Source organism: Equus quagga, chromosome 18, assembly GCF_021613505.1.
Source record: "Equus quagga isolate Etosha38 chromosome 18, UCLA_HA_Equagga_1.0, whole genome shotgun sequence".
NCBI lineage: Eukaryota > Metazoa > Chordata > Mammalia > Perissodactyla > Equidae > Equus > Equus quagga.
Window position 1 is genome coordinate 35,789,754 of NC_060284.1, and position 288,358 is coordinate 36,078,111.

The window sequence follows — 288,358 nt, forward strand, 5'->3', positions numbered from 1 at the left end:
ATTCAGAGACTGAAGTGACTTCTTAAAATTGTCAGTGATTCACTTTATCACATATTTCTTGTTCATTTATGTTTCCTATTATATGATTTTTTTCCACATATCTTGTCCATTTTTCTATTGGAAATTCCATTGCTTTATTTAGAAGTAATTTATAGAACTTCTTTATGTGGTTTAGATACCAATCCTTTGTTGGTTTTATGTGTTGCAAATATCTTCTTACAGGCTGTGACTTGTCATCTATTTAACAGCAGTGCTTGATGAATAGTTTTGTTGTTGTTTTTTTTTTTTTTTTGGTAAGGAAGATTTTCCCTGAGTTAACATCTGTTGCCAATCTTTCCCTTTTTGCTTGAGGGAGATTGTCCCTGAGCTAACATCTGTGCCAGTCTCCCTCTATTTTGTATGTGGGACACCTCCACAGCACAGCTTGATGAGTGGTGTGTAGGTCCACATCCAGGATCTGAACCTGTGAACCCTGGGCTGCCAAAGCAGAGCGCAAACCCAACCACTATGCCACTGGGCCGGCCCCTGAATAGATATTTTTAATTTTTAATATTGTAAATTTTATCAGTCTTTTTCTTTGTGGGTTGTGCTTTTTAATTTTTTTCCAAATGAGAGGCCTTACTTCTACTCCTGTATATCTTCTTTTAAATGTTTCAAAGTTTGTTTTTACTCATTACAGTTTTTTATACACTGAGAATTGATATTATGTGTGATGTAAGGTGTTGTTATAGTTTTTCTTTGCATAGAAATAAAAAATTGTCCCATCAGCATTTGGTCACTACTTCTCTGAACATTGTGTTTTGCTTTTTTTTGTCCTCCTCTCCTAAATTTCCTGTTAGACATATATGAGACCTTCTCATTCATTTTCTCTGTATCTATTATTATTTTATTTTTTTTGTCATCATTTTACCTCTCTATTCTTTATTCACTGTGTGAAAGTCAAGAGGAGTGGAGTCATATTAAAATAGAGCTGGAGTAGCCATTTCAGAGGAATTGACTTGCATGTCTTGTTTTCTTTATCTTCCAAACTTGACCAAACCGCCAACATTCCAAGAAGTCAGGAAAGTCAGTAAAGGCAAGAATATATTGTTTGTAAACACTGATAACACTGGACTTTGCTGATGGCTGAGTCACTAACCAATCAATGAAGCACAAGTCTAGCCTTTGCCCGATGACTGAAGCTCAAGCCAATCTTTGAAGCACAAACCCAGCCTTACCTCATCTAGCAGCAGTGAATGCTTCTTTAACACAACTCACTTCATCCTTCCTTTTTCCCACAAAAGCCCTCGGCTCTTCTCTTGTAATCGGAACACATTTTGGGTTTCTACCTGAATCTGTGTCTCCCGAACTGCAATACTAATTGCCTGAATAAATATCTGGCATTTAAATTGTAGAGATTTTTCCTAATTTGACAAGTGTAACATTATCACACCTACTTTCTGGTTCATCAATTCTTTTTTCAGCTCTACCTATCTGATTATCTATCTATCTCTATGTTAATATATTCAAAGATATAATATATATCTTATTATATTATTATATGATATATATCAAATTATCATATTATTATATAATATATATTAAATTATAGATTTAGTTCCAGTGGCAAGTGTTTCTAGAAGTTTTACTATGCTCTTTTTCAAACTGTTTTTATTCTATCTTGTTCTTTCTTCTTTTTTTTAAAGACTTTATTTTACTTTATATAACAGTCCTGTCATCTTTAGTTCTGTGGTACTAATTCCGCTGTTTATTTTCACTTCTGTCTCTCACTCATCTTGATTTATGATGAGGATTTTAGGCTGGTTACTTTTAAAACTACAGATGAGATTCAGGCTCCAAGGAGTGGAATTTGTTTGCCCCTTTGTTGGGAAACATTTAGATTTCTAAGGGAAACCTCTATCTGTAAAAGGTGCCTCCCTCTCTGTACCAGGAAGAAGAGGAGAGATGACCTTATCCCTAGAAACTCTTAATGGGGAAGGCAAGAACTTAAGTTGGTTGCTGTCTGGCAATCTCATGTAACTGGTTTAGGGTGGTGGCTTCTGACCTTCACTTAATCTGATTCGATTCTCGTCTAAAAGTCATGGGATCACCCAATGACCAGATCCCACCTGCACTGATACCATTTTAACTTTTTTTCATGTTCTTTCCTTTGTCTTGTAAAGAGATGAATCATATACCTATGCCTTAAATTTAGCCCTAACCCTCAACTCGGGGCAGCAGCAGGAGCTCTGACTGCCCGTGGGTCCTGTCCCCATGCACCAGCTCTGCCTGCCCATGGGTCCTGTCCCCATGCCAGCGGGGGCAGCAGCAGAAGCTCTGCCTGCCCATGGGCTCTGTCCCCATGCCAGCGGGGGCAGCAGAAGCGGGGGCAGCAGAAGCTCTGACTGCCCATGGGTCCTGTCCCCATGCTATTCTATACTATTCTCTAAATAAAAGAGCACTACTGCCGGATCTTGAGAGTCTAAGAAATCTTTCTTTCGACTCCTCGGCTCACCGACCCCACATCAAGGAGCACATTTTGTTTTGTATTTCCTTCAGAGTCTCCTTAGGTCTTAGACTTCTCACTTAAAGGGCATTTCCAGTCCTGTCTACAGCTGGAACCTAGGATACACTAGCAGGCTAACATTTCCCTTTATCTTTGTTCATGTACTTTAGAAACTGGGAAGAGAGGCAGAAGGAAGAAGTTCTCCTCTACAATAGTCAGGAATGTGTGTAGTGTTACTCTTCCCAACATTAAAGCAAATATCAAGTTATAAAGTATTACAAATTTCATAATAACACTAATTTTCCATGCATATGCTTAAATCTTTAGCTTATGGTTTTGTCACAGACTAGTTGCCTGGAGAACTCAAGGGTGGATTTGGAAGCATTTAACTGTTTTTCCAAATTGTTTTTTTTCCTTTTGTTATGTTAAGGAGATGCAATCACCAACCACCCTGAACCAGACCAAGTGTCACCACAAGAGCCACGCCTATGACCTTTGCCTCATTTTAATGCTAAGATCTCTCCAGGAGGAGCTTAGGCCTTATTGCCATCACCTGCAGTGTATGTGGAAGCATGTTTTCCAACTGAGCCTGCGCAAGCGAATACCCACCTCTCCCTTCTGAATATTCATTCCCCAACTGAAATAAATGTCCCCGCTTCCCTTTGTTCCAGGATGCCACGACTCTGGAAATGATTCCTCATGGTCTCCTATTTGCTGCAAATATACTTTACTGTGTGAGACAACTGCTCCTGGTGGAGAGTCTGATTTAACTCACCAGGAGGCGAACCCACTTTGGTTTCGGTAACAGTTTCAGGGAAGAGTCTAATGCCTCTATGACTCTTTCTGTAGCTAATTTTAACATACTAATTAGAGTTAATAGATAACTATACCAGATTTCAGCTTCTTCTACAGGGTATACTTGTGTACACTGTAATTACAAATTATATACTGAACATACCAAATGAACACATGAAAAACATACTATGTACCTAATTATGCAAATGCCATTTAATCAATTTTTTTCTAAAACTAGTCAATATCTGTTTCTAAAAAGAATCAAAGGGGGCCAGCCCAGTGGCACAGCAGTTAAGTTTGCACACTCTGCTTTGGCGGCCTGGGGTTCACTGGTTTGGATCCCGGGTGTGGACCTATGCACTGCTTATCAAGCCATGCTGTGGCAGATGTCCCACATATAAAGAAGAGGAAGGTGGGCATGGATGTTAGCTCAGGCCAGTCTTCCTCAGCAAAAAAAGAGGAGGATTGGTGGCAGATGTTAGCTCAGGGCTAATCTTCCTCAAATAAAAAAAAAAATCAAAGAAATAAAACACTTGCAACAAGTGGAATTTCCAATTGTGACTGCTTAATAATTAGAAAAGTGGTGTAAGGTAGCCTTTCACAGTAATTGTTTTCTGTTTCCTCTCTCATTGTGGGTGTCACCAAAAGACTTTAACTGTATTTACACTATTGTCATTGCATTGCAAACATTCGTTAACTAATTATCATGTCAATAAACTATGTTGCACTCCTTTAAGGTAAAGGCCATATTTTACTCATAATTGGGACCCCCACCATTTGTCTTATTAAGTGCTGACAGATATTAAGTACTAAAAAGAGTATCATATGAATGAGAGATTCAGAAAACAGAAGGAGATGGTGAATCATGTCTTGAAAGCCCAGAAACTCTTCCTGGCAGAGAAATGGATGAAGCGCATTTGAGACAGAGAAAAGTGTTTGCAAAGGCAAGTAGATTTTATTCATTTATTTAACAAATATTTATTGAATCTATTACACATGCTAGAATGTTGGGATGCAATCTGATGCAAAAACATATATGGTCCCAGCTCCAGTGGAGCTTACAATTTATGAAGAAAAGTATTCAGCTAATAAATCACTCAAAAAATGTATTCCTATAAACTGAAATCTGAAATAGTGTATAAAGCAAAATAAGTGTATATAACAGATAATTAATGCCTTCTTTTGAGTTAATTGAGCAAGTTTTATAATCCTAATTTGTTTCTACAATTGTATTATTTATAACTTAAAAAAGATTAGTGATTGCTCCAAGGGTTTAAATCTTTACATATAATGTTACATTATATATTACATTACATTTAATGTTGTCTACTTACATACAATGTTATATCACTTAATGTGTAACATAAGATGCTTGCAATGGAACATACTAATTATTCCCTCCAATCCTTTCTGCTATTTGAGATATATTTTAATTTGACATATGCTTTAAACATACAATGGTCATTATTTTTACTCTAGACAGATCTACCTATTACAGCTATTAAAAGTAAGGAAAGAGCTGTATTTTGTGCTTTCCTTCCTTTATTCCATTTCCAGGTTCATCCTCCTTTTTAGTACGTCCAGTTCTCTGTCTGGTTTTATATTTTTTCTGCCTGAAGAACTTTCTACTAGAAATAAACTATCTTTGTGTGTGTCTGTGTGAGAAAGTAGTTATTCCTCCTTCACTTTGAAAGATATTTTGGTGAGTATAGAATTCTATGTGGGCAGTTTCTTATTTTTTATTTTCAGCACTTTAAATATGGTAATTCACTGTGTTCTGGGTTGTATGATTTCAGATGAGAAGTGTGCTGTAATTCTTATCTTTGGTCCTCTTTATGTAATATATCTTTTTTTTCTGACTGCCATCAGGTTTTTCTCATTTTCAGTTGTTTGAATATGATAGGCCTAGGGATGGTGTGTGTGTGTGTTTGGTATCTGTCACAAATTTTAGAAAATTTGTGGCCATTATTTCTTCAAATATTTCTTCTCCCCTTTTTCTCTCTCTTCTTTTTCTGGGATTCCAAGAATATGCTTATTAGACCAGCAAGTATTATCCAATAGCCCTTGGACCCTCTGTTCTATTTTCTCATACTTTTTCATTTTGATACATCTTTAAGGTCCCTAATTTTTTTTTTTTTCTATTTTGGTCATCTTGAGCATGTTTAATTGGCTGTATTTGGCATAAGCATATTGAAGGCATTCCCTATCTTTTTACTGTTTGTCATTTGTTTCTAGCATTTTCATTTGTTTCTTTCTTATTATTCCATTCCTCTGCTAAAACTACCATCTAATCTTACATGAGGTCTATCTTTTCCATTAGAGGCTTTACAATATTGATTCCGTTAATTTTAACATCCTACTCAGAGCTTTTTGACATCTGTGTCACATGTGAGCCTGGTTCTACTGATTGTTGTTGTCTCTTGGAAGTGCATTGTCCATTTATTGCTTTTTCATGCACCTTGCACTGTTTTGTTGAAAGAAATTAGACATCCTACATAAGACAGTAGATGATGAGATAAACGATTTTTTCTTTTTGGCCTGGGAATCGGCCTGCCTTTCCTTCTGCTGGAGCTTTCCTATGTGGGTTTGAGGCCATCAAACTGGAGTGGCCTTGATTTGGGTTGTTTTGTTGCTATTCTACTCTCAGTGCACCCTGGTCACCTAAATCCTCTAGTGATAATTTGTGTTTAGGCTGGGGGCTAGTTTCCTGGATGGTTTTATCATTTCTGCTCCGTCCTCAGCTCTAGATCTTCTTGAAGTGTGCCTAGCAGAGAGTTCCTCCCAGGTTTCGTTCTATCTTCATCCTCTTCCAGGCGAACTGTTCACGTTACTCATTAATTTTTAGTCTGGTGGTAGAATATACTCACCCCTACTCCAGCTATGGTTCTGGACAAGCGTGTATTCTGATCTTAGCCCCCACAGTTCCTTGACCAGTCTTTCCTAATGCCCTAAAGGTTACAATGTTTATTGTCCTTTTACCACAGTAAGTTCTGTTGGGCAGGTGGGGAAGAAATATCTAAAAGGGGCTTGTGTCCCTCCTGCAGCCATTGCCATTCTCCTCCTCCAACCATGTATCATGAGGGACCCTTCCTCAGAACTTTTTTTTGTTTTTTTTTTTTTGAGGAAGATTAGCCCTGAGCTAACATCTGCCGCCAATCCTCCTCTTTTTGCTGAGGAAGACTGGCCCTGAGCTAACATCTGTGCCCATATTCCTCTACTTTATATGTGGGATGCCCACCACAACACGGCTTGACAAGCAGTGCATAGGTCTGCACCAGGGACCCTAACCAGAGAACCACGGGCCGCCAAAGAAGAATGTGCGAACTTAACTGCTTCTCCATCAGGCTGGCCCAGAACTTTTACTGATCTTTTTGTGAATATCTTATGAGGTAGAAAAACCTACAAGTGGGTGTGAACACCCCATATACATGCAGCGTGTAAGGTCTCCAAACTTTCACGCTAACAGACAACTGCCAACATGTTAGCAACTCTAGCTGCATCCTTCTTCTCAGTGCCTGGCTCCATCATTGCAGAGAAGTAGTGCTCATATCCTATCTTTTCTTGCAGGCTCTTGTCTCTTCTTAGATTTTGGGTTAGTTGGTTGGGCCTGGACTTCAGTTCTTTGGTTCAAGAAAAGTCATAAACTTGCAATTTGTCTGGTTTATTTTAGGTTTTTTTATATATATATATATATAAGAGCGAGAGTGGCACTCTTTCCATCACTCTGCATTCCAAGAAGAAACTGCAAGCCCCAAGGTGTATTTTTAAGTTGATATTCGAAGTATGAATAGGAGGTCACTAAATGGAAAGGATTATGCCAGAAAAGAATTCCAGGTAAAGGAAACATCATGGTAGTGTTACGAGGGAGTGTGATATTTTCAAGCAAATCAAAAAGGAGCAATGGAAGCAGTGTGGCTGAGCACAAATAATGAATATAAAGGTGGAACTGGAAGAGACTAGAGAAGGAGGGCAGATCACATTATGCCTAGACCTTGTTTATTCCTTATCCTATGAGCGATAGGAATTCCTTGATGTATTGTAAGCAATTTCCAGAATTTTACTTTGAAATATTTACCCTGGATACACTGTGTAAAACTAATTTAAAATTATGCGGGTAGACCAATTTGCAACTACTGCAGTAGTCCAGGGGGAACAAGATGGATCCTTGAACTAGGGAAACATTAGTGGATGTGAAAGGAAACAGGAAATAGGCAATTCATTTTCTGAAGAGTCTGATGCGTGTAGAGAATGGGGAGAAGTTAGGGTGGCAATTACACAAGTTAATAATAGGAGTTTTAGGAGATTAGGCTGGAAATGGTTACGATGAGATTATGAAAGACGATGCAGGCCATGCTCAGAAGCCTGTATTGATTTTTTCTGTATGTAATAATGAGATCACAGTAGGTTTTAAGCTGAGCTGTGGCACGATCATATTAGATTTGTAGAAAGATGAGTTAAACCACTAAATTATAGTCTATGTGGATGGGATATTATTACATTCTGAACAGTAAATGCAACATTGTTGAGCCTGTGTTCGTAGTAAGGCATATGACTGGATGTTGCCTCCTCTGGCACTGCTGAAGCTTTGCTCTTCAGATTTGCAAATGCCCCTTGCTGTAGACATATTTTGCCCCAAAGTGGTTACTCCTGCTATTTTCAGATCCTTCCCCTCACTAGCCTGCTGCCCGTCCTTTTCTGCTACTCCTTCTGACATGAACTCAACCTATTCTTTTCCCAACACAAGTGGAAGCAGTTTACTTCTCTAATTATGCAGTCTCATACGGACAAAGAAAATTTTCCGTTTTTTTTAAGCCATGAGTTAATGTTGGTAAATCTGAGTAACCACCTTGGTTATTAGGTACTGCTTTATTCTGTTTTCATATGAACGTTTACAAACCGCAATTTGGTCAGTAATTTTAACATCCCCAGGTGGCTATATATTGTCAAAATAAAGAGTATTTTTGAATTTTGTTCTTCAAGATTTTGAAATCTGCAATTCCTTTTTCCTCTTTTGAAACCTATCCCCTCCATCCTTCAGTTGACTCCAGAGCTTGTAGAACAAGAAGCTGCCCTAGCCACTTGAAAATGAAAGAAAAAGAAATTCTACCTTTCCTACCATCAAAATTGTTTTCCCCTATTAACCAGAGAATCTGATGTCACAGAGTCCCAAATACTTAAACTCTCAAATTTTGTTTAAAATTCTCCTCTGCCTTCCTCTATTTGAACTGCACTCATATTTTATGTGTGTGAGGAAGATTGGCCCTGAGATAACATCTGTTACCAATTTTCCTCCTTTTGCTTGAGGAAGATTGTCACTGAGTTAACATCTGTACCAATCTTCCTCTACTTTATGTGGGATGCTGTCACAGCATGGCTAGAGTGGTACTATGTCCATGTCCAGGATCTGAACCTATGAACCCTGGGCCACTGAAGCAGAGTGCACAACCTTAACAATTATGCCACGAGGCTGGCCCCTGAACTGGACTCCTTTAATTCATTTCTATTTTCCACTTTACCTTCTTTTTTCCTTAACTAGGACCATTGTTTCTTGCTTTGTCACTTGAAGTTTTATCGTTAACAATATTCTGTAATATTCTGAAAGAATTTAGGTATCTCCCTATAATTTTAGCATTTCCTAGAGATTATTTTCTAAATTGGGTTCCTGGACCCAATTCCAATGTGTTGCGTCCTCACACCTCCAATAAGCAATGCTCCAACAACAGCTGAGTGACCTACAATTCAACTCAATTCTGATGCTGTCTACCTGGACATAGCATCAGATGCACAGCTTGAGGGCTTCATCCCACAAGACTGTTCCCCTTCCGCTTCAGTTGCCAGTCGAAAACCCAGTGTGTTACCTGTGCTTCTGACCAACTGGCTACAAACTGAAGGTTCCAATGGCCCCCTCCAACCCATAATGTTAATAACAAGTCCAAATTGCTACCTATACCTCTAATCGACTGATTGTAAATCAGAGGTTTCCAGGACCTCTTCTCGGGTTTGATTAACTTGCTAGAATGGCTCACAGAACTCAGGAAAACCTGTGTACTCACTAGATTACTGATTTATTACAAAAGGATATAACTCAGGAACAGCCAGACAGAAAAGAAGCATAGGACAAGGCACGGGGAATGGGCATGGAGCTTCCATGCCCTCTCCAGGGTTCCACTCTCCCAGCACCTCCACAAGTTCACCAACCCGAAATTTCTCAAAGCCTTGTCCTTTTGGGTTTTTATGGAGGCTTTATAACAGACTTGATTGATTAAATCATTGGCCATTGACAATTGATTCAACCTCCATCCCCTCTCCCCTCCCGCAAGATGAAGGGGGTGGGACTGAAAGTTCCATCCCTCTAATTACCTGATTGGTTTCACTGGCAACCAGCCCTCACCCTAGGGTGCTTTCCAAAAGTCAGCTCATTAACATAACAAAAGACATCTTTGCCACTCTCTACACTTAGGAAATTCCAAGGGTTTGGGGAATCGTGAACCAGGAAACTTGGAAAAAGACCAAATATATATAAGAAATATATTTTGGTCACCTGAATAACCAAATGTATATTTTTCTTATAAATCACAATATCACATTTTCATATAAAACAAACACAGGAAATTCATAAAATTATAGCTAAAGCAAGGTTTGGTATAAATATTCAAATATTTGAATAAAGTGAAATATGGCTGGCTGCTACCTTTAATTTTGCATTTGTTGTAACTAAATGATCACCATATAGATAAAATTCTACATTCACTCATAAAAGATTAAAATTATCAGAAAATAACCTACTTAACCAAAATTATTTTTCTCTACTCGTTTTGAAGCATTTTCATATTCTATAATATTCTCAGTTACGTAACATATTTCCATCATCTCCTATTAAAACATTTAAATATATGTAGTTTCTCAAACATAAAATACAGCTAATTTCAATTATAAATCTGTAAAAATACCTTTCTGTTAGAAAAAGTGGAAGGCAGTCTGTCAGGACCTATTAGCATTCAGAAGTCTTACAAGCTGCCATCTCATGATAAAAATTCTAAGAAAAAAATTTTTTCACAACTTTTAGCAGTGGAGTACTACTTGATAATCATTTTTCAGATTATGTTGATAGGTGAGTATACAGTGCTTCTCCAGCCTAGCCAATCTCTACCCAGTCTAGAAAAAATATCAATTTTATGCCAAAAAAGAAAACAATGATTAAAACAACCTATTTTATAGTAATACTTCAAATCAATTTTATCTAGATGATACCACTCTGAATTCTCAGAAATTATGGCTCATCCTAGAGATATTGCTGCCTAGTGATCAAACATAAACTTAGTGGCTTAAAAACACACATTTACTATCTCACAATTTCAGTGGTTCATAAGTCTGGGCATAGCTTAGCTGGGTCTTCCACTCAGAGTCTCACATGCTGCAATCAAGGTGGCAGGTAGACTGCATTTCCATCTAGAAGGCTGAGTGGGGAAGAATCCACTTTTAAATTCATTTAGTTGTTGGAAGGATCCATTTCCTTGTGGCTATATGACTGAGGGCCCTGGCTTCATACTGGCTGTCACTGGAGTCCACCCTCAGATCCCAGAGGCCTCTGCAGTTCCCATTTGGCCCTCTACATAATGTCAACGCACATAATCCATAACCAACCTATGAATCAAAATTAGAGTGAGTTTATTATGAGCCAAAGTGAGGATTATAACCCGGGAAGGCCTTAGAAGTCTTCCGGAGAAGCATGAGTTTCAGTGCAATCTTATATCTTTTTAGAACTACGAAGATACATTAAACACACTCAGGATACATTTTCAAAGAGGTTCAGTTGCAAATTAACAGGTCAACATGACCATGATGCCAGGAAAGGGACTAATCTGAGTGTTACTAGTAGGGTGTAGTTACCAATAGGGCATAGGAGGGGAAGTATGCGTTCTCTATCTCAAGAGAGATTCCTTACGTTAATGGGCAAGCAGATGTACAATATACGTTTGATAGGCCATAAACCGAGCTTTCTAGTTCAAGCCAAATCAGTTTTGAACTCGAATAGTTACCCCGTATACCTCAATGTGTGAAAATCTCTTGTCCATAGGCAGTTTACGACATGGCTATTTGCTTTTTCAAGCCCAGCAGAAGACTTTCTTGTTCACCAATCTGCTAAAATGGAATTTCCATGTAGCATAACATAATCATGGGGGACACCACCGCTGCCTTATTACTTAATCTAATCAAGGATCAGGTTGTTTTCACTCAGCATAACTCTCTGAAGATTCATCCACATTGTTGCATGTATCAATAGTTTGGCTTTTTGTGTGGCTGAACAGTATTTCATGGTGTGGATGCATGACAGTTTGTTAAAACCTTCACTCATTGGAAACCTGGGTTGTTTCCAGTTTTGCCTATTACATGAAAAGCTGCTATAAACATTCATTTACAGGTTTTTGTGTGAACGTACATCTTGACTTCTCTCATATAAATGCCTAAGAGTACAAGTGCTAGGTTTTATGGTAGTTGAATGCTTAATTTTTGTTTTATTAAGAAACTGTCAAACTGTTTTCCGGAATCACTTCACATCAGCAACATATGAGTCATCAGTTAATCTGAATCCTTGACAGCATTGGGTGTTGTCACTTTTTTTATTTTAGCCCTTTTGATAGATGTGTAGTGATATCTCATTGTTGTTCTAATTTGCATTTCACCAATGGCTAATGACGTTTGAACATATTTTCAAGTGTATATTTTCAGTTGTATAATCTCTTTAGTGAGTTGTCTCTCCTTTCTTTTGCCCATTTTCTGATTGGATTGTTCACTTTATCAACTGGATTATTTATTTTTGTTGAGTTTTGGGAGTACTTTATACATTCCAAACACTAGTCCTTTGTTGGACATATGATTTTCAATTTTATTCTCCCACTCTGTGATTTTTCTTTTCATCCTAACAGTTATCTTTCACAGAACAAAGGTATGTAATTTTCATGACGTCCAATTTTTCACTTTTATAGATCATTCTGCTTTTGGTGTGATGTCTAAGAACTCATTACCTCTGGATCTCAAAGATTTCCTCCTATGTTTTCCTAAAATTTTTATATTTTAGTCTGTGATCCATGTTAATTTATTTTTGTATAAGATGTGAGACTTATTTTTTGCCTGTGAATGTCCAATTGCTTCATCACCATATGTTGAAAAGACTATTTTTCCTCCATTGAATTACTTTTGCACCTTTGTCAAAAATCACGTGGACACATTTGTGTCTATTTCGGATTCTCTTTTCTTCCCCAAAGATCTGTTTATCTGTTCTTCCACCAATACCATAGAGTGTTGATTACTGTAGCGATATAACAAATCTTCCACTTTATACTTCTCTTTCAAAATTGTTTTAGCTATTCTAGTCACCTTGAGTATCAATGTAAATTTTTTAATAATCTTGTGCATATCAGAAAAATGTCTTGCTTGCGTTATGATAGAAATTGGAGTAAAGCTATGTATTGATCTGAGGAAGTTTGACAACTTTGCTATGTTGATGCTTCAATCTATGAACACAATGTCTCTCCATTTGTTTACATTTTCTTTCATTTCTTTCATCAGTGTGGTGTAGTTTTCAACTTACAAATCCTGTACATTTTGTTAGATTTACACACTGAAGTATTTCATTTTTTAAAGAATTGTTACATAGTATTGTATTTTTAATTTCAGTGTCCATGTGTTCATTGCTAGGATATAGGAATATAGTTGATTTCTGTATGTTAATCTTCTATCCTTCAGCTTTACTGAACTAATTTGTTAGTTATAGGATTTTTATTTTTATAGATTCTGTTGGAATCTCTGATCCTCAGACCAGGAAAGCCTGAGTAATGAATATAAACCTTTACACTTATGAGGCTGTATCAAGGCTCCCCCATAGCCGTACTGGAGTAGCCTCAGAGAAAGCCAAATAGGGTCCTGGGAATTTTAACTCTACTGGCTGATGATGAGCCCTTCTCTGCACACCTCCCCCCCCCCCCACCCACCTTCCTTGTGTTGTCAACGGAAACCCATGGAGAGCCTGAATTTCCACTCCCAATTGGCAGTAAAGAGGCACTCACCTCTTTCCACTGGGATGGTGTCAGAGGAGGCCTGTTGGAAAGTGAAGACCTTCACCATTGCCTAGAGTAATGAGTCCACCGCTTTGTGGTATCATTGCAGAACGAGTGGGAGGGGATCCTAAATTCTTACCCCTATGCTTGTAATGAAGTATCCCCCCAGATGCTATGCTTTCTTCTTTAGACTTTTCAGAATATGCTTATGTTTGTTTTATATAAAATATACACAGTTTTTCAGTTGTTCTTAGTGGGAGAAATTGGAGAAAGTAGACCTATTCCATCTTGCCGGCAGCAGGAGTCACTCCAAATTTTAAGATGAGTTTTAGAAAATTTTGCTGTTTAACCTCCTTTTCAATTTCTTCATGAAATTTTTATGGAAGACATAGTAAAAAAGTAAAATAAAATAAAAATATAGGGAAATGAATGCAGCACCCCTTTCAGACCTTAAGCACAGGTAGTCACATAGAGCCTAGTTCCAATCCAGGTGCATAATCCTCAGTGCCAGTCAGTATAGCTTGATTTCTCAGATTATAGGAAAGGTCAATTTATATACCATGCTGTTGTCTGTGCTCTTTCCTTTTTGGACAGTCCAGCCCTCCAGCATGATGGTAAGAACAGAGAGCAGTCCAAGCAATTGTATCTAGATTGCTCTAAATTCTAACACAGGACCCAGAGAGAGTATCTCTCCAGTTTCTTCCAGTCCAGAGTTCCAGATTTCTGTGGTTCATTTTACGTGTCAACTCGACCAGATCACAGGTGCCCAGATATCTGTTTAAGCATGAATTTTGTGTGTGTCTGCGAGGACATTTCTGGAAGAGATTAATACTTGAATTGGCAGTAGACTGAGTAAAGCAGAGTGCCCTCCCCACTACGGGTCGACATAATTTAATCTGTTGAGGGCTTACATAGAACAAAAAACAGAGGAGGGAGAATTCTTTCTGTTTGCCTGACTACATGAGCTGAAACACCGACCTTCTCCTGGCCTTGCACTAGGACTTACACCATTTGAACTCCTGCTTCTCAGAACTTTGGACCTGGACTAGAACTTACAGCAGGTTCTCCTGATTCTCCTCCTTCTGGTTCTATTTCTACAGAGAACCCTGACTAACACAGTTTTCACTATGATGCTATAATCACGTGGGGTCAAGTGGGAGAGGGTAGCTTTGTACAGGACAACATTGATGGAGACTGTTATCAACTGAATGTTTGTTTCCCTCCTCTAAATTCATTTATTGAAGTCAGTGCCCAATACCTATTTGGAGATGGGGCCTTTGGGATGTAACTAAGGAGAGTTGAGGTCATGAAAGTGGGATTCTCATGATGAGATTAGTGCCCTTATAAGAAGAGACACCAGAGAGCTTGCTCTTCCTCTCTCTACCATATAAGGGCAGAGTGAGAAGACGGCAAGCCAGAAAGAGGACCCTCACCAGAAACTAACCATGGTGGCATCCTGATCTTGGACTTCCTGCCTCCAGAACTGTAACCACATGCCCTCCAGGACCAGTTCAACTGATCCCATCTCTTATCAACAGAGTGGTTAAAAATTGCATTTCAGAAAATCTGCAAAGTCACATAGCCAGGGCATACACAAAAGAAGAAACCATGAGGGGCCCGCCCATGGCCGAGTGGTTAAGTTCGCATGCTCCGCTATGGCTGCCCAGGGTTTCACTGGTTTGGATCCTGGACAGGGACATGGCATTGCTCATCAAGACTTGCTGAGGTGGTGCCCCACATGGCACAACCAGAGGCACTCACAACTAGGATATACAACTATGTACTGGGGGAGATTTGGGGAGAAGAAGAAGAAAAGAAAAAAAGAAGAAATCATGACCTGAAACAACCTCGGAATCAAGATGGTCCTTCCTCTAGAGCCCAAGGACCAGGACACAACCAGAACTTGAAAGTAGGACTCTTATCAGAAGCGAGGGGTCCCTCATTCAGGAAGATCCAGTGTTAAAATTCCTTCCCCATCTTATCCAAAGTGTTTAGAACCCCATCATAAATGTTTAGAACCCCATCAAAATATTTAGAACCTTACCATAGATGCTTGAAGTGCACCAATCAAAACCTGTCCCACCAGCATTGCTGTGTGCCAGCCTGTTCTCCATAACCTCTTAAATTTTGACCCAAATCCTGAATCAGGGAGACAGATCTGAGGGCACACGCCCCCTGTCTCCCTGCAGATTGATCTCTCAGAATAAAAGCTGACTTCTCCCCCAAGGCTGATGCCATAATTAACTGGCTTGTTTATGCACATCAGGCACAGAGCCCCAATTTTGTGTGGTGACAGAACTGTAAGAAAATAAACTTCAGTTGTTTATGCCACAAAGTCTATGTTATTCTTTTATGGCAGCTGGAACCAACTAATACAGAGACTTTCATTTTTACTTTTTCTTTTTGCTTGAGGAAGATTATCCCTGAGCAAACATCTGTGGCAATCTTCCTCTGTTTTGTATGTGGGATGCCTCCACAGCATGGGTTGATGAGCCATGCTAGGTACCTGCCTGGGATCCAAATCCGCGTACCCCTGGGCCGCAGAAGCAGAGCACGTGAATTTAACCACTACGCCACCAGGATTATCCCAAGACTTTTACTTTGATAGGATCTTTTTGGGTTCTTGGCTGCCTTGACTATTCTGGTTGAAAGACTATAAACCATCCCATAATATGGCCTGTTTTATCTCCTTGCTTTGTGTCTTACCTCTCATGAGATCTGACTCCCTTTCCTTGATATCTGGCTAACCTGCCCAATTCCTTCTGAATTTATTAATGTGACTCTTTTAGACCTTTTCTTTTTTCCAGACAGCGAATTCCCTCTCCGATCAGTATTTCCTAATTTCCATCCTCCTTTGCCTTTTCTTGTTCGAGGTATCAGTCCTGGGTTGAGGACTCAAATGCCTAGAAGGACCAACTCCCAAGAAGCAAATGGCCATAAGCAAATCATTGGGGAGTGCTGGAGGGCGCAACAAATTAGAGAATTAATATCCCCAGGAAAAGGCACAGTGGCCACTTATTTACACTTTGTCAGATCCTCTAAATTGTCAAGAGGAGTCAGAAATTCGAGTTTTTAAAGGTTAGCAACTAATCAAAAAGATTAAAAAAGGATGTATGTGAGCCACCATTATTCAGACCAAACAACATAGGTCTGAGGACCGGATTTGGCTCTTTGGTCCCTGATTTAGGACTTATACTATAGTCTACGTAATGATTGCTCCCATGGCTGCTAGGGGTTATATGCAAATAGTTCTCTTGGTGGTTCATATTAATATCCCTTAGATGGCTTTGGAGATTAGGCCAATTTAAGGCTTGCCTGTGGTGGAATCGTCTCATGTCTTTTTTCAGCTGCATCTGGCAAACAGCTCCCCCTGGCTCGAAGAATCACTGCCCAGCTGACCGCTGTCAGTAGAGGAGGGCTCCCCCAGAGAACAGAGCACAGGATAACTGCACAAATCACTGTGTCCTGGGGATGAGCCTGTCTATATTGAATCGTTTATGATGCCCCAAGCTGGTCTATGGCTCTGCGGCCACCTCTGCAGCGGCGGCCATGTGCATCTGTCACGCAGCATCTGCAGACGTCAATACCATTGTTATCTTAGGCGCTAGGATTTTATTTTCCTCGATACTTTATCTACTTCATTGAGCAGTATTGAATTTTCTTCTGCCTGAGTTGGGCAGTGAGACTAAATCATCAGCAGGTGCTTTAAATCGTCCTCTTGATGATTGCTTGTTTCTATTTCTGGGATCGTTTTATCTCTGAAGTGCTGCTCTGGATTTTCAATTTTGCTCGTCAGCCCTGTGTTTCTATTCATCGAAATTTAAGCAGGTCTCTGAGGCGGGTCTCACTATTTAATTCCTTGTTTCTAATGTGTCGGCAAGATTGGCCAGTGGCCTGCGAGAGCAGCAGCCTGTGTCACAGAAAGTTTCAGAAGACACCAGAGAACTCGTTGGTGCGGTAAGAGAAGAAAAATTTAAATACCGAAGATTGGCACCTGGGCTAACATCCGTTGTAGGTCTTTTTTCTTTCTTCTTCTTCTCCCCAAAGCGCCCCCCAGTATATAGTTGTATATTTTTTAGTTGCGGCTCCTTCTAGTTGTGGCATGTGGGATGCTGCCTCAGCATGGCCTGACGAGCGGTGCTAGGTGCGCGCCCAGGATCCCATCTGGTGAAACCCTGGGCCTCCAAAGCGGAGCATGTGAACCTAACCATTCAGCCACAGGGCTGGCACCCAAAAAACCTTTTTAACTATACTCCAAAAGAGAAAGAATAATGCTCAGTTGTTTGTCTTCCAAGATTTTTTCTTTTGCCCAGATTCATGATATAATCATTACCTTTCCTTTACTTAACCTACTTTCTCTCTCTCGCTCTTACTGAGATGGAAAATTTCTATATATTCTTTGGGTCTCATGCTAAGTCATTTACTCACAGATACTTCTTGGGTTTTTAATTAAGGTTAGAACCCCTGCCTTATATTACTTTAACTCCTTATATTTTGCCTATCACAAAATTAACTGCTTATTATTGTTATTATCAATTTTTATTTTGCTAATATATGGCATACCTTTAAAATCTCAAAGGTGAGGGGGTTATGTCTGTCTCATTCACCCCTGTAGCCCTAGGAGAAGAAATAAGCAATGAATGTCTCACCTGAATCTATTACACCTTTATACACCCTTGTTCATATTCAATTTTTAATTTCATACAGTTCATTAACATTTAGCCCCTGTTGGCCAACTACTGTTTTATAGTTGCACAGAGCAAAACAACCTGCTTTACCCTCCAAATACAGTACTTGTTGGTCATCTTTTCTCTTTCCATCTGCAGGTGTTTCTTCTTGTCATATCTAAGATATAAGTTAGAAAATTTAATTAGTTTACTGGTCAACAGTTTAATATTAGATGATAAACACTGGAAACAAAATTTGCTGTTATTTTGGTTTCTTTTCTGAGAAAGATTCGCCCTGAGCTAACATCCATGCCAATCTTCCTATATTTTTTAGTATGTGGGCCACCAGCACAGCATGGCCTCTAACAGAGCAGTGTATATCCATGCCTGGGAACTGAACATGGGCCGCTGAAGGAGAGCGCCTTGAACTTAACCACTAGGCCACTGGGGCTGTCCCCAAATTCCTTGTTTTATATATTATGAATGTGTGACCAACAAATTTTAAGTTCCTAGCAATTCAGTCAAAATTTCTCTCATCTAAAAACATAGAATTAGTTAACACTCATGAGTTTTTCATCTATTCAATAAATCAAACAAAAATAAATATTTATTTAATATCTAATATTAGTTTGCTAAGGCTGTTCTAACAAGGTGCCACAAAGTGAATGGTTTAAATAACAGAAATTTGTTGTCTCAGAGTTCTGGATGATAGAAGTCCAAAATTGAGTCAAGAGCAATGAGAATGCCATCTGTTCCGGGCCTCTCTTCTTGGCTTGTAGATAGATGGCTATCTTCTCCCAGCATCTCTTCATATTGTCTCCCCTCTATATTTGTCTGTCTCTGTGTCCAAATTTCTCCTTTTGATAAGAACATCATTAACATTAGATGAGGGCCCATCCTAATAGCTTTATTTTAAACTGACTAACTCCGTAAAAACCCTGTCTCCAAATATGATCAGATTCTGATGTTTTGAGGTTTAGGAATCTAACATATGAATTTTTGGAGGAAACACTTTAACCCATGACATACTTATTATATGATTAGAACAAATTTTTAGACTCTAGGGAATACACACTTTATACTCTTGTTCGGTAAATCAAACTAACACTTATTAAAGAGAAGTCTATGATACAAAGAACTATGCATCCAAGGGCTGGAATTGTGTAGAATGTATGTTTATACTGTAGGAGTTCAAAAGCAAAAATAGCACTGTGCACTGGAGTAATCAGGAAACATCTGATTACTCTATATCTGAGACTCTAATAAAAATAACAGTAAAAGTAAAGCTGGACTTTAACAAAAATAGAATTTATATAAATATAAAAGACAGGAAAAGGTATATAAGGTAGGAGATATGGGTGAGAGCAGAGAAGTATGAATGATTAAAAATGCAAACCATACTTATGTCAGAGTGAGTTGATGATCTGGCTCACGTAGAGGAAGCATGTTGAGGTAAAATGGAAAAGAAGGTTAAATTAGATGAAAAGTAAAGGTTAGGCTGGATGGAAGCAGTTTTTGGATTTGAAATCTTGGGAGCAAAGTTTGCACTTGTACAGAATATGAAACAGGTATTCATTAAAGCTTTTGAACAGGAGATTGACAGTGATTGTGGTAGAATGCAGAAATCTTCACAATCTCTGCTCCCTCCCATCCAGGCACTTTGTAATGTGACTTTGCAGCTCCTCCCATTAGGAGGTGGAGATTATTTTCCCTTTCCAATGAATCTACTAGTCTGTGACTTACTTTGGCCAACAGGATGTGGCCTGATTAACACCATAGCAGTTTTGACCCTGGCCTCAAATTAATGGTCATGTACACTTTCTCTCCTATCTTTGTCTCTTTCTCTCCCTTGTGATCATCCTTTGAAGAAGCCTTGTATAGTTTGATAGAGGATAAGAAACCTCATGTGAAATCCCTATGTGAAGGAAATTCACCACAGGTGAGGTCATTCTTCATCACTAGCCCCCAGCAGACCATTCAATTGCCTGCAGACACATGAGTGAGCCAAGCAAGATCAGCCTAGCCAGATGCAGGCCGGAACAGTCTCCACCTAACCCACAGACTCAGGAGCGATAATAAATACTTAATATTTAAACCATTAAGTTTTGCAGTTGTTTGTTAGGCAGTAATACTGTAGTAGAAAATTCAAACTGTGAGATTGGAGTAATTAAAGAAAGATGAACCTGGTAGCAATAGTAGTATGGATTGAAGTGTTTGTGTGCATACATAGGAAGCAGAGGTGGACGATTACAATAAGGCATAACAGTTAGGACACTGATCTAAGAAAGAGCTCAGACTACGAAACTAGTAATTGAGTTATATAGTAAGCAAGTCATGAAAAGCATTTTGAGGAGAAGACTGGCAAACCTTATCATAAAAAAAATGAGAGTGAAGAATTAAGGAGTTTTATTGGACTTTTTACCAAGTATTATAGACTAACTTTTGCCATTTCCTTTAAAAATATATCTAAAGTGATTTTTTTATGGCTCAAATGAGAACTTGTCTTAAGCCATTTCTTTCGCCAGTTTGTCCAAATATACCTAGTCATTTTGAGATTCTATGAATGGGACATTAAAACACTCTGTAAAATATGTGGCCACTGTCAAATATTTTACAAAAATAAAAAGTCTCTGCTCGGGAAGATTGGTTTGAAATACAAACACCAAAGATAACCCGGTGCCAGGAAGATCTGCTTGATTTTTCCTTATGTTAAGAGCTGAGAGGTTGCATGAGAAAACTTCAATCTTTCAGTTAGTAAGATTTCCACATGCTCCAGTTCCATAGCACGTAAGAATAAAGCCAGATTAAATGTTTTGCCCTCCAGCTCCTTGGCTTTCTGCCAAACCCATAATGCTTCCTTATACCTGTTTTCTAATCTAACCTAAATCTTTCCTATAATTGTTTTAAAGGATATGCCAACCTAAGAGGGAAGGATCTTATAAAACAAGCATAAGAAGCATGCTCACATATGTAACAACAACAAAAACATGGAGTACTGTTTCTCTAATGGTCAAAGGTAACAAGAAGTGAAGATGAAATTTTGAATATTTGAATAGTTTAATGGTCATGAATATACGTTTGTCAAGGATAGGAGAATGGAAATCTTAGGTTATTTGAAAACGTCTCTCATTAGGTAATTAGCTAATTTAATTTAATTTTATTTATGTAGCACTTATTATGTTGTTGTGTATAATGTAACTTTCTTTGACCAAATTTCCTTAGAAAATTATATTTTGCTCATAAAGAGCTCCTCTCAGACGCAGCATCCATTAAAACAGAAGACATTAAATTTAGGTAAAAATTAGTGAGTGAAGAGGAACAGATAAAGTAGAAACGATGTCTTCTTGTCTCCCTTTGGTTTTGTAGTTCTTGTGATTCTCCAAAGATCTGCATCTGTATATCAGCCTTCCTTGTGTTCAATAGGTGTGTTGCTTAAAGACCACAATGTGGAGACATCAGAAATTCTAATGCTTCAGAGGACAATGCATGTGACTCTGATACAGATTTGCATCACTGTGAAGAATTCTTGCTGAGAAGCCTTACATTGTTACTGACTTATTATATAATGCTAACCGATCACTGAGCCTGCCTCCACATGCTTTATTTAACTGAAATGACTAGAATTAGCTTGAAGATCTTCCGGTTTAACTCTTTGGTGTTTGTTTTATGATTCATCTTCCTTTTGTTACAGATGAGAATTTTATATGGAAATAACTAATTGCTATGCTTTTTTCTGATGACAGGACTACTATCTTTTTACAGCTTGTTCCCAACGATATGTGATGATTAAAAAAAAAAAGAAACATGAAAACAGCTGAAAGCTATGTTTATCTCCAATATATGAAAAGTCATCTATACAAGTTGGTGTTTTCTAGACTTTTCAATTTTTTTTCATTTAGAAATACATTAGGAACAGCATCCCATGTTATTATTCTAACACTTATTTTAACAACTTTATCATTCAATCTACAAATGTAGTATGCCTTTTTTTTTACAACCAATTCCCTGATAGTACTCATTTAGATTTGTTCGGTTTTTTTAAACTGATATTGGCTATAATATTGTGATGAACATAATTTTAGGTAGAATCTTGGTACATATAACAGGGTCATAAAATTTAACTCACCACATTGTTAAGTCTCAGTTTGACACATGCGAACAGAGGGAACAGCATGGACAGAGCTCAGTTATCTTGTCCTCCCTGTGCTCAGGTCTTGCAGAACACTGCTCTTTAATGTGAACTTATCCAAGGATGAGTGTAGAAAAATAGTCAGGAAAGCAGATCAAAAGTTCTTGCTCAACAATTTAAGGTGTTTGACCTCTATTCTGTGGGCCAGTGTTTTCAAGAGTAAGTAATTTATTAGTTTAATGGCCACAACTAATATTTTCTAAAATGAATGCGATACTGTAAAACATATAACATATCATGGTAGTTCAAAATGAATATGAGTTTGTAAAGTATTATTTCAGTTTTGTGTAAGGTATCTGGGTATAAAAGAAAGAGAGAAGGAAAGTTTGTGAATGTATTTTTTATGTGTAGCAAAACAACAACAAAAAAGACAATGTTGTAGGCGATAGGAAGCCATTGAGCAATTTTATATATGGGAGTAATCTGTCTGCATTTGTATTTCTAATAGAGAAGTCTTTTTCTCAGTAAGAAGGTTAGATTTGGCATTAAAATTATCTGGAAGTGGGAAATCATATTGGAAGCTATTAAAATTTTGTCACGAAAAATCATCATTACCCAAACTTAGGCAGTGGTAACGAGGATAAAGAGGAAACAGAGGTGTGAAAGATATTTAGGCAAAGAATTGACAGAAATGGATGACTGATTTGAAGGAACAGCAAGCAATTGATAATGACTCCACATGTCTTTGGCCCAGGCAACTGTGTGGATAGAGGGGTACTTAACTGAGATTAAGAGTACAGGAAGGCAAACAGGTTTTGACACAATGAGTCGTCATCTCTGAGAAGATGCACACTGGATTTGATGACTATTCCATTATTTGTGATGTTCGAAAGTTTCAATATAGTACAGGGAATTAATTCAATTTTACTGGATAGAAGAGTAAGCGGTGGGTAAGAAAGTAGAAACTGTTTAAAATCTACCTATAAAAAGTATGACTTTGAAGAGCAGGCAATTGAGGACATATAGATATGCTTTCTTCATTTGTCATTTATATATTTAAATATATATTGAATGCCCACAATGCCCTGATCTTTTTCTAGCCAGATAATATTTTTCATATTAATTATATATAGTTACTTTCAAAACAACTCATCCATTTAATTATTTATGTCCCAATTTTTGCTTGTGAAAATCCCAACATTTCATTACTTTTTCAGGCACAACTATGTAATAACTAAGTTTTAGCAATTAATTTCTCTGTATATGTATCTCATCTGTGGTTGATAACATACATGAATTTTTAATTATAAAGGGGACAACCACTTGCTTATAATGTTGTAGGCATGTATTATTTAAGCAATCACAAGTTATTTTCACATGTAATCCCTACAATAGCATATGAGCTACAATAGAGGATTAAAGTCAACTGTTGGGTTGTGCGACATTTCATTTATTTCCCTGAGACCTGTTGGCTCTTCAGACTTTAGTACAGTTAAGGTTACTTTTCTATTTTGTTATGATATGTGCTCTTAAAGGCTAGGCAACTATAACTTATTTTAAGATTTACCCAGTGAATGACCCTAGAATATTTTAAAATGGTAAAAGACAGTCATTTCTGCTTTCGAATTGTTTTATACTTATCCTTTCCTCTTTAAGTCATGCAGGTACTATTACTGTAATCCAAGTCTGTATTATTGTCCACTTAATTTCAGGAACAGCCTCTTGGCACTTGGTCTCCATTATCTGACTCATTTTATAGATCCATCCAGCATAGAATGCCCACCATATAAACGCTGAAAAATACTGCCAAAATAGTCATTCTAGGTATTACTTTGTGACTTTGCCTTATTCAAGAACCAACATTCATTCTTTGTTAACTACTGCATAATATTCAGACTCTCTTGAAAGATTTTCCGGCCATTATAGCCCAATTCTAAATATAGGCCTTGGGGATACATCATGTCATGCCCTCCCCTGACTGGTGCTTTATCAGACTCCTAGTCCTCTTCACATGCCATGTACGCCTCTGGAATTCCTGATGGGTTTCCTACTTAAAGTGGTCTTCCTTCTCTCCTCCATACACACTTGTCCAAACTCTACGGAGACTTGGAGCCCTACTATCTTCCTCGTGAAGCACATTTACAAACCAGCATTTATTGCTCTTTCAGTTCTAACATCTATGTAGTCAGAATCTTGATAATGAACTATTCTTTTAGATGTGATGGTTTTCTCTCTTCTATGAGACTGTAAATGAAGAAATAGTACAGACACTTTATGACATAATTTTTTTGTACAGTTGATGTTTTCTTGATAGAAATCTGTCCTCATTATGGTGCTAAATCATATAAGTGCTCATTGATTAATTGAGAGTTAAATGACCATTATGTTTTCTGGCATCGATGTTTCATGATTCAATGATTCAAAACCACTTGACTTTATCTTTAGAAAATATTTACTCAAAATTCTGATGAGACTTTCAACTATTTCACCAAATACCTAAAATAAAAAATTCATTTGCCTAGTCATATTGCTTTTCTACTTTTATTTAAAACAGTTAATACCTTTAGGGCTTTGTTTTTGTTGTTGTTATGGTTTCTCTTTTTCCACTCTTGTATCTCTCAGTAATGACCTAAAAATCTCTACAGCTGTGTAGAAATAACTAGGTAATAATGTTATCTAACATATGAACTTAGTTTTTTTCTATATAGTTAAGAAAACTTAGTTACATAAAAATATAATTCAGGGCTTTTAAAATACATTTTACCTAATGGAATGGTAGCCCTGATAGCAATTTTTACTCAGTAATTTTACTTTTCTGAAATAAATAAGATGCCAAAATCTGTCTTCTTAAGAAATTGGTTACACAGACTTTTTCACCACGGTGGCCTGAGCAATCTGTAAATCAATTTCTTTCTTTGTGAACTTGTCTGTTCTATTTAATTCAGTCTGGTCATCCCACATAGGGTTGAACACAGAAGTCCATGTCATTTCAAGTCAATTTTTCTTTGTGCCTTAGAAATACTCATTTCCTGCGGTGAGCCAAAAAAATAGCAGCCAAATATTTTATTTCCACCAGAGATCCTAATGTGATGGTGAATTAAGCTAGTAGACTCGTTAACTTACTTGTGCCTTACATTGTCACTGGAATAAGATCTGATACTGGAACATGGGGTTTGCTTTTCAGTTTTGACAAAAGGCAAATCTTTTCATTATAGAAATAGGACCTACTTCTTTATTTCTTTATAGACATATAGCAGTAATTTAAAAATAAGAGTGTATTTGTGTAACCACGTAAATAGTATTATAGGCAGAAATGCCGTTACAAGATTACTTAAAATAAGTCCTAGTTATTGTAACATGAAACATTTCTGAAATTATTTCAATTTATATTTTTGGAAAGAGAGTTAACAGTGGGTTGCTTCTCCCTCTGTTTTGACTCTGATCAATTTCCTTATAAATATAGACTGATGGATTTACCAGATAGAAAATAAATGAGGATCCTGTAGGGTTAGCTATGAACTGATTACTGAACTTGGAATGCTTTTAGCTGGATATTTTGCTGAAAGATTTCACATTGTAAATAATCCTGCAGTCTCTGCATCTCAGAGCTTCAGCTGCCCTGAGGGATCATTAGTTATATAACCAGCACACAGAGATGTGGGACTAGCAAAGTCTAACATTTGAGAGACACTTATCCCTACTAAACTCATCCTTGTGGAGAGCAAAACACTCTTGGTAAAAGGAGACTTAAGAAGCTGTGTCTGACGAACTTGGGAGGTTCCTGGATATTTATGTGGATTATGCTACTACTCCTTTTTTTGTATCCTTTGCAAATCATTTATGGAGCTTGTGTTTTATGTGAGTCTGATGGGTTAGACCTCTGTGATCATGCAATTTATATAATGTTTTACTTTTTAAAGATTAAATCTTTATAAAAGTTCTGTGAGGCTGGTAGCACATGTGTTATTAGCTACATTTTAGAGAAGAATTCATGCTATGGTGGAAATCGAGAGCAGTAGCAGCTATTTATTTAGCTCTTAGTACGTATCAATCTGATAGGCCCTTAATTAACTCATTTATTTTGCAATTATCCAGCATGCAGAGGACTATTTACTGTGAAACAAATAAAGCTTAATCTTCAGGACCCTTCTCTTCAATGGGTTTCTAAGACATTGGGAGAATTCCTAGAAATTTGTTCACATGGTCACGTGATTGGTAAAATTTGCCAAAGTAAGATTCTTTAACCATGATCAGTTAAGAATATTGTCTTTCCACTCCATCTTCTCTTTGGCATTCTTTCTTGTGTTGAGTGGTGTGGAAGGAGCCAGCAAGGAGTAAATTCAATTAGGGATTCATTTATTCGCGGTTTGTGGACTATCTTTACATGACGAGGTATACTTATATGGCTTGCAGTTAATATTTATGAATAATTAATACCTGTAATCTTAGTATAAGAATGGCTTTCTGGAATAATTTTATCACTCACTATGTTATGATAACGAAAAAGGTCTAAGGACAGAGTTTGTACCACGGCATGCATCTGTCTTGCCCAGAACCTGAACTCTATTGGTAGTAGGAGAGAAACAAGTTATAAGACATATGGAATCAGAAGCTAGTCTGTGGAAAATTTTTCACAAATTTATAGTGTATATATGAAAGGAATGTAACAGAGCTTCTCCTAAATTTAAAACCTAAAATTTTTATAATACTTACCAATAACAAGATGTGAAACTGAGAGGGACATCTCTAAGCTATTAATAACGAGAAACATTTTTTAATCTAACGTTAGAGAAACTTATTCTTTCTGTTGGAAATTAAACTGTAAAATTCTCATATGAAGAGGACCTCAGAGATTGCAAGCAAAAAAAGAAACACATGCTACACATATTGCAGAAGTATTTCAGAGAATTAACTAATAAAAACATTGATATTTTCCTGAATTTTCTGATACTTTCAGGGTGGGATTTTCACTTAATTTTTTAAATTAATAATTTGTTGTAATCTCTTTACTCACTCTAAAAAGTATCTTTTGTATCTATTTTGTATTGCAGTTATGTATCAGTTTTCCTAAAAAGAGTTATGCTAAATTTTATGTTCATCAGGCCCACGATCTACCCATGCCTGCAAGATCAATATTATTCTCCATAGTTTACACATGAATAAGTTATTTATGCTTTGGCCAGGACTAAAATGTCATGTAATATGCTTTTTCCTATTCTATTGAGCTTCCTTTTGTCTAGATTAAATCAATTATAAGGGAGAGAAAAAAATCTGATGCTATGCAGAAGGCCATATACACACAATGAAAGGAATAGATAAGGATAGGCAATTCAGTTATTTATTCATTAATTTTATTGAGTGCCAAATATGAGGCTATTTTATTTAAATGGAAAAATAATGCAGATTTCCCAATGCTGGCCAATGTACAAAATATTATCCCTTATAGCTATCCATACATTCATTAAAGTAAATTGTCTGATGCATAGAATCTCTCTTGATTAATGATATTAATTTATGTATGATTTAGAGACTATACTTCAAATGAAAAAATCTGGAAATATTTCTGACATTGAGATTCTGAACCTATGTCTGGGACTTTGTAAAATATTTAATTATAAAAAGATATCTCTTTGAAATTTTAAATATAACCTATCTTTATTTTGTAGATAGACTATTGCCATGTGGTGTTTTTATTTTAGACACATGCAGAATTTAAACAACTTATCTCTGAAGGATAACACTCTTATTCAAAATGGTGAAACTATTCTAATCTGGATGGTCAAGAAACAGAATTGAAAGCCTTTTCTGCAACAGAGAGTAATTTGGAATCTACTTAAGAAAGAGAGTGACCAATCCAGGTAGACAAGACTTGAGTTTATTTATACGATTCATATTTCCCTTCTTGAAAGGACATTTACAAACTTGATTTCAAAAATAAAGGAACTTCTGAATGACAAATGTTCACGTTTTAATTTCAATATTACAGGTATACTCTTTTGTGATAAATTATCAGTTGAAAATGTTCCAGTGGAATCTGGTATCAATTAATTTAACACTTCATATAAGGAATAATAAAACATTTATTTTCAAGTCTTACATATATTACTTAAAATAGATACAAAGTTCAGTTTGTAATTTTTAAATTTTACTGCTATTTCAAGCTACCTGAAAGAAAATACCTTAATGGAAAAAAATGTTTTGATTGTTTTCAATAAGCATGAGTTTTAAAACAAGCACTGTTAGTAACAGTCCACCCACATATTCTTTAGCAATTACGTAGGTCAAATAATGTATGATATTATCCTGAAGAAAAGAAATAATATTTGTTGGGCAGGCGCAGGTTAAATAATATTTGAGACTATTATAATATGCAACTTAGAATCAAATTCAAGAAGTTGATTGATTAAAAAATCTAACAATGCACAAATTCATAAATAATTGTTTAGTTTCATCTGTTAATATTAACCTGCATGATTGAAGCACACTGAAAACGATGAGATGCGATAAGGTAGTTAGAAAAATTGTACATGATTGTTTGCTTGATGGAGGCATCACTGTGTTAAAATTCTCATACACATTTTCCTGTCCAAAAATATAAACTTGCTTATTTTCCATATATACAGGTATCCTGTGAAATCCTGGACTCTGAAAAGAAAAAGGTTGAGGTATAGCATTGAATAAAGCATCAAATGCATGATATTTCCGGCTGAAATTCAGCAAAGTTACTGTCAGCAGAGAAGAGCTGATCGGAGTGTGCTTCCGAACGTCTTCCGGGTTTTTGCCCTCTGAGAAATTTCTTGGCGACATCAAATAATTGAACTCTTCAACATCAATATATACAAAGGCATTTTATTATTAATCAAAGAAAGGGAATTAGAGTCATCAGAAATTACAACTTTATTTTTTCATCATACATATATTTATTGCCATCATAGTTCTGCAATTGTCATAAAGTTAGAGTCAGATGGAATTCAGAGGCACGTGCAAGTTTTGGAAATGGACAGTATAGAGCTGTACACAAAATAATTACAATTTATTAAACACACTGTTTTAGCACATCCTTAATGGATGGGAATGAGCACCATATCTTTTATGAATATATATTTTTCTCTCTTTTCTTTTTCTATAGCACCAAAGAAATCCAAATAGGGAAAGAAGAGATGAAAATGGGGAATAAAAAATAAGGCCTGTTTCCATCTCAGCCACACTATCTTATATTTTTATGATTTTCAAACCTTTTGTCATGTGATTCTGCCCCCGCAAGGGCATCAGTATTTCCTAATTGGTACACATATACTTAGCAAGTTGTTTTCTATATTATCCTTATTCAAAACTTGCATGTGGCATAAAATGGATTGGTGGCACCAAGGTATAATTTCTGTTGATTTCTTATGTTCTTTGTCCTAATCTTAGCCAAGAAAACAAACAGGACCAACTTCAAATCCAAACTTCTGATTCTGATCACCAAAGTCGTTGATCATTACATCAACAATAGGTACTTGATCAATTTTCGGTGTGTTGATTTCAATCACAGTCTTTTCATAGCCTTTTCTGGACTGTAAAGTTAAGCAGAAATAAAAAGTTATACAATCATTTCATATTTTTAACATACACGCTATTTTTTTCTTAAGCCTCTGAATGGAGGTAAGAAGCTAAGAAAGAAGAGAGCAAAAAAGAAAAATTTGCTGTTATCTATGTAATAATGTTTTTTTTAAAGATTGGCACCTCAGCTAACAACTGTTGCCAATCTCCTTTTTTTTTTTCTGCTTTTTCTCCCCAAATCCCCCAAGTACACAGTTGTATATTTCAGTTGTGGGTCCTTCTCCTTGTGGCATGTGGGATGCCGCCTCAGCGTGGCCTGAGTGGTGCCATGTGCACACCCAGGATCCGAAGTGGCGAAACCCCTGGCTGCCGAAGCGGAACATGCAAACTTAACCACTCAGCCACGGGGTGGCCCCTCTATGTAATAATTAACTCTGCTTGCTATCACTGATGACATGTTAGTTTTAAATTTTGAACAATTTTTAAAAAATTGAACAATGTTAACAATTACATTTAATATTTAGCTGTAATTACTCAACTATAATACTCTGATATATTGCAGACTTGCAGAGAATCTTATTGAGTTGATAAAAACAGTTTACTATGAAAATTGATGTTGAGAGCCAGCCCTGATGGCCTAGCAGTTAAAATTGGGCACGTTCCACTTTGGCAGCCCGGGTTCAATTCCCGGGTGCGAACTCGCACCACGCATCTGTTAGTAGCCATGCTGTGGTGGCAGATCGCATAGAAGAACTAGAAGAATTTAAAACTATACACAGCTATGTACTGGGGTTTTGAGGGAGAACAAGGAAGAAAAAGGAGGAAGATTGGCAACAGATGTTAGCTTAGGGCTAATCTTCCCCTGAAAAAACCCAAAAAACTCTCTATGTTCAGGCAGGTTACAAGCTACCTCGGGGGAAAAAAAAAGAAGGAAAGGAAATTGATGTTGATATTGGGTCATACCCTACGTAAAAACCATACTTACCATTATAATTATAATTAAGATATATGTAGTCAAATTTTCTTAAGAAAACTTTGAATATAGTATAGGAATTATAATGTAGGAGGAGTCAAAACATTTTTGCTGCTTATATTAGTTTTGTAAATAATCATCAATATATTACTATTGGGAAATCCTTCCAAAACACTTGTTCCTTTAATTTGTTCCATTTTCTCTTCTTTCATCTACTTGTCCTCTATCACTTTGTTGAAGGCATGGGCCTATTTATTTGTAATTGTGACTTCTCTTCAGTCATCAACACTTGGCTAAAACAATCAGCTTTTTAGGGTGCTCTATGGGCTCATTTTCTTATGTGGAATTCCCATATGTGTGAAAAAGATCGTTCCAGAAGAGAAAAATAACAAAAACAAGCATAATGTCCTAAACTGGTGTTACATAGTACCAATGAACAAGCCCCTCATAACCCAAACACAGGAATCAGAATAATCCATGGCATAAACAGTATAATAATGATTCCTTTAGCTCTCACTTTAGAATCTCAGATTAAGGAGGCAAATGAAACAAAGTTTCTGATTTTTTCTTCACTTCAAGAATAATTAGCTGTAATACTAATCAAATGTCAGGAGTAAGTCCATAAAAATAACACATGATCCAGATTACCTTCTGTTATAGCTTTAAAAATGTCTACATGTATGTTTCAGAGTTTCTGTTTGTGTGTGTGAACATTAGCAGTTTCTAATATATATTTTAATATGTCAATGTTAAGCATCAAATCTTAATAACCCCTGACACGCATTTCATGAGAGAAATCTGAGTCAGGCCAAGCTGAGATGCTTCCGTGCTGCCTCTCCCCTCTGTGAGAGAAGGCAAGCGGAGATCTTACTCACCGCACAGCCATCGTACAGCGCTTTGATGTAAGGGTTATTGTCATAGGACATCTCCTCATCATTTGATCCCAGGAATCGAAGTGCTTTGTCGTAGCTTCCCGATGACACATCATACCAGGCTACTGACTGGTGACAGTTGTAGGTGAAATTTTGCCGAGCAGAGGCAGTCAGCAGTTTCAGGAATGTCATTTGCACCATGTTAATGGAATTGCCTTCAACATCTAAATATGAAAGCTGGGAATGAAAGATTAAAAAGATATGTAAAGACTCTTTTCCTCTTTTATGTTATATAAAAATAAAATTATTATGCAGAGGGAACTGTAATCCAGAAGCATGCAGATTACTCAACAGACCCATTTTAACTTAATGAAAGAAAGTATGCATGGAGAGTCAGAAGACCTAGGGACAGGATTTTATGAAATCAAGATTGTACTTCCACCTGGGTTACTGTAAGCAGTACTTATCTTTGAAAAACATCACTTTATTTCCATGTTTCAGTTCCCTAATCAGTAAAGGTTGCAAAAAGAAAATGCTTTTGTTTCCAATCTTTCATGATATTTTCTATCTTTTTAAATATTAGAGTGGTAGAATAGTGAAACAATGAAAACTCAAGAATCTCAGTGCAATGCAAAGGTTAACTATTTTTATGTTGTTGAATTTTGCCTATTCCTTTAAAAAATTTCATAGTATGTCTACCTAACCCAAATCTTTAAACATTATTCCTGCATTTTTCATTTTGAGGTCATAGTCTTCTACGGTCTTTTTGGTCTGATTTTCAGTACAAACCTGCCCGTTTGTCCATTCTTAAGTAATGTGCTTATTCACCACTGTTTCACCAGCACCCAGCATAATGCCTGAGACAATGCAAGTGATTATTTGTTGAGTCAGTAAATATTTACTCTGTATTTCAAGCAAAAAAATAGTCTTAATTGCAAATTACTAAAAACTGTCTCTTTTATCAAATTCGTAAACTGTTTTATTGGATATAATTGAAATATCTGGGGTCAGCTGAAAGAAATAAACCTAGATTTAAAAAAAATAATTAAGGAATTCACCAGATTATAGATTAAGTCAGTGTAAAGGCAGTTATCTATGACTTTCTTCCTTATTGTTGATTTTACTTAATCCTTACTGATTAACAGTTCAGATGATGAGGATCCTCGTAAGGTTGGAGAACAAAACTATTAGGAAAATGTATTCTAAGAAAAACAAAACAAATAAAACCCTACACACAGTTCTGTGTATGTAATTTTTGACACATACATAGATAAAAATGTAACATGGATGTTTAATATACAACTTAAAGACTGAACTAGAGAATTACATCCAGTGAAAAACTTTACGAAAAGTTGTTGTGGGTTTGCATAGGATAATGACTGCAAAAATGGTCAGCAATGAAAAATAATGACTTTTTAAAAGAACATTAAATTGAAAAATTATCTGGATAAGTGAGAAACTTTAATTTGAATACATTCTAATTAATATTTTAAACATATATACTTTAAAACAGTTTTTAAATACAAATTTAGTTTTGGCACCCAATCTTAAAATATCTCTAGAAAATTATGAACAGTGAACTGGTAATTGTATGGAAATATCTAAGTAAACTTGTGCTATAATAAAAATAAAGGGTCAGGCCAGTCAGTTCATTTTATCACCAAATGTAACAATCAGAAAAAATATTTCATATTCCAAATGTTTTTGTTGAAATGGAAAACAAAGAATAAATTAGGTTTCAAGCAAAAAGAAAATGAAATATTTGGAGTCAGAGACACTAAATAGATAATATATGCTCTGTACCTGATATTTCTAACATAATCCATTTTTATGATGTCTATCTCAAGTATTTAATACAATGCATATTTTATTTGATCATATTATTTTAGTAAATTGGGCATATTTCCATTTATTTCGATACAAAAATTTTAGACTTCTCTAAAATACCGTAGTGGACTAAGAGACATAGATGAGCAAACCAGAGAACACACGGAATCCTGCTTAGTATAATTTAGACTTTCACAGTCAAGGTCTACAGATATATAATTTGAGCTTCATTTGTAAAGTTCAGGATAAAGCATTTCATGTTTAGGTAATAACATACCAGTTTTCCTCTCTTAAATTCACTAAACCAGCTTCCTGGTTTCTCCTTTGGCCATGATGAAATTCTCACCTGTTGCAAAGGAACAGGAAAATTAGAATGTAGGGAAAAATTATGAGCAATATTGTTTATGTATATATCAGTAATCTTCAATAAGACTAAGATGCTAAAGAGCTTTTAAAATGGTCTACCACGGATTACACAGAATGAGATAAAGAACAAAATTTGACATAGATCCTGTGAGTTCTCATTTAGTGAAGATCGAGTCATTTTCTTCCTGTTTTCTTTAACTGCTCAAAAAGAAGAAGGTGGGAAAATAACCCAGCAAGGGCATACTAAGGGCTGTAGTGGACACTGGTGGAACACTTAGGTAACCCTTTGCAAAGGAAACCCTTGAAATGCCTTGGCATCAGCCATCCAGGCAGGTTCCATCAGTATTCCACAGTCAAGGGAGGCATCCTGACAGTATCCAGCCAGCCACTAAGGGCGAGATGCTATAGAAAAGTCACTGGCAAAAAGCAAGCCTAATCATTTCTTGCTAGGAAGAATGTTTAGAATCTGTTATAGATCTGCATTTATTGTTTTGCTTTGAAAAATCAGCAAAATATAAGGGTATGTAAAGCCTCACTATAGGGAATTTGAGTAATCAGTGTAAGAAGAGGCATTTTCCATTTTCCCACATTTCTTTGGGGGCTAGAGGAGCTTTATTTTGCTTCGCCACATGTCGAGGGGCTGGGAAACAGAAGTTGCTTTGTCTTCTGCCCTCACTGCCCATCCTTTGCTTACAAACTTAACTTCTCTCCTCAAGAGAGTAGCCACACATGAAGCTGCCTTAAAGAGTTTCTGTGCCTCTGTATGCCCAGACCATTTACTAAGAGGATGTAATTTATTAAAAGAACACAAATAAAAGTGAAATTTCCCACATAGAAAACGTTTGGAGAATATAATTATGCTAGTAAAACATTTTTCCTTTTATTAATAATTTGCCTTTAGCTTTAAAGATAGAACTCAAATATATTGATACTGCTAGGTGAAACATCAAGAAATGTGTTTGAAGAGATTAAACATTTAAAAAATACACAAGTCCAGAGAATACTGTTATCTTATGTAAAAGATGAATTCTTCATAAAATTGTATATTTTGAGCATAATATACAGCTGTGAATTTTACCACGTGGCAATGGGAATGAAGAATATTATACATGCACTAAAAACTGAGAATCAGCTGCGCTGTGTCATGGAAAGAGATAGAATTTTAGAGAGCAAGCAGGTGCATAAAGAATACATCTGGGTAAAAAATAAAGAAGAGAAGTATTTGTTAACTCTCTGCATCACTTTGGTGCCTTATTCATGTTTATGCAAATGAAACGCTCTAATTACCCTGTAAGAAAAGCAGATAAATGAAAATATGACAGTATAATTTTCCTGTTTAGTTCAATGTTGCAAAAACATGGCAGAAACTGTCAACAGTCACCACAAAACAGATTGGCACTTACTCCCTCAGATTTTCTGTCTGGATAAATGCAAGTCTCGCCACCAGACGTGAAATTACAGTAAACTTTGAAGGAATCTCCTGAGCAACCTTGGTTAGGATCAATCCAATATTCACCTAGAAGGAGGAAAAGAAATATATCATATAAAAATATATTTATATCAAAAATCAGGGGCCGGCTCAGGGCTGAGTCGTTAAGTTCATGCGCTCCACTTCAGGCGGCCCAGGGTTTTACTGGTTTGGATCCTGGGCACGGACATGGCACGGCTTGTCAGGCCACGCTGAGGCAGCATCCCACATGCCACACATAGAACGACCCACAACTAAAATATACAACTATGTACTGGGGGGATTTGGGGAGAAAAAGCAGGAAAAAAAATCAAATGTATTATATATCAAATTTTATTAGAGAAATAAGGAAAAGTGAATATTCACGGACCTTTTCCTAGATGAATTCCTTTTATGCTTTTGGTCATACGGGGGTATATGTTTGAATAGTTAAACAGTGATCCCTTGTCTTGTCTGCCTCAAAGCTCTGCAAATGCCCCCATGCACTCTGCTTGGAACACCCTCTTTAATTCTTATCATGCCTATTACTTTTAGGTTTCAGCTTAAATAGCACCTCCTCAAATATTAACATTTTATTTATCTGTGTAATAAATTGCATGTACATTGGAATCACACATACTCAACCCTAAATCCCATATGTATTATTTACTACTTAAGTAATCTGAGTATAGTGATTAATATATTTTTCTTGGTTTATACATCTGTAATAATGGAGGTGATAGTTATCTACCTAGCCTCAAGGATCATACTTTTGTACTACTTTATAGGAAAAACTTCTTTTGTAGTAAATGCACTCTCCCTTTGAATGGGATCCTAAGAAGGTCTATTTTATATATTTAAATGCAGTTTGCTATTAGTGCCATTATCTAAATGGTGCAAAACAAATCTTATCATGTGAATGACCATGATCATTAATTTCCTGTTCGGTGAGTAAAGATGGTTAGTACTGGGAGTAACATAAGATATTCTTTAGATAAATAACAACATGGTTTTGTTAATGAGCATTATTGGGAGTCAGAATTGATATACATGTATGATTACTTTGCTTCCCTCCCACCATTTTTCATGCTGTCACTTCCTTTCAAATATGATTTTGAACTATGTCAATCCGCTGGTTATGAACTTTTAACATTTTAAAATTTTGAGAATCCAATGCCAATCTGCTTTAACTTTTGCTACCAGTGTGTATAAACAGGGAAAGTACTCTAATAGACACTAAGCTTCTACTATATGTCAGTAACTCGAAATGTGTTATTTAACAAAAACATTTACACTTTTTTGGATTACACCATTAACAAATTCACATCTGGAACAAATTCAAATTCTCAGAAAAAAATATACAAGAAAACAAAAATCATCCAAGGTTTTACCAACCAGAATAATCACTCTTAATTTTTGCTATTTCTTATGGTTTTTAGGAATGTATAAATTTTGAATTACATGGTAAGCATTATTTTTATTTTGTTTGATTCAGTTAACACTGTCATTATATATTCTTTTAAATAACATATTAATAGCTTAATTACTAAGATACCTTTGTTCAATAAATTCAGTATACTGTGGATACCATATTCAATTTGTCTCTGATTTATTCATCTCCTATTTCTACATCACATCCCTAAATCAGGCCACCATAATCTCTTGCTTAGATTAGTCTGACATCTTCTTAACCAAGCCTCCTTTGATTCTATCTTGCTTCCTTCCAAATCACTTCAAGTCTTTTTCCACTTTGCTCACTATTTTTCAGCCATAAAGGCTTACTTTCAGTCCTTTGAAGACAATAAGCTCTTATTGTATTAAAGTTTTGCAAATATCCCATCTCCTCTGCCTGGAATACTGTTTTGATTCTTCATATGACTGGCTAACTCTTTAAGCTTCAGCTTTATCTTTATCTCTTCGGCTTAAATGTCACCTCCTCAAATGTTAACATCCTATTTACCCAAAATGGAATTATCGTAATTATCTAAATAACCAGTTTTCTTCATAATATCTGTCATAATATGCTATTATTAATACTTATGATTTTCCTGTCTCCATTATTAGATAATAGTAGCTTGAGGCCATCATCTCTTCTGTTTATCTGTGAATCTCTGCATGAAGAATAGTGCGTGGCACTGCTAAATAAATAAATGAGTAAACGTAATTAATTAACACATTAAAGAATTAATAAAGCTAGTTATTATATGGAAGCCACAGGGAATTATAGTCCACAATGAGCTTTCCATTCCCAAAATTTACAAAATTTTTCTTGACTGCTCAGGTTCTAATGAATCATATGTTGTTTTATAACTCAGTACATGCTGTCATCTCTTACGTTTGATTTTCAATTATGCATGATTACCTTAGTCACCTAGATCAGAAGTCTGCGTCATTCTCCTTATAAATCACTGAATTGATATCGAACTAAACATATCTTTTTTGAATAAACACATTATAAATTTGAAGACCTTGGATATCAGTTTGTATAGGATCCTTAATAACTACCTGTGTTTCAGTTTTAACAGGCTGTGCTGGATTAAGATAGGATTTTACGACATTCTTTCCTTATGGTGGTGGTTGTTTTGGAATTGCATTAAACTTTTCTATCTGTACCGAGTTATTTAGATCTCCATCATAACATTCACTATATGATTGATAATGCAAAATAATATTGTCCTGAGAGTAAAAAGAGTGGCAAAGCATTTCCACATAAAGTGGGAGATTCAAAATCAGATAAAGATCTGTCCCCTGTTAGTTTAGTAATTGTATGAGTTTGGTCAACTAACTTAGGATACTTGAAACTATTTCCTTCTCAGAAGGGTATGTAAAGGTTTTGTTAAATAGTAGGTATAATAAATTATCCAGATTATTAGTACAAATAAATTTTCACAGGTGTTCTGGTTATTTGTGGATCAATGAAATACATTTTTGCCTCAAGCCATCCTAATTCTTAAATATTCTGTTTACCGAATCATTGCCGAACTGATACATCAAATATGATTCAGTTATGCTACTTAATCATGTTAATTTTACTCAAATTAATGTAAAGTAAGTTAAGATATAGGATATAAATAATTATCTAGTAATATGCACATTTGTGTGCACACATAAAACTCATTCTATGATAGTTGTTACAAGGCAAAATGCATTTGTGTTATCTACAATCATCCAAAAGTGATCTTGTCATAATTTAATGAAATCTTGTTTAAAAGACAAGGATTTTCCAAAGCAGTCCTTGAATTACACAGGGTCAATGACTTTTTCCGTCTACAAGACTGGAATTAATAATCATTTGCTTTAGTTTTATTTAGAGACAATATTAAACATTTAACTAGAATTAATGAGCTGACAATGCACCTCAGTAACTTAGAGGCTCAGTACATTTGCTCTGTCATGTATTATTAACATACCATCTGGGAAATCAGGATGGCTTAGTTGCAGGTCTTTGCAAGTTCGGGCTGGGTTGGTCTGAGTACCCATTGGAAACTTCATATGCTCGATGTCTTGTTTCAGGGAATTGAGGGAACCAAATATTTCCTCCATTCCATCAGAGTAATCAAGAATATTATCACCTGTGTCTGCTTGCATGCTTTCAGTATGTCTTCTTGTTTTTTTGGGTGACAAGATTGGTAAAGGCTGAATGACTTCACCAGGGGGACCCTGTAAAAGAGATCATGTGTATGTAATCGTTTACTAAGGTAAAACATACTGCAGATATTAGTTATTATTGGTTATGTCATTGTTATAAAAACAACTATAGTTGATTTAGCTTTTCAATGTCTTCCCTACTTTCAATGTTTTCTCTAATTGCTACTATATATACGTGTATATATATATTTCCTTGTATATACACTTTGTAAGTTCTTTTAAAAAGAATCTATTGGAGATATTGAGGTAGGCAGACAATTAGATGATTTCTGAACCTTTTTCTATACAAGTAATATAGCACAGATTTGTGTAGACATATGTTTTATACGTTTTTATTATTTATTAATTAGTTCTAATTTACATGGTCTATCTCTACTATTAGATTTTAGTCTCTGAAGATTAAAACACCATTTTAAAGTTCTTGTGCTATCTAATGAGTTGTCTATTGTGTTGATTATAATTTATATAATGAAATATTAAACTTTTAAAAATATGCATTAGTTTGTTTCAAATATTTATAACTTAAATCTTTATAAATTAACAAACTTAAAAGAAATACAACCAGACTTGAATTTACACATGTATAAGAGTAGCTCTACATCAAATAGTTAATCCATATTCTTATGGGTTGAATTGTGTCCCACAAAAATTCATTTATAGGAATCCTAAGCACCAGTACCTCAGAATAAGATTGAAAGTTGGGTCACTGTAGACATAACTAGTTAAGTAAAAATGAGGGCATTAGGGTAGGTCCTATTCCAGTATGACTGGTAACCTTACAAAAAGGGAAAGTTTGAGCGCAGAGACATGCATAGACAGAAGAGGATGTGAAGAGACACAAGGAGGAAACCGCCGTCTACAAGCCCAGGAGAGAGGTCTGAGCAGATCTCTCCCACACAGCCCTCAGAAGGACCAACAACACTTTGCTCTAGGACTTGTGGTCTCTAGAACTGTTAGACAATGCATTCCTGTCGTTTAAGCCACCTGGTTTGTGGTACTTTATTATGGCAGACTTGGCAAACTAATACACACATAGTTTAGAAACAAGCTCAACAAAGGAGACCAAATTTTCTTTTACATGGATCTATCATTTAGTGGTTGTGTGAAGCCTGGAAAATGTCAGTATTACTAAATGGTAACTATTATTGCTTTTATTATTATAATTATATGCAGTAGGAAAAAAATGCCAAGCATCTGAACTTTTGTCTTTATTCCTAGTGTCAGGTATAAATGTATCTTTGTGGCATGCAACCAGTTGCTTTCATGAAAATGTGACATAAAAATATATGATTTTCTTGAAAAACTAATAAAAACAAGATTATTAGAATATGTAGTTAAGGTATCTCTATATTCAAAGAGTGAAACCAACTAAAAGACAAGTCTTGGCATGTAGACCTGATTACTTAATTAATGTAATTGCTATTTCGTAGAAAATCAGCACTTTGACAGAATGTGCTTTTTCATCTTTCTTATAAATTCAGGAAATTATTTGCAGTCTCAGAATGTTAATGGCCAGAACATCATTCTTGTTACTTACTGGAGGCCCAGGAGGCCCTGGAAGACCACTGTCACCTTTCTGGCCAGCAGGTCCCTGTTAGAAAGAAAAAAGAAGAAGATAAATAGAGAACAAGGTATTTGAGTAGGCTTCACTGAAAAATTAAAATGCCAATGAGAAAAGTACTTACTGTAGACCCTTTGGTACCCTTTGGACCTTGAGGACCCTAGAAAATGCAAAGGCAAAGGTACAAATAAAAATCTGGAGAATTTGTGTCTCTTTGGTGTATTTATAAGTTTACTTTGTAAAATTCTTTTTTCTTGTACTTACCGGTAAGCCTGGAGGACCAGGTGGTCCTATGGGACCAGCAGGACCTGGAATTCCCTATAGAGAGAATCATGCAAATTAAAAAGTTTTTCCCAGTTATGCCATTTTCACATTTTGCATAACAACACACATTGCAAAATTTAGAAATGCAAAAATACACAAGCATAGCCCCAAATTTTTCATTGTGAATCTAAGAAATAACTTTTGCAAGATAATCTCTATTGGGTTTTTTTAAAAAAATTTTGCTGTAATGTCTATACATATTTTTATATTCCTGCAGACTTCAGAATAATGAGTTGTATGTGTGGGGGACTCAATAAATGTTTGTGTAATTAACTACTGAGCTGTAATTTTTATGATTTGTAACATAAGTCATATTCTTAATTTATTTACTCTAAGGTTAAATAAATTTCTTTTTGAAAACATCATTGGCTGAAGGAAATTAGAATAAAGATACTCTAAATCACTTCCTTGGTCTTGTTTAAAGGAATGTGTGCAAGTATGTGTGTGTTTACGATTGGAAAGAAGCAGGAAAATAATTTATATCTTTACTCACTCCATCTCCCTTTGCTCCCGGAGATCCCTGAGTTCCAGGGAGTCCTCTGTCACCCTTTTCACCTTGTTCTCCTGGAGGACCAATCAGGCCAATTAAACCAGGATGTCCCTTTGTAAGGCAGAGAACAGAAATTTTAACAATATATAAATTTCAACCATATATTAAATTATAGTCATGAAATAGTTGCACATTGAATTTATGAGACATAAAAAATGTAGATAAACGTTAACCCTTTCTAAATGGAATACAGGATTAAGAACCTCTTTCCCCTCACCCAATAGGATCATTTACTGCTTACATTAAGAGAGACCTGTACTAAGGGTTGGGAGTATTATAGAACAAAATGCTTTCTAAAAATATCATCTTCAGTGTTTCATTTACTTCAAGGGAATTCCGTCAACTAAAAGACCAATCATGACCACTTGTAATAGTGGTGAAATAAACAACTGAAAATTCATTATTTTAACAAGCATCTTATTTTATACAAAATTATTTCTATTCTTCAGAGAGATTCTGCAGTCTGTAAGAGACATTTGGAGACAAAAATAATCCAAAATATATGAATGCCACTCTAAAAAGGCTTGTTTTTTAAAAATTGTTGGTGTAACTCAGCATACCTTCTGGGAGATCAAGTTAGTATTTGAAAGATATTCTAGTTTAAATTTTTTATTTTCATGTTTAAAAACATAAAAATGGGCATTTTGCTACCCCATCTGTTTATTTTCTGATTAGTTATTTTAGTATAACCATATGCTTTCTCCATATGGTTCCTACAAGGGGACATTGAGAAAATATAACACTGAATTCTGGTACATTTTCCACTATTACTTTGTATATTTTATTTTCTCTGAATTCATCTAGCAAGCTAAGGATTGACAGCTTTTTCCCTGGTTAGAATGACACAGATATTTGAAATTTCCTTTTGAGTCATTTTAATCTGCAAAATTAATGCCTCTGTTATTAAGATATCAAAATTGTAATAACACATTCTTTTATTCTCACCTTCTCACCCTTAGAGCCGGGGTCACCTTTGAGACCAGGTAAGCCAGGAGGTCCCTAAATAATGAGAAATAATAAATATACATAGAATAGGTTTGAATTAGAGAATCATGCTACTAGCCATAGGGCAAGTTTGGTTTTGATAATATGATAGAGTTCAAAAATAATTAATAATGAATGGTATTTATTTTTCAGGATTCTAAATAATTTTGTATGTTTAAAACTCCATAGCTTAATATTTACCCATAATGCTAAAACATAATATTGATAATTTGATTAAATAAATATGAAGTTAGAAATAGGACATGATTTAATTCAATTGAGAAGAAAGGATAAATTTTTAATTAAACTAATTTTAGAAGGTGTTCCCAAATTATACATCCATTCAGTGAAATATTTCAGTGCCAGATTTAAAGGTTACAATATTTCCAGTAAAATTTTTTTAAAAACTTTAATAAACTTTTGGCAATTAATCTACCTTTGATAACCACGTTTCCTAAGTAAACTCCCGAGATAGCGTTTTTAGCTGTAATTTCTGAATTGAATCTCTCATCTAAATGATTTATAAACTCAATAATAAGGGAATTTACTTTTTTCATATAATTTTATCTCTATTTTAATAACAACCCTTTTTATGGACCAAGGATAAGGCATTTATCTGTCTATGCTAAATTATATTCTTATGAAAATCACAGTGTGACTTTAGCAACTGTTAGTCCTGACCCCCACCCATGGAAATATTCGTATTGATGACTTTTTAACAAACTTCTTTTACATAAGAGTCAGCGTACTTCAAATCGAAGGCAACACAAAATATAAGATCCTTGTTCTGCAATTACAACAAGTGAAACTATGCAGGCAACAGATTCTGTCATAAGAAGTTGTAACTGACACTAAAAGATGGTTTGTAAGTATGTGATTGATGGAATCAGAGAGCAGATAATGCTGCAAAATGTAGCTCCCTACTGCCTGCAACAAGTAAGGCAGCAAACAAAGGCAAAATATTCATACGGTTTCTCTACGAGTTTGAATTACTTAGATGGTTTGAATTATCATTTCAATAATGATTTTAACGCGGTATTTAGAAAGCAAACTGCTTTAACTTTTACCAGGCTATAGCATGAGTCTTCACTATTGTATCTTCTAAAGGTTACCATGAGTAATTTTTTTCCTCTCTAGCTAGACTCTCTGAGTCTTCAGTGTGATAGAGCACATTAAGTCTCAATCCATCATCTTTGTGAATTTAAAGTATGAAGAACCATGGATTTGATCCAAGCAGCATGATGTAATGTGAAAAGTACGGGGTTCAAAATAGCATAGACTTGGGATAGAAGCCAGCTTCTCTTATTAGCAATTTAAATTAGCTAACCAAAGAGAACTTCAGCTTTCGCATCTGTAAACCACAGATTATAATTCCTACTTCACGGGGCTACTGTGAAATTGAGGAGATGGGGTTCTTTCCATTCCTGAGTTTCTCAAGTCTACTCTTCAAACTGAAATCCTAAAGATCAGGGGAAAGTAAGAATAGTGTTAGCACAAATTTGTACTAATAGTATTTGGGGTTATTATTAAATATATTTATATTTGTTTTAATTCATGAATGAATTTGAAATTCTGTAAGTATTCATATCAAAGTGGACAATTTCCATACATCATTCTATTAAGAATAGATCAGACAGATAGATTTTCATAGAAAGTATTGCAATTTTAAATGTGAATGCACCTAATAATATTCTTTTAATGAGGAGAAAATTATTAATCTTCAGAGGTAAATTTGTGTTAATTCCGTTTAGATTCTCTTTTGTATAAAAATAAACAATCATGCCATCTTGTTAAATCTTTGCAAACAAAAAGGAGACTACAAAGAAATTACCAAATTCACTTTCAAGCATATTCTAAGGCTGGGTTAGAACACTGGACTTTCATTTAGTTTAATACTCTCTCATAGGGGATCTCAAAGTGTGGTCCTCAGACCAGCAGCATAAGCATCATCTGTGAACTTATTAGAAAAGCAAAATCTTAGGTCTTTTCCAGATCAACTGAATCTGAAAGAAATTCTGGAGTTGGAGACCAGCAATCTGTTTCATAGGTTTGATATTCTTTAAGGTTTGAGAAACACAGCTTTGTGGCATTAGGTCCTAAATCCAGTTAAATCAATATGTAAATCAGAACAGCGTAAAGGATCTCACTGATGTTAAAATAAAAACATTACCTATCCAGTACTACTAATTTAGTAAATTTTAAAATTAAGGGCGGGGCCAGCCCGGTGGTGCAGAGGTTAAGTGCGCACGTTCTGCTTCGGTGGCCTGGGGTTCGTCAGCCTGGATCTCAGCTGCGGACATGGAACCACTTGGCAAGCCATGCTGTGGCAGGCGTCCCACATATAAAGTAGAGGAAGATGGGCACGGATGTTAGCTCAGGGCTAGTCTTCCTCAGCAAAAAGAGGAGGATTGGCAGCAGTTGTTAGCTCAGGGCTAATCTTCCTCAAAAAATAAATAAATAAATAAAAAATAAAAGTAAGGGAATATATTTTACATCTACTTTTTTCTGATCTTATCAGAAATGCCTGGCAAATTATCATCTAGGAAAATAATATTGCCCAATAGCATATTTTTAAAGGAATAATATAAATGAATAATAGAAACAATCAAATATTTTCTCAAGGTCATGTCACCATCAGGACAGATGCTAAGGACTATATGTTAGAACAAGGTGACGTAAAAAAGCTTGAAAAAATAGTCTAATACAAATGTAATTGTATGAAGGAACCAAATATTTCTATCAGTAGCAGAAACCATTTAAGAATATTGGTTAAAATTGATGTGTGTCAGGTAAAAGTAAATATATTCTTTAGATTGAAAATATGAAACTTTAAAGATTAGGCCAGATTGTTTTCTTTCTTCACTTCTCATTTCACATTCAAACTCTTTCAGGCATGTGATACACTTTACAGAAATGCTGCTGTGAGTGAGTGAGAGACCTGATAGGATGCTGCTTGCCGGGCATCAACATTCCAATCATACTTCATTCAGAGTCTCAAGTCTACCACTCATTAGTTGGACGATCTTGGCTCTACTACTTATTATCTGTGAGCTTTATTTATAAAAGTATTCTAATAATAACTGTGGCATTGTATTGTGAGAATGAAAGAAAAACCAGGCCAACAATAGTGCTGTGCATCAGTGAAGTATAATATAAATGTTAATCATTATCATTCTTTTTTGATATGCCACAGATGGTTATCGATCAGCTTTCTTGTCATACTATAATAGCACTGGCTAAAATGACAAAAAAAGAAGAAATACTAGGAATTTCAATTGCTCAGGCTTAATGAGAAATGTTCTAGACATTATTTATGTTTATAATGCATTGTAAATTGTTTCTATAAATATTATTCATGAAGGAGTTAGAGGAAATGAGTATTAATTCCTCTAAGCTAATAATCTCTTATGAAATTATAACTATATCTAAGGAGGAATTTGCCAAGCAAAATCAGCTTCTTATCATTTTCATCAGTTGGAAACAGCAATTGGTAAAGTTATGATATTGATAGCAGTTACAAATAACCCTCTGAACCTGGAACATATCAAAAATATCAACTCTGCATATAAAAGTTATTCCAAGTATACATATTTTCTATTTCCTCTTTAGAATATTGTAAATTGAAAAACCCTAGGGAAATACATAATTCATAAGTAATAAAGTGAACAGGAAAACAGGAATGGTACACTCTCAAGTGTCTAGAATACACAAACATTCTCCCCTGCAGCAGCATGCTTTACAGAAGATTTGCTTTGTTATGCATTTCAAAACTCTAGTGCATTGATGTTTAAAGAAACTGCGGATCCTCCACTTTATTTACAATGTAATATTGTGAAATAACATTGAATTTGGTGAAAAGAAAATGCGTTGTTTAAATCTGCTTAGTCATTATGGAATGCTACACATCTCAACCTTGTTTACAGATAGTTTAAATGTCGCATTAAAAAAAAATCAAACTAACTCATCCTACCATTTATTCAGGCATTTATGATATTCAAAATAATGGTATCAGATATTTTATTTATAGATACGTGAAAAGAAGGAATTTATGATAATGCTAAGGTAAACTTGACCAAAGATAGATATTGAACGATTTTTCAGCTACACTGGAACAAGTAGGTTATTAAAATGAACGAATATGAAACAAAATAAAAGCCTAAAAGTAAAACAGATGGTCGTCCTGCCTTTAAAAAATAAAATAAAAATTAGCTTAAAATTATTACATCATGCTAAGTTTGACTATGCAGCACAGGAGAGAATGTAACTGCCATTAATGTTCTCTTTAAAATACTCAATTTTATTCTCATTTAAATTTTGTTAACTAGTTACTCAAAAAATCAGCATCTCAACTTAAGAAAAATTCAAATAAAATTCTTTATATAATCTCATCATTGTCCTTAGCTTTCTTTTAGCTCTCAAATGTATTATTTAGCTATCCTTAGTTCCATATGGAGATTCTGAATCTATCTATCTATATATATATAAAATTCATGCATATATAGAAGTTTAAACTAATTTTTACTATGAGAATTATCTAATTTTTAAAATATAAAGTATAAAATTATACCATATCTAACATTTTATGAGTTGATTACATAGAGTGAGCAGAGACCAACAAATACCACTTTAAGAGTATTAAAAGATCTGTTTGTTTCACTCTATCACAAAGAATTTCCACTCCAAAGGTTAATATAAAACTATTAAACTGTTACCTATATAGGTAATTGACGCTCTGTTAGCTAGAGTTCAACTGTCTAACTAGGTTGCTGCCAATCTGGAATGATGAAAGCAGAGTAAATTGTATTATTGAAAAGCTAAATCGTATTTAAAAGTTGAGGAAAAAGGGGATGTCATAGCAGTTTTGTCTGACCAGTGGAATGCTACAGCAGGAAGTTACAGACAGCTTCTGGAAAGGGAAAAGAGGCCCGATAGATAGTTGCAGAACTCTGGTGATAAACATGCTTCTGAAGTCTATGTAGACTTCGACATGGGTGTGAATATATTTATAATTATTACCAGGAAAAACACATTATGGAGAAATACTCAGATGAATTTCACATAGATTGATTTCAGAGACCAAGGCAAACTTGCATGAGTTTTGAAACTTCTATTTTCATCTCTCACATTTTATCTATACTTAAGCCTCTCTTTTTCTTCTTTGATAATCATACTTATGAGGCAAGGGTCCCCAGGGGAGATGAGAAAATGACATTTTAACAGCCCTGCTCTGAGTATATCTAGCATCTCTACTTGATTCTGCTACAGTACATATCACCTTATAGTCTGCTGTAAAAAGCTTAATTGTATTTGTTGGTCTCTTGCATTTGATTTAACAGTCAATGACTTACAAACAAGTTTATTGATAATACATATGCATGAATGAGGTCAAATTTAGTTACTTTTCGCTAAGAATATGAAATTGTTTATTTTTCAAAACATTTATCATTATTTCATTCATTTAATAATTTTTTATTTGGTATTACTAGTGCCAAATAATGGTCTAAGTGTTTTTACAAATAACTCATTTAATTAACATAAGAATTTCATCAAGTAGAAGATATTAATATCCCTATTTAATTCATTTAAACATCATTACATCTTGTGAGATAGATGCTATTAATGTTCTCATTTTAAAGATGAGAAACCTAAAGCTTAAAAAAAAATTGAACAACTTTCTTAAAGTCATACAGCAAGTATGTGGTACTGCTTGTTTTTGAAACCAGGGAGCTTGGCTCAAGAGTTGATGATCTTAACCAATAACCATGATATGCTACTTCTCACTCTGGTCAAAAATTGCCTACTAAAATAAATCTTTCTCAGTTGAGTTGAAAAGCTCATTAAATTGCCATAAAAGGCATCCTGAAGATGATTTCTCTACCGTCCTCACCTCGTGAGGACCAAGGAGCAGTTTCGTTAAAAGTAGATATCACAGTCAGACGATTTGATCCTAGGAAAAAACTACAATATTTTCACATTCTAAGTACTCTCTGATAAAACAAGCAGCCGGAGAAAAAAATGGCACCCGTGCTGCTCAAGTCTGATGCTTTTCATCTCACTCTGCGTCTAAAAGGGTTTGAGTTATTCAGCCCCTCGCTTTGTAAACTCACATTTACCTAAGAGTCAGAAAGGTAAACTTTTGCAAGCTGGAATCAGGTGGTACGTCTGATGGTTTTATTTTTAATATTAGCTGAAGGAAATCTCCAGCATGATATTTTTTATTTCATCTGGAGAAAGGTCAGAACACTTATTGGAAAATCTGAAATAACAAGAAAAAAATCTCTGGCAAATTTTAGGGTGACATTAAGTCGAAGTATTTTTTTTTTCCAGGCTCTGACTCTGTGTGGTTAGGAGTTTACTATATCTAAAGAGAATATTTCCTAAATAGTGGTGCAGACGTGGAGCTGATCCTGCTTCAGCCAGGCCCCCGTTCCTATACAGATGGGGTCATGAGCAGATTTGATAATCTCCTGCTTGAAGTCCCTCAAAATTTGGTAATTTTCATCCAGTTACTAAAACAAGTGATCTTTTCAGCGAAAGTTAGAACAATAATCTCCGTAACACTTAGGAAATATTTGGTACATTAGAGAAAATGTTTGTGGTATTCTTACTAAAATGAATGGCCCAAATTCCTCCTGAATATTCAAGATGGTGAACCCCAGTTTTGCAGTCTTTCTGAGTATGTCTATATCTCTGAGGTAGTAAATATATTCATGATAAGAGGCATTTTTGTCAAATTTAAATTGCTATATGGAGGAAAGTGACTCTTTAAACCAATATGCAACCCACTTGCACAGTGCTGTGTGTACTGTTTGCTATTTTGTTTAATCTCTTTATACATAACTATTTTTGGACAATGAAGTTCAAATATTTCTACCATAAAATAGAATTTGTCACCTATTAAGCAAAGATTTTAAAGGTAAGACTTGGATTCTCATTTTCTGCCCAAATTTTGTAGTGAGGCTAGCATTGGCTCCTATAATAAACATCTATGAACAGTATGCTGGTCGACTAAATGCTTTGTTTATTTCTCACGAATGTTGTTTGCACATAGAGTTTACGATAGTAACCAAGCTTGAGTGTTTTAATAATTATACCTTCCCTCGCTACTAACGGGGGTTAATATTTTATCTTTCAGCCTGTATGACTCAGGAAGAGAACAATTTATTTGGTGGAGGAATCACTGTGTGCCTGTGCCAACGTGATTCTTTTAAATGAAGTGCCAGGAAACTAAGCGTAATTGCGTGCATTTGGGGGAACTGTCCACACATTTGGAAAAGAACTGGCTGGGCCATTAGAGGCATTTTATTCAGAGTGGAAATATTTTTTTCATCCAGAGCACATAAGAAAGGAAAGATCTTCTGATCAAGAAGCATACTTTCCAAATAATCAATTAGGATTATTTTCCTCTTTGTAGGTCTGAGTAATAAACTTCCTTGAATATTGTACAAAATGGAAATCAATTTATAAGACAAAATCTGAGAAATTCTAGCTTATAAACAATTTCGTTTCAGGAATTCTCTCTTTCTAAGCAACAGAAAAGATGCTACTCACCATGGGACCAGGCGGCCCGTCTTGGCCCGCGGCTCCAGGGAGACCTTGCTCTCCCTATGGAAAATAGACAGGATTGATTTTTTTTTTAAATTGAGAAAAACATACATATTTCTTTTTTTATTTTAATTTTCAAAATACAAAAGGAAAGCAAGCAAGCATCACCTATGAATTCCATCTACAAATACTGTAAGCAATTTTGAGGCTTTTTACTTTGTGTTTATATGTCTACATGCACACACATACACACCCATGGATTTATGGATGGATGAATGTAGCAAAATTTTACATCTTTGCGATCTTAGGGTTTGGTTTTCTATTCTGCCTGTATAAGTTAGATTTTCACCAAGAACTTATTAAACAAATGACATTCTTAAATATTTTAAGATTATCTAACTTTAATTATTACATAATATTTACTGAATTCCCATAAAACACTCAAACCATAATTTCTGGAATAGTGCTGACAGAAACATTTCCACTCATCATTTTTTTAGAAATGAAACATCATTTTAAGACGGCATCTTTTAGCACAGATGCTCACCACAGGGCCAGGGATGCCTCGAAGACCCTCTGGACCAGGCTTTCCAGCAGGTCCCTGAGGGCCAACTGGGCCCGTTTTTCCGGCGGGACCTTCTGCACCTGCTTCTCCCTGTTAGAAAATAAAATATGTGAGCACGTTAATAACGAGGAAAGGCATCTTATGATTTTATTAAAAGGACTGAAAAAGATGTTGTTTAATGTATGAGCTTTTCAATCATAAGACCTCTAAGATATATTTTACCTTAGCACCTTTTTCTCCTTGTCTTCCCTCTGCCCCTGCAGCTCCAGGAGGACCCTAGAAATAGAAAACTGCATTTAGAATATGTATCACACATAAAAGTAATGCAACTGAGGACTTATTTACAAACATTCCAGTTTAATTTGTAATAGAGTCTACAAATTGTGGCTTTCTATAGCTATTTAGTTCAAAATACAATGAGAAAAATCAAAACCCTTTTTATGTACAAACTTTCAGTTAGGATATTCAAAAGAAATAAAGCACAGATTGAGTAAAATAAAGATAATCAAATCATATCAATGTAAGGAAACAGTAAAGATAAAGTTTTTAAAAGAATGCTGATGGTTTAGTCAGAGTATTAATAGTCAGATATTATTTTTTATGTTGTATAATAAGGAATTAACCCAATGTATCAGATTTCACTTCCATCGTTCTGTGTTTTAAGACCGACTCTTTCCTTAATCTTAGAACATCCACATGTTATACATTCTTACAGGACCATTTTCAAACTAGAATAGCACAACATTTAAAATCTTGATAGTCAACAGATATCGTATTTTCATTTTCTGGAACTACGTAATTCACATAAATAAATGGCATGGAAAATAGTATAACTTTTAAAACCTAGTATTAGAACAAAGTAGAAAAAAATCTTCACACTCCATATGTCATCCAAAAGCTTAAAAGAATATTCTGATGTTTCCATGACTATTGTACAGCTGCATGGATTGCCATGGAGAAATGCTAATTATTATATATACGTAAAGCTATTCATAATATTGCTCTTTGTATGTGCGTGTGTGTATATATATATATATAGTCTTTTATCTTTGCAAGGCATCTGTTTACCTAATTCTCTCTATTTTTTAATTAGCTGTGTGACTTTTAACAAATTATTAGTATTTCTGAACTTCACTTCTTTCATCCATAAATTATCAATAAGAATTCTCTTGCTATAGAACTGTTGTTAAATGACATAACATATGTTAAAGTATTTTGTGAACTTTCCAGTGTAGCAGTATCAAATACAGGCACGGAATCTGGTGCTTACGACCATAAAGCCTGGACTCAGATTGCCTGGCTTCAAATCCTTGTTTTGCCACTAACTAGCTTTGCGATATTTGACAAGTTTCACACTCTGTCAGTGCTTCAGTTGACTTCTCTGCAAAATGTGGATAATAACAGTAGCTATCTCCCAGAGTGGTCAGAGAATTCAATGAGTTGATACATGTAAATGGTGTATAACAGTACCGAGGACATAAAAAACACTGTGCAAATATTAGCTATTGTTATTATCGCTAACTAAAATTATTGGATATTACTATTACACATTAAGGTATTTTACCTATACTTTCACCATGTTGGCAATGTAAGAGTCAGGTTAAACAAAATAGACTCTCAAAATACATCCGTAGATACCATGTGAACAAATTACTTTTCCCATACATGCTATTTACAATACCTGAAAAATATAAATGCCATGTTTGAAACTACTTGTTTTAACTGGAAAATTTAAAGTTGGCTAAAAGTATATTTTATGATATGATCCTGTAATATATAATCAGATGTTAATATTCAGATTTCCTTCTTACATTTACATAGTCATCTGTGAAGTATAAAATTTGACATTTGTTAACCTTGTAACAAAATGATGTAGAAAAGAATCAATTTTGTTATATAACATATAATTTCAAGGTATCAAAAAAAGCATCAATTTTTCAAGCTACAAATACGATATAATAATCCTCATTATATCTAAATTTTGTTCCTTTTAATTATACTGGGTCCTTGATATTTTCATTTAAGGCATTTCATAGAAGACTTTCAAATCAGCACAAACAGGCCCTTGGCTTGATAGCCCACTACAATAAGTGCTTTTTGCCTACAGAGCTACACAATATATATTCATAATCAATTCCTTCTAAGACATATAAATTTTATAATTTTATTATAAACTATTTTATTTTCACTCATGAATGAATTTTTATTATTACTTAAAAAGCATTAAGATTCAATCTAATGCTGAAATTTTCTGCACAAGTTCGGACCTAAGTACAAAAAGTTTAAAAAAGAAACCTAATGGTCTCTAAGAAATCGCATTTCATTTTTCCCTATACTTTTGTTTTCCATTTGTTTACTTTAATTTTTGCAATGAATTGTATCCAAAATCATCAACTGAGATTGAGGCTGGAGGTTGGGGAGAGTCGTTGAGGTGGTGTTAATCGGTGAGAAGAAAGTGAGGCAGGAGGATGACTTTCTTCCTTTCAGATGCCATATTAATATTCTAATGGTGGATACAGGTTAGTCTTTCACACGGTCTTTTAAATTCACATTTAAAATGTGTATCAAACACTTCATCAAACTCAGAGTTCAGTCAACTCATTTTCTCTCTGAGAGACTCAGTGAATACATCATTGGTAATTATTTCCTCAATATCATCACTGTAACTTCATATATTATTATGGATTCTTTGAGCCTCAACCCAAAAATAAGTGTATAAATTCTATTTGCAGTCTCTTGAGGTGGCAGCAATGTGTTAACAATAATATATGCATTTAAACTTAAGTACATCTTTTTAATTTCATACTATTTATTCAAGAGAATTTCTGTATTGAAGCATAGAGCTTCCAATATTTCCTAGTGATAAAATGTTGAGTCATAAATTATTTCAGTGCTATGTTTAAAATATCAATCTATGCAACCTAAAACAACCATAATGACTAGGATTTCGGGAATAGAAATTATAAAATTCAACTGAATAATGGGCTTTTCCTTATTCTACGAAAGTTTTTCCTTAAACCAGTGACACAAAAGTATGGAGTCTTATCTCAAAAGACTGCATCTACACAGCTGAAATTTATAGTACAGAAGATTTAAAAATATCTGGTTTAAAAAAAAAGCATGCCATCAAATGTATAACAACATAAGAACAATATTGCTTTTACTGCATGGGAGAAAAGAAAATCCAAGTTTGAAAAGCCTAGAGAATTTAAACACAAGTAAATGACAACACAGCCACAAAATGGTAATTCAAACACAGGGTTTCTCCATCCCAAAAGGATTCATCTGTTTCTTTTTTTTTTTTTTTTTTTAAGATTTTATTTTTTTCCATTTTCTCCCCAAAGCCCCCCGGTACACAGTTGTGTATTCTTCGTTGTGGGTTCTTCTAGTTGTGGCATGTGGGACGCTGCCTCAGCGTGGTCTGATGAGCAGTGCCATGTCTGCGCCCAGGATTCGAACCAACGAAACACTGGGCCGCCTGCAGCGGAGCGCGCGAACTTAACCACTCGGCCACGGGGCCAGCCCCAGGATTCATCTGTTTTTGAATGCCTGATGTCTGTCATGGTGGAAATCCATATTAAATGGCTTTGCTCTGTTCTTTATCTCATTTTTCCCATTTTCATGTATTCTTTTAACTTTTTTCCAGATAGAACAGATTTTTGTTTTTTAAGAAAAACTAGGATGTAAAACTAGGATTCTAGAAGAATAGGAACCTTCCTTTAAATAAAAGTAATAATGCCTATGAACAAATTCTTATCTCAGTCATTTATTTCTCATATGGCTGCATAAAGAGAGGGGCAAGGACTTAATCTAGTGAACTATTTGCTGTACTTTCATGAAGAAATAAGTGCTGTGATTGAAAAATGCTTTATAAAACTTGGCACAATAAAACAGGCCCCAGTTAATCCTCCACCAATAGTCACTGTCACATGGGATTTTTCCTTGCCATGAGAAATATACTTCATATAAAATATTCAATATAATCCTCTCTCCACTATTCATATTTTACAATATTATTCTATAAGTTATCCATTCTTTCATTCATGTTGCAAATAATTAGGCCTTTCTTATGTGCCAGAAATGTGCTGTGCATGGAGAATACAAAAAATTAAATAAATAAAAGCGAAACCCTAGGGAGTTCACAAAGTTCAGTTAGGAGGACAGACATCAAAATTAACAAATACAGTATGTAAAAATATACAAAGATGAAGTGCACAAAATACATACATCAATCACGTTTGGTAGTAGAGAAGGCTTGCCTAAGAACCTAATCTCTGACCTGAATCTTACAGAGTGGGTAGACGTGGGAGGGATGTTTCCTGCCAACACTTTACCTTCTGACCATTTACATGCATGCATGAAGGCATAGGGATGGAAAGTATGTATGTATACATATACGGTATATACGGATGTATATATATGTATATACGATAAGTTAAAGCTTCCTCCATATTTGTATCAATTAATAATAGCAGTTATCGCCTTAATTTTTTACAATGAACTTTCCTTTGGCAACATGAACTGGATTCCTTAAAATTCCATTTAATATGTGCATTTTTCAGGTGATAATGTTTAAATTATTTTAGTTAGCTCTAGAAATTTTTTCAATAAAAGGGCATGGAACTAGCTGTTGGTTTCAAACAGCTATAATGATAACTTGAGAATTAAAATTCCATGGCTTATTAACACAAACTGTACGACATTCCAGTGCCTTGGGGAAATATACATTTTTATTCTCAAATATTACAAATGCTTGATAGAATGTACATGTACTAGAAATGACAACTTAATTTTCCTACTTGTTCAATATCTGCTAGAATGTTGTTTCTCACTATCACTGCCACTTGCAACATTCTGATCAATATTCTATTAGGAAGGTATATTATCATTTATTTCTAAGATTCACTCATGGAAAAAAGTAATAATACTTTTGAACACATGTCCAGTCATTGCAATTTCTGTTACGAGATGTTATAGCAAAATTGTTATTGGTCTGCTTTTCTGTTGCCTCCAATGTGGAGAAACTAAGAATAGGACAAATGTTAATTTCCAAAAAATGCATAGAAATCTTACTTAAGATTACACGTTCTAGATGAACTGAGAAAGAGATGCTAAGGCAATTCTATATTCAATCAAATCATAAGTGTGTTGAGCGAATATTATAATTATTGCATAGGAACATGTTCTTTTGGTTTCCTCAAAGGTGATATTAAATTGAGTACTGCATCAGAGACATGGCTGCCTGCTGGCTGGATGCAAAGGCTGGTGGAGACAGAATTCTCCCCATCAATTTTAATTCACAAAATTCACTCTGAACCATACGCCTCCAGGCTCAGGTGCCTTGTGTTCACCCGGTATATACACAGTGACCTCATACGTGTTCAGTACATTCAAGTTCCCAAGGACTTCCTTCTCAATTAACTCAGTTTAATCCCTGTTGTTTGGCAAATCCATTTTCTCAAAAAATATATGCAGTCATCAAGAATTCAGATGCTCCTTTTTGGGCAATAGTTCTCGCAGGAAATTCCTTTACAATATATGTTACATGATTTTACATGAATTTGCACCAAGGAATAAATAGTACAAATATGTATCAATTTCAACAGAATCACAGTATACCGTACTTTGAAAATGTCATTCATTAATATTTTATAGACTGTTGTATGTTTCAGCCAGTTAGTTCAGTAGTGATCACTGTATAACTCTATTGGCAAAGCAAAATTTAGCAACAAACAAATCTAAGTTTACTTAGAACTTACTATAAATCTATTGCTAATAAACTTTACTTTCAATTTATACAACTTGGAAATTAGAAGAAAATATCTTAATCTTTCTTTTGTCTGATATTTTATTTATGATGTTTATTTCATTTATAAATCATGCCATTATTTGAAACCTGTATTTAACGCCTTAGTAATAGTATCTACTGTTTGCACAACTGATACGTCCAGAAATTAGACTTGGTGCTTTGAATATACACTTTATTAATCTAATTTAGCCCTCATTCCAGCATTGAAAATTAGTTATTATGTCCACTTTACATGTTAGTAAACTGAGACTCAAAGAAATTAACTTACCTCAAGTTATATTTCTAGGTGGCAAAGCAAGCATTTGAAACTACGTCAGTTTGCATAGGCTAAGAAAGACCTATGTAAATAATTTGTATTTCTATTTTTTCAGCTAAGCCACCTATTTTCTTAGGTTAGGGTAGAGCTCTTGACTAAATGAACTAGTTTGTTTGATTGTAATTTAAAAGGGCGCAAGCAATAATTGCTAATGTTAAATCAGAACAAATTACAGTTTTAATAAGACTGTTGAAACTAGAATAATCTTTCATTACCATTAAAAATAGTTTTTATTCTGGTGAATAAAATAGATTATTGTGTAAAATAGATAAAGCCAATTAAGCCTGCCAGTTTATCCAAACCTAATATAGGATACAATTTAACACATTGTGTTAATGGCTTTCAGGTTAGATTTAATGATGGCACTTTTTAAAAGAGGAAGACCTGCATAATATTCTTTAGTCGGCCTGACCCTAAGGTTGATTTTTCTGCTATATCAAAATGGATGTAAATAGCTTTGAAAGGAATGCATAGTCATCACTGTTCTCCTGTCATTAATAATTCATGGATACAAGGTCTGCTAATTTGTTTACCAAGTGACTGGAGTGGATTAAAAATAGCTCATCATATTTATATAAATTGTTCCTTAAAATGAGAGGACAGAACATCCCTCAAATTTTTGATGAGATTTATTTTTAAATAATCCATCAAAAATCAAAAAGGAGAACTCCACTAAAGAACTTTCTAATAATATCAAAGAAAACTGTGACAAAAAGGAAGACTCAGTTAAGTATTTTAATATTCTAGTCTCCCAACTTATAAACGTATTACTTTCTATATGTCACTTGCAACTATTGCATCCCTGTTTCTCCCAGAGAAATAACTACCATCCTAAATTTTGGTGAATGGTTGCCTTAATTTTCTTCATCATTCTTATGACTTATGCTTGAATGCTAAATAACATGTTCATAGGGTTTTTTTGCACATTATATAAATGAAATCATATAATACATCTTCTCCAGCTCAACATTATATATATTTTCTTCTTAACATCAGGTGTTTGAGATTTATTTATGTTGATTCATGCATCTGCAACACATTCATTTTCATTGCCACATAGTATTTTAGTTTATGAGTATATCTTAATGCATTTGTCATTTCTATATTGTTATTAGGAGCAAGAGTGGTCTGAACATTCTCACATGTCTCTTGGTAAAGATGTGTAAGACATCATTTAGGGTATGTACCTAGGAATGAAATTATAAGATGGTAGCAAAGTTCATGTTAAATTCTACAGGTAACCTAGAATAATCCTCCTAAAGTAATTGTACCAAGTAACTCACAATAGCTGTGTATGATAATCCCCATGATTTTTTTTTTAAAAAACATCCTTTCTAACATTTGGTTTGTCAGACTTCAATTTTTGCTAATTGATGAATGTAAGGTGGTATCTTAATGCCATTTTTAACACACATTTCTCTGACTTCTAGACACATCTTTTCATGCGTTTGTGGAGCATTTCTGTCAAATGTCTTTTCATGCCCTTTGCTGCTTGTTTCTGTTGGTTGGTTGAGTTTTTCTTCTTAATTTGTAGGATGTACTTAGACACTCTGGAAAACTTTTCTCTGCAAAGTTGCTATATGTTGGAAATATTTTCTCCTAATTGGATCTTTTCTTTTCAATGCCTTTCTGTATTTTTAGATAAACTTTTAATTGTAATATATTTGATACATCAATCTTTTCCATTCTAGTCACATTTATTAGACCGGAATTTATGACTAGAATTCATAAATTTATTCTCCATTAATTTTTGCGAAAATATTCCAAAGTTTTCTTTTCACACTTAAGGTTGTCACTCAACTGCCATTTTGTGTGTGTGTGAATGGAGAGAAGTAAGGTTCAATTTTATTTTTTTCCAGGTAAATATTCAATTGCCCTCAGTACGATTTACTCAATAGTTTGTCCTTTATCCATTGATCTGCAGAGTCTAATTTGTCACAAATGATGTTTCTATATATTCTTGGGTCTCTCTCTTCACTGAGACCATTGACCTATATATCTACATGTAAGTTCAATTATAACTTTGCTAGCACATTATCATAATTCCTTATTTTTATTCATCTCGTTGATGCATTTAAACATATTTTTATTTTTTCAATATAGTTTACTCCTTTTAATCAAGAGTGTATCAGGTTTTCTAATGAGAAATATTGACAGGAAAGAGAGTAATATGATTTTTCTATTCTCTAATTTTATCTGGTAAATCTAAAGAAGAAATTTGCCAGTTACTTGCAATTTACCAACATCATGTAATATTAAATTTTGGATTGAAAGAAATTGGTTATTCTTCATGTTCTTAAAGCAACAAGTAATTAAAATTTATTGAGCATATGCTATGTTCCTGTCAATATACCATTAATATATTTTTACATATTTTATATTATTATTATAATTATTTCTAATCTATGAAAAATACAACCTTATTCTCATCATAAAGAGAAAGTAATTAAGAACCAGGGATTAACTACAGTTCTTATGTTATATCTCATTTAAGCAGTAAATGGAGAGGTCCAACTCAGGTGTGAACCAGTAAGAATGTTAACACATGGGCTTTCCACTACACAACACTGTCTCAGTGTTGTGGAATAGAGTATAATCTAGGTCTCTGTATATGTGCTGACTTTTCTGTGACATTTTGTCAATTCTAGAATTGAATGGAGGTCTTTCCAGAGGTTTGTATTGAGTTACATATTATTCAAACTTTGGGGTCACAATAATTCCAAAAGGGGCATGTGATATACCGGTTCACACCTAAGTGTCCTTTTTTTTCCACATTTCCATTAATATTCTGTAGTAAATTGTTTCTGTTTATTTACTTTTTTTAAATTTAAAAATCATTCAGTTGTTTTCAAAATCAGTAATTCACATGATTCCTCACTGTATAGCTGAAAAACCTAATTTGTTCCATAACTCTGTCATCATATTAAGAGAATTCACCCCAAATATCAAATGGTACTTAGTTGAATTTATCAAAGATTGTAAATAAACAATTTGTTTGACATATTTTAAAATGAAACTAAATTGGATAGCACTTGCTGAGAGTTTGCCTTGAATAATAGAATGAGCCGAGAAGCTGCCAATATATATAATAAAATATTCAAAATTAATTTTGATATAGTCTTTCTCTTTCTAGTAGCTACTATACTTTGAAGGAAGGTTTAATTCTCTCTGTACCAAAGCATTATAATTTACACCTATAAGATGATAGTTATTAAATGTTTATGAGAACAAAATTTATTTCATAACTAAAAGCTAACACCCTATTATGTGAACATATATTATTATTTTTGTATTATATGGGTTAACTTATGTTCTGCCAAAGCCTAGGTAGTAGTAGGCCTCTCAGAGAAATATGGAGGATAAGTAACTTGCCCGAGGTTGTACAAGTAACAAACGGTAGAGCTGCGTTAAAGACCAGGTAGTATGACTTCATTGCCTTGTTAACCACTACTTTAAATAACATCATTAGAGGCTAGGAGAAAGAAAAAAAAAGATTTCATGTCTTCTCAGGAAAGATTTCAACCCACTCTCAAAGACATCTGTATAATTATTCTTCTGCGAGTTCTGAAATAATAGAATAGATACTCATTCATCAGGAAAGTTTAAAGGCATTCAGACTATAAGTAAAAATAGGCAACAAATCTCAAAGATCATGTTACACTTTGGATTACTAAAGGGGAAATGAGCCTAAGAAATATATTTGCAAGTTTACCACATATTTTGTTCATGGATAGGTTGGAAAACAGATTACAGGAGGAGCAGGACAACGTTGTATATTGCCGTAAGTGCCGCAAGAGGCAGGTCAACAGAGATTGTTTTTATCATGAAAATAGTACAGGAGTAAGGAAAAGACAGTAAATTGCCTAGGCTCCACAGCAGCCAATATTTTGAACAAAATCTATTTATTTATATTTTTCTGTAGCCCTTTGTTAAAATCCTGCTATTGATTCCAAATCAGGCAAGTTTAACAATGTAAACCAAGCTAACATTATATACTGATTCCTGAGATCATTCTGTTCATACTGTATTCAGGCTTTTACAACATTTTAAACTGGCACTGGATTTTCGGCATCACATCACCCTGTAGTGCCCCATGAGTTGATGTTCAGGGTACCATGAGAGTCTTTTATAACAGCCTACAGCATTCATATAGAGGGGAGACCTCGGCACAGAGAAGTGAGAAAGTCCATAAGTAGGAGTTGTTTTTTTCTCATTTTCATTGCGACAGAGAAATGGTGAAAGTATGCCTTATTCTAATATGTATTTCGACAAATTTAAGAAATTATTCTCTATGACTTACATTTTCCAGCATCCTTATAATGTTCTGCCAGCAGCTTACATATATTAAATAAATGTATACACACGGTGGGTAATGAATGGATGTTTCAAATAAAGAATTTACAAAACTTACTCTTTTTCCAGGAGGACCTGGTGGGCCAGCCTCACCAGATGGACCAGGAGGACCCTATAAAATGTGAAAAATACCTTTTAAGAAATTGGGTAATATTTTATGGTCCACAGTGCTTTTCAAAGTCTGAACTGAAATCAACTATCTTTCTTCACTTCCCCACATCTATCTTTCCTGGAAAAGCTCAGCCCTATTTCAGATACCTAAACTTCCTTTAGATATCTATAGTTAGAGCTCGTACATTCATACGGAAAATTTCTTCACAGCTGAAAGAAAGTGAATCAAATTCCTTCTATGTAAAACTGCGTACTTTCAAAAGGTACTCATTTATATCTGGCAAGCATCCAATAGACACTCTAATTAATAGAATCATATGGTTAATAATTCTACTCATATCACACACACTTGTGAAACAATAAAACTATTACTTCTAAATTTCTTCCTGTACAACACTAGCATTTTTATGCCAAGGAGTATGCAACATGCTGGGATATGACCAGCGTGTCTTATTCACACAGAAGAAGCCTATATCTCTGACTGCAGACACCCAGTGGGGATGGCACTAGAGAGAAAGTGTGTTTGGGATGCATTTGTCTTTGGCTCCTACTTTAGTTAGTGCCCTCCTTCACCTCCTCCCTAAATAACCACACGTGGAAAGCCCCCTCCTGTGCCTTTTCAAAATTTTAAAAAAATAGTCCAATACAATGCTGAGTTCACTTAGGTTATTAATTGAAGTAATTCACGTCAATGATCGGCTGATAACTTGGCATTCTTCATTTCAGTCTTATTTGTGTTTTGAAAATAACTTTTTATTTAACCTAAATGGATAGATAAGTGAATTTGATATAATATGACAAAATCATTAGTATGATATGACTACATTTTTCATTATAAAGGCTTTGCTTATATTTCTTAAATGACATCAAGTAAGAAATACTCTATGTAAGTTTGACCGTGAACTAGAATTCAAACGTAATTGATATGTGTCTCGAAATAAATGTGTACACACATAGCAATGCTTTTGAAAAGCCGACTGTTGTTTCCTTAAAATGTCTTGAGACTATGTGAAGATGAAATGAAAACAGTAAGCTTGCTCACCGGTTGACCGGGATCTCCATCTTCACCCTTGTCACCACCAACACCATCTTGACCCTATGGTGGGCAGTAGAAAATGAACCCGGATATTCTTCACTACTTATTCACTTTTATCAAAATAAAAAAGTATAGTATACTATTTCAGTCCTTGAGATAAATTATTACCACATGGACAAACAGAAGTATGAATATGTTTTTTCAATTTTTTTTTAAGGATTGTGGTGTTTCTCTCTCTTTCCATAAAGATTTGTGAAACTGCCACCATATCAAATTTAAAATATAGGATGCTCTTAATATAAGGAAAGGAAGAGGATGTAATTAGTATGCAAGGCCACCGCATCCTTTCACCATGAACAGACGTGGCAAAAATTGGGATAGAATTTACATTATAGAAGAGATTGAGATAACAACAATGATCCTGTAATTCTGAAATAATAGCAATGTTGCTACTCACATAATTAGTTTGTACAATCCAACAAAGTCTGGAAAACTGATGCAGATGAAGCAAATAATCATGGAACTTACGTCTAACAGTTTCCAACTATATGAATTTCATTGTTGTTGTGATTGCATTTTCTTTTTCTTTCTATTTTTGGGAGTCCACTTAGGTAATTAAGAATTTTCTTTAATTATCACACTAGAGACACTGGGAACCTACCCACCAAAATAATTCCTTTATTTTTCCATAATACTTACTGCAGGACCAGGTTCCCCAGGGGGACCAGGATCTCCAGGAAAACCAACAGGACCCTAGAATGATGTGTTTTTAAAGGAAAGGAAACAAATGAAAAATATTTTTTATAAAGTCATGATATTCTGAAGTTTAAGAGGTAACAGTCATGGTAAAACTAGGTGAGAATATTTCTTTTCTCCTCCAAAAAATTTTTAAAAAGTGAAATTAATTGAGAATGCATATGAATGTATGAAATGATGAAAAATCAGCTTCACCAGCTATGGGCCAGAGTCTCATGATTTCTCATCTTTCTGTGAAAAGCTCCAAAGTGGCTTTGACTTAGATGCCACTTTACAGAACACCAAGCTTACTTACCGGGTTACCCTTAGGGCCATCATCACCTGGTGGTCCCTTAGCACCAGGAGGTCCAGCAGCACCGGGTGGACCAGCTTCTCCTTTCTCTCCTCTTTCTCCTTTGGGACCCTACACAACATAAAAAAAGAATGATTATCTTACAAGCTTTAAGTCAGAGTTTCTTAACCTGGGCAAACTGGGGTCAGCCAATTCTTTGCTGTGGGAGGCTGTCGCCGCCTATGCATTGCGAGATGTTTAAAACTATCCCTGGTCTCTATTAATTAGATGCCAGCAGCTACCATTCCTCCAAGTGTGACAACTTAAAACATTCCAGACATTGTTAAATATTTCCTGGGGGTCAAATTTACTCCAGGTTTAAATCAATCTAAGTTAGAATAATACAATCCTAATACAATTAAAATTCACGAATATTTATTTGATGTAGCAGAGCTTGTTTCTTTAGTGGTCAGTCCACCAAAAAAATGTACATGATAAACAGCTTATAGTTTTAATGCTCTAATGTATGTAAATGTATTTTTTTCCAATTTCTATGTGAATCAAAATATGCAGATGATATGCAAAATTATTAAACAAAAAGGCTCTGTATTTTCCATTATTCCTAATGAGCTGGAAAGGGAAAGCAAGTAACTGAACCACAGCTAGGAGTTAAGTGCATGTTTAAAATGCTCTGAAATTAAATAAATAAATAAATAAATAAAAATTGTCACACACACACAAAAAATTAAAAAAAATAAAATGCTCTGAAAGAAATTCCTGGACCATAATACCATCTATGGACAATAAGACAGCACTTACGCCTGTGCCTGCTTCCCCAGGAGGCCCTGGGTTCCCTGCTTCTCCAGGCTCACCCTGTTAAGAAGAGATCAAATGAGCATCAGAACACAGAAGTAATGCTGACATTTGTAAAACTGCCTTCAGTGATGACCATGACATTTTAGATCAGCGCTGAAATCACCATACTGTTTAAAAGGCGGGGGAAAACTTTAATGGGGGGGGGGACTTCCTTTTATTGACCTCAACACTTTTATTCTCAGGTGAGGAAACAGAACTGGATAGTTTGGATGCTACAACTGTCATCAGTTAATCAATAGCCAGAGCATTAACTCAGTTCCCATCAAACCACCAAGGAAAACAGACGTCTGCATGTTTCCTAACAAATTGTGTATCATCAATATTCATATTATAATTAAGTTTATTGATTAAATAATTCAAAACAATTAATTTGATTTGAATCAAACTAATCAAATCTCATTCAAATCAGACTAATCAAAACTAATTCAAATCAGATTAGTTTTTTTACTAAAACATGAATTCACTTTACCTTTACTATAACAAATAAGCAAACAATTTCGTAGTATTAATGATAATCCTATAAAATATATTTAGTAGACGTCTAAAGAACATAGAAAACGATACATAAAGGTACTTAGATGTTAATTAAAACTTCTCCTTTTGAGGATGTACATATTATACATTTGGTAGCCTTTATGGTCTTCTTGTATAGATATGGATGGCTATTTTTTATCTCAGCAGACTAATCAATAAACCTCCTAGACTAGTAGGTTTTAGTTATGAAAGTCTGTTACCAGCTCTTCACACTCAGAAATGCATACAAACATAATATTTTATCCAGGTAATCATGCAAGGGAAGTACTATAGGACATTCGAGTACCATGTTTCTAAAGAAAATCAGTGGTACTAGAAATTCTGAAGTGGAAAATGTTCGAAATTTTTTAAAAAATGTGACGCCTGAATTTCTTTTAATTTTTAACTCTGTTATTTCCAATATTCCTGGCACAAACTCATCGCTCATCAATTGGTTTATAATGTGTTACACTAAATACGAACATAATTCCAGGGGAGAGACTATTTTGTTTACATAATTTCTTACTCTTTGAGAACATGCACATATTTTAACTTCTTGAATTATCTGTATAATGATGGAAGATATCAAGTACTTTCTAGGAACTTATTAGTAGTATTATTCTGTATAAATTAGTTTCTCTCTAGCAAATATTTCCATTTATCTTAGATAAACTTTACAACTAAAATAGTGCATTTACATTATTTACAATGCAATGAATCATTCAGCTATCTCTGTATTATGGAATGACAAATGTGACATTTTTATGAACCATTATTCATATCTTTCAAATAAACTATAAGCAGTTTGCCATTCAAATCAACTGTAAAATGTCCATATTAAATGCTTTATATATGGAATATATACAGTATACTCTCTGATGGCATTTATGTGTGGAATTCAAAACAGCCAAACTCATACAAGCAGAGTAGAATGGTAGTCGCCAGGGGCTGGAGAATGTGGGACATGGGGGAATGTTGGTCAAAGGGTACAAAATTTCAGACACACAAGACAAATAAGTTCTGGAGATCTAATGTGCAGTAATGTGACTATAGTTAAAAATACTGTCTTGTATGCTTGAAATTCGCTAAGAGGGTAGATCTGAAGTGTTTTTACCACACACATAAAATAAAGTATGTGAGATAATGAATGTGTTAAATAGCTTGAGTGTGGGAATTATTTCACAAGGTATACATATATCAAAACATAAAGTTGCACACCTTAAATATATACAATTTTCATTTGTCAATTATACCTCAATAAAGGTATAATTGGGGAAGAAATCAAATACAGGAAACCTATTCACCACGTACAAAATGGTTTCTAATGCACCACATTAACCCATGGTGAGATCACAGAAGTTAGAACTAGAGGAGAAATAATTACTTTTTTTTAGTCACTCTTTGCATATTTTGTTGCTCCCCTTTAACCTTTTTCCACTACAAAGTTAAACTTAAGTTGATTCTGAAAAGACTATTTCCATTTTTTTTAATGAGGGAAATGATAACAGATGGGTTTAAATAACTGTCAACATTTAAAGATGAGGTTTTACTACAAAGTCTCTTCTACTTGAGAACAATGTATTAATATTCATTTGTTCAAAATACATATGAAAATTATCGTTTTGTATATTAGGGCCCAGTGGGCGGAAGATAAATAGTAATTAATTAAGATGAAATTAATATTATCTAAAAATATCTCATTTCAAGTCTTTTGAAAGGGGATGGGACAAAATTACAAGTAAAAAAATAAAATATTGCAACAAAACTACATTATATGGATTAAATCCATATTTTTAGTCTCAACAAGGCTACAGCACATTAATTCTAAAGAATAATAAATGATATACAATAATATAAATTCTATGAAGAACGCTGGCATGTGAAGGAAGTGCTAGATTAAAAATTTATTACTTATCATGTAACCATTTTACTGCATTCTATAACACACTTGTTCAGGTTCAAGCTCCCTTCAGAAGGAACAGCAAATCAGTCTATATGACTGAAGTAATAAAATATGCATTAAATCTTAAGGTAATGTCCTGATATATTTCTTTGTTTTGAGGAAATCAGTGAAGTGCAAAAAGTTCATCTCTGGAAAACAGGTTAAACATTTTTAAGCATGACTAAAGGATATCAGCCTTTCTTTTCTTTTTGTTTTTCATTGAATTAATGACTGGGAATAAATTTTCCAAAGTAGAAATGAGGAAGCATTCAGCCAGAATCAAAGCTGATGTTAGAAATCTGTAATCTACAGCAAATTATATTGCCCCAGATTCTGAAGGAAAAAAAAATTAGAATTTTCTTTTTATCCTGTTATCCATCACACACAAAATATTTTGATAGAGAAAAGTGAAAACTCTATTTTTTAGTGCAACAAATTTAGAATCAGGTACATTTTAATTCTAAGAAGCTGAATCATCATCCTGATTGACTGACTCATTCTCTTAAGACTCAAGGTTGGCAAGGTATTACCAGATAGGCTTTAAACAAACGGAAACAGTATGGCAAGGGAGTTCCCCAAAACTCCAAACAGTTGGCATCCATGTTTATCTTCAAGAGTACCACAGAAGAGAAAAGCATAAAAGAAGCAATTGAAATACTTAAATCTGTTCCCATTGCACCCAAACGCTTTAGGAAACAAGTAAGATCAGCTGAAAAGGCAATTAAACGGTCTTAGAATTTGCTATGTCGGCAAAACTAAAACTAGAGACTAGTCTATATAGTTTATCTGGACTTTAGACTAGATAGTTCTCACGACTATCTAGTCAGCGTTAGAACCAAAAGGAGATGATGCAAAGAAGACAGGAAATGTATAAGGCTATTTTCATCTGTCTAATACAGTGATACCATCCGGAGACCAGTTGTCTCTTCTGCTATTCTTCCTATGACAACTGGACTCAAGGAAAAATGTTCTTTCAATTCCATCCCCAACTCACCTGCACCTTTTCAACACAAAACTTTAAATTTAAGACTATACACAAAAAGACACTTAATCAGAAACCTAGACTGTTTATGCAATAAAAATTAGATAACTTTAAAATGTTTCTAATTTAGTAATTAAAAAAATATTTAGTCATATAGGATTCATTATAACCAAAACACTAGAATGCGGGTGTTGAGTAGAAATAAACATCAAAATACTATATTCTAATCCTATTATGTTTATTTTTCTGAAGGTAGATCCTTTAATTAAAATAAATGAATTTAAGTACAAGACAGGATGTTCAAAAATTTCTGAGATCAAAGAACAGAATCATTGTTACAATTAGGATAAGTCTACACTCCTGAAGTCATTTAATTAATAACTAGCAAATTCAGGAAATTTCCACATTTTTATCACTGTATAATATTTTATGGTACAAAATTTAATTTTCATCCCTCAAAACTGATAAATAATTTATCTTTTAAATAAAGCATATATCAATGTCAATTTTCTTGAAAATTGTATTAACAAATGAGCAAGAATGCATAAAGAAGAAATGAGAGAGCCATTCTGACATTTTCAAAAAATGGAAAAGCAGATAGTTTAAATGAAATCACGATCATGAGAAAAGGAAGTTACTCAGAGCCCAGATGTTATGGCACTTGCCAACTGTTTTGAAAAGTGACAAATACAGGTCATAGTAGTAGTAATTAAAATGTAACTCCCAGTATGACAAAATGAATGATTAATTCTCTTGTAATTTGAAGGATTCCTTTTTCCCTTTTAAGCCAGTTACATCAACCAATTTCTTTTGTTTTCAGTAACCAGTTACCAGAAACACTTAGTCTAATGAGGCATACAAGGGTAGGGTGGATCCTGACTTCATCTCTTTCTAATAACAAAACCTTGGTAAAATTACTGAAATTCTCCAAGCTTCAGCTTTCTCAGCTTAAAAATGTGGGCAATAATAATAATACCATCATGACAGAGTGGCTGTTTTGATTAAAGGAACAATTCATTTTTGTACACTGCTTGGTACAATACCTGGCAATCAAAAACATGATATCTCAAAATTGTTTTACCTTTGATTATTTAACTTCTAGAACAAATGAGCTGTGATTCATATAACTATGTGCAAAATATTTAGAAAGATAGTAATATTATATGCACTTAAAATATTAGCCAGTATCATCAGAGTTCTCAATTCCTTCTGTTTGAAACTGTATTTCACTACATTCCTTACCTTTTCTCCAACACCACCAACTGAACCAATGGATCCTGGGGGTCCTTGTGGTCCCTACAGTGTAGAAAAAAATACAGTTGTCCTTATTCTTGTAATGAAATAATAAATTCATAAATATATATCTAGCTGTTCTCAAAGAAAGATAAATATATGCAAGAATATTTCAAATCATTTGAAGGACGGGACAAAATGATGCCCTTTATCAAGTTGACAAATTTACTGGACAGTAAATAATTTAATTATATTTCACTGATGTTCAAATTCACCAGAATTTTTAATATAAAGCAGGAGACTTTCCAGCTCTAGTCAAGCCAGTTGATACTCAGAATATAATTTCAATCTCTCTGACCATTGAATATGTTGGTTTTCGAGGACAATTTTTAGGTATTTATGGCGGATCAAAATACGACTCTGGTTAGGAACTGCATAATCCATGCAAAAAACATTATAAACCACCGTTTAGCCTTTAAATTACTTAAGGGGAATGAAAACCTAAAAGCTCTTTTAGTTGATCTGCTCCTAGTCTCTTTTACCCTGTCTGGCCTGCCAGAATTAAAAGGGGAGTAGCAGAAGAGCAAGGAAGACAAGAATAAATGACTTTTTCATTGTGAAGAGGTGAAGTCAGAGGGAGAGACAACATCAAAGCCTATAAATTTGCTAATGGTAACAGTAAGAAAAATATGGCACTATATTTCAAAATTCTATAATATTGGAACGTAGTCAATTTTTAAGCTTCAAGGAGATAGTCTTTATGTAATTAAGAAGAAACATTTTACAAGGTAAGAAGTACACATATCATCATGCACATATTACTCTTACATATTTTATAGAGTGAAATAGAAAAAGGAAGCTTTTAGATAAAAGCCACTGATGACAAATGCATGCTTAAAGGATATTTGAAGTACAGACATAGGCTAGTACAATCAAAGCCAATTACAAACCATCTCCTCACTCCATTGTCAGAGACAAAGGTTAAATTTAAAACAATTCAGGAATATTGAACAGTTATTATATGCAAGGCGTAGTGTTAGAATGTTGAACAGAATGATGTGGTTCATTATAATACAAATACTATTCCTCATTCACTAATAAAATACACTGAATGCGAACTTAGTAACTATTTCATATTTGTGGTGACTAGTTCTCTATAAAGCCTGTTTCTTTTCCTGCAAAATAAAATGGAGTAAATAATCCTTGAGCTCTTGTCCACTCCTAACATTAAACAATAATGTAATTATCTCCATTGTATCTTAGACCTCATCTGCCATTAAATACTACCAACACCTATAGACCTTCAGATAATTAATTCATATTTCACAATTCTTACATCAGCTCCATTGGGGCCTTGAGGGCCTCTTGGGCCTGGAGGACCAGGTGGACCCTGTAAGAGATGAATATTAAGGTTTATGAAAGCCAAATTCAAATGCATTTCTAATATTTTCATTTTGTGATTAAGTAAAAGAAGTTTCAGCCTGTAAAGTCATAGTCACTGAAGCATATCAGGGTTAAGTCATTCTTGATGGATACGACATCACGTTAGCAAATGATTCCTTACATATAGCTTTGGGGAAATTAGGACTATAGGAAAAAAAATTTGATCAAAAATTAGAAAAGACTATTGCTACTATCTGGTACAATTAATTCATAATACAACTAGAAATATTTTATGCTAGAATATGCTAGAATGCTAGAGTACAAAGGCAATATAAAGTTGGAACAAGACATGATGCTTGAGTGCATTTAGAATTCATTAATTCTATGAAAGTACTTTTGGTTTTTAGTTGTATATTTTTGATTTTTTGCGTCTGCTCTCATGCTCTACATGCTAGAATTGAAGTAAGATTAACCAGTTGAATTCCTAACAGAAAGGTTCTCTCTCCCAGTTGTGCATTAAAATTACCCTCGGCACTTTTTACAAATACTGATGGCCAGAACCCCTTACTTCAAGGTTGTGATTAAATCAGTCTGTAGTGAATACCAGGATATTCATATTTTTTTAAAGGTCACAGTTTATTCTAATGTCATGGTTGAACAGGTTCTCTACTATTAGCTATTACCATAGGTCAGGGAGAATGTATTAACGATTCAAGAAACCACAGCAATCACATCTAGAAAGGAGTCTATATATCTGACGCTACTTGGAGTATTAATCAGCTATTTGAATCAGCAATGTTTATCATGCATTCCCTGTTTTTAAGTTTATTTTAATAATAAGAATTATTTCTTATCTGAAGAAAGTAAAATGCAAGTGTAAAAATATCAAAATATGTATTCTGAAGGAAGCGAAAATTGAAGGCAATGTTTTGAGAGGAAGGAGCAATTAGGCAATGTACTTGTTACATTTCATTATAGGTTTCAATTACTTTGATTAATTGCTTCCTTATTCAGGGTAGGGCTTAATAAACAAATATACGTATTTCAAATTTTCAGTTGAGCTAACAGACTTAGAGCAGAAAGCCAGAATCAATAAGTGAAAATAATTATGTCTTAGCATTCTAATCAAGACAGAATTCCTTATTAAATTAAGAATTTGTTTCAAAGTACAGTTAATTTTTAATACTGTGTTAACATTTGCTAATTATCCAACTCTTGGATGACTATTATCTATTCTTTATCTACTTCCCATCAAAGTTTAAGAAAAAACTAAAGTGTAGCACTTGATTCTATCCACCTCAATAATATATACACATATAAATGAAAAATATATAATAATATATAAACCAATGAATGCCATGTATGTATAACATTACTTCCAAGTGACAATGAGAAAAGATATATTCAAGATGAGGAGAGAGACGGTGATGGTCGCAGATGAAGGTTGGGTGGGAAAAAGGGGTGGAATCAATCTGAACAGACATAACCTTTAGGCCTACTTTGTTCATATTAATAAACCTTAAGAAGGATATTTGTAATGTGGAAATCCATAATATCCATCAAATACTAAAAAATAAAAACTTACCATGGGACCAACATCTCCATTTTCACCTTTTTCACCAGGTGGGCCTGGCAGACCCTACAAAAATATAATAGAAAGACAATAAAAGTCACTTGCACATTTAAAAAGAAACTCTTGGCCAATTTCTAATATAAAACCAAAAATTAAATATAAAGTTAAATAAGAAATGGAAATTAAGATTCAGAAACTGTAATTTGTCAAAATACTTATGATGTAAGTATTGACTACATATGATTAAACCTTGTATCTACATTTACAAATGAAATGTATACTTTGCATAATATTCTAACTGTTTGATTTTAGCTACAAGAACTAAATACAAAATTTTGTCTAGGAATTTAAGAAAACTTAATAATTTTCTCCATCTTTTATGAGTAGTATATAGGACTGCCACTGTAAAGATTTTCTGAGAAACTTTGGCCCAAATTATTTTAGAATACCCTATCCAGGTGAGGTTTTTATACTTAGCTACCAGTTTGACAAAACTCTTTCGAAAATAAATATTCCAATACATTTCCAGGGTTATAAATATCTTCTGAATTTTTGACCTATAGTAATTTGACTTATGAATTCTAATAATAATTCCTATTAATCTTCTGAATCTTAAAAATTCTCAAGGCCATGAAACTTGATATGTTATACTTCCTTTATTCTCTCAAATCCATTTCCTTTATATCCAATTGCTTTGGGAGAGGTTCTGTGTTACAGAATAAGCTCACAGGGTAGGCTGCATTCGCATTTCACCTGGCTACATCTTTATGGGAAAATTGCTTTACTTTCTCTTGCTCTTCTTAACTAGCTCTCCCATGCAGAACTGTTTATATTTCCTCTTCTATATCACAATAGTACTTTGTACGTACTTGAATTGTATACTTAAAAACACAATTACGCCACTTGTTGACGTGCTTAATATATCATGACCTACTTTGGAGCAGTGGTCTTTTGGGTGCCAATTTTTTCTCTCTAGCAACTAGCAGAGGGTCAGACAAAAACTAGCATTTCGATAAAATGTTGAATTAATGATGAATGAATGAATTCTAAGAAAATAGATCAACAGGAAAAGCTACATGCAAAAATATGTTTTTTGTAACACTTGCTATGATAGTTAAAATTCTCAATTATTCCAAACGTTTAATCATAGAAAAAGCATAGCTAAACAAATTTGGTTATATAAACTAACGGAATATTATAGGACTACTAATATGATACTAATTCTCTAAATATGAATAGCATATATGATAAAATACAAATATAAATGAATACGTATAACATAAATTTAACCATAAAATATGTATTTAAAATAGGTATGATTATTGGACAGAAATAGTAAAAGTGGTAATAGTTTTTAATATGGTAGGATTATAGATTCTTTTAATTTGTAATGTTTTTGGTGTTATCATTATTTATATACTACATCTTACATACTCTATACATATTTTATTTTTAATGTTTGTACAATATTACTTCAGATGTAATTTACTTAAGAAATAAAAGATACACAATACAAAAGCTCCAAATTTCCGCTGATATTTTAGCAAAATTATTGACTTGGCATTACACTGCAGTGGCTGCAAATTATTTGACCATGACCCACAGTAATAAATATATTTTACTTATTACCCCTTAAACGTGCACATGCAAAATAGCTAAAACATGAGTTTCAAAAAGTAATACTTATACTTAATGTGTAGATGATGATCTTTGATATTTTTATTCTATTTTAACTTATCATGTTTTATTTCACTTTTTTAATGCTGGTAATAACCCACTAAATTGTTTTTATGACCTACTAATTTCACATTACTCTCAGTTTGGAGAGAGGTTGCTTTACTGAGGACGTTTGTAAACTTTTTTTTAATGTGGCATAAACTCACTTTTATGAGGAAATCTTAATTACTGATTTATGATGATCAACGTATACCAGAATTTCATTTTTTTCCCTCAAACGTCAGTTAGATATCTAGGAAAACAGCCTGCTATACGGTCTTCCCAAACAGGTACCGCCATCTGATAATAGCTTCTAGAATTACTAGAGAAGTTCCTGGGAGGAAGTAGCCAGGTAGTGTTTCAGATTTTAGTCTGCTTAAAAATTGCCTGGGTGAGATTGCTGAAATTTTAGATTCCAAGATCCACAGCCTCAGAGATTCTAATTCATTGACAGAGCACACGAACTTAAATTCTTAAACATGCAAGTAGATTTTAACATAGATGAAATAAATATTTCATTTTAAGTCCATTTTCTTGCAAGTTAAACATAATTAATTTCTTATAAACACCATATACATTAACAACCACATTCCTTATCTTTCATCCAGGTTTCCATCTCCTTTTAGCATAGAGTGCATCTGACTTGGGATCCCCAAACTGAACGACATATAAATATTAGTTCATAGTTCTCTTTTATTTCTATCACACGCCTAGCTTTGCCTTGCCATCTTTTCTTTATGCATGCAATTATTCCTCATACTAGTTCTATAGGAACCTCCCAATAGAAAAATGACATATTCATTTCTTTTTGATGAAGTTTGATTATAGTTTGAGTTGATTAAGACAGAATGTTCTTAATATTAAAATTAATAGAGACATAATGAGTCAACTTCTCTTGTTGCAGGGAACCAAACGAGCTAAATGGCACTCCAGAGTTAATCAGTTTTCATATGTCCTAACTTTCTCCTAGGGAGTAATTTATGCCTGGGGAGATTCTGTTTTAAGGTCTGTCAATTTAAAATCATTTGCCACTTAAGTGATGGAATGAAAAAATAATTTAGGCCAAGGACTCTCATTTCATACCTCTCCTTCATACGCAGACAAATAGTAAACGTCAAATTGCAAAATGAAGTCACTTAACCAGAATATTAGATTATTATTATTTATGTCTATTATAATTGCTAATATCTATTCTGCTATGAAGATTCAATTAAAGGATGTAGATGCAATTGTGAACATGTTAATTACATTAGCATCTTTTTAGCATCCCAGTGTAACGAGGTAGCTGTGGGGAAGTATAATCAAGTTTTAGTGAGCTGATTTCTTGAGTCTCCCTCATCAAAGAGCACATTTCCTATGCTGTGGAAATGAAGATAATTTTTTATTTAATATTTTATAAATATAAGCTACAAGGCATCATCTTCAATCATGAGAACTAAATTCCTAAATTACCACTGTATAGAATTCAGAGTAATCAGTTAAATGAAAAAGCAGAAAATGAATGATATTGTATCCATTGGCAATCTAATTTTTAATGCCTTGTTGCTGTTTTCAATATGTGTGCTTCTCATACATATTGATATGGAGTACTCATGACTGTTTATTTATTATTGTCTAATGAGTATAAAAGAGTTAAACACAAATATGAAGTGAAGTTTATGCATTTTCCAAGTTTAAAAAGAATTATTTTGGCATTAAAATAACAGCAAAAAATTATAATATGTTCACTGGTAGACATCCATTGAGTGTTATAACAATAATAGTTACGATAATATAACTAATTATATTGTTTGCAGTGTAATTTGTATAATTATGTACATAATAAGCTATTTAATATTAAAAAAACAATATTCTGTGAGTTACTTATGATATAAAGATAAAAGTTAAATTTATGTAAATTCAATTTCTATTTATGTTTTACAACTTCACAAATTTTTAAGTAGTGAACGAGATGATTTAATTTAACCATTTCTAAACTTGTTAATGTGGCATGACTACTATCCATATGGTACCAATATGTAAAACAAAATTTTATAATCTTTTAGAGGATCAGTAGGTAGTTATAGAATAAGCATGTGAAGCAGAAACCCAGATGTTTCCAGAGTTTGTAGGAAGTGGTGAACATCACATAGAAAGGTGGAAAAACAACTCAGAATAGGAGATGTGTACTATGCAACATTTGGCCCAAGAGACCAGTTCATAAGACATATTGGAGTGAAAATCTCTTAGCCTACAATATTTTACAATTTAATATTTCTTCTCTTGAATATGCTTCATAAAAATACAAATTATAATTTTAAATAACAAGCTATTTTAAATGATCAGTTCACCATCAATTTGTTATTTTACCTATGATTATTCAACATTTGTTGTTGGTAGTTGCAAATTGCTGTTTGCTATTTCTCAAAATGCCTTTAATTTGTGTTAGCTCTCTGAAGTAATAATTTTCCTGCTGTGAGACTCGTGAAAGAAACCTTCTAACATTTTACTTTTAACTATCAGACTTAAATAAGGTTGTAGTTCATTTTCTAAACAAAATGAGAATGAAGAAAGGAGATGCAATATCTAAGGTGTGGCTAAATAAACTTCAGAAAAAGGAACCTGGGCTGAAAGAGCTTCAGAAAATTAATAATAATTGATAAAAAGAAGTTGAAATTCAGAAATACATTCAAGTAAAACAATCATTATAGTTAAATATTGTACCCAAGTTCCTACATAGAAAAAGAGAAAGTTGCCCTTTTTTACATCCACCAGAAAACTTGATGTGAGAAGTCAGCGGAAATGACAGAGTACGCAATGCAGAGAGCATCTTACCTGAAGACCTATGGGACCGGGCGGTCCTGGGAAACCTCTTGCACCCTCATCACCTTTCTGTCCAAACATCCCCTGTTGACCTCGGGGACCTGGCTCACCATCACCTCCCTAGAGAAGAGCAATGAAAATGACCACAAAATGGAAAAATCATGATTCTGATACTAGTCATCATAAAAATACAGCCATTTCTAACTTAATCAAAGCTGGTCTATTTGAAAGTAACCAAGTAAAGTGTAGATTAAATTTCCATTATCTGCTGCAAATATTCCATTGTTTGCCTTGCTTACATTCTTTGTTTCTGGAGTATGACTGATTTTGATTTTCTCATGTATACTAAATAAAGTCAAAGCTGCCTAATAAGCAGAAAAATGATGTTCAGAATTTACTATAAATTAAGTACTTCTCAACTGGTTATTATCTATTTTCAAATAAAGTCATGTTTTTTGTTTATAAAGATCAGCTTGGTTAGCTATATTAGATAATTCAAATTGGACTCAATGTTAAGCATGCAAACAACCATCACCACATGAAATCCACAGGTTACGGGGCAGTTCATAAATTTAATCAGGGCACTGTCAGGATTTACATTTGCTGAACAAAGAGGAATACTTACAGCAATTCCAGGGGCACCAACTGGACCTTGAAGACCTGGGGGACCAGGAGGACCCTGCAGTGAGATAAAAATCAGCAATTTTGAAACTGAAGCCAGAAGAGCCTCAGTTATGTAGTGCAGAACATTTGGTTGATCAAAGTCTATTAAGCATCTCTACACTTCTACGGAAAAAAAAGAAGCCTTTTGCATTTAGTGCAGCCAACCATTATTTAGTTTACTCCTTGAGACTCAAGACTTGCATATTTGCGGTCAATTTCAAATTGGCAGTTATCAAAAGCACTCTCATCTGTAATGTTGCGGATATTTAAAAATGGATTTTTATGCTAATATAAATCATCTTGAAGTTTCACATTGAAAAATTTTCAATTTTTTTTTCTTTCAGATTCTTTTAATGAGATATGTATGAGACGGAAATAGCACATGAAAAATTCACCTATATGCCATCTTCTAAATGATTACTAGAATGCAGGGGATCCTATACAGACAGAATGTGGTGCTATAAGAAAATTTAGAGTTTTTTTCATATGTAAACACATGCAAACTCAGTGTTATATATTAAGTATAACAGAACTCTTTATTTTGAGCAATAGATTTCAACAGGTTTATGAGCCTTACATGCATAAATATTTTTTCTTAGCTGTCTACTGATCAGACACTATAAAAGATCCAAGCACTAAAGAAAAAAGAGTCATTGGATTGTATTGTTCTTTATCATAACTGCCAACTGTTGGGAAGAGAGCTTAAAGCAGAGGTTCTGAAAGTGAGATCTTTTCAGGTTTCCACTAGATCAAAATTCTTTTAAAAACACCATTGAGACATAACTTGTCTTTAAACCATGTGGAAATTTGAACTAATGATGCAAAATCGACGGAGAGTGAAATTGCCAGTGCCTTAGTCTCATTCTGAGGCTTCTAGGGTTGGAATTATTGTGTATCTTAACACATAACTTTGAAAAAGGTTTTATTAGAATTGACTGAATCCCAAACTGAATAGTTACCACAGAAGCAATACAATACTGATATTATAATCTTTGGATAGGTAAGTAGTACTATGGAAAAATATCCACGGCTAACAGCAAAAGGAATTCAATTTATAATGCCCCCTCAACAAAAAGGAGGAAACTCACATTTTCTCCTTTGTCACCTTTGCTGCCTTTTTGTCCCGGTTCACCAATTTCACCCTGTATTTGAAAGATATGAGTTAAAGTTTATCTCTGATGTGTCATACTCGCCATTGCATTGTCATCACTGTCATCTCACTAAAGTTTACTTTAATGTAATTAGGTGCTAGCGTTTAACGTCACTGTTCAAACTGTAAAAGCCTGGGTTCCCTCTGCTTCTCACTTTCTAGTATTGACTAAAACATAGACAAACAAAAGTCAACTGGACTTTGAGAAATATTACAATCGGATTTTTCATTCAAAAATCAGTTTTGTCTGAAATATTACCTGATAACAGAAGTACATTGATTTATACAAAAATATGATTACATATTAATCAAAAAGTAGTTTATTTTTTTCTCTAGTTTTCCAAATGCTAGAATGTTGCACATTGTCAGAGTATCAGTTCACAAATTTTGTTATAGTATTTCAGAATAATATGAGAGAATATATTAAATTCAAACACTTAACACAGCTGTACATTCAGAATCAAGAGCTTAGAATCCTTACTCACATGTTAGTAAAGGATAGCGAAGGATTATCAAATATGCATGAGCTATTCTTAACTCTTACTCTGTAATATCCAAGACATGAGGGCTAAATCTATACAAGTAATTAATTAAATTAACTTCACATTTATTTCAGAAACATGAATATTTAAAAATAAGCAATTTTGGCATCTGCTATTTTTTCTCACTACCATTGTTCTTATATTCCCTTTTCTTGTTTACATCCCACATACTGTTTCATGGACTAGATACTAATTCTCAACCTCTAGAACAAGGTTTTTGAGTACAGGGAAGATGTATGAAACTTTGAAAAAGATATCTTTAGACTGGACATCTAATCTTAAATATGACTAAATCTAGTATTCTTGAGGAAAAATCAATTCTTCACAGGATGTACAAACATGAATAAAGAACACCAACCTTGTCTCCATCTTCTCCAGGGGAGCCGGCAGGCCCTGCAGGCCCTGGGAGACCCACAGGGCCTTGTACTCCATCTCTCCCTGCGGGGCCTTGGGGACCTTTTTCTCCCTGTATTGAAAATCCAGCAGATCGTCACTTTACTTTAAGAAACTCATAAATGAGCTATTTGTTACAATTTTTTGTTTTCCTGAGGAAGATTTGCCCTGAGCTAACATCTGTGCCAATCGTCCTCTGTTTTTTATGTGGGTCACCACCACAGCATGGCTGACGAGTGAGTGGTCTAGGTCCACACCCGGGGAAAATGACCCCAGGCTGCCAAAGCAGAGCATGCTGAACTTAACCATTAGGCAACCAAGCGGCCTGCATTTGTAACAATTTTTAAGTGCAGTTACAGTCGTACTCTGGCTTCCACATTTGACAAGGAAATTTCTTAATGCTCTCAAGAAAAAAATATTTTAAAGTACTAAGTGATGACACAAAAGATCTCTACTTTCTTTTGTGACTAAGAATACTGTCCTCCTTAACAATTTAATCTCAGGCTATGGCCTACAAAAACAATTAAGACTCAACTTAGAATTTTTCTTTCAAACACAGATTTTCTAATCAAATATTATATATATTGGTAAATCAGATGCTTTATGGTTGCGAAAACTCCCTGGGCCCTTACTCTTCCTCAGTGGTGCTACTAAAACAGCTGGGCAGCGGTGATCAGGCCTAAAAAAATCATAAAATGCATTTCCTCATAGGCCTAACTTTACAATATGCTTTATGTGTAATCTTTTTCTGTTTTTAACAAATGTTTCATGGATTTTCCTAGGTTTTGATATTTTAATTCATTGCTGCTTTTACCAATTCAAAATGACAAGGCCATTAGCTTTTTCTGTTTATGTTCTGACGATGGCATTATTTTCCTGTTTTAAAATTTACCTATATTGTGTAATTAAAAAAAATAGTGCCTTGATAATGAAGACTCTATTTTCCACTAAAAAAAAATCCTTTCAGAGTTTAAAGTAAATTATTTCCTAAAAGTCAAGATTTCATCAGTTTTGCACAAGATCTATTCCTGATTGCACTCAGTGGTTCGATCTTTTCTCCTGTTATACAAGCTGGAATCCACAAGTCATTAGCTCCTACCTCTGCATTATTCTGCTCCCCACCCTCGCTTCCCTCACCACTTCCTACCCCTATACAATGCGCAAGTTTTATCTCTTGAATATATTTACTTCACTTTATCTCCACCACTAACACCTTACCCCAAAATACTAATAGCCTTCCTCTGAACTATTGAAATAACATCTTCCTTTCTTACATTTACTCTTACTTCCTCAGTATTCCCCATGCTGTAACCAGAGGGGCAATCAGATCATCTTACCAGCCTTCTTCAGTCAATTCACTTGTTCGCCATTCCTAAGACAAGAACTGAGTTGATAACGTGCTCTACCATTATCTGGCTCCTACTACCTACCCAGCAGCATCGAGCCTCCCCTGGTCTTTCCTCCCGCATTCCAACCCCCCGAGACCTTCTTTCAGTAAAGACTGACTCCATTCCCCTTCTGTCACTTGGCCTGAGCACATGTTGTTCCTTTGGCCTGGAGTGCTCCAGGGAGGACCCTTCAACTAGGTAATTCCTCCAGATCTTTTATATTCCACCGTCGGTGTCCTATCCAAGGAAAGGCCCTACTTTCAGCTCAGGTCCTTCTGTCATAAGCTGATGTACAGCAGTGCAGTTCCTTCATCTCACTAACCAGAGTTTGTAATTATACATGTACTCAGTGATTCTTCACTTATTAATTAATTGTCCCATCAGACAATAAACTGTGTGAGGGCAGAAACATACTTCTGATGTCACCTTGGAGACTTTTTATTTCCTTCATCAAATATTACAATATCTCAAGTCTATCTTTAATCATAAAATGCGCTGTGCTATTCACAGTGTACTTCACTATTTTAAACGCATCAGCTAATTTAGATATTTCTCCTTAATTTGGATTTCCTTGCAAGCCTGAACTCCAAAAATCAATTCTTTTATACAAGAGTATCCATAAGTAAGACAGAATAATTCTTATCTGCTTTCATTATAGTGCATATCATCTCCAGCCGGGAATCACCTGCTATTTATTTCTCCTGATCCTGGTCTGGGTGGAGTCAGAAAAAAATCTTTCAACTGATCTACATCACTCTACATTTAGATTCTTCAATTACAACTCTGCAAGAGGACAAATTCTTCCTCTGTTATGTATCTCTTGCCTACAACCTACAAGACCAGCAGAAACATCATCCATCTCTCTCTCTGTCAGCAGTCTATTTCATCACTTCTACTCCTTCATTAATATGAACAGCTGAATCATACCTTAAAAAACTGATAGAATTAGCTGCTCATCCCCATGTCCTACGTTTGCCTTGGTGTGATCTTCTATTTAGCCTATACCCATATCCTCAACTTTTATTACAATTCACAGAATCCACCCCTCTTTATTAAAAGCCAATTTATGCATTTATTTTCTGGTTATTAATTCATTCTTTTTAATGACAGCTCTGGGTCACACACTGATGATGACAATGATGATAAATTATACACTGAACAATTATTATCGTGATTCTCGAAAGTGATTCCCAGCGACAATTTCATCTAATCTTCACAAAATGTTGTGGTTATCTTCTTTTCAGAGATGAGGAAGCAGAGATTTTGAGATGTTGAGTAACTTAGCCAAAATCATGAACTAAACAAAAGGTAGAAATGAGCTCCCAATTCAGTTTTGATTAGCTCAAAGCTGGCAGCCTTGGTCTCCTCTGACACCCTTAACTTCCTCACTTTTCACTTGATTCTTTTCTTATTATTTGTTAAGTAGATAAATATCTGTGCATTATAGTAACAATAATAAGAGGCAATGCATTCAATCCTACTAGTACTTCCACCCACTGCCCCCCTCTTCTTTTAGTCCCATGGCTTACTCTTAGTGTTCTCCATGCACCCCTTCCAGTCCTTTATCCTCCACCTTCTTTTTGAACCCCCTGTTGTAATTACTCTAAAGTCAAGAATGCCCAGCTGGCCAAATCTAGCTCTCTGTTTGTTTTTTCTCAGCTTTAAGTATTCCTGATCTTTTACAACATTCAACAAGTAGACTCTTTTCCCTCTTGGCCTATATGATGGTGCACCCCTAGAGATATTTTCTATCACTCATGGACTCTTTCACTCTCTCTCTCCTTAGTGGATCCTTTAAAAACTCCTACCATCATGATTCTCCCTAAAGGCAAGTCCAAATCTCAATTCTCCTCCCTGAATATTGCTTCACGTGGGAATTCAATAATATGGTCCCTAACATCCCTCTTATTCTAAATAAGTCCCAGATTTACAATCCTGACACTAATCATTCTCTCTGCAATTATATACACACATACTTGAAACTGTAAATAAGTTTTTTCTTGTATCTCCAGCTACTATTGCCTAATCCATTTATGCTTAATATACTGCCTGCATTGTGTTTTGGAACTAGCACTTTTTCTTCTATTTCTACAGTTGTCTCCCAAATAGATACATTATCAACATAGCTTCCTATCTGTAATCTTTGACTCCAGTACCTCCCTAATACAGTTAATGGTTTTCTTCAAGAATCATTCTCCCATCAAAATATTTCTATCAATGCAGTTAGAAGAGGTTTTAGCTTTCTTCTCTTTGCATGACTTCCAGAACCTCCCCAATAGAGTTTTTAATCTGATTGATTAATTTGGAGTTACAGATTAGGCCAGAGTGATTGCCATAAGTAAGTCATGTGGATATTCATAGCTCTTGGTTCCCATTTTCTCCCTTCCAAGGAAGTGGGTTAGTGGTAAGCGGACCAAGTACTTGCCGTCCACAGAGCCCCATCTTGTCTTTCTCTTTCTTTATGCAAGACTTAACCTACTGATAATTATGCAACATTTTTATAACACAAGTTGCTCAAAGGAGTTAAGGTCCACAATTTATATTTGGTTTAGAAGAAGTAAAAGGCTGCACTTAACATCTTAGCCAATGTTTCCATCAGTTTTCACTAAACCTCTGCATGGAAGTCTATGGGTACTTTCACCCAAACTTTTATAACCATTTTATGACACTATCCCTAAAGAGACACTTTCTTCAAAAATACTACCTAATACAGTGTCCAGCACCAGCTGCTCCAATAACATTGTCGAACAAAAGACCAGTAGAATGAACATCTTGGAATTTTTATTAGTGGTGGGAATAACTGAGAGAGAACAGATGGGCAGAGCATTCCCTTTTCCCTTCATAGACATAACATCATCAATCGCTAATAAAACTCAGGCCCAAATCTTAGCTCTTACAAGGGCTTCTGTCAATAATTTCTCCTCTGTCTCACCAAATTAATTTCTTATTATAACTTTCGGTACTTTTACATATGCTTGTCTTTGTTTCAATATTTTACTTTTTCTTCATAAAGTAATGGCATTTAACCACTTTAAAACCTAGCATTCAATAGTGTATCTTTACAGAATTCTTGACTTCTCTAAATAGTATACTCTCCATTTGTACAAAAAACAATGTCTACCCTTTTTCTCTGTATGTCTTCTTCATTGTGCTGTGCCAAGATATGGGTGTCCTGGATTTTTGAATGAATTTGTATTAAAGGGCCTGAATCTACATCTTTTCTAACCCCTCCCAGTACACAGTATTCTACAAAAGTTTTATGAACAAATATTTAGTTTTTGAGGTTGGCTGGAAATTAATAGGACTTGTAAGAGGGAGGCAAAGAATAATTTTTTCATAGTTGACTATAAATATCTCAGAAAATAATGTCTAAATTTTCAACAAATTTACTAATCTGGAGATATATTGCTTTAAAAAAATTCTCATCAATTAAAAGTGCTTTTTCTGTCACCCAAAAATTGTATCCACAAGGTGGCATAGCCTTATTCTAATATTCTTAATGCTTTTGAAAGATAATAGATTACAGAAAACAATCATTTTAATTTTGAAACACTTGAATATTATCACAAACAGTAATGAAAGAAAATGCATACAATGAGAGCAATTTACTAAATCTGAATCAACTTGCTAAAACTGAAGTCCTAGTGATAAAAAACTATTTTGAAAATTACTTAAAGGCTTAAACTAGATTACATATGTTAAGACATATGCATACAAAAGTATTAAATTCATATTTTTGTGTATTATGGTCAGCAATTTTTATCTACATTTATTGAATGAGTTTGTGTTTTAATCTTGGAGGATGAGAGAATGCTTTTTTTTCTTAGAAAGTTAATATGATTAAATCAAAAGCAGGAACAAAAATAGGGAAAAAATCTTGACAAAGGAACATAAACCAAATGAATGGAATAGTCCATAATCATTTTAATATAAAATTTTAAAATCCAATAAATGTAAGACAAAATAATTGGTCAGATCTTTCTCATCTCATTCACTGTAGATCAACACTCAGATTACATGAGAAAGGCAGCCACTTTCTATGGGTCTCATTTACAGACTATGGGAATAGTGGAAATGAAGTTGTATTACAAGAGGAGTGAAAAGTGCACACTTTTTGACTATAAAGCAGCAAGGTATAGTTTTAATCAAAACTCCAATTTTATTTTTTTAAAGGAGCAAAATCAGAAGCCTTTTACATTAATAATATCCAACTCCCTCAAAGGTATTAGGGTTTCATAAAGTATGGAAAAATGTCATCTTATTTAATTGAATTTGAAATTTTCTCTATTATAAATATAAAAAGAGGAGTGTTTTTATGCCAGGCACATATGCAAAGAGAATGCAGTAGAGTACGAAGAGCTAATATCCTTGAATAAAAAGTAATAGCTTGTGCAGGGTGGCAGTATAATATATTTTCTCTATTAAATTACTTACAGGAGCACCTTTCTCTCCAGCTGGACCGGGAGGACCCTGGGGTCCTGGACGCCCCGGCAAACCAATTGGGCCAGCTGTACCTGCTGATCCACGTTCTCCCGGTGAGCCCTAATACATGGGAAAGAAAGTATTTGTTATTAATGATGAAAAAAGTGATACTGGCTTCAGAATCACTATCTTAATAGTGGAATCTTATAGCATAGTAAATAATGTAAAAGTTACTTTTAGACAATTTTAAGATTTCAAACAGGAACAATTAGTACTATTTCAAAGATTAATTTCTAGCCCCCAATGTTAAATATAGACATTTAAGTTAGGACATATTGATAAGGTGAAAAAATATTTCAAAACTATTTCTATTTCATATTTTATAGAGGCTATCTTTTTTTCACTTGTGCTCACAATGCTTTGTAAAACATAAACACAATAAATCACTTCCTAATCAATTTTCTGCCTGTATTATTATGGACTGGCAGAATACACTTTCTAGACGAGTATTTCTCAAAGTGATTTTTGGGCTTCACCTCAAACTTGCTGAATGGCATTTTCAGAGTCCTAAAAATGAGTTCAGGAATTGTCATTGCATTAGGTTACAAACATAATTTTTTACATAATAAATTTTGATAATCACTATCTCAGAGTTTGGACTTTTTCCCAGAAAATAAGTCCTTAAATTTATCTTACAGTCCTGTAGGGACCATTGGGTTTTATTACGCACACTGACAAGATAATTCACATTTGATTAGGTACATCCAATTGAGTTTCAAAGAAGATGCCATATATTTTCAAGTAATTTTCTTTAAAATATACATAATATGTGAAATTAAAAAAAAACCAGTATGGATACTGCCTTCATAATAATTACCTCTAGCAATAATTTTAGAAAACACTATCTAAAGCAAGAATAAAAGAAAAGCAAACATATATTTACTAAGTCACGTAGAGTTCTTACGTGACTTAGTAACTTATTTACTACCTCCATTTTTATTTAAGAAAAGAAAACAAGAATGCTGTCTTTGGATTAGATTCCTAGATGGTTGGTGAAGTTATAATTTATCACTTTCTTCATGATTGAACTAAATGTGGAATATTAGGAAATATGATTATTAGTAGTTTTCTTTAATAATTAAGATGTTTAGATAATAAGATCATTTCAAAACTTATAAAAGAAATGACTTTTAAAAGGTGGAAGATACAATACTTTAACACATTTTCTAATATTATATTGCCATATAATTGAAAATCATTTTATTACACAAATATGAATTACTGACTTTGTTCTAATTTATATTTTTGTTAGCTAGAGAACTAATTATGTATCAACACAGGAACAATAATAACAATGAAACAATTTGTATTTACATAGTGCTTTACAATTTATGAGTCAGTTTCACATTGTTTGTCATTTTATTCTCACAAAATTCCATGGAATGGATAGTACAGTTGTAACATATCAGTTTTAAAAATGAGGAACCTGTGGCTCAAATAGGTTAGCCATCCTTCCTATAATCACATAACTAGTCAAGGGAAACCCTGACCTTGGACTCTTCCCTGTGCTTTCTTCACAAAGCTGTCCATTGCTTCTCCCTGATGAAAACATCAGTGACTCCCAGAGGCTATTTAATTGAAGTTTCTTTAAACTTATTACTTACTCAATTTTACTGAAACAGTCATTAATTAGAAAGGCTTATAAGAATATTTACTACCTAATTTCCTGACGTTATTTTTCTGGCTAAATTCATAAGGTACATGGAATAATTTTTGTTTAGCCAGTTATTGGAATATTAAAGCAATTAAAATAAATAGAGAGGATACAGACATGAGGTTACGGGAATAATTGAAGAGTAACACCAGAAAAAGTGATTTGTCTCTCATTTTTTCACTTTAGGATTAGTTGAACCACTGTTACAGTTTTTTTATTCATAGGGTATCAAACTTAGGAGATAGAAATAATTTACAGAAACTTTACCAAAAATATGGTTAAATAAATCATAAAATTTGAACTTGACATAAACAAAAAGTGGCAATTTTGACTATATATGTAAAAACAAACCCAGGAATTGTTCCTCATATTGCATAACAATAACGAAGAATTATGTGAAAATTAAATTTTTACCAATTACTTATTTCAAATACTAAAGAAGAAGAAATGATTACAAAGGAAAATTGCAGTTAGTATTTTTTAGATAATAAACGTCTACTCTGCCAAAATGTTCTTTTTAATTTGACAATATTAAAATATATTCTGTAAAAGGGTCACCCACAAGTGGTATAGCTGTTAACCAGGTGGCCGACTTCAAATGAATGAGTCCAGAGGCCAGTGCGGAAGAGAAAAATAAAAGGAGAGCCCTCTAAGTGTTGTACATTCAAGAAGTCCAACCCTAACAAGAAAGGAAAGCTCTGTCTCTATTTCTTAGAGAGGGAGGTCAGAAGCAAAGGCTGGAGGAGGAGGAGGAGGGAGAGGGAGGGCGAGAGAGAGCTGGGGAGAAGGAGAGAGAGACAGAGAGCAAGAGAGAGAGAGAAAGAAAGAGAGAGAAAGAAGGAGGAGGAAGAGAAGAACAAGGGCCTGAAATTGAGAGGAATGCAAAGGTGTTCCCCGGATTACACAAAAGAGAGAAAGAAAAAGTTCAGTAATGAAAGCAATATTTTTTTGGTAATAGAAAAATATCAATAGAAGACAATGTATAATATGCTCAGGGTGATTCTGTTTTATTCAGGTTAATACTAACATTCCTAAAAATAAATTTCTACTTTTCTGTAAAACTGATTTATTGAGAATCAATGTGCCCACAAGTGTGACTGTATTACATTTTTGTTTTAAATTTTTACCCATAAAACCTCAGAATAGGATTACTACCCATTGGTGTTATCAAATCTAAACTAAGCATTCAATTTAAGTGCTGAGATATTTTATTTGTAATTGGCTATACAAAAGGAGATGCAATTTTGATTTGTCAGGCCATGAAATCCTTCCCTCTAACCCTGCTTTAAATTTAAACCCCAACTGTTTGAAGATATCACATTAGACTGTGTTGAAGTTGACAGCTACGAGACCGGAATGATAAAAGGAGAGATTTTCTAGAAAGCAGAAGTGTATCTTAAGAGAATTTTATTGTTTCAATTAATGAGGCTACTAAACAATTATTATGTTAAATACTTTGTGTATGTAATATAATTTAATTTCTGTACAATTTTCTTCTTTTTCAGGTAAAAGTCATAAAGCTCAGGGTCTAGCTGATGTGCCTTGATTCACACAAAGTTTTTTCCTACAATGCTGAGTACTTCATGAATAGTGAACAAAAATTCCCTGATTGCTTGTAACACTATAATTCAAACATTGTGCTAAATTTTAATAAGTAGAAGAAATTTAGCCGTATAAGGCCACTTCTGCCAGAATAAGCTCATATTGGTTAAACACTCTCTCAAATGATAAAACTTTAAAGAACTGATGGTAATGCTCATCTCCTTTGTCCAGATAGTCAGTCTCTGTTATTCATATAGTTCATTTGAACTTTCATATACAATTCATTAGAATCTTTGCCCTTTGTCACTCTTGCTTAAAAGTTTATTTTTAATTTTCAACAACAACAAAGAATTGTTTTCAGTTTTGAGAATTATTCAACACACATGACACTCACTATGGGACTTTTTCATTAGGTTCTACCTCTGATTTTAAAAGTTAAGTATTTCTTTCTTATATGCAGAACTCTAAACAGTTTGAGTTAATGCATCTTTTTGAGAATATATTTATCCTTTATCTTCCCAGAAAAAGTCATATATACATACTCAGAAGTTTGTTTTTTTACTTTATATTTTAGTATTGTGATGTTAAAATTATTTTCTCCTAAAATATATCTCTCATTGTCCCTCTAACACAATATACCCACTTCTACCTCTGAATGTTTGGTTACACTTATATTCTATCTTGGAAAGTCTTTGGTCTTTTCCAGTACTGTTAAAATTCCAGCCATTCTTTAGGCCTGGGATAACAACCACCTTTTCCAAAAGTTGTATTATTCTGAGAATTTAAAGCATGAGACAGCCTTCTTAACATTCCTTACACAGTCTACCATAGTACTGTAGGTTTTCTACCATTATTTTCTGAAAGAATTAATTTAGCATTTGGAGTACTGAATTTTCTCCTGTAAATACCTCCATGATTTCTTCACTAACATTTCAAAAGCATAAAATACTTACTGTCTGCATTAAAGAGTTATAAATAGTAGTAATCAGTATAAAAAGATAAAATTAGAGATATGTATTGGTCTTTTTGTGAACATGATAGAAATGTTAAAAAATTTAGGATCTAAATGTAATCAGGTGTAATCAATAGAAATTTTCCAAATTTTCAGGACAAAGAACAGTAATCAAATGTACACTTTCCCTAGAAGACATAGTATAAAAATTAAGAGAAATATATATTTCCTTAACTAGGTATATTATGACTGACAAGTTACATGAAAATAACTCATGGTGTGTACTTAAGAAAAGAATGCTTGTTAATACTGAAGTCTGTTTAATACTGAAAACTAATCGAATACTTTCATGCATATCAAGTAGAGAAAGAATGCTGATTTGAAACAATAATGATGTGTATAGTCTGTAGATATTAAATATTATTTTTTATTACAAAGCTTAACTATTTTAATTATTCCCTTGGAGCATTCATAAGATTAAATTTCAGATTGCCACCTTGCTTGTGGAAAGTGCCTTAAAATTAACAATAAAAACATACTACTTTCGTTTAGTTAAAATATTGCTCATGATCATGTCATAGCTCGTTAACTTAGAAACAGTGGGTGAAAACAAGAAGAGACTATATTGATGTATATTTGTGCCCTAAAGTACAACTGCAATTTCCTTTTCCATTAATTACTTCAGACATTCTATGTCTAGATATTTTTAATAACAGCATGCACTGTAATGATTTTATTTGATACACCTATAAATGAAAAGTGAAAATCTCTGAAGATACATACTGATTAAACAAATGATATTACAAACTTCCAAATCTTATTTAAATATTCTCAGGTCAACTTTTAAAAGAATAAGCCTTATAAATCCTGTAGCCCCAACTGAATCACTGGAGAAGTCCCATTTCTTTCAAAAATGAAAATTTAAACCCAATATATTAAATAGAGAACATATTTACATATTCAACAAAAAAATAGTGAGAATCCACTCTCTTGACACTGACTGGGAATACAAAATGTACTATGGTAGGTTTCAGCCCCTGAGAAACTTACATTGCAAATAAATTTTTTTCCATAAAAGGTGGACATCGATAGTGATAGAAATCATTGCATTGCTTTATAACTGGCTGTAGTAAAGAACAGAGGGATTTACAACTGTCAGAAAAATAAAAACTTACATCTGAAACAAATATGTTTGGGTTTAAACATAGGTTAAATGGATAATTATCAGCTCCACAAATGCAGGATTTTTGCTTGTTTTTTTACTGGTCTCCAGCACCTCGAGCAGTTACCGGCACACAACAGACCCTAAGTAAATGTGCCAATTTCATGTGTGACATTTTCCTTTCCAGCACTGGAATCAATACCTTTCCCATCTTAAGCAAACTGATTACCCTCACTTGGTTAATATGGCTCACTTTTTTTGCCAATAAAATGGAGACAGAAATAGTTTGTCATTGGTTTTTCCATGTTTAATGTGGTGATAATATCTAAAGCTCTTTGAACAGTGCCTTAAAGTAGGAATGCAACAGATGTTAGAGAACTGTCCATAAAGAGCTAAATGTTTCAAAAGTAGATATGCGATTCAAATCATCATAGAAGAAAATTTTACAGAAAAGAATACTGAGGTCCAGAAGGTTATATGGAATAACAAGGTAATACTGTTAAAAGAAAGGTGCAGTTTTTCTACATAACAGTATCTTTAATCCTAATTTCAACTCTCTACAGCAATGATGGATATTTTACACATCAAAAGTTCTTAACTGGAACAAACTCACAGAAAAAGGGGCTAAAACCTATAGAAATATCATTTTCCCAATTTGTGATTTAAATAGCAATGAAAATGTAGTAAATTAAAAGTTTTCCAAAGGCAATGATACGTGTTGAATTACATGAATTATAATGACCATAATATCATAAAGTATTCTGTTATTTTAACACTAAACATTAACCACTACAGGTCGCTTGTTTTCAACTGCAAGGTGGACATTTACTAAGGGAAGAATTTACGTTTCTCTATTTAGTTACCTTTCTTTAACTTTACGTTAGCTTTACCCTCTTCTGCAGCTCCTTCACCTAAACCTCACAATGGTAATGAAACAAGAAGCAATAGCATCCCTTTATGTTCTTGGAGCACTGAAAACAGTGGTTATTTCTCCGACTCTTCACACAAAGGAGAACACCCAGATAAATATTTTCTTAGTTATTTTCACTGAGTGTTTCATATTCTGAAGAGCAGTTGTAAAGTAAATGAAAGTGGTAAACGGAAATTATCTCATCAGCATTCAGTTAAAAGGCAGCTCCCTAGAGAGAATAGAAGCTTAAACACAAAAAGTTCTTATGAACAAGATCTATATAAGTAGAAGGCGAAAAAGTCTACCCCTTTCTTTTTAAGGCCAAGTTGAAGTTCACGGCAAAACTAGTATGAGGTAATTTCTACTCTCCAGATTACATATATTTTAGGTCAGATAAGTTAAAAATTCAGATAAAATATCAAGCATTACCAGAATTTAAAGCATAAATTCGGAATGATTAAGTTGAAGTCCTGCAATATCTCAATCTTTGGTGAATGAGCCCCACCACCATCTCCATACTTTGCTCAGCCCTGGTTGGATGTCATAACAGTCCACTGAGATCTACTGGGGTTCCAATAGAGAAAACGTGCTTTATCTTAAAAAGTATAGTATAGGACCCAATTAGTCACTTGGTGTATAAGGAAAAGTCAGTGCAAAGAAGGTTCTCTGGAATAGGATGTAGGAAAAAAATTAGAAGAAATAAGAATTATGATAGGAAGGGTATGTAAACTCCTAAGGAAAAGATGACAACAGAAAGAAATAATAGCATAGAAAGACGAAAAGAGGGTCAGAAGCATCACGAGACAGTTACAAAACAGAAGTCAGAAGAAAGGTGTAAAGACTGATGGACAGCACAGTGGTGAAATCGTGGACATTTACTTTGTAGCAGCTTTGTATCTGGCTCCCTCTCATATACTTTCTTTATATATTAACCATAATGTGGTTGTAAAGATAGAGGGCTTTTACTAAACACGCTATTATATTTTTTTTAATCTCCTCATTTCCAGAGAAATAACTGTTGGCAATGAGGGGATTCCATCTCAGAAAAAATACATGGAAAGATTATGTAGGGAATACATTTTCCTTGATTTTGTTTCATGAAAATATAGACGGTAGGTGCAATCTGAGAATGTGCTGGCATGACATATTTGTATATACTCTGTTTACAGAAATATACAACATTTACTTGGTTTATATTCAACATGTGAGAGAAGTGGTGCACTGCCTTTCTCTTGCTGTTCCGTCCCTTGTTGTTTTCTGCCTTGTGTGTGGGCGTGAAGGCAGCCACTTAGTGAGTAAACCCCTTGATCAGAAAACATGCCTGTGATTTGACTGGCATCTATTACCAGCTCTTGGATACAACATCGTGCATACAGCGAACACTTGGTTTCTGCCAGACTTTAAAAACCCAAAGTCATAGCACCCTGCTGGGATAATTTTGTCTGTCTTAAGTGGGAGCAATAAAAAAATGTTTCTCAACATACGTTTACTCCTAGTAGCAAAACCTTTAAAGCACTATAAAATTGAAATACCAGTTCTTTGCTAAGAGGATTAAAATAGTGCTGAGTGCTTTAAGACTAAACTTAGCATACAGAAAACTTGCTTTTCATAGATAAAACAGATTTTTATTTATAGCTTCAACTTCAACATAATGCCTTTAGGCAAAAATCATTGTCCTCACCTCGTCTTCTTTGTTCTATCTTTTAACATAACACATTATTTACTATGTTATTTTATCTATCTCATATCTGTCTTCCTCAGTAAACCATAAGCTTTTTGCAGGAAATGTCCATTTAATGACTCTATATAACTTCAGTTTAATAGATTGTCTGGTATATTCAGATATTTATTTACTTACAATTTTTTTACAAAAGAAGGCTTATAGCAGCTTACAGAGAAGGTATAAAATATAAGAGAATATAAATAAGAAACAGTTAAGCAAGAAAAATGATAAGGAGGTAACTTTTTATTGGCATAAAATAGAACCAAGAATATTAGTAATCAAAAAATGCACACTATAAACTAAGGTTTTTCCCAACTGCAGGTCATGTTCCATTGGTGGGTTATGAAATCAATTTAATGGGTTTTGTCCAGCATTTTAAAATTTTAACTAGAATAAAATATAGATAATATTAAGGTACACCATATGTACTTTTTTTATAGTGAGTTGTAGTCAAAAAGTTACAAAAACAGTCATAAAGCAAAGAGTTATCTCCTCCACTGTCTCAATTTTGACTCCATGATTTCTGTAAGCCAAAGCAAAATGAGAAATCTAATTTTCATAATTTGTAACAGTTAAAAGAAAAAAATAAACCAGCTAACTTCTCAAGAAATTATAAGTATTTCCCAAGCTATGATTAGCAAGCGACGACTTCTGAGAATATTCATAATGAGGGCCCTGTCTAAAGTGATCTCCCATATCCTCAAATAGATCCCTTTGGTTGATGCAATTCTACACATCATTCCCTCTAAACACAGGCCATTGGCATCACAGCCACACCTAGCACAGGTCAATAAATCTGCTGCTATAGGATGTCATAGCAACATGATACAAATAGCCTGGTCTATGTTTCTGATTGCATGGATTATGGACAAAGAGAATGGATGCCAAATACATTTATAAATGAGTAAATGGATACAAGGACAGATGGATGACTACTAAATATTATATTTTGCTTTGTATGGGTCAGAAAAAACAAGAATATAGTGTAAAAGGTGCATAATTGTGTCATGTACAAACTTGACAAATCTCACTGTGAGCAAGAGTTGTTAACTGATAAAGCCTTGCTTAGAGTTTTCAGTTTCAGTTCATTGATAACTTGTGCAATGAGGGGATTTATTATTTCTCTCGTAATCCAGAAATATAGAGTACAACTCTGCTTAAGAATTGTATTCTAGGATAAAGAAGCTAAGGATTCAACAGCATATTGAAAAACATCTTAAGGATTCCACCTGTTGACTTGTTTAAGTAATTTAATCTTTGATTTATTCAAATTAAGCAACAGTTATAAAGAGTACATATAGGAATATTACAGCCCAGTGAGCTGTAATATTAGCTCCTCTAACTCTCCTCCTTCTAACAAAATTGTTCACAGTTGAGAAAGGTCAAGAGGACTTGGCAAAATGGAAACAAAATAGAGAGAGAGAGAAAGAAAGGGACAGGGAACTTAAGCAGATGTTTACAGAGTAAGAGATATACTCATCTGGAAATGAGTCTATATAATGTGCTATCATGGATTTTTGTCTTCAAAAGACTATGAACTTGGGCAAGTTGTTTACCTTCTCTAAGCCTCAGATCTCTTGCCTTTAAAAATGGAACGATAGTATCTACCAGGCCAGGCTGCAAGAATCAAATAGAATAATGATTATAAAGTTCCTAGAATTAAGAGTTGAAAGAGTAAACTGTTTAAACATTTCATTTCCTTTTTCTGTTTTTCTATTTTCTATTTTCTTTACCCTTCACATTCTTTAGTCACATTCTTTTTCTCCAAGAACTCATTACTTTATTTTCTCCTTAATACAAATAACTGCAAAATCTCCATCTCTCTCTGTTTCTGTGAATTTCAGTCCTGCAACTTACTATTATTTGGTCAATATCCCAAAAGTAAAGTTAATAATATGATGTAAACTCAGACCAATCTATTATAGAATCAAGGAGTTCTACAGCATATTCTTACGCCTTTATCTGTATGACTTAAAATTTCATAATCTCTCACCAACTGACGAGTTATTTCCCTCCATTTTGATGTCATCTTTTTTGATAAACATGACATAACAGAACCTGTTATCTTTTTTGCCAAAGAATACACCACTCCTGATTTTGTGCTTTTAATATCAATTGCAAGGTAACCCCACAGCAAGTCTTGAACCTCAAAAAATAAGAATTAATAGTAACAAACTTTCTGGATAAGTAATGGTTTACATTCAGAAAGTTAACAGTTTTTTGTTTTAATCTTAGTCATCTGGAATAAAAGTTTTTCAAAATCAGATTTCACATGCACATAATTGCTTTAAATGGAGTAAATGACAGCTTGTTTAGCACTTGTTGGAGGAGTCATCATCATGAACCTCTTTATTTTATAGCAATTACAGCAATAGTGTAAGGAACTAATAAATATGGATATCTTTCCTGTTAGTGGTTTGTCTTCTGTCGACTTTAAGGAAGAATTTTAATTGGTTGATGCCTACAGTATTGGATACGTGAATTTCTTATAAGAATAGGTGTTACCTCCAAATGAATAAACTCACAGGGAGCATCTGTGGAGCATTTCTGTTGGCAAAGTATAAAAGCCTTTTAAAACCTTTTGTGACTGCTAAGAGATTTTGGGTTTTCGTGTGAGAATGTTTTGTGTTTGTTGTTGTTCTTGACCAGGTGAAATTGCTCCAGGCATGGAAGGCATCACTAAACTGTCATTCCCACAGGGACACAAGCTTGAGGTCATCATTCAGGTTTCATCTTTCCTCACTGTCCATTTCCAATCTAAATCTAAATCCTACAATCCTGCCTTCCTAGTGTTACCTCTGCGCTGTCCTTTCACTTCCCACTGCCCTAGTCATTGGCTCACTCATATTATGACATTGATCACTGGATTTGTATGCTCATAGAGTCTCTCCACCTGTTATATATTACACATGAGTGATGATTTTTTTCCCTAAAACTTTAATTTTTTTACTCCACTTGCTCCCCAAGTTTCAAATCTTCAAATTATTTCAACTTGGCATTTTAGAGCTTCAATGATCATATCCTGTATTATATTTCTGCTTTAGCTTCACAATATGTAAACACATAGCAAAGTGCCGGGATCCTAGCAAGAATTCATCAAATTTTAGTCCTTTTCCGAAGGTGCTCCACTTCGGTAAGACCAGACATTCCCTAAACACCTTATCATTTTCCTAATACCATTTTCTTAATCTTAAATGATTTTGTAATCCTCTGCACTCTGTGAAGCCAAGTTCAAGCGCCACCTCCCATGTGACCCTTCCGCTGATTTCTCTCCTCTCCCTCCCATCCTTGCATAGTTACCATTTATTGTTTGTATGTCATCAGGCATTTAATCATTGACTGTCTTATAGTGCTGTTTAGTCTTTGGTGTGTTTATTTTCAAAACTATTTACCTTATTTTAAGTCTGTTAAAGGGATATCTTCCATGGAGCTTAACTATATACAGGGAAGTAAATAGTAATAACCAAATAAATGGTTGTTGAAGCCGGTTAAATAAATATTAGATTTTTATATCATATTTAATATGTTATTCTACATGTAACTGGATTATTGTTTACTAACATCCTGTTAAAGTGTATCTCTTGGGTATATTATTTCCCCTATAAATACATTGATTTCAACTGTTCTAAACATTTGGAATAGAATTGTTTCCTTGATCTCAAAAAATAACTTTAAACAATTTAATCTTTCCGATCATAATTCAGGTTTTACAGACATACTAATCATTGATCTTAAGTAAATATATATATATACACATACATATATTCCTAAAATAAAAGCACTTTAGAACCTGAATATCTAGTTAAATGGATTGCATTGTACTAAAAATTTTCAAGGTTCTATGCTTAAATAGGAAATTTTTGTCTTATTCAGCTGTTGTTCCTACTATTGCTATCACACTAACTTATGAGGATATTTAAAAATGTTCCACATAAATTTATGAATTTTACGAATATGGAAAGTCAAATATAGTTACCAAAATATTTTATTTTTCTTTTAAAAAAAATCTTTACCAGATGCCTATACATACCTTAATCATTGTAATATGACATTTGCACGATCTACAGATTAAATAGAATGCTAATCAGTCTGCCAAAGGTTATATTGCTGTGTTCTCAGTGTTAACTATGATATATACACTTTACTCCAATATCAGGCTTTATGATGATTCATATAAGTAGATACAGAATGATTACTGTGTATCAGGCACTGTGCTGTGAAGGCAACCAAAATAATACAGGGAACTCACAGTCTAATGAGACAATCAATTATATTCCAATGTAATTTCTAAAATACAAATTATAACACAGAGTGCTGAGGGTGAAGAAATTTCAATAATAAATGAAATGGAGGCAAACTCTCCAAAGACAACTTTATACAGATTTAACACTAAGCTTGATCTCTATGGATGAGTAGGATCTTTGTCAAGTAGTGAAAGACAAATTGGGGTTTCTTGGAAGAAGGGGAAAATGAAAAAGTATTTTCTCTGCAAAGTATAAAAGATCACAGTAGTTTGAGAAGCAAGAAGTTCGATGCACTAGATTGTGTAGAATTAGAGGGCAGACAATAAGGAAAATAAAGTAGGCTATGGCGATTGGGATCAAATTGTGAAGGTGACTTGTTGGTCATGATGAGGAGTTTTTGGTTCTGAAAGTAGCATGGGACCATGAGATATATATAAGCAGAGGAACGGCAGTTAAGGATATGTAACTATAATTCTAGAATCAGAGGGCAAAACTGACTAAAGAGGGTAAGAAAATGGAGCCAAGGAGATGAGTTAAGACACTTAAGCAAGGAGAGACAAGAAAGATTCTGAACAAAGGTAGTGGTAGTGGAAATGAAGAAAAAGGGTCAAATTAAAGAAACATTTTGAAGATAGAACTAATATGACTTCAACACGTTGTATGAGGAAGTTGAGAGGGAATTAAGGCAACTTTCAGCTTTTCAGATTGCCTAAATAAACTGAGAATGAGAAGAGGCCACTAAAATTGTTAGTTTGGCTGTTACTGGTAACCTTTCAGAGTACAGAGATGAACAATGGTGACTTTATGAAAAAATGAAGGCTGTATTTGATTGCTTTCTTAGGGATTGAAATATATCTCAAAAAAAGGAAAGGTAAAGTAAAAGTATGATATTTACTCATTTACCAATTATTTCATAAGGTTACATTGACTAAATAAAGCAATCTGGATAATACTTAAAATGAATATATGCCTTTCATACTCATGAGATTTTTTAAAAAGCATTGACAAAATTCAATTCTCACCAAGTACTCAGAATCAGAAAAATTATGATTTATTTCCTAGGGTATTGTAAGAGGCAAGGCAGATCCTTTTACCTCCCAACAGCAGCAGTGGAATAAATATTTCCAGTCATCTAAACTCTTCTGTTTCTGCACTCATTAGTGCATGCAATTAGTAGAAACCAGGCACTGACTGATTTGATTGACATGTGTTTATTTTCTTGCCCACACACTGTGGGATCACAGCATGAGCGTAATGAAAGAAGAGCTGTAATTTGCAACCATGTATAGCGTGGATATTTATTATAATCATACTTACAACTGGACCTGGTGGGCCCTGGGGACCTTCCCCTCCTTTCAGTCCAGGTGCACCCTAGGAAAAGTGAAAAAACAAAGAAAATGAATCAATCTGAATTAATATAAATAGGAGGAGATGTATGATTGATAAAATGAGGATGCTAGGAAGTATTTTTAGACACAAATACATATTGTTATATATCTTATGATAATCAATGCATATTCTTACATATTTTCCCTTAGTTACTCATGAATCTTTATTTAGTTAGGACCTGAAAAAAATACTTCTAATAAGCAATTTCGTTCAAATGCTTTCTCTATATGTTGATTATACCTGAGCTCCAGGAAGACCTCTTTCACCTGGGAAACCACGTAGTCCTGCCGGTCCATCTTTCCCTGAGATACCTTGAGGACCTGGGTCACCCTAAAGAGTATAATACACATCCATTATGCCGAGTAATTTCTATACATGCTTCCTCAAACAAAATTGTGATTAACTCTAACCTACTATAAGTAAAGTCTGAATGTCATTTAATGATGAGAATATTGTGCAGAATGCCTTATGTGTTACAATGAACTAACCATTACCTATATTTATGAGTGATATAAATGGATTGTTTTATGGTCAAGGAGGAGAAGTGGTCTTAGGTTATTGTTCAGTCGTGCCTTGAAGTACAGTAAACTGAATATTTTACTGACATATCTTTCTGACATTCATTTAAATACCATGCCATCATTTAGAGAATCTACGGACAAGCGATGGAAGCTACAGTGAAAAGTAAACGGATGTTTTCAGTCAAGAAAATTCCTTGAGCATGTTGTACCTTTGCACCTTCTTTTCCTGCAGCACCAGGAAGACCTTGCTCACCAGGAGGTCCAGGAGGGCCAGGATGTCCACGCTCACCTATTGGGCCAGTCTCACCAGTTGGTCCCTAAATTGGATAAGGAAACCTTTATTAGATTGCTTTTTTATGTTTGGCAAAGATAATCCAAATAAATAAACCCAAACTCAAAATAAATATTACTCTCTTTCACAAAAGTTTATCATTCTCATATATTTTCATGATGTCCTACAAAACACTTCATATAAAGCACTGAAAGCAGCACATCTGAGAAGAGTCTAAAAAGATTATGTGTAATCTTGGTTAGAATCTGAGTGTACGAGACAAATATATAGATAGATTCAAAGAGATGTTTTCTTTGTTTAATACCAGAATTGCTTCAGGATGAGGCCACTCCATGTATTGTTAAAGACTGTGGTTTTTCACTACAGTTTTGTCCCATTCCCTCTTTTTAAATAAGGTGTCGAATGAGTTTAGGAGTAAAAGAGGCTTTGGTACCACATTGGTAGCTGCTCAACGAATCGCCGCTTGATGATAAGCCCAGGTCCCCGAGAACTCAACAACCAAAGTGGTTCTCCTTGGAATTTCCATGGTTGGAGACCTCCCTATTGTTAATCTGCATTCATTTGACAGAGTCTAGAGAATGCAGCAGGCAGATCCTAAAGGCCATGAGTTTGAGCTGGCAGTTCCTCTCAGCCGAAGGCGGTAACAAATAGCTCACTGCCTTAAATTGCTGCAAATGCCAAAGTGAAAAATGTTAGGTCATTTATGCGTCCCCTGCGTGCTGCCGTTTTCTGGTGCTAGAGTTTAATGAGCTTTCAAGTGTAAATAGAGAATGGTGACCAGTTGCTCTCTATCTCCACTTAGAATAAAGCAAAATGAAGGATTTAAGTTAAAGATATATAAAGGAAAAGTTTCCAGATGGTAGGGTTGTTAAGCAGGGGAATGCGTTACTGAAGTTGTTTCTGAAATATCATTCTTTGTTATTTTTCTAAAAATGCAACAGATTCTAACCTTTTGGTCTTGAGTAAAGAACACATCTGCCCCAAATTTGAGTGTACATTCCTAGGTTTAAATTCCTTTAATTATGTATTGCTGAAAGTCCCCAACTTACCATTAATGTGCAAACATGTCCTCTCAAAGGAATTTTTCCTTAAATATCTGACCAGAATTTCAATAGTAAGGAATGCAAAATTGATCCTAATTTAACGGCTATCACCATTGAGACAAAAATGAGCAGTGATTCACACAGTTGTACAAAAAAAGGAGTGAATATCAAGTATTGCAATCAATATTGCTCCTATTAAATCACCTTCTTTGTCCTAACATGAAAATATGGTTACATTTGAAATAGGCAATTGGATTTTCTTTCTTAAAAGGACCAATATAAGAAAAATAATTCAATGACGATGCATGCTCAATAAAACACCTGCTGCTTTTATGCATTAGAGTAGGGAGAAAAAAAGAACACAGGTCCTGAAATATTCAGTTAAGTCCCCAATATTGGAATCTAATTCCATTTCTGTTCATGGATATGTAACATAAAAGGAATCATTCTTGCAGTTAAATTTTTTCACAGAATATTGTTGTCAAGTTGTTTGAAATAGAAAAATAACAATATTTTTGGAGGAAGCTAATTACAGAGGGGCTATTTTTTTCTTAATTAAAATTGATAGTTAAAAGGAGGGCTTCAGCATAAAAAAGGTATGCAAAAAGCATCATGCACACTGTGTTTTCTTTATAACGGAATGAACAGTTAGCATTTTCTGTGGCTCAGGATTAATCTTCTAAATAAAATGATCAACTAATCCAAGAATTCTTCATTTCTGCTTCAATCACACATATTCCTAGAAAGAAGATGCAGTTTCTTGATTCTTTGTGTGTGTGTATTTGGACGTTGGTGTTTGTTTGTGTGTTTGAATTACAAAGTGTTAAGAACTAATAGGCTGAGAGAAGTCTATTTAAACCAATTAATTAAAACACTTATTCAACTGCTCTTGCTCTTTTGCTATAATTTGTTATTAGCAGGGGTAGAATTCCAGCTGTGTAAACTAAATGCGTCCTGTCCATTCAACATGCTTTGCCAGAATCCAAATATTATTTTCTATTCCCATGAATTATTCTCTACAGCTATTTAATATCATAATCAGGATACTGCTTCAATTTTTGAGACTCTTTCTGCTACCTATCTTGAAAAAGCTACTTGTTTTTGCCATTATTTCAGGATACTCAAAGATTAAAAATCGACTATTTTATCACTGATGGAAATCGTTGTTATGAAGACAAAAATCTTAAGAAATATATAATATACTACAAGTACTAAAATTTTAGAAGAAAATTGTTCTCAAAGCTTTACATTATATTTCTAACATATTATACTTCTAAATCTAATTTAAACTAAGAAAACAAGTCATTTTTAATTTGAAATTCTTGGAAAAGATGATGGCCAATCTATTTAACAAAGCATTTTGGTGTTGTAAGCAGATGGTGCTATGGTCAGGCTATTGCGTTAACTGCATTGTGAATTTTCTTACTTATTTTCATCATTTATTTTATTCTTCCCTTTTATTCATTCAGGCAATTGAAAAAGCACTTTAGTTAAGTAATACTTTGCTGAAGTTTACTCGATGTAGGCAAGTTGTGTATATTTAAATACTATCTGAAATATAAAAATATATCATTTTCAATCATAATAAAATGGGAAGGTTTTGCACAACTTAGGAAAGGTGAAAATATAAACAGAAAATTTAATCTTGTTAGAGAAATAAAGTAATGAAATTTACCTGTGGTCCAACAACACCTCCTGGTCCAGGAGGGCCAGTCTTGCCTTGGAATCCCTAAGGGAAGAAAGCATAATCCATAAAAGCTGGGCAGGACACAAAACACAAATTAAAATTCTCTGAGACAATTGAATAACTCACATTTAAAGAAATTCATCTTTTGGCTAAAAATACTTATTTTTAAGTGCTTTTAAATTATTATATTCCAGTTATCCTTAATATTCAAAATTTATTGTCTTCACTATTTCACTCTGTAGTCCAATGATTACTTCCAATAAGTAAAAGAGAAAAGAAAATAAAAGGATGAAGCTGGAACAAAAATGTGTTCTTAACTCTGTTACACCAGGTCAAACAACATAAAGAATTTAAACCTAGCAATGTTTATGGATGAAATAAATGATGATTTAGACACTCTTTGAAACAGGACATTGTTTCTATATAAGGAGATAAATCTACAGTCTGTGATCATAATGCATTTCTATTTCCTGCATTCCAACAATCTCATAAAATAAAATGATATACAAGAATAAATTTATTTAAAAATACTTTGCATGATTAGTAATCATTTCAGCATTTTATCAGTGTTCTTTCTTAAAACCAAAAAGAATATACTTACAAACGTACCTTGCACATAATGCAGTCATTAAAATAAAATCCGCTAGACGTGAGCAGCGTGTGCTCACTAAGCAAAGCCTGTGGGCATATTCTGGTATCTCTATTTCTCTAGATTCGTGGGTTATTCATTCTGCATGACTGTATTATGATTGGCAAATTACTTTCTCATGTAAATTAACTTACTTTTAACAGTTGGAGAAATAGATTCAAAATACCGGGAGGAAAACCTTCCAAAGAACTGAATTAAAGCATATAGTATCTTTAAAAGTTTTATTCGCTATAACATCAGACTGAAAATAATGTTAGAAAGCAAACAGCAGAAACTGGTAGCACCATGTTTGTATTACAACTGTCCAGATAATTATGATTAAATTATTTATAATAAAATTTCATAAGTAAGAAAAGGAAAAGAATCTGTATTTATAGTTATTTAATTGATGTTACAGGGAAAGAAAACAGATTTCTCTTATTTTTTAAGTCCTTTAATTCTTAAGACCATCAGGATTCCACTTGAGCTATCACCCCTAAGAGCAAACGTATCAATGAAATAGAATTTATTTAGCATTTTATAAACAAAATAGTAGCTTGATTGCTTAATTTTAACTTTTCGGCAGCTTACTGGTTTGGAAATTTACACACACACTCATATATACATACATATATAAGCACATATATACATTTGTGTGTATAATATATGTGTGTATGTGTGTGTGTGTATACATATATTTTTTTCTTTTCCACTGAGACCTAACAGCTTGCTGTTTCTCTTACCCATTTGTTCAAAAGATTTAGTTTCATACTGTACCTACTCCTTATATTATCTCAATAATCTCCATGGCCACAATTGTTATCTATATGCTGGTGAATTCCTCTACAGCAAACTATTTCTCAAACTCTAATCTGTGCTGAGTCCTAAAATTCTCTCAGCAGGTGACCACCGGACATTTCCAATCATATCTTATGCTCTCTCCCAACTTAACCATCCTGATGTGGAGCTCACTAAATGAATCCTTTCCTTTGCTTTTCCTCCTGTGTTCTCTCCCTTTATTAGCAGAGTGCCTTCAGATCCCAGGCTTTCCTTCAGCTCACACTCTGTCATTTAATCCTACTGTGTCATCTTAGAGACTCTCTCAAATACAGCTTCTTCTCTCTTGTCTTGTAGACCCGTTTTATTCCAACAGTAATCACCACTTTCCCTGACCAGTTTCTCAAGTCAGGCTCACTCACCTGTCCACTTCAGCCAGAGTCACCATCTCACAAAAACAAATCTAATCAACTCATTGCTGAGCATACATAATGAGCATCCATTACTGAGTCTGTCACTCCAGTTACCTCTTTGCTTTGAAAAGAAGTCCTAAATTCTAGTCATGTTGATTTTCTCACCTTTCCCTGAATAGCCATACACCATATACTTGCACAGCTTATTCACTCTGTCTGGATTACCCTTCTCCCAATTTCTAATCACTAAGTTTGATGTGAAGATGTAAATCCAATTCTGAACTTAAAAAAAATTAAAGTCTTATAAACTTTTTTCTTAGTGACTGTGAGAGCAAGAAGAGCACACAAAAAATGACTGCAAATTAACTAATGATGAAAATTAAATGATTAAAAATCAATGCTTAATTGAGGAAATTCTGTGAAAAATTCGCAACCCAGTCTTGCACTCATACTTTCCAAGAGGAAAGAGAAAAGCTTGAGTGCTACCACATCTGAGTGGGGGATAGATTTGGGAGGAGCTGGAAGACAGCATTGTCCGTATGTCTGTTCATTCAAAACACTCGTAGTGTTTGCAAGTATCTAATAAATCTCACCCTAGGAATCTTACAAATAAACCACGTACAAGAAAACTTTTATAGTTCAGAATGGAGGATGCTGGTTTAACATTGTCATATAATATGACTACGCCTGACATTTAAATTTAGCATAACAAGTTAAATCATGTTTTTCAAAGTTCTTGCAAACAGAAATAAATCTGACACATGGGTAATTAGAAAAACCTCCTGTAAAACCCAATAAAAATGTAACTTCTATTCTGATCATCTCTAACGGAGTGAGTTAATTTTAGGAGCAATGCAGGATTTGGCACTTGCTGAGACAAATTTGGCTTATTTCAGTATAATAAAAACTATTTCTAATTATTTTTTGTAAAGGCCTAGTGGCCTTACAAAGCTTTGAATTGTAAGACATCAGAATGAACCTGCAATTCAAGGATTTCTGACTGGGGACAAATCTCAAATATAACAGAAGGATTTCTTGTTTAGTATAAGCTAACACATATATAGCAAAATATAGCTGCTCTAGATTCTGACTCTTGTCTAAGCCAATCTTTTGAATCCCAGTCAGCACAGAACAAGGTGAAAAGGAAGGTTCCTGGCTATGGGGTAATTCACCATTGCTCATAAAAGTGGATTTGAAATCAGGAATACAATTTTCCAGGAATAATTCTAGCCTTTGTCGATGAAAAAGTACGAGATGAGAACATCCATCCTAGACTCATTAGTTGGTATGCTGTTTTTCTTCTTTGTTTAAATTCTAATGTTATATATAATACTGGTTACTTTGGATAGACACAGTAGCTCTTGATTAAATAGAAGAAAAAAGGGATTTTTATATTGGTAGTTCATTAGGTATCTCTCCTCAAAAAACAGTTTGGAAATATTCTAGAGTTATCCCCAGGAACTTACAAGACGACTTAGTTAAAAATGATTGACTGCAAGGTTTGAACAAGAATGCATTTGCAAATGCAGATTCTTCTTTAGAGAGTTTATTTTATGCTCCTCATGCAGATGTCATTCCCAGGTGGAAATCCAAACAATTTTACTCTTTGGTCTCAATGAATCATTCTTGATTGTGTTTTTTAAATCCAAGACTTTGAAGTTTACAATCCGACTAAAACTAAGAAATTGTTACACTAAGAATTGTCACTTGATGAGCAAAACAGGAATTGGGTGGCTGCTGATGGATCGTTTCCCCTACACAGAAAATCATCATGTTTTCAGATTTGTTAGCATCTACTTTGATGCAACTCCAAACATGTCTTTGTGCTGGCAGAATGCCCTAAAATGATTTTGAGCTCATAGTCAAAAGTAGTCGGTGTTGTAGTTTCCTTAAGAAATCTGGATGAAATTAATCAATGGTGAGAACCAAGAACTGATTCTGAGGTAACATGCTAATCCATGATGATTTTTGATTAGACTAACAATCCACTGAAATAGCCTGACATATGGTTTTGTAACATGGCAGAATAAATAAAGAAACCCACCAGGATCCCTAAACCGGAGTTGAGCTGCCAGATTCCCCTCTACCCAAATCATTGTTATACACATAAGTTTGCTCAATTTATTTAATGTTATATTCCTCATAATCTTAAAATAAAATTGTTACATTTTTCCATTTACATTTCCTTACTTGAGGTGAGAGGATGCGTTTGACCTAGTTCCAGATCAATTACGCCTTATGTTTCCAACATCACAAAATATTTTCTCTCTTAGTTCTGAATAGATAGTGTATTATCTCCATGGTTTACTGTCATGTGCTTCCTTTAGAGAGTGGAAAAGTGATAGGGTTGGGTGGAATATATCTGTAAACAAAGACTTCAATGAAAGGGTTAAGGTTGATAACCTTGTGGGGGCTTCCAAAAGATAACGGGATCTTCTCCACCAGCTCATGTCTCAAGTGCTGCCTTGACAATAAAGACAATCGAATGAAGTAATGTCCCATGTCCTCAAGTATATTCATGTAGGTGTTTAGATACAAACAAGGATCTATTTATGCATCTTTTTGAGATATTTTAATAAAAGTTTCAATGAAATTAATTCCTCCATTGTCCCTAACTTGGTAATTGAGCTGTCAATAATAAAGCAGCTTTCTGTGAAATAATGAGGTGCTAAAGATGGAACATTTCAATCAGAATGATGGGGTCACTTACAGTCTCTCCACGTTGCCCAGGGTGTCCAGGCAGGCCATCCTTGCCAGGTGGTCCCTAAAATGACAAATATTAAACACCATACATTATAAATATTTCTTAAATTGTTTCATAGCCTAAATGTAATACATTAGACAATTTTCTTATATTTTTATTAGATATCATATCTTGATGTTCTGTTGATTTTATACCTGATATTATGCGTATCTATCTCTTTAGTACAATTCTTCCATAACTGAGACGAAGAGAAAATTATGTAACTCTATTCTGAACGTTTTACTTTTAAAGTAGCTCATTAGTATCTATCTTTTTAAAAAGCATATTCAAAATGTTAGCTCTTCAGTATTTGAGAAATGAATATTTTCTTCTCTTTTTGGTGATCTTTTCCTAATTCAATTTCCTGTGCATCAAGACTTGGATAACAGAGAAAGATAGTGTCCTCTAGTGGTGGTCTGAGCTTCTAACGGACAAGAATGAAAAGAAACAAACTCATAGACAATGGCACTTTACCTCAATTGCTTCAGGTAAAGGAAACAAAGAGCTATGCTCAATTGTAAAAGTCACCAGGATCAAGCCAGTAGATTTTCTTAAACATCCTCTTGGAAGCATAACATTTATTAAGCACTGGAGAGCAAATTTCCTATGCTATCACTGTCTGTAAAGGATGCTGTCTTTATCATGACTGAAGAAATAAATGAAGCAATTAACTAAGTACTTAACTCTGTGAGGTTCCTAAGTTTTAGATAGTTCGTAGAAATAGATTGCTTCTTTAGGCTGCATTATGGATTATTCATCCTACTCAGAAACCACTAAGTATCAAGTTCAAGTTTCAAAACATGTTTAATAGGTATAGGCAGAAATATTCTCACTCTTCTGGATAAATGAAGAGAAATGATCATTCTAACAACATTTTTAATGACAACAGATATACTTCTCACAATATGTTATTTATTTAAACAAATATATTTATTTATTTAAACAAATACATTATTTACATAAACCTATTTTCAAATATCAATTCTTTTTATACTGAGTGAGAAGAAGGCTTTATTTCAAAATAAGACCATTTTCACACATAACTTTCCTCCACTGGAGTAAGACTTTTTCTAGCTTGGCTACAACACTTCAGGAGAAAGGCTTTGTGACAGTGCCCAGGACCAGCTCTGCTCCCTGATCTCATCTTTGCTGACACACTGGTTGCCATGAGAATTAGCAGCTCTAGTGGAAGATTGCTATTATGATATTTCATAAGGTCATTGCTTGCTCAATGATTTGCTCATGTTTTCCAGGACCACCTCAGTGATTCTAGTACCATCCTCCCCAAAAGACCAAACCTACAATGCTTTTAACCAAGCCCCCAGAACGTTATTGGACATCATTTAGCCATTTTTTCTTTCAAATCATGTACTACATATCTATGTAGTGGGCACTAAGTGTATAGTGATATAAGATATAGCTCTGCCCTCAGTCTAGAGGTGAAACATAAAAATAAGCAGTTAATTGCTGGTAGACTTCATCTAGGTTCAGTATTTCAAAACAGTAAATAAAAGTGAATTCTGTGCTTTACCACTATTTTGATACATATGGGAAAAAACGTGCTGTCAATTAGGGGCAGTAGTAAGTTTTAACTAAAACATAGAGGGTGACAGCTAAAGGATAATAATGGATAATAATTATGAGTTTTCTTTTTCTCACCATACTAAAATGCTTCTCAAAAGATCTGTTCTGCCACCAGCATAAGCTATTTACATCTTTTCTAACAAATCTGTAAATATGAAAGTTAAATATCTCGGAGCCGGCCCCGTGGCCGAGTGGTTAAGTCTGTGAGCTCTGCTTCGGTGGCCCAAGGTTTCGCTAGTTTGGATCCTGGGGGCAAACATGGCACCACTCGTCAGGCCATGCTGAGGCGGTGTCCCACATAGCACAACCAGAGGCACTCACAACTAGAATATACAACTATGTACCGGGGGGCTTTGGGGAGAAGAAGAAAAAAAAAAGATTGGCAACAGATGTTAGCACAGGTGCCAATCTTTTAAAAAAAAAAGTTAAATATCTCAATATATTTGTTGGTGTGAGAAGAATGGATTACACTTGTATTGCAAAATATTATATAACCCTTTAAAAACAGTAATCTCAGATCTAAATGACATCACCCTGGGATGAACGCAACGTAGTTTTCAATGGTTTTCCTAGATATCCTGAGGGAAGAGTGTTAATAGACTACACAAAGAATTCATGTCATCATCATTTTGCTTGACTTAAGTATGTATTCCTAATATTAGTAATTAATACTAATTAATTAAATAATTGTAATGGTTTCTCACTACTATCCAATAAAATAAGGTGGATTAATTAACAAATAATTTCATGGCATTAATTTAAAAATAATAATTATTTTTAATCAAAATAGGCTGCCTCTTTGATGTTGTTGGTGAAGGGCAGTGGCAACATATTCATCTAAGTGAGGATATGTATATACAGCAAGGCAATCTGTGAAAAGACACTTATAAAGAAATGTTAAGGATGTTTTCCCACTTCCCATTGGCACTGAGTTTTAACTTTTCTCTTCTATAAATAGAATGTAACAGTCATTTTCTCAATCTTAATCACCTCAAACTAAAATTTTTCTTAAATGGGGTAACAATATGCTGACATTGGCATGAGATTAACAGACTCTAAACATGAACATTCCAGGAACTCAACCCCAAAATCCATATGCGCATGTGTGTCTGTGTGAAAAAAAATATATCTATATATATATTTCCTGATTACAATGAAGATGAGCCAATTAATTTGCAGGAAGAGGACCTTGGTTTTACCCCTCCATCTGAATGTCTTTCTTCTATATCAAAGAGATGAGGGCATTTCTTTCCTAAACGTTATAAAACTGCATACCGGGGAAATGAAAGGAACTTTTATTTCATGCTCTAATGTTTCACTTGTCGAGAAACAGAGTCTAAAAATCATTTTGTTTAGCAGTGAAGGCAATGTTCCTTAACAATGTCGTGTCTCTCCAACTAGACTGCATGCTTCTCAGGTGTAGGTATTTATAATCTCTCTAATACTTATTAGAGACAAAATGCATGCATGATCAATGGTTCAAAACTTACTGGAAGATATGTGAGACAACAAACTAAAAAAGTCTCAGGAAAAAATGGGGCAAATAGCTTTCTTTGACAATAAAATTATATTAGATGAGGGAGACAATTCTTAATAATGTGTACAGCTGTAAATGGTATGATAATGTTGAGGTTATATATATCATTGGTTTTTATGTTGCTGAACAATGATCTATGGGCATGGCTTCAAAATATTTATGAAAAACGTTACATCTGGAATCATTTTTGGAACTGTGTTTTCACTTCTCTGTATGTGAAACTTTGCATTACTTAATATTACATTTGGAACAAAACTGAAATAGAGGGTAAATAATATTATATGCGGGTAGTATCAATATTATCTTATATTTAATACTAGCTTTTTGTATTAATCCTTTTATAATACTATAATACAGATAACAATCTTTTCTTGACATATTTTCAGTAATAGAGCAAAACTGTTAATGTCTAAAAATTATTGCAAAAAGAGATTGCTTCAATATTTAAAATTTAAATCAATATTTCAAAATAAATAATTCATTTTTTAAAGATGTGAGCTAAAGTCATATTTGAAAGTAATCAGTGAAATAAAGTTATTCAAACTCAATTAAAAATTGGAGAATACATTTACTTATAAATTTAAAAATATAATGTAATCAGATGTAAAATTTATTTGAAATTTTAACTTCTTAACTTAGAATTTTCTGAACTGTTCCTTTATGCAAGCCTATTGTTGGACTATAGTTGTTTAACTATAATTATTTGAAAATAGAAATTTTGGATATGTAATTTTTTAAATATTGGCATATATAAAAAGCCTCACATAACTTCCTTAAACAAGGTGCATTTTGTTGTGGTTTTGTCAAAAGATTCAATTCAAAATCAGTTTAAAATATTCAACCTAAAAATGTATATGAATGTGCCTCTAAATGAAACTATCCAGGATTTGAGTAAAACTGCTAGTAATGACTTACTGGGAATTAGTTACTTATATTAATACAATGAACAAACATTTGTTTCTCAAATCATTGACTGAAAATTTTAATTATTCTTAGTTTCCTGAAGAGTAGATCATACTCAAACTATGTGGCTTTACTTTTGGCTAAAATGTTTTTGAACTTTGCTACTCAAAGTATAGCCCAGGGACCAGCAGTATTGGCATCACCTGGACATTTGTCAGTAATGTCAAGTCTCAATACCAACCCAGGCCTACTGAATCAAAATCTACATTATTAACAAGACATCAACATGATTTGTATGCACATTAAAGTGTGGATAGCATTATCTAGACTGGACTAGAACAGTGGATCACAAACTTTAGCGTGCATCAGAACTACCTGGAGAGTTTGTTAAAACACAGACTGGGCCCCTCTCGTAGAGTTCTGATTAGGTGAGTGCAGTGGGGACAACACTTTGCATCTCTAACAAATCCCAAGCGCTGCTGATGCTCTGGTCCAGGGCGCACTTTGACAACAACTTCCTTAGATAATTGGGTGCTGAAAGTTTGTGTACCCCCCGACCCCTGGCAAAATTTGTATATTGAAGTCCTAACTCTTCTTTTTTGTTTTTTTTAATAATTTGTCCTCAGTGCATCACATCATGGGATTCATGATGTTGAAGTGTCTTTTTTTTCTTTTTTTTTTTAAGATTGGCACCTGGGCTAACAACTGTTGCCAGTCTTCTTTTTTTTTTTTTCCCTAAGGATTGGCACCTGGGCTAACAACTGCTGCCATTCCTTTTTTTTTTTTTTTTTCTAACTGCTTTATCTCCTCAAACCCCCCCGTACACAGTTGTATATCTTAGTTGCAGGTCCTTCTAGTTGTGGGATGTGGGACGCCACCTCAACGTGGCCTGACAAGCGGTGCCGGGTCCGCGACCAGGATCCAAACCCTGGGCCGCCGCAGCGGAGCGCGCGAACTTAACCACTTGGCCACGGAGCCGGCCCCTGAAATCCTAACTCTTAAAGGTGATAAATATTATTAGCAGGTGGGGGTCTTTGGGAGGTGCTTAACTCATGAAGGTGGAACCCTCCACGGAATGGGATTAGTGACTTACAAAAAAGGCTCCAGAGAGCCTCGTAGCCCATTCTGCCACGTGAGGATAGATTGAAAAGTCTGTGACCTGAAAGCGGGCCCTCACCTGACTCTGCTGGCATCCTTATCTAGGACTTCTAGCTTCCAGAACTGTGAGTAATAAATTACTGTTGTTTATAAGCTACCCAGTCTGTGGTTTTTGTTATAGCAGCCAGAATTGACAAGACAGTGGGTAAGTAGATTCTAGTTCTCATAAATAAACTGAAAAGGTTGCCAAAAAAAGAAAAGAAAAGAACTGAGCATTGAGCATGCCCTATATTCCCATGAATATGTAAGTATAAACATAAAGATTTGCAATTAACTTGGTGAACGTATTTGATGAAGATATTCAAAAGAGTGTTGTTCTAAATAAATTTTATAAAAGGGATATGATTCAGGAAGAATTATCATTACATTTTTTAACAAGAATGCCTTATAGAGAAAAAAATGGTAAATACAAATAAATTTTAACGTGATATAAGTAATACCAGAATGTTGGAGGGTGCTTAGGAAGTGATATTTTGATGTAGGATACACTGGATGATGACAGATAAGCAGGAAATTCTGATACACCAAATATTGACGATTCAGTAACAATTTTTAGTGCGATCAATAATATTCATTGTAGTAGAGGAGTAATTGACAGAATATTTACATTGTTCTAGTCTGATATACTTTGAAACAATATTTAACAAGACATATTTAAATTATATTCAGAAACACTCAATAAACTTCATCCATTACAAATATCTATATTCTTCATTATTAGTTGCAATCTTGCTTCTATAGGAATTTTTATCAATATTTATATCTAAAAATTATTTAAAATATAAGCTATGACTGTCAAAAATTGGACAACATTGTAAAATGAAGAAAGATAAACTAGGACACTTACAGGAGGGCCTTTTGGTCCAGGGAATCCAACTGGACCCTGAGGTCCTTGAGGGCCCTAAAAATAGAAAGCAGTGGGGAAATTTAAGAATATACCTTAAAAGACAGATCTTTATACTTTGCAGTTTATTTCTAGAGATAAACACTATACAGTATATAGCTTCTTCACCATAATGACAGAACTATGCCAATACAATAAGATAAACTGTGCTGATCTAAAAGCAAAACGGATGATTTTTCACACTATTCCTCACTCAAAACCACACATCACATCAATGATCTTAACTCAAGAACACTGTCAATACTTAGAATTTGTATTAAAAGTGAATACAACATAAAGGTATCAAGAAGTTCCACAGGTTCTTTACTCTTAATATTGCCTGGAAACATCCATAGAAGGAGGATATTTCAATGTCATAGTCCCCAAAAAGACAAATTATTTTAAAAATTGATTCCATGTATGTTCTGGCTCTAGTCCTACAAAACTAAAAGGAAAAACAAGTGACTATCTCAAAAAGACCACAGAGGATGCCTTTAACTAATCTCTATATTTAAAATATATTTATTTTTGAAGACGTCAATATCTCATTTTACTCATGTATAAACTTCTTTTGTAGATAAGATGAAAAGAACTTTACTGTATAATGATTCTCATTAACATTCAATTGAAATATACATTTATAATATCATTCTTGACTTGATGCTTAATTAACTATATTATTCAACATTCATATTTACATAGCTTTAAAATGCATAAAATAGACCCTATTACAGTGACTATATTGATGGCAGCAAAAGGCTTGGTAAAAAAATCCTTTATATGCCTGGAACATAACAATTATATTTCTAAAAGGAACATATATAAAATGGAAGATAATATAAATAAAAATTTTTTAAGTAATACAGCTGGGGGGAATCTATTTATATTTAAACAAAAAATAAAGTTTACTAATGTTAGTCTTTAATAGAATTTATACTTTTCAACTTATCAATTTAGTCTTCCCAAGGGAAATTTCATTGCCATTCTTAAGCCAATGCTAGTTCAGAAATCAGCAAAAATTATTGCTATTACTAACATCTCATTGTAAAATCAAAAAGAAACTTCAAAGTTAGATATGTCATTAAGAAAACAGGTATCGCATGCAATTATGAAAACAATGAGCAAAACTTTTGGAACTTATATACATTTTGGTTCTCAAAGTATGAAACTGTCATTCTTAAATATCTATCATAGTAACAAGAAAGTTACAAACAAAAATTTGTTTTAAATATAAAATTTTAAAAATAGCATTTCTTTAGGTTATGTAGCAAGCTCTATTTTCCTAATTTCTTAAAATGTAATTTCTTTGCTTCTACTTTTTTTGCTGCTTTTCAAATAAAATTTGATTTCTTTAAGAAGGAAAAATTTTCAAAAATTATTTGTCCAGAGAAAATAAAGAAAAAGTGGGTCTGTCTTTATAAAATTCCACAAAAAAGTGTTGACATGTTCTCTTTGTACTAATCAAAATAGTTTCCAAGTGACCTAGAAAACAAATAAAGACTCAGTATAAAGATAGTGTTGGGACCAAATTAGGGTTGCCAGATAAAATACTGTCTAGTGAAATTTGAATTTTAGGTAAATAAGGAATAATTTTAAAATGTCCCAAATACTGCAGGGACATATTTATGCCACAAATTATTCACTGTTGCTGTAAAATTCAAATTTAATTGGGTGTTTTAGTTCTTCTGTTTGTTTTTATTTTGTACTGTTTTTGCTAAATCAGGTAATCTGAGACCCAACAAAAAGCTGTATTAACAAAGTCTTTAATAATAGGCATCCATGATCTGCAAATCATGAGTATGAGGAATCATATTTAACTTGTAGAAGATCCTAATGGGTATTTGTTTGAAATGTGCAAAATTGGTACTTTCGTTTCTTATCCAATGGTACTACAAAATTCTCTCCCTGAACTTCCCAAGTCTTATACTTTGAAGAAAATATTTTTGTGATGCCACCTCTACCATTCTTCAACCGTCTGCCCAAGACATAACTAAATAGTTTGAGATACTTAAAATTCTTTGCAGGAAATGAGGATCGACTAGGGAGAAAATGTTTCATCAACTACACGGAACACATTTACTGTGTTCTGTATATTTAAAACGCGTGTAAGTGTTTATTGCAAATGGTTTCCACTTACTTAAATTTATTTTTCAAATTAACTTTTACTTTGAATCTTAAAATATACTTTTTTTAGTCTCTAAGTGTTTTTACAGTTACAAGTAATGATGCTGTTGGGTCCCACTGTTTGTTTCAGAATAAAATTGCAAAGATATATGGTTGATCAGGAAATTTTGGAATGCATAAGGAAAATATATAAGGAGAGAATAGTTTGCACTTTAAAGACAAAACTGCCTGTTGTGTTATAGTTTTGTTAAATGGTTCTACTGTATTTAATGATTCTGTCAATTTAATTAATTTAACTGTATATTCTTCTTAAGATGACTTTGACCATAAAATATTTCAAATGTATTATTTATGAACTCAAAATGTACGGGATGGACTTAATTTGAGAAAAGTTCATTAAGAGTGAGAAATATTTAGTAGAAAGTTTAATTCAATTAAATCTGAAACAAAGCTTTGAAATAACTTTGTTTATTCTTATCTACTGACATTTCTGTCACAAATAGAAACTATTCCAAAAAAAATTACTTTTTCTCAATTTTAAGTTGTAGGTCATAGGGCGCTTCTGTCTTTCTCTTTGTGAAACATCTATTCTAAATTTCAAATAATAATATACAAAAATATATTAATACGACTGCATAATACTGAAAATTATTATAGAAGATAAAATTTGAATCTAATTTCTTTGACAGTAATACAGATTTAATGTTTAAAATCCTTGCGAGAGGATAGCTTTCCAAAAACCTGGCAACAGCAATGCTATATTTTGCCAAAAGAAAAAAAAACAGCAAATAAAGGGCATGCTTACTCATGTGTATTTAGCTTTATTTTATATCAATTGAAAATCAATTTACTAAATAGTTTTTTATTTACTGGAACAGATGTTTTATCTTGATTTGAACGTATATTGATTGTGATTTAACGGTTCCTGGTCGCTTGCATTTACCAGCATAACGCTGCCGCCAGCTCCACGAACAAAATGAGGGTCAGTATGAAAAACAAGAGTGGAGGAGAGGGCATAGGTGTTATATGGATATTTAAAAGAAAAAAGTCATTTTGGCTTGATTTTAAGAGTGACTTCATAGGCCAATTACACACATTATTGCTCTCACTTCTATAACAAAATTAGCAGCACGTAAATGATTAAGCTTTTTTTTTAGAGGAATAAAAGAAAGAATAGGAATTTTAAACTCTGAAGAGATTTTGTGGATGACTATGTACATGTATTTGCAGATACATGTACCTTTTCCCAGAAATTTAAACATTTGCAAAATATAATATTTATTTCATATTATATGACTGTATCATACTTACTCTTTCACCAGGAGGGCCAGGAGGGCCATCACCGCCTGAAGTGCCCTAGCAACAACATAAAAAAAACAAAAAAGAAAAATCAGTTCTGATTCCTTCTCATAGCATCCATCCACTGGAAGAGGAACTTACAGCGAAGCCTGAATGAAACAGGTGGCACTAATACCTTTGGACCAGGTTTCCCAGTGGGACCTCTTGCACCTCTTGAACCTCGAGGACCCTGCATATGAAAGCAAAAGACAAAACTGATCTAGGGCCAAGCAAACCCAAAGACACAGCACTGATTTTTATTGCTGAGAAAAATTATCCTGAAAAATTAAATCCAAAATGAAAATCATTATTTTAAACCAAGGCACCCACCGTTGGACCACGCTGACCCCGAGGGCCTGGTTTGCCAGCTACGCCCTGCCAAAGACAGTTCAAACAGTTTCACTATGCAGCATTTCACAGTAAATTGTGAGTCTAGTGCTGAGAAACAGGTACTTATGCAGAACATTTATATCACACAATATACTTATATATCATACCCGTGCACCTTTCTCTCCATTGGCACCTGGAAACCCAGGAAATCCAGTGGAACCCTACAAAAATTAAAATAATAAACAATGAGCATGGTAATTAACATTTTTAGCCACAAGCTGTAAGTGATTATAACACAGTGACTCAAAAGTATCATTTTAAAATACCATACAACCTCCATTCATACATTTGAAAATGAACTTACAGTGACATGTGAAATCCTGGAAGCATTGAAAGCATGAATTGATAAAACATATTTTAGTTTCTAACTTTAAGTAAAATAATTAATCAAATATCATTTCTCAGAAAATAGCAATTAAAGAGCATTGTATATAAAAGAATTTTTTTGACTTATAATTCTACATACTTGATTCAACTCTGAAGAAAAATCATAATTTTCACAGGCATGAAAAATCAAATATTAAAATAGGAATTGTATAAAATGTTTTTCCTGAGTGAACATTACTGTATTTGTATACCTATCACTTTTCAGATGAATATTTTTATATCTTTAGAGCTCAATAAATCACAAAGACTAAAAATCTTCCTCTGTCTTTTCTGTTTGACTTTTGAATGTGGTTAGATCCAGCTGAGAGTCTAATTCAGACAGTCTGGCATTAAAATCCTGTTTTTGAAATTCCAAAGACAAATTCAAGGCTTCTGCTTGTCATTCATTCAGGAAAGTAATTTGGGGACGTTACTTGTCCTCTTTGAGCGTATTTTTTTCTTCTGCAAAATGAAGCAATCACATCGTATAGGTACTTGGAGATTTGTGGGAGGTTGGAATAAAGGAAGGCAAGGCATAAAAGTGATAATGATAGATAACAACAAATAATGAGTGTTTAAATACGTAATAAGCAGAGTAAAAGCATTATGTAATTTTGTCCACAAATGGCCACATTTTACAGATGGAATACAATATAGTCTTCAATAACCAAATCCCCCTATTTCACCTTGGGCATATCTCCAGATTTTCATCTGCTCAGAGATGCCTTTGAACATGACTTTGATTGGTTTGCTTCATCACTATATATCATGAAATCCTTGCTTTTCGATCTGCTAACTGTGAGACCCTGGGAGGGGAAGGAGGACTTCCAAATACTCACTTTTCCCATTTAGACCATTGTATGGATTAAATGCAGTGAAGTGTAAAGTGTCTAGCAATGAGTAGTAGACATTCAAATTTTACACACTTCTCCATGATTTAAGGGAGATATAACAAAGCCTTCATTGACTCACCTACATCCTTGGTTTTTTATCCAGTCATTTGAAATGAAATACACCTAAAGTAATCTATCTCGAAGTGATAAATGGCTCCTCTGTAACAGAATGTTCGGGAGTGATTGCCAAAAATATGGACTGACAAGTTGCACTGCAGACCTACGAAACAGACTTTCTGGCATAAGGGTCCAGTAATCTGCATTTTTAAAAATTTCTTCAGGTGATACATACAGGATGGATGCTATGAATTTATATTTCCTGTACAGGAAAATTGTATGTGAAAATTTACGGCAGATGATGGGCAAAATAATAACCAAGAATATGAACTGCTGAGCTTCTTTTTAAGACCCGTTTCCAAATATATTCTAATTCATGCCTATAGGGATAACTATGTGATCAACATACAGAGGATTGTTAGGACAATAACGGGAAAAAGAAAACTCTGCAAATTACATTTTTTGAAGGGCTTTCAAAGCCTTTTCTCTTTCTCTACAGAGAATCAGAGAGTTATATCTGGTAGAATACTCTGTGACTACTCTAAGAATTTGACAACTGAGTATAATCCAATGTGGAAATAATTTATTTCCATCAAATTTTATTTGGAAACAAATGTTCATTTCTGTCCTGGGTAAAATAGCTAACTAACCACATTTATAGAGATTCCATTCAAACAAACAGCTCTTATGCATCAATTTTATTTTTAATAAGTTAATTTTCTTACATTGTTTCTGCTCTAAGAAATTTATGGAAAGAGACAAAAATGTCCAATCTACCAACTAAACAGTTTGTAATATATGGACACATTCTTCTTTTCTCGTATAAAGAATTATCACCAAAATATACAATTTCCATGAAAAGGCATTATCTGCTTTTTCAATGGAAAAAAGAAAACAACAAACAAAAAGTCAAAACTCAAATGGTATTGGTGCAATTGGTTCAGTCAATAAGTGTAAAACTTTCCAAATTATTTTAAATGCTGTTTAAATATGAAAGAATCCTACCTTAACATAGATTTTACTTTTTGAAATAGCTATCATTTTTATAGTACATATGGCAGTGCATCTTTTAAATACTCATTATAGTTTATATTGCTGGTAAGACATTGGATAAATTATAATGTCTAATTATACTTCTTAAACTGCTTGAAAGCGATAATCAGCTGAATTTCATTTTTAGTACAATGAAGACAAATTTATTCAAAATTCATTGGCTTCCACATAGGAAAAAATGTGAAGCTATCTTTGATCTTTGATACGCCCATCCGTTTTTGTTTTAGAAATGAGAAACCTAAAAGGTTTTTGATCACAGAAAAAAGTTGTTATCAAGAAAAGTAACATAAAAAAGTAAGACCGAAATTTCAGGCATCTAGGTTAAAGAGTAAAGAAAAATGTTTGATTCTTCTAGGAAGAAACATTTCTCTCTAGTCATTTTGCTGCATTTTGTTAATAAAAAGAACTCAAAGAATATTGAACATAAAATTGACTTAGGAAAGACAGAAAAAGATGAAAATGTCAAATAAACTCATAAAAGAAACTGTGCTCATTCAAGTAATATGACAGCTTTCTGTTTTTAATTCAAAACACCACCACAATTGCAATTCAACTTAGTAATTAGATGAAGAATTCGTGAGTTAATCTAAGGATAGCTTAAGGTTGTGAATTATGCAGCGAATGTCTTTTTTTACTCATAATACACGTGAACATGCTTGACATTTGAAATGAAGGTAACTAGGAGACATGGCAGTGTACTACAGACAATATTTGAAAGATAAAAATTACTAATCAGTGTTCTAAATGTAGTCAGAAACATTTAAATAATGCTTGTATTATTTTTAAATCATAGATGACATGAATCTTATTTTAGAAGCACTCAAAGAATTATGTTTACTTCCTACTGCACAAGGAAATAAGGATTTTTTAGAAACTCAATGATAAATTATAAGACAAAACCTCATGCCAAGCCTAAAATCGCATCATCACATAAGGATGAGTGAACACAAGCATATGTGGTTCACATTTGTCAGAGGAAACAACATTTTTCTTTCCCGTTGATCATCTGTGAAATTTAATATATGTTTGGGATTAGTATATAACCAGGATTTATCCCCATCTACTGTACCTCTCAAGCTTGAATGGGTTAAACAGGGATAGATCGATGATAGATAGATAGATAGATAGATAGATAGATAGATAGATAGATAGATATTTTCATGAGTACATAATTAAAAGAATGGTATAACCACTTTAATATTAATAGTCAAGCTGCTTGTTTTTATCATCATTAATTCATTTAACCACTTTAATGTAACTAGTCAATGCATCAAGTGCAGCCTTAACAAAGATTTATGATTAACTTGAGGAAAATTAGTACAACAGGTGAACATGTATTTTCATACTTAAAACATGTATATTTCAAATGGTCATAAATAGAAATTGAGTGGTGTAATGGGTTGAATGGTGGCCCCCCAAAAGACATATAAAACATCCAAATCTCTGGAACCCACGAAAGTTACCTGATTTGGAAAAAGAGGTCTTCGTAGATGTAATTAAGTTAAGGATCTTGAAATGAGATCATCCTGGATTATCCAGGTTATCCCTAAATCCAGTGACAAGAGACAGAAGAAAAGACACAGACACACAGAAAAAAAGGCCATGTGAAGAAGCAGGCAGAGACTGCAGTTACGCAAACACAGGCCAAGGAACGCCTGGGTCTACCAGAAGTTGGAAGAGGCCAGGACGGATTCTCCTCTAGAGCTTTGGGAGTGAGTGTGACACTGCTGACACCTTGATTTTAGATTTCTAGCCTCTAGAACTGTAAGAGAGTAAATTTCTATTGTTTTAAGCCACCAAGTTCATGGAGATTGGTAACAGTAGCCCTAGAAAACAAATACTGTGGAAATGAGGGAAAATAAAGAGGGTGAAAGATGTATTCTAAATTATTATTATTTTTAAAACATCAAGTTGTAATTCAAACCCTTGAGGTACTGGAAATGAAATCAAAGGCTATTATCCATCACCTGTCATCCACTTTCAACTTGTAGATAAACTGGTATGCTGCCCTGGAATGGTCCTTGTTCCAACTACAAGGAAGCAGCTGACTACACCTTAGTTTCATGATCCCGTCTCCTAAATACCCTGATCCATAATTACCTAGGCTGTCTGAGCTCCCTGCACTCCAGGAGTCTATACACCCCAAGACTTTCTCTTGTGAAATTATATTTTAAGGATTCATCATCTCTATGTTACAAACTGAAAGGTAAAGTGTTTCTGCAAAATGTTGACAAACTATAAAAATCAAGCTGCTTGTTTTACCTTTGGACCTTGTCTTCCTGGATATCCTGGTAATCCTGGAACACCAAGTTTCCCCTAAAGTTAAAAAGAATAGTAACAAAAAATTCTAAGTTGAATTAAGTTTAAATGATGATTTTAGTCACTGTTCCAGAAGTTAGAATCACATATCTGCACACTCAAAAGGAAGATTAGCAAGTTTTTATCATACTGTACTTTCATAATACTACTTCATTGAAATAGAGGGAAAAATGTTGCTTTGGACATAGCTCTAATGCTGTAAAATTCATTAACTTAAGCTTTATTGTCTAAATGACAGTACCTTCTCTGGGGACATAGAACCCTGAGCTAAAGAGATTTCTTAAGCATAACCAAAGAAAGTACCTAAGCCTTTTTTTTTTTAACGTTAAATACTATTTAAAGTTAGTTGATATAGCTGAATCTTTTTTGATAAAATTACTTCATTTCTCACTGTAAACATAAAGCAAGCAATCCTGAGTTATTTAACTTTTTCTCACTAAGTAAAATTTAAATAACTATATTAAGATTGACCTAATTTTTGAGCAAAGTTTCTTCTTTTACTCAAATATCTGGATAAATCTGGCTAATAAGCACACCAAATGTTGAGAGCTATAGCCAAATAATGATGATTTTTCTGGAGTGTTACCTCCTAAAGGTGGGTACTTGAATGTGTACCTATTTTGTTCCAGTGTGATGAGATTACTTCTCAGTCTGAAAGTACTGAAACAAATGGTAAATTATAGGGAAGTCCAAAGATGCGTAACAAATGTTAAGAGTTTTAAAACACAAAATCAGCCTCTGTGAACAAAGCATTAATTAAAAAATCTAGGTAGATAGAAAATTAAATTTAATTAATTAATAAATAACGTGGAATTTTACTGTGACACCTTTTCCTTAAGATCTTATGTAAACACACTTCATATATAAAATATTAGTTATCAAAGTCTTAAACATTAGCAAGTACATATTATCATTATTTCCCATGTACATTTAAACAAAAGAAGAATAAAACAAAAACAAGTTCAAATGACTATATACAATGTTAAAAGAGGAGTAGTCTTTCATGAATAAAAACAAATATTTTACTGGATGAAGCAAGAAAGAAATTAGGAATATAGTTGATGACCTTGTTATTATAGATTGAATTAAAGAGATGTCTGATTCAAGATCAAGACTGCATAGGTAAGGAGTCTTCAGATGGAAAATATGCAAACAAGCCCTAAGAAGTAGACTTACGATGATGTCCCCTTGGATACACTATCATAGCTTGTTTTATGCCTCTGATTTCAAGGTTAATGAAATTCTCTGATTATGATCACAGAGCTTTTGTGTTCTATGTTAGTTACTACATTAGAGTATATACTCTTATTTATTTTAGAGTCATTTTAAAATAAATCCACACAGAAAATTTGTTTGTATTTTCAGTATGGCGATAGATAACTTCAATAAAAGGGAAAATACTAACGAATTGTTAAAGTTGAAGAATTGTGGGGTAGTTTTAAGTCCTGATGCCTCAGAATAGTTCGTGGGACCATTTACATAGTATAGAGTGGAGGTGAGAAGAGAGGAAATTTCCAAAATAGCCTTAACCTTTGCCAAATGAGCACTTTAAGTGGAAGGGTTGTAGGGCCGGGTAAGTCCTTGTTTTCTCCCCTCTTTTCATTGTGTTGCCTAAACGTGATGACATTTTTCATCAGTTCACAAATGGCAACTGGGAGTGCGAAACAGTAGAACCGCTCCATCACATGATTCATAATGACATGAGGAAATGTTTTTTTATTTGTCCGGTCATAATCCCTGTGTAATCCGTGTATAATATATTTCCCCTCCGGGACAGCATGGTAAGGGGGGCTTACAATTTTCTTAAATAGTATGGAATTTCCATATTTTATAGAATAACGGCATGCTCAATATAGAAAATTTGGAGAATAGATATACATATAAAAAGAAAGGAAATCATCTGAATTATATCAACAAGAGATAATTATTATTTATATTTTCCTTGAGTGTTCATATGGGATAATACTTGTCATACACATTTCTAGTTTCTTCTTAATTTAACCTCATAGCACATTATAAGATATTTACCATATCACTAAATACTCTATGAAGGCATAATTTTAATATTACCTAATATTACACCTAAATGTAAATGTAATGGTTGCAAATATTTTTACATACTACATATAGCCCAGTGGCTCTTAAACCAATGAATATTAGAGCTATTTGGGGATGTTTTAAAACATAGTGATGCCTAGGTTGACTCCAGATTAAAATTAAAATCTCTTGAAGTTGGGCCTGAACATCAATATTTATAAAAACACTCGCCCTGTGAAAATACACGTTTATGTGGAAAAAACAGAAATGCACATTTTGGTTTAAGGGGCAAAGATGATTCTACTTGTTCCAAAATAGTAAGTAGACATCTTTCATTGATTCTTTCACCCTTCATTAATCACATCCAAATTCTCAATGTGGAAGAGCTTTAAGAGCTCTTTAGGAGTGTGAGCTCTTGAGGAGTGTCTGATCCTACATGGTGAAAAAGAGCAGAGGGGACTAGAAAATAAGAAAGAGTGAAAAAGGATAAACGTATCCATCTCAGGATACTTCTAAGTAGTATATGGTTATGCTTGAAATTTAATAGAATCCTCCAGATTTCCGATATGGATGATTAAAAATATTTTAAAGTGACCATGAAGCAACATCTGCAAGAAGTTGTGTGAATTTAAAGTTGTTCACTGACCTTCTCTCCTGCTTGACCAGAAGGACCAGGGTCTCCAGTTGGACCTGCTCGACCTTTGGGGCCTTCGGGGCCGTCTTCTCCTCTGGGACCTACTTGACCAACTTCTCCCTGAAGCACAGAGTAACAACATTCTTGTGACTTTAAATCTATTGGAGATTGAACGGCAGAGATTATAGTCTATCAAAAAGTCATATTCTTCAACTCTTGGTTTGTTTACTCATGTTTTATTTGTGACAAAGGGGCTTGAAAGTGTTTGACTTCTTCAATCTTTCCATTAATAAATAAACAACTGAATATAGTCTGACATTTGAAAACCCACAGAAACCAAATGCTATCATGTATCATATTAAATTAATTTTAATGCATCTGTGTTGCAGAGAGAAAGAGGAAAAAAAATAAAAATCAAGATTTGATAGTGTAGGATGGCAGAATACGCCACTCTGAAATATGCCACTGAATATGCTGAATATGCTGAAGGCCATTGAGAAGAAGCAGATGCAAGAAAAGTTCTCTGAGCTTCCCTACTTGCCTAAAAGTAAGGAGATAAACTTGCAAAGGTGTCCTTCTTCCTCTTTCTACCAGAAACAACAAAAGTTAATCACTAGAGACAACTAGATCCTTATCAGTCCAGAGTCAGAACCAGGCAGCAGAGGAATCTAGACAACAAACTTTACTAACTAGCCTTTATCTACCATTGGGTTCCCATATATTTGCCTTCCCACAATTTGCAGCCCTAGAAACTCAAAGTCCTTGTCCTTTTTCTCGTTACTTCTGCAAAAATGTATTGTTCCTTCCCTAAAACACTATTTAAGACCAAGTTCTAACCATCCCTTTGAGTTACTCATCACTGAGTGCTCCCATGCATAAACGTGATGCACAAGCTAGCAAACTTCTGTTTGCTTTTCTCTTGTTAGTCTGTCTTTTGCCAGTCTAACTTTATGGGGCCCCAGCCTGAAGACCTAGCAGAGTCGTAGGAAAAAGAATTTTTCCTCTCTGACAATAGCAAGTTTGGAACACCAGAACAACCTCTCGATTTTAGACTTGGTTTGCATCTGTATTAGGTACTGGAATATGTAAGTTATTGTCCCCATCCGGGACACAGACTATATGCATTTTAGGGAAACAAAATGTTCTCTAGTATGCTCCTTTGTTAGATTTATTAGGTACTATTATGTTAGTTATAAAATAAATCTTCCCAATAAAATATTTAATTTAGTTCAAGTGATTCACATTTTTGTTTTTTCTAGATACTCATTACCAGAAAAAAAAGTGTATTATTTTTACAGTCAAAATTCAAGACTATTATATAATAAAAATTCATGAAAGCAGCAGAGAAATAGTTTCCAGGCAGCACAGATCACTATATATGGACAAAATTTAGAACAAACCTGTCAAATTACTTCTTTTAAGCAATTTGGTCATTATTTTTGAAAATTTCTGTATACAACAGCACCCAATTTATTTACCTATTTATTCACACACACACACACACAGAGTTCAGGTACATGTCACACATACACACACACATACACAGAGTTCAGGTACATGTCACACACACACACACAGAGTTCAGGTACATGTTAGGGGACATTTGGGAATTTAAAATAACATCAAAAAGACAATTGATACTATATTATCTCCACAAGAATGAAAATGTCTAATCTTCATATAAAAACCAAAATGAGCAAAGTCTCAAGTAGTACAAACATTTGTATTTATCTTGTGCTTGCTATATTTAAATATAAGCATGCACACACATACACACATACACATAACTGTATATACTAGTGCAAACTTTCTTTTCACTTACTCTATCACCTTTAAGACCCATGTCACCTTTGAATCCTGGAAAACCGTCTTCACCCTAAAAAAATATAAGTAATAAAACAGATGTTTAATCAGTTTTGGGTGAATCTAAAATATCGCTATATAAAATATGAATACTGATAATTAGGGAAAATTGTTCTGAGAAATGTGAATCCTAGTTGTGAAATCTCCTCTGCCTATTCTAACCTCTTATCCCTAGTATCCTCCTCTTTTTCTATAATTATTGCCTATAAGTTACTCTAGGAAAGTTTTTACAAATGTGTCCATTAAATTTTCTCTATCTTTTGGGAGAAATAACCATTCTCTTATAACAACACATATTCTATGCTGTTTGAACAAAAAAAAGTTAATGTTTAAATAATTATCATTTTAACTTTGGATTACAAGAATTTTGGACTACCAAATAAAATGTCTTTACCCTTAACTTACTAACTTATACCAAATAATTTTCTATTATGCATTTTGTAGTATGTGCTTTAGATGAACACTTTCTAGTTCAACTTGTTCTCTATATTACAATCTCTTTTCAAGTGAAAAACAAGGAAATTAATATTAACTTTTATATGTAAATAGATATTGCTCATTGTTGTACCATATGCACAGACCAGTGTTGCTGAAAACTGGGCATCTTTTAGCAAAGAGAGGAGAAATTTTGACCATGGAAGTATTTCCTATCATTATTACTGAAATCTAAACTTCTAAGAAGTAAGTTTCATAAACTACCTTGCTACCTCTTAATTTCACACAAAAAATTAAATACCTAAGGAATAATCATTCATATATTCAATAGCATTAATTAAACAATTATTCTGTTCAGAGTATTGTGGAGTATTTTGACGTTTTTGCTTTATCAATAAAAACTCAAGGTAGAACATTTGTGTTAGTTTTGGTACAGACAGAGTAGAATAGGTGTTCAGAGAACAAAGATGATGTGATGATGATGATGATGGTGACGGTGATGGTGATGGTGGTGGTGGTGGTGGTCGCGGTGGTGGTAGTAGTGATGGTAGTGTTGCTGGTGCTGGTGGCGATGGTGGTGAGGCAAGAAGTGAAGTGAAGAAGGTTTGATGGGGGGAGTCAGTATCTTAATTAGTAGTTAGAGATGGATATGACTTACAGAGTTTGAGGAAAAGACAATTCAGGTCGAATATGAGGACAGAACTAGAAAGACTGGCACACACACTTCCACATCCTGTTGCCAAAAAGACCTCTATAACACACAAAAGTGATCACATCTATTTTTACTTTAAAATGCCTGAATGGTTCCAAACAGCTACTGATGAATATAATTATTCACCCTCCCTCCTTCTTTCCATGAGCTAGCCGTTGTTCACCTCTGTAGTCATATCTTTGGTCTTGAATCTCTCCTCTACCCTCATCCAATTCCCTGGGACTGAGTTCTAGAAAAACTGTTATCTTTCTTTCCATTGTCATTCTTGCGTTGGTTACAACACTCACAGACACACCTGCAAATCTTTTACCTTCTCTATTCACCTGGTGATACTTTACTCTTCTTTCAAGACTCAGTTCATGAGTCTGCTATGAAGTTTTCCATGACCTCAGTCTTTTCCCCCCTAAAATTAATCTCTCCATCCTGCATGCCCCTAGTAAACACTTATTATTGCAATAACATGCCATCCTGCACTTAGTAGATCATAGGTCTCTTTCTTTCTACTAAATGGCATAAAACAAGAATCAGGCTTAATTAACCTCTCGGTTTCTAGTGCCTAGTATATTTTTGACTCTCAATAACCATGATATTCAATAAACATTTACTAAATGAGCATTTGGAAATTATCCACACCTTAGTGTGAGTTTCGCAAGGTATGTTAAGGTCCTGAAAATATCATGTAATTATGAATATATACGACCTAAACCTGAAAGAGATCCAATCTGGTATCTTGCCTAAACCAAAGAATTCTGACGGGTCTAGAAGTTTCCTTTAAGACAAAAGCTTGATGTTTTCAACATTTTGGCCATAACGTAGCCTTGTGGAAGTAGGATTCTCTCTGTACGGAACGCAACTGGGCAAAAGCAGAGGCTTACAAGCTGAAAATGACCACTTAACTTCCCTTGGACTATTGTCTTCATTACCTTCTCCCTAGAGAGAAAGGTAATTATACAGTTGCCAAGTTTAGTTTAAAGAATACTTCACTCTATGCTTAAAAATCAGTAACAGTTTTTAGGATCTTTTCTAGGCAGAGTTTTTTTTTTTTTAAGAGAGAACGTAGTGGACTAGATGCTATTTCTGTCACAGCTTTGTTTTCAATACATTCCTAATAAAAGCAATAAATTAGATGACTCAAATTATTAGGTATATCCTTATTATAAGTGACAATTTTTTAAACAAGTAATACTGTAAAGTTACTAAGCTTTCCAGTCCTAAAATTATCAGGTCTGAATTAATCTTTAAAAAAATAATAAAAAGGGAAACAATTTTAGAAGACATGCAAAAGAGGAATTGACCTATGCTACTTCATTTATTGGGCTATGTTACTTGAGGTTTAAGGAACAATCTTAAGGAAACTTAAGGAAAAATCTGAGTTTAAACAATGGAGAATTTTTAATCTAGTTAGGGTGAGGGAAGTAACTTGCTATTTCACCTTTAGTAAACAATTAATGTTATATGTAAAAAGAACAAAGTTTCAATTTCTTTATCTCTTATGACATGTGGTTGATTATAATACAAACTCAAAAAAGCAGAATATATAACGTATATTAAAATTCATTAGGATTTAATGACTCTTTCTAAAGTTGAAAATAGGGAGAATTCTTATCATTTGAAAAAAGTTTGCATTAACATTTACATTTATCTAAATCTAGATAAGTAATATACTACTAGTATAGTATATGGGATGAAATAAAAGGTACAGCTGAAAAAAACCTTTGAGATTTTTAGGACTGTGTCTTCATTTTACAGATTTAAAATAAGGCTCAAGGAAAGTAAAGAAACTACGTTTACATGTCTAGTTAGTAGGAGAACTAGAATCAGAACTCAGAGCTTTTAACTCCCAATTCAAAATGTTAGTTCTTTCCTTTTATATCTGCTTGTTGCTTCTGAGACCATACATCACTCAAAACAACCAGTAATCTCGAATTGTTTCCTCATATAAGCAATATGAATTTATTTTTTTCCAGGGTAGGTTTCCCCTCACATATATCTCATCACATATAATTTTATTTACCTCTGTCTTTTTGTCTCTATCCCTCTTTCCAGGAAATTTACAATTTCCCCACCCCAATTAAAGACCCTTCTTTTAAACATCTCCTTCCCTAAAAATCCTTGATGGGGGCACTGATTCCAGAGAAAAAATGAGAATTGATATTTAAATGTCTTAACAAGAGAAATTCAAAAATGAGACAATATTTATATTTTTGCGTAGGCAACCTGCAAATAATTACAAGTTCAACACTGTCCGATTCATCACGGTGCTCAGTTGTCAACTCAGTAAGACAACTATACCCTGAAGTTCATCTGTGATGATCAGTATCAGGATGAATTGGGATTCTCATCAAAGCAGCTAAGTTAATTTAAAAGGCATGACATTTTTAATACACTAGAACTGACAATATAGTTGCATACCTTGACAATGCTTCAGTATGTTACTTTTTAATTTTTTCAGAAAAATCAATTACGATGGATGTAAAAAGTCCATCCATCCTCGTTACCCATTCCTTACAGATATCAAATCTACTCAAGGTGCTTTTGATAACATTATAACGATGGGAATAAACAGTTATCCTTGAAATAAACAGTTATATTCCATATTTTCTCAGCAAATCTACCAACATTTTATACCAAATCCTAGTTTTTTAAATGTAATATTGTAGTGAGAATTAATCCAGTACTGATTCTGAGTAATGTCATTCCATTTCAACTTAATCAATGAAGGACTTGGGTGCTCTACTCTTACATTGAACATTTATATAAAAAAAAAAAAACCCTCAATTTCACGTTCTTTATCCAAAGGTAAAATATAAATGCTGTATAAAACATTACACATTCTTTCATCCACCTCTGCCTGGTTTTAATCTTTATTTACTCCTCATTCACACTTTTGCTCTGCATGTGGTATCACTTCCTTTTCCCCGAATTGAGTTAAGGTACTTCTAACTTTCATGTTTTGTACTGCATTTCAGTTTATGAATTTTGGAGATTTTAGTAAAAGAAGAAAAAGGGAATAAACATTCTTCTGTTATGCATATAACAGGATATTGTACAACCACTGTAGCAAACCCTTTCATAAGACCACCTCTATGATTTACAAAAGTTAAATACATGTGAGAAAATAAAGGATGCAAGATTAATTTTGTCTATGACTTACCTTTGCTTCTGTTCTATAATTTAGACCTCACCTCAGAATATAAAAAATTTTTCAAAAAAGTTTCCAAGATACAGAGTACAAAATTAGACTCACATTGTCTGGTATGTAAGTAATCACTCAATATCTTTGGGAAGTGAAATATCTGTTGAATAAACTTTAATTTCTTACATAATTGATACATAGTTAAAATCATCTAGATAAATTATGTTTTACCTTTTCACCTTTAGAGCCCTTGAGACCTCTAACACCATCTGCTCCCTATGGAATAAATGAAAAGAATTAAACGACCATAATATTTTAAATTGAATTAAACAATGTGGGGAAAAAAATAACACTTACCTTTACTCCTCGGGGACCAGGGTAGCCAATAGGACCCTGTGGACCAGGAGGACCCTGAAAAAGACCCACTGCAATTTAGACATACAGTACCTTAAAAGTATTACTCATTCACACACTATAATTTTACCAAATAATCTACAAGGATATGGTATTTTTCTACTATTGGTAGAGGTTTCTTGGGTAATTTATCATTTGTTTCTAATGTCAGATATGATGAAAAAATCATGTGACTAGCACTACCCTACTGCAAGCTTTGTACATGATATATTCATGTTGAAAGTAAGATAAATATTACAAGTATGTAACAAATGTAAATAATTATTACATACATATACAATTCTATATTTCCCACAGCTGGCTTCATTTTACTAGCCTAGCTAAAGGGAACAATATGTCAAATAGACAATTTCTGTAGTAATGCTGACTATTTTAATAAGAATCCAAGACTAACAACTCTAACAAAAATGACCCTACGCCTGCATTGTAATCCAAAATAGTATTAACACTGAATAAGCTTTTATTCTGATATTTTATTTAGATAGTTTGATAATCATTGCTCTTACAATTCAATCTCCTCTTATTTAAAGGTTACCTGAAAGCAATAAGTGAAGATAAAATCTGAGTAACATAAACAGTTTAATGATATTCAGTAATTCTTCTAATTTCATTATTATCATTTACGGTCATTTATTCCACATATACTCCATATGCAGAATGTGGATTTATTTCTGACCATGAGAATATTTTTTAAAAAACAGAGAATGCAGTCTAATTTATAAAATTCCTAATACAAAATTAAAAGTTATCAATCTAAGAAACACTTATCCTAAACAAAAAATAACTATAGGGACACAATTTATATTTAAATGTTAGCAAAAATTCTTCAGAAAATAAAGACATATTTACAGGTTGAGATAAAGTATTTTCTGATAATTATTTTCTAATATTCATATCCCTGAGTGATCAATGGAAAAAAATATATGTCATAGAAATGATCAAAGTAAAGCATTTTTCTCCTAGAGATAAGGCGACAGGACATTTAAATGGATACTTTGTAACATACCAGAGCACCCTTTTCTCCAGACTGGCCTTCTTTTCCAGGATGACCCTATATTTAGCAAAAATATATATTGGTGAGATGCAATATTAATGGTGGTTTACAATACTATGAAATTTTTCCCTTTTTTCAGTCTATTGAGGTTTCACTCCTTATATTTCAGAACATATTGAACATTTTGCATACTATACACAGCTTTAAACAACATTGGAAACTGTTGCATTTGGAAGAAAATATAATAAGCTTATATTGGATGGGTGTAAGTTTCATCAACTACATAATGTATTTGAGAGATCTTGGGAAAAGCACATAAAATAATATATACTACTATCCATCAACAATTCAACCTGTTTCAATTAAAGTCTTACAAAAACGTATTTCAATCTGACTTCTATTTTGCACATTGATCAAATAATCGTACATGCCTCTTCAAAGGGGAACTAAGGCAAGTGGATGGGACATCTGAAAATATAACAAGATCAGAAATACTAATAGGGTTAATAATAAATTTACTGAGTCAGTAAATAAAAATGTACAGCTCCATCACAATTATAGCTCAGTAAAAACAAGTAGAGGTAGGATAAAAAGATTTTGTATCCCAGCTCTGAGTAAGTAATTTCAAGAGAAAAAAAAGCATAAGTAACAAATTTTAAAAGGAACAAGTGTAGAGATTACATTATTTACTGCTATGTCATAGGATATAATAAACACTGTTATATTTCAGGAGGAAATCCCTGAAGGCTTGAGGAATTTTCATGGAAGATCTGAGGAAATTTATGAATGAATGGTGAGGAATTTCACCTGGACTCTCAAGAAACATGTATTTTGTAAAGGAAGAGAGGACGGAAAAGGGCTTCCCATGAAAAAGAAGGAACACAGGGAAAGGTACAGCAATGGAAAAGTTTAGAGCATGCTGAGAGAAAAGTGAGTGGTAGGAAAATATGAGCTTCTGGCCTAGAGTGACAGAATGAGTTTATCCAAAGACCACCGCAAGCTCATTAAAGATTTTGCATTATGGAAGTGACATGATGAAATGGTATTTTAGAGAGATGAATGTTTAATTACTGGCTACATCTGTTTTTATTGCTGAATTAATAAAACCACGTATAAAACACATGTAAAATCTATTTTTGAAGATAATATATAGAAGTGCTAACGACCAGGTAACTATTACTTACAGGAGGGCCATCAGCACCAGGAAGTCCCCCAAGCCCTGGTTTTCCTTGTGGTCCCTAATCAAATAGAGAAAGAGTACATTTTAGTTTAAAAAATGAAAATAATGAAAAGTCTAACAATGAACATAGGCATATACTACCAAAAAAATTCTTAATTTGGGTCACTGGCTTTTATCTAAAGCAACAAACATTTAAACATATTATGTAAAAGAAATGGTATATAGGGATAAAGGAAAACCAAATTTAACATATGCCAAAAATATGCTAGTTTTTGGCTACCTTAATAGTCCTAAATGTGTCTTTTTTAACTAATAAATTAGTTTTTGCATACCACAATAACCTAGAGCTTAGAGAATAAAAAGGAAAACAATATAGGTCAGAAATACATTCATTTATATCATTGAAGAAGCAAATATTGGGTATTTCCATCAATAATATTAAATGCCAATTCAAATAATTACATAGTAACATTGATGAAACATCAGTTAACTACTAAAAATTTTAAGAAATAAAAGTTATAGTGTGACAATTATTCATAGCACACGAAAAAAATAAATTCAATACTTTGATGTAAAAAGGACATCACCTAATATGCAATTAACAAATAGTTTGCAAAATACTATTTATTCAACAGATTACTCTAATCTCTGTTTACCCCAGAGGGTTTCAAATCTCATTTGCGTTGACCATCGCTAAGGCTGGAACACAGTAAGAATGTCTACTGCAAAAGTAGACGCTTTCTTGGGAGAAAAATAGGCATTCTACTAAGAGTAATTAAGTTTATCAAGTCCCAGAGCCCAAGCCATTCTTGCTTACTGGTCAAGTTATTAGCCAGGATTTAGAAGCAATCGAAAGGGCAAGATTACAGCAAGAATCCTAGACTGTGGACACAGTTTAGGGGTTTTCTATGCTCAGAGAGTATTTAGGAAAAGCATTGTAATCATGGAGACTGACAGTACAGAGTTTTACAAGAAAGCCTCACTTAAATCACTATGGAACAACGACAAAAAATAAAGATAACATTTAATTTAAACAATTTAGATTTATAACTGAGGTTAACTGCATTTAATTTAAAGAATTTAAAAGTTTCAATCCCCTTCACCACTCTGCAAGTCACATTCAGTCAAGTAATCTGACATATGTATACAAAACAGTTTGTAATTATGATAAAACACTAAGTTTTTAATGGCGATATTATGCCAGTCACTTAAATTTTCTTTTGTTATCAAGGCAATGGTCTTAAAAACAAAATGTAGAGTAATAATGCAGAACTATTCCATTAACTATTATTATCAGTAGATCTGATATTTCTATGACAATGACTTTGTGGGCAGTACTACATGGATTTTTTGTTCTTGCTATATATTTAAGAATAGATTAGAAATATCACAACTCTTTTACTATAAGGTGATTTTTTAAGTCAAGTTAAAATCAACCCATCTCTTTTAGAATGGAAGCTCTGTAAACTTTTATCTGCTTGCTTAACTGCCTGCTATTTCCCTGGAGAGGTGAGAATAAAGTACAATGAATGAATGTCATCTTCTTAGACTTTAATAAAATAGTTAAAATTTATTGTGTTTCTATGCCCTATGTTAAGCAATACATATATATACACACACATATATTTATATGAATAGAATCCATTTTAACATTTTAAGTCTCAAACAATTCCATGTAATATTATTATCTAAGAGTTTGGGTAAGTTAACCAATGTTAATATGTGACAGAGTTACAATATGAATGAACCCAACCATATCCATGTCTTCAAAGTCCTTGCCTTTAACTAATATTTATTTTGTGTCTTTCTATTTCATACTTAGCTCATAAAGTTATACAATACTATTTGTTTTCTGTAAAGCAATTAATATATGAGTAATGTAAATTATGAAATCATAAATTAAATCACAGGACGTATTCAGTATCTTTGTTATCAAAATGTCAGAAAAACAAGTATAGCTGTCATCCATTTTAGTTAACTTAAACTTTACAAAATATTTTATCACAAATATATTAACTAATATTTAACTATATAATATATAACCGATATAATAACAAGACAAAAATGTAAAAGTTGTTGGTAACTAAAAATATAAGGCATTATTTAAATTATATTTAGTTGTTAGATTATACCATAATCCAATTGAAAACACTATTCACCAAGTTTTGGGAGACAAGGCTCTTGAACCAGAATAAACAGATCACAGTATATCATAAAGAAAATAAAAGAATATAGATACAATAAAATATATACCACAGGTGCAATATAAATAAAACATGTTTCCTTCATGTTCTTGAATTTCTTTCTCCTTTTGATGGAAAGAGACTATCCTTGAACGAACAAGTTGATATGGGAAGAGTAGAGAAAGAAGCATCTCTCTTCTTACCACAAGAAGTGCAGTGAACCAGATCCTATATTTTACCTTTGCTTTAACAAATGGAATTCAAATATACTAATTTTCCTTAACAGCAAATTCCTCTTAGGAATCTAGTGCATAGATAATTAAATCATGGTAGAAAATTTAATAGGCACATGTCTCAAGTGCAATTTATTACAAATATAGTATGGTTATGATGAGCTACTCTAAAATGTAAGAGTGGCACAAATTAAAATCTCTGATCTAAAATAAGGATTTAAAACCCCTTTGGGACCTAATATCTTAAATTCATAAGCCATTTTCCAGTAGCACTCTAATTTTGTAAGCATATAGAAATATGCATAGAAAAAAGTACTTTAAAAACCACTTAAATTTGATATGTTAACTCTTAGACCTTAATAATAAGATAAATAACTTAACTAGAACATTACCAAAGGATTTGAATATATGTTTTACTAAAGAAGATATAGAAATGGACAATAAGCACATGAAAAGACGTCCAACATCACTAATGATTAGGGAAATGCAAGTTAATATCAGAATGGGATACCATTTCACACCAAGAAGAACGACCATAATCAAAACGAGAAACAATAACCAGCATTAGCGAGGATCTGAAGAAACTACAATCTTACAGTGCTGATAGGAATGGAATATGTTACAACCACTTTGGAAAACAGTTGGGAAACTTCTTAAAAAGTTAAACATAGATTTGCCATGTAACCCAGCAATTCCACTTATAAATATCTACCAAAAAGAAATGAAAACATGTCTACACAAACACTTGTATGCAAATATTCCAGGCAGCACTATTCATAATTGCCAAAAAAGTGTAAATAACTCATATGTACCTCAACTGCTGAACATATAAACAAAATGTGGTATGTTCAATCGATGGAATACTATTTAGCAATAAAAAGGAGCAAAGTACTGATACATACTACAACATAGATAAACCTTAAAAACGTTATGCCAAATGAAAGAAGCCAGACATGAATGTCACATATTATATTCATTTCATATGATTAAATTCATATATTAAGTTCAGTCATATATTTCATTCATATGAAATGCTCAGAAAAGGGAAATCTATAGAGACAGAGAGCAGATTAGTAGTTGTCTTGAGCTGTGGGAAGATGGGGGAGTGCAAATATTGCTCTGTAAGTACAGGGGCAGGAAATATTACTCAGAGAATCTGGCAGATGAGATCAGGGAAAAAGATGCCTCTTTAATTAAAGATTTATTCCTGTTTTGAGCTAGACATTGAGTTATTAGCAAAAACATCATTTGCCATTTACACATGAGAAATGGTGGTAATGATAACTCACAATTTTCCCTTAATCAGATCATCCTAGAAACCCTTTGTCACAAGCAAACCTAATTACATTTTCTAAATAATGAGAAATAAAAGGAGAAGCAAAATAAAGAGAAAACTCACTTATACCAGTATGTTTCTGAAATTAATATAGCTGAGAATGTCACATATGGAAGCTATCCAAATGGAAACTCGGTGAAAATTTTATCATTTACAGTTCAGAGATGTATTAATGACTTCTCCTCACAGTGTACTCTCATAGTTTAACTCCAGATTAATTCCTCATGCACTGAGCCATCTAGACATCTTAGCAAAAACAGGAGGCGGGCCTTACACCTGCCTAAGGTTGAAAACCCAAACTTGTTCATCAGACATTGCTAGAACAACAGAGTAACTTACTTTTTCACCAGGAGGACCAATTGGACCTTGTGGACCAGGAAGACCCTATTTTAAAAGAATTAATTTCATCCATCAGGAATCACATCACAAGAATACATTTTTAAAATAGTAAATTATTAGGCCTCTATTTCACATGAAATGAGTTACAAGAATCTCTCTATATAAATCCTTCGCATTCCCCATAAAATTTTGGAACCCTATGAGTTTTACACAAGCTACCCTTTTGGCAATGGGACTGTAATGTGATCCTATTCAGAACCCTCCTGAAGGTGTGGCTATTAGTCCTGACATTTCATGAACAGTGAATGACTCATTTTTTCTTGGAAGAGAGGGGCCTCTGCAAATTTGCTCAAATTAAAAAGAAAAAAAGGGGAGAGGAAAGAAGTATCTACCTGAATTTACACTGGAAACATATTTAGCCCTACATAGAAAATTTTGAGGCTGTTAATTTTCCAGTAAAAAGATACCATCTTACCCCATCTCAAAGGAGCTGTGTTGGCTTAGACTTACCTGAGGTCCTGGATTCCCTTGCTGCCCTGGAGGTCCAGGCTCCCCTTGGGGACCCTGCCACAGGAAAATATAAAGAACCTTTAGTAGAGCTATTTTGCACAATAGGCTTTTTCTTCTCAATTGAAAAACAGTCCCCAAATTCCCTATAGAGAATCTAGAAAATCCAGCAAAATATTAATAGTAGCAGAAGCTAATATACTTAGCAAAATGTTGTAAGAAATCTTTATTTTAGATTTAGCAACAAAAGTGGTTTGTTAGGGGCCGGGCTGGTGGCACAGTGGTGGAAGTGCAGTGTGCACTACTTCAGCAGCCTGGGTTCACGGGTTCAGAACCCGGCGCATGGACCTATACCACTCATCAAGCCATGCTGTGGTAGCAACCCACATGCAAAACAGAGGCAGATGGGCACAGTCGTTAGCTCAGGGCCATGCTTCCTCATCAAAAAAAAAAAAAAAGAACTGGTTTGTTACTACCCAACTTGCAGAAATGAGTTATTTTATGGATATTTTCTACATACCATGTTCCCTTTTGGTCCCGGGGGGCCATCTACACCGGCAATACCCTTCAGTGAAGAAAAAAATATGTATGGATGTTTACAAGTTCAGATGCTACAACAGAAAATCAAAAAGACTACTCTAAGAGCGTGATAACTACTAGCCTAGACTGACTAAAAATCATTTTAGGATTTAATGGAAATGATGAAAAAGGCAAGGTCTATACTCTCCTATCCATGTTCACATTAAAGATAACCTAGCAGCATTTTCCACTGTGTGCTGGGAATTTGATATGAAACAATAATACAGATAAACTAAAAGGAAGAGAAAAGAAAGAAGGGGATGGAATGCGGAAGAATCAGTTAAACTGATAAGCACCATGATTAGGTCTTAGAATAACAAGGCAGTAAACACTTGGCTGTTTACTAAAAGCTTCCACAGCTTTCCAGCTTTGAAGAGTCTGGCAACAAATCTTCCCTGGAAAATCCTGAATGTTCCCAGCAATACGTACAGGCTGCCCTGTAGGTCCTGGAGTTCCCCTTGGTCCCAGCAAGCCTCGTGGACCCTAAGAGGAAAAAAATGCACATGCTCAAAAGAAATGCTTTCAAAACACGCCTCCTTCCTTTAAAGAAATTGTAATGTAATGTTCAGAATAAAAATGTTTGCACATCTTCCCTTAATACACCAAAAGTGATGCTTAAAATTCTATTTTTCTATAACCCAAATATCTAGAGTTTATACTGATTGAAAAGCCAAAATGGATAAGCCAGTCTTTAGTACAGAAATTGTTTTTCTTTGATTCTATAAATTTACATATGAATCTCTTGGGAAATTTTAAAAATAGGAAATATTTTAATACTTTAAGTAAGTCACTTTTGTGTCATTTTCTGATTTGAATGGCAACACTGAATCTTATTAAATCTTATTACGCAATCAGGTAGACTACACAAATGGAAAAGTCATGCCTCTCATTTATTTTATGTTTAGGTAAATTCCATCTTGAGAGAATATTCTACTGAGGGAAAGAAACAAATAGCTGGATAACTATATATGCAGATTATAGAAACCACTTTCTTTAATGATTTTTAAAAATTCTTATTTAAACTTAATTGCTTTCTTCTCTTCTTCATCTTCCCCCTCCTCCATCTGTTCCTCCTCCTTTTCCTTCTTTTGAAAAGTCAATACGATAATTTCCTGTCTCTCATATTCACTTGAGTTATTATGCCTTTGAGTTGACAGCTTCCACATTGTGGCAAAATAAGACTGAAATTAGGAGGCTTGCTTCTGGCCTAGTTCTTTGATGCACTAACTTTGGGTAAACATTCCTAATTCAGTTTCCTCATTTTGTAAAATTCAGTGGGAAAAAAATGATATAATCTAGCACATTTTTACCCTTACAAACTATATTTACTAATAAGCTCCTCATTTTTTTGTTTCTTCTGGTAATAAAATCCATTTATCCTAAATACATAAATAGATTCTGGAGCTATTGATGATGTTAAAAAATGAAACAAAACAAAGAAATGGCAACAAAAACTGGTAAGGTTTTTTGGCTGAGAAGATGTTATACTCAACATTTTTTCCTCTCAATTGTCTAAGACTTTCTCTATAACAAAAGAAGAGCTCTATGTAGCCTTTCTAAAATTGTTTTCACATAACAATTGCTGGTTAGCTTAGGTAAGATTTCAATAGTCACCTGGGTTTATTATTGACTTTATTTGTGTAACACCAATTACAATTCCTCCAATACAGGATATTATTTTTTTAAAAAAGAAAGAAAGTTGCTTACAGCTTCACCTGGAAGACCCCTTGGTCCAATTTCTCCATCTTCTCCCTGTTGTTAACAAAATGAATGGGAAGGTAAAGCAATTAGACCACATATCATTTCAACATAATTTTGTTCTCCTACGTTTTAATTTCAAATATTTCTTAAAAGAAATGAAGTTTAATATACCCTCATTCCATCTTCACCAGGAGGACCAGGAGGACCTTGGGGACCTCGTTCACCCTATTAAATACATACAAATATAATTAAAATATGAAATAAATTAGAATGTTCAGAAGTCTGTCTTACATCCACCCTACTGAATATAACAACATTTGGCATGAAAAACTAAGGCTTTATTTATCCTCTACAGAACACTTCAGAGATAAATCATAATTTTACATTAACTGGCTTTACATATGGTGTGCTAGGAAAAACGTTTCCTGAATTTTAAAAACAAGAAAGTTTAAATAAAATATGTAAAATAATTTTTAGACATTTAGTTATTGCAAGCTAGCCCATTTAGAAAATTATTTTGCTGAAGATGGTTTTAACCATGGATACATTTTTTAATTTAATTTAATTTAATTTAAATTTTTCTGCTTCTAAAATAATTCATATTACATTGGCACAACTCTAGAAGACTAAAGGAATTTTGGATTTTTTAAGAAACAAAATTATATGTTTCTTTTAACTTGTGGTAGGCATACACTAAATATCTTACGAGACACCCATAGGGTTCTCTTTTTTTAAATTTTATATTCTCCAATTACCTAAAGTTTGTCCTACTTTCACTCTTCACTTCTGAGAAGAAAAACGTGAAGATAAAATGAAGAAAAAGAAAATGCTGATCTTTTACTGAGAGAGTGCCTCTTTGCTTAATGTCCCACTATTAATATCTACTGGATCGCCATAACAAATTGTAAGCTCTTGCGTTGGATTGCAAACTCATATTATCGCAAAGAACAAGCTTATGGCGTCTCTATCTACCAGAACCATCTAATTTAGCATAATAAATTACAGTGGCCAGTATATATATTATACTGCCTATAGATGTCTTCTTTTGGGTTTATTTCCACATACAAAATCTAAGAGGAAAATTTTGGCAATTATCAAAAAATTACAGGCAAAATTAAATCTCCACATTTGTTCTTCAATAAATATGTTATTTTCCATACACTTGTACATACATTCTACCTCAACTTATGTTTGCATAAAGTGAGTATTTTAATGTATGAAAAATATTAAAGAATTTATATTGATATCACATGTGTAATTCTACTTACCTGTTTTCAAGTATCTAGTAGATGTAATAATTTACTAAATGGATTCACAAATATTTAAATTATTTTTTCTTCTGATTTCCTAAAGTGTATCAATTCTAAAATATTTCATGATATTCCTGTATTATCCCTGTATAAAAAGTAATAGAATGGTATATCTTACCCTGTGACCTTTGTCACCTGGAAGACCTGGAAGTCCATCAAATCCTCGATCCCCCTGCAAAATCATCATCATCATTATCATCATCATCACATTCCCAGCCTAATTCTGTACTGTAATTTGAATGTGAAATATTCTTTCATATCAAGAAACTATTTTAAAATATAAAATTTTCAGGGGTGAACTGACATACAAGATATGAAAATACAAACACATGAGCTGCTGACCTTCGCCCCAGGTTCTCCTGGCATTCCTCTTCCTCCATCAGCACCTGGACGACCCTGATAATGCCAAGAACATCACTAAGCCAAAGGGAATCCTACTAGCACAGACTAAAAAAAAACAAGGTAATGGTTGATTTCAGATGCCCTCAAAATACACAGTGAAAACCAATCATACCCTTTTTCCAGGTTTTCCTGTTGGACCAGGCGGACCTTGGACACCACGAGGGCCCTATATCAAAATAACATAATTAATCCACTTTATAGAATTCATGATCAATAAACTCAATCACATTGAGAGAGGTGGTTTTCAAAATTTATATCCTCCTAGCTTTACCTTCGTCATTTTAATAAAAGAAAAGTATTTCTTATGTAAAAATTCAGATAAAGTGGTAGACAAGAGAATCAATTTTTCTAAATGGCTTCTTGCAAAAAAAGTCATATTATTTTATTAAGTTTTTATAGACATGCGATTACAGTTAAACAAAAGAAATGCAAAGTGATATTCTAAACTTAAAGAAAATCCTCAATTACTCCTTTTATTCTCAAAACCTTGGGGTTTTACATTTTTTTGACTGAAAACACTCAACCGTCTGTTTCATTCCTCTACTCTTTGCAATCCCTTTTCCTTCACCTTTCTCTTCATGCTATGTAGAGCCTCTCCTACATATTGATTCTTTTATAGCATTTATCACACTGAATTATAATTGCCATTTTTCATAGTTAAATCTCCCATTAAATTGTTAACTGTTGCGGTTTTGGACCAAATCTGTCTTTTCGTCTATTATACTCCTATAACTTAGCACAGTGGCTGGTACATATTTCTTTCAATCATCTAGAAAATGTTGGAGGATGACTTGACAATCCCTCATAAAAATTATTGACTGGCACCATGCCATGTCGGATTAAAGGTTAAGGATTTTCCATGTTTTTCCTTGAAGCAGTACTATATAATGTTATGTCTATATATAATGTCTTATGTGGGGATTGATACACAACTTTCAAAAATAAAATTATAAAACTAATAATAGATCAAATGTAGTTCCAGTATAAACATTATATACACCTGTAAATTTAATTAACTATACCTTTTTTAAGTTAATTTATACAGCACGCATAGAATGAATGTGGTAGAAAATGTAATACACATTTGAAATTACAAATAAATTTTATAATCACTGTAAAATGACTGTAGAAACATGAAATTGAGGTTGTCTAATAATTAGAGATTAAAAGAATATAGCTTTTTAAAGAAATTATTGTAGTGGGAGGACCCTGTACCCTAGCTGGAAGGCAAGGGGCAATAATAACAGGACAAAACTTAGGTTTCAGTGAAAATCATTCTTCATTTGATATTGCATCTCTTTGGACTTAAGGAGTGAAGGAAAACTGCAAAATCCATGAAAACGACTGCAGCATGTTTTCAGATTGATCTCTTTTGTAAAGAGCTAAGTTTGATCAAAAAGTTCATAAACTTTACAAAAGATTAAACTCCTTAGATTTTCATGTAGTGCCATTTCAATATTTTTATGCCATTCTCAGTTAAGCCGTAAATGCTTGCCATCCCTTTACGGCAATATTAACCAAGCATGAAAAAGAAGGCTGCCACACTCTAAATCATCCAAATACTTTTCTCAATTTTCTTTGGATTTGTTTCTCATTTCAAAATAAACGTGGCACAAGGGAATACTACTCAGCAACAAAAGGAAATGACTACTGATGCGCTTGTCAACAGTGATGAATCTCAAAGTCATTACGCTGAGTGAAAGAAGTCAGTCTCAAAAAGTTACATAATGCGTGAGTGATTTCATTTATTTGGTATTCCTGAAAAGACGAAACTGCAGTGATGAAGAACAGGTCAGTGGTTGTCAGGCATTAGGGATCAGGGGAGGATGTGACCGTAAAGTGGTGGCACCGGGAAATGGTTTGGGGTTACAGAACCCTTCTCTATTCTGACGATTGTGGCAGTGGTTACAAAGAAAATATAGAGGTGTTGAAATTCAATTTTACCTTGCCATAATTTTAAAATAAAATTAATTTAAAAAGAAGAAAAAAAATTAGTGGGTAGCCGCTTGAGAGCTCCTGCAGCCCAATCTGAATTGGTATTTATTGAACACAGCAAGAAGCATTTTCATTTAAAAATGAATGCATTTAAAAAATACAGCACATTTTGTCTTCCTGTTTTCTAGTTTATTATATTTCATAATGTGCTTCTATTGAATGTCTCCATCTACTTATTATCATTAAAGAAAAATAATATTTTTAATTTCACACCATGTAAATATAGTCTAAAAGCTTTTTATAATCTTCCACTCAGATGTTCTCAGCTTTTCTTAATTTCTGCAGCTCTACAAAGGGTTTGAAGTTAGCTATTTTTAAGCATCTTAGATATCCTTTCTGAGAGAATATTCTAGATTTACTCTCCACAGAAACCATAGTGGGTTTGAGGCAGGGCCACTATAAGCACAGGTGTAATAGTTCTGCTCTGTACAATCTCAAGCCAATTTAATATTCTGAAGGCCTATTACGATCAAACCTTTTCTCATCCTAACTTATTATCTTCTTTTAATATTGTTTAAATTAATCAAGTTACTGGCCACTAAGGATTTTTCAGTTAAAAGAAGTGATGTGAGCTTAAAGATAATGTAAGTAATTTTTTTACTCAGAAAACAGATGGCAGACGCTTCAATTATCCTACTAGACAAAATAAAGTCAAAATTAAAATAGATGATTGTTTTACCTGAGGACCTGGATCACCACTCTCACCTTTGGCTCCAGATGAACCAGGCCCGCCCTGCAGAGAAAAAGTGAGGGTATAATCATTTAATTTAGTAATTCCCTAACCACTTTCATCTTACCATTTTCACTTGAAATAGCTAAACATTATTCAAAATATATTTCCTCAACTGAGTATGATTTTATTAATTAATGCAATAAAATTTTCAAGTCCTTTGATTGAAACACATCTCTCCTCAGACTTTATTTGTATTCGTGTGAACTACATTTAAAAGTCTGTATTTTATGCATAGTGACACAGAAGCCAGTTTCATGAAATCACACTGACTTTTCCTTTAATGTGTGTACCATCAGAGCCCTGCCGATGAGACAGAAGGCATGATTTATCATTACGCTGTGGTGCAGTACTAGAGGCAACACGTTTTCACTGAATCAGGCATACACTGAATGCACTTTTGCAGCAAGGACTTGGCAAAAGGTTATTGCTTTTATACTCAGAAATTTCTCAGACACTGAATCTTATAGCATTAAAATGTCAAGAACAGATGCTATTACTATCATTATAATTGTCCTGAAATAATATCAAAGCATTTTTTCCCAGATTGGTCTGGTTTTTCCCACGAGAATAAGTCCTTGTGATAAACGCCTCCTAGGAACATTTACATAATTCAAAAAGTGCAACAAAAACATGGCACGTTGACTAGGAAAAGTATAAAATTACTTTATAAAAGTGTTGTGAGTTTTAAAAATAAATACTAGGCCATTCATCCCCTTAAAAAGCTTTAGAATATTAAAACTAAACATGGTGACAACACTTCATACTGAAGAAGTATACTTTGTATGTTTAAGAAGTTTCTGATTTATTTACATTAATACATATTCAACTAAATAGTTCATTGAATCAAAGTACAAAAAGATTGAAATTATGCTAAGTCTGAAAATGTTAGATATCTATAGCCTCCTGGTAGCTCCAAAGTAAAATAACTATTAATGTGATGCCCAAGGTATATGACAAGTCAAGTAATATGAATATTCTAATATTGAAAATTATAAGAATGATGACTTTCGAGTTTCTAATTAAGAATTCTTGCAACTAAATTTCTTCATGAGAAAAACTGGGGTTCTACATTAAATCAGATTATTAGTCACCGAACTGAATGCTATTATAGGACAGTCAATTTATTTTTAATTAATTTACTGCATTATATCCTCTATATATAACCACTACTCAACAAATTATAATTACTTTGCCCAAACACTTATTCTAAAACTCATCATGAAATAATTGACAGTAACAGGTTAGGAAAGAAAGCACAGCATTTTCTACATTTCCTGCATATTTTATAACATAGACTTTTATTTATGTGTAAAGGCAATTGGAAAAGCAATTGAATAAAGGAATTTTTCATTGGAAGAACGTACACATTTAAGTCTTAAAATATTGATGTACACTTTGTTTTCTTAATATTTTAATGTATAAAATACTTTTAGACTCTAGAACTAACAGAAATTTGAAAGTCTGTAATAATTCGATGCTTTGGAATAAAGGATAATAGAAGAGAAAATGATAAAGAGAAACAATATGATTCTTTTCTCTCAATACCTACCTTCAGTATTTAAGGAAGCTAAAACTTTCCACAACAAAAACTTAAGTAGTAAATTAATTAATCTTGGATATGACACTGAGAATGTGTACACGGTTGTCAATGTTTTCTCTTTGCGAACACACTGTGAATCACAGGCTTTTAATGATTGCGTGGTGAAAACAGGAGCTGCTAGTGTAACATGCTTTCACTGATTCCGCTCATCAAGGCCCTTACCCTCTACAGTTCCACTAGGCTTGTGTTTGTCGGGAAGATAAGTAGGAAAATTCCTTTGGAAAATACAGTTTTAGAGATCCAAATTTGAATAACATAGTTTGCTATGAGTGTCTACTAAGTAAATCAAAGATAAGATTTTAAAGTTTAAAGTAACAATTTCTATAAATGCCATTATTTCAATAAAGCATATTGAAAATATAAAAAATATCATATGAAAGCACAGCATAAGCACTCTTTATATTGAAAAAGCAAACATTTAAAATACAAATTACTTATTCTATTAATTATAAAATCAATGAGAACCCAGGTTTGAATCCTTGTGGTCTTTTTTCTTAAGAAAAAAGTATGATTTGAAAAGCATCTCTATATTTTTTGTGAATTGGTACTACTTAACATTTGGTAAGTTTCAAAATATTTGAAGATATTTTTTAAAGATATTGGAATATATCAGTTTATTAGGAAGCTTGTAAGGAAAAATAAAACCATTATTTTCCAAGTCCTTAAAAGACAAAATAATTTTTCTACCATCTGAAGCACTTTGTGGAATCCTGAAGGCAACGTGAAGTTTAAGCCAAGTATCCTGCTTGCTCCTAAGACTGTGAAATAATTTTCATTGGCTTCAAATATTTTTTCTTTTTTAGTAAAATTTTGTTTAACATAAAATTAAATCTCAAGAATTTAATGAAAAATTGTATCTTAGCAACTCTAAACATTATAACATTATAAACAAATAAATTATATTTAAGTTTGAGAAATCAATAGCCAAATACATGACTCAATTACATTTTTCATTGTATTTACTGGATTTGAAAACTCTTCATTGAAATCTTTTCATCAAAATTTACTGAGGACTGAATTGAAACAGATTTTTTTAATGGAAACAAAATCAACCATAAGCAGGTATGTGTAGCCTATTTTGACCAACCAGAGACATAAACAATGCCTGGCTAAAGTAGCACAGGGAACCACTAATATGAAAATTTAAACACACAGTCTCTTATTGGGTAACCTACCACAGGACCTGGTCTTCCAGTTAGGCCCATTGGGCCAGGTGGACCTCTCAGAGCAATCTAGAAAATAAAATATATCAAGCTCAGGAATGTTCTTCTGGACAAGCATATGAAACCACAATATTCATTTGCATAAGCTATTAAGGAAGTAATAGATGATCAACACAATTATAATAGCTACATGCTAGAAAGAGTGCCCGATTGCTGAAGAACTGTAAGTTTCTGGAATGATAAATTACCTAAATAAGGATGAGACATTTTTTAAACTGTTGTAACTCCTATACAATCTTGCACCGTATATTATTATGATTTATTCAATGATAAAAGTTAAAATGGATTTTAGAATAAGAAATCTAGTATCTGATAATTTTCTACTCTGAAGTGTACTTCAGAATAATATATAGACTTATCTTAAATATGCAGACGCAATTCTCATTGAAAGTACTTTTAGAGGTGAATAATTTGAGGTGCTTTAAATAAAAATATTCTAACAATATTTTAGGTAAAACTTTGACAAGTAAAGCAGGCTAGCAAAATGGATCAGAAAGTGTTATGATATAACAGTTCTTTTAACAAATCACAAATTAAGGCTATATAGAAAAGTACATTTATTGTATATAATCATACGCATGATAGACTGATTACATGCACTATTGTTACTATGAATATTAGAAATGTGAAATTAGCATACTTAAAAAGCTGGAACAAGTAGAGTACAAAGGATAAATATCTGATAGATGTTAAATTAGTGTGGTGTGCCATTTTTGAATATTAGTGATTCCAAAAGACGAAAACTTAGATTATCAAAACAAGATGACAAAAATAATACTGTAATAGAAATAATACGTAAAATCATATTAGAAAAGTGCATGAGATGAAAACAATAGGATCTCCAAAGTTTCACTACTGACTCACCATGAGATTTTTGACAATACACTTCTTAATCCTTGAGATTAAATATCTGAAAAATTGGAATTATAATGCTTGCTACCTATTTCCAAGTAGGTCAAGTGGACTAGTAAATGAGGAATTTGCTAAAAATAATATACTTTATAAGATGAATTGAGGGAATCAATAGTAAATTGTTTTAAGTATTTTTAAAGTTGGATTATGCTAATTTCTAATAATCAAATATTTAAATGTTTCATTATCTTTATATATGATTAACCAAATAATGGTATCTTTTCAAACTAATAGTCTTAGGAAATATATAAAGTATATTGTATTGACGGTGAATTACAAACTTCATTCATGTTTTCAGAAATTTTATACACTCATAAATTCATGATGATAAATAAAAAGTTATTGTAGAAATGATTTATATTGCTTAGAAAGTGGTAGCCATATCTATACCAACCATAAGCCCTCAATTTCCTTTTTTCTTACAAAAACCCCCAAAAATCTGTACTATGAATAAAAATATTATATCACTCCCAACTCTTTCCTGGTCCATTTTTTAAATTTCTTTATGCATATTTTAATTGCAAGGAAGCAAATTTAAAAAATAAATATATATTTTATAAGTATACAAATAGTGGAAGCTTTCAGTTGACAAAGGATTATAAACTGAATGGATTTTGTAAAAATATTATAGATTATAATGCTTAGAGTTTAGAATACATATCTTAAGATTTCTTTCCTATACAAGAATGTCTTAATTTTATGGATTACTTCGGATATCTTAAATAATCTAGATGATTAGGAGGAATAATTTTATTTCAACTTTATTCTCTTACTTGAATTCATTAATCATTGACTTATGCCTCAGCAGGGAAAACTGGATGTGAAAGATAGAGAGTGCCAGGTATACATCCCTCAACACTTTTTGAAAAAAAAAAAAGAAAATCTGTTTGATATCGTACGTGTGTTTGCTAGAATTATATATGGCAATATTGCAAGGGTCAGTTATTTAACTGTAATATTCAATTAAATAAAATATTCCTACTGGAAAAATAAATATAATCAGCGGTTTTTCCATCTAAATTCAATATACTACTCAGAAGTATTTTGTTTGTAATAGTACCATCTTCCATACCCATAATACACACACACACACACACACACACACTTTGACATGGAATCAGGTTATGGGAATATGTGTTTATCCTTTCGTACCCGAGCCTGCTGAAGAATGGCCTGAGCCTGAGCTTCCTGAGCAGAGATGGTTGGTCCTTTGGAACCATCGCCACCATAACGAAACTAAGAAGAGATAACATAAAGAAATTCAAAATTAGGCTTTGACAAATAGGTGCCTTAATTACTAGATAAAATCACTTAAAATGGTGGGATTTTAAAAAGTCTAAGGTAGCTCTGCCATAATCATGACACCTCGATTTATTTTTAATTCTCCTTCTGCCTATTATGGAAGTTCTCTAGACTACATTTTACCATTTGTAGAAGAGACTAGAGACTCCATTCCAATTTTAAACTCTATAATCTCTGAAAACTCTGGAATAAGCCATTGTGCATTTTTATATCTGCACAAATGCTACCCATTCTATTCATTTGTAAAAATTCCAAATTGTACTGAGTTCAGTGTTGGTTATAAATCAATTGCTATTTTGTTGAGCAAACCTTTTGGAATCTCTATGAATACAGAGGAAATGCTCCTGGAGGTACATTTGTTTTGTTTACCCTTCTTAAATAATTAAACTAGAGGGCTGGCCTCATGGCCAAGTGGTTAAGTTCACTCACTCAGCTGCAGGCGGCCCAGTGTTTCATTGGTTCGAACCCTGGGCATGGACATGGCACTGCTCATCAAGCCACGCTGAGGCAGTGTCCCACATGCCACAACTAGAAGGACACACAACGAAGAATATACAACTATGTACTGGGGGGCTTTGAGGAGAAAAAGGGGAAAAAAATAATAAAATCTTAAAAAAAAAAAAAAAACCTAGAAAACTGACCTTTCCTAAAATCCCTCCATGAAATTCTAAAGCTGCATTTTACTTTTAATTCAAAATGGAGCACGAGTCAATTTATCACTCTCTAATTATTACTTGAAACTTTGTTTATTATACTAAAATGGAAAAAAAAAATCAGCTTTTTCCCAGAGAACTAGGGCAACCAGCTTTAAAAAGGAATTGTATGGTAAAGCAAATAATTTTGGAGCAATGAATAATAACACTACAGATATATCTTCTTTAAAAAGTACCAATTATAGTTTATATGGTGGTAAATAGTATATTAATGTTATGTTTAATAACACATGAAATGCATGTTAGTCACTGACTCAGGATAAAGCACATGATTGGAAATATTAAGAAAATCTCTAAACTTTGTTGCTAAAAGTGTAATCAAAGAATGAGACCTTAGTTCTAATTCAGAGATTGATATTTATCAGAATTTTGTGTAGTAAAATTTCCCATAATTTCCGAGATACTTGATTTTAAGCATCTCCACCTCATGTAATAGTTTTTTCTTGATTTCTCTGTAATATGGTTCAACATAAAGTCATCTTTAGAACAGTAAAAAAAAATACCGGTAACATTAGCATGGTACCAGGAGGACCAGGTAAACCATCAGCCCCTGGTAAGCCAGGACGTCCTGGGGGACCCTAGGAAAGTAAATGAAATCGTAAAAATAAGTAAGTAAATAAAATAATCAGATTTATTAGAAATAGAATAACTTTTAATAACAAATCTTCATTATCTAATTTGCATTTGTTCTCTTCTTGGTTAATCTCCCTTTAATAATTACTCCTAGAAAGGATTATGATTCATGGCAATAGTTTTACATGATTTTAATAATGCATAAAGTTAATGGTTACTCAAGGATAGAGAAAAAAAGAGAAAGATATTTTACAAGAACAGTTTGGACAGATTTAACACAAATTGTCTATTTCACCATGTGACCCAAGACTTGATCTTCAAATTAAAATGCAGGCTTATTAAATTATTCTATCAGTATCCAACTCAATACCCACAGGAGTCCCTGGAAAAATATGTCTGGAATTCAAATTGAAGAGCTGAATCTAATGTAATGAGTTCATATCACCAGGGGAATTGATCGAAAATAAAGTGGATTTTTACTGATTATAACATAGATAAATGTACATTCTTTACCCTCACTTTTAAAATTATAGTTAGAAAAGTCAACCAAAATGTTGCACAACATTGAATTCATAGACTTCCCCCTGGTGAGAAGAATAACATATTAAACTTCTTCCAACCTATGTTACATTCTTTTGCTATGAGGTGTCCCTTCACTTACCCTCTCACCAGGGTCACCAGGGGGTCCAGTGGGGCCTTGTAGACCTGGAGGACCCATAAGACCCTGCAGAGAAACAAACCATGGTCTGAGTCAGATTCCTAATCTCATTAGTATTCAGGCAAATTCATCCTACTAAAATCAAAGAAGATCTCATTTATGTTTATTTCATAAATATAAACTTGTCTCCCAAACAATTGCCCTATTTATCTTCCTATGAAAAGACAATATATAGGGACCCCTTTGTAGCTAGTTCAACAATTCCTCTCTGAAGCTGCTCTCAGGATGGAAGCAGACATTCCAAAAAACAGGAAAGGAGTGCATGCCAATGTAAAGTCCCTGAGGTAGAAGTTGGTTCCCAGGTCAGTGCAGAAACGGTATACTCAAGCAATTAGACCTCAAAAATGTGATAGCAAAGTTGAAATGTAGAAACCATTTAGCTTGGAGGCATTTTTACATTTTCTTTTATGGGTAAAAATATTTAATGGCATCAGTATCACATACTTATATCAGATGACAAGAATTTAATTAATTCCACAAAAGACAGAAGATTTCTAACAAAATCAGATCAGTACAACAACCTGAAAATAAAGACACACTGAGTGACATTAGCCTCACTAGGAAATGACAATGGAAGCTGACAGGTAATCACTCCATTCAGAAGCACAGATAAGGTAGCTAAAATCTACTTAGAATTCTCAATTTCATTCACTGAGATATATCCATACCTCTTTAATAAAAATGAGAAGGGCTCCTTCTTTCATAACTTTTAGGTAGAATGTTGAAAATGTGGTTAGACAAGGTGGAGATATTCAAGCAACAAAAATATTTAAAGCAAAATTTAATTCCACTGCTCTCAAAAGAATGGCACTTGGATAGCCAAATCAGAAAGCAATTCAAGGCCACTAGATCCTTTAAACAAATGATTACCTCTATAATTCAATACTTAAGTTAGTCTAAAATAAATAAATTCAATAATGTAATAGAAATCTTATATCTCATTATAATAAAAAATCAAGGCGAAAATAATCTTAAGACATTTACATACCGCAGGTCCTGCTGGCCCTGGTGGTCCTTCAATAAGCATTCCCTATATTAAAAAAAGATAGACAATCATTAATATGGAAACTAGTAATCCCTAACCTCTTATTTAAGTGGCTTTAAGAAAGCAGCACATCATTGCATTTTCAAAAGTGAATTCTCTATTCCTACCATATAAAACCAATTACAAACATTTTTGCATGGGTAAGAGAGGAAATTCAAAATGATAGAAGACATAGTCCTTGTCCTCAGAGAATCTGTGAACCAATTAGAAAGGAAATAAATGTTCAGATAAGTAATATTGCAAGAAGAATATGCTAAGTGCTCCCAAGAAGGGCAAAACAAAGACATTTGACCAGATTTTCCCTAACACCCAGAATAAAACCTGGCACAAAGCAGGAACATCATAAAAATTTGCTGTGTGAATGAAAGAATAGAAGTAAGTGGCATCTAAGCACTTTAATTCAGGGAAAGGGAAGAAAAGTGAAGGCAAAAGAATTGGTGATAAATATGGGATAAGGTCTTAAATAGACAAGAGAGTAGAGTACTATTTTAGCATAAGAAATCAGTTGTAAAATGTTTATGATTCCACTGCAGCTTTGCACTGCTGAAAATTGTTTTGTCATTTAAAAAGTGGGTGTAAATTTTCATAACTAAGGCAAATTCATTCTGAAAAAATATTTTTAAAGTCTTTGATGAATATATGGCACACAGATTTTAGCATAACGGAGTAGATAGTCAACAATGTCCTTATACACTTATCTTTTTAATCTTTATCTTGCTCCACATTTTTTTTAAAAAACTTTTATGTCTTTTCAATTTCTGAAATGATCTTCATGATCTTGAGGCAAACAGTTATACACATAACCTTTAGTTCTACTACAATGGTTTTCCCAAGTTGCTGATTAGGAAGAACAATAGTAAAATTGCTTCCAGCAAGAATTTGCTGATTACCAATATCTTGAGTAGTAATAATGTAAACGTAAATTTTAAAAATCACTTTTGGAGCCACTTGGAGCTTTTATTTGATGGGAGAAAAGAAAGTGAATTTAAAAAATATATATTTTCATATTATTACATGATGTTATTTAGATACAAAACAAATAGTGTCTATGTCAAAAAATGCATTTCTAACAATGTCAAGTATTAGAAATTGGAAGAATAATTGCTGGACTGGAAACTAGAAGAGAAAAAGTCTGGTTATATCTCAATTACCAAACATTTGAACCTCAGGAAACTTACTTAGACCTTCAAGTTCCTTAGCTACAAAAGGAGAGAACCAAACTAGACAAATTTCCGCTACTTTCAAATTCCAAAATTCCATCTCTCTCTATTTTTTGGTTTAATGAAACTCCACTTGCCAGAGATGGTCTTACTAACTCATTACTTGTGGCAAATTATGAAGGGGAAGACAATAAAATTTTCAATGGTAATACATGAGCATACATAATAATTGAAGGTGATGATAGCTCATAATATAAATTAAATAATTGTACCAGCCTTTACAATGTGTTCACACCAGTACTTACAGGTTCAACTACTGCTGGTTCTCCTTTCTGTCCTTTTTCTCCATATGCACCATGGCCATTTATCTGTTGAGTGAAAAATCCAAACAGCCTGTCTTTAAGTAAATAAGGCAATTTAAATATTTGTTTAATGGAAATTTAATCACCTAAGTGCATTTAAAACAACCTACGAAAATATGTTTTTTAAAACAGAAACTAAGTATTAAAGGTTTAAGTATTGAAAATACAAAAAGGAAAGCATAATGAACACTAATACTGAATCTTGCATGAGATTGAACAATTGCTTCCTAAAGACATTATGGAAAGATAAAGACATCTCTAGACTTCAATTATTATTCCAAGGCATTAAGCAAAAAGTGTCAGCAAATTAAATTTGACAAAATAGTCTAAAAATCAGAAATTACACTTACTACTCAGAATCATAATGACTATATTTTACTCTCATCAATGACAAGAAAATTTGGATAGAATTCTATTCAAGATTATACTTTCAAATGAAGACTCCAATAGTGTGCCCAGAAATCTAACTGCTGAAGATTCCCGTGAGGAAGAGTCTATCAAGGTTTCCTAGTAGTGATAAAACTCATAATTTATATAAAAACACAACCTGTATTTTAAGCCTGAAAAGACACCAAGATGAACATGAAAATACTTCAAAAAATAAGACATACAGTGACACAAAGCGTAATACTGACTTACGCTTGTTTCTGTGATATCAGTTTCTGCTGGAACACCTGGACCAAATTCTTCATTAGTGGGGCCTGTTGGTTTATCTTCATATTCTTTATATTCATAAAAATCATATTCGCCTAAATCTCCATCTACCGGAAGATCAGAGTCCCTGCCGTCTATTCCTTTATTTTCATATAGTGTATCCTCGGCATTTTTCCTCTGGGAGTCATAATCCTCTCCAGTTAGATATTCTTCAGTAAATACTTCTTCAACTGGATTTGGCTATTAATTTAAGTTGCAAGGAATTGGAGAACACGAAGTTTACTATTAGTAAAGCAAGGTAAGCATTTGCAATTACAGTTCGATGGCACGTGACGGGAAGCGATTGGAGGGCTACTCAAGCAAGTCTGAAGGCCTGGGAAGACAGCCTTTCAGTATCATTGAAAGAAATATTTTTGTACACTGGCATGCACAAAGAAATATTGCTTTCAAAGCACTTTTCCCAATAAACTGCAAATATTCACATAGAGTCAACATGTGTATTTGCTTGTTCCATTGAAAAAGTTTGTTAGTCAATTTGATATTTACTTTAGAGTTTAAGATCTGACTAATAAAATATGCATATAGTTAAAGCATTGCATAATTTTCAAATCTCATAGAATATCATTATGAAATACAATTGCTACCAGAAAAGCCACATAAGTTTGACTCTCATGTCCAAAATAAAATATTAGTAACAATATTAATCAAGATTTATAATTGCAATGTTTACACAGGGATGTATTACTTCACCACAGAGTTCTTCAAAGCAAATAAAATTTAAATTATAATCCTCAAAATTTAAAATAATGAAATAGAATATATCACCACTAAATCTCACAAAGAGGAAAGAATAAATATGCACTTAAAAGTAAAAATTATATCAATAATACTTCCTCAGGGATATAGACAAACAAATCTAGGACAATTTTCTATTTTTCATAAGCATTCCTCCTTACCAGTATAAATCTGATCATATTTATTAGGCAATTTTTGAGCCATACTATGATTTTGATGAAGTTCAAATTAAATAATTTATCTTGCTACGCTGCTTATTTCATTTCTACGCAGCTTGCTTTCTATGACATAGTGAATCTAGACGAACGAGCAATATTGAATAAATAAGCAGTATTCCACAAAATCATGTGAATGAGAAATGTGGTTAAATGATTAATTTAAAATTAACTAAAATAAAATATCCAATGATCATAATATTTTTGGATTCTTAGACAAAGGGGATACACTATTTAGGGGGGAATGTGTATTATCCTGGATCAGAATATTACTATGTTCATAACTCTGAACCAAAAATCTGGATCAATTTAGGTAGATAAATACATATCTTGAATCAAGATATCCATTTTTGGAAAATGAATAATTTGGACTTAGGTGAAACAAAATCTGTTATCACCCTAAAATGTTATTATTCTAAATTGTGTGTTTGCATGTAATGCACCATTGAATTTATTTGCCTCGCTGGGACACATTATATATATTTTCTAATAACTAAATTACTCAGGTATTCTTCATACTAGATATGCCAGGTATTTAACAAAGTTAACCTGAAATATACACCCATTTTTTCATGATAAGAAAGTATGCCTAATATAAAATTCAGGAAGATTGTTTGATTTGTAGCTACATGTACTTACACACTTTCATAGAAAAGAATGGAAAGGTTAAGCTATATTATTTTAACCATAATTAACATCACACTCCTAACAAGTTTGAAAATGTAAATAGCTATTAGAATCCACTAAGACTATTTCATCAGAAAGCTTGCTGTCATAAAAATTCATAATTATAGGTCAGATGAAATAAATTCTAATTGTATCATTTGACGATACAATTTTCACTTTAGAGGATTTTGCTGCTCACAGGAGGATCATGTTGTGAATGCCCTTTGTCACAACATGTTGAGAAGTTTGCTTAGTTCCAAGAGCAATCAAGAAAATGATAGCAGCCAATTCAGTTTGATCAATTTAGCATTTGCATGAAGCAGAGTCATGCAAAACCTGAATTGACATTGATTTCAAATCAACTGTTTTTAGTAGTAGTGAACCAATGCTATCGCTTCTCTTATCTCAGTAAAAGAACGAAAACATCAAACTTTCCAGAGGCAATAGATTCTTCCAGAGTGAGGTATATCAAGATATAGTCCACATTTTAAAGTATTGGACTGTGATTTAATACTGTCTATGAGTATTACCTCATTTGGTCCAGATACACGCCTGGGAGCTTCTGTCTGGTAGCTTTCTACAGTTCCATAGTTGTATTCTTGGAAATCATCAACAATATTTGCCTAATGATAAATTCAAAAGAAAAGCAATGAGTAAAAATGTAAGGTAATACCAATCTATTAGCCAAATGAGTATTTATCTAGTTGGGTTAGGACAATGACTCATCATCAGAGATCTTCCAGCTTATCTAGGAGAGATCTTGATTGCTTTTTCTTTGCTACCTTCACCCCTAGTTTGGCTTTTGCTGCTGCTTGATAACTTTTCTTCTTCTTGGATGCAAATTTTTCAGATTTAGGGGGTGTAAACTTTTTGGACTTTTCCTTTGAGTTAATGGCCACTGTCCTCATCTTCTTTTTGAAATTGGATTTCTTTTTCTGTAAAATGTGGTGAAAGATGGAATGGAAAACATAAATAAAGGGAAAGGGAAAAAAAGAGCCTGGATGAAGGGAAGGATAAGGAAAGCAAAATGAGCATCATTCCTTCAGGACAGCTACTGTCAAATAAAAATCTCAGTTATGGGTTTGTAGAAATCAGGTGAATGAAAAGTTTATGATAAGTTTGAGGAGCAGTGGACACAAGGAACCACAGGATGACAAACATCAGGACACCATACACAAAGGGGCTTCTTTGTTTTTACCTCAGTTTGTGCTATTGTCTCCTCAGTTACAGTGGGTCTCTCTGTTACACTTTCAGCCTCCTTATATTCTGCTTCCCCATACTCATAGTCATATTCGATTATATCCTCAGGTGCATACTACATTGCAAAGGAAAAAATACCAGGCGATTTTGTTAATTGCAAGAAATACTATTAACAAAGTGGGAATCATCTTCTTAACTTTTACTTAGAGTAAAGGTTAAGAGACAAGGAAATACTGTTACTTAAATGTTATTTTGTATTACAAGAAGTATTACACTGTCTTATACAGAGTATAACATAGGCAGGACAAAGCAGGTTTTCTAAGAGCAGAATAGTGGTTAAGGTGGTGAGGAAACTAAAAGTTTTGAATACTAATTCAAACTTTTAATTATTGAATATTAATTTGAGCATAGCAATTATGTACTTAGACATAGTTGTTAAATATTCATGTAATTTTGACATAAAAATTGCTACACAAGGCCCCTCCATAAGAATTTCACAGTAATTTCAATGGGTACTTTTTTTCATTAAATTACACATTTAAAAATAAAAATATGGAAAACAGTCTTCCCAAGTATGAAAGAACTTTCATATCTATTGTGAGATGGAGAAGAGAATGGAAATACAAGGAACATGAAATGAGTCTATATTCTATTTGGAAAACTGGAATCAATGGAAAAATAAAATCTAAAATTTACTTAGAAATCTAATTTGCTATAGACTTACTTAAGATTAAAATAAGCACAGAATACTTGTAAAGCATTAAAAATTCAAAATTAGACCTGATTATAATTAATACATATTTCAATTTTTAAAAATACTGCTTTTTTCTCTATCAAAAAAGAGCATAGCACTTAGATATCCTAAACTATTTAAACTGAACTCAAATTGGAAAGTACTATTTTATACTAGATTTTTCTGTATTAAAAGAACTTAGTTGGAGAGAGGTATGTTTCTTAATAGAGAGATGCGCAAGACAATCATACATATTGGATGATGAGGAAAATAATGTGTTCAGCTTCAAAACCAAACATTTTCATCAAAATTTTAATTTTAAACAAGAATATAGATGTTGTGAAACATGGTTTGATCAAAATAACTGTAAATACACTAAAGTCATATGTAGCATAAAATATTAAGCAGAAAACAACAAATTAAAACTCTAATATAAATACATACAGCATTTATATATATAAATGCTAAAGGCAGTCTATTTGGAATTTCCTAAGTATTATATTTCGTAAAATTCCAATTACACGCCAACTGGACATCTCTTGATATTTCAAAGTTGCCAGAAAATCCCTTTTAATCTGCCAGAAAAATAACTGTTGACTACGTGTCTTTTAGAGAATTGTGATTACTGTGCTTTCTAAAAAGCTCTATTGGCTATATCAATGCAAACGAGCACAAATTTCACAAAGACATATAATGAGACATGTCCAATGCTGATCCCTTGGCAATGCTGCACATCTGGCCCTTAATGAAATCCCCTCACTGGAGTCAACTTTTCTAGATGGTTCAGCTGAAGGTCATATTGAAATATAAATGCAGACATGCCTTTAGTGTTCTTTCTGTCAAAAATTCCAATTTGATAAAATTAATGAAACAGATTTATAGTTTTATCTATCCAGTAATAGCTTCATTATCAACGAATATACATTTGAAGTCCTTCAACAAAGCTTTATTCTAATTAGAATTTGTGTAGAATTTGGTAAAATAGAAAGACTCATGTATGGAACACTGAACATTTTTGTCTCTTCATGTCTCTGCAAGCAAGATATAATGCCAACTATTTCTAGGAAAGTTAATGTAAGCATTATTAATAACATCATTAAGTAAATAAAATAATTACTGAATTTAGATACATATTAAAAAGACATTAATGGAGACTGAATATTGTCTAATGAATAATTTTTATATAGTTATGGTCATCCATGTTGGAATAAGAAATATTGGATTTATGTAATTAGTAGCTGCCAGCTTGAAGTAAAACATAAAAAAAAAAAGATTTGTTAGTCTATTTTACGTTTTAGGGTTTTAAAACTAAGCTGACATTTCAGAATCACGTGCATCTATAACAAATTATAAAAAACATAAGACAATAAAGACATAAAGAGCTGATTTTAAAAATGAACAATTTAAATGCATCTTAAATGAAGATATATATCTCAAAGAAGCTAATTAACTTTATTACTCTTATATCACGTTTTTTTCTTGTAACCTTCTTTTCCTCTCTCCTAACCTCCATGATTCTTTCCTCTATTTAAAGTCTTTCTAAATGGAGACCAGCCAGACTAGCTGCGGTTGTGGAATAATGGAGGAAACAACAGGCTTCCCTTCTTAGGCACTAAAGCACATCTTTCTTAGAGCCATTCTGGAGTCAGGGACCAGAGTCACTGCTTCTGTTCTCCTTCTTTATCTAAACAACATCCTCCTTTTGGTGGTATTGAGTATACTTCGGGCTTTGCTGATCTACATGATGCTTCACAAGCTATTTTGGGGGATGATTCTCCCTTCTTACTATAGAGTTTTTAGGTGTCTTAAAGGCAGGTAAATAAGAGAGAACTACTTGTAATCAATCAGTGAATATATGCACAAAGATGTGCACGTGAAATGATCTCAACTTTGATCTGTGAGTAGCCTAGCTATGTGAGGCTATATATTTATAGTACGGTGTGTGAGGAGAAAGAATCTTCTATAATTATATATTATATAATTCTAGTCTTCTTCTAGAATTGTCGTAAAATCTGTTCTTATCTCTTAGAAAAATAGTGGCATCAGTAAATATTTGTGCATCTATGAGAACTAGACTATATGATAGATATTAAGTGCAAAGAAGATTAAGGTAACAAATTTGAGGAAGTCAATTGTCTTTTATGTTTCTTTATAAAATATTGGCTTTCTTTTGCTTCATTTTCCTTTTTCATCCTTTACAAAAAGAATGTCAGTTGCCTACCATATATAAGGCATTATAGTCTGCATAATACATTAAGAAAGAACTATATATACATTTAACATCTAACTTCTTTGAAAATAGGAAAATAATCTAATTTGAGAAAAGCCATCATAATTTCAATATTAGTCACTCTTTTATATGTGTTATCGTGTAGGCTCAAGTAGAATTAAAGTCTGATGATATTATCACTATATTTAAATCTACATCATGCATTTCGCTCTATGATGATAATGCAATGGTATGCCAAACACATAAAAAATTGAATCTTAAAAATGAATTAGAATACAATATTCAGAGGATATGAACTAGACAAAATTACAAGCTGGAGAGAGCACATGAGTTAATTTACAAGACAAACTGACATATTTATTATCCATATTAGAATAATAAATATGCAATGTCACAAATTTATTAATGGAAAATTAAGCAATATAAAGTACAACATCTATGGTTGATGCTCTATATTGCATTTTATGTTCTTTATTCACTGGCAAAGAACATTGCATTCCTATTTTCTATAGGTAGAACACCCGCAGATGAATGACTCAAGTGCGTATTTGTAATATAATGACATACTAATGACTATAGTTCAAAATTAATTTAAGAGCTATTTACTAATTTGCTTAACCAGTTTTTTTCAGACTAGTATAGAATGATTGTCTTATTATTGAAGGATAATGTAATTTAGAGTTAGGGAAAAAATGAGAGCTGATTCTTCAAAAAAACTTTTCATTGTCACACATTCAATATACAAACTAAGAGATGCTCTCTCTTACTGCATCACCCAACCAGATTTTCGTGCAGTTTTTATCATAGTAGTATGTTGTTTTCACCAAATGCCTCAAGCAAAAACAAGTTTGGCTTCTCAACAGAATATTAAATATATGTATCAACAACTAACGTAGAAAAGGGCAAGTTCACTTTTAAATAAACAAGAAAAAATAGATAAAAAATATTATTTTGCTTTCAAATAACTCAGCTTACCTGACATAATAGCATTAAAACAAGGGAATAAAACACCTCAAGATGATATTTTAAGAATGCATACCTTCATTCTTCCAAAAATCAGAGGCATATCTGTTGCTAAAAAGAAGAAGACTCATCTTTCTTAAAATAGGACCAAAATAAATCTCATCAATCTTGAACATGTATACGAAATGTTATAAATTTCAATATGAATCATCCATTCTCTCTATGATATTAAAGTGCTAAACCCAGTGGGCATTTTACCTCTCTCTTTGAATTCACAGAAAATTGTTTTAATAAATCATGAGAGAATAAAAAGAATGAAGCACTTGAGAATTGTGAAACAAGGTAATACAAATATCCAAGTAATTTCTCTTTTCTCTCTCATATTTGCTTTCCTGTCAGCTTCTTAGGACTTTATCCTGTTTTAAAAAAAACATTAATAGTAAGTCATGGAAAAGATCAGTGCAACAGAATTCACTATCATACCCTAAAAAGAAAAGTAATGTCAAAAAATGTATTTCAAGCATTTAAACGGTAAAATGCAAAGTGAATTCACGTGAAGAAATAACAATAAATTAAAATTAAAAAATAAGATCCTAACTTGTTCTAAATAGTAAAACTCGAAACGTGGCACCTAGTAGTATATTTAGAAGGCAAGAAGAATGTTATTTGAGTGATTTTCAAACATAAGGACAGTCTTGATGTTTTCAAACTACTACCCCACCTTCTAAAATTTAATGCTCTTCATCTTGAGAAAAAAATCTAAAAATATAGTTTTGCCGCAAATGAAAGACTAAATTCCTTCCAGTTTGCTTGCCTTTTAATTCCCAGAAAATCCACATCAAAGGATTTTACCTAAAAATCTGGATAAAGGGTACACTGTGCTATATTATTTGTTCTTTGGGGTATTCAGATCTGATAAATTGCCATGGCTATGCTAACTTAGACACATGTATTTTTGTTCTGAGAGAGAATCGAGTATAATTTCACTATGGTGAATTTTCTTGCAAAAGTAGCCTGGAAGAATGGTTTCACACGTGAATTTCAAATAAAGTAACAAAATATTGATTAAAATATATGAATTGTTTTAGTTACTGCAGTCTGTTCATACTGATTTTCATTTCATTGCTCTGTATATCAAATTTTGTGCAAGAGAAAGAAAAAATATATATATCAAGGTAGAATGGCCCTAAAAGATTCCCTCTAAATATTCAACACAGCCTGAAAACTTCAGGATAACTCCAATGTCATTTTCTCATCTGCATGAATTGTCAAAGGCCTGGGGAAATGGCAAGTACACCAGAAGATATGTTATCCTTATCTTGAGGCTGTGTTAATTATTTAAATGCTAAGGGTAGAAATATAGCTTCTAGAAATTATCGTTTTCTCACCTCTCCAAATATGAAATATGCTCATATACACAGTATACAAATGAGGTATCTCTATTTTTAAGAAATTTAAGTGACAAAATATTTAAAAAGAGAAAAAATATATCAAAACACTTCTTCAAGTCACTTCTTCCTAGAAACAGTAAAACACAAAGTATAATTTAATTAAAACAATAAAGATATAAGCCCCAAAACTGCAAGATTATATCTATACTATTGAAACGAGAAAACCTGCCCTGATCTCACGATTCTCACCTCATCGATCTGAGGTTCCTGAGCCTGAGCGGCCTTGGGCGCTGACGAGTCACAGTCTGGGCTGTAATGCTCACAGTAGTCGTACGCTGCTTTGGGGTCACCTATGATCAACAACTGCTGGATGTCCCCCTGCCAAGAAACATACATGGATGTAGTCAGCAGATTCGAACACACATATACCTAGGGCAAGATTCATCCAAGACAACGTGTAGTTTATTTTTAAATATCTGAAAAAGAAAAATCACTTACTTTTTAATGTTAAAAAAAAAGTCTTATCGATTGAGAGAGAAAATCACACCTGTTTTAAAATCAGCTCTTAATTTTAAGCTGTTATTCTGCTTAGTGGTTTAGAGAATCTATACTATTTGCAGGCATCCATTTGCTAAAACTTGATTTTACTACATTCCCAGTTTATTCTATATGGAATAAAAGAAATGAAATGTAAGTAATAAGCTGATAAAAAAGTAAATAAAATTTAAAAACTGTAAATATATCAAGACAATAACGTATTTCTAATATTAAGTAACTAAAGGGTTCAGTTGAATTAAACCGAATTATTATTGTTAGGCAAATTTATATGAGAATTTTTAAATGAAATATAGATCCAACTATTGTGTTCTGTTAGAGGAATCGAATCAATATCAAAATAAATTTCTACTTACAAAGATGAATGAGAAATGCAGAGGCCAGAAAAATCCAAATTATAAATAAAAAAGCACGACTTTGGTATATTTTTATTAAGAAAAAATGGAGCATCTAAGCATACATTAAAACTCACATATCTAAAAATCTATATAATCTTAATAAAAATAGAAATAATTAATAATAAGGTTATCTAAAGAGTTAATTTCAGGAGGTTCTGGAAACTGTAAACAAGAGAAGAATCAAAATATTCTGCTCTTGAAGCAGTTTGAGTATTTCCAAATGGGTCTAATTCAAGAAGAAACTAGTGTGATATAAATCTATGGTCACGATCATATTGATTCAGAATTATACTCAGGGCCAGAAGAACATTTGAAAATCCATTTGACTTGATGAATCAAGTCGCTGTAAGTTTGAGCACATGAGTCTGATTCACAGAATTCCTGATTCCATTTTGAATAATTTCAGCCATTCCAGCTCCCTCTGTATCTTATGAACAGGAATTATTTAGGGCCTGATGAAAATGTAGACATTAAATTTAAAAAGTCTCTAACATGGAGTGCTAGGAAAGAATTCATAGTACCTTTATACTACAACACTCATTTATTCATCAACAAGTGTTGATTGAGAAAGTATTATCCACAAGGCATTGAACATAGTACCAATGGAGGTGGAAATATAAATTTAATGTAATCCCTGACCTTTGGAGAATGCAATCTAGTGGTTATGATTTAAAACTGTAATAAAATGGAGGATAAAATTCATAACTTGAAAAAGATATAAGCAAAGTATTAAGAAAAGTGCCAAGAAAGGGGTATAAATTATTTAATTCCAGCAAGCAATCATTTATTAAATACTGTGGTTGCTACCTGTGGCATAGTAATTATTTTTATTTGCATTGTTCTTTCACCTGTCTAAAAAGCACTTTATATTCTCACCCTTAAAATTACCACTTATTCACGTGGCTCATAAATCCACATTTCCATTATTACATTTCTCCTTTAAAAAAAATAACAGCTTTATTGAGATATAATTTACATAAAGAATTTATTCTTTCAAAGTGTACAATTCAACATTTTTCAGTTCACTCACAGAGCTGTCCAACAATCACCACTATCTAATTTCAGAAAATTTCATCACCTCAAAAAGAAACATAATAACCATTGACAGCTAATCCCTATCTCTCCCTTGCCCTGGCCCCTGGTAACCACTGGACATTTCATATAATTGGAATCATACAACATGAGGCCTCTTGTGACTGGCTTCTTTATGTTTATCATGTTTTCAAAATTCACCCATGTTGTAACATGTTATCAATACTTCCTTCCTTTTTTGAAATAATAATCCATTGTATGGACAGAGGACATTTTGTTTATCTATTCATCAGTTACTGGAAATTTGAGTTGTCTCCACTTAGCTATTGTTTTGCTACTTGCTTTTTAGAAGTCTTATGCCTTTTTTGTTACAGTATTTCTCTACTTTTGTCTTCTTTTGTGTTAAACAGATATTTACTAGTGAACAATTCTAATTCTTTTATTTCTTTTACTGTATTTTTAGAGGGTTTTTCAGTGATTACTCTGAGGATTACAATTAACATCTTATTTATAACAACATTTTTCAGATTAATATCAACATAATATCAGTATCATACATGCCGCTGTTTTCTGTCCTCCCTGGTATCTGACGAGACATCAGCTGTTAATGAGAGTCTCTTTTATGTCGTGAGTCACTTTGCTCTTGCTGCTTTGAAGATTCTTTCTTTGTCTTTTGATTATTTGGTTATAATATGTTGGATGTGAATTTCTACAATTTTATCCAATTTATAGTTTGTTGAGATTATTGGATGTGCAGATTAACATGTTTTATCAAATTTAGGAAGTTTGTGGTAATTATTTTTTTGAATATGTTTTCTACCCTTTTCTATCCACTCTTTCCAGAACTCCTATTATGCCTATATTGTTATACTGTATGGTGTCCCATAGGTCTCAAGTTAATTCTTTCGTTTCTTCATACTGAATAATCTCAATTGATTTTCAACTCCAGAGTGTCTATTTTTTTATATATAAATTCTATCTTTATTTATATTCTTTATTTGATGACATCATTCTTTCTTTGTTTTTTTGCAGGGAAAGATTTGCCCTCAGGTAATATCTGTTGCCAATCTTCTTTTTTTTTTCCTCCTCCCCAAAGCCCCAGTGCATGGTTGCATAACCCAGTTGTAAGTCATTCTAGTCCTTCTATGTGAGCTGCTGCCACAGCATGGCAACTGACAGACAAGTGGTGTGGTTCCATGACTAGGAACAGAAGCCAGGCTACCAAAGTGGTGAGCACTGAACTTTAACCACTAGGCCATTGGGGCTGGCTCTGATGACATCATTCTTATACTTTCATTGAGTTAAGTCATAGTTTCCTTTAGGTTTTTTTAACATATTCATAATTGCTGATTTAAAGTCTTTGGTAAGTCCAATGTCTATACTTCTTCAAGAACAGTTCACACAACTTTTTTTTTTTTCCTTTGTATGGGATATAATTTCCTGATTCTTTGCTTGTCTCATAATTTTTTGTTGAAAGTTGAACATTTTAAATTTTGACTCTGGGAATCAGATTCTCTCCTCAGGGCCCTGTTATTGTTTTTGTTTGTAGTTGTTGTTGTTGCTGCTGCTTGTTTGTTTAGTGACCTACGTGAAGTAATTCTGTAAGTGAGTATTCTTTGTCATCTGTGGCTATTGACGTCTCTGCTCAGTTAGGTTAATGGTCAGCAAATGACTGAACAGAGATTTCCTTAAATATCTGGCACCAATAAGTATCCCTCAGTTTGCCAAGAGACTTTGTGTGTATATTCATGTGTAAGCACACTATCAATATTCCAACAATTTAAAACTCTGCTTTAGCCCTCATTTCTTGCTGTATAGAGCCTCAAGGTCAGTGGTATGTGAGATATTAGGGTCTCTACAGGTCTTTCATGGACATGTACACAGGCCTTCTACATTCCCAAGAGTATACTGAAGGTTTTCAGCACTAAAGATATTTCATTTCCCCAATTTTTTTTAGTGTTTTTGTCTGTCCCTTGTCTGTTCAATATGCTAACATTTAAATGAACATTGCCAACTACCCGCTAAAGATTTTCATCTAGAATGTATCATTATCAACAGAAAAATGACCAAAATTAAGGTGTCAAGAACCAATAAAGTCTCACTGGCATGAACTATTATAATATTTAGTCATCCTTGAGATAGATTTTGTTGAATTCATAAGCTTCTCCACTATCAGATTTTGCTTTATTTCTTCCAGTTATTTAGTCATTTCATTTGATCATTCATTTGTACAGGTAACACTCAAATAAGGGAACACCAACTTTATTTTCCAGTAAAACATGAAATAAAGTAGAATCAGCAAATACCCATCCACAAACTATATGGTTTATAATAGTCACCATTATTAGTGTTTCCAACCTCAAAATTACTTATTTTCCTATGTCATGAGACAATACAATTTAACCAATCAAATTAGATTGTTTCTGAGATTTTTCAAGATTCTTCTTTTTAAATGGATAGGAGAGTTTCTAATATTTCTCTTATGTCTACTGATTTTAAACATGCTCACAGGAAATGAATATATGTTCTTAAAGTTTATTGACAGCATTTCTCAATCACTGACAAATTTAGAACACTGAGTAGTCACAACTGAATTATTTTGAATGAATAACAACAAATAACAAAGAGAAATCTGAATACACAATTCTTCATTCTGCCATTAAAAAAAATTATGAGGACCTGGCCCCATGGCCTAGTGGTTAAGATCGGTGCACTCCACTTCGGCAGTCTGAGTTTGGTTCCGGGGCGGGTACCTACACAACTCATCAGTGGCCATGCTGTGGCAGTAACCCACATACAAAATACAGGCAGACTGGCAACAGATGTTAGCTCAGAACAAATCTTCCTCAGTAAAACAACAAAAAAAAGGAAGCATCATTGAGTACATCTTGAATACTGGCATCATTGAGAGTTTCAATTAGAAATTCTGATTCTTGAATTTTCTCCCGACTTTGCCATTAACCACTTAGAATTATGCAAGTCACTTACTCAAATTCATCATTTGTAAAATAATTGCATTTACAGATCATATCTAAGGTCCTCTCCAGAGCTAAAAATTCCATACCTAACTTGGAGGGAATATACTGAACCAAATGAAACTGTTGCAGAAACACAAAGAGTTTCCTTTCTTATATGCATATTGTATTTTTAAGTATTTTTTTGGGAAGAATATTGGTTTCCTAAGTGCTTACTATTCTAGTTAAGGCACTTGACTTCATTAAATGGAATTCTGCCAACCTTTCCACTATAAATTCTTATTACAGGTGTTTAACATCCAGCCATAAAATATACTACTGGAAAGAAACTGAAAAATTCAGTTAAAACTCTACAATACTATTTTCCCCTGAAGGCATTTTATGGTGTTTTATGTTAATCATATGACATGTTGTGAGCCAGTCCGTAGATAAACAAAAGCATCCTGACAGATTGAATGAACTAAATATTTAGATTCAGTAGTCATAAAAATTTCCACAGCTGGAAAAGAGAGAAGTTACCAAGTAAAACTGGCATCTGTAGCATACGGTATGAAAAAGACATCCTCCTCCTCTAGCAATCTACAAAACCAAGACTGGGGTTGATGCAATTACCTTGCTATCTACAGCTATGTCAGCTAGGTCCATACCTTAGTATTTGCCTATAGACAGGATGAGACTAGAGGAGGGAAGCAAAGCAAATGTAAGAAAACTGAGTAGAAGCTATCTACAAAGATGAGGTGCTTCTGAATGGCACATGCATTGCAAAAGGATGCTGCCGCATTTTTATCAAGACCAATTATACAAATAATAGCATATCCTCCTTTCAAAACTACAATAATGCACAAATTCTAACAATTTTTGTTTGTTTTGTTTTATATTTTTGTTTGTGTATACATATATACAGTAACTCTCTATAAGGTCTAGCTATTTCTATTTTCTGTACTATCAATATATTTACATCATGCTCTATGAAATACACATTTCATAGTTAATACAAATTTAGCTTTTAGTTTATACACAGTTAATACACATTTAGCTTTTATTCCATGTGTAAGAAATTACGTTTATTGGAAAAATGTGGTACAAGAAATTGGTGTTTTAAGGTCACATGTCAAAGTGTCAACATGGTCTGAACTTTCAGATTCAACTCCTTATCCTATGTGCAGCCAACCAGTGCTTGGTTGAAGTCAGTTCCCAGCCTGAGCATTTACTGAATTTAAAGCATGGCAGCTGACTCCTGATAACAAGCAATGGAAAACCAGGCTCTGATCAGCCGTCCTGTTCAGTTCTATGTGATAGAACACTGTGACCTGTGAATGGATTTTGTATTTGGGATATAATAAGATCACAAGAACGGCAGAGGAAATTCAGATACAACCAAAACAGCTAATGCAGAGGTTGGATCAATGTTGAACTATAACTGTTCAAATAAACAGTTTATTTATAAACAGTCTCTCTTGAATGTCAATCTGGCAACCAATAACTGTACAATCCCATAAGACTTTTAATTCTACTCTGAATCTTGGAAGTGTTAAATGTTTAATATTAAAACTTGGATGCTACTTATATTCTAAGAGGATAATTAACTTTTGGTAATATCTGGAAAAGAAGACTCCAAGTATCTGCCGACTATGTATTTCACTGAATTTCAGAAGTTTGTAGCATTAGAAATTTCCTCTCCTCTAATACTGGAGTAAATCACACAACTGCAATTAGATTCTGTGAAAAATAAGCAGCCTCTAAATTTCCCACAGCACATTCTTGCTCCATTAACTTCCAACATGTGGGTATCTCAAGAGGAATGAATGCTTTTATGAAATGCTTCCCGGAAAAATCTTGATATGTTCTGAGCAAACAGGAGTTAGTTTGATGAAGTTGGAGAGGGAAAGAGCATTAAACAGAAAAAGCATCTTAAACAAAACTTTGGAGGCATGAAACTGTACGACAAAGTCAGAGAAATACACAGAGTGCTGCACAGTTGGAGAGAAGGCCCTGTATGGTGATAATGAATAGTGAGGGTTGACAGTAGAAAGAGATAAAGAGGAGACAAATTTAAGAAAAGCCTTTTGCGTGAACTCAAGTCTAAAAGTTATGGAGTGTCATTCAAGGACTTTGAACAATGGAGTAAATTGATCAATGGTGTATGTTAACAAAATCACTATGACAACATAGTGGAGAATGATTTGGAAGCTGCCAGTATGGAAGCATCAGAATCAGTTAGGAATCCATCGCAGTTAAGTGTTGAGAAACTAAAGTAAGTCAGCAGTAGCAGGAATGGAGTAAAGGATACATACAGTTGAAATATTAGGAAAAAATATCTGCAAGATTTGGAGACCGGATGCTGATGATGGAGTGGGATGGGAACCACAAGGAGAGATACAGGAAAGTGCATCAGAGAGGAGCACAAGGTGATCAGTTTCTGAAATGAGCAATGAATGATAGGACGGCAAAACCATTTACTCAGTTAAGAAACATAATAAAAGGAAAAGCTGGGGATCAACCTCTTAAGTCTATGAAGTGGAATAATAATTAATGATTGTTTCCAGAATAAGCTCAGTTTTTCTTTTAAGAAAATTGCTCTCATTTACTTTTGAATTTTGTCTCCCCTCCACCTGCAGACTATCATCCTGTATCACTGAAGCCAAACCAAGTTATAAGAATCAGCAGAAAATTTCCCTTTAATGGGAAAGCCCATTCTTCCTTCTGTAGCAATTTATATCCATTTTTTCACTGATAATCAAGGATGAAATGAACTTGCCTAGATGTAATGTCATGAGCTGAATTGTGTCCACCCCAAATTCATACGTTTTTAAGTCCTAACCACAGAATGTGACTGCCTTTGGAGACAGGACCTATAAAGAGAGAATTAAGATTAAATGAAGTCATTACAGTGGGTCGGCATCCAGTATAACTGGTCTCTTTACAAGAAGAGGAGATTAGCACACAGGCAAAACAGAAGGAAGACTATGTGAGGACACCGGGAGAACGTGGCCATCTGCAAGCCAAGGTGAGAGGCCTCTGAAGAAATGAACCCTGCTGACATCTGGATCGCAGACTCCTAACATTCAGAACTGTGAAAAAATTAATTTCTGTTGTTTAAGACACTCAATCTATACTACTTTGTTGTGGCAGCCCTAGAAAACTAATACAGACTGAGTTAACACGTTTGTTTTTATTTATACTTCACAAGTCTTGTCTTGATAACAGAATCAAAAACAGCACCTCAAAAAAAGTAGTTTTGGGACCAGCCTGGTGGCGTAGCAGTTGAGTTCACACGCTCCGCGTCTGCGGCCTGGGGTTCGCCGGTTCAGATCGTGGGCGTGGATCTATGCACCACTTGGCAAGCCATGCTGTGGCAGGCATCCCACATATAAAGGAGAGGAAGATGGGCATGGATGTTAGCTCAGGGCCAGTCTTCCTCAGCAAAAAGAAGAAGATTGGGGCAGATGTTAGCTCAGGGCTAATCTTCAGAAAAAAAAGAAAACAAAGTAGTTTTGTTTATTTACAACTGAGGTAATATCTGACTGTGTCCAGGGACTTGTAATAAACAGACACTGTAGACATATTGGCTGATTTAATTTGATAAGTAGGTTATAATACACCTAACAGTATCACTATGTGTAAATATCCCTCAGTCCATTGGAGGTAATACAAAGTAAGAATGATAAGAAAGCATTTGACTTCAAGTATAAATAAAGAATTTGAAGGGAACAAGTCTTTAGGTAAACTTACCAGAGGTTTAAAAAACTTTATCAAATTAAATTATGCTAGAGTTCATACTGATGTTAAATATCCACTTATATGACTATTTTAAAATGTTTTTTCATTATGCTAGTAAAAAAGTTAAAACAATTCCTAGTTGTATAATTAACTCTATACTAAGGAAACTATATTCTAATTTGACTTCATGTCAAAAATGAAACAGCAAAAAAGAACAGAAAAATGTATTCTCATATCAGAATTACATATATTTATATCAGAATGATTTTTTCTGTATTTTGCATTTCATTTTATTTGTTAATACTAATGTAAATCAAGACTAAAACAACACACTTAGTTCTTTTGTGATTTAAGAAAACACATGTAAAAATTTAAATAACAAATCTGAAAAAATACTGAGGGGCGGCCTCGTGACCGAGTGGTTAAGTCGGCACACTCTGCTCCAGTGGCCTGGGCTTCACGGTTCAGATCCTGGGCGTGGACCTAGCACCACTCACCAAGTCATGCTGGGGTGACGTCCCACATAGAAGAACCAGAAGAACCTACAACTAGGATATACAACTATGTACCAGGGGGCTTTGGGGAGAAATAAAAGGAGGGGGGAAGACTTGCAACAGATATTAGTGCAGGGCCGATCTTCCTAAAAAAGCAGTTTATAGAAAGAAAAATACTGAGATAATTCTCAGATTACAAAAGGATTCTTCTTTTCAAAATTTCATTAAATAATGAACATTTAAAATATGTGTCACAATTTAATTCCTCCAAAATAAATTCATCTGATACTTTTTACAAACATCTGCTGTCCAAAATAATAGAATAACATTCTTTTCATAACATTTAAAAATCTAAAAAGAGAATTTCAGAACAGAACGGAAATCATAGTGAGACACATTTAAAAAATTAACTTGAGAAAAAAATTATTTGTATGAAAGAAAACAGGAGGTGTCACTTCGTATTTTTTATATGTATTTTAACACAGATTTAAAGGACAAGTTCTTATAAGGAAAGTCAGCATAAAGGTCAAACCTGGCCTCTACATGTACATATGACTTTCACTGCCTGTCACACAAGCTTAACCGTGGAATTTGACATTTACTTTATATTTCATAGCTTTCCACTTGGCAGTAAATTTTGAACTTATTTTTAAGGTAATTATCATCTTTTGAATATGAAAAGAAATGATAGATTACTTTCATCATTTCACGATGAGTTTAGTACTTGAGCAACACTTTTACTCCTCGAAGCCAAGCAAATAAACCAGATATTTGGGGATCAATTTCTTGCACATCAATTTAGCATGACCTTTTTTTACTGCCTATTTTTAACTCTAGAGAAAATGTCTCTCAGTCGATGAAAAGGAATTATTGTTAGTAGAATTTCTATACATTTATTATTCTAGTTCTACAAACAATAATACTGCCCCCAAAATAACAGATCTGTTAAAAATATTTCCTTAGGTTTAACTTGTTGCACTCCTCTACTATATGAAAATGAACGATGTATTTCCTGTAGTGAACTGAACTTTTATTAAATCAAAATTGGTCCTTTTATGAAATATATGAGCCTAAGAGGATTTGAAAAATAGATATATATAATATAAAGTAATTGATACAGCTTTTACTCTTTTTTAATTTTGAAAAAATGTTTTTCAGTGTCAACACGAAAACTTCTTTGCTCACTAGAGTATAGTCAACCTGCACATACGTCTATTGAACAGTAAAAGATGAGGGTGAGGGGGCATGCCCTCAAAGTTGAGAGCCAGAATTCCCTATTGAAATGGGAATATTTGCAAAGAACTAAATTTCTGCTGAATGCAAAAGCAAACTTACCATACAACATTCTTAATTTCAGGTACTGTATGCCTTATAATTTTAGGAAAAACTACATTTTTCCCCAAACTATTTGCTTTTTTATATATTAGCACAGGTACTAATTTTTGTTAATAGGCACAGAAACATTATCAGTGAGATGATAATTGTATTTCTCCTATAACTTTTTTTTTTTTGAGGAAGATTAGCCCTGAGCTAACATCTGCTGCCAAATCCTCCTCTTTTTGCTGAGGAAGATTGGTCCTGAGCTAACATCCGTGCCAATCTTCCATCTTCCTCTACTTTATATGTGGGACACCTGCCACAGCATGGCTTGCCAAGTGGTGCCATGTCTGCAGCTGGGATCTGAACCGGCAAACCCCGGGCCACCGAAGTGGAACGTGCAAACTCAACCACTGAGCCACCAGGCTGGCCCCTCTCCTATAACTTTTAAATGTAACTTACATAGGAGTTTAACAGCCAAATTCCTTTCACAATCTTTTTCCCTGGCTATTTACCAATCATTCATCTGTCCAGTCAGTCAACAAATATTTATTAATGCAAAGTAACATGCCAACACTGTAGACAGGAGGAGGAGGAATAAAGAGGAAAATCAGACCCAGATCCCACCCTCAGACAGCTTATAACCTGATAAGGGAGATTAACTATACACAAAAGCATAATATATAAGAAACATATTTCTTGAGTACCTACTATATTTCAAATATGAAGAAGAAAGAAACTGAGGCATGGGGGTGGGGGATGAGACAACTTTCCTCTGGAAAATCAGAGGGATGGTCCAGGAGGGCCTGGCAAAGTGAGATAATTAATGAGCAAGTGTCTCGTTTTTCTTTTAAATATAGAGGTACTTGGTATCTTGGTTGGCTCCTCAAATCCTAATTATTCACACTTCTCTCTCGTACTCTTACTCTGTACTCAAAGAACCTGACCCCTGGAGCCCTCACGCTTAGACTGTCTTGCAGGCTGGTGTCCAGTGCAGACAATGGAAGCTACTGCCAAGAGTTTGGATGATGCAGAGGAGGTTGGGGTAGTTTCCCCCTACACGTTCCTGCTTGTCACAGCAATCTGACACTCTCACCACTACTGCCATTCTCAGGAAGTACTCTGCAGGGCTCCAGCTTTCAATGAGCTCTCTACCTCTAGTTCTGCCCCTTGCTCGTTCAGCTCTTGGAAAGATAATGTGCACTGCCAGGTTCCTCAGCCTCCTGGTTCACACCTCCAAATCACCTGAATAGAACTCTGTTTCCTGCTGGAACCCAGAGTGAACACACAGGGACTGTGAGAAGTTAGAGGAAGACCAGGCACTTGAAGGCCCTGAAATAGCAATTGACCTCTTCTTTTTATGTATATACTAACTTTAAGGATTCAAATAATCAGTGTATGTCACTTGCCAGGAAAGTATGCTGTCTGTGCTGGAAGACAGAGGCACAGTAAAGAGTCTGGGCTCCTCTACTTAATCAGCTAATCTACATTGCTCAATTAAATTCACTTGAATATGAACTTCACAAGAGCAAGGACTTGTCTGTTTTGTTCTCTAAGGTTTCCATAGTTCCTGGAATAGGCCTGCACATAGTGGGTACACAATAAACCTTTGTTCAATAAATGGATCTCTGGGCACATAATTTATTCACCATTACAAGACTCAATTTCAACATTTGTAAATTAAGAATACTATTATTTGCCTTGCATTTCCCAGAGATGCTTTAAAAATTAATATGTACTTAACCAGTTTTTAAGGTGTATCTTGTACACAAATATAAGGTATAATTATTACAGTATTAGAGGCCAATTAAAGGAGAACACACCTTGAATGGCAAACTTCTAGACAACTTGTCTACTAACACTGTAAAATTTAAGAAATGCTGCTGGAGAATCTATTTGTAATTGTTCCAAAAATAAATCCCCAAAACGTTGAGTTTCTTCGGCCTTGGGGTCATTATTCTATAAGTAAAGCCCATCAGGAAAAAATATAATAGAAGAGAAAGAAAAACGCATTTAGCTAAGCAGTTTTCAGTATGTGCCACTGTAAAAGCAATAGCTTAACAAAATTATACAAGGTTTCCATAAGATACCCCCTAGACACTAAAACTTCTGTGCATATTTGATATTAGAGCTTTGTGGAAAAATATGGAGGGTTTTGGTAAAGATTTTTGATTGTATATCCAGAAAGAAGAGTGACATTAAATTTCAAACACAGCACAAACTTCTCAAGAAGTAACTACCATTATCAGAAAAGAAAAGAAAACCTATGCTTCCTGTCTTCTCAGACTTCTGACTTTGCCAAGGCATTAACTCTCATCTCAGTTTTTTTCAAACATTCCATACAATTCATGATTCTTTCTCAACTATTTTATGTGGAAAAGAAAAGCTGCCAAAATGCTTAGAATTTTAGTTTAATTGAAGAATGCATGAGAGATTGCATCTGAACCATAATTCAAAGGAAAGAATGAGGGAAACCACATAATTACAGACAGAACTGTTACCCACACCGTCCTTATATTTCACAGTGTTTCAAAATCAGCTTAAGAAATCAGTTTTAAGAAAATGAGTAGTGTTCCTACGTTACTTGAATGTACTACTAAGTCAACAGCTATTTACCAAGTATTACAGAGACTGCCTAAAGCTGTATACAAACCACTACCACAAAAAGTGCACACTTTTCTTATACTTTCTAACAAACATTCTTACTGGAATATAACTACCAATCGGGCTCTGTTTCATAAAAATAATAAAATGGTTAGAAAAAACGTGATAGACCTTGCCTCCTGCTTCCTTGTTTGCTGTAGAAGCTCTATACCCCTTGAATTAGTAAGTGCTAGAAAGTATATTTATTTTACTCACTAAAAAATGCTAAGTTCAGGCACTACTCTAGATGTTGTTGATATAGCACAAAGCCTCTGCCCTCATAGAGCTTACATTCCAGAGGCGGGAAGAGAAAATGAGCAAAATGTAGCATGTAAGACAGAGAGAGCAGTGTAAAGAATATAAACAGGATAAGGGAGATGTGTCAGAAGTAGGACACTATATTACAAAGTGTGATCATGAAAGGTTTCACTGATAAAGGGACATTGAGACAGAGACACCTAAGGAACTGAGGAAGTCAGAAATGCGAATATTTAGGGGAGAGCCTTCCAGGCAGAAGGATGCCCAGGGCCCAAGGCTGGAGCATGCTTGATATGATCAAGGACGGGATGCCTTGTGGTCTACAGGGAGCAAGGAGGAGAAAAGCCACTGCTGAGGTCAGAGAAAAGAGGCAGAGGGTGTGGTTGGGTCACACAGGAGCCTACAGAATATTGAAAGAACTTTAACTTGTATTCTAGATGACAGGAAAAGCCACTGGAAGATTATAAACAAAGAGGAAACATTCTTCATACACCATTCATTCTTTCAGCGGGGTGCTATTTGACAGGAATAGGCTTGCTCTTCTAGTCTTGCTGCTTAGAGGACAGACTAACCAATGGGCAGGACAGAAGCAAGGAGATCAATTAAAAGGTTCTTGCAATTATCCAAGGAACAGATAACATTAATAGTTATAATAAGAGGTAACACTTGGCACTTACTGTATACCTGACACTCTTCTAAAAACTTTGTCTAGTCATATTGTAAACAGAAATGAACTAGGTCATGCTTTAAAAATATCTATCTCCTAAAACAAATCACTTAAAAATAATTTAAATAATCTATCACGTTCTTATTATACTCCTTTGAGCTAATAATAATTTCACATTATTATTTGAAATATACCATAATGTATGTTTACTATAAAACTCAGGAAGTATAGAAAGACAATGAAATAAGATTTTGTCCAGGATAATCTATGGCCTTTTAGCCAATTTAAAGTTTTTTTTAAAAGCACATAGTTCATAAATCATAAAGGGAATTAAAGACTTTTAAACTTAGCTAAAATTCCAAAAAGATCACATTTGTAAGAAGGAAACATCAACTCTCTACTACCTATGTAAAGCCCAAAGTATTAAAAATTCCTCCCTCCCTTAACCCCACATACCCAATCAGTCCCCAAGACCTGTCAACTCTACCCCACGTCAGCAGCCTGAAGCAAGACCCTTCTCTCCATTTCTCTGGCATGGTCTTGTCTCTACACTAAGCACCTTTTATTTGAACTAACGTTTCAACATATCAAGATTTTTGTTTTTCTTTTCCATCAGGTTCTCTGGATTCTAGACTAACTCCTTCACTGCCACAAAAAGACGTTTTTAAAAACAAATCTGAATATTTAATCCCTTTACTTAAAGAAACTCCTCATGACCTATGGTTGAAAGCTCAACCCCTGAGCATGGTGTAAGAGGCCGTCCACAGACAGGCCCTGACACATGCAGCCGGGACACCTCCCAAATGTCCCCAAACCACATCACATGTCTCAGACCTGCTCCACTCACTCTGACTTTCGGGTTTTACACAGGCGCCCTCATCTGTAAACGTTCTTTTATTTTTCATCATTTTGGATTGAATTAGTATTCCTTCTCTTGAACATTTCTATATCTTTGTTATGGACACAACCATATCTTATTACAACTATTTACTTATGTCTTTGTATTAATTATTTAAGCACATGTTTGGCATATAAAATTTATTCTGCTTCAACAGGGAAGAGTCAACTACTTAATGAACACCTAACTTTCAAATGACATATGTTATCCTACAGCTGTCCTTGCTCCTTCTCCTCCAGGACACTTCTAACAAAGTCTTCACGGCTTCCATGTACAGCACTCACTCACGCATTTACTAATTTTGATTGGCTGTAAACACTGTGACAAACTTTGTGCTTGCTGTTGCTGCTGGAATATCTAAATTAATAGGCTATAAATCCTGCTCTCAGGGAATTTATAGTCTACTGAGAAAGCTATATATTAATAGATAATTATAAAGCAACATGGTAATAGAGATATGACAACAAGAATGCAATGCAAGATGGCTTATTTTTTGAGAAGTTAATAAAATGCCACAGAGAAATAATAAACCTTAAAAGGGAAAAAAATAAAGATGACAAATATCACTTTTCACTGGAGTAATCAGAGGTAAAATTTATAAATGCGATAAAACAAAATGTGTGACGTTTTATTATCCACTGTTGGCAGTGGATAATCCAGTGATGCACTAATCAAAAAATAGAGAACTAAATCAAAAAGGCAATGCTCCTTTTAGAGGACAAGCAATATCCTGTATAAGTGGTATTTTGGATCTTCTATAGAGCTCTGAAATCTGAATCCACCTCAAATGCTACACTGAGATCCTTGAAACAGTTCCAACCATAAATCCTACTAAATAGGAATTTATATTAAACTATCAATAAAGTCCTGAAATATAGACTATTATCTGCATATCACACTACAATGGTGCAAATATGAGCATAGTCTGAATGGCAACAAGATACCACGTGACTGTCGTATAATAAAGTACAGTGATGCCTGGAAAGGAGAACTGAGGAAGCGTCCTACATTATCACTGAAGCTTTGTCGTAAATAACATGGCACATTTGTGTTCTCCTTTACCAGACTTGTCATACCAAATTGGTGCACAGCAATAAGGAATGTAATTACATGTTGAACAGCCAAAAACAGATGCTTCTTTCAGACTTGCCTAAGGATAACTCTCAAAAAAGGATTAAACCAATGTTGTAGCCTGACCTACTTATACATGTGGTCAGTAAAAAAACTTCAACATTTCCCCAAAACAGAAAAATCAAAAGGAAAAAATCCTATCTGCCATCCAACTTTGTAAATAATTGATTATTAAGAGTAAGTTTAAATAAAATCTGACAACTTCTAAATTTGTTACAGTAAGAAAAAATTATGTTTTATAAAACTCTGCTACAAGATACTGTAGACACATTGTTAGGTAGCTACATTAGACTATTTCTGCATGAAAGCCATAAGATCCTCTTTAGGAATAACTGCACATATATATCATTGTTCTATATACTAAAGAAATTCAACATGTCCATGAATCCAGTGAGTCTTTGAAGCAATGTTGTTGCTGAACTCTCATACTACATGGGTGTGTGGTATGTCTTGGGATTTTAACTCTAATTTACACTAAACCTGTGTTTGTACAACCGGTTTGTACTTGGACAATGTTTGAACATCAACTTTATAAAATTTGTACCTCATGTTCGGTATCCACATTTGTTACTTCTCTTAAAATTGCATATTATTGCCTGAAATTTAGAAAATAAATTATTTTGATGTCTTACTACATTACCTAAAATGGGAATCACAAAACTGATTCCAGACAAGACTTTCAATATTAAAAAAGAGCCACGATTACATTCCCAAATGCACGTTAACCAAAGATTTATAGGACAAGCACAAGACCCAACCACCATAGTAAACTCAAAACCTTCTTGTTTTCCCGTTTTTCTGACTCTATGCTACTTTGACAGAGTAAGCAATAAAATCCCACTCCAGAATGACTTTATATTTTTTCTTTCAGTTCTGGAAGCATTCATTAAAATAATCTATAAACTGGAGTCTATTACAAAGCCAAATGTGGCCACTGTGTTAGCTGTATCTGCTGTTTTCACCTAATTTCAGAAATAATCAACAGAAGAAAGTTTATTTTTCAAACAAATATTTATAAAACATCCAGGAACATGAGACACAGATATAAATTCTTTGTAAATGTTAACTCATTTGATCCTCCAATGACTCTATGAGGTAAGTACCACAGTCATCCCATTTTACGGATGAGGAAAAAGACAGAGGGGTTGGGCATCTTACCCATCATCTCCACGCTGGTTAAAAGTTCCCAAACCAAAAGCAAATCAGCACTGTCAGACTCCTGAGTCAATACTGCTAACTACCATCCGTGTGGCTCAAAAGGCAAAAACTTAATAATCACCATCATAATCTTTTTCATTCAACCATTTCTGCACTTATTAGACACTGAATGATATTTTTGTCTTCATCTCTTATTTCCCAAGTAAAACAATGGAAATGACTTCATCACTTGTGTCCAATTATTTCCACTTTTCTGTTCCTAAAGTTCGTATTTCATGAGACACCTTCTAAATACTTATAAAGTAAAAATAAGATATAAAGAAAAAAATTAGTGATTATAGCTTTCTGTTTAGAATCTAGATTGAAAGCATAGAATGATAATTTTTAAACACAGTGACAGCTTGCTTTTTTCTTTTATCATTACAGAAGATCCACAGAGAAGCCAGGGCAAGAAGGTTTTAGAGATAAATTCTGTGATAATAGACTTTTACCAATTTTAGAGATTTGAAGATAAGACTACAGCCACATACCATGCATAAGTCTCCAGAGCAGTATAAAATTTTCATAAGGAATTAACACTTTTAAATGTTTATATCTTGGGAGTTTCAGTACTCCTATGACAGTGTAAACCCATTACAGCCCAATGCTCAGGGTGACGACAACTAAACACACTGAACAAACACAAAAACAATCCCTGAAAACTCTGAAAAGAAGGGAGGCTATAAAATAGGGTCAAAATTTGGAGAAGTAAACCCACATGTGGTAAGCTACCTCTACCTTTTGTTTTGTCTCTCAAGGTTTTGCCCCTAGGGTGGAAGCCAGTAGCTGAGCACTGCAACAGTGCTGTGGCTAAAACTCTGACAAAAACCCTGTGTTTCTGGAAAGAGGAGCCAGGAAAAGAAAATCCAGGTTAGAAGGTATGGAGGGAATCTGAGTTGAAGACATTAAAAAAGAAAACCACCTAATTTTGTGTATAAGCCACAAAAATCTCCAACTATCTCCAGAATTAAGCATTTGTACTGGACTCAAACCAATTTAGAAAAACTTAGAGAACTGAACTGAAATTAAAACTATAATACAAGTCTCAGAATAGCTCCTGAACTTACCTTATGTGGGACAAGAACAAAAAACTCCAAGAGTTAGAAACTCCAGGGATAACCAGTTCCAAGGGGCCCATCACCCTTCTGAGTTTTACCACCAGGAACTCCACCAGGTCCTCACAGTGAATACTGGAGAAAATCCCCTCATGCTTCCAGAAGGGGAAAAGAAACCATTTTGAAGTACACCAGGGCATTCTGTTCTTCTTAAGACCTGCCCTCAGGAGAAACTGTTTACTCAGATCCTCACCTGCTGGGGTTTTATTAGAGCTTAACCTAACCAGAGAAATGCAAATACCCAACTCCAGCTCCCTGTCACTTTCCATGCAGGAAAAGGGAAATACACATCTCCAGCTGCCTCCAGCCATCCTGTCCCACCTACAGAGGGAAAAAAAACTGAAAAGCACTGTAAACTTCACAGTCCAGAGGCACAGGCTCACCAAAAGACTGAGACCTAATCATAGGACTATAGACTGCTTCCCTCCCCTTGTACCTTACCACTACATTACTAAAGGAATATTTACCAAATTTCTTTTACCCAGTACATAATGTCTATCTTTCAAGAAAAAGTTATAAGGCATACTGAAAGTCTAAAAGCATAGTTTGAACAGACAGAACAAGCACCAGAATGAGAATCAGATATAGCAAGATGCTGGAAGAATCAGACTAAGATTTTTTTTTTAACTATTACTAATATGCTGAGAATTTTAATGGAAAAAATAGACAGTATGCAAGCACAGATGAATAATGTAAGCAAAGAGATGGAATTTCTAAGTAAAAATAAAAAAGAAATGCTAAAGATTAAAAACACTGCAACAGATATGAATAATGCCTTTTATGGGCATATTAGTAGTTTGGACATGACTAAAGAAAGAATCTCTGAGCTAAGAATATGATAATAGAAACTTCCAAACCCGAAAGTCAAAGAGAAAAGTGATTGAAACAAGCAGAACAGAATATCCAAGAACTGTGGGACAACTACAAAAGATGTAACATACATATAATGGGAATACCAGAAGGAAGAGCAATATTTGAAGCAATAATGACAGACAATTTGCTCAAATTAATGTCAGACACCAAAGCAAAGATCCACGAAGCTCAGAGAATAGCAAGCAGCATAAATGCCAAAAAAACACACATAGGCATATCATATTGAAACTCTGGAAAATCAATGATAAAAAAAATCTTGAAAAAATCCAGAGGAAAAAATACCTTGTCTATATAGATGTGATGTGAACATAACAATTACATCTGACTTCTCTTGAGAAACAACACAAGCAAAGAAAGAGTGGTGTGAAATATTTAAAGAGTTGAGAGAAAAAACCCTGCCAATCTAGAATTCTGTACACTGCAAAATTATCCTTCAAAAGTGAAGGAAATAAAGACTTTCTCAAACAGACACTGAGGAAATTTTTTGGCAGTAGACTGTCTTGCAAGTAATTTAAAAAGAACTTCTTTAGAGAGAAGAAAAATGGTATAGAATATAGATAATATCAGAATCTTGAATATGGGTAATGAAAGGAGTAGCACGAGAGAATGAATAAGTGAAGGTAAAACAAAAATTTTTATTTTTCTTACTCTTGATTGATCTGATAACCGTTTGATCAAAATAATAATAGCAACAAGGTATTCAAATATATATATATACTTATTTATAAATGAAATGAATGAAAACAATGATACAAAAGACAGGAAGGAAAAATTAAGATTATTTTGTTATTATAAGGTACTTGCACTACCTATGAAATAGTACAGTGTTATTTGAAAGTGGACTTGGAGTAGTTGTAAATGTATATTACAAACACTAAAGAAACCACTAAAATATGTAAAAAAAAGTATATAATTGATATGCTAAGAGTGAAAACAGAATCACATAAAATGCTTAATTTAAACCAAAAAAAGCAGAAAAGTTGCAGAAGACAAAATATAAACAAAAACCAAGGGCAATAAATAAAAATCAATAACAAATATGATAGATATAAATTGAACTATATCAATGATCACTTTAAATATCAGTGGTCTAAATATACCCATTAAACAACAGAGATGGTCAGAGTGGATCAAAAAATAAGTCCCAATTATATGTTGTCTACAAGAAACTTACTTTAAATATAAAGACACATATTGATTAAAAGTAAAGGAGTGGAGAAAGATACACCATAATATCACTAATCAAAAGAAAGTAGGAGTAGCTATACTAATTTCAGGCAGAGTAGACCTCAGAGCAGGGAAAGTTAACAGTGATGAAGAAAGGTATTACATAATGATAAGTCAGTTTTCCAGGAAGAAATAATTTGTAATGTGTATGTGTCTCACAACACATCATCAAATTTTATGAGGCAAATGGTTAATCCAATATTATAGTTGGAGACTTTAACACCCTTCTACCAAAATGGAGAGATCCAGCTGCAAAAAATTAGTAAGGACATACTTGAACTCAACAGAAGCATCAATCAACTGGACATAATTGACATCTATACTCTACTTCATCCAACAACAGCAGATTAGACATTCTTCTGAAGCTCACATGGAATATTCACTAAGACAGACCACATTCTGGGCTATAAAACACAATTTAATAAATTTAAAAGAATAAAATCATAAAATACCTGCTCTTAAAACACAGTAGAATTAAACTAGAAATCAGTAACAAAAAGATATCTAGAAAGTTCCAAAATACTTGAAGAATAAACAACATACTTCTAAATAACACATAAGTCAAAGGTGATATGTCAAAGGAAATTTAAAAATATTCTTGAACTAAACAAAAACAAAAACATGACATCAAAATATGTGGGATGCAGCAAAAGTAGTTCTCATAGAGAAATTTATAGCACTGAATGCATATATTAGAAGAGAGAAGTCTAAAATTAATCATCTAAGCTTCCAACTTAAGAAACTAGAAAAAAAAGAGTAAATTATATCCAGAGTAAGCAGAGGAAAATAAATAATAAAGATTAGAGCAGAAATCAGTGAAATTGAAAAACAGAAAAAACAAAAGTACAGAAAATCAAGATTAAAAGCTCATCCTTTGAAAACATCAACAAAATCAATAAGCCTTTAGCCATGCTAACTAAGAAAAAAGAGAAGATACACATTACTAATATCATAAATGAAGGAGAGTACATTACTACAGATCCTGTAGCTATTAAAAGGATAATAAAAAAATGTCATGCACAACTCTGTGCTCACAAATTTAATAAACTACATGAAATGAACCAATTGCCTTAAAGACACACTCTGCGAAAACTCACAGAACAAGAAATAGATAATTTGAATAGGTCTATATGTATTAAAGAAATTGAATCAATAATTAATAACTTCCCAAAACAGAAAGCACCAGGCCCAGAATGGTTCACTGGTGAATTCTACCAATCATTTATGGAAGAAATTATACCAATATTCTACATTCTCTTTCAGAAGACAGAAGCACAGGGACTATTTTCTAACTCATTCTATGAGACCATTATTTCCTAATATCAAAACCAGACAAAGACATTACAAGAAAAGAAAACTACAGAACAATATCCTTCATTAACATGGATGCAAAAATCCTCAGCAAAATGTTAGTAAATTCAATCCAACAACATATAAAAAGAATTATACATCGTGACCATTGGAATTTATCTCATGTATTTAAGGCTAGCTCAATATTTGAAAATAAATAAACAGCCCAAAAAAGAAAAATCACCTGATCATAACAATAGAAGCAGAAAGAGGATTTGACAAAATCTGTTTAAGATAAAAACTCTCAGCAAATTGGAAATAGAGAGAAACATCTTCAACTTGGTAAAGAAGATCTTTACAAAAACCTAAAGCTAACATCATACTTACTGGTGAGACTTGAAGCTTTCCCACTAAGATCAGGAAGAAGGCAAGGATGTCTCTCTCATCACTGTTTTCAGCATTGTACTGGAAGTCCTAGCTAATGTAATAAGACATGAAAAAGTGATAAAAGATACAAATACGGATGGAAGAAATAAAACTATCTTTGTTCACAGATGACATTATTGTCTATGCAGAAAACGCAAAAGAATAGATGAAAAAAAAAAACCTAGAAAACTCCTAGAACTGATCAGTGATTAAAGCAAGGTCACAGGATACAAAGTTAACATTAAAAAGCTAATTGCTTTCCTAGACACCAGCAACAAACAAGAGAATTTGAAATTAAAAAGCTATACTATTTTCATTATTACTTAAAAAAATAAAATACTTCGGTTAAATCTAACAAAATATGCAGAAGACTTATATGTGGAAAACTACAAAACTTTGATGAAAGATATCAAAGAAGAACTAAATAATTGAGAGATAGTCCATGTTCATGGATAGGAAGACTCAATATTGTCAAGATGTGAGTTTTTCCAACGTGATCTATAGAGTCAATGCTCCCAGGCAAAATCCCAGGAAATTATTTTGTAGATATCAACAAACTGATTCTGAAATTTATATGTAGAGGCAAAAGACCCAAAATAGCCAACACAATATTGAAAGAAAAGAACAAAGTTGGAGGACTGACATTACCTTACTTCAATACTTACTATAAAATACAGTATTAGACAACTTGATATTGTTGAAAGAAAAGACACATAGATCAATGGAACAGTAGAGAGAGCTCAGAAGTAGACCCACATAAGTATAGTCAACTGATCTTTGACAAAGGAGCAAAGGCAATACAATGGAGCACAGATAGTCTGTTCAACAAATGGTGCTGGACATCCACATGCAAAAAAGTGAATTTAAACGAAAACCTTATGCTCTTCACAAAAATTAACTCAAAATGGACCATTGTTCTAAATGTGAAATGTAAAACTATAAAACTCTTAGAAGATAACACAGGAGAAAACCTAGATGACCTTGAGTATGATGATTGTTTAGATAAAACATTAAAGGTATGCATGAAAGAAATAATTGTTAAGCTGGACTTCATTAAAGTTAAAAACTTGCTCTGTGAAAGTCAATGTCAAGAGAATGAGAAGATAAGTCAGATTGGGAGAAAGTATTTGCAAAAGACACAACTGACAAAGGACTGTTATCCAAAATACACAAAGAACATTGAAAACTCAACAATAAGAAAATGAACAATCTTCTTACAAAAATGGGCAAAATACCTCACCAGACACCTCACCAAAGAAGATATACAAATGGCAAGTAAGCATATGAGAAGATGTTCAACATGTCATCAGGGAAATGCAAACTAAAACAGCAATGAAATACAAGTACACACATAATAGAATGGCCAACATTCAAATGGTGCCAAAAATGTGGAGCAACAGGAACCTTCATTCATAGCTTGTGGGAATGCAAAATGGCACAGCCCCTCTGGAAGATAGTTTGGCAGTTTGTTACAAAACTAAACATACTCTCACCTTATGATCTGGCAATTACACTCCTTGCTTTTTACCAAAAGAGTTAAAAATTTATGTCTGCACAAAAACCTGCACACAGATGTTTAAAGCAGCTTTATTCATAGTTACCAAAACTTGGAAGCAACCAAGAAGTCATTCAGTAGATGAATAGATAAATAAATTACGTTACATCCAGACAACGGATTATTATTTGGCACTAAAAACAATAAGCTATCAAGCCATGAAGGACATGGAGGAAACATAAATACATATTACTAAGTGAAAGAAGTCTACCTGAAAACTATATGATTCCAAATATATGACATCCCGGAAAAGATAAAACTACAGAAACAGTAAAAAGATTAGTGGTTGCCAGTGTTTAGAAGAGAGAGAAGGACGAACGGGAGAAGCACACAGAATTTTTAGGGAATGAAATTATTTAATAAGATTCTACATTGGGGGAATAGATGTCATTACACATTTACTGAAACCAATAGAAGTAGAACACCAAAAGTGAACCCTAAAGTAAACTCTGGATTTTGACTGATAATGTATGTACCACTCTGGTGGGGATGTTGATACTGGGGGAAGCTATGTGTGCGTGTGTGTGTGTACAACGGTATATGGAAACTCTCTATACTTTCTGCTCAATTTTGCTGTGAATCTAAAAAACTGTAGAAAGTGTATTAATGAATACATTTAAAGAGGCAACAAACCAATGCTAACTCTGAGATAACCCAGATGTTGAAACTCTCAGAAAGAGACTTTAAAAGTATTATAAAGATTAAACACTTGATCTAACAGTTTCAAAACACACTTTCTTTTTAAGATCATATGCTACATTCCCCAAGATAGACTACATGTTGGGCCATAAAACAATTATCACTAAATCTAAATGGAACAAAATCTCATCGTTTATTTTCAGATGACAACAGAAGTAAATTAGATGCCAATAATAATAAGTTATCAGAGAAAAACTTAAATATCTAAACATATTAAACAACACACCTCTACATAATTCATGGGTAAAGGACAAAATTTTTTTTAAAAAATCAGGAAACATTTTAACTGAATGACCATAAAAAAATTACATAACAAATTTGTAGGATGCAGCTAAAACAGTGTTTAGAGAGAATGCATAGTTTTAAATGTTTATACCTGCAAAAAGTGGATCTGAAAATAATGACCTTCCAGTTTGAGAGGCTGGAAAAAGGATTTTCCTTTTCCAAATTTAGCATAGAAAGAAAATAATAATGAAATAGAAAAAAAGGTCAGTTAAGAGAGATAACTAACAGAGTCAAATCTGATTTGTTGAAAAGATCAACAAAATTTTCAAGCACCTAGTTCAAAGGATTGATATAGGAAAAAAAGAGAGAAAATACAAATCATTAATATCAGGAATGAACAGTAGTTACCACTAGGAATCTTACCTGAAAAAATATACAATAAAATACTACAAAGAACTTTATGCCAACAAATTCAAGAACTTAATTGAACTAGAAAAATTTCTTAAAATGTAAAACTTACTAAGATAGATTTAAGAAAAAAGAGAAAAACTGAATTAATCTGTATCTGGGAAAGAAACTAAATATATTTTTTTTAAAAACTTTCCAAAAAGAAAACTCTGGCACCTGACATTTTCACTGGTGAATTCTATGCAGCATTCAAGAAAGAAATAACATCTATTATACATGAAAGTTTTTAGAAAATAGATGAGGAGATCATAGTCTTAATCATTTCATGAGGCCAGTGCAAACTTAATACAAAACCCTAACAAAGTCACTACAAATATAGAGAATCATAGGCCACCATTTCTCATTAACACAGACTCAAAATCCTACACATTTTTAGCAAATCAAACCTAAGATTATATAAAAAGGATCACACATCATGTCCGAATAGAGTCTATCTAAGGACTTAAAAGTTGTTTTTAACGTTTGGAAATCAATTGATGTAATTCAACATATTAACAGAAAAAGAAAAAACATGATCATTTCAACAGATATGTGAAAAGCATTTGACAAAATTAAATATTCCGTCATGATGAAAACTTTCAGGAAACTAAGACCAGTAGTGAACTTTTTCAAATTGATAAATTAACAGCAAAAACTTACAGCCAACATTGTATTTAATGGTAGAAGACTAAATGCTTCTCCACATGAGATTAGAAAAACAAAAGGATAAGAATGCCTGCTTCACTACTTCTAATTAACATTTTGGTGAAGGACCTATTGATTGTAATAAGATAAGAAAAATAAATACAAGGTAGAAAAATAGAAAAGTAGTGAAATGTTCCCTATTTGCAGATTGTATAATTGTTTGCATAAGAAAACCTGAACTAATAAATGAATTTAACAAAGTTATGACACAACATTAATAGTAAAAAAAATCTATTGTACTTTTATATATTAGCAACAAAATATTGAAAGATGAAATTAAAAACAATTTCATTTACCACAGCATCCAAAAAAAATACCTAGCAACAAACTGAATGAAAGATGCCCATGACATCTACTGTCAAACCTAGAAAACACTGTGAGAGGAACTAAAGAAAACCAAAAGAAATGGAAAGTTATATCACGTTCAGGAAATGGAAAACTAAATATTTATTAAAATATCAGTTCTCTTTATTTTCATTAATAACTTAAAGACAATTCTAACTTCAATTTTATTTTAGAAATTGACAAGCTTATTCAAAAATTTGTATAGAATGCAAATGACCTAAAATAACTAAAGTAATGTTTACAAAGAATAAAAAGGAGGAGCATGTATTCCACCTGATTTCAAAACTTTTCTATAGATCTACAGTAATCAACATGGTTTGGTATTAATGAAAAGGTAGCCAAATAAATCAATGGAATAGCATAACAGAGAGCTCAGTAATAGATCTACTCATGTATAGTTTACTGATTTCTGACATGGAAGCCAAAGGCAAGCCAGTGCATGAAAGGAAAGTCTTTTTAATAAAGTATGCTGGAAGAACTGGATATCCTTATGTAAAAACAAGCAACATTGACCTTGACCTCACAGCACACACAAATACTAAGTCAAAACAGAGCATGACCTATGTCTTAAACCTAAAACTACAACATTTCTGATAGTAGGAGAAAATCTTTGTGATCTTGGTGTAGGTAAAGTTTTCTTAGAACACAAAAAGTGTAAAACATAAAATTAATAAATTGAACTTATTAATATGAAAAGAATTGTTTTTGAAAGACCTTATTGTGTCTTTGAAAGACACAATTAAAAGACACTATTAAGAAAATAAAAAGGCAAGCCAAATGCTAGGAAAATTATTTGCATGTATCTATCAGGCAAAGTGTTATAAAGAACTCTTAAAGCTCCAGAGTCAAAATATATCAGCCAATACTGTAAAATGGGTGAAAGACACCTCACAAAAAAAGGATGCATGAATGGCCAATAAGCACCCGAAAAAATGCTTGACTTCAGCAGTCATAAGGGAAATGCAAGTTAAAATCATAATGAAATACTACTACACAACCACTTAGAATAGCTAAAATTTAAAAGACCGTATCAAGGGTTGGCAAGTATGCAGAAAAACTGGGACTCTCATTCACTGCTGGAGGGAGTGTAAAATGATTAACGCCACTTTGGAACACAGTTTGACAGTTTTTTGGGTTTTTTTTTAAGTTAAACATGCACCTACCAAATAATGCAGGCATTCTACTTCTAGGTATTTACCTAAGACAAACAAAAATAAATGCCCACATAGAATTTATATGTGAATGTTCATAGCAGCTTTATATGCAGTTGCCAAAATCTGGAAACAATCCAAACGCCCACTAAGAGGATAAATGGATGAACAAACTGTGGTTTATCCATACATTGGAATACTGCTCAGCAATTAAAAAAAAAGCAAAATAGTGATACATATGAAGACATAGATAAGTCTCAAGAACATTAAGCTGAGTGGAAAATGCCAAGCTAAGGAGAGCGCATTCAGTATGACTGTATCTTTTTTAATTCTAGAAAAAGCAAATAAGCTATAGTGATAAAAAGCAAATTAGTGATTTCCTGGGGTTAGGGTAGAAGAAGAGATGGATTATAAAAGTACATGAGGAAACTTCTGGGTGTAATAGCAATGTTTATTTTCTTGATTATGATGATGGTTTCAAAGGTGTATACGTATGTCACAACTGATCAATGGTACATTTTTAATGTTTGCAGTTTATTGTACTTCAATTTTACCTCAATAAATAGAGAAAAAAGTCCCAAAGGCCACGAACTAAATGCATCTAGACTGAGAAAGGTGGATAAATAGGAACCTACCTCCATCCTATTATGCTGTTCTATAGGAAAACCATGTCAACTAATAGACAATTTTTTAAAAATGTACCTTGGAAAATATATGCAGTAAAAAGATACACAGACATCACAAAACAGTAATCAAATTCTTAATGGAATATTTGAGATGGCTATTATAACTGTAAGGTAAGTTTTCAGGCCTTGCAGAACTATTGAAATGGTGTAGCTTTTATAAATTATTATTCATTGATTTCTCCAGAGAAAACCGAATGCAAAAATCTTTCCTGAGAAATACAAAAAAATGAAAAACTTCATCAGTAAGTTTTTCCACTCAAATTGCCATCATATTCCCTTCATTGCTTCAAAAGAAAGAAATAAACTGCCCAAAGATAGTTAATTGTTAAAAATATAAAAGACTTGTACTAACCTGCTTTGATTCATTAAAAAAGAAAGAAGATTGAAATAGCAATGCTTTGAAAACTTGAGTTATAATGGCTACAGCTTGATATTTAGTAAAGAAATTTCCTATTAAAAGACTCCAAAAGTAATTTTATTAATAAGGAATACAGGCAACGTGGTTCTTCTAATTTAGCTTTTCTTCACATCTTTGAAGTGCATTATCGAGCTAGAAGAAACCAAGGCTGCTGATTAGGGTTGGTTGAATATTTTGTGCCCCAATAAAAGTATTCATCCACTCAAGCCGTGTTCCACACACGAAGCTCTGTACCCAGGGGCTACCTCTATCTAGAGAGGGCAAATTTATCTAATCTCCACAAGGCACCTTGTAAACAAGCTGTAGCCCAGGTAAGAAGTACTTACTTTACAAGATAAAGAGACCACTTAGGATTTTTGACTGATATATTGGTCACTGTTGCTCACTCATATGGAAAATGTATAAGAATATTTGAAATGTCGCAGTTGTAAGATGATAAAAAAGAAGTTATAATAATAATTAAGAAAACTATATCTTAATGCATAACTAACACACATATATAATTAATACTAGTATTTTAAGCACTTTACATACATAAGATCTTTTTTTATAAATACTTATGAGGGAGATTGCATTACTAGTCCCATTTGAAGAATGAGAAATTAAAACTTACATAAAGTAATTACACAGAGAAATGTGATTAAGTTAGATCGTGGGATTCAAAATCAGATTTTTCTCATTCCAGAATCAATTTTTCTATTCACTCTGCTATGCTAAAATTATATAATCTGAATTATGGGTCCATATATTCATTTTGGTATTTTCATATAAACTAATTTGTCATACTTTTAAAAACATTTTCAGTTTTGTTTTTATTTGTTTAATGTTGAATTCTTAGAAGTCTTCAGATTGCACTTCATATATGCCATGTTTAGCATTTTTTGCCATAATAGTACCATTCCATAAATGGCGGGTAGTATATAGATGAAATTACATATACCAAACAAATTTGCATCTAAATTGGAATGACATTATTTCCAAAGAAGTGACATATCCAGCTTTCAGATTAACGAATCACTGGTGTTTTTATAACATCCTCATCACTATAACTGTTTATCAAACACTAAAATAATATGTACATGGTACCATTCCTGTCTCTCATCATTTCCAGTTTAATTTCTACACATTCAGTTGCAAAGATTCAAAAGTCTAGATAGGTACCATAATTTAAACCAAAATGAAGGGGAAAATATTTGAGTAGATTTTTAGGGAAAGATATATTAACATCAAATTCAGATAAAATGCACTAATTTCACAAAAGGAGTCATACAATTTTATTCTGATTTAAAAATCTATGTGTTTGAATCATTTATTGTCTTCATGTTCTTTTTGTAAGTGAGAAAGACTAAATAGTTTTTGAAATTTTATATACCCATAAAAGAATAAAATTTAGGAAATAAGACCTGAATTTTATGTTCAAGGACTGTTTGGATATGTGAATTACACAGATACAAAATTTCATCCAATTCAAAGATTCTTGTTCTAAAGCTCTCTCAACATTTTATTAAGTAAAAATAGTTTCTCTATTTAATTGGTCAAACATAGTACAAGTTAACTTGATAGTGAAGGTTCTGCATTCATTTACCTTTTCAAAACTAATTACACATCATATTAAATAAATGTTCTGTTCAAAGCTTCAAAGGGTTTCATGAAACTCCAAGATGCAAGCAGCTTAATAAACTTATTTTCGCTGCTCACTGTCATACTCACCAAAGCTTTCATTAATGAATCTTTTAAAGATTATTTTTCTTAATGGTTTCCCCAAATAAACAGCTGGAGTTACTTCAGGATTTAGAATGTGGTTTATGGTATTAAAAAGTTAAGAATTAATCAAAGAATATAACAATAATCTTTGCTTCCAGAATCTCTGTCTTTGGTAATTTACTGCAGCCTCTAGGCCAAAGATACTTTGGTTAGCAGTAGTTGAAAACATATGGAACTATTTTAGGGAAATCATTTTTATGTATTCTAGGAGTTGATACTATAATCAGCCTATGAAACACAGAGGCTTTTATTACATATTTTTTAATATGTAACATCAGGTTCAATTATTTATTTTGAAAAAAGAATTTACTGTGATCATCTGAAACTACTCTTCAAAAACTCTGAACTGGACCCCAGTGAGCACGAGCGCAGCACATGGGAAAGAAGATGGAGTACAGTCTGGGGGGGGGGGGGGGGGGCAAGTAAAAAATAAAATTAAATGATATTAACATAGAAGTAAGCTCAGGTAGAAATAGAAGTCGAGATGCTATGAAACTGTATGAAAAAGAAATCTAATCAACATGTAATATACCAAATTGTATCCTTCCTGGCCGGTAAATTTTGAGAATTAAAATTAAGTAATTAATTAATTTGTTTTATTGAATTGATTGATTTGTTTTTCTCTTCTCTATTTCCTATTTATACATTCTAAACATTTATGATAAACAAAATCTACTCAATTTCCATTATTTTACTGCCATAGACTCTGAATACATATAGCAACAGATTAAACTAGCATGAAATGAAACCATCCGCTGATATAGTTCTTCCACATTATGCATTTACATTCCTGGAAAATAAGGTTGTGTGCATTACAAAAATAAATTTAACCTATGAAACTGACTTTCAAAACAATTTAATTTTAAAATAGAACTTTGCAAGACTAGAAATTAAATTTGTTTACAATATTCACTCATCTAATAGATAAATATTTATTTATTATCATTTGTGTGCAATCAGTGCACGATATTGGAAGATCTAAGAGTAGATTATTATATATTGCCTGAATCAGTTTAACATTTAATTTAGTATTATATAATGTGCTAACACATTCTCTTTAGAGTCAAAGCCTTGGGTACACACCAGTGGACAAAATCAGAAACCAATAGAATCCCAAATAAATAATCTGAAAATGTCACAAGTGTTAACTACATTTAAAATTATGCCATATATTACGCATATAAGTACAAGAACGCTATATTCTGCTGACACTTTGAATTTATGTTGTTCTTTTTATGAAAATACATATTGTGCGTGTTTATGCGTGGATATATGTGTGTGTGTACATACGTGTGTGTGTGTGTATATATATTCACACATCAACAAAATACAGCAAATCTTCCATGTGAAACTTGTTTATTAATCTTTAATATATTACAGATTTACTTTATTACACTTTGAAAAATAAATTACTCAGAAATTGTATAAAAACAGTCATCAGAGTAATGACTAACATCACAGGAGTGCATCCTTTTTGGGGTCAGGACGCAGGTCTATCTGTTCTGTTAATAACTGACTAAATGAAACCTAAAGCACAAGTTACCAGGTCCAATGATTGAAGGATTAAAAGAAAGAATGTGATTATCATAATTGATAAATTATAATTGGAAGAAAGCTTTTTACCATAACCTTCACATTATTAAAAATGTGATTTTACAAACTTAAAGTCCATCTTTTGCAATATGATCTCTATTTCACCGTGGAAACATTCACTAAGAAGAGAGAAAGGCAGAATATCTGACTTGCACATTTCTCTAAATTAATCTCCCAGAGAAGGAAGTGAAGAAAATGTTCTTTTCTCCAATGAAAATAATACAAAGTACTAAGAGTAAAGCCACTTGCCCTTCCCAGGAGAACAGCGTGCCTGTGTTCAAATGAACCAATCTCTGTAAACGTTTCCCAGGCGTTACAGTCACCATTGTCTACTCATTCTCTTACTGAACAGTAGAAAACATCACCGCTACACCCACAGGGGAAGAAAGTAGGTCAGCCTTCAGAGCTTTCAATTTGGCCTTATAGCATATATTGATTGTTACTGTTATTAACGCAGTTCATCTCATTTAACAAAATTCAGCTTAAGATAAAATTTGATTTATTTTTACCTCAAAAACTTCTTCGTCCAAAATCCGTGTTCCAAAAACTGTGATTCCATTGGTGTCAACGATTGATCTCTCACTTCTCTCAAGTGGTTTTGTGGTTTTCTTCTTACAATCAACTATCATTGTCACAGTTTTCTTTTCCACGCTGATTGCTACCCGATGCCACCTAAAAAAGCCAAATAATTCCTTTGTACACTTCAAAGACTTCGTTGTCAAACCATTATTCACATTAAAATGCAATGTATTTTAAATTGTAAAAGTGAACTGAAATTGTGCAAAATGTAAGCTCATTTGTTAATCAGTTAACAGGTGACTACTTACTGTTTCCCAAACAGAGCAAGGAACTCAAAAGGACACAAGCAGCGTCAGATGCACAGCAGGATTGACTGTCCATGCTGATAAGGGAGTGCCCATCCTTTGCTTCACTTTGTGTCGTTGTAACAAAAGCTTAATCTCACCGTGTCCTGATGAGGGTATTTGATAGAGTTTAGGGGTGGGATATGGGGTAAGTAATAGTTTCTATGTACGCAAATGCTTTCTTCCAAAGTGGAATTCTACTTAAAAAATTCTGCTTTAGAGATCCCCTGAGATGGACTCTAAAAGGGTATGTCTACTAATTGAATGACTGCCCCATCTGGAGCAACTGAACATTCTAATTGTAAAACACAATGTGCTCCTCTGTCTTTATTCACATTGATTTCAAGTGCTTTCGTTTTCTTTTTCCACTTTAATTTCAAGACAGTTATAGATCACTACTGTGGGCAGGATCCAAGACGGAGATACAATATCTCTCCTTCTTTCCCGGGTTGGCAGGAAGTGGGAACACTGAAAGAAAGCATAGTCAACGCATGTGTGGAGTGAGTCTCAATTCACTCTGAAGCTGCTGCTCCAGCTAATTCAGGGCAGTGATGACAGGCTTGGAGGGGAGACATGGCCAGGCCTTTGGAAACATACATACTGTAATCATACTGTGAAGTGGTGGGTTTTATTAACAGTATCTGGTGCTAACACAAACCACTAAGTGAAGCTCACTTGGATTTTGCAAGCCACTCTGGTTTATATTTTATTTTATTTTCCAAATGAAAAGTGCTAGATTAATATTCCAGAAGCATCTAGGACTAGATCCATAAAATAAACTACTCAAAAAGTTGCAGGAGCTTTCCTAAAAACGTCTGCTTCATGTGACTTGGCATGGCTACTGATGAGAACCAAGTGTATTTCCATATACACTTAATCTTTGGTCTTTCCATAGCACATTCAACTAGCATGGGCATCTGCTTGGTTTGAATCAAGCAAAGATTAACATTAGGAGCCTCTTAATACTGTGAGAGTAAAATTTACACATATTTCTGCCAAGAAGTCTGTGCCCAAACCTAAACCATCTCCACCACTGTAGGTATGTGTTTTTCATTAACAGAAAATAAAAATGATTTCAATTGTGAGAAGCTGATTAGGACTCTAAACTTGACATTTTTGTTGAATTAATTTAAACTTTGAGAATAATGATAGGTCATAATCACGGTATCATACATAATATTCAAAATACTAAATCAACCCTTAGTTTTGGAGTCTGTCTTTATTATTCTCTTTCTCTCATACTACGCATTCATATCATCAGAAAATCCCATTAATTCTTATATTCAAAGTATATGCAGAATCCAAGGTCTCTCAACTTTGTCTAGACAGCCATCTCTCTCACCTAGACTCCTAATTGGTCTCTCCTTCCACTCTGATGCAACCAGAGTGACCGTTTTAAAGTATAAGTCAGATCAAGTCTCTGCCTTGCTAAAAACCATCTAATACTCCCAGGAAACGCTGAAGCCCTTACACTGCCTCGCAGGAGTGTCCCCTCGCCCTCTCTGACCTCATGACAAAGGTTTTGCTTTCTCACTCCCTGCACTCCAGCCACACTGTTGCCTCTTTATTGTTCCTTGCACATGTTCTTCACACTGCCAGGAATGCTCTTCCTCCATATCCCCACATGGCTCACTCTCTCACTTCCAACATGTCTTTGATCAATGCAATGCATATCAAAGAGGAGGGCTCTATCTAAAACAGTACATCCTACATTCCTTAGCCTGATTTATTTTCATTTATAGAACTGTCATCACTTTTCATGTTAGATGTTAAGGATAATAATGTAAATTACTCATGAAAGTCTAGTTTTTTCTGGCACTGAGACTTGCAGTTTTCTCCATGGTCCTGACAAAGAAAGAGAGTGTGGGGGTTTTTTCCATCTGCACTGCTATTTCCTTCTTAGGCTTTATAACCAAATGTCGTATTTCAGGTAAATCTAGAAGCCTAGATTCAGCAGTAAAATACCAAGTAAATGTAATAATCGCTTATGTGTATTTAGCTGCTTCCTAAGTGAAATGCAATGTTCATAACACCGAATTCAGAATTCAGCATATTTTCAGAAGAATGTGGTAGCTACTGGAGAGTCTGACTACCTGAGTTCAAACCCTATCTTGGCCAAATATATGACTTCAGGCAAATCACCTAAACTCTGTGCCTCAGTTGCCTTATCTATAAAATGGGTTATTGACATTACTTTCTTCAAAGAGTTGTGAAAAATTATGATTTAACTATGCATAAAGTGTTCAGAATAGTATATAGCAATATCGAGTATAATACTAGATAAGATTTCCTATGATCATCAATATTAATATGATTGGTAAAAGGTAGGTCAAATCAGGCCATTCCTCTGCTCAAAAAGTCTACAGTGACTTCCCATATTACCGAGAATGGAAGCCAAAGCGCTTATAACCACCTATAATGTGCTACACCATTTGGCCTCCCACTGCTTCTCCAGCCTCATCCCACTCTACTCCGGCTACGCTGGCATCCTTGACATTGCTTAGACCAAATCAGCCACATCTGGAATCAGAGGCTTTGTATTTGTTTCCTTTCCTATTGGAACAGTGTGGTTTTATTTATCAGCATGGCACGCAGCCCACCTCTTTCACGTGTCACCTTCTTAGTGAGATTTTCTCTGATCTTACTTCTTAAAATTGCATCCTCCACCAAAACTCTTCACAGCTTGATTTCTCTCTCTCACCTATCCCCACTTGATATACTATTTATTAGTAGCTTATTTTTTTATTGGTCACTGTTTGTCTACCTAAACTGTAAAATAAACCACGTAAGAATAGGTATTTTATTGTTTTGTTCATTTCTATATCACCAGTCCATAGAAAAACTGCATCACTTTATAAATATTTGTTGAATGATCAAATGAAAGCATTGCTTTCAACACAGCTAAAGCACTGGATTATCGTGTTACTTACTGCCCATCAGCAATGTTAACAGTTCTGAAGAGGGGATAGTCTTCTGGGGCGGGTTTTCCAGTGTGGTCTTCAAACAGGAAAACAGGCGATCTCCCAACCTCAACACCGACTTGCTGAATACCGTGCTCATTATATATAGATAAAAGGAAAGACTGAACTCCTTTTTTGGGTTTTACTGTAAATAATATTGAAAAATCTTCTGGAAAAGTTCCTCCTGAGAAGAGAAAGCCAAAGAGTCAGAAATTCCAAATTTCCAAATTGTTCCTGGATCACTCTATTATTTTTGAACTTTCTGTGAGGCCTTAATAAATCAACTAAGCTCAAACAGTAATAACCATACAGATTTAAAAACAAATGGGGGAGGACTCTATTAAGCTTTCTCTGCAATAATTGTCCAAGGTCTACTCAAACTTTAAGGCCACTTATTTAAAGCACAATGATGACGTGAAATTCAATTCAAAGTTAGCAAACAAAATCATGGTGCTGGTACGATATCAAACACATAGTAAGCACTTTTAAAACACTTAGGTACCACTTTTGGTGTAAGCTTTATAATTTCTGCCTTTGTCTAATCTGTGGCCACATATCCTCTCTTTAAAGAGGCATTGGGAGGGCAAATATATGAAGGCATTCTTTTAGTCATCCCTTCAAAAGCTAAAGAGTTTCTAATCTGTTTTTCCTGTCATACAAAGCAGTTTCACAAATAAAAAGCCACGTCATTATAAATCGGAACCATTAGGTACTTGGTTGATTTGATTCTAAGTTCAAGAGAGCTGACTGTCTTCTATTTTCTTTTCCCTCTCACCATCATATCCCAAATATCCAGCACGAGGCCAGATCTACACTAGTGCTTGGTAAGCACTTATTCAATAAATATAGCAGTTAAATGATTACCATAAATTTATCGCAGACAGTTAAGCAATGACTACTTATTATATTTTTATAGAAAATGCATATTAAATTGTAGGTTTTATTTTTCAAAAACAGTTTTACATATATATCTTATTTGATCCTCTTACTACCCTGAGACATAAGTAAAGTAGGCATTATTATTTGAAGGATAAGATTATTTCAATTAAAAAGTTGTCCATAGGCAAAATTGGTGTATAGGTGCCTGTGTAATCAATGTGGTCTGAGCCAACACCAAAAGCTTCCATATTCAATCTATTCAATCCAAATTCTAATATACACAATAGTATACAAAAAGTATTATGAATATGACTATGTTATGGATTCAAACTCAAAAGATTATAGGAGATCAACAATTCTACTTCTAAGAATTTTTCAGGGTGAGAGGGAGGCTTACGTGTAAAGATATTATAAGCCAATCTATCAGAACACTATTTATAATCATACGATGTTAAAATAGACTGCAATGGTTGGCACTAGTTAACATACAAAACATCTATACAGTGGAATTCTACTCAACCACTTAAAATAATATAATGGAAAGATGTTTTATGAAATGGAAATCATTGAAAATGTTGTGGAAATCAAGTGCTTGTCACAAAGAAAGTGGTCAGTTAACATTATGTGTTCAGTTCTAAACATGATATATATATCTCCAAACTAAAAAGTGTTTATTTAAATTTTTAATTTTAATTCTTAAAATAATTTGCCAATATAACTTTGCTATATCATAAGTAGGCCATAAAAGCTTTGCTATCACAGCCAAAAAAAAAAAAAAAAATATATATATATATATATATACAGTTTTGTTTAATTTGATTTGTGTCACAGAGATATCCAATTTTATAGCGATGGAAATCAATAGAAGAAAAATAATCATGTAAATAAAATAGAACTATAATAAAGCACGTGAATTAAGAAAACACTTTTTCGCCTACTTATACTACAAATGAAAAAATCTAGGTAATTCAGCCTATTACTGAAGTAGCTCCATAGCAAATAAACTTTTCTTCAAATGAGTATCTCAGAATGTTGAGAACCACAGGAATTCCTTGTGTATTGAATATCTCATGTATTGAAAAAGAAAGTGATGCTAAAATATTATGAGCTAGGGGAAAACAATATTTTTTCATTTTTGCAAAAACACTATAAAATAATATCTACATAGAGACATTTAAGAAAGGAAGACTTTCAAGAAATACTATATTTATATAAGATTAAATCAATTATAACAAATTTTAGTTTATCATCCATTTTTTACAGCACAACTTTTGAAAATTGTCAACTTCTAGCTACACTAATGAGTAAAATCTTTCCATTTTCTTTCAATGGAAGCATATCCCAATTTAAAATTAAGCAAGAAGATATTAATTATAATCTTTAAGCTATGACCTTTAAAAAAGAAAATTTAGTTATCTAACTAATCATGATGATGTGAAAACGTTCACAGTCTAAACTAGGGACCCCATCTTAGTTTCCTCCCCACGAGACACGAATCAATGTTGTTCATACTGATTGAACGTGTCAGAGAGGTCACTAAGATATTACTTCAATAGAAATGCAACCATTTCATATGCGAAATTTTGTCTGCAATAGCAGTGATCAGTATGTATGATAGAGGTAAAATGTGGAAGTTTTCAACTTAAATAATATATATTTTGACATAGATAAATAGAAAGCAAGAATAAAGTATCCTCTGCTAAATGACCACTGTTAAATAAAAAAAATGCTGTATTACCTTCAATATGTGTGTATACCTAAATCATATATGAAAATCATATATATGTAATAATAACCATAATTCACTCTGAGTATATCAGATTCAACAATGATTTTTAAAATGGGTTTTTAACATCAATAGATACTGCATCTGTGAATAAATTTGATTTAAAAAGGCACAATAAATGTATTATTTGATTTTAATTTTCTAAGGTTTGGTCAACATTTTTCATGCAGAATAGGTCTCTCTTTCATTAGCATCTCTTCCTGACATAGTTTAGTGGGCAGTAGGATTTTTAAACTGGAAAGAGAAGACAATTTTGTATAGTGGGAAAAGCCTATTTTAGCCTAATAGAGACAAGGACCATCTCCTAGCTTCACATCATTCACTTGTTCCGTGATTATATTCAAATAATTCACTCTTCCAAAACTCCTAATCCATAACTTGGATTTAAATAGTCCCCTTCCAAATGGTTATGAAGCTGAAGATCAATATACACAAAGTTTCTTGCATAGTATCAGCAAGATAGTATGCTGCAGAGTATCTGTCCCACAGCAGGTGTTCTAAAGAGGGCAGACAGAATTTGCAAACTACAGCTACTATTCAGTTCGCACTCACAAAGTTCTCAGACATTTAAATTAAAGACCTCAAATTGGGACTTTGGAGGACATATATCTTAAGTCTACCAGAATATTACAATGACTAGCTGACAACTCCCCAACTCCACCCCAGTGTTGAAGTTTCCACTACTACTGCTTACTTTATTCATTAGAAAAGTGGTTGGTATTATGTCTTCCCATAATGGAAGAAAGAGTATTCCAAATAATTTTTTGAAGATCCTTTTTTGCTTATTTTATAAAGAATAATATTCACATATACAACTGTTTAGATTTTTTTAACAGTGAACATACCATTAGCAATTTTTATTAATTGTCATTTTGCATTATTTGACAGGAAGCTCTACTCTCTAGGAAGGCAAGATTATAATCATTTGTGTGGGGAAAAAATGATGTCTCTTTCTATCTGATATACTCATTAGAATCATATGGTTAAGACACAATGTTATGAGAAGGGAAAAAACACTTTTATATAAATGAATTCTGTTAACTGGCGTGGAAGGACAGCCTAGAGGCCTATGTTGTATTCTTTCTCCAAGAGCAAAACAACAGAAATGATCAAATTAATCAAATTAACTATTACATTGGAAGGCAGAAAAACTGACCCTGACATGATAAGCCAAAGTATAAAAAATTAGAAAGTAGTCTCTTGAGTATTTCTAAGCTTTTTCATTAATTTATGTTTCTCTCTCAAAAATTCCAATTTTCTTATTTCTGCACAAGGGTGCAGATAAATAGAAAAAAAACTTTGATTTTTATTATTTAAAACTTCTAAGTTTAATGCTAAAAATACTTTATGGATATAATCACTATTTCACTTTTTTATTTTCAAAGTCATAAAAACTGTGCATTGACAATTTTTATACTTGCCGTTTCTTACTTTTGTCCACCACAAATTATTGCAAAACAGGAAATATTTTGGAAGAGTCAATAAATAACCAAAATAAATGTCTTTTCAAAAATACTTTAAAATATCCTTCCAGGAGAAATATATTATCTTGTTTTGTAATTTTTTAGTCCCTTGATTTATAATTTTTCCATTGTTAGAGAACACTTTTATGTGAAAACAGGACACAAATTCCTTTAGGTGGACACAGTATAGGACAATACAAAGAATTTCAATGATAAATTGCTTCTGAGAAGATTCAAAGCACCAAAAGGGAACAGTTAATAATGTAGAAAATATTGGCCTTGCAACAGGTAAGACCCTGCATTAAATCTTGACCCCATGTAATTTGGACAAGTCAGAGAAACTCAGTGGGACTCAGTTTCTCTGCTGTTAAGTAAGGATGAGGACACTCAACTTAGTAAAGTCATAGGGAAAAATAACTGACATGTCCAATAGCAGGCAAGGACTTGTATTTTTCAATAACACTAGGTAAAGACTTACAAAATCTCTAGGCCCTGGTCTCCCAATAACTGTGAGATATGACTAATTTTTAACTATATGTAAGATGAGAACGGGATCTAAAACTAATACAAAATAATCTGCTTTATAACATCCACTGAAGAATTATTTCTTTCAACAGAACTTCACGTTAATTTTAGAAAGACATTCTTTAAGTATGTCTAAATCCACATGCCCATTAAATGGACCTGAGTAGTCATCAAGAGCAAAGTTGCCATGTTTCTCCCATACATAAATTCTACGTGATTATATGGAAGCACGAGCTAGACAGAATGTCGTCTTCATGTGTCATCATCTTGAAATAAAATTAAAAAGTGCTAAATTTCCAAATAAGTATATGTTCTGCCACTGTGCTGAATTAAGATTGGCAATTATTAAATCATTAGTTATTTTCATTAAGTCATCCTGGGGACCACGTGCATTTGGTGTCTGACATATTAAAGAATTTTATGTTCCCCCATAATTGTACATTATAGATCATGATAAAAAGAACTAATAAGGAGCAAAGTCATTGTGGGAATAGTAGTCATAAAGTGAACATACCTGAAAATAACTGTTTTGTTGGGGCACTGAGTTGTGCTTGCTTTGAAACTCTGTAAGCAGTATCTGAACCTTGTGAATTCTTTCTGTTTGTGCAAAAGCCCGTTGTTTTTGTTATTCCCTCTGGAGAATTGTGAAAATCTAGAGCTTTTAGTACATCAACTGGAGCAGCTGAAAAATAAAAAATATAAGACAAACATAATTGAACAATAATCTAATGTGGATACGAGATTTTTTTTTTTTTTTTTGAGGAAGATTAGCCCTGAGCTAACATCTGCTTCCAATCCTCCTCTTTGTGCTGAGGAAGACTGGCCCTGAGCTAACATCCATGCCCATCTTCCTCTACTTTCTATGTGGGACGCCTACCACAGCATGGCTTGCCAAGCGGTGCCGTGTCCACACCTGGGATTGGAACCTGCAAACCCTGGGCCACCGAAGGGGAACATGTGAACTTAACCGCTGTGCCATGGGGCTGCCCCAGATATGAGTATTTTTAACAGAGGAAATAGATTATTGTTCCACTTCTCAAATCTATTTATCACTTGTCACGCTTCCTTAACATTTGGGTGGAGAACATGGGTAGAAATATAAACCATAACAACTTTCTCAAAAACAAAAATATCTAAATCTGGGAACAAATTATGGAAAAGCCAAACTAAAGGTTTGCATATATATGTATGTTTGCACATATATATATTTGTGTGTAAGTGTGTGTATATGTATATTAGGAATTTAATGGAACCTATATATGAATTTACAAACATTCCGATACATCAATTACAATTTATAAAATCTTTCATCTTTCCAAGTAATAGCATTATTTGGAATTAAAGTGAAAGCCAGCATCTTTATATATTAAATTAATTTCTAATAGATTTACTACTCATAATCCAAACAAAAGTGATTTTGAAAATTCAAATTTCCAATAAATGTTACACAAAAATATTGTAAAATGTGCAGTTACTAAGCCATATTGTATACACAAAGAGAAATTTAAAAGATGTTAAAAAGAATAGGTAACAAAATAAAATACCCTTGTTTTGAGTGCTTTCCCATGTTACTTTTCACAAAGTATACATGTGTGTGTATCTGTACATGTGTGCATAAGTGTATGTGTCTATATATAATTTGTTGATTTTTTACCCTCTAAATTACCAGAGTAACTTCATGGACATTTTTTCATGCTCCATGATTTAGACTGGAAGTGCCTGGAGACAAGTGATTGTGTCCCTTTTTTTCCCCCTTTTAGGTAGCCTAAATATAGGACTGTTTGCCGGCAGATGCATAAATTTCCCAAATCCAATCCATTCTAGCTACCTCCTGGTACCGTGAAGCAGTAAGATAAAATAAGCTCAGAATCTTCAACTTCCTTTTTGCAAGTATGATCCCTTTGGATCTAGATGTTTTAAACAGCTTTACTGGGATATAATTTACATACCATGCAACCCACCCATATAAAGTATACAATTCAATGTTTTTTAGTTTAAGATTTTTACATTTTGGTAGAATATATATAACAAAAATTTGCCATTTTAACCATTTTAAAGTGTAAAATTTAATAGCATAATTACATTTGCAATGTTTCGTAACCATCACTTCTATTGCCAAAACTTTTTAATCAGCCCAAACAGAAACTCTGTAACCATTAAGCAAAAATTCCCTACTCTCTTTTTCTGCCCAGGCCCTGGTAACTTCTAATCTACTTTCTGTTTCTATGAAGTTGCCTATTCTAGAAATTTCATATAAATAGAATCGTTCAATATTCCTCAAAATGCTAAACACAGAAGTGCCACAAGACCAAGCAATTCCAATCCCAGGTATACACCCCAAAGAATTGAAAGCTGGGGTTTGATCAGACAACTGTATGCCAATGTTCATTGCAGCATGATTCACAACAGCCAAAAGGTGAAAACAACTCAAGTTTCCATCAATACATGAACACATTAACAAAATGTGGTATATATGTATCTGGAATATTATTCAGCCATAAAAAAGAATGAAATTGATACATGACATAACACGGATGAACTTCAAAACATTATACTACATAAAATAAACCAGACATAAAAGGGCAAAATTGATTTTTTTAGGCCCCCAAATTCCATGATCCACAACTAAACATCCATTTAATTCCCTAAGCAAGTCAAAACATGAATCATGTAGTGTAAGCATTGTTATAAAAACAGACATTAGAATCCATGTTACTCTGTATACTGATTCTCTTGGCTTTCCTCCTTCATTCAAAGATAAAAACATTCAGAGGAGGACACATGCTGGCCAGTCTCTCACTGAGCATGAATGAGATGTAGTCTTAATGTTAGGTACTTAGATTCTAACTGAGGAGGCACTACATAAGCCCCAAGATGTATGCCCCAGCAAGTAGTAGGAGGCAGTCTTGTATAGATGCACACAGCACTGTTTTGTTCCGAAGAAAAAAGAGACCTCTTCTCTGAAAGTGAGAACCAATATAATTGACTTGAAAAGTTTCAGCTGTTAGTTTAAAAAATAGAATTGCTATCAAATTTCAGAATATGTTATATTTTATAAATATACTGTTTCTGAGAGGACTTAATGAGAATGAAAATCAGACTGATTTTTTTGAATCATGAAATATCATCACCACAATTTATCACATTCTACAAAGTAGAGAGTGACCTGCAACAGAGTGTTATCCTTTGAAAATTGCAATTTAAACTAATATTTTTTTACAATAACTATCAGTCTGCTATCGAAAGAACAAAGGAATGAATGAGTGCTTGTGAGCAATGTATATTATTTCCTTAGTTAATTAAATCTTAAGGGTATTGACTTTTATAGGTACAAACACATGTGGATGGAGGTTTATATAATGTTCCTCTTACAAATTTCTTTTTCCTTTTTTTTTGTGAAGAAGAGTGTTGCTGAGCTAACATCTGTGCCAATCTTCCTCTATTTTATGTGGGATGCTGCCACAGCATGGCTTGATGAGTAGTACTAGGTCTGTGCCCAGGATCCACACCCACAAACCTGAGGCCACTGAAGCAGAGTGTACACACTTAACCACCATGCTACCAGGCTGGACCCAAAATGTACTTTCTTTTAACATTAAAGACTCTGTCTACCTATATCATCAAGTTTCTGAATGAAAATCAACATACAATCCAGCAGAGTACACGTTGTTCCAAATTCTTTTTTTTCTTTTAAAAATTGGCACCTGAACTAACTGTTGCCAATCCTCTTTTTCTCCCCAAATCCCCCCAGTACACAGTTGTATATTTCAGTTGCGGGTCCTTCCAGTTGTGGCATGTGGGACACTGCCTCAGTGTGGCCTGACGAGCAGTGCCATGTCTGCGCCCAAGATCCAAACCAGTGAAACCCTGGGCCACCGAAGCACAGCCAGCAAACTTAACCACTCTGCCACGGGGCCGGCCCCTCCAAATTATTAAAAAGAAAACAACTTTTCTTTGTGGAAATTTGACAATTCAAAGGGATCATTAACTCTATCAAATATGGTACTCTTTACTTCAACTTTGAAATATTTAAAAGAATAATAATGGTATACAAGACCTCCTTTTTTGCACTAGTCTTGCTTGCAATGGCCAAGTTTTTAGGCCAATAGGATACGTGACCATTCCTACTTTCTTCTTTTCTCTTACCATAAAATTAAGAAAATAACAACTATAATAGCTGCATGGCCAGAGAGCTTAATATGTGCCAGTCACTGGGTAAGTTCTTCCCAGGCATTAACCCTCACAAACCTCGCGGCATATGTTCTTATCCCTGCTGTGCTAAGGTCTGGGTAAATATCAAGCCTAGGCTTTTTCCACTTCCCTGCCGTCATTGCTGTACCCCATAAATAAAAACCGCAAAAAAGAAGCTTAAAACATAAATATACATATTAAAATTATCTTGAGCCAGTTAATTGATCCCTGATGTTTATATTTGCTTTAAGTTAAACTCAATTCATGTTTCAGGGTATAAATTGCTCTGAAGGAGACTGTTTCTTTAAAAGCCACAGCATCCTATCTGCTTTTTTTATCTTATCTTCTCACTCTGAAGCTATTAGCAAAAGTACAACTGAATAGGATAAAGACTCCAGGACAGACATGAACACAGCTATGAAGGCTGTCATTCTTCTGTGAAGAAAAGGATGCAGACCCATGGTCAGAGTCCCAACTGCCCTCAGGTAAATAATACATAAAATGGACCAAACTTTCCTTCTCTCCAAACTATCTGTTAACATAATGACCTTTTCCAAGAGCACAGGTTGGTCACATTTGTTCCTTCCTACTTTGAAACTAAAGTGATAAAAACACACTCCCTTTACAAGATTTCAAATAAGGGCTCTACTTTTAAAAAGCCTCACAAAGATCCTTGTAGAGACACATGATATGAAATAATAATTCACTTTTCAAAAACCAAAAACTAGGGATATATAAGAAAGATTTCAACTGTTTTTTTTTTTAAAAAAAGGCATGTCAAGTTACAAAACTATAAAACTCAGTTAATCAAGTCTTAAAGTCTTTTCCTTTCAAGTAAACTAAATAATAAATTAAGCCACTTTGAAATTCTGCCTGTTATTTGATCTCATAATCATAGCATTTAGCAAATTCTCATGTATTCTATGGTTTTATACACATACACACACACACATGTGAGGAAGTCTCTTCATATTTTATTAACTGAACTGCAGTTATTTAAAGATTAAAAGCAGTAATTTATTATGGCTTGCCTCAGTATATATAAAAAGCGAAATTTCCATATTCAAAGCAATTCTTAAATGTCCTTAATATTTTAATTGTTTCTATGTTGCCAATGTTGATGGCACAGATAACAATTAGTATTTCAGCTGCATCCAATTCAGCATAATATTTTGTTCAATAATATTTTTTCTGCCTTTTATCATATACCTATAGGTATTTTAAGTGGGAGAATAGGATATCAGTGCCCAGTGCATTACTATAATAGCCATTTAACTGCTTTCCAGGCCTTTTCTCATCAATCTGCATTCCACAGTTTGAGTGACCTTCTAAAACCCCACGTTTCGCGTCAATTTGCTGCTTAAATTCCTCCAGAGGACCCCACTAATTTCCAGATGGTATCCATATACCTTGTATATAAAATCTTGATCTGGACAAACCCACTTATCCTCCCAGTTCTACGCCTACTGTACCTCTATCCTTTTCTCTCATTATCCCTAACCCCTTCCTCACTCAGTGCTCTGGCCATACTGGACTCAGACCTCCCAGGACACACCATATTCTTTCTCCTGCCTCTGGGCCATTACAAATCCTACTCCGTCTTTCTGAAACACTTGCTCCATCTCACTTGAGGAATATGCAGGATGTTAACTGACATGCAATCCCCTCAAGGAAGCAGTCCCTATCGCCCAAAGCTGGGTTAGATATGCTGACTTCTGGCATAGTGCTTTTCACCACAGGTTTTAATTATTTGCCTATACTTGACTTTTTTCCCACACTAGAAGAGAACAGGTATACACAAACACACGCACACACACAGATCATAAAAAATGTTGGGTGAATGTGAAATAACAACGTGAAAATATATAGAAGTCGCTTCCTCTGAAGTCCAGAGGACTATCTTGTCTTAAAAATTTTGAGGGCCAGGGGCTGGCCCAGTGGTGCAGTGGTTAAGTGCACACATTCTGCTTTGGCAGCCCGGGGTTCACCGGTTCGGATCCTGGGTACGGACAAGGCACCGCTTGGCAAGCCATGTTGTGGTAGGCATCCCACATAGAAAGTAGAGGAAGATGGGCACGATGTTAGCTCAGGGCCAGTCTTCCTCAGCAAAAAGAGGAGGATTGGAAGCAGTTAGCTCAGGGCTAACTTTCCTCACAAAAAAATTTTTTTTGAGGGCCTAGTATGTCTTTTCCATTGTGTTCTGTTGATCTCTTGAACACCCCACTCGCTCATTGATCATCTCTCCCAGGTCTTTAATCCTTTCTCGCTTGTTGCCTTCAGTGATCATACAGATTACAAATCTAACATCTCACAATGCTTTGACTGTTTCCTTTCTAATTAATTCTTCCTCTAAATTTCTCTACATACTCTCATGACCAGTAGTAAAAGGCTGCAATGCATAGTGTTGAAGAGCCAGACTGCTTCCGAATCTCACCTCTGCCACTTAGCATCTGTGTGATTTGGACACATTATCTAACTGCTTTGTGCCTCAGTGTCTACATCTGCAAATGCAAATAACAAAAATATTCACCTAGAAGAGTTTTTGTGAGAACTGAGTTGGTATTTGTAACAATGCCTTTGAAGAGTGTTTGCGAAAACAATGCCTACGGGTTGAGACTTCCTTGCTGCCTATTTTTGTATGGTACGCGAGATAAGAATGGATTTACATTTTTAAATGGTTGAAACAAATTAAAAGAAGCATAATAGTTTGTGATACATGAAAATTATATGAAATTTAAATTCCTGCATCCACAAATGAGGTTTTCATTGGAATACAGCACCACTCATTCATTTACATATCATCCATAACTGCTTTTACACTACAATGACAGAGTTCTGTAGCCATGTCAGAGACTGTATGACCTACAAAGGCTAAGATATCATCCACTAGGTGGTCTTTTTAACCTGAGTCCTGTAGGATGGATAGAAGTTCATCAGCGAAGAGGAGGACAATAGAAATATCAAAAATGGCAGCACAGATACAAGAGAGCACAGAGTCCAAGGAAATGAAAGTAGTCATGCTTGCCTGACAAGACATCAACACTTAATAAATTTGATGTCCAAATGCTCCCGGGGTGTACCATGGCTGCTGGGGACCTCTTGAGAAAAATCAATTCACCATGAATTCACTGCTACACTAAATTCTATCCACTTCCCCAACCTCAAATTTTATGCTCCAACTGAAATAAACTTCTTTCACTTTCTAAAATGTACTGTGCTCCCTTTATTGGGGATTTTTCCAATCCTTCCTCAATTGGCTAAGGATAATTGACTGATTTTTCAACCCTAACTGTCATTAGCATCTCCTGGAGAACTTTTAAAACTGGGAAGCCTGCGTCCTACTGAACAATTAATAACTAGGATGACTGGAGTGGGGTCCAGGCATTCATATGTCTTAAAAGTTTCTCAGATGAGCCTAATGGGTAGCCAGGGTTGAAACCTCATAGACCTAGACCTAATCAACCTTTTGATTTCAACCTAAGCATGACTTTCTTCAGGAAATTGTTACTTCTCTCTCCCAGGCTAGGTTATGTGGCCCTCTCATATCATCCCGAGTGCCCATATTCCCTTTGGATAATTCCACACTCTATTTCGTTTGCTTGCTTAATTATCTAATTTTCACTCTAGGCTGTATGCTCTCAGGCACAGTATATATCTAAGTTTTGGTTATTAGTTCCCTGTTACATACTCCTACCACTTAATACATATTATTTCTCTCTCTCTCTGCTAAGCTTATAATTTATTAACATCTGCATCAGATTCTAAACCTTCTGACAGTGAACATCAGCATTACTGATGTTCAGGGTAGTATGTCCACAGCATCGCAGTTGACACACCGTGAATAATCAAGAGAGATATGCTTGATGAATGAATGAATGAGCAGCTACATCCTGCCTCAGAGTTGAAGCTTCTATGCCACCAGTCTGAGAGAAAAACGAAGAGGGTTGGATGTGACCTTTAAAAGCAGGACCTTGAAGAGCTTTCCAAGTCTTGTTTCCATTTGATTCAGGTATGAAAAGAACACAGGTTTGAAGTGGCCTTCCTAAAGTAGATGATTTCCTGACTTCTAGGGAGTCATGTATCCTTACCTTGTACCTCACGTCACAGGCATATATGAAGCATATCACTATACAGAGAAATAAAGTGAAACAAAACAGAAAGAATTATAAACCATCTCCCACCAAGTCATGAAACGCTTTGCTGCTCTAGATAAGTATCAAAACTCCAGTAGTGCTACTGTGTTTATGTGGTAGTGGGATGTAGGAGTGACAAAAAAAAAAAAAATTGAGAGGGAAGTGACTTCTTACTATAATTTAATCACCACCAATACCCTGCTATATTTCAAAATCACAAGAGCTCTTACTAGCCTAAAATATAGGCTATGATGTGAACAGACAACAATTAATAACTCAGTTTCTCCATTTAGAACTGCTCAAATTATAACCTAAGTTCGGCACTGATTATCTGTATGACTTCGGGTAAGCTACTTACACCTTTAAGACTTAGTTTCTTCAACTTAACCTCATTTTGAGAATGAAATGAGATAAGGCATTTTAATCTCTGAGGATAATGTCTAACATATACTAAGCACTCAATAAAAATAATATCTAAATGCATTATCCTCAAAATTTTAACCTTCTGAGCATCTCTATTAGTTCCAGTGATTGCCACCCATGTTTCCCCAGAGTTATAATTCACTTGACTGCTGTTGTCCATTTCCTCTGACTACCCTGGAAAATCTCTTTACAGTAGAGTAGAAGACTGAACAGTTTTCTCTCTCTAAACATCCATTAGATATCATCCATGAAAATTATGCAATGCTTAGCTACCTCTCCGGCATATTCTTATGTTATCCAAGGTACATACAAACCCAGGAAGTTCCTGGAACTTCAACAGCTTAAACAACCAAATGAGTCTCAAATCTATATTTTCATGTTCACTGCTCCATTTCTACCCTGTAGCACAACTTGACATTAATATACTGACATCATTAGCATTTTTCCCTTTTAATAATTTTTTCTTTGCGTTGCATAGACAATATAACTAAAGCTTAAATGCAGTAACCCAGATGTGAGCTATTTACTAAAAGGCTTAAAAATTAATATTTTAGTGTCTTTCCTCTGATACTATTTCTTCATTTATTTCAAACACACATATGCTACAATACTAGCCTTGTATTACAAAACAACATGAAGTATTAGAAAATAAAATATGTTGACCTAATTTCTCCCATATTTAAAAAGGTATAGAAGTCCATCTTTATATGACTATGTGGCACAAATAGTCTCAACAGAAATCACATAAATTTCCTATGTCCCAACACAACCCTTTCTAGCTGAAATTACCACACTTTTTTTCTGTATTCTGTAATCTAATCTTTATAGTTTAAAAAAAAGTGCAAAATGGAGAAATTAACTATTTTAATACATAAATAACTGCAACTAAATGTACATAAGCCAGCCCTGGTGGTCTAGTGGTTTTAGCTAGCCCTGGTGGTCTGGTGCTTAGGATCCCGTCAGGGAACCACATCACCGGTCTGTCGGTTGTCATACTGTGGCCGATGTACGTTGCTGTGATGCTGAAAGCTATGTCACCAGTATTCCAATACCAGCAGGGTCACCCATGGTGGACAGGTTTCACTGGAGCTTCCAGACTAAGGCAGACCAGGAAGAAGGACCTGGCCACTCAATTCTAAAAAAATTGGTCATGAAAACCCTGTGAATAGCAGCAGACCATTGTCTGCTATAGTGCCGGAATGAGAGAAGATGGTGCAAAAAGACCAGGCAGAGTTCTGCTCTTCTGTACACAAGGTCACTAGGAGTCGGAATTGACTCAATGGTACTAACAACAACAAGTATGTAAGATTATAGTTGTACAGTTTACATTAAATACTCCTGGACATGGGAAGTGTTCCATAATGCTACTTAGAGTTTACTTCTCCCCAAGGGGTTCTATAATAAACCTTAAATGTTTTGCCATTTTAAGCCTATGTTTAGAGAATATATTTCCTTCCAGAAAAAAAATATGAATAAAGTAAATATAAGTATCTCAAGTCTCAAATTTTTGATGGGCATCTTGGAAAAAAATGGGTACTTGATATTCAAAGAATAGCATCAAATTGAAAATGACATGAACAAAGACAATATAAAACAGTAGCCTGGAATTTTAAGAATTTTATAGTTAATTTCATCAAGCCAAGAACCTCACAAGCCTATTGGTACTACCATTATAGAAAATAGCAACCCAGTGATCAAATATAAACATACTTCCTTACCACTTCATGAGAATGCAAATTTTAGGAAAATTAGTTACTCAATGAAATTCAAAATTGGAAAGGTCAGGGAAAAAAAATATAACATGAAGTACTCTGAAATGGAACTAATGGAAAAAGCATGACTCCCATCAAAATCAACTGTATTCACATCCTGTCGTTGACTGTTTCTTCTAATTTTGACTGTCCAGTGGTTGAGAGAAATCCATAAAACACAAGATCCTAGATTTAGCATTGGTTAAGAACAACAAATAAATTTTCTTTGAATATCAGTACATGTGTACATTTCCTTGGCAATATTTAATCTATAATTGCTTTCTAGGTCTTCAGCTGGGAATATTTTCCATCTACTTTCTAAGTAACCACAAGTCCTACTTCATTGCTTTCTTAAACCAGGGAAACAAAGTACAAACTTCCATTACCATTTCTACACAACTACAACCTGTTAAAACAACTGGATCAATGTGCATGATGTCCATCAAATAAGTAAAAATCTTTATTATGTGGACTTAGGCTGCCATACTGACTATGATTGTACATGTAAAAAGAAATGAAAAACTATGAGAATTATTTGGATAAACATGGCCTAGAAGCTGCCCAAATAACTTAAGGCAACATTTGTAGTCCAAAATTATCTAATTCTACATTTTATATAAAGCCTTAAAATAAAATCTTGATCTTTATTTAAATAGGCCATTATTTTTTATACATGACAAATATTTGACTAGTACTAAGGAGAAAAATAAATCAGTAAATGAGTACAGGGAGGGTTGAGGAAGAACAGATTTTAATATCAAAAAAGGAAGACAGGAAAGTCCTCAATAAGGAGATCATGTCTGAGCAAAGTCTGGAAAGGCATAGAGGCTCCTTCAATCCTGATATTTTTACAGAACTGCAGTCTAAGCAAAAGGAAAAGCAAGAGAAAAAACCTGAGATAAGAGTTGGACCAAGATGTTGGAGGAAATGCAAGGAGACAAATACATCTCCAGAAAAGGAAATAAAAGGGGTATAAAAGATGAGGTCAGAGAAGTAAGGGCGAGGGCACGTTGAAGGCAGATTGTACAGGTCTTGTGGGATCTTCAAGAGTTTGGATTTTATTCTGATGAGATGGAAAGCCACTGGAAGTTAACGGGAGATGAGTAACATGACCCAACTAATTTTTCAGACCACTGTGGCTGCTGTGTTGAGAACAAACTACAGGGCACTGGAATGGAATCAGAGAGCAGAGGGGGAACAATTGCAATCCTTTAGGTGTAAAATTTTACTGATTTTGTTATTTTGGACTGAGAAATGAAGTACTGGGTCAGATTCTGGATATATTCTGAAGACAGAGCAGAGAGGGGTTGCTGATAGGTTGGATGTGGGGTATAAGAGCAAAGGAGACAAAGCTGACTTCAAGTTTTTTGGCTCAAACACCGTGACTGATTATGTTGCCATTATGTGAGATGGGGAAGACTGCGGGAGGAACAGGTTTCAGGAAGGCAATATTCCAATTCACTTTGGGGCAGGCTAATTTTGAGATGACATCATACATAAACGCCATGGGAAATGGCTGAACAGGTAGTTGAGTGTGAGTCTGGAGTTCAGGGGAAAGATCTGGGATAGAAAAAAAAACTTTGGGAGTTGACAGCCTATAAATGTTATTTAAAGCTATAATTAATTAATGACATAGTTGTTTTAAAACTCTATCTGCTATAACTTGCCCTGAGAGAAATCTTTATGACTTAAAAATGCTTCTAATAAATATTTTTTTCTCTCAAATAATCAAAATAGAGATCTTGGTCCAATATATTAATCCTCAGAAACAAAAATCACTATTTACAATTTATGTTCTGAAACATGCTATAATTTGGGTAATAAGAACAATCACATAAGGTTTAGAGATGTTAGGCTACTTCGTCTCATAACAGATTTTATAAATGTGTACACACACTTGCTTAACACACTCCCTTATAAAATTGGAAGATTCTTCCTTCATATATTTCTTAAGTCTACGATGGCCATAACTCTATATCGTTTGATTTAAATGTACTAATTATTATCGAGAAGTCCAGGTGACTTTACAGGAGGTTGGCTATTCGAGAAAAAGCAACATGGCCCCAGTGACTGGTTATTTGTCAGAGGATCCAATGGTTGCAGTCAGTAGGGACCACCTGGTATGGATGGATATACGCACTGACCTGCCAACTTAGCAGCGTTCCTGTACTTTTTAATTGGTCAAATGATTCCAGGCTATACAGAAAGTATATCCATATGGTCTTGTGTTCTGTGGCCTCTACCCACTCCCCTAACCCCAGCACTCTCCTAGTAACACACATACTCCATGAGAATAAAGACTGGCTTACTGTCTTTGCAGTCACAGCACCTAACACAGTGATTGCACATAGGAGATAGTCATTTAATTTTCACAGTTATTGAACAGCCTCAATTCTGAACTTTCTCATTTCATAAAGGCTTATATGAACTGAAAGTTGAAAGCAGAAATGACATCACAACTCTGAGGATGGTGAAGGAAAGAACAAACACCGGTTGAGAGTGTGATACTTGAAAAGTATGGCATTTCTGACTCAGGTCATTGAAGAGTAATTCATTAGAGCTGCAACCAACACCTTCACTTTATTCAACAACGATTTATCAATTGCCTGCTATGTGACAGGCTCTGTTCTATGTGCTTGGGACACACTAAATAAAACAGATAAAGATAGGTATATCCTAAAGATTTTAGTGTAACTAAAATATACAATGGATAGGAAAGAATATAAAAAATAGAGCTTCCTTCCAAAACAATTCTACAACTACTGTCTATTAATATTATTAAGCACTTGAAACTTTATATACTCCTTGCTTAAAGATGGTACTTCATAATATAATAACTGCATATATAATATATAAACTACTTTCTAACCTGAAGAACGAGTTTATTAAAATAAGCACAGAACAATAAATATAGATAGGCTACTCCTTCTAATAGTAATTAAGCAAAATCGGATGATCCCTAATAGTCTACCAAACTGAGATAAAAGGTTCAAAAGTGAATATATGACTGGGATATTCCCAATTATTACTTTTACAGATTGACATCATTCTTGGATTAATTTCTTGTTCACCAGGAGGCAACTGAAATCACGATTTATATTGCTGTTAAAGGAAAAATACCACTTAGTACGATGTTTTCCTCTATCAGATTTCTGTTTTAATGCAAATCACAGTTTTGTAGGTAATATAGTAAATCAGTAGCTTCAAATATTTAGAGGCATCTTTAGAGAGAATGTGCAAAACTGTCTTCCAGATGAAGAAAACTAGAGAGAAACCCCATTCACTTTCAGAGAATGAGTAAAAAAAAAAAAAAGGGAGAGGGGATCTAATTACTGCTAACAATATGACATGAGGAGGTCATTTCACACTGCTCCAAGTTAACAAGATTTTAACCTTGTCCTAGTCTGCTGGGCAAAGTAAGAAGATAATAATCTAAATAGGCTATATCATATGTGTGTTCTAGCATCTTGGTAGACACTGTGGACAGAAATAAAAACTAAAGCACAGTTATTACCCTCCAGCAACTCCTAGAGAAAGATTAACGTACATAATGAGTAATTTTTAAAATAATGAAATATATATATATTTTTCAAACCATGGACCTTTCAGTTACATTTCCTAGTTGATTACATTCCAAACAGCTTTTAGCTAATCAAGTCTGACACTCTTATGCTGAAGGTAATAAGCCTACTCCCATACATCAGTCCCCCAAAGCTGAATAAGACCTGTTGTTCCTTGCAATGGATCTTGATTAGAACAAGCTGCAATCTGTGTTACTTAATGAAAGCAAGCCAATCCCAGTCTGAACCTTGAATGCCAACAGATACAGCTGTCAACTTCTCCTTAAGTTAACCAAAGGAAACAAAGTAACATTCGCTGGCTTCCAGCAACTCCAGTTTGGGCTCTCCACCATCAACAGGGCTTAGGTCTGTCCATAAAATGGTAAGAGTGCTACGGCCTCCACCACTGAATTTAAGTGCAGGCTGAAGAGCTACCTGAATTATAACATCATATTTTGCCAGGGGCCCTTTATATTTCTCCTTGGCAGGAGTCAAGTTATTCACACAATTGACATGATGTTGATGGTGGTGCAGCTGCCTGCTTTGTGCATTAATGTTAGGCCCCAGAGCACCATAATCATAAGATAAGACAGGGAGGCTGTATAGAAGCCTCAGAACACACAACAAAGTAAACATGGACAAGTGATCAAAAGCAAGGACTCTGGAGCAAGATTGTGTGACTTCAACTCCTAGGCTATCACTTACTAACTGCGCGATCTTAGGCAAGATAATTAACGTCTCTGTTTTTCAATTTCCTTATGAGTAAAATGGAGATGTTATTATTAGCTTACTTTCAGGGCAACTGTCAGAATGAAATGAGATTCTATATGAAGAGCGCTTACAACAGAACCTGGCACATAATGACCATACATTCAGTGGTACTTCTTCTTATATCTGATTGGAGATATGAAGGAAAACTAGAGATATGAGCTAAATCCTGAAGTATGAGAAGGCGTTTGCATGAGAAGGGAAGAGATACTCCAGGGAAAGAGAATAATGTGTTCAAAGATCGGTGAAAATATTGACAAAAAGTTTAACACGGCTGAAACACAGGGTGAATGGGAGCAGGGTTGCAGCAGGTGGTAAATGGCCGGTCAGAAGCTGAGATGTACAGAGAGGCCACATCCTGAAGGGCACTCTACATCAGGCTAAGCCATTCCGACATTTATCTCCAAAAGCAGTGAAGTATTTCAAAGACTCATCAGTCTTCAAAAATAAGAGTGACAGCGAGTAGTAAGCAACGCTCCACCGTTAGATTCTAGTCAGAAGACAGAAGTCAAGGAAAACACCACTCTGAGCACCAAGTCCAACAGGGCGCGAGAGTTTCTTCTTACTTTGTCGGTAAGGGCAACGGCTGCTCTTTCCAGCAGTCATCCTTTCGGGAAGTTGCATGTGAAAATCTGAGCGAGGCAGGAAAGCCAACTACCTCACACAGTCTAAGGTTCACTCCTTTAAGCCCGGATGTCAGTTTACCAGTCAGACAGAGGAAGGAAGCTTCTACTGACACTCTATGCGCTCAAGTTCTATGAATAGGGACCTTCATTTGCCTGTACAGTACAAGGCCATTCAAGAGCAATTAAATTTGGTTAAAATAAGAAAGAAATGCTTTTTAAGAAAAAAAAAGAAGGTTTGAGGGGATTGCAAAAGCGGATTGTGCTAAAGCACTTTTATACAGGTTTGTTTTAGTTCTCAATTGTCCAGTCGTATTTAAGCTGGTCTCTCACTCTGAAATATGATAACCTTTCTTTTCTCTGAGTTCTTTCTCCTAAATTAATAGCACTGTCTCTAATTCCATGCGCAGCAAGCAAAGAGTTTATTTTACCAGATAACAGTAGGTCTGGTAATCAGCCAATGTCTAAAGAACCACTAGCCAAGTCAGTAGTAGGCCAGAAACTGCAACTGATAAATAGATATTACTCAGTAAATCACTTTAAAATTGACTTTCACCTTCTCTACCAGCTAGTATTAGTCACGTTGAGTTCTGACACAACTGAAAGTAGAAAAACAATGCTTACCTATAAAAATAAAATCCTATTAGGGTTTTGAAGAAAGGAGAAAGAAATAGAGTGGACACATTGTGATACAGAAGGCAGTTTAAAACCTTTTAGGTTTTAAATTAAATTACAAGAGATATTAGAAGAAAAAAGTCCAAATGTAGGGAAGTCATTAGGATACTGAAAGCTACACCGAAAACTGCATTTAAAGTCGACTCTTCAGTGAAAGGATTTAGGGAACACTGCAACTTTTTATAGCCCCTGTGTACACCTCTCTTTCTTCTTTGCTACGGAACAAAACTTCAATGGTCAAAAAAAAGTCTGGTTTCCTCTCACCACTCCCAGCTCAGGTCACATTTCCCCAGGATTAAATGAGGGAAGTGGAGGAGTAAAAGCAGAAAGGCAGATCAGCTCTCAGCCCCCACTCTACAGTTGCCTTGAATTCCTAATGATTATGCCAACTGCCCTTCATTATTTCTCCAAAGGAAGGAAGGAAGGAAAAGTGTATTTGGGATACAATAGAAAGCTGGTTTTCAAATACCAACAAATAATCATTAAAAATTATATAAAATTATGGGGATGGCTCAGCATTTATAAAACCACATGTTTATATAAATTGTTACTCATGAGTGTACATAACTAGCTTCCACAGTACCTTCTTCAGGACTCTATGGACACGTACTGCTTTTCCCTAAAGACAGGAAAATTCTTCATTTGGTAGAAATACTAGCTCTTGACGATTGATCTTTGAGAAATAAATGTAGAGAAATAAAATTGAATTCTTCCTTTCTTCCCCCAAATTCCACAGGTGGTAGTAAAATTTGTCATAGTTATTGACAGCACAATGAATATCACGGTAATCCATTAAGAGTGAGCACTTCCCTTTAGATGAACTGTCCATTTATTCCTGAGGTAAAAAGTGTTTATGTAGTTTCAGACGCTTCAACAATCCAAAAAAAAAATTTTAATTACAATTTGCACTACAAAGTGCTCTCCTATTTTTTTCCGAAGTTGACCACTTGTTTGGAAAAAGATTATGCCTTAAACAAACAACACATATTAAGTAATAATCAACTCATTATGACATTAATAAAATGCATATAATTATATATGTGATACATACATCCAATCAATCTAAAATCAACACGAAAGCATAGAAATTTGACATTACTTGCCATATTTAAAATTAATATACAATTTTCTTGGCTTCTTGAAAATTCACAGTTGTGCCTGGTCCTCCATTAATTACTTTGGAAGGTAGAAGGCTGTAATCTTAATCCAGCAACAAATGTATTAAAAAAATATTTTACAAACTCTTATGCTTTCTACTCTGACAAAGATAGTCTTAGAGAATCATGTATTTAGGTATGTTAACAATACAAATGACCAAAAGTTAATTTCTCAAAACTCAGGAAATCGAGGAATTTTTCAATGCATTCTATAACTTGATTTCCTATCTGATTTTCTTTAAATTTGCCATTTTCACTTAAGCCATCCCCTCCCTAGTCTACACTCCAGCATATATACATTTAAGTAATAGTTGGTCATTCCATAAAGTCTCACATTACTATTATTTAAAGATATTTTTATCACTATTACAGATCTTCACTCTATTCATTCCGAAAAACCTTGATTATTATAAGGGTATGTTTTGTTTGCATGAGAAAGAGCATTCAGCTAACAACTTCTCTGTGCCTTAGTTTCCTCATTAGTAAAGTGAAAAGGTAGGATATAGAAAGAATTTTACAGTTATTTCCATATCTAGCATTCTTTTAAAAAAAATCTCCTCTAAACATCTTTACTTCCTTTGAAAAATTCAGCTTTTTATTACACATTCTCAACCAAGTTTGAGTCCATTTGTTATCATTAAATAAGCAGCGCTTCAATAAATTAACCAGAGTGAAGGGAATTTGTCTCAGAAAAGAAGCAAAATTTTAGAAAAGAAAGGTGGCTACTTAGATCTTTCACTGATAGAAATCCTCCACACAAATCCGAAATGAGGTTCACGTTTGCCTTGCTGTATTTTAGGGGTAATCAACTTGAGTAATGTGTTCCTTCTATTTTAGTCACAAATTGAGGCAAACACACAACCTCAAAAATTAATAAATATATTATAAGCAATCTTGCTATCTAGGTATATATATTTCTCATTTTACAACTTCATGATTTTGTTTCAAACTATGAAAATACCTCTTAGTATAAAGTAGACTCTCAGTTAAGTGTTAGTCGTGAAGGAAATTTTCACTTTAATATGTTAATAAACTTAATTTCAAAACTCATAAACAATTACGTGAAAACATTTATAATTAACTGAGTATATATGTGCCACCTAAACTGAGGCTATCTGTATAATACACGCGGGCAGATGCTTCTCACTAGATACCTATTGTTCTTTATTGTTTCTCTATTACAGACTTTGCTAATTCTGATTTGAAAAAACAAATGGAAAGATACAATATTAATCATCTTATCTAGCATTTGTTATCAGAAGCATATCTAATTAAGTAATTACAGTGACAAACTTGGTCTCCTTGCAAAGTTGGATTAGCACATACTCTGGAAGTCAGCACCATTTCACCTGCTGATCCCGGGCACTCAAAACAACACCCTAGCAGGGTTCACTCCAATTGCTGACAAGCTTTGAAAGTTTTCCAGAAAATTAATCAAATTTTTGCAATACACCACTATCAAAGGCTGAATATCATCTTAATCAGTAAAAAATGATCAATTAGATACTATTTTTCTTCCTACTCAATTCTAGCTTAACTCTTACCTAAAAGTAAAACTCTTCAAACCATCTATCTCAACACAATCACAATGTAGTTACTATAAATTCCAGGTAAATCTCAGGTCCTCTCTACAATAAGTAATGGACTAAATTGACAAGGAAATCCATAAATTCCTGAGATAAAACATTTGTTAATGATAGGCAAGTATAGGAAACATGAAATTGAAGTGAATATACTATAAAAATAACACTTTTTTAGGGTAAATCATAATAAATGCTAAAAATTTTGAATAAGTATGTTAAAGATCACCAAGTTATAGGGTTTGGATTTGCAAAGTAAATATGACTCTATGTGAGATCATAAATTTTCTTTCAACGCATTCACTCCAAGAACTTTTCTCTATAAGGTTAGATGGTTCAGAATCCTACATACAGTTTCACTAGAGTCTAACTTACTATGAACCAAAACTTTTCAAGGCTTTAATGTTTTTAATCCAAGAAATACAAATTTTAGATGAAAATAGGCTGTTTTAAATTATCTTTCAGTTTAGTAACCAAATCACACCACTGCATCTCAGTGAAATCAATAAATTATAGAATAATGCTAGTGTATAATATCTTTATCTAGAAACTTGAATAAAATCCTACCGTGTTACTTCCATTGCAAATCTAAAGGCTAGTATGAGAACTGGGTACTGGGTTTATTTTTCCCTTGGATGATTTAGGCCAATGTATCCTTTTTAAGCAAATATACTATTATTTCCTTTGGGAATTTTATTAAGCGGCAAGAATGTCTACAAGAACAGGTTTAAGTAAATATGTAGCTTCCCACTAAGAAATAAGCACCCAGCAACATGGTGAATGAAACAAGTACCAAACCTGACAACATGAACACCCAACAATCATTTAACTTTCAAGACATTTCATTAGAAACGACAATCAGATAGACCATATGGTCCTTAAACTTTACTGTTTCCCAAATTACTTGGCTTCATGATAATAGGGAAGATTCTTTTTCCCCCTTTTATCTGGTGTAGTACAGAGATGTTTATTTAAAAGTGTTTCAGGTACGTAGCTAGACTGAAAAGAGAAAACCATACATTACAAGTGTAAAAATATGATCTGCGTGATATCCTTAGAGGTTTAAGGCAGGCTCAATGTGGAAAAGAAACATAAATATCTTCAGCAAAACAATCCCTGACTGCCTATAAGGGTGTCTCTTGAGCTTATATTTCATCTGTCTTCACTGAAGAAAGTCTTACTTTGTATACTTTTAAATAAAGAGCTGCCATTATGATACTTTTGTCCACGTGTGTGTGTGACAAACTGAAGAAGAAATGGTATATCTGTCCTTCCTAAGTCGAGTGTCCTTTTCCAGCATCACTGTAGTTACAAGAATTTTTAGAGGCCTCATTTACTAAGGAGGATGCTTGAATTCCAAATAATAAATAAAACCAGCAGAGGGCAGAACTGCTGACAGAAACGACCAATCCAGCTGGGGACCAGGTATCAAAGGTAAAATGCAAACTTTTGATGGATTCCACTTTCAAAGAATAAAAATGTAGAGACGAATGAATCAACATAATTAGCATAACTTATTTCAAAATTCAAATATAGTCTTAATGAGGCTCTGCCTCTTCACCAGGAAAATCACACAGAGGAAAGATCCAGCACTGCCTGCTACTCAGGAAGGTGAGCACCACTAAGATTGGGGAAGGAATACAGACCTGGTTTCGCAGAGTTCGGCCTCCGGGAGGGCTAACCCCCATCAGGGAGAACTCACATGTTGGCATCTAGCAGGGCCAGACTCAGGTTTCTGCTAAAGCCTGCGCATTTGGGGTTGACAATTTCCTTCTCCCTCAGCCAATCCTCGCCACCCTCTTTGCTACCCCCTGCTTCTCTCTGCACTCCTGACAAAGCTTGCTTTTCTTCGCTAAGCTGTTGGGGCTCCCTGAACTCCAAAGGCGTTCTCCCGCCAGCCGAGTCTACAGCACCTAACGGACCGCTCCAGCCAGATGCCTTTGCGGGAAAGGGCGGGGGGAAAGGGAGGGAGGAGGAGGAGGGGAGGAGTGAAGTCGCTCTCCCTCCTTGGGTACTGACAGGGCTGCAGTATTCCGAGCAGGTCTGGTCATTGAATATTTGGTGGTGCCACGTAGGAACTTTTCCTTACCTCTCTCCTCCCACCCCACCCCACGCCCCCTCCCCTTCCCTCCCAATCCCTATTCCTCCGCCCCCACCCCATTTGCTTGGCAAGTTTCATCATTCTTCTAGAGAACTGCACGTCCAACCTGCAAGATGGGCGGAGTGGGGATTGGGGGGTCACACTGAGGAGGAGGGGACTGAAATTCAGGGAAAAGTGTTCTGTCTATCTTGAACCCTTTCCTCATAATCTGCCAAGTTTTTTCCACTTAAAATCTCTTCAAAATGCCACACGCACACACAAAGTCTTCTCAGTCTTCTAGATTCATCCCCCTCGCTTTCTCTTATATTCTTAGGAGTAAAACAGCCTGTTTCTCACTTTGTTCCAGACAAAGAACTTTATCAAGGTTCATTTTATACCCTGTCTCTATATTTTCTCCTCAGCTCACCCTTAAAAAGATATTTCCATTAGTTAGAATCTGAAGAAACCAGAAGATGTGTTCAAAGGGCAGTCTAAGGACTGTTCTTCAAACAAAAGCTTTGTACAACTGCCCTTGTGTTCAAGGTAATATTTTTCCTCTTTTCAAAGACGCCGGAAAGTGGTGAAGGGCATTTCAGCAGGCTGTGTGCCTGACAGATCTTTTTTCCTGCTACCTCTTCTCCCATTACTGTCCCACCTACATCCATCTCTCTCTCCAGCGTTCACTCTCAACCTAGTGGCAGCTACAATCTGGATTTTATTTAAGAGAAATGGGGGGGGGAGGGGGAGGACAAAGAGGGGGAGGGGTACAGAATGAGAAAGACCGACGGCAATCTCCCACCTCCCCCCCAAACCATTTTTTCTTACCTCCTCTGACCTCTCTAGCCTGGAAGAGGAAAGTCAGTGCGAGGGTTGTTATGGTGAAATCCCAGAGCCACCGTTTCGTTTTCCACCTAGAGGACCACCGCTCCATCTCCGAGCCCCGCACTCACAACTGTGAAATCAACCCACGAAATTGCGATTGCAGACCAACTTCTTCCCTTCCAAGGTATCGTCGGGGGTGTTTGCTACACAGCCATTGGAGAGGGACAGGGGGAAAAAGTCAAAGGGCTTTTTCTTTTAAATTTGATGGTTTGCTTCCTTCCTGTCTCTCGCCCCCTCCTCTCCCTCTCGGTTGGCCCCGCCAGCCGGGACCCTCCGATCCGTCCTCTCCGGGGCCCTGCCTTCAGACTGAAGGCAGATGAGGGGCTTCAACCAAAAATCTGAGAGGACTGCGTCCCCCTAAAGGCTTCATGCCGTCAGTGGGCCGGACGAGAGGCTCTGGGCAGCCCCCTCCTCCGCCCACTCGGCTCCCGCGCCCCCCTTACCCCCGGCGAAACTGACAAGCCGGCCGAGGGTCAGACCCAATCACGCGCCTCGCCGGCAGCCCCGAGCCCGCCCCCCTCTCCCTCTGCCCAAGAATCAGGACTCCGGGCAAGCCCAGCCCACCACCCACCCCCAGTCTCCCCACTCCTCTCCTCCCGCCTCTCCTCCCCAAATCCCCGAGAAAAAATGGGAGGGAGGTACGGGGGACGCGTGCTTGGCTCCAGCACTTTGGGAATGAAAGGAATTGCAGGAGAGCCCCGGAGCCCACAGAGTTTTCAAGGAGCTTCTGTATTCAATAAAAACAGCTACTTGTCTACTTGCACCCGTCTGTTAGCCTCTCGTTCGTCGGCGGGGGAGGGGAGGAGCCCAGCGTCTGATCTGCCACACTGCTGGAGTTCTGGGCTGGCAGCCGTAACCTTATCCTCGTGCAAAAATCTGCTTCTTATAGCAGACGTGGAACCAGCGGACTTAGTGCTTTGCTTGCTCCGAAAAGTTTGTTTTGTTTTGTTTTGTTTTTTAGCTGAGACTTACAAGAAAGAGATGAAGGTGAGATGAAAGGACCCAAGAGGTCAAAACTCCTGATCTTATAGGGAAGCTCTCCTTCCAGATCTGAAACTGACAGGTTTCTCTCTTAAATGTTTAAATTCTGCACTAGCTTGATTGCGAGGCTCGTCTCTTAAAGAGCTGAACTGTACTCAGAGGCAGGAGGACAAAGAAATGTATGGGAGCTGACAGACATTAAGGGGGTGAGTAATTTAATTTTCCAGCTGATTCTGTCCTGATCCCGGATTTGGGGGCACAGGGGGAGGAGAAAAGACAAGGAAAGCAACTAGCAGAGATCCCCAAGCGTCTCTAGGCCCACAGCTCCTCGTCAAGGGCCTCTGGAGCTGAAAACATGGTCACTCCTCAGTGAAAATAATGAAAAGGGCCAGGTTTCTAAAGTCCTTCGACTTACCTCTCCTCAAAGTAATCCATTTAAACCTGGAATATAGATTCCCCGGTCGTTTTTTCCACATTTAAATTATTCCCTCCTATTGGCTCTTTTTTGTTCCCTAATATTTCCTAAGATGTCTCTCAAAAATTTTCTGCAACAGAGCCCAAAAAGGTGCCAGTGTACACTAGGCGCTCAACAGAGATGTGCAGAGTGAATGAATACGTGTTTCTGTTGACAAAGACTGGAAGCTTTGGCCAGGACCTGTGCTGAGTATTTAAGATATTTCAAAGCTTAAGGGTTCTCAACTAAGTTTATGAGGCATACATGTCCTTTAATCTTTAGGAATCCAATTTTCTATTAGTTATCAAAATATACCTTATGACCCATCAGATTAATCAGATATTCTGTTTATGTGATTTAAGAGTTGGAAGGAAGGTGTTCAGAGACTAGCTTGAGGCCCAAGATAGAATCATTTAACAACTATACAAGAGGCATAGAAAATGAAGAGAGCAACAACAAAAATGCCTTCAACATGACTGTCACTCTCTGTGACAAAGAACCATTCCCATGTCAAGAAGTTTACTTCTTAGACAAGAGGTAAAAAATATATATATATTAGTAACGCTGTTGGCAGAATGTTTGGGATTTCTTGTATCAGCTGCAGAGAAATATCGCTAACTAGCTTTTCAAATTACAAGCTTAAGTTGTTAATATAATTTAATAAGATAATTAAATATTATATTGTACTTGAATGTGGAATGTACAATTACAAATTAAGAACCTTACAGGGTGAATATAGGTCAATTTACCATCTTTGTTATCCTTCACCTTCTCGAAATGAAAAATTTGTGTGTATTTTCAGTTTCCAAACTATTTTGAAACTTTATTTTCTGTCCAATTCTTTGTAGATTTTTAAACTTATTTTATAGGGCTTCTCTGAAATGTAAAATAGTGAAATTAATGCAAAGTTTAGAAATATTTGCAAGGCTGCCAGAATCCTAAATCAACTCAATAGCTAGAGAGTTATAGGGCTTGCAGCAACATGTAGAACTGGTGTTCCAAACTGTTTCTCAGTAGCACTCCTGATATATTGAGAATTCCATGGCCTGATACCATTCTAGAAGGTGAGAAACAATGCAGTCAGTCTAGCAAGCCCCACCTTCTGGTCACATCTCAGGCCCTCTCACTGTGGTGAAAGGGTCCGTTCAGGCAAAGTGGCAGGTGAATAGAGTTATTACTACCTTATGCTCTCTGTACTCTGTGGTCTGAATTTCTCCGGCCACTGCCCAGCTAAGCATAACCTGGGTCTGAATTAATGCCTCTGGAAGGAAATGTAGTAGAGTCATAGTAAAGAATAATAAATTATGCCTAACCCCTCTAGTCTGTAGCTAGCTGCCTGATCTAGAGCCTTCTGAGGACCTGCCCTGGATTTACAGGAGATGAAGTCGGCAAAAGGAAGGATAATACTGAACAACAAAGGAAGCAGAGGGAAACTGGAAGAGATCCACCTCACTAGCTTCAACTTCACACTGGATAACTCCAGGAGGTATTGTTTTCTAGGCTGCCTTTCAGCCAGTCCTTGCTAACTATGTATATATAGATCCAAAATGTAATAGAATATCATGGTTTTCCTGAGATAAGTCTTTAATTTGAAGGACAATTGCTACATGACATTTGCTATTTTGTCACATTAAAAAACAATGTTTAAAGGGGTCTACCCGGTGGCATAGTGGTTGAATTTGTGTGCTCCATTTCAGTGGCCCAGGGTTTGCAGGTTCAGATCCCTGGCATGGACCTACCCACCACTCATCAAGCCATGCTGTGGTGGCATCCCACATACAAAGTACAGGAAGACTGGCACAGATGTTAGCTCAGGGACAATCTTCCTCAAGCGGAAAGAGGATGATTAGCAACAGATGTTAGTTCAGGGCCAGTCTTCCTCACCAAAAAAAAAAAACCCAAAAAAAGATGTTTAAAAATATTTCTTCAACTTTGTAGAATTTGTTCTGGTTACAAGCCTTTCTTAAACAAGATGGAAAGAGTTTAGAGTAAAAATAGTCATTTCCTTTGTAGCAGTGTTTTAAATAGACCATTTGGACATATTGCCTTGTCAGAGAATAATAATTTGAAAATTTGATTGGGAGGTCAGATTAGGGGAACCTAAATGTTCTAGACAATCATCAGAGTTCATGAAGCTTTGTTAAACATTGTGAAGAGCTCACAGCTCCCCCTTAAGATCTTCCCAAATCTCTAGGAATCAGGGGATCCAGATTCAGAACCAATGTTTTAAGTATTGAGACCTCGATAACCAAACTGGGGCTGAAGAAACCGTCTCCATAGCTGGGTGCCCCTAATACAAACAGTAATAGATATTGGAGGTCGAGAGAACTCTATAATGAGATGTAAATTACTACAGGTAGAATTAAAGGAAAGAAGAAATAGATTAAATAGCAATACTTTAGAAAAGATACATCATCTTTTAAATCATTTGATATTCATTCCTCTTTTCTCACACTGATGTTTTATCCTCCCCATTGTTGTTATATATATATATATATATATATATATATGTATGTATTATCTATATATATTTGTTATGTTATATTTATCTATCTATCTATAGATAGATATATAGACACTTTTTACAAACACTTTGCTATAACTAAAACCATTGCATCAAATTTGACTTATTGAATGAGAAATTATTATGGGGGCGGGAAACTGTTGCACACATCAGAAATACTTAAAATGTTTAAAAGAAAATTGCTGTTGAATGTAATCCCTCTCTTACTGTGCCTAATGCTTTGTCTTTCTTGCCCTTTTCTGAACTTAGGTCAATTATTTTAAGAAAGAAATGACTAAGCAGTTTGACATTTGTTTTACAGTTTTTCTAATACATGAGTGGCTAGAAATTAGTCTCTGTTTAAAAGTGCAGTTAGTTCCTCTTCCCTCACAGACGGACCATTGTGTTGTGGAAAGTGGGGACAGGGAAGGGACAGAGAAGTTTATTGCCATAGTCTAACCTAGCTCACAAGTACCCCTCAGTGATGACTGGGTATTTTTTGGCAGCTTTACGGTGAAATAACTTACAGAACTTCAGAGGAATCCAAATTTAGCCCAATTTCCATGATACAACAGAATCTTCAGATGAAAAGTTTGGTCTGTTAGAGTATTGAAGAAGCCAATCAGAAATGATAGACCTCTCATGTTTAGAAGAACCTAAAGTAAATTCAAATCTAAATGAACCCGAACGGAGCAATGACTATGGCCTTGTACATTCACGCACATCTCTCTTAAAAATATTCTTTGGTTAGCTACACTCACAGGAAGCTATCATAGTTCTTTTTCATAAGTGTCCAAAGATAGAGGGGAGGAACAGAGTACAGAATGATTCAGGGCAAAAACTTAGATAATTTTGGACCTTTGTCAAGATATTTTTACTTTCTATATCTTTTTTCTTCTTAATTGAGTGGATTTGGCATTTACTAAACTCCGGTGTGTCAGCAAAAGTATAACAAGACATTTTACAAAGTGGTATAGGACAGCATCAACATTCTATCGATAGAAATAGAAATAGAAATAGAAATGAGATTTTAAACATTTTAGTGAACCACGTGCCACAGCCAAAGGAAGTACCACACCAATAATATATCCCATGGATGTTTCATCGTCTACAGCGTCCCAACTATCTTTTCGGGTAGTAATTGTCTTGATTCACACTGGTTGTTCCTTATAAAATAAGATTGCTGAAGGTAAAGATTTAAGCTTCTTTAAAGGGATTACTAATTCTTAAGGATTTACCCGTAACAATTTCACAATTACTGTTTTTAAATTTAATTTTGGTAGTAAAATGAGAATATACAAATAATTTTTCTTTGACACTTATTATTTCATAATATAAATAACAAAGGGCAACAAGATGACCAAATATATCATTGTACTTTCTAAAATAAGTGGAATGCTCTTTTCCACCTCCATCATGTCTTTGCAGATTGATCTACCCCAATGGCATTTGTCACTATTCTTGACTTAAAATGAATATTATTTCCAGGCAACCATATGTAATCTGTTTTGTGCCTCCACCATTCCTACCAATTCATTTAATTCTGAAACCAAATGCATGTGCTTCAAAAATCCAAAGACTCACACAAAACAGATTTCTGAATTATGTGCAATATTTGTTATTTCTGTATGACAGTCTTATACATTCTCTTGATGCCACAACAGATGCCAGATATAAGATTTAAGGCTAGTGAATGTGGCTAAATGTTCAAATGGATCTGATTTTTAAAACATCTGTGATGAATAACTCCAACTTAATTTGTTTTGCAGATTCTCAGTATTTAATAATATTTTCTGCCAGTACTAGTATGGTCAAATTATTGCACATTCAAATGCTGGACAAACAATAGATCCTATTTCAAAAGTTTTTACAATCTAATCTGTAAGACTGGAAAGTCATGCATGGATTTAAATGGTTGCAAAACGAGCACTGCTTAATATGAAAGTATACTTTTGAAAGTAAAATATCTTTGTCGCTATAATAAGAGTTTTTTTATTTAAGATACTTAATGGGTTTTTTTGTTAGTCTTCACAACATCTTCATGAGGTAGCAGTGTGGCCGTTTTAATAGTTTCATTTTAAGGAAGAGGTTCGGGACATGCAAAGTTCAGACTAGGAATACAGGAACAGAATGTGTGAAAACATCTAATTTTCACACTTCTGCTCTCGTTATTCTCTCCTTGTAAGTAATGCATTTTTAGAATAGATTTTTTGTATTTTATAGCAAAAAATATAGTAACACATTTTTCCCTCATAGGTCAACTATTAAAACGAATGAGATTTCAAGGACTACAAGACTTTTTTTTTTTAAAAGATTGGTACCGGAGCTAATATCTGTTGTTAATCTTCTTTTTTTTCCTCCTTTTTCTTCTCTCCATATGCCCCCAGTACATAGTTGTATATTCCAGTTGTGAGTACCTCTGGTTGTGCTATGTGGGTTCCACCTCAGCATGGCCTGATGAACGCTGCCATGTCCATGCCCAGGATCTGAACCAGCAAAACCCTGGGCCGCCAAAGCAGAGCATGCCGAACTTAACCACTCGGCCACCGGGCCAGCCCCCTACAAATATTAAAATAGGAAAGGTAATGTCAGTGACAACATTTGGACCCTTAAAAAAATCTATAAATTTAATTAAAGCGTTACATCTTTGACTATATTTCCAAGAAATAAAAAAATCTATTTTTAGAGATAAATGAAGATGAGTTCTTTTTATTCCAATGCCAACCCTCAGATTTCACTCTCTTCAGGGATTTTAAATCATTTTATAATTTTATATGTTTCTGCAAACAGAACAAACTACTGAAGTTAACTTCAAATTGTTTTATACTTTCCAAGAAGAAAAAGAAAAAACGGCATTCAGTATGTTAAAGAAAAGACGTGTGATTATAATTGCATCAATATTTTGGAAATGAATGGAACATCTTGAAAGTTATAAGTACTATACGAGAATTTCTAATTCAAAACTTAAAAACTTTGAGGTAAGAGATATATCAAGCCTTAGATAAATATTTCCTTCTAGACTATAAATTCCTTAAGGGTAGAAACCCTCATTCTATACTGTGTCTTTAGTGTCTTGATTTCTGCTTCTTGATGAGCTTCGCGTGACTTTGTTGACACTGGCTTAATTGTGCACTTTAATTCTGCTTTAAGACACAAAAAAGCCTAAGTGATTTTGTTCATTATCTTAAAGCATTGGAACTTTAGATTGAGTCACTATATTCCTGAGACCCAAGCTGGGAATGGACCTCTGGGATGCTACTGGCAATACCATGGGGAAGGAAGGAAGGAATCTGGAAGGAAGATTAAACATTGGCACCACTTGTGAAACTAGACTTTTGTGGTGCGGACAATGATGACAAAGTTTGACATATTCCACGAAGCACAGTTTGTTGGAATATTTGACTAAATCGGGTTCAAAACTTCAGAAGGATCAGTTCTGCTGATATAGATCCCATCAAGTTCAGATCTTCTCCTCATCTCCACCATCTCATGAGAATAAGGATCCTGCATGGTTTGTGTCTAAGCTCCCATGAACTTTGATATTGACAACCAACCAGCCCTGCTTTCTGTAGTCTCCACTCCACCCTAGTCTCTAGCAAGATCCTTGGGGAATATTCATGAGGAATGCCTATGGAGCCTTATATTCTCGTAGCATGTGAACATCTTTGAGTCAATTTGCATTCCAAATCTATTACTAAGACATTTTCCTCAATCCTGTATTGCTAGAGAATTTTATTCCTCAAAATCTCAGAGGCGAGGACAGGGATAAAAGGATGAGTGGTTTCGCAAGAAAAGCAATCAGCATGGGAGAAAATTACATATTTTAAGGGAGAATGCCAGGGCACTGGGAGAAGAAAGAGATGAGGAGAGAAGACATGAAAACAAGAAAAACAGAGACTATTAGCAATCTTTATAAATGAGAAGTGGCGAAGAAAGGGAGAGCCCTCTACGAAAATGTTTTAAGAAGTGCTGCTCTATGATGCAGTTTCTTACACATCCTGTTCTGCTGCTTCATGGAGAAACATTTTGTTGGGACATCTCATCTCATCTCATCGCATCGCATCTTCTCTTGCCCTTAGACTGGATTTACATTGTTGGCTCCAGTCCAAATAATGACCTTTAGCCTCCAACTGATTTATACCACTTGGGTCTCCAACTTGCAGAAAGCATATCATGGGACTTCTCAGCCTCTATAACCACGTGAGCCAACTCCTCATAATAAATCTTCTTTTATATGTATGGAAGATATATTTTATATGTATATTTGTTCTATTTCTCTGGAGAAACCTAATATGGCAATTTTTTAGTACTTTTGATTTCAATTTAAAATTTTGGCCTGCTCAACTGCTCTGGAAGCCGTTTCAGAGGTATTTAATAGTATTCTCTTTCTCTATACTATCTAAAATATTTGTTTTTAAAAATACTGTGAAATATAAAAATATTTGCTAAGTGACATGAAAAATGAATTAAAGGACACGTGTAGAGAAATCAATATTTATATTCAAAATATTAGAATCATTAAATTGTTATTCCTCCACATATAATTAAACTATAATGACAATAGAATCCACAGAAAATGGTAATATGTTGGCAAATGTGGTGGAAAGTGATGTCCTACTCTCTGAAGTGGAATTTTAGGAATGATACACAGCTGTACAATATAGATTTACCAATATATGTCTTTTTCTCACTAAGAAAAGAAGGAACAACAAGCCAACCTTAGGGACAAGGATGCTTTTTTTGTTTTTTACAAATACAAGAGGCAGGGATGTGTACATGACTTCAAATAAAGCAGCAATAATCTGCTTTGGTTTTATTAGTAAGGACTTGAGATAATTGTGAACGAAAAATATTGTCTTAGTCTATGTGGGCTGTTATAACAAAAATACCATAGACTGGGTAGCTTATAAACAACACAAATTTATTTCTCACAGTTCTGGAGGCTGGGAAATCTAAGACCAAGGAGCCAGCAGAGTCCATATCTGGTGAGAACCCACTTCCTGGTTCATAGATAGCTGTCCTTTCATTGTAACCTTACATGGCAGAAGGGGCCTCTTTTATCATGGCACTAATCTCATTTGTGAAGGCTTCACTCTCATGACCTAATCACCTCACAAAGGCTGCACTTCAAAATACTATCACGTTGGGATTTAGGTTTCAAAATATGAGTATGAGTAGGACATAACTTTCCATCTATAGCAAATTTTACTCATTGCACCTATCAGATAGCAAAGTAAACTAGTTATCTCTTGGTTCTTGTGTAGAATATCTTGTAGGATATGTATCAAGCTAATCAATTGAAATCTATATTTACCGCTTTTGAATGGTGATCCTCACTATGACAAGCTTAAGTTATTTCAATTCTCAAAGCATGGTAAATTAACTCCTCTATAATTGGAAGAAAAAATCCTGTTTTATTAGTGATGTTTAACGTTTTATGAATTATGTAATTATTAAAAGTTCAACGAACCTCGTGTTTAGAAACTACTTTTGAGATTTCAAATTTGACAGTTAAAGACAAAAACTCAAACAAGAATCAGAGGATGTCTGCAAAAATGGCAGAGTAGGCAGATCCAAGCGTCTGTCTTTCTACAGAAATACTGAAAAATCAAGCAAAAATGCTCAGAATCAACTTTATTAAAACTCTTAAAAATAAAGGTGTATAGCAAAAAAAGAATACTGAATCAAGAAAAAGACAACATAAAAATGGTAGAAAAGATCTGTGGCATTTTTATTTGCTTTTGCCCCATCCCTCTTGCTGGCTCAGCAGTGATCTCAAGGACCATAACCCACATTCCTGATATGTGAGCCTGGTGCCAGGCAGAAGGAGCAGAGCAGAGCAGACCTTATTCTCAAAGAATTCTTAACTTTCTAGGAACTGACTGAAAGACTGATGCAAGATGTTTGTCTTTATTAGGCCTAACAACGAACTCACACTGGTCAGAAAAGTCGCAAACATTCCTGAACCATATTGTAAGACAAAAGAACAACCTATCAGCTGCCTTGGGCAAAAAATTAAGCTTGAGACACACAAAAGAGTGCCCAAAGCCTGAGAGGAAAAGCTGAGGAAAGAGTTTCTTTGGGAAATTAGGGCATTCGAAAGCACCCCTGTATATCGAGGGAAGTAGAAAGCCACAGCACATTCTCAGGGCAACACACATTCTCAGGACAAACCTGAGAAGACCCTTATCTTTTACCTCAGGCTGATCTCTAGGCTCAGTGTAAGCAGGAAGTGAAAGCTAATGCAGAGTTTTAAATGGACTGGCTGAGCACTGGAGGAGGAGTACCGAGCATAAAAGCAATTGGCAAAGACTGGCACAAGTGTATTTTATTATTAATTTTTCCTTCTCTCTCTCTCTTCCTGGTTTTCCATGAGATCTCTGTTAAAACATTAAAACTAGCTGAACATTAGCTAAAGAAACAGAGACTTCAGAGACCACACATGAAAAAATTGCAGACTTTTCAAAATAGGTTGGAAAAGGCACTCAACAAATAGCTAAAGCCTTCAGTAATCAAAACTCTGAGAAGGGTAAAAATCTGATTTATAGAGTTACCACATCACAATATTCAAAATTTCCAGTTCTCAATAAAAATTATAAAGCATGCAAAGAAACAAAAAACATATGTCTCATTCACAGAAGAAATGATTTAGAAACTGTTCCTAAGGAAGCACAGACATTGGATTTATTAAGCAAAGACTTTAAATCAACTGTATTAAATAGGCTTAAAGAACTAAAGAACACCATAGAAAAAGAGTTTTAAAAAATCAAGATAACAATGATGAACAAGTAGAGAATATCAATAAAGAGAAATTTTTAAAAAGAATCAAGTGACATTCTAGATCTGGAAAGTACAATAACTGAAATAAAATCTCACTAGAGGGTTTCATTAGCAGACTTGAGCAGACAGAAAAAAGAATCAATGAACCTGAAGTTAAGTTAATTGAAATTTTCTAGTCTGAGGTATAGAAAGAAAAAAGAATGATGAGAGATAAAGAGAACATAAGACATCTTAGGGACATCACCATTAAGTATACCAACATATGCATAAGGAAAGTTTCAGAAGGGGAAGAGAGACAGAGATGAGAAGAATATTTGAAGACATAATGGCTGAAAAATTTCCAAAGTTGATTAAATTTATGAATCAAACATTGAAGAAGTTCAACAAACTCCAAGAGGATACATGAAAATGATTCACACTGAGCCATATAATAAAATTGCTGACAGCCAAGGACAAAGAGAGACACTTAAAAGCAGCAAGAGGCAGTGGCTCATTATGCACAAGTGATCCTTAATAAGATTAATACACATTTCTCATATGAAACCATGGAGGCCAGATGGGGATTACATTTTTTAAAGTGCTGAAAGAAAAAACTGTCAACCAAGAATTCTATACGCAGCAAAATTATTCTTCAAAGATGAAAGCGAAATTACGATATTCTCAAGTAAATAAAAGTTGAGGGAATCTGTTGCTAGTATCCCGGTTTTTATGCAATATTAAAGAGAATCCTTCAAATTGAAATAAGAAGACACTAGACAGTAATATGAAGAAATAAAGAACTCTGATAATGGTAATTATATAGATAAATATAAAATCCAGTATTACTATATTTTTGGTTTGCGACTACACTTTTTATTTCCTCCATCATTTAAAATAAAAATGCATAAAACAATATTGGTAAATCTGTTTGTTATGGACTGAATTGTGTTCCTCCAAAATTTGTCTATTGAAAATTTAACCCCCCAATGTGACTATATTTGGAGATGGAATCTTTAAAGAGGTAATTAAGGTAAATTGAAGTCTGTGTCTTAATTGACACAGAAAAAGCATTTAACAAAACCCATAATTTTATTATAAAAAGACTCATAAAACTTGGAATGGAAGGGAACTTCTTTGACATGAATAAGGGCTATTTTGAAAAACACAGAGCAAATATCATACTCAATGACAAAAAGCTGAAATCTTTTTCTCCAACATCGGGAACAAGACAAGAATACCTGCTTTCACTGCTGCAATACAACATTTACTGGAAGTTCTAGCCAGGGCAAGTAGGCAATAAAAAATAAAACAAAGTGAAATAAAAAACATACAAATTGGAAAGAAAGAAGTAAAACTATCTCTATTCTCAGACATGATTCTATATATAGAAAATCCTAAAGAATCTACAAAAAACTCCTAGAACTAATAAACGAGTTGAGTAAGTTTGCAGGGTCCAAGATCAACTCACAAAAATCAGTTGTGATTCTCTACACCAGCTCTGAACTACACAAAAAAAGAAATAAAGAAAACAATTCCATTTATGGTGAGATCCAAAAAAATAAAATACCTGGGAATAATTTTAGCCAAGGAGGTGATAAAGTTGAATATTGAAATATTATAGTTTTTAATATTGTACTTTTCTGAAATAAAGGAAGAACTAAAAAAATAGAAATAAATACCAAGTCCGTGGACTGGAAGATGATATTTTATAAATGGGAATGTTACCCAAAGTGATCTACAGATTCAGTGCAATCCTTATCAAAATTCCAATGGCCTCTTTTTCAGAACTGGAAAAGTTAGTCCTCAAATTCGTATAGAATTTTAAGGGGTCCTATATAGCCAAAACAATATTGAAAAAGCAAAGTTGGAGGACTCATTCTTCTCAATTGCAATACTTACTACAAAGTACAGTAATCAAAATAGTGTGGTACTGGCAAAAGCATAGACATGTTGACTAATGGAATAAAATTGAGAGTCAAGAAATAAACTCATTCAACTATGGCAAATTGATTTTGACAAAGTCATCAAGACCCTTCAATGGAGAAAGCATAGTCTCTTCAACAAATGGTGCTAGAACAACTGGATATCCACCTAAAAATAAAATAAAGTTAACCTCTATTTCATATTATATACAAACATTGACTCAAAATAACAGCAACTAAATATGAAAGCTAAAATCATAAAGCTCTTTGACAAAAACTTAAGGTTATGTCCTCATGACTTTGCCAATGGATTCTTAGATATGACACCAAAAGCATAAGCAATGAAAAAAAAGATAAAGCAGGCTTCATCAAAACAAAAACTTTTGTGCATCAAAAGACACATTTTAAAGAAAATGTAAAGCCAGCTGACAGAATGAAAGAAAATGTCTGGAAGTCATGTATCTGATAATGGTCTGGTATAGAATATATGAAGAACTCTTACACCTTAACAACAAAGACAGACAACCCAATTTAAAAGTGGGCAAGTGAATTGAGTAAATATTTCTTCCAAGAATGTATACAAATAGCCAAGAAGCGCATGAAAATATGCCTAACATCATCAGTCATTAGGCAAATGCAAATCAACACTACAATGAGATATCACTTCACACCCACTAGAATGGATATGATTTAAAAAAATGAAAATAAGTGTTGGTGATGAGGTGGAGAACTTGGAACCAACCCTCATACTTTGCTCATGGGAATGCTAACTTTTTTAACTACTGTGGAAAATAGTTTGGTAGTTCTGCAAAAAGTTGAATAAAGAATTCCCATATGACTCAGCAATTTCACTCCTAAGTATATACCCAAAAGAACTGAAACAGATACTAAAATAAATACATGTGCTCACATGTTCATAGCAACACTATTCACAATAGCCAAAAGGTGGAAATAAAGGAAATGTCTACCCACAGATGAATCAGTAAACAAATTGTGATATATACATAAAATGGAATTTTATTCAGCCACAAAAAGAATGAAGCACTGGTATATATTACAATGTAGATGAATCTTAAAAACATGCTAAGTGCAAGTAACTTCGTAACATAAAAAGGAATGTAAAAGTTCTCATTGTATGATTCACTGATAGGAAATATCTAGAATAGTTAAATCCATAGAAACAGCATATTTGTGGTTGCCAGGGCTTGGGGAGAGATGGAAATGAAGAGTAATTGCTTAATGAGTACAGGATGTCCTTTTGGGGTGAGGAAAATATTTTGGCACTATATAGAAGTGGTGGTTGGATGACATTGTGATTGTACTAAATGCCACCGAATTGTTCACTTGAAAATGGTTAATTTTATGTTGTATGAATTGCACCTTAATTTAAAAAAAAAAAACTGCTTCATACCGTTTGATAAACTTTTTTTCTTCTTTTTGCTGTAGTAAAAATGGCTCAGATTATACTAGCAAAAGAGTCTGGCACAAAAAGTTGAAGGTATTTATCTAACTGTAAGAACTTTAGAAGAAAGAGAAAATATTGCCAAAGATGAGGGGAAAAAAATTCAAACAAATTACATAGCACCAGAAGTTTTCTGTTGAAGAAAAATACAGATGTTTCTAACGTTTCTCAGGTTATGATTCTGGTAGAATCTGCCTCAATAATAAAAGAGAAAAGTCTATTTTTTTTGTGTGTGCGGTCAGTAAAAGAAAGATATATTGGAGATGATTGAAAAGAAATCTATAATAAAAATATTGCTTATTGGAAAAACAGTGTAAGTGTAATCATTTTTGTGTGCCCTTTTTGAAAGCAGCAAAGAAAAAAATGATTCTGAAGTTATGTTCAGTGATATTACCACATGAAATATTCATTTCCAAAATTATTCATAGACAAACTGCTCCAGTAAAGCAGTTGTAGCTAAAAAAGCTCAAAGATGGCACCAATGCAGATAGCTTCACAAAAACAAGACTTTTAAAATGCAGTGGACTGTAGAATATGCCTTCTCTTCCTCTCTTTTGCATGCAGTGTATGCAAAGCAGATGTTTTGATTCATCTAAACATAGAGGAGTAAGAAAACAATAGCTCCCTGTTTTTATAACTAAAGTCTTATTGGAATATACACAAAAATATAGTTGATTTATTATAATACTTCATAATGTGATGAGAAATGACTACAAAAATATCTTATGGTAAAATTTTTAAGACAGCAATGAATGCAATCAAAATTACACATTTTTCTATTATCAATTCCCCCCCCAAATCTTCTAAATTTATTAATCTTTATTGACAATAAGTCTCGGTATTGTTCAACACAGTAAATAATTTAATCAGTTTTTACACACTGAAATATCACCTTCAAAGTAAAGACGACATTTTAACAATGACTAAGAAAGCGATGTCTTTTCAATAGAAAATTATACTATGGAGAGGGTGTTTTGAAAACATACATATGGAAATGTTTCTGTCATTATGTAATCAATGCCAAAAACCAGCTGTGTTGCCTACAAAACTTCCATATCTTCATGCATCAAAAATGGAAACAGATATTTTTAGCTGTCCAAAATCTTCCAAATAAAGATTTTTGGTGAATTTGAAGCCATTTTCATTTTTTAAAACATACAGGCATGCAATGCTTTCTGAAATCTGCAAGAACATTGATGAGTTCAAGAAAACCATTTACATAAGTCACAGATAGAACTGAAGCATGAATATCATTACTCATTACTGAGAGTAAACTCTTTCCATGTACAGCCATTGAAATGATGTATCAAGATAAATTAAATATAGAACTATATATTTGATGTTTTATATAACATCATATAAAGTCAAGATTTTAAAAAATAGTGAATTCATTTCTATCATATGTCTCTCACTAACAATATTTTTAATATTTTATAGCTTAAAGAGATCAAATAGCAATACAATAGGAAGGAGAGGACATCAATAAGGTGGCAGAGTAGGAAGTCCTAGCCCTCATGCTTCCACAGAAACACCAAAATGACGTTCATATTTGGACCAAAATACCTTTGAGTGAAATTCAGAATACAATAAAGAAGTTACAGCACAACCTAAACAATATAAACCTGTAAAAAGTAGCACCAACATGTGTAAGAAGAGCAAATTTCCTTTGCCTGCATCTGCTCCTCTCTGAAACCAGTTAGGTTGGTACTTAGAAGATCCCCTCAGCTTGTTGCCTCTCCCACAGGGAGAAAATGAGAGTAGGGCATGTGCCTGGCCTCCTCACCTCCTGGCCTTATGGTGCGCTTTCCTGAGGTCCTGGTGTCTATCTCACCTCATACTGAACACTAGAGCAGCAGATGACCAATGCCTGGGACAGATAGGAACAAAGGGAAAGAGCTGGCACTGGTCTGCGAGACTGGAAAAAAGTGCAGAACTTAGACTTTCCATCTCAGGAAGGGAGGAAGCAATGTGAACCTTGTCCTCAGCCTTTCAGTGCATTCCTTGAGGGGTGGGTTTTGAGCTCAGATCATTGCAAGTGCTGAAGGACTGGCAGAGCCTGGAAACCTGGGACAGCTAGGGACAAAGGAAAAGGGGCAGGTGTCCCCCTACAACTGGTACTGCTCTGTGAAATTGGGGAAAGGTGCTATTTCTTTACATGTGCAGGCACAGATGCAACTGTACAAGGAAGATTCTATTTAAAGAAATAATAGATGAAAATTTCCTAAATCTGGGGAGGGAAATAGACATCTAGCTTCATGAAGGTTTAATAGAATGAATCTAAAGATTCTACACAAAGACATGTTAAATCAAATTGTTAAAAGTCAAAGACAAAGAGAGAATTTTCAAAGTAGCAAGAAAAAGGTGACTCATTATATACAAAGAGGTCCCCACAAACCTATTAGCAGATTTCTCAACAGAAACCTTGCAGGTAAGGAGAGAACGGAATGATACATTCAAAGTGCTGAAAGAAAAAAAAAAAATACCAACAAGGTTACTATGTCTGGCAAGTCAGTCCTCGAAATGAAGGAGAGTTAAAGACTTTCCCAGACAAACAAAAGCTGAGGGAGTTCATCACCACTAGACCTGTCTTATAAAAAATGCTAAAGACAGTTCTTCAAGTTGAAACAAAAAGACACTAATTATTAGCATGAAAACATATGAAAGTATAAACTCACTGGTAAAGGTAAGTATATAGTCAATCTAGAATGCTCTAATAGTATAACGTGTTGCTTAAATGACTTTTAACTCTAGTATAAAAGTTAAAAGACAAAATTATTAAGAATAACTATGATATCCATAATTAGTTAATAGATACACAATATAAAAATATGTAAGTAGTGACATCAAAAGTGTAAAGTGTGTTTGGTGGAGTATAAGTGGAGAATTTTTGCTTGTGAGTAAAGTTAAGTTACTTTTGGCTTAAAACAGACTGTTCTCAACATAAGATGATTTATGTAAGCTCCATGTAATCCACAGAGAAAAACAGTAGATACACAAAAGATAAAGAAATCAAAGGATATCACTACAAAAAAAATCATATCACAAAGGAAGACAGCAAGAGAGGATGAAAGGAACAAAATGACAATACTGAGTCATTACCTATTAATAATTACTTTAAATCTAAATGAGTTAGATTCTCCAATCAAAAAGACATAGAGTGGCTGCATGGATAAAAAACAAGATCCAAAGAAATGTTGTCTACCAGAGATTCACTAGATTTAAGGACACACATGGGCTGAAGGTGAAAGGATGGAAAAAATATTTCATGCAAATGGTAATCTAAAGATAGCAGGGGTGGCTATGCTTCTATTGGATAAAATAGACTTTAAGTAAAAAACTGTAACAAAAGGTCATTATATAATGATAAAAGAGTCAAAACATTAGGAAGATATAATAATTATAAATAAATATGCACCCAACTTCAGAACACCTAAATATATACAGCAAATGTTAACAATATTAAAATTATTTCTAAAAGGAGAAATAAATAGCAACACATTACTGTATTGTGTTGTAATAGAATTAGCATGTATATATTAAAAGAGTCTTCAATACCCTATACTCAACAATGGATAGATCATCCAGACAGAAAATCCACAAGGAAATGGTGGGCTTGAATGACAATATAGATCAAATGGACCTAACAGACATATACAGACCATTCCCTTCAACAACAGCATAATACACATTCTCATGAGTATGCATAGAACATTCTGCAAGATAGATCACATGTTAGATCAGAAAAAAATCTTCACAAATTTAAGGAAATTTAAATCATATTAACTATCATTTCTAATCACAATGTCAGGAAACCAGACATCAGTAACAGGAGGAAAACTGGAAAATTCATAAAAATGTGGAAATTGAATAAAACATTCCTAAAGAATCAATAGATCAAAGAATAAATCAAAAGGGAAATAAAAATATATTTTGAGACAAATTAAAGTGAAAACACAACACCAAAACTTTTGGGATAAAGTGAAAGCGGTACTAAGAGGGCTGTTTATAATGATAAGTGCCTACATCAAGGAACAAGAAAAATCTCAAATTAATAATTTAACTTTACACCTCAAGGAACTAGAAAAAGAAGAACAAACTAAGCCAAAAGTTAGTATGAGGAAGGAAGTAATAAAGATTAGAGCAGAAATAAATCAAATAGAGGCTAGAAACACAATAGAAAAGATCAAAGAAACCAAGATGGTTTTTAAAGATAAACAAAAGACAAAACTTTAGATAGACTAAAAAAAAGAGAGAAGACGAAAATTATAAAGGAAAGAGGAGAAATTACAACTGATGCCACAGAGATACAAGGGATCATAGAAGAATACTAAGAACAATTATATGCCAAAATATTGGGTAATCCAGAAGGATGGATAAATTCCTAGAAATGTACAACCTACTATGACTGAATCATGAAGAAACAGAAAATATAAACAGACCAATAAGAAGTAAGGAGATTGAATCAGTAATCAAAAAACTCCCAACAAAGAAAAGTCCAGGATGAGATAGCTTCACTGGAGAATTCTACCAAATGTTTAAAGAAAAGTTAATGTCAGTCCTTCCAAAAAACTGAAGAGGAGTGAACACTTCCAAACTTATTTTACAAGACCTGCATTACTGTGATACCAAAGCCACACAATGACATTACAAGAAAAGAAAATTATGGAAGATGTGAATATGATGGACATCGATACAAAAATTCTCAGCAAAATTCTAGCAAACCAAAGTTAACAGCACATTAACAAAATCATACACCATGATCAAGTGAAATTTATCCCTGGGGTGAAACAATGGTTTAACACATGCAAATCAATAGATGTGATATACCACATTAACAGAATGAAGGATAAGAATTATATGATCATCACAATAGATACAGGAAAAGCATTTGACAAAATTTAACATATTTTCATAATAAAAACACTCAACAAATTAAGTATAGAAGGAACGTATGTCAACATAATAAAGACCATATACGTCAAACCCATGGCTAGCATCATACAGCGAGTGGTAAAAAACTGAAAGCTTTTCCTTTAAGATCAAAAACAAGACAAGGATGTTCACTCTCACCATTTCTGTTTGATATAGTACTCAGAGTCCTAGCCAGAGCAATTAGGTATGAAAAAGAAATAAGAGGCATTCAAATCAGAAAGGAAGAAGTACAGTTGTCTCTGTTTGTAGACAACCTAATCTTATAAATAGAAAACACTAACACTCCACAAAAAGTCTGTTAGAACTAGTAAGTCAATTCAGTAAAGTTACAGGATACAAAATCAATATACAAAAATCAGTTGCATTTTTATACACTAGCAATGAACTAAACAAAAGGCTATTAAGAAAACAATCCCATTTACGATAGCATCAAAAACAGTAAAATACTTAGCAATATTTAACCAAGGAGATGAAATATTTGTACACTGAAAACTACAGTATATTGATGAAAGAAATTAAAGAAGACACAAATAAATGGAAAGACATTCCATGTTCATGAATTGGAAGAATTAATATTGTTTAAATGTCCATACTACCCAAGGCAATCTACAGATTCAATGCCATTCCCATAAAAATTCCATTGACATTTTTATAGAAATAGAAAAAATAGCCCTAATATTCATATAGAACAATCAAAGACTCAGAATAGCAAAAAGTCACTTTGAAAAACAAGAACAAAGCTGGAGGTATTACACTTCCTGATTTCAAAATATATTACAAAGCTTAGTAATTAAAACAGTATGGTACTGTCATAAAGACAGACATATAGACCAGTGGAAAAGAATAGAGAGCCCAGAAGTAAACCCATGCTTATATGGACAACTGTTCTTCCACAGAGGTGCCAAGAATGCACAATGGGGAAAGGATCATCTCTTCTACAGATGTTGCTGGGAGTATTGGACATCCACCTAGCAAAAGGATGAAATTGGACCCCTATTTCACCAGACATAAACATCAACTCAAAAGAGAAGAGAAACCTTAAGCGTAAAACAAAAAACTGTAAAACTCCTGGAAGAAAACATAAGGGAAAAGCTTTATGACATCGATCTTGGCAATGATTTCATGGATATGACACCAAGAGCACACATCAAAAGCATAAGTAGACAACTTGGACTACATTAAACTAAAAAGCTTCTACCCAGAAAAGGGAACAATCAACAGAGTAAAAAGATCTACAGAATGGGAGGAAATATTTGCAAACCATATGGCATAAGGAATTAATTTCCAAAGTATATAACAAACTCCTGCAACTCAATGGCAAGATACCAATTACCTCAATTAAAAAATTGGTAAAGAACTTGAATAGACATTTATTCAGAGATGATATATAAATGACCAGCAGGTATGTGAAAAGATGCTCAACATCATTACTCATCAGGGAGATGCAAATCAAAACCACAATAAGATATTGCCTCACACCTGGTAGGATGGCAATTATCAAGAAAACGGAAGATAAGGAGTGTTGGCAAGGAAGTGGAGAAATTTAAACCCTTGTACATTGTTGGTGGAATGTAAAGTGGTTCAGCCACTATGGAAAACAATATGGAGGTTCCTCAAAAGATTAAAAATAGAACTACCATATAACCGAACAATCTTTCTCTTGTGTATATATTCAAAAGACTTCAAATCAGGATTTCAAAGAGATCTCTGTACTCCCATCTTCACTGCAGCATTATTTACAATAGCCAAATGTGGAAACAACCTAAATGTTCACTAACAGACAAATGGATAAAGAAAATGTGGTATATACATACAACGTAATACTATTCAGCCTTTAAAAAAGAATAAAACCCCACATTAGGATAACGTGGGTGGACCTGGAAGACATTATGGTAAGTGAAGTAAGTCAGTAACAGAAGGACAAATACTGCAAGATTCTACTTATATGAGGTGTCTAAAATAGTCAAACTTATAGAAGCCGAGACTAGAATGGTGGTTGCCAGGAATTGGGGTGGGGGATAATGAGGAGTTGTCATTCAGTGGGGATAACGTTATAATTATACAAGATGAATAAGTCCTAGAGATCTGCCAGATAACATGTCTATAGTTAATATGGTGTTGTGAACCTAAAAACTTGAGTGAGTATATCTCGTGTTGTGTTCTTCCACAAAAAACAAAAGCAAGGGGGCACAAGAAATATTTAGCAGGTTATGGATACATATATATTAAATATGTGCAAACTTTTGTATATTAACTATACCTCAATAAAGGTGAAAAATTTACAATAGGAAGGAAATTTATCACTGAGAAGTAATAATAAAATAAGATTTAATTTTGTTTAGTCTGCATTTAATCCTTTTTCTAAATTTATTTTACATATATTTTAATATATTTAATATAGGATGCATAAATATATACTCAAGATTTAAGGATATATGTACAGTCATGCGTCACTTAACAAAAGTGATACGTTCTGAGAAATGCCTCATTAGGTGATTTCACCATTGTATGAATATCATGGAGTGTACTTATACAAACTTAGACGGTGTAGCCTACTACGCATCTAGGCTATATGGTACTATCTTATGAGATCACCATCGCATATGCAGTCCCTCATTGACCAAAATGTCCGTTATGTGATGCATGACTGTATATGCATATGTAAACAAATATGGCTCAGTGGAGGTCAGCTCCTAAGGCAGTCCCTTAATTGAGAACAGTCCCAACAACTTGGAGAATGAGTGCCTCAATCCTAACAATGTTACACATGTGACACATTACAGCATCTGTTACAACACACCTCTTGAACAGCTTGAATGTACTTTATATACATTCCAGAAAGAGCTCCTCCAGTATCCTAGCCAGTATGTTACAGCTGGTCTCAAGGTTGGAATTAATCTTCTTTTTCCCTTAGTACTCATTTTGCTGGACTACGTGGTTTACCTGATGCCATAATCCAGACACTCTTCGTTGTGGGTTCTGATCCCCTTATCACCTTGCCCTTCTTAGGCCATGGTTGATGCACTTGTCTATTTATATTGAGGATAGAAGAGAGGAGTACCAAAAGACTACCCAGTGGATCACCTGATGCCAAATATAGAGGCATATGTCCCTGCCCCACTGTACAGCAGCAGTCCTACCTCCTCTTATGAAGCAGAAGCATTTTGCCTTTGACAAAATGGTGACTCTTTTCTGTGCCTTTTGGTCTCTTGGAAGGAGAGGCCAGAAGAGACAGGGCAGCAGCCATAATTTAGTTTATGGGACTTTTGCTGTGCCCCTTTTTGGAAGCAGCGCCTATCTGGAAACTAGGTTATCTAATCCTAGAGCCCAGGGTTCTTGGGCCAGGAAGCACAAATTCCCCAGCTGGATCCCTGGGTGGTAAGTGGTAATTGGAATGATAATGATAAGTGGAGTGGCTCCTACTTTTACCCTTAGTTTCCATTCCAGATCCAGGTGTTCTACATACTACTGACATAGAACTATATACTGGTTGTGGACTTAGTGTGTAGAGTGTGTTCTGAAAGATGGTGCTCAACCCATGCAGAGTAGCATCTCTAAATTGGTGCCTGAGTTGTTACCTTGAAAAAGCTATTCTATTACTCTCCCAGCCTAGAAAGTTCTGAGTAATGCAACATGTGATAGAACTAGTGGATTCTATTACCATGTGTTCATTGCTAAACTTCCTTTGCTTCTATAAAGTGGATTTCTTAGTCTGATGTAGTGTTATGTATACTGTATTGGAAGATCAAAAACTCCATAATCTGGCTGAGGCCAAGTAGGCAGGAAGGACAAACTCATACCTGTGGATGTGATTTAACACGGTCAAGATGAATTGCTGCCACTCCTACAACGGAAGGAGTACAATGTAATCAACTTATTACCAGATGGCTGGTTAGTTTCCTTGAGAGACGATTTAACATGGGGGGCTCAGCATTGACCATGTTTTTGATTGGATATCATCAGTGGCAGTAATTTTATTTGTATTTCTTTTTGTTTTTGGTGAGGAAGTTTGGCTCTGAACTAACAGCTGTTGCTTATCTTCCTCTTTTTGCTCGAGGAAGATTGTTGTTGAGCTAACATCTGTGCCAATCTTCCTCTATTTTGTATGTGGGATGCTGCCACAGCATGGCTTTATGAGCAGTGTGTAGGTCCATGCCCAGGATCTGAATGGCGAATCCTGGACCACTGAAGCAGAGTGCATGAACTTAACCACTAGGCCACCAGACTGGCCCCATTTTTATTTCTTTTTCTTATATGGAGCAAGGCAAGGGTCAGATTTTAATGTCTGGGTCTTCAGGCCCTGGGCTGTCCAGTGCTTGGCCATTCCCTGCAGCCCTGCTGCTCACTCCAGCAGTGGCCAGCTGGCTTCATCCCAGCCTTCCTTGGCAGCTGCCTAGTTGTCCTCAGACACAAGTTTCATATCCAGCTCCAGCTGGCCCTTGTTAGTGGGAGCCCACACTCTTGGACCTATGCATAGCCTCCATTTCTGTCATCATAGCACTTCCATTATTGTGCTCATTGTGCCAGCACGGGGGTAACCAATTACAGATGTTGGCTTTTGTCAACTGGACAGGTCATTTTGTCTAATTAATTTGGTGTCTCTTTCATTATGGGTGCTTTCTTGTGCACAATAACATGCAATACAAACATCCTTAAACTTAATTCCTACCCCAGTAGCTCCAAATTCTTCAATTGGTTCTTCCCATAAAACTCACATAGTATTTTTTTGCTGCTACTGATATTCTTAAGCCATAGGACTTCTGAGTACTATGACCTGAGCATTAGGGCTGCTTGCTCCACAGTCTAGACTACAGAAGATGCTCGTCCTACTCTGAGCCAATCCAAAGCTAGAAGCCTTTTTTTTAAATCAGGAATTAGACCACAATAGCATTCACAAGTGTGAAATACGCTACTTCTGAAACTTTAAGAGGTCTGCCAAATGTTCTCCTTCCTTCTTAGCAGTGGAAGGTGTGAGAGGCAGTAATTTTTTTTACTTTGGAAGAAATGTCCAGACGTGAAACACAAAACTGGGCCCCTAAAATCTTCTCTGAAAGAACAGGTCCCATATCTTCATGTATTTTATCCCCCATCCTCTGTAGCACATATGAGTATCATGGCCTCCAACATTGTTAACATGTTGTGGTCACTCAGTTTAACATGATGTCGTCAATACAAAGGACAAGTGTGACATTCTGCAGAATGGCCAGATGGTACAAGATCCCCAAGCTATGTCATGACAGAAGGCAGGAAAGCTAACACAGCCCTGGGGCTAGACCATAAATATCTACTTCTTTCTGTCCAAAGTGAATTTGAAATGTTCCTAATTCTATTTGCTGATAGAGATGGAAAGAATGGATTCACCAGATCAACGACTGTATGCTGCATACCTGAGGTCTTGTTAATCTGCTGTCATAAAAATGCCACATCCGAGGGGCCGGTCCCGTGGCCGAGTGATTAAGTTAGTGTGCTCCACTTCAGCGGCCCGGGGTTTCGCCGATTCGAATCCTGGGCACGGACATGGCACTGCTCATCAAGCCATGCTGAGGCAGCATCCCACATGCCACAACTAGAAGGACCCACAACTAAAAACTATGCAACTATATACTGGGGAGCTTTGGGGAGAAAAAAGAAAAATAAAATCTTAAAAAAAAAATGCCACATCTGAAAAAGGAGCTTCAGTAGTAGATGAGTTTATATTTTCTTCCAGGATCTAATTACATCCTTTATGTCTTTAAGGGTGGCTGGAATATCTGTCACCCCCTACCCACACTGCCATGATGCAATATTGTTTTTATTCACAATCTTGACTGGGAGGGTGTTAATTTTAGAGTCTTTGACCTGGCTTTCCTACTATGATAGCTCTTACAGCACAGAATAAGGAAGATATAAGGGAAATTGTGCCAAGGATCAAGTATGCCCATTACAATAATACATTCAGGGATTGAGTATGGGGAGGATCCGTAAGGTGAGCTAGACCCAGGCCGGATATCTATTTCCTGTCTCACTCCCATGTACTCCCACCCTTAAAGAGGATGGGAGGCATCTAGCACATTGATGCCCAAGTTATTAATGTCAATTCAAAATTTTTTGATATTCTCTTTTCACTATATATGGCTATTTGGGGGAATAAATGCCATGTACCCATGGTATTGCACGGTCCTTCCTCCTGGGGATCTGATCTTTTCTTTAATCAATGTGATTTTAAGTCTGAGAATTGGCTTAATTTCTGTAAATTGGTCAAAGAATTACTGAGAAAGTTGTACTGGGTCTCCAGGTCATCCTTCCTTAGATTTTTGTTCTTGTTATAGACTGAGTATAGATTTGTTGGACACCCTTCTGTCTTGCCTCTAGGGGTGATATGTTTGTTAAACATCTCCATAGCTCTCTGTGGCTAGTACACTGGTCCTCTACCAGCCACTTCAACCTTGCCACTTGTCACAAAACTGCACCCACCCATCATGATTTTGACAGTTAAATTACCACTACCTGGCCTCTATTATTTTGAGATCTAACTACCCTGATTGCTATCAGAGAGCTCAGTTTTGTAATAGCTTCTTCTACTATCAGCCCTGGCCTACAGAGGACTGCTCCTGTTGAGCTCTCCTGCAATGCTCATGCCCTTCTTACTGGTGCATCTCTTTGGTAAATTGAACGTCCTTCAAGTTGTCCCACAGAACATGGTCACCTGGTGGGTATTCCAGCCTTAAGCAGTAGATCCATTTTAGTGTGCCCATTTCTATGAGCCTTTTGATGCATTCTTCCATTGTCTTCCACAGAAGATCTAGCACTTCTATTTCATTTAGTATGGATCATGGCTTTCTCCATGTTTCTAGCACCTATCCTAGCACCACTTCCTTGAGTTTTTGCCAGCGTTAAACCCTGTAACACAGGACAGTGCTCCTATACGGGCAAATTCTCTCTTATTCAACTTTATGCTCTGCTTCCTTCATCTAGCAAACTCCTGCTCCATGCATACACTCAAAGTTCCCGATTGTACAGCCACTTCAAAGAGGGTATCATCTCTTTCCTGTGTTAGCAGGGTTGAACTTCCTGACTGGGTTATAATGGGATATAAAAGTTATGTTGTGGTGCCCATAAAGGAGGAGAGTGGTGTGCTTGTTTTCTTGTAAGGAGGAGACCTCTGCTTCATCTTCAAGAAAAGAGGTCCAGTATAATAGAACATAATAGAGTGACATAATTCTACATGCCCAAGGAGTTCAGAAGAATCTGAGAATTCACAATTTTCTGGAACATTGAATCAGATGTATGCATCCTATATCTCAACACCTTACATTTCTCCAATCAGGGCTCTGACCACTAGACCAGACTTTCCCAGATTGAGTATGCAACCTCCTCTGGAACTCTGCTGTAATTACACGGTGGGCCTGATGCTCAGTTTTTTCTGCCAATCACTTGCAAAAAAATGAAAGTACTTTATTTACTACCAAGGAGGCTTTCTAACTTTTATGCATAGTCTTCAGTCGCTAATTAATCATCTCATACTCAGAATTTCCTTTTATTTCTCCAATATATCAATTATCTCCAACAGCAGCCATTCAGTTTCATAGTTCTTACTTCCCCTGAACTTCTGATATGCCTGAGATGTTGCACCTGCTATTGTTCTTGCTTCCATCAGTATGCATCCCAGTTTATCACAGATGAAAGTTTTAACAATTGCTCACTTATGTGATGCCAGGGGTTAATCATACTTTATTTATCACCAGTAATGAGGTCCTCATTGCCAAATGAACAACTGATGACTCAACTCCAAAATCCCATTATAGTTCCTGCTTCCTTGAACCATTTCTGACACCAACCCTCTTAGGTAAGGTTTCCAGGAAACAGACTTAAACAGAGATTTACTTGTAGGATGTTTATTGGAGACTACCTTCAAGATAAACACCTGTGGAAGAGTGAAGGCAGTAACACTAGACTGACAGAGTTGTTCAACTGCAATCCAGGGAGCTTGGAAGCTGGGATGGACCTTAACAATTGCCTAGAATTGGAATAGTGTGGCATTTGCCCTTCTGCTGCATCACTGGATGCAGGTTGCCCACTGGAAGAAGGAGCTCTTTTCTTGCTATGAGAGAGATCACGAGAGCGGCAACCCATATAAACTGTCAAAACTCTTGCAAAGGGCATGTGATTTCCACAAAGGTATGCCAGAAAGCCTCATTCTGAATTCCTAAGGTCTTGGAAATTCCAAAATTTGTAGGTACCCTCCTTTCAGTGTTTTTGATTTCTCAGGTGCACCTGAGAAACACATTATTATTAACACCTGAGGACACATTATTACTATTATTATTGTTATTATTATATCCCTACCATTATCATTATTTTAGAAATCTCAAAGGCAAAAATGTGAAATCAAGTCTTTATGATATCAGCATTCCTTGTAACATGTTGACATTTATTTGTCCAACTCCCATCAAAACCTTATCCTGTTACAGTTTTTCCAAATATATGTATCATAATTCTTTTTGGAAAACTATGAAAAACATTTATTGATAACTCAGATGCAAATTCAGATTTGCGATATGCAAGAATATTTCATACTGAGAAATATTGTAAGTTTCTATACGTTCTTTTCCTGTGTTAGATTTTTCTACCCATAAGACAATGAAAGCTCAATGAACTTCAAGGAAGCAGGCAGACAAAGAGTGTGAAAGTTCATAATGGAACCTAGCTTTTCTGTTTCCTGCATTCATGTTCCAATAACTGGATTTCCTTGATTTTCACTATATCTTTATAAGCATTTAATTCAATAAAATACAAATTGCCCCCCAATTTTAAGATGAACACATTCAATCATTCTGACATTTGAAATTAAATAGTGGTTTTTAATTCTGTAAGTCTACTTTTTTATATTGTTTTAAGTAGAATGGTTTTAAATGTGTGTAATGAGCAAAACTGCATGACTCTTATTTATTTTTGGATTTCTAATGAGAATAAATTATATATACAATGTGATTATTAGCCCTTTTTATTCTTTTCGGCTAGATTGTATGTTCATATTTATCCATTTTTAGGGAAGTTTTAAGTATTATCAAAAGCTTGTCAACATTCCTTGAATACTTACTGTGTTTTTGACACTGTTTTATGTACTTCACACATCATAACTCATTTCCCTAACACTTCTATAAGGTAGATACTACAATATTCCCATTTTCCTGATGGAGAACAAGACAGAGATTAAAGGACTAGCCTGAGGTTGTGAACCTTGAACTAGGCATATTGTTCCCTCCTCAGTGCAAAGGGATGGCTGATTCTCATCTTGAAGTCTCTGCTCAGATGTCACTTCCTCAAAAAGACATTTCCTGGTCATTTTATCTACTGTAGAGTCCTACAATCTATTTCATAGAAATTATCATAATCTGTAATCATATTGTGCGCTTACGTGTTTACCTATCTATTTCCTATCTTGTCAATCAGATTGTAAGCTTCATGAAGGGAGACACTTTCCCTGTCTGCTGCTGTGTCATAAACGTTCATCACATAGTAAGGGGCTCATTAAATATTTCACAAATGAATGAAGAAATACTCCATTGTAATAGCATGCAGAATAGATCTCCATCATAATTCCTCAATTAAAACAAATATATCTGATATTTTGACTCTTTTGTCTTTCCAGATAAACTTCAGAATCGTTTTGTTCATTTGACTGAAATTGTAGTAAATCTTTAATTTAATACGAATAGATTTCTTTTGCAAAACTTATTTTTTTAAAAATCTAAGAACATGTTATGTCTTTAATGTAAGTTTTCTTTTTCCTGACTTTCAGATGTTGTTTTGTTTTCTTCATGGAGCCTTCTCCCATCCATCAATATGTCCACCTCCTGGTGTTTATTATTGTTGTAGTCTAATAGTAAGAGCAGTACTCGTAGCAGCGCTCATTGTGGTAGTGTTAAAAGAGGGAGAGTAGGAATAAGAGTCCTAAGACTTGGGATTAGTGTCGGAACGGTAGGAATTGTTGCTGTGTGAATGGGATTTCCTCCCACTTTCTATTTTCTAGTTAGTATTGGTTCACAAAAGTTACTAACCTTTGTCAATACAGAACTACTTTATGTGTTCTAATAGTTTTTCAGCTAATATCTTAGGTTTTCTGAAGATATAACATTGTTTCGTCTTTTCCAAAGCTATAATTTGTTCTGTTTGCACTGGTTCTAGCCAGCTTGCCCTTAGATCCATTTCTTTGACTACTCTTTTTTGTTTCACAGGACAAATGACCCCTGCAGGAGTCATTTCTCAGGCTTCCATGTCAGCCAGCTTCTGGGAAGGCATTAGCCAAACCTGGAGAATAAAATACAGGGAGAAGCCAGGAATTTTTCCTTCCCTCTCTGCTGGTATCTCTGGCATTAGCTATTTCTCCTCTGTGGTTCTAGGTACTCTCATTCTGGCCCACTGTCTGATGAGTTCTTGCAACTTTTCCTTTATGTCTGTCCACCACCCTAGGGACTGGCACCCTGACCGGCTGCTAATCTCTGGGAATCCTATTTATTTTCATAGGTCTTCCATCTTTCATATAATCAATTACCTGAATTAAATTATTTCTGTTTTAAATGCTTAAAATTATTCTGTCTTACAGGTTGGATCATGATAGAGGGTTTGGTGAATTATTATCTTAGCTAGAAATGTTTAAACAATCTTAAAATTATAGTAATTTCCATGTAAATATCTACATTGGCAAATAAAATTCTACCATGCTGAGTTTATGGAAAACTTAAGTGAAATATGCAAATATTTAAGAACACGTTGGGTGCCTCAAATTCTTTTTAGAAATAGGATATAAATCAAAACACTTCTTTAAAAAATGGTGCCTGTCAAACAACTCATGAAATGAGTTAAATTTTACTTAAAACTAAATGATGTCAATCATGCCATAAGTGACTGAGAAATTATAAATACACGATTTTCAAAATTAAAGTTGAAGATCTCTATTCAAATTCCATGTAAAAGTGAGTAAAATCTTTCTGTAAGTAGAGGGTAGAGAACTGTTTGATGAAATCCACAGATTTTTCTTTTTTTTTTAATTGAAGTCACATTGATTTATAACATTATATAAATTTCAGGTGTACATCATTATATTTCAACTTCTATATAGACTACTATTTCCACCATCAAAAGTCTAATTTCCATCTGTCACTATGCATATGCGCCCCTTTACTCCTTTCTCCCTGCCGTCACCCTCTTCCCCTCTAGTAACCACCAATCTGTTCTTCATATTTGTGTGTTTGTTTATTTATCTTACACATATGAGTGAATTCATATGGTAATTGTCTTTCTCTGACTTATTTCGCTTAGCATAATCCCCTCAAGGTCCATCTACATTGTTGCAGATGGAACAATTTCATATTTTTAATGGCCGAGTGGTATTCCATTGTATGTATGCGCCGTATCTTCTTTATCTATTCATCCCTTGATGGGCACTTCCAAAACTTAGCTATTGTGAATAATGCTACAATGAACAGAGGAGTGCATACATATTTTTGAATTAGTGTTTTCATATTCTTTGGATAAATACCCAGAAGTGGAATAGCTGGATCATATGGTATTTCTATTTTTAATTTTTTGAAAAATCTCCATGCTGTTCTCCATAGTGGCTACACCAATTTGCATTCCTGTCAGCAGTGTGTGAGGTTTCCTTTTTCTCCATGTCCTCTTCAAGACTTGTTATTTCTCATGTTTTTAATAGCAGCCATTCTGATGATGTGAGGTGATATCTCATTGTAGTTTTGATTCACATTTTCCTAGTAATTAGTGATATTGGAGATCTTTTCATGTGCCTGTTAGCCATCTCTATCTCTTCTCTGGAAAAATGTCTGTTCAGGTCCTCTGCCCATTTTTTAATAGGCGGTTTGTTTTTGGCTGTTGAGTTGTATGAGTTCTTTATATATTTTGGATGTTAACTCCTGATCAGATATATGATTTGCATATATCTTCTCCCAATTGGTCTTTTGGTTTTGCTGGTGGTTTCCTTTGCCACACAGAAGCTTTTTAGTTTGATATAGTCCCATTTGTTTATTTTTTTCTTTTGTTTCCCTTGCCTGAAGAGACATGATATTCAAAAAGATACTACTAAGACCAACGTCAAAGAGTGAACTGCTTATGTTTTTTTCTAGAGTTTTATGATTTCAAGTCTTACATTCAAGTCTTTTTAATCCATTTTGAGTTAATTTTTGTGTGTGGTGTAAGATAATGGTCTACTTATTTTCATTCTTTTACATGTGGCTGTTGGGTTTCACCAACACGATTTATTGAAGTGATTTTCCTTTCTCCATTGTATGTTCCTGACTCCTTTGTCAAAATTAGCAGTCTGTAGATGTGTGAGTTTATTTCTGGGTTCTCAATTCTGTTTCATTGATCTGTGTGTGTTTTTGTGCCAGTACCATGCTGCTTTCATTACTATAGCTTTGTAGTATATTTGGAAATCAGAGAGTGTGCTACCTCCAGCTTTGCTCTTTTTTTTTCTCAGGATTGTTTTGGCTACTTGGGGACTTCTGTTGTTATGTTTACATTTTAGAATTCTTTGTTTTATTTCCATGAAAAATGTTGGGATTCTGATTGGGATTGCATTGAATCTCTAGATTGCTTTAGGTAACACGGACATTTTAACTATGTTTATTCTTCCAACCCAAGAGCACAGAATATCTTTCCATTTCTTTATGACTTCTTCAATTTCCTTCAATAATGTCTTATAGTTTTCAGTGTACAGGTCTTCCACCACCTTGGTTAAATTTATTCCTAGGTATTTTATTCTTTTTTGTTGTGATTGTGAATAGGATTGTAGTCTTGATTTCTCTTTCTGCTAGTTTGTTCTTAGTGCATAGAAATGTGACTGATTTTGGTATTCTGATTTTGTACCCTGCGACTTTGCTGTAGTTGTTAATCAACAACTTTATATTTATAGTTTTCTTTATATTTATAATTATATTTTTTATATTATATATTAATTAATTAATATTAATATATATTAATATTTATATTATAATTTGTAATAGTTTTCTGATTGATTCTTTGGGGTTTCCTATATAATCATGTCATCTACAAACAGCAAGAGTTTCATTTCTTCCTTTCCAATTTGGATTTCTTTTATTTCCTTTTATTGCCTAATTGCTGTTGCCAAAACCTCCAGTACTCTCTTGAATAGGAGTCGCAAGACTGGGCACCCTTGTCTTGTTCCTGTTCTCAGAGGAATGGCTTTTAGTTTTTCACCATTATGTATTTATGTATGACATTGGCTGTGGTTTTGTCATGTGTGCCCTTGATCATGTTGAGGTACTTTCCTTCTATACCCATTTTACTCAGAGTTTTTATCACAAATGAATGTTGGATCTTGTCAAATGCTTTTTCAGTGTCTGTTGAGATAATCATGTGATTTTTATTCCTCATTCTGTTAATGTGGTGTATCACATTGATTGATTTGAGGATGTTGAACCACCCCTGCATCCCTGGTATAGATCCCACTTGATCATGGTGCACGATCCTTCTAACATATTGTTGTATTCAATTTGCTAATATTTTGTTGAAGATTTTTGCATCTATGTTCATCAGTGATATTGGCCTGGAACTTTCCTTTTTTGTGTTGTCCTTCTCGAGTTTTGGTATCAGGGTAATGTTGGCCTCACAAAATGAGTTACGAAGCATCCTGTGCTCTTCAATTGTTGGAGTATAGTTTTTCATAGTATCCTTTTATAATTCTTTGTATTTCTGTGGTGTGTGTTGTAATTTCTCCTTTTTCATTTCTGATTTTATTTATTTGGGCCTTCTGTCTTTTTGTCTTAGTGAGTCTAGTTAAGGTTCATCAATTTTCTTTATCTTTTCAAAGAACCAGTCTTTAGTTTCTTTGATTCTTTCTATTTTCTTTTTAGTCTCTGTTTCATTTATTTCCACTCGATTTTTATTACTTTTTTCCTTCTACTACATTTAGGCTTCATTTGTTCTTCTTTTCTGAGTTTTTTAGGTATAATATTAGATTGTTTATTTGAGATTTTTCTTGCTTCTTGAGGTAGGCCTGTATTGCTATAAACTTCCCTCTTAGTACCACTTTTACTGCATCCTGTAAGTTTTGGTATGCTGTGTTTTCATTTTCATTTGTCTCTAGGTGTTTTTTTATTTCTTCTTTGCTATCTTCATTGATCCAATAGTTGTTCAGTAGCATGTTGTTTAGTCTCTACATATTTGTGACTTTTCCAGCTTTCTTGTAGTTGATTTCTAGTTTCATACCATTGTGTTTGGAAAAGATGCTTGATGTGATTCAGTCTTCTTAAATTTATCGAGGCTTGTTTTGTTTCCCAACATATGGTCTGCCTCTGAGAATGTTCCATGTGCACTTGAGAAGAATGTGTATTCTGCTGCTTTTGAATGGAATGTTCTACATGTATCTATTGAGTGTTTCATTTAAGGTCACTGTTTCCTCATTTACTTTCTGTTGGATGATCTATCCACTGATGTAAGTGGGGTGTTAGGATCCCCTACTATTATCATGTTGCTGTCAATTTCTGCCTTTAGGTCTGTTAATAGTTGTTTTATATACTTTGGTGCTCCTATGTTAGGTACGTATATATTAATAAGTGTTATGTCTTCTTGGTGGAATGTCCCTTTTATCATTACATAATGTTCATCTTTGTCTCTCGTTATCTTTTTTGGCTTGATGTCTATTTTTTCTGATATAGTTATTGTGACGTCTGCTTTCTTTAGTTGCCATTTGCTTGGAATATCATCTTCCATCCCTTCACTCTGAACCTATGTTTGCCTTTATAACTGAGATGGTTCTTCTGGGGACAGCATATTGTTGGGTCTTGCTTTTTAATCCATCCAGCAACTCTGTGTCTTTTTATTGGTGAATTCAATCTGTTTACATTTAGAGTGAGTATTTATATATGAGGGCTTAATACTGCCATTTTATCTTTCCTTTTCTGGTTGTTCTATATTTTCATTGTTTCTTTTTTCTTGTATTTCTGTCTGCCATTTCAGTTGGGTGGTTTTCTGTGATGTTTTTCTGAGTTTCCTCTTTACTTATGGTTTGTGACTGTGCTCTGACTTTTTGTTTTGTGGTTATCATGAGGTTTGTATAAAAGATCACATAGATGATATAGTCCTTTTTCTGCTGATAGCATCTTATTTCCATTAGCCTAGATAGGTTCTATCCTTTTCCTCTTCTCTTTCTATATCTTTGTTGTCACAAATTATCCCTTTCGTAATGTGAATTAGTTACAAATTAAAATAGTTATAGTTATTTTTGATGCTTTCTTTCCCTTTAGCCTTTACATTATAATGGTTTACTAAGCTGTTCTGATATGGAGTTGCAACTTTCTTATTTATCACCCTGCTCAAAGGTTTGTATACCTTTGCCTTTTTGTTTCAGGTGGGAGGGCTCCTTTCAACATTTCTTATGAGGCAGGTCTAGTGGTGATGGGCTTCCTCAGCTTTTGTTTGTCTAGGAAATCCTTTATTTCTCCTTCATATCTGAAGGATAACTTTGCTGGATACAGTGTTCTTGGCTGATAGTTTTTCTCTTTCAATATTTTGAAAATATCATTTCACTCTTCCCTAGCCTGTAGAGTTTCTGCTGAGAAATCTACTGATAGCCTGATGGAGATTCCTTTGTAAGTTATTTTCTTCTTTCTGGCCACCCTTAATACTCTTTCTTTGTCGTTGACTCTTGACAGTTTTAATATAATGTGGCTTGGAGAAGTTCTTATTGTGTTGAGATAATTAGGAGTTCTATTAGCTTTGTGTCTCTCTCTTCTTCCACCTGAATCATTTCTAGATCTCTATCTTTGAGCTTGCTAACCCTCTCTTCCATATGGTCTGCTCTATTTCCAATGCTTTCCACTGTCTTTTTTTTTTATCTCATTAACTGTGTTCTTCATCTCCAGAATTTCTGTTTGGTTTATTTAGAGTTTCAATATTTTTGGTGAAGTACTCCTTCCATTCATTAATTTTATTTTATTCCTGAGCTCATTCAACTGCCTTTCTGAGCTTTTTTGTAACCTATTGAGTTTCCTCATGACAGCTGTTTTGAATTCTCTGTCAGTTAGATTGCAATATTCTGTGACTTTAAAGTTTGGTGTCTGGAGAGTTGTCATTTTCTTTCTGTGCTACCAAGTTACTGTAGTTCTTCATGGTGTTAGGTGAATTGATCCTATCCCAGCACATTTGTGGTAGTAAACACCTGTCTGATTTAGCTGAGGCTTTGATTACTTTAATTCTGAGATGCTTCTGGTCATATTGGATAGCCTGCATGTTTCACCCTCCATTTCTTCTGCCGGGGTGTCATCAGTGTCCTCCTCGTGCTGCTTGTGCCTCCAAGGTTGCTGGTACCTTACTGCTTATGATGTCACTGCAGCCATGGGTGTCACCATTGGGGTTACCAGACTGCAAACACCTCTCCTGCTTCTGGGGTCACCTTGGTCTCATGTTCCCTCACTGGATCTCCACGGGCTTGGATGCTGCTACCACGTGCACCACCTGCGCTGTGGCTCCTGGGGTATCTGAGGGTGCTGGCAGCACTGCTGTTGGGGGTTCTGGGTTCACTAGTGTCACTACTGTTGCCAGGAGCCTGAGGTCTTGCATGCAGCCCTCATTGCTGATAGGACTGGTGTCTGGGGTACCACCGCTGGGGGCAGGGTCATGGGTACTGCTGTGGCTCCTGAAGCCTCAGGTCACAAGTGCCACCTGCCACTGCTATGGGAGGGTGTGGGCTGAGTCATGAGCACTGCTGCTGCTCCTGCAACCTCTGGTCTCTGGATCCAATGCACTTTTTGAAACCTCAGATCAGGGCACCACTGTCTCTGCTGAGGGTAGCCACATTTTGGGTGCACCCTTTGTTGCTGGAAAGATCAGCCTTGGAGAAGCTGCTGCTTGGGAGGCAGAGGGGACTGGGTTGCTAGCATTACTGTGTTTCCTGAAGCTTTATGTCATGGGTGCCATCTGCTACTACTAGGGGAGGGACAGGGGCTAAGCTGTGAGTGCCATGGCTGCTCCTGCAGCCTCTGGTCTCAGGCACTGGTGTGCTTGTTATTACCTCAGGTTAGGGCATGACCACCGCTGTGGGGGGTATATATGTTTTGGATCGTGGTCACAGGGGTAGGGAGTGGGGGCTGCCTCCCTAGTTTCCATACCTCCTGGAGGTCTAGTCCACCCACCTTCAGATTTATAGATTTATAGATCTTCAGGGTGTTCTCATGTGTTGTACAGGCTGTCCTTTTTTGGTCAATGGATGTCCTACTGGTTGTAACTTAGAGGAAACAGACAAAGGGAACAACTCAGTCCACCAGGATGCTGACACCACTCCTCCACAGCTTATTCTTATCTGACAGATAGCAAAACCACCAAGTTTAGACAAATAACAATGATAATAAATGTAGGCAGGTTTGTGATGCAGGCAGAAAACACCACGTGAGTTACATCTTGGAAAAAGAATGCACACAAATCTGTTTACCTCTCATGCAAAAAGAAGCCTAGATTTTCCAATTAAAAACAAAACTTAGAAAACAAAAAATCAAATTAAATATTCTAATAATGAACTAAATGAAGATAAATTTAAAATGACACAAGGAAAATAGTACACTTTCTCTTAGGGCTTTTTATACCAAACAAATATATTATAGTTGAAGTTTTCCGGTGTGATATTTTCTCACAAATTTGGGGATGTTTCTATTGTACAGAATGGTATTTGATCCCAAGTCTAGTTCTCTGGAGCAGAAACAACTCTGGAAATTGTCAGAGTGATTTCTTGGAGTTGTAGTTGTGAAATTCAGACATTGCAAACTTGCAGAAAGTTTCACACTATAGAAAAAATGTATAGAGCTTTGGTACAAGAGAATTTGAGAGGAGAAAACTTTACATAGATAAAGGCCTTCTGGGAAATATTTAATGAGATAATTCAAATCCTATGCTAGATGAACACTGAGGTTAGGAAGAATGAAAATTTTATTTAAATGCATAATATCAATGTAACTGATAATATGTCAACAAAGATCACAAAAATAAAAAAGAATGAATCTGAAAAAAATGTGAAAGTCTTCGTAAGCAATGTTTTTGACATCTAGTTTAAATTTTATAAGTTCCAATTTTTCAGAGTATTATGTTTTATTATTTCACACCCAGTTCATCTGTATGTATCTCCATAATAAAATTCTGCTTAATTTTAAAAAAGAAAGGAATATTTAATCTTACAAAAACCCTCTCATACAGACAAGATATACTTAGTTTACATGTTCAGAGTAAAAATGTTGTTATACCTATCCATACATTAGAAAACCATCAATAAAATCATCCCTTTTTCTTTTCTTGAACACCCACCCACCCACACACACACACACACACACACACACAGAAATAATAAGTGTATAGATTTCTCATCCAGAAAACAACATTTTAAAAGACCAGGTTATTTCACACCAGACTAATATTTAGAAATCATATAGATGATTCAGCTTTCTCAAAGATTACATTTTTGATAATATTACAAAAAGCATATTTTTTTACATCTTTCCACAGAGTGTCCTTAGGTGTGATAATATTAAATATTGTAGCATATGGACAAAGAACAATTTGTGCTGCATTTCTTAGAAATAAAAATGACTTTTCCACTGGAATAGCCAGACACTATTATCCCAAATTTTTGACAAGCTCCCTCAGAGACTTTGGTAATAGAACAGAATCTGTGGTTCTCAGGAGACCTTCCTGCTGAAGTGGACTACAGTTTCTATGTTTTGTATGCATCATGTTAGCATTCAAATACAGTAGATCGGTATATATCTATTATAATTTATTAAATATGTGTATATAATACATATATCTATATCAATGTTCATGTTTCCCCACTAGAATAAATGCTCCATAATTACAGGAAGTGCACATAATTCAAGCAATATAAAATTACTAAATGCCATGCACCATAGAAGTGATCATTAACTCTCTGTAGATACGATAATAATTCTTCAGAATTATAAAGCAGACACTTTGCTAACTTATGATTTTCATATGCCTGTTACTTAAGAAGTAGCTGTGATTAGCCTGTTACTTTGAAAATTGGGTAGAAGAAATACCCTCTGAGTAACTCGGCTCTGATATTTCATGTGAGCTCTTTTCCCTAAAAAGAGAACTGACGGATTCCAAAGAAACGAGAGAAAAATTTGGTCAGGACAATTTAGCATGTCGAACAAATGAGTTTAGCAAAATATGACTTCCTTTTGACAGATAGGAATCCAAATAAAGGGCTTCGTTTCATTGTACCATTTGCTCAAACAACTGCAAACACTTTAAATGCACATTTAAAATGGAAACATTTCCCATCTCCATAAACTCTAATAATGTACTCTAATGACCTGAGCATCTTAGGTTTTTCCACTAACAATCACTAAAGTTCAATTTCTTAGGGAGCAACAAGTATGTTTTCCTTGTGATAAAACTCACACCACAAAAGAAGTAACTCATTTTCCTCCTGTGTAGAACATCCAAGGGCTCTTATTACTTTACCATTAAGGAAAATCATTCGGCTATTCACCATCTTTTCTTTCGCGCTGTATCAGGACCGTGTCTGCTTTTGATGTTATTATTCAGCTGCGCCTGCACCTATCCCAAAGCCCACTTAAAAGAACATTTTTACTGATTACAAAATACATATTTATGATAGAAAATACAAAAAATTTCACTCAATAAAATAAAAATCACCCATAATTCCATACTCTATACTATTTTTAGTGTATTCCTCAGAATTCTGTTTCTACTCATGTTTGTACATAAAGCTATAACTTGTTTTTAGATACATTTCGAAAGATGCTGTGCATGCTGTTATAATAAGTTTTTTGATTCATCAGAATAATATTTTCCCATGACATCGCATATTTTTCTTCAAAAATATCTTAATTACTGCATATTTTCCCATCATTACAACGTCAGGATTTATTTAACATATGTTATTGACTAACGGTTCTTTTTTCAATTTTATAAAATATCATAAAAAAGGTACTTCTAACATTGAAAGTTCTAGGTCAAAGGGAGGATTATAAACAATTGTTATATTATTGCCAAAGATTCCTCCAAACATGAAAAAAGGGGCACTACCAACAATTATATACTCAGTTCATTATGTCCACACAACCATGCCTGTGACCATGCTTCTGTTAATGGTCTCTACCATATTGATAGTATTAAAAAAGTTACTCATTATTGTTTTAATTTAAAAATTTTTGGTTATCAGTAAATTTGATAAGCAGTAGATTTGATAAATATATGTTTCCATATTTGTCATCTGTATTTGAATTTGGAAATTGTTCCTGCTGGCACCTATGGCCCAGTTTTCTCTGAGGCACTGGATCATTGTGTTGATTCATAAGAAATTTTTATGTTAAAGTTGTTAGCCCTATTCTTCTCTAAATATTTATAAACACTTTCCCAGTGTGTTGTTATTAATTTCATCCATGATATTCTAGATGGACTAAAATTTTAAACTTTTATACAACCAAATCTATCCATTATTTTCTGTCTGTGGTTTTATCCAAAACCGTCTATCTCACCCTAAGGCCACTGTTCACATATATTTACTTTTTCAATGGTTTAATTAAAATTTTTTTTCTCTTTGATTTATGAGAATTAACAGTGGTATATGATATGAAGTGAAGATTTAACTCAATTATTTTTGAAATAATTAATCTATTATCCAAATGCTTTTTGTTACTTAATTTATCCTCAGTTTGAAATGCAAGTTTTGTCATATATTTATAACTTAAATACGTTTTGGTGTATTTGAGGCTTTATATCATGTTTGCTTACTCGTCTATTTTTGTTCCTTGATCACTCATTTCTACTTTTTTTCTTTTTTGAGGAAGATTAACCCTGAGCTAACATCCATGCCCATCTTCCTCTACCTTATATGTGGGACGCCTGCCACAGCATGGCTTGATAAGCAGTGCGTAGGTCCATACCCAGGATCTGAACTGGTGAACCCTGGGCTGCCAAAGCGGAACATGCAAACTTAACCACTGTGCCACTGGGCCAGCCCCCACTCACTTCTATTTTTGAAGTTTTATTCACTTATTTATTCTTCAAAAATATATTAAGTGCCTACTATGTAACAGGCACTATTCTAAGAGTTTGAGATACATTGGTGAGCAAAAGAAACAAAATTTTCTAGTCCTTGGGGAATTTCCATTCTAGCTTTATAACATAGTAGAATATCTGGTAATGTTTAATTCTTAATAATGTTGATAGCCTATACTGTATCATTCCTAATTTTCCACTCATAGGTAATGGTACAAGCAATAATATATAATTCAACAAATCATCCTAAACACAAAACACACAATTTATAAGGATTCATAAGCCAAGTGAATATTCTGCAAACACAAAAGAAATTAATTGGTTAAATGATAAGTATTTAATCTGCGTGAAAGAAAGAATGTTAACAGAAACCCACTCAATCTAATCTACTCAGTAAAATACAATCTTCTAAAGGATCAAGTGATTTACGGAATAATTTTACCCATGTTGGTGATCAATTGTTCTCTATTTTCACAAAGTACTAGACAAAATAAGGGATATTCATTTAGAGAAAACTTTACATAAAAGTTGTGAAGCACTAAAATACATTAAAAAGATATGAAATGTTTGCTGGGAATCATTAAGCATTGGTTTAACAAATATATTTCTGAAATTATTTGGACATAATAGAGAAAGAATGCAAAGTATTAGACGATAGGCTCTTCCAATGTATCTAAGTTATGATTTCAGTTACTTTCAGTGTTTACCTTCTTTTAATTTTTGCCATTATCTCAAATTAGTAGTTGCTGAGTACTATAAACTCTCCATAACTTTGTACCCACCCTTCAACCAGCCTTGTCTATAATCTAATAAGGAAATTTAAGGTTGATAAGTTTACAGTTTTGTTGATAAAGTTAAGTTTCCTTTCTTAAGGAAAAAATAAGAAAGATCAAGTTTTGAAAGTCAAATCCCTTGAGTGTAATTTAGGTCAAAGAAAGACAGACAGAGAGCTAATTTGATCTACTTAACAAGTCTACAGAGATGAGGTAATAGGCCTTCCTTGCTATCTGTTGGGTACAGAATTCAGGTTGGGGTTGACATCTTAAAGGAGCTGAAAGTATGGAGTCCTCAGTGACATACTGGCAGGCAGAGAATGGTTCAGAAACTTTAAAAACACAAAGATACTTAAAACTCAACTTTGATTTGAGAAACCCAATATGCCATAGAAAATTGCTGATCATAGCAGACAATCAGGTAGGATGTAGTGTAGGAAAATAAGCTAGATAGAAGGAAAAAGTCACAGGACTGAGAGAACTGATGAGAATACAGGAAACTTCAAAGAAAAAATTGAGACTGGACTGACTAGATAAATGGCGTGTCCCACCCACACTGCACCCCATCCATTCCCAAGATATTGCAGAGTGGTCTCACCTTTCCATTGTACATTCAAGGAAGATGGTAGTACTTGTTTTTGAATGTTTAAATATAAGGTCACTACTGGAAGACTCAAAGATTTGGATTATCAAGTCATCTTGATTGTGTTAAGCTTCAAGTATGATAAAACAAGACCATTTTGTATCTCCAAAGGTCTACAATCTAAAAAAAAGAAAGCAAACTACTCATAACAACTTTTATTAACTATATGTGGGAGAACATACTAGTTGCAACTTAAATGAGGAGCTAGCAATGTGTGTACAGATCAAAAAGTTCTGACTCCTCTGGATAAACCAATACTATCAAACACCATTTAAAATACTAACAGCAATGTCAAAACACATAGACAATTACATACTAAATAAATAATAAATTTTAGCTGAAAAGCCTAAATTTCTTTAGAAAATTAATACTTGGAATGGTAAAATCCCATCTAATTCTTCAGGGAAGAGGCAGAATGAAATTATGTTTACAGGCTATTCAATGAACTCATTCAAAGTCAAGTTTTTCTCTAAGAGGTACAGTTTCTTGGTTAAATTAACAAAATTGGGGAATTTTAATCATAATTTTCAGAAAAGTGTTACTTCATATGAGTGTATTTTTAAAGATTTACTGTATCTTATGGTGTAATTTGAAGTCATCTTTTTCCTTTTGGATTCATCTCCAGGTTAATAACTGATGTCAGTACTTCCTAACTACATTTAAGGAAAGTCTTAACCTGTGCACAATGACATTATGACTTTCTCCCATCCTTCTTGCTAATATTTGATGGAAAACAAGCTGTAAACTGTGGTAGAGACAGGCAGAGAGAGACATGGTATGTGTTCATGCATGAACAATACATTTATAGCTGGAGCTACCAATATCATAGTTGTCTTTTAATGAGATTAAAGAATAAAGGTGTCCTCTCTCTCATAGTTGCCTTGGCAACTTTATAGATACGTCTTGGACTGAAAAAATTGAGAAACACTGATTTAGAGACATGGGGAAAATATGATTTAACTAAAAGTAACTATATTTCTTTAAAGTTTTTGTTCTCATACAGTCAATAGGAAAATATGATTTAAGTAAAAGGAATTTATTTCACTATTTTTCTTATAAATATGTGTGGGTGTATGTGTCTGTCTGAGATAATTTTATATTTACTTTGCTAGATTATATGAAAGGGAAGGATTTTTCCCTTTGGAGAACGTACACTAACACGGTTTAGAAGAGGTTTGGATACTAAACCACATTCACCAATGTATGTTAAGTGAATTCAGGCAACATCATTACCTATCTAGTCTTAGTCCCTCATTTATAAAGTAAGTTGACTGAATTTTAAACATCCTCAATATTCCTTTCAGGTCTGATATTTGTGAAACAATAGGCAATAAAGAACGTTTTAATATTACTGTCTTTTTCAACACAAAAAAGAATTTTGTTGGTTAAGTTGATTTTTTGTTGAAATTTAACATCGTGTGAAAATTTAAGTTCTTTTATGTTTCCAATAGCAACCAGCACAGTGATGGTCAAATGCTACATTCTCAAAAATGTTTATTTAAGAAAATTATAGAAACAAAAAAAATTTATTATTCATTCACACATTCTGAAAATTTTCATTGCAGACTTACTATACACATTGAATTACCTCCTAGAGATAAAAAAAAGTGGGAAAACAAAGTGTTTGCCATTAAGGAGTTCAGAGTTTCTTGATATCCTGCTCGGCAAATTAATTTTACTATTTTTATATAATCATTGTCAAAATAAGTCACAGAGAAAAATATTATAAAATTATAAATTGCAATTGGAAAAGCATTTAATCTGAAAATTAAATGTATCTTTATGAATGAGTAAGACAAAATTAACAAGGTAGAAGCTGTTACTCAAAACTTTAGAGTCTAAACAGGTAAAGGAACATGGAAAATTCCACTCAGGATAAAGTGAGTCTAGAAATCCAGTTCCATTGCTTCCAAGATCAGTTATTATGGGACAACCTAAATATGGGGGGAAAACATCTGATCATGAAACTAAACTGACTCCTTTCTTTGTGACTAAGACTCTATTTCTGGAAAATATGTATTTTAAAGCACCATGAAGAGCTGGAATTATGAAAGAAGAATTCAAAGGTTTGAAAGCTCAGCTGGTCTGAGGTGAGGAAAAGAATGTGGGGTTTGAAACACCAAAGTAAATTACTCTAGGCATGAACTCTGGGAAATCAAGGGCTGTACCCCAAAATGACCCTTTTCAGTTTCAAAGTTTACTGAATATTATTATTTATGATTGATAAACTTAAATTCCATACCCTTTATTCTTTAAACAAAACTTTTTCTCTTCTGTACTAAATCTTTTTTGGATGAGAACGTTTAGTTAGAAACAACTTCATTCTTTTTGGAAAAAATTCATTACAATTTGCTATTAAGAAAACTCTCGATCCTGTGTAGTGTTAGCATAAGCATACTTATAGGAACATGATACACATTTTAAGAATAAAAGCAGCAATAGGAAATGAATAGCATTTTAAACTATCACAGTCTGTTTGAAGACCAAAATGAATTTCGTTGGCATGTTGCTATTCTGTCAAAATTTAAAAATACGTATTTAATCACTTGTTTTCCACCTAAGCGTTCAAATGGGATAAATACGACCATAGAGAGTTTTATTTTGAATGCTTAGCTTTGAGTCAAATAAATATTTTCAATTAGTATTCCAGGAGTCAAATCTCCTGTCTCATTTAAATCAGTGTCACCAAAGCTATCATCTCTGTCAGAAGAAAGTTAAAGCTAGCACATCTACAGGGCAGTGCAGCTCGCCAAGTCCCTCTGTCTGCAGGCGAGCTGCCCAAACAAACACAAGTAAGTAAATAAAATAATTAATGTCACTTTGAGCCATTTGTGCTGAAGCACAGTATTACTCTTTGCTTGAATGGTGCTAGTGGAAGGAGTTCAAAAACAGGAAATGGAAGGGGAAAAAAGAGGTTCTTTCATGAAATTACTGAATCTCTAGACACCAAACTGCCTTTACCTCCGAATTCCTTGCTTATAAAAGTGCTAATTACGTTTACTCTGAAAAAATTAAAAATATGATACAAATTAATAGTCTGATATAACAAAATAGAAAAGTTAGTTTCATCTTTTTGGTAATCTTTCCTTGTCAAAGTTCGTCTGGCCAGAGAGTCCGGACAAAATAGACTCTTTATTAACAGGCCCTCTCTAAGAGGTGCTATTTCTCAAAGAGATGAAAAATAGTCTTATTTCACGTACAGATGAAAAGTTTCTTCACTTATTTTCTAAGAGCTCCAGGATGAAAAAAAAAAAACAAAAAAGGACTGGTGGTAGAAAACTACGTTTTGGGTTTCTAATTTCCATAAAGTTTTTTAAATTTTTTTTTTTAATTTCAAGGTCCTTAAATGGAAGGAAAAATGCGTTTTTAGTGCATGGCCTGTATTTAATTTTTTCCACCCTACTTCAGTTGACTACAAACATGAAAAGAAACCAAAAAACTATTTCACACTGAATGCACTGTAGGAAGGGAGTGGTGCTAGTGGTTAGAGAGTGGGCCTTGTAGCTCAATTTTCTGAGTGCTATTTCTGGCTTAATCCCTGGCAAACCCTGTGGTTTTGTGATGGCTGCTTATGTGGTTGTATATGGGTTGCCTATCTGAAGACTGGGTGCTGTGAATGCTCTGCACTCCTAAGAAGTGATGTTAAATAGAGACATGCATTCAATTCCTTACATCATTTGCTCTAAGCTTCATTCTAAATTTGTCACTTGACCCTATGTCCTGTGATATAATCCTTAAAATGTTTTATTTCAAGTTTGTCCTCATAATGTTCTCTAGTAAATACCATGTGTCATATCCACCAGATATTGAAATTATGCCCATCTTACCATATCCAGCCTGTATCTCATGCTGTCCTAATTACTAAAGTTCGTTTAGTTGTGAGAAATAGAAATCTCCTCTGGCTAACTTAGGGTGTAAAGAAAATTATTTGAAAATGTTCATCAGTATCCCTCTGAATACAAGAAGAAAATATCAATCAACCATTGGGGAACACGGGACTTAGAGTAGATTTGGGTTCATAGCAGAAAAAACTCATGAATTGTTCCACTGAGTTGCTGTCAATAGTATGATTCTGCTTCCAGGATTCTACATGCCCTTTTCTCTCAGTTATATATTCCAAATGCCCAGGGAAAGACTGTGATAGGCCCAGGAATATGGAGAGCCCCATCTCCAAATCAGTCCTTTGTGTCCTGGAATCAAGATTTTTTCTATTTAGCAGAGTGACTTTCACAATGGCCATGTATGTATGAGAGCAAAGACAATTCCCAGAAGTGATTCTTGGACAGAGAAAACTATGGGTCTCCACTATATTCACCATTCATCCATTATTCAACATATCTATTAACTTCTTATCATGTCCCAGATATTGTGAGAATGGCTCAGAACACAAACATAGATATAATGGCACATCTGCCTTCAAAGAATGCCCCGGCTATGTGGGAGGAAGACACATCACAATACACTGTACAACTGCTACAAGACAAGTGTGAAAAGATGTTGTTTGTAGTGAAAAAGTATAGAGAAGAACAAATAATTGTTCCTGAAAAGAGCATGGAAGTTACAGCAGAACTGCCACAGCTTGCATGTAACAGAAAACCAAACTACAACCACTTCAATAAAGGAAGTAGCTGTAGTCATTTTTTTAAACTTTTAATCACATAGAATTCTGAAGCTATGTGGCTATTGACATTAGGTCAGCAGTTCAGTGAATGATCTCAAGAGGCTTCCCTCATCATTACAATATAGCTGCTGGAACTCAGCCTGGAAGTCAGCAAAGTCTGTTTCTCTTTATCAAGAAAGAAAAAGCTTTCCCTAGACACCTGAGGTTGACACGTGTTATTTCACATGGTCATAAGCTCAATCATAGATATAAAAAAGGCTTTAAAAAAAGTCTTTTTCTTCCCTAAGACCTTTAGAGACCTTGCCCCCAATACTCCCAGACACTAGGGGACCTTTGAGACTGTGTCTTCTGAAATCTTGCGGGCAGTTTGACGTCTGCACTTCTTCCTTCTGTATCCCCTCCTCATTTTCCAGTCCGTACTCACAGTCATCTTTGAACATTATGTATGTCTTTGTATGACCTCCAACAGCTGCTCTTCTTCACAGTCCTTACACTGTGCTCTTATGAATCCTACTCTCCTGATGAAGGAATTCTCCTTCATTCTCAAGCTCTTCACAGAATATTCACTTCTCTTTGCCTGACTGAAATTGAGTCTCAGACCTTTCCAACTTACAGCCAGGAGGTGAGGTTCATTTTCTCTTTGTTTTTCAACCACTACTTGGAGATCATTAACTCTCCATCCTTGCATAAAAACTCATGCACATTTGAAGCATTTGAAATTTTAGCTATCTGCCCCTCTACCCTTCCTCATTTTTTTGCTGCTATGCACCCTGATTATCCAAGATTTTGCCATTAATTTGGGATTTTCCTCTCCACTTTAACCTCTGCCACTGTCCTGGAAGAATTATAAAATCCAAATGGATAGTCAATCAAACACATTGCTCTTCCCCCAGGTCAGTGGTCAGTTAGGCTCTGCTAAAACTCTAATAGGTTAGGCTCTCATAAAAGAGTTTCTATTGGGAGCAGGCCTTATTATGAAGAACAGAACGCTCTGGTATGTTTCAGCACGGCTCCTTTCTTGCCTCCCCCTGCCAGAAACATGAGTGGATTTTTCTCCAATATTCACTTGCAGAGCTCTTGGAGCTAAAAATCACAAAATTGTGGGTTTTATGAAGGGGTCCCCCTGGAGTTTTTGACCCTTAGAATTCCTCACACTGAGCCTCCAGCAATTCATCCATTACAGTTTAGGTTTTCCTGTCCTGTTCCTGGTTCCTGCAGGGGTTTCTGCTTGTGGATTTCTGCTCCAGTAAGTTCTGATTTCCGTTATCCACCTGTCCACCTTTGCAATTTTGGAGGCAGCAGTTTTCTCTGTGACCTCACTTCTCTGATGTATTTAAGAAAAGTTGTTGATTTTTCAGTTCATTCAGCTTTTTACTTATTAGGATGCACTTCTGAGCCCCTTACATAAGGAACCAGGAAGTCTAGAACTCTAATTCTTGGTGGCCTATCTCATGCTAGAAATCTATCTCTACAGCCCAAGCTCTAGAATTTTCCTGAAGTGTTCTCTTTCATTGTTTCTTACTTTGAGAAGTTGGAGTTTCTGGGTATAATTTTTCAGAAGATAAAAATGGCTAAAAATGTCCATAGTTAACAAAATATTCCTATATATTCTTTCAAATGTTCTCTAAATTTCATTTAGTACCTACTAAGAGCTAAGACTTAGACACTGGTGATATAGTAGTAAAGAAAACAGATAAAAGCCCCCTCTTACCTGGAGTTTCCTTTCTACAGAGTAGACAGAAAACAAACAAGATAAGTAAGATTTTTATTATATCAAGTAATGAAAGAGCTATAGAGAAAAAATAAATCAGGAAAGGGGGTAACGAAATGGGGTATGTTTATGAAGTTTCAGATGACATGGTAAGGGAAAGCCTCATCCAGAAAGTGTATTTACAACAAGGAGGAAGTGAGGGAGCCTGCAAATAACGTGAGGAGAGTATTCTAAGCAAGGCTGACACGTGCAAAGTCCCTGAGGCAAGAATGTGTATCACAAGTTAGAGAAACAGCAAGGAAACCAGTGTGGCTGGTGTGGAGAGAACCATGAGACCTTGAGAATTACAGCAAGTGCTTTGATTTTTAGTCTGGGCGAGATGGAACGCCATGGAGAATTATTAAGAGGGAAGTGTCATCATTTGTCTTATGTTTTAACAAAACTACTCTGGTTACTTTGTTGGGAATAGACTGGCAGGAGTCTAAGGACAGAAATAAGAAAGACTATTTGGAGGTCATTGCAAAACTCCAGGTGAGAGATGATATAATCTTGGACCAGGGTGGTGGCAATGGAATGGGAGAAGTCGTCAAACTGCAGAAACATCTTGAAGGTAGACAGGATTCTTAAGACTAAGGATTCCAAAATTATTATAATATGATCGTAGTGGGTGTTACTTTAATACGTTACTCTAATTTCTTTGAACTAATGAGCCTCCAGTCTCCACATGGAGAAAATACTTAGGGAAAATTTTCATGTATTTGTGTTTTTACAAAACAGCAAAAGAAAATTACAGTAAATCTTCAATTGTATAAAATCAATTCATGTTGTTTTCCTCCAAATTTTCATTATCAATAAATGTACAACCTAAGTTAGTGTTATGAGTAATTCTCCCATTTATTAAGTTTCTTGCATATATTAGTAATTGCTGGAGTAAGCTAAAACAGGAAATGTGGATAATTTAACAATCATCTTAATTTTCTCAGTGGCAAAATGCCAATAAAAGCATTTAGACATCTTACAAGTTTTGCATTTACCAAATGACATTAATAGATTCAAAAGTAGTGGAATTTTTGCAATCTTTGTTTATTAAAGTACATCATATGTACAATACAAACCAAAAAATATTCAGCTCCAACAGTTTTTACAAAGTGAGCCTATCCATGTAACCAAAACTCAGATAAAGAATTAAAATGTTGTAAAACCAAGATGGTTCTCTCGTGAGAATGCCCTCTGGTGACTCTTCTGATCATTACCCTCCCTCAAGAGTAACCACTACTCAGACTCTAACAGCATAGTTAGTTTCATCTATTTTTTAACTTCATAGAAATGAAATCATAGTATATACTAATTTGTGTCTTCTTTCACTCAACAATATATTTGTGAGATTCATCCATATTATTGCATATAACTTTAGTTTGTTCATTTTCATTATTGAATATAGTGTTCCATAAGAATCTATCACAATTTATCCATTCTACCATTGACAGGAATTTGGGTTGTTTCCATTTTTGGCAATTACACATTCATATATTTCAGTGATTATAAGTAAAAGTTATGTTGAGAAGATATTCAAGAGTAAACGTGCTGAGTTACAGGGCAGGTTCAATTTAGTATATAGTTTACGCTTTCACGGTTATTGTATCAATTTACACTTCCACTGGGCAGACTACAAAAGTCCCAGTAGTGCAGTGTATTTTAAATGCAAATTTAAATCATATTCTTTGCTTAATATTAATTTAGGCATCCCTTATCAGAACCATGAACCTCTAAATAATATCTTTGATTTTCATGATCTGATCCAGCTGGATATCAGTAGATTGGGTCAAGTTAACTTCATTGATTGTAATTTTTTGTCTCAATTGTTTATCTGTCTTTTTCTTAAGTATGGCTCCCCTTAAAATTTGTGTATGTTACCATGTGAATAAAACACAGCTTTTTCTTTACTTCTACAAATTCTGTGTAACAGATTTTATCTGCTTTCCTATCTCTCTTCCTATTCAGAAAAAACGATAACAGTCTTGTTATCATTTGTCATCATTATGCCCTAAGATGACTTCTAATATTTTATCCTGGGGTTTTCTATTTCTACATGCACACAATTTTCCTTCGTATATGTGTGTGTATATATATATATATATATATATATATATATATATAAAATATATACACAATACATACATGAATATATGTATATCATATATATATACACACAATACATACATGTATGTATGTATAATATTGAGTACTTTCTGTGTACCTGCTCTGTGCTGGGCATTAATCCAAAGAAACAACTACAGGCAAAGGTCACTTACACAGATCAACAAAGTACAGGGAAACCAAATTATTTCTTTTTCCACTCTGGCTTCATTTCAAAAGCAGTCCCTTATTAAGGTATTGTCCAAGATTCTTTCATTAGTGAAAGATAGATAGGGCAAAACTTCTGGGCTTTCCTTTTCTAATAGAAATTAAACCAGTAATCCCAAGAGCCTTCAGGAAATCCAAAGCGTGCTTAACCCAGCAACAAGATGACTCATTTTCTTCTGGGGAAGCAGTTTGCATTAATCAGTTGAGTAGGCATCCTGCACTAAAAGGGAAGCTGCCTAAAGGGCGAAATTTTCTTAAGTAAGATTGTTACCATTCTGGCAAAATTTATTTGGAATGTGCATTTTGGATGACCCCACACATCTCACAAATTATTTTATAGAATCGAATGACCTTTTAAAGCAGAACAGTAGTTTAAAAAAACATTATGGATATTTTATAGGAAATAAAATCCTTAAAAAGAAATATTGACTCCTAATATATTTGGATTCAGAGTCAGCATTGGAAGACTTCGCGAAGAGAATTGTGATTGTTTTGAGCCAACCTCAAGATGACTTTAGCATTAATCCGGAGACATCTACAAAATGCTCCCACTTTATCACGAAAGGAGAAAAACTACTGAGAGTAACTCTTCTCAATCCTTTCCAAACTGAAAAACACCTTTGTTGATATTGATGCCACCAGCATAGTCATATTTGCAAGGTGAAAATAGGGAATAATAAGAGGGGTAATGCTAGTTCAATCTCGAGATCCCCAACATTCTCTAATGGAACAAGAGACAGAATAAAGACAACTATAACTCAAGTCATGAAATGCTGCTTTGAGAGAATTAAAATAAAACTCTACTTTTTAATATCAAATTGTTTTAGAATCTATTCTAGAACATTATATTAGGGCATAATGGGGCCCTACATTTGAGTTCTATAGTTTTGGACAAGAAGGTCTTCCCTTTGGGTTTCAGATTTTTTCTTTTATAAAATGGTCTGATTAACTGCTTAAAAGTTCAAAACCAGTTCTAAATTTCTACATATGCAAGAATATCCCTGTTGAAAAGATAGCTTTTGTAGAATGCTATATATGTCTAAATATACAGTTGTTATTTAAAGCTTTTTGGCTATTTTAGGGCTTTCGCCTTTCCCTATAAATTATAGAAGCAGCTTGTCGATTTCTATCAAAAAGCCTATTGGGGTTTTGATTGGAATTATGTTGAATCTATACAGCAATTTGGTATAAAATGACATCTTAACAATATTGAGTCTTCCAGCCAATAAACATGATATATTCATCTATTTATGTAGGTCTTTAATTTCTTGTATCAATGTTAGGTATTTTGAATTAAAGTCCTTTATTGGACATGTGTTGACAAATATGTTCTCCCAGTCTGAGTCTTTTAATTTTCTCAACAGTGAATTTCACAGATGAAAAGTTTTAATTTTAGTAAATACTAATTCACAATTTTTTTCATATGTCACGCATTTGATGTTGTACCTAAAATCTCATCACCAATCCCAAGACCACGTAGACATTCTTCTATGTCTTTTCTAAGAAATTTAATAATTTTGCATTTTGTATTTAGTCTATGATATACTTTGAGTTAATTTTTTTCTGTAAAAGTTTTATTTCTAAGTTCACTTTTTACACGCGACAAACAATTTTTCCAGTGCTATTCGTTGGAAAGACTATCATTTCTCTCTTGAATTGCCTTAGAACTTTGCCAAAAATCAACTGACTTGTGTGGGTACATCTCTAAACTTTCTCTTTGGTACCACTGATTTATGTGTCTATTCTTTCACCAACACCATATTTTCTTGATTACTGTTGCTTTTTAGTAAGACTTGAAATTGAGTGGTGTGAGTCCTCAAACTTTGTTCTTCTTATTCAGTATTGTTTTGGTTATTCTAGGTCCTTTCCTTTTCCACATAAATTGTAGAATCCGTTTATTGATATCTATAAAATGGCTTGATGGGATTTTTACTGAGACTGCATTGAACCTATAAGTCAAGTTGGGAAGAATTGGCATCTAAACAATATTGACTCTTCCGATCCATAAACACGGAATATGTTCTTTCTCAAATCTTCACTGTGAGAACCTAATAGAATCCTCTGCTCACAACTCAAGATGATTGGTCACTGTACTACTAGTGAGATAAGACACTCTTGACTAATCTACCCAATGCTCCAAGGATATAGGTTTTACACCCTCATTAGTGGGAACCAGCAATTTCTCCCTGAACGTTTCTCATCTCCAGTACTTTGTCCTGTGAACTCTAGTGTCATGTTTTCTGTGGCCTCTCAGCTTTTTTCCCTCTATATAGTGTCCTCTTTATACTGCCTGGCTTTACTCTTCCATGGCACTGCTTGTAAACACCCTCCATGTAATTACAAGGGTAATCATAACCCATACCTCATTTGTTTTTCATCTCTCAAAGATCACTATCCTTTGTTTTCTGATGCCCTAAGTCTTGAAAACTTTTGCTTCATGTATTTTTCTGATTTTAAGTATTTCAGGCAGGAGAGTAAATAGGATCCTTGTTACACCATCTTGGTTGGAAGCATAAAACACTCTATCCCTTTTTAATATGGTTTTTAAAAGGCTTATTCACATTGATATTCATCATCAGACATACTAAGATCCCATCTTCAATAATAATTTCAAATCTATGTCAAATTGAAATATTTCTATTTGTGCCTATTCCATCAGATAACTTTTATAAGCTTCTCAAGCTAGCACTGGATAACGCCATTCAGACAGGATCAGGACTGAGGTGAGGCAAGAGAAGCACCTGGAGTGCAAAAGTTAGTAAGAGCTTACCTTAGGGTGGTGTAAGTGCATAACCTTCAGCGTTAATGCCTTTTTAAGAGCGAGTACGGGAGAAATGAATTTTCTTGTCTTATTTTTCAAATATAAGGCAAGTACCTATTCATTGGAAGTCCTGAAAGTCCTAATGTACCATATTTAGATCCTGTATGGTGTTCTGCTTTTAAGTGCAAATTGGATATGTTCTTTTCCAAAATTATGACCTATAGAAGTGGATAAATACGATTTATTTACCTTCTACACATATGGATTAAGATGTTTCCAGCATCTTAAGATTGATTTTTGATTTGTTTGTTGTTATTATTATTGTTACTTGCTATTTATTCAAGCATATAATCAGAAAATGGTGGTGGAGAATAGATTTAATAGTTGAGACAGGCAACTTCATCTACTTTCCTCACAGTAAAGGAAATGCCTGAACATAATTGGTGTGGGCTTGCTGTGATGTACTTTAGAATAAACTTTAGGTTTTCCATGCTCTGAGTACATCAGATGTTAGGAATTAAATTGTTAGACTACTGTCCGGTCCAATAAACAGCTCCGAGAGTTTGGGCCAGGGCCTCTAAAAGAAGCTACTTCTGGGAACAATTCTCTACATTGTCTTTTCTGTTACTCCAAAGACTTCAGAAACAACTGGTTAATGTCAAAACTCAAAACTTTGTACTCTGTAGAGTACAAATTGAGTGTAGAGTACAGATAGAGTAATGCTTTCAATTTTGCAGCAATAGCCAGATGATGTGTCACTTCCATGAGATTAGAATCAGTGTGTCAATAAAGAAGATGAATATTTTTCAGCAATTGAATAGTTCCTACTCTGAGGTAGACACTCAGCCAGGCTCTGGGTGTCCACTAATGTGCAAAAGAAACACTGTCAATGCCTTCATGGAGCTTATAGTCTATTAGAGAAAAGAGATCATCCTAAGAATACTACACAATAAATGTGAATGAAAATGACCTTTAAAGATCTGATACCTATGAAATAAATAGTTATGGGCAAATTGTAGCCACATTTAAGATCTGAATATCATGTATACCATATTGTTTTGTAGATAATTTGCATCAAAAACCAATGACTTTTCCTGAAATCAAGTCTAGCGGCCTCTGAAGTTTATACAATCTTCAGTAAGGGCTTTTACCTTACTGATTTTATAAAACAAAACCAAAAACAACTTGTTGGTGTAGGGGAGGAAGACATTTCCTCTACCCACTGTGGGTTATTCTGGCCAGAGAACAAATTAAATTCACATGAGACAGAATAGCAGGAGAAAATTAAACAAAGCTTTATAACATGTATACATGGGAGAGGCTCAGGCAAGCTGAGCAACTCTCCAAAATGGCTGAATCCCACATCTTAAATATCATATTCAGCTAAAGACAAAGGAGGATGTTGGAGGTGGTGGGAGTCAGTTACAGGAGGTTACCAGACAAGCACAATAAACAAATGCAGATTTAACTCCTTGCCTTCCCCATTGATTAAGAGTATCTAGAGATAAGGTCATCCCCCCTTCTTCTTGGTGCAGAGAGGGAGACATCTTTACAGATGGAGATTTCCTTTATAATGTAAATGTCTCTTACAAAGGGTAAATAAATTCTACTTTTCAGTTGCTTTCCTGTCTGCAAAGTAACCAGCCCCAAATAATCATCATGCCAAAGAGACATATCTTGGGGTGGCCAATTCCAGGCCCCCACATTGGTGTATTAAGTGCTATGCAAAAAGTGTTGCTGTTAAGATAGCTGAAAATGGAGACATTTAAACCAGCCAGGGTAGTCTGCCCTAGGAAGTGATATTTTAAATGAAATCTAAAGTATGCGCGTGAGTTATCTAGGCAAAAAAGAACAAGAAAGAGAATTAAGTGGTTGGATGGAGTAAAGAAGGCATAAAGGACTGAAAGAAGGCTGCTGTATCTCGAGTAGAAAAGAGAACCATGGGGGCAGAAGGGTTTGTTGATGCCTTGGGGCTGAACTATATGAAGCCTCTTGGTCAAGCTATTTTGAGAGCAATGGGAAGCCAATAAAAGATTTTAAATAGGCTATAAAAATGATGATATTTGCACTTCAAAAACTTTGCCCTGGATGTGGTGTGGAGAACAGATTGGAGGCGTGCCAGAGTGGATGTCTGGAGGCTATTTAAGGAGCAATTGAAGTATCCATGTCAGACGTAATGTGAGCTTGAAAGTGAGTAGTGGTGAAAACGGAAATAAGGAATAAACTCAAGAGATGTTTTGACATCAAAACTGACAGTTTTAACTTATTTTGTATTCATAAGTTAGTGACGAGTTAGTTGACAGAAGAGTTACACTTATAATTTAACTTCTACAGAGTGAATCTTTGTGGGAATATATATTTCCCAGAATATCTTGCTTTCAGTTCTTCATGGGGATTGGAGGATTTTAGGTATGAAGTTTGGAACCAATATGGGGTGTATCCTAGACCGAATTCATATGTAACTTATGAAATATGTAAGACAATACGTGGAAAAAGGTAGATGGGGAAGATCAGCAAAGGAGACTTTGTGATATAACTTTTTAAAAGAATTATGCTCCCTGCTTCTGCATTCTGGCTCTTAAGTTGGAGACAGGTCACTTAAGTGGATCTTAGCTCAGAGGTACCACAGGGCAGAGATTGAGAACATGAAGTCAGCGTGAGTCTAGGGTCAATATCATGCCCCTAATAATGTTTAGCTGGTAGAATGCCAAGGAAAAGGTCTTCTTTAAAGCTATTTATTGTGAAAAATAAGGACATTATATTGGTATTAGCAAATAGTCCATCTAATCTATCTAAGATTGGTGAGCAAGTGATGGCCAATACATGCTTTTTAGAAACGATTTAACCAGTCTAAATGAGTATAGACATTCTAACTATTCTAAACTAACTATAGACATTCTAACTCTTCTAAATCTATAAATGCATAAATTTAACCAGTCTAAATGAGTATAGTATGTTTAGAGCACAGCATTTAAGAGTACAGGTTTAGAAACAAGTCTGATTTGTTTAAAATTCCATATCTAGTAGTTCCTGCCTAGATGACCTTAGAGGAGATGCTTAAATCCCCTGAAATGAAGAAAATAATACAACCTCGTACAGTTGCTGTAAGAATTAAATGAGTTAACAGATATCAGCACTTAAACGCCTGCTCATGTATATAACGGACTCAATGAATAGTAACTATTATCTATTATTACTCCTGGCTTTCTTATCTGTAAAATTGATGTAATACACCTACTCACAAGTATGGTGAGGCTTAACTGATGCATGTGTTTACAGTCACCGAAGGACCAGAAATTCCTTGGTCAAGAGGTAATTGTTTCCCCTGAAACAGGCACTCTTAGATACATCCTTAGAAAGGGTGTTAATGACAATAGCCTAAGCTACATATCAAAAGGTGACTTGCCATGTGTTTACTAGTCAGCAAGAACTCTTGCAGGTATCATTACTAATATACAACCTGTAACTTACTATGCAGCCTGACCTTTTATAAATGGTTATTTATAAAAGTCAGGAGTCTCGTAAGAAATAATCACCTCTTATTCACTCTGAAAGCATGAAAGTTACTTGGGGATTTCCTTACTAAATTTGTCTCATTCTAAAAATAGCTGAATAATCTCAGTTCAATATTTTTTTATTTTTGAATGAGCATACCTATCCTATTTAGGTTTACCTAAAGTATTTATTTCTGAATAAGCTTTTCTATCCCAAGTTTATTTAACATAAACTTCTGTGAAATTCTCTAGCTATATCTGTAATTGCTATAAGCTACTACAAAGGACATAGATAACATCTAGTTATTTTTTTAAAATAATATTTGACAGAGATATTAAAGTTCTTAAAAAATGTGTCAAAGAAAAAGATATTCATAATGTCAGAGAAGCATTCTAGCTTCTGTAAAGGATATTGTGCCTTATGAGTATTCAAGAAAATAGTGAATTGGACATGAGAACAATGAAGGGGAAAAGGCTTTGGGCAAGGAATACTTTGTAAATTAAAAAATTGCACATGAGAGACCAAACAATGCCAATAGTTAACCCAAATCTTCACTGCTTTTGAGGTATAATGTGTTTGCAACACAAAAGGTATCGTGAGACACCTCAGAACATTTTTAGAATTTAGATTTTGATCTATGCAGTGACTCATTTTCACCCATTCTAAGTCCCAGATTCATGTCCATTTGAACTGCCAATGCTTTCGACCCTCTCAACTACCCTCCTCCTAACTCTACTGCAGCCAGTAGTCTTAAAGGTGCCCACAAGCAGATATTTTAATCTAAAGTAATAACTCGAAGTATAAGGATATTAAATAACAGTTTCTATTCACTTCAACTATCTGCCATACCTAATACTTACTTATAGGGCAAGATCTACATTTAAATTATCACTGAGTAGACAGGGATTTCTGAATTCGTGCACAGAATTTTTCATTTAATACAGACTGCTGTATTCAAGTTAAGAAAATAATATTTGAACTGTCACACTCCCTTTTCATGTGTTTTGGAACATGGAGGTATTTCCTTTTGGAGAACTGGACATTATAATGGTATTTGTTAAAATGGAATTCCACACACACTTCAAAAGCTGACAAAATACTGGACTGCAGCACGTTAATGGAATGAATGAAAACAGAGAGTAGTGTGTTTGGCATTGGTAAGTTTCTTTTAAAGGTTCTACACCTAGAATGGAACTTCATATTTTAAGAGTATTGAGAAGTGGAAGAGTTTACAAAGAAATCAACTAAAATGATGATTCAGAGAAAAATAGCACTGTTTTAAGAAGTTTAAATCACGTGGAATATTTTCCTTTAAATAATCTCTTACATTTACATAACATTTTTGTCACATTCAAATCATTTTAATACATATAATATCTCATTGGATCTTCACTAAAGTGCTGAGATTTCTTACACATCAAGGAAATGAAATCAGACAATGCAGCTAATTAGTGGCAGAGTCAGGACAAGAATTTTATATAAGCTCACATGACATTAACCTCACCCTGAAGATTAAATAATTGTGATCCTTTTAAGGATTTAGAAAAATTGTGTTTGTGTCACAAGGTTTCCACAGCAAAATAAATGTTCTTTACCTCCAGGGGAGAAAAAAAAAAGATAACGGGAAATAATTAAATGCCATTGAACCGTTTCTGTTATTTTTGTTTATGCAAACCAGTAACTTGGGACTTGAAAGAGTGCAAAAACACTGGTAATATCTCAGAACATAGACTCCCACAAACATGCTTGTAGGAATTTTTTATTCCTCTATGCTTCTTCCTGAAAACTGATTTAAATGACAGTGAGGGAACAAATAGGCATAAACCTACAAGAACAAAGAAAAAGGGAGTAGATATAACAACAAACATGTCATGTCAATAAAATCCTAGAAACCAGAAAGTGGATGGGAAGTGGTGCTTGATTTAAAGGACTGGGGAAAAACAAAACCTTAGTTGTCAGAGAAGAAGCCATTAAGTAAGGCTCTCATACTATAGAATCCACGAAGGCTTAGGGCTCCGAGGCACCAGATACCTCTGGAGGAGAGATGTTGCCCAGTTTGGAAGTCTATGAGAAATATTTAGACCCTCTGAGCCTTGCCGTTGTTTGAAGAGACAGGTGAATTCTCTGACCAACACTGGCAAAAGAATATGGAAAGATTTAAGTAGATGATCTCTGTATTCAGAGATAAGAGCAAAAACTGAGAGTGAACATGAAACACTGCTCTCAAAAAAATACTGGATGATTAAGTAAATGTCATTATAAAGTCCCTTCCACCTTCGGATTCCCAAAAGCCCCCACTGCTTTGTCCTGTGGGAATTGAGGCTTGGGGAAAGGGCAGAGGAAAGTGCTGATCTGGTTATTGTTACTGCTGTGGGTGATAAACGGCCCTTTTTCTCTGAGCCAGCAGTGTTGTCTTCTGCCAGCATCCGAGAAAACAAGGCATGCTAACGTGTTAGCTTGCAGTTAGGGTGAAATATCAGCCCCTTCACAGTTCTTGGCAATCACCTATTACAAACCAGAAAATGAGGCTCAGCAAGGTTAAGAGATGTGCTCAGGGCCACACAGCTAATACAGAGCAAAGCTTGGATATGAACTGTCTATATGACTCCAACTTCAAGAATAGATATGCTATTTCAGTCAATGCTTTTGAGAACGGAAATCTCCTGTAAAAAGGAGTGAAGGAGAGGGGATTATCTGCGTGTCACTTTCATGTGGGACTATCACACTTTCAGTGGCATGGCTATTCAGAACCACCTGTAAGTTCTTCAGAAGAGTAAGCTTTACCTTCCTTTAAAGCAAGTGAAACTAAGAATGGCCTTCTTTAAAATTGGCAATGAACCCTCGAACTGTAAACTTTTCCTAATTGCCATTACAATATGTTCTTTCTTTTGAGAGATTTCTGCACGGCTTTAGTTGTAACAATGAGATATTAAAGTAATGCCATGTTAAGAAACACTGGTCTTTATGATCCTTAGCTTCACAGCAAGAGTGGTAAGTGTTTAGGCCAAACAGACAATAAAAAACAAACTGAAAAAACCACAACATGATTTCAAACATGTGACGCTTCTGCTGCCGACTAATGGTCAGCCTTGACCAAACCTCTGTCTTTCCTGCTCCTTCTGATTGCCTTCCAACTATGAGAACCACAGGAATTGCCTCCAGGCAAACAAGGCCCTGGACGTGTGATGGTGATTTCTGCCACAAAATAAACGAGCTGGCCTGGAAAGCCTCACGTTCAGAAGGAGACTTTCGCTTTTTGTTAATATATTGTAATTTTTTCATGAGATACCTGCTAAGTAAAACTTAGTGAGGTGGTACAGTGGGTGGAAAAGAGAAGAGAGAGAAAATCTAGAAAAACACATTCACCTGAATACTTTTTTCCTTCAAGTTCTTAACACAGTGCTAAACAAAGTTCAGCCATCCCCCAAAAAAGTTATCAATAAAAACTCAAATCTATCTTAGAACCCCAAATTCTACTGATCTCTTGTAGCTTCCCAGACCACTCAAGGAGGTCTAGCAGCTGCAGGGGGTTGGGAAGAGCAGAGCAGGGAAACTCATGTTGGATGCTCCTCAGCAACAGTCTCAGTTCCCAGCTCTGTTTTACAGACATGGAAACTGAGGCTTTTAGACACAGATGTATAAAGACATGTAATTAATAAGTGGTAGACTCCAGATTCAAACCCAGTAGGCCCTATGCTCCAAACCGCAACAGTCTTATTTCCTTATGCTGGCTTCCCACTAGAAAGTGCCTTAAGGGGAGATGAGGTCAAAGAGCACTAAAATGTAATAAACAATACCAAACCCCCAATTTTTCCTATTTTGGAGTTTTCCATGGTTGAACCCACACAGTGCCAAAGACTCAAAAGAATAATAAAAGGTAAATAGAAATCACAGATTATTTAAGAGCAAATTAGGGCCAAATTAAAAACTTCAGTGTGATATTTTTAGCTGAGGTCTTCTTCAATTGTTTTTTTCTCACAGGAAAAGCACTGTGCAAATGAATGTAAGAATTAAGCCAATCCATGTCTGTTAGCATGTAAGCAAATTATCAATAGATATAAGTTAACATGCGAATAAATGAAAGCGTGATTTAATAATTATTATTTTTGTTTTCAAGTTTAACTTTAGATAATTCTATCTATGGACTCATTACCATCAAAGTTTGTGGGCTAATCTAGATCATTCCTGGGAGTATCTTAGAAACTCCATCTGTACCAGTGGATAAGATCTAGAATTAATCTTGTAGTCTTATCTAGGTGCACCAAGCCAACCTGAGCCAGCTAAGCATCACGTTTCTTCTTTAACCTCCATTGTCTAAGTCAGGCCTTTATGAATAGATATCTTCTAGGATCAGAGATTTGTCCTGTTAGATAAACCTCTGCTCTCTAGTCACCCCTATCCTCTTTCTACAAAGGCTGGACTGACCTTGTGTTCCAGCAACTGATAGGTTTACTACCTTGCTAGAGACAACAACTACCACACCTCACCCATCACATCAAACCTGTTAGATAGCATATAATGATTTATATCACTCAATGTATTTAAACTTTTCCCTAAATTGTACATTCTTCAAAAGAAATGACTTTTGCCTTGTTTAATCCATGTATTGAATACTGTGCTATGGCTGTAATATATATTCGACAAATAATTGTTCATGGGCTAAAAGTTGGTTGTTCCAGCAAATTTCCTCTGACACGCAATACAATAGAACTCATGGCAGAGAGAGAGAGGAAACAAACTTTCTCACATCTATTTTTATAAGGGCACTAATGCCACCATGGAGGCTTCACCCTTATGACCTAATCACTTCCCAAAGGTCCCACTTCCAAATCTAATCACAATGGGTATGAGGGTTTCAATATATGGTTTTTTGGGGGGGGGGGGGACACAAACATTAGGTCCATAGCAGTACCCTAAGTAGAGGTTCAGGTAAACAAGAGGTCAGGGTAAACTAGAGGAGGTAGAAAAGTTTCCTGCGAATGTGGAAATTAACCCTAAGCCTAATGAGGTGAATATAAAGAGTGGGGAAAGTATTTAATCATGGACAAAAGGAACTCTAGCACACATACAAGGAATGGGAAGATGGATATTTTCTGAAAGAGTCTTAATACAAATTGTAGTACAGTTCAAATGATGTTAAGTCAATGTTGCAATGTTGTATATTGAATGCGCATCAAGAGAGAGAGAATAAGAGCAATCTGAAATTAGTGATTAGCAAAAACACTGTGCTTATTGAACACAGAAGGCATTTTCCATAAGGTGTATTTTATTAGTCAAGAACTCAGCAGGAAATAGTTTGAAGAGAGTTTAAAGAAAGGATTGTTTACAGGAATGTGAGGGCTTAAGGAACCAACAAGGGCCAGTGAATCACCCAAGGACTAGCAGCCGTGGGAAGCTGTTGCCGCCGCTGATCTGACGTGGCAAGGGGAGGGAATGCTGTTACTGTTATGAGAACCAAGAGAGAAAAGTCGTCTTAGAGGAGGACCTTGAGATGAAAGTCACAAACATAGAAGAATGAAGCTCTGGACAAAGCCGTTACCTGGTAAGTGTTGGGGTAGCTTTAAGTACGTGCACCACTTCTCCTCCTCTCTCTCTTCCATCTCCTACTGCTTCCTCTTGTTCACCCAGTGGTTCTGAACAGGAGCAATTTTGCCTCCCAACTGGACATTTGACAATGTCCGGAGACATTTCTGATTGCCATGATGGGGGATGAGGTGCTATTGGCATCTAGTGGGTAGAGGCCAGCAGTGTTACCAACATCCTACAATACACAGGACAGATCCTCCCAACAAAAAATGACCCATCCCAAAATGTCAGTGTCCTGATTGGGAAACTGTTGAAATAACCAAATCTAATCAGAAGCCAAAGGTAAGGGAACATTGGCATCAGCCTCTTGGGACACAGAATAGAGCAGAGAAGGGCAGAAAAAGGATCTACGGGTAGGGAGGTGTCAGAGAATAATAAGCAAATATATTCAATCTTTTCTATGTATTTGCTTTCAAAATACTCAGCTAGTTTGATAAAAATAGGATAAATTTTTAAAAGCTCTGCTGTACAATATAATATGCCATTTGTTGCAACATCTTATAATTTAACATGTCAATTTTAAAAGAGAATTAATTTAAAGAGGTGATTTATCCTTAAAATTCCAAAAGCCTTAATCCTGTAGCCAGGGAAAAGTAAGAATAAAATACTATAAAATGTATTTGTTTCCTGGGTCAACAGCTTAATGAATTGTTTCAACTTAGAAAATACATTTAATATATTTAATTATTGAATTCAATTTTATATTGAGCATAATTGTGATATTTAAAAAATCTGATTTTTTTCTTTCAAATAGCACACTTGGTCAAATATAAAGAAAAAAATATGTAAATATATGGCAAGATGAAGTCAGATTTCTAGTCCTGGAAAAGGGCCTTTACTCTTTAGCTTTTACTACAACATGGTTCCCAAATTCTTTCCTACCATTTACTAAAATCAATGTTATGTGATGGTCTTCTGTTGTGAGGTTTTTAATTTTTCTAGGTTGTGTTTAAGTGATACTAAAATGAAATGAAATATAAACTATATTTTTTTACAATATTTGGAAACACCTGGATATATGGCGGCATGCATCATTGATCAAAAGCCGTCGTTTATTTGTAGATACTTAAAAAACGTGAGTATACATTGTGTGACTGGAATGCCATCAGAATGTGGGTTTTAACTAGCATATAAAGAAGTTATAATTTCCAAGGCTACGTTTTAAAATTTATGTCAGAAGCTCAATATTCCACTTGCAGGAAATTGTTGCAAAATACAACTTTTGCAACTGGTATGTGGCTAAAAAAGGAGCTCCAGTCGTCTAAGCCAATCAGCTTTATGCTATGCCTACAGTTCACGCTGCTTTACAGCCAGCAATTCTTTCACACACGTTCAGTTTTCAGAAGGGTGATTGTTTGACCGCACCTTCACCTCAGCTGCTCTGATAACTGAAGCAGGTGGTGCTGGGCCCAACAATTCGATCATGACAGTCCTGAGATGATTTATTTTACACCCTCAAAACAAACCCTTCCAGCTCCTCGGTTGTGGTTTACCATGTGTGAATGCAGACACTATGAATGTCTAGTGACTACATAATTTAGGTGCAAAAGAATAACCATTATGGCATTTAGATCCCTATCATTATGTTGCATTTCCTGTGCTTATTTCTCAGTAGTTAGAAGATCTGCTCTTATAACAGCTCAACAAAATAAAACCTTCAAAGGTATCAATTGCAAAACCTACATGTTGGGTTTTGTGTGTGGAGATTTTAGAAGTTTATTATAAATCCTTAGTTTTTTGCAAGTAACAATAGGGCCAGCCTATGTACAATTTTTAATTAGATAAAATATGTCTTCAGTGTCTTCATACTACGCTGGCAACTCATTTCCCTCCTGTTCTCATATTCCAGATGAAACACCTTTGCTTGTATATGATGTAAAAGAATTTTGAAATACTATGTACCCTCTTATTCATTTTAAATTTTATATGAAAAATGACTGATTTAAATAGTAGTGAAAGATGTATTTTCCAGTATATTATATATTGTAAACTTTAGTGCTTTAATTCGTGTTTTATTATAACCTCAGAGTAACAGATTTAGCTCATTCAATTTATGGAAAATGTCACCATATAATCCAATTGGCAATGTCAGTCCTCATTGTCAAATCAATTAGCCAAGTCAATTTTGTTTTCTGTCAAAAAGAATCAA

The 288,358-nt window shown here is 34.3% G+C and overlaps 1 protein-coding gene across 1 annotated transcript; it reads right to left on the reverse strand.

The window, feature by feature from the left end:
- Positions 1 to 28,969: 28,969 nt before the first annotated feature.
- COL11A1 (collagen type XI alpha 1 chain) lies at positions 28,970 to 224,525 on the reverse strand. Its single transcript, XM_046645774.1, has 67 exons — positions 224,138 to 224,525; positions 202,886 to 203,053; positions 197,689 to 197,902; positions 194,405 to 194,567; positions 162,341 to 162,469; positions 156,773 to 156,889; positions 156,105 to 156,197; positions 153,884 to 154,138; positions 153,188 to 153,250; positions 151,666 to 151,707; positions 150,621 to 150,683; positions 149,890 to 149,964; positions 148,524 to 148,607; positions 146,412 to 146,468; positions 143,583 to 143,636; positions 141,021 to 141,074; positions 140,849 to 140,902; positions 140,625 to 140,678; positions 139,368 to 139,421; positions 139,203 to 139,247; positions 137,925 to 137,978; positions 137,437 to 137,481; positions 136,920 to 136,973; positions 136,410 to 136,454; positions 132,323 to 132,376; positions 131,151 to 131,195; positions 130,088 to 130,141; positions 129,962 to 130,006; positions 125,407 to 125,460; positions 123,597 to 123,704; positions 120,857 to 120,910; positions 116,333 to 116,386; positions 116,166 to 116,210; positions 115,972 to 116,025; positions 115,809 to 115,853; positions 112,338 to 112,391; positions 106,276 to 106,329; positions 101,736 to 101,789; positions 98,935 to 99,042; positions 98,445 to 98,534; positions 98,133 to 98,186; positions 84,581 to 84,688; positions 78,724 to 78,831; positions 77,762 to 77,815; positions 76,636 to 76,689; positions 76,023 to 76,130; positions 71,505 to 71,558; positions 69,873 to 69,926; positions 68,546 to 68,599; positions 63,810 to 63,863; positions 63,015 to 63,122; positions 62,663 to 62,716; positions 61,970 to 62,023; positions 60,875 to 60,928; positions 50,561 to 50,614; positions 50,321 to 50,428; positions 49,780 to 49,833; positions 42,190 to 42,243; positions 41,188 to 41,295; positions 40,635 to 40,688; positions 40,495 to 40,530; positions 40,347 to 40,400; positions 38,572 to 38,821; positions 35,118 to 35,230; positions 33,626 to 33,694; positions 31,525 to 31,758; positions 28,970 to 29,690 (listed from the first exon to the last, which is right to left on the reverse strand). The coding sequence occupies exons 1-67, from the start codon at positions 224,241 to 224,243 to the stop codon at positions 29,544 to 29,546; spliced, it is 5,421 nt and encodes a 1,806-aa protein (XP_046501730.1). The 5' UTR covers positions 224,244 to 224,525; the 3' UTR covers positions 28,970 to 29,543.
- Between the last annotated feature and the right edge of the window lie 63,833 nt (positions 224,526 to 288,358).

Bases quoted from the DNA above. Each gene is read 5' to 3' on its own strand.
- COL11A1 (XM_046645774.1), bottom strand. From the start codon at position 224,243: ATGGAGCGGTGGTCCTCTAGGTGGAAAACGAAACGGTGGCTCTGGGAT. The intron at 150,684-151,665 runs GTATGTAAATGT...GTTTCTCTGCAG, and splicing joins CAGGGCCAGCAGGACCTGCG to GGTCTTATGGGTCCTCCAGG. The intron at 137,482-137,924 runs GTACGTATTGCT...TCTTCACTGAAG, and splicing joins CAGGACCTACAGGGCAGCCT to GGTATTGCCGGTGTAGATGG.